This window comes from Homo sapiens, chromosome 7, assembly GCF_000001405.40.
Source record: "Homo sapiens chromosome 7, GRCh38.p14 Primary Assembly".
Lineage (NCBI taxonomy): Eukaryota > Metazoa > Chordata > Mammalia > Primates > Hominidae > Homo > Homo sapiens.
In genome coordinates, this window is record NC_000007.14 from 56,704,545 (window position 1) to 56,955,281 (window position 250,737).

The window sequence follows — 250,737 nt, forward strand, 5'->3', positions numbered from 1 at the left end:
TGGTCTCACTTCCCCAAATAACCATGAGGGACACATTTCTGTATCCTTCTGAAATGGCTCCATGACTTTTCCACGCATGCCATCCTTAATAAAAGAGCTCACTCTTAACCCAATCTGCAATCTCAGTTCCTGAGGTTCTAGGCAACCTCATCTTCCTCTTCCGCTGAAGGCAAACCTCAAGAAGAGTTTTCCTCTCAGAGCATAAACCAACAGAAACCGAGGCGTGCTTCATTGTACTGGTGTGTGTGGAGAGAAGGCTGCCCAAGCATCCAGGTTATGCCCATGCATAGCAGAATTTGCAAGCAGAAACCAGCCCCCAAATAGCTATTTCCTGAATGAGTCTCTGCCCATGCTGAGCCGTGTTGTTCATCTGCCTCCTCCACTGAGCCTGGCAGCTCATAGTTGGAGTATTTATGCCCAAGTGGGCATTCCAGGACAGTGTTCTCCCCCTACACCCGCACTTCCGTACTGGGGACACAAAATCAGTTAACAATGAGAAAGAATAGAATACTTTATTTTTTTGAGACAGAGTTTCGCTTTTATTGCCCCGGCTGGAGTGCAATGGTTCAATCTTGGCTCAATGCAACCTCTGCCTCCCAGTTTCAAGCAGTTCTCCTGCCTCAGCCTCCTGAGTAGCTGGGATTACAGACAGCTGCCACCATGCCCAGCTAATTTTTTTGTATTTTTAGTAGAGATGGGGTTTCACCATGTTGGCCAGGCTGGTCTCAAACTCCTGACCTCAGGTGATCCACCCGCCTTGGCCTCACAAAGTTCTGGAATTACAGGCATAAGCCACTGTACCACAGAGAAATTTTTAAATCTGAGGAATGTGAACTACTTTTAAATTATTAGGCCCACACAGGCACAGAAATTAGGCATCAGTTATGTCTCACTTCCCCCCTTGAGCTATGTAATCACTTTGTGAAGCTGCTTGCTCTGTGGAATCTGGGCTGACTGATGCGACAAGTGGCTAGAAATGAACCTAAAATTCCACATGCTGGACAACAAAACCCCTACCCTATAGTTCAAGAATGTATATTCAATCACTATCAGTGTTTTTTCTTGTGCAGTTCATGAGCATCATTCCGCAAGGAGTCACCCAAGAGCTGTGAATCATGGGCCAAGCCTTTTGTGTACCAGTACATATGTAAACCAGTGCAAATTTCTGACAACATTGTATCAGCCCACTTCCTATTCTTTTATCTTTATAAACCTTGTAACAAATGCCAAATGTGGTTCCTATTTGAGGTTATTTGAGTCTGAGTCTCCCAAGCAGTCGTCCTCACCTTGGCCTGAAGCAAATTCTTTAAAATTATATTTTGAGGCTGGGTGCGGTTGGCTCACGCCTGTAATCCCAGCACTTTGGGAGGCCTAGGCAGGCAGACTACCTGAGGCCAGGAGTTCAAGACCAGCCTGGCCAACATGATGAAACCCCATCTTTACAAAAAATACAAAAATTAGCCAGGCGTGGTGGCGGGGGCCTGTAATCCCATCTACTCAGGAGGCTGAGATGGGAGAATCACATGAACCCGGGAGGTGGAGGTTGCAGTGAGCTGAGATGCCACTGCACTCCAGCCTGGGCAACAAGAGTAAAACTCTGTCTCAAAAATAAAAAAATTACATTTTGTGCCTTAGCTTATTTCGTTAGGTCAACATTTCTGGTGTGGTGAGCAGGACTGCAGGATTCAGAGACTCTATTCCCTCCCCCCAACCAACCAACACTCCCAGACTTGGTGCCTGGCCGACCAGAACCTCTTGTGTTCCTATGGCTCCACGTACACTGTTGAGTGTAAGGGGTGAGTCCTCCTGAATTTAGAACTCCTTATTGGTTGGTGAGGCCTAGACTTTACCTGAACTGTTCTTTTCAACCCTCCCTTTCTAGAAAAGATATTTCCATCTCCAGCCACAGGCAGGAGATTTGGGTTTCAAAATTTAAAAAAAGAAAAAAGAAAGAAAAGAAAATTTCTTTCACTGCCTCATGATAGGAGGTCTAGGGTATGATACTGGCAGTCTAACACTGCTAGTTTCACTTTTACTTTTTTCTTGAGATGGAGTCTCACTCTGTTACCCAGGCTGGAGTGCAGCGGTGTGATCTCGGCTCACCGCAACCTCCGTCTCCCAGGTTCAGGCGATTCTCCTGCCTCAGCCTCCTGAGTAGCTGGGATTACAGGCATCTGCCACCATGCCCGTCTAATTTTTGTATTTTTAGTAGAGACGGGGTTTTGCCATGTTGGCCAGGCTGGTCTCAAACGCCTGACCTTAGATGATCAGGCGGGCAGCCTTAGCCTCCCAGAGTGTTGGGATTACAGGTGTGAGCCACTGCACCCGACCTAATTTTTCTTTTTTTGGACTAAAATCACGTAACATGCTTTTAAAATTGCAACTGCTCCCTAGTCCGTGTAATTTGAACTTGTTTTCTCATTTGTGACCAATTCCTGTTAGTTTTATACCAAAAGGTGCATGAGGGTGAACGCTCTCACTCCAAATAGAAGAGGCAATTGCTCCGTCTGACCCATTTGGGTGCCCTAGGCAACTAGAGATTTAGCAGAGGTGCTGGGACACTTTTCAATGATGCATACCATTTCTCAATAACGTGTACAAGTCTCATAGGGCCTCCCCACAAGAAGTCCCCACTCCTCTCACCTGCTGGGACTTTTAGCTCAACTGGAAGGTGCACCTAAGGGTTGGCCCGTGATTCACAACTCTTGGGTGACAGCTTGAGGAATGATGCTCATAAACTGCACATTTTGACCTGGTACACTATTCTGGCTTCAATCACTTTTGAGAAGTTCCTAAATTATGAGAAGCTGCTCATCAAAACTGAGGCTTCCCTTCTGGGGCAACTCCCCTTGGAAACAGTAGCTGGAGTTATGTATAATACCTACAGGACTCAGTCTTGCAAATGTCTAGCTAAATGGGCCCACATGGCTTGAGATAACCCCAAAATACAATGGCCAAAATGGAGATCTTCTGAAATTTCTAAATTACTAATGCATTTGCATCCATAATTGAAACCAGGTTTTAAACAAAATTTAATGAAAGGGCCACTTTCCACTTTGTTTTTTCTGGCTTGATTTTTTTTTTTTTTTTTTTTTTTTTTTTTTTTTTTTTAGACAGAGTCTTGCTCCGTTGCCCAGGCTGGAGTGCAGTGTAGCAATCTCGGTTCACTGCAGACTGTCTACTGAGTACAAGCAATTCTCCTGCCTCCGCCTCCCAAGTAGTTGGGATTACAGGTGCCCGCCACCATACCTGGCTCATTTTTGTATTTTTAGTAGAGACGGGGTTTCACCATGTTGGCCAAACTGGTCTTGAACTCCTGACCTCAGGTGATCCACCCACCTCGGCCTCCCAAAGTGCTAGAATTGCAGGCATCACCGCACTTAGCCACTTCTGGATTGTCATAAGAGATTTGATTTTTTTAAACTGCTCTTCTTTCACTCCCTCAAGAAAATCCTTAAGCTCAAACAGTCTGTTTGACTTTGCAGAAAAATTTATAATATATCCCTTGGAGACTTACCATGTCTTTGGAGTACTCATTTGTGATCTTCTCTAACCCCACTAACAGCGTTTGTCATTTGTTTTCCTGTTTTTGTTTTTGTTTTTGTTTTTTTCTTTTTTGAGACAGAGTCTCTCTCTGTCATCAGGCTGGAGTGCAGTGGCGTGATCTCAGCTCACTGAAACCTCCCCCTCCTGGGTTCAAACGATTCTCCTGCCTCAGCCTCCCAAATAGCTGGGATTATGGGCACATGCCACTACGCCCAGCTAATTTTTGTATTTTTAGTAGAGACGGGGTTTCACCATGTTGGCCAGGATGGTCTCAATCTCTTGACCTTGTGATCTGCCCGCCTTGGCCTCTCGAAGTGCTGGGATTACAGGTGTGAGCCACTGTGCCCAGCCTTGTTTTCCTATTTTACTGTCTCTTTTAGTCTTCTGTCTGGCCTTTGTGGTCAGCAGAGAAGCAAAGACTCTAGAAGATAGGGCCTGCAGGCATGATTGCACCCCACTTGTAGTAAGCTGTCTTTGGGAGAGGTTTTGATTATGAATGAGGTAACACATTCTGCTCTCTTTGGAGACCCTGGTTAAAGCCATAAAAGACTTTTTGGGTTTGGTCTCATGCGTGTTTACTTCTGTTGGTTTTCTGTCCCTTATTCAGGTATACTTTTGATTTAAAATTTGGGTTTATATTTAGAGTGCAATATGTGGAATGCTCCCCCATGATCAAAGATAATTTTCAAGGACCTTGCCTAACTCCATGGAAGGCCATCAGAAAACTAGTTAATTCATGATCTGACAAGGCACCAATCAATGTTTAGGCTTTTGTGTGTGTGTGTGTGTGTGTGTGTGTGTGTGTGAGACAGAGTCTCGCTCTGTTGCCCAGGCTGGAGTGCAGTGGCACAATCTTGGCTCACTGCAAGCTCTGCCTCCCAGGTTCACGCCATTCTCCTGCCTCAGCCTCCCAAGTAGCTGGGAGTACAGGCGCCCACCACCACGCCTGGCTAATTTTTTTGTATTTTTAGTAGAGATGGGGTTTCACCATGTTAGCCAGGATGGTCTCGATCTCCTGACCTCATGATCCGAGAGAGAGAGAGAGAGAGAAAGACAGAAAGAAAACAAAACCTTCCAAGTGTAGTTAGCTCCTACCCTGCCACACTGCACTATTTTACAACCAAAGTCCTCCAAATAATTGTCTGCAATCACTGTTTGTCTAACATGCACTATTCCATCTACTACAATTTAAGTTTTTGTTTCCACCACTACCTTGAAACTATTCAAGATTCACCAACCCAACGTAGTCGCCATTGCCAAATTCAATGGAATTCCAGAATCATCTTTAAAATATATATATATATATATATATATATATATATACACACACACACACACATATATATACACACATTTTTTTTTTGGAGACAAAGTTTATTGCCCAGGCTAGAGTTCAGTGGCAGGATCACAACTGACTGCACCATCAAATTCCTGGGTTGGAGCCTCCTCCTGCCTCAGCCTCCAAAGTAGCTGGGAATGCAGGCATGCACCATCATGCCTGGCTAATTTTTAAATTTTTTGTAGAGACAAGGTCTCATTATGTTGCCCACTCTGGTCGCAAACTCCTGGGCTCCAGGGATCCTCCTGGCTCAGCCTCCCAAAGTGTTGGGATAAAAGGCTGAGCCTCTGCTGCACCTGACTAGAATATCTTTTCTTCTGGCTCAGCCTCCCAAAGTGTTGGGATAAAAGGCTGAGCCCCTGCACCTGACTAGAATATCTTTCGATACTATTACTCACTTCTTTAGGATTCTCGCTTCAATTCTCCACTGTTTATTTCTCTTACCTTTGCTGGTTCCCATGCCCACCTATAAATGATGGTGTTCCCTTTTGCTCTCTGTCCAATCTCTCCACTTGTCCACACATTTGGCATCAACCTACACTTATTTGCTGATAACTCCCCTATCAAGACAAGATCTTTCTCCTGAATTCCAAACTCAGTCAACCACCAGCTGGATATCTTCACCAGACAAAAGTCAGCCACATCTAGGCTAGGCACAATGGCTCATGCCTGTAATCCCAGCACTTTGGGAGGCCGAGGCAAATGAATCACCTGAGGTCAGGAGTTCAAGACCAGCCTGGGCAACATGGTGAAACCCCATCTCTACTAATAATACAAAAATGAGCTGGTCATGGTGGCAGATGCCTATAATTCCAGCTACTCAGGATGGTGAGGCAGGAGAATATCTTGAACATGGGAGGCGGAGGTTGCAGTGAGCCACTGCCCTCCAGCTTGGGCAACAGAGCAACACTCATTGTCAAAAGAAACAGCAAAACTCAACCATGTCTAAAAGTTATGAGTAACCTCTTCCCCATACCGGCTTTAATCCCAATACCCATTTAATAATAACCCACGACTCCTCTCAAAATATCCCTATGTTCAAGACCCAAATTCAGCCACCAACTTCAGCAGTCGATCTACTTAGCACCTCTTCCAGCCAGCCCGTGTCCTTTACTCATACTCCTTCTGTCTCAGTGCCTTCACTCAACAAATATTTATAGAGTACCTAAAACATGCTCTAGGAATGGTTAAGAAAATAAAAAAGATACCAGATTTATGGAGATTACACTCTAATGATTGTTCTGACAAACATTTTCAGAACCTAATCTTGTATCAACTCACATCCTTACAGAATTAGTCTCAGAATTGATGGTGGCTTCCTGAGGTCAGGAGTTCAAGACCAGCCTGATCAACATGGTGAAACCCCGTCTCTACTAAAAATACAAAAATTAGCCAGGCATGGTGGCACACGCTTGTAATCGTAGCTACCTGGGAGGCTGAGGCAGGAGAATTGCTTGAACCTGAGAGGCGGAGGTTGCAGTGAGCTGCAATTGCACCACTGCACTCCAGCCTGGGCGACAGAGCAAGACTTTGTCTCAAAAAAAAAAAAAGGAGAGAATTGAGGGTAACTTTAAGTATGTAGCACTTCAAATCCTTCATATTGTTCTAAGTAAGCACTGTCCAAAAGAATCAGATGGAATTAATATTAATAATATACTTTTGGCCGGGCACAGTGGCTCATACCTGTAATCCCAGCACTTTGGGAGGCTGAGGTGGGTGGATCACAAGGTCAGGAGATCAAGACCATCCTGGCTAACGTGGTGAAACCCAGTCTCTACTAAAATACAAAAAATTAGCTGGCGTGGTGGTGGGTCCCAGCTACTTGGGAGGCTGAGGCAGGAGAATTGCATGAACTCGGGAGGCAGAGGTTGCAGTGAGCTGAGATCAGGCCACTGCACTCCAGCCTGGCAACAGAATGAGACACCATCTCAAAAAAATATATATAATAATAATAATATAATTTGATTTAAGGTAATATCAAAAATATTATCTCAACATTTCAAAAATATTTACAATTTTTAAAAATATATCTATGAAATACAAAGTATAAGTTACAATTAATACATCTCAATTTAGATGCTAAATTTTTTTTGGTGGGGGATGGAGTTTTGCTCTTGTTGCCCAGGCTGGAGTGCAATGGCATGATATCGGCTCACCGCAACCTCCACCTCCCAAGTTCAAGCGATTCTCCTGCCTCAGCTTCCTGAGTAGCTGGGATTACATGCATGCACCACCACGCCTGGCTAATTTTGTATGTTTTTTTTTTTTTTTTTTTTTAATGGAGATGGAGTTTCTCCATGTTGGTTAGGCTGGTCTCGAACTCCGGCCTCATGTGATCTACCCAACTCGGCCTCCCAAAGTGCTGGGATTACAGGTGTGAGCCACCGCGCCTGGCCAGATGCTAAATTTTAATTTAATTAATTTTTTGTTTTTTTTTTTTTTTTTTTGAAACAAGGTCTTTCTCTGTTGCCCAGGCTGGAGTACAGTGGCACTCTCTCGGCTCACTGCAACCCCTGTCTACCAGGTTCCAGCGATTCTCCTGCCTCAGCCTCCCAAGTAGCTGGATTACAGGCACCTGCCACCACAACAAGATAATTTTTGTAGTTTTAGTAGGGACAGGGTTTAGTAGGGACAGGTTGCTCAGGCTGATCTCAAACTCCTGACCACAGGTGATCCCCCAGTTCAGGCCTCCCATAATCTGAGATTCCAGGTGTAAGCCACAGCACCCCGCCTACATGCTAAATTTTTAATGACTAAAGTAAAATGTAGTGGTACCAAAATGATGAACTTCTATTTCAGGGAAAAATACTTTGTATTGCTTCAGTTTTCAAATGTAAATTAATTGAAATGAAATCACAACGTCAGTTTCTTAGTTGCCCTACCCAAATTTCAAATATTAGTGTAGTTTTAAGGGGCTCCTTCTAATATGAAACTCTCATTCCTTCAGGCTGCATTCTGCACCTGGCTACACATCAACATCACCTGGGGGGTTTTAGAAACCGCAGCCTCTACATGATTTCCTTAGGTCTGGAGCCTTGCTAAGTGCTATTTCAAGCAGCCTTGCTTCAAGTCCTAGAATGCCCTTGTCATTCGACCCTTCCCCCATCCAATAGACCCAAATCATCCATTCATCTCTCAAGAACTGGACAAAGGTGACAGTAAACTATGCATTTCTTAACCAGCTTCAGTTAGATAAAACTAAGCACCTCTCCCTTTACTATCTCTACACAGCTCTCTGTCAAATCCATTGATTGTACTTACTGATTTGATTGCAATGCTATCCTTTCCTGGACTTCAAGGACAGATCTTGGTGCTTGTCCCCCAGGCTCAAAATTGTTTTATTTGGGAAACAACTGGAGAAATCTAAGGATGAACTTGGGTAATATAAAGGAATTGTAATACTGGCATAATCATGTAGAAAACTCTGATCATTAAGAGATTTAACCTTAATGATGACATCTTCCAGTCATTCACACAGAGAAAAAGACTTGTTTTGTTGAGATAACAAGTATAGTGGCCTTTATTGCATTCTTCTCTCAATTTGTTTCATGTTAAAAAAAAAAAAACTGTCATTTCCGCCGGGTGCAGTGGCTCATGCCTGTAACCCCAACACTTCGGGAGGCCGAGGCAGGCCGATCACCTGAGGTCAGGAGTTCGAGACCAGCCTGGCCAACATGGCGAAACCCTGTCTCTACTAAAAATACAAAAAATTAGCTGGGCATGCTGGTGGGCGCCTGTAATTCCAGCTACTTGGGAGGCTGAGACAGGAGAATCACTTGAACCCAGGAGGCGGAGGTTGCAGTGAGCTGAGATTGAGCCACTGCACTCCAGCCTGGGCAACAAGAGCAAAACTTCATCTCAAAAAAAAAAAGTCATTTAAAAAGTTATATGTTGGCCAGGCACAGTGGCTCATGCCTGTAATCCAAGCACTTTGGGAGGCCGAGGTGGGCAGATAACTTGAGGTTGGGAGTTTGAGACCAGCCTGACCAACATGGAGAAACCCTAAAAATACAAAATTAGCCGGGCGTGGTGGCACATACCTGTAGTCCCAGCTACTCGGGAGGCTGAGGCGGGAGAACCTGGGAGGCGAAGGTTGCAGTGAGCAGAGATCCTGCCACTGCACTCCAGCCTGGGCAACAGAGTAAGACTCCACCCCCCCCCAAAAATAATAATAGTAAAAATAATGATAATAAATGTTTGTATACTCACAAGAACATTACCAAATGTATGTTACTTGGCAGTGGAGCAATTACCAGGAACTTTTACTTTCTACATTATATATTTTGATGGTGTTTAATTCATTTGTAATGACCCTAAATAATTTTATAATAAACCTGATTAATTTTGTAATCAGATAAAATCAAATACAAATTTTCTGCAAAAACTTTTTGTTCTAACTGCATGCTCATGCCTAGGAATCTTTCCTCTGGGAATTTAGCCCAAATAAATTATAATACTTAAGAACTACATTATCAAGCATCCATGCAGAAATGGTAAAACGTTACTGGGCGTGGTGGCACAACTGTAATCCCAGCACTTTGGAAGGCCGAGGCGGGCGGATCACGAGGTCAGGAGATCGAGACCATCCTGGCTAACACGGTGAAACCCCGTCTCTACTAAAAAATACAAAAAATTAGCTGGGCGTGGTGGCAGGCGCCTGTAGTCCCAGTTACTCGGGAGGCTGAGGCAGGAGAATGGCATGAACCCAGGAGGCAGAGCTTGCAGTGAGCCAAGATCGCACCACGGCACTCCAGCCTGGGCAACAGAGCGAGACTCCATCTCAAAAAAAAAAAAAAAAAAGAAATGGTAAAATGTTATATAGAAGGAGTAATGAAATGGAGGCCAGGCATTGTGGCTCACACCTGTAATCCCAGGACTTTGGGAGGCAAGGAAGGTGGATCACGAGGTCAGGAGTTTGAGATCAGCCTGGCCAACATGGTGAAACCCCTGTTTCTACTAAAAATACAAAAATTAGCCAGGCATGGGGTGGTGTATGCCTGTAGTCCCAGCTACTCGGGAGGCTGAGGCAGGAGAATAGCTTGAACCCGGGAGGCAGAGGATGCAGTGAGCAAAGATCACACCACTGCACTCCAACCTGAGTGACAGAGTGAGACTCTGTCTCAAAAAAAAAAAAAAAAGAAGTTTCTTATGGATTAGGAGGAAGACAATATGGGACGGAGACATACATAGAGGATTCAACAATATTGGCAATGTTCTATTTCTTCTGTGTGTATGTTTTGTTTTTTGTTTGTTTTAACACAGGGTCTCACTCTGTGAACCTGGGTGGATTGCAGCGGCCTGACCACTGATCACAGCTCAATGCAACCTCAACCTCCTGGGCTCAAGCAATCCTCCCACCTCAGGCTCCAGAGTAGCTGGGACTACAGGCATGTGCCACCACACCCGGCTGGCAATGCTTTATTTCTTAACTGCACGGTGATTGAGTGTTCTTTTTACTTTTTTTTGAGACGTCTTGCTCTATCACCCAAGCCAGAGTGCAGTAGCGCTTTCTTGGCTCACTGCAACCTCTGCCTCATGGGTTCAAGTGATTCTCCATCTCAGCCTCCTGAGTAGCTGGGATTACAGGTGTCCAGCTAATGTTTGTATTCTTATTTTATTTTATTTTTTGTTATTGTTGTTGGAGACAGAGTCTTGCTTTGTCCCCCAGGCTGGAGTGCAGTGGTGCAATCTTGGCTCACTACAGCCTCTGCCTCCTGGGTTCAAGCAATTCTCCTACCTCAGTCTCCTGAGTAGCTGGGATTACAGGCGTCCAGCACCACACCCGACTAATTTTTGTATTTTAGTTTAATTTAATTTAATTTAATTTTTTTGGAGACAGAGTCTTGCTCTGTCACCCAGGCTGGAGTACAGTGGTGTGATCTCGGCCACTGCAACCTCTGCATCCTGGGTTCGTTCTCTTGTCTCAGCCTCCCAAGTAGCTAGGATTACAGGCACCTACCACCACGCCCGGCTAATTTTTGTATTGTTTTTTTTAGTAGAGATGGGATTTCACCACGCTGGCCAGGCTGGTATTGAATTCCTGACCTCAGGTGATCCGCCCACCTTGGTATCCCAAAGTGCTGGGATTATAGGCATAAGCCACTGCGCCCAGACTAATTTTTGTTGGTTTTGTTTTTTTTTTTTTTTTGAGATGGCATCTCGCTGTGTCACCCAGGCTGGAATGCAATGGTGCAATCTCGGCTCACTACAAGCTATGCCTCCTGGGTTCATGCCATTCTCCTGCCTCAGCCTCCAGAGTAGCTGGGACTACAGGTGCCCACTGCCATGCATGGTTAATTTTTTTGTATTTTTAGTAGAGACGGGGTTTCACCCTGTTAGCCAGGATGGTCTCGATCTCCTGACCTCGTGATCAGCCCGCCTTGGCCTCCCAAAGTGCTGGGATTACAGGCGTGAGCCACCGTGCCTGGCCTAATTTTTGTATTTTTAATACAGATGAGGTTTTATCATGTTGGTCAGGCTGGTCTCGAACGCCTGACCTCAGGTGATCCACCTGCCTTGGCCTCCCGAAGTGTTGGGATTACAGTCGTGAGCCAATACACCCATCCAAGTGTTCTTTTTCTAATAATTCTTAACTGCACAAATGTCTTATAGACAGACTTACATGAATATTTCACAACCTAAAGTTTAAGCCTGGGCAATAGAGTGAGACTATCTCAAAATAAATAAAAAATAATAAAATAATAAGGGGCCAGGCACAGTGGCTCACATCTGTAATCCCAGCACTTTGGGAGGCTGAGGCAGGCAGATCACTTGAGTTCGGGAGTTTGAGACCAGCCTGACAAACATGGTGAAACACCGTCTCTACCAAAAATATAAAAAATTAGCTGGGCGTGGTGGCATGTGCCTGTAATCCCAGCTACTCGAGACACTGAGGCAGGAGAATTGCTTGAACCCAGGAGACAGAGGTTGCAGTGAGCCGAAATTGTCACCACTGCACTCCAGCCTGGTGACAGAGCAAGACTCCATCTCAAAAGCAAAATAATAATAATAAAATAATAAAACAAATTAAAAAAAAAAGAAAAAGACACTTAATAATAAATGTCTAGGCCCAGTGCAGTGGCTCACACCTGTTATCCAGCACTTTGGGAGGCTGAGGCAGGAGGATCCCTTGAGGCCAGGAGTTGGAGACCAGCCTGGGAAACAGGGAGACTCTGTATCTACATAAACGAACAAACAAATAGTATCTAGGTCCCAGCTGCTCATGCCACTGTACTCCAGCCTGGGCAACAGAATAAGATTCTGTGTCAAAATAAAACAAAAACAAAAACAAAAAAAGAAAGAAAGAAAGAAAGAAAAAAGAGAGACAGAGACAGAGAGAAAGTAAAAAAGAAAGCATTTTAAAAAGATATTAGAAGTAATTACAACCATACAGAAAAGGACACAGCATTTTTCCTCCCATTTTCAGTTTTGCTTGTTTTGTTTTGTTTTGTTTGAGATAGGGTCTCACTCTCTTTTTCTTTTTTTTTTTTTTTTTTTTGAGATGGAGTCCCGCTCTGTTGCCTAGGCTGGAGTGCAGTGGTACAATCTCAGCTCACTGCAACCTCTGCCTCCCGGGAGGTTTACCTGATCAGCTTGGAGAAACCCCGTCTCTACTAAAAATATAAAATTAGCCAGGTGTGGTGGTGAATGCCTTCAAGCAATTCTCCTGTCTCAGCCTCCTGAGTAGCTGGGACTACAGGTGTCTGCCACCACGGCTGGCTAATTTTTGCATTTTTAGTAGAGACAGGGTTTCACCTTGTTGGTCAGGCTGGTCTCAAACTCCTGACCTTAGGTGATCCACCCACCTCGGCCTCCCAAAGTGCTGGGATTACAGGCGTGAGCCACCGTGCCCGGCCATCTCACTCTCACTCTGTTGCCCAGGCTGGAATGCAGTGGCGCCATCTCGTTTCACTTCACTCTGGGCCTCCTGGACGCAGTGATCCTCCCACCTCAGTCTTCTGAGTAGATGGGACTGCAGGCATGTAGACACCAAGCCGGGCTCTTTTGTATTTTGTAGGCACGGGGTCTCCTCATGTTTCCGAGGCTGGTCACAAACTCCTGGGCTCAAGCGATCCACCTGTCTCAGCCTCCCAAAGTGCTGGGATTACAGGTGTGAGCCACTACACTTGGACCCATTTAAGTATTTCTTCAACAGTTATAAACAGGTAAATTCAAATCTGGGACTGCATTACTTCAATATTATGAATTCCATAGGTCCAAAAAGATTGGTGTTACACAACTAAAAACAACAGTGAATTTTACAATCATACAATCAAGGAAGGTTGTAAAGACCAACACAGCTCAGTGTAAGGCATTTTATGAAAATAAATAAAAATCACACCAGAAAACCATGTGATCTCCTGATCTGTGAACACTGAAGTTTTTCTGTTAAAGTCACAACCTGACCCTCAAATATCTCTAATCTATGCCTCTGTGGAACGTTTACAAGTAGCCTTTTGTGACCTGCTTTTAAGCGACTTTGATGCCTGCTAACAAATGAGATGGCAGCAGCAAAAACTAATGGGACTTTTGAGAACACAAGTCTCCTGTGTGTGAAGCCTCGGCAGGCATTCTACATGTGGACCTTAATAAAAAAGCCATTTCTGCAAGGCTTCTTGGTATTTTCTTTGCAAAACTGTTTCAAACAAATCTGCTTGAGACAGTGCAATCATGGGGACTAGATACTGGATAAAATATAGTCAACAAAGGACCCTTGCCAGGAGTGGACACACTTGGCTAGTAGAAATTCAAATAAAAACTGAGAACTTCTAAATTTAACAATTAATTGAAAATAAGTAAAATCCAAGTGTTGGGCCAATAATAAACGAGATCAATAACTACAGTCTACTAAAAGGGAAGAAAATTTAACTGACGTTGTAAGAGAACATACAGTAAGAAAAAGAAAATAAGGCCGGGCACAGTGGCTCATGCCTGTAATCCCAGCACTTTGGGAGGCCAACACGGGCGGATCATCTGAGGTCAGGAGCTCGAGGCTAGCCTGGCCAAAATGGCGAAACCCTGTCTCTACTAAAAATACAAGAACTAAGCTGGGCATGGTGGCTCACGCCTGTAATCCCAGCACTTTGGGATGCCGAGGCAGGCGGATAACCTGAGGTCGGGAGTTCAAGACCAGCCTGACCAACATGGAGAAATCCTGTCTCTACTAAAAATATAAAATTAGCCTGGTGTGGTGGTGAATGCCTGTAATCCCAGCTACTCGGAAGGCTGAGGCAGGAGAATCACTTGAACCTGGGAGGCGGAGGTTGCGGTAACCCAAGATCGCACCACTGCACTCCAGCCTGGGCAATAGAGCAAGACTCCTTCTCAAAAAAAAAAAAAACCCCACAAAATACGTGTGTTAAAACTATTATATTATATTGCTTCATGAAAATATTTCACAAATGGGGGAGGCAGGGAACATGTACACAAGTCAGGTGAAAAATACGGAAATGTCTGGGGGGTAATAATCCAAGGCTGAAATTCAAAGGAAAAAGTGCTAGAAAAGGATTTAGGGTGGCAGCAGGCAACACATCACACAGCAGTGTAGCTGGTATTAGAAAACAACACCAGAAAATGAAATAATCTTCTTTATATATGCCAAGGAAAAGTCGCTTTGAGCTACTTATGTATGTGGTAGGCTGTTTCCTCCTCCCCTCTATCCAACAGTTCTATTTTTATACCTTAGAACCTGAGATGTCGAGTCAAAAACACTCTTCTTTAACCTTTCATATATCTGTCAGTAATAGTTTATAGCCCACAGAATAAAATAAATAGCTGTACATTCATACTAATATAACAAATAATTGAATGAATAAAGAAATGGGAGAAAAATGACAGCACTTTTTTTTTTTACAGTAGAATTTCCATTAGTAGATGTAAAAGGAATGGTAGAAACAGAAAATGACCATTTGGTAAACACTACATTAATAAGTGTTGGAGGCAAAGTAGATGCTAAATACAATTAAAAGACTTACATAGTCTCCAAGTATCTCCCCACAATATATTAATATTTGTTAATTACAAAGGGAAACAGCAATTTTACAGAGGTGAAACCTGGCCAAGGATCTCTATAAAACCCTTAAGCCAAGAGATCAAAGTTATCCCAGATAATGTGATTTTTCTGACATCATACACAGAGCAGGGCACCTAACTCCTGTGGATTATTGCCAAAAACACATACCCTAAATTTAATTATGAGGAAGCACCAAACAAGCCCAATTTCAGTAGCCAGGTGCTCACGCCTATAATCCTAGCACCCTGGGAGGCTAGGGTGGGAGGGTCCCTTGAGGCAGAGTTTGAGACCAATCTGGGCAACACAGTGAGGCCCTGTCTCTACAAAAATTTTCTTAAAAACTAATTTCAGGGACATTCTACAAAATAATGGACCAGGATTCTTTAAAACTGCCAATGTCATGAAAGGCAAGCACTGAGAAACTATGTTGAGAGAGAACTGTGGAACCGTTCAACACTGAGGAACCGTGTAGAACTCTGTGGAGATCAAGGAGAAATGACAACTAAAGGCAATGAGGGGCCAGGCACGGTGGCTCACGCCTATAATCCCAGCACTTTGGGAGGCGAGGCAGGCAGATCACCTGAGGTTAGGAGTTCAAGACCAGCCTGGCCAACATGGCAAAACTGTCTCTACTAAAAAAAAAAAAAAAATACAAAAATTAGCTGGGCCTGGTGGCAGTCACCGTAATCCCAGGTACTCAGGAGGCTGAGGCAGGAGAATTGTTAGAACCTGGGAGGTACAGACTGCAGTGAGCCAAGATCATGCCACTGCACTGCATCCAGTCTGGGCAACAGAACAAGGCCCTGTTGAAAGAAGGAGGGAGGGAAGGAAGGAAGGAAAGAAGGGAGGGAGGGAGGGATAGAGAAAGGAACAGAAATGCAGTGAGGTATCCTACATTGAATCTGGCACCCAAAAAAGGACATTAGTGGGAAAATTGGCCAAATTTGAGTTACATCTTCAACATAGTTAATAACACTGTGTTACTGTTAACATCCTGGTTTTGATTATGATACTAAGGTTATGAAAGATAACATTTGGGGATGTTGGGCAAAGGGTATAAGAGAATTCTTTGTATTATTTTTGCAATCATTTTGTAAATATCAAATGATATCCAAATAAAAAAGAGACAAACATGTAACTATCGCAGCTTAGAGCCTATACTCCTGTTCCCAAGACTCTTTTTCTCCCTCAAGGCTCAACTTTATTTATTTATTTATCTTTTTTTTGAGACAGAGTCTTGCTCCATTGGCAGGCTGGAGTGCAGTGGCACAATCTCAGCTCACTGCAATCTCCACCTCTCGGATTCAAGCAATTCTTCTGCCTCAGCCTCCTGAGTAGCTGGGACTACAGGTGCGTGCCACCACACCCGGCTAATTTTTGTATTTTTAGTAGAGACGGGGTTTCACCATATTGGCCAGGATGGTCTCGATCTCTTGACCTCGTGATCTACCCGCCTTGGCCTCCCAAAGTGCGAGATTACAGGCATGAGCCACCACGCCCGGCCAAGGCTCAACTTTAAATAGAACTTTTATAGATAGGGAATGGATTTCACAATGTTAACAATGTTGATCACTCAGTTCTTTTTTTTTTTGAGATGGAGTCTCTGTTGCCCAGGCTGGAGTGCAGTGGCCTGATCTCTGCTCGCTGCAACCTCTGCCTCCCTGGTTCAAGCAAGTCTCCTGCCTCATCCTCCCGAGTAGCTGGGATTACAGGTGCACGCCACCACACCTGGCTCATTTTTGTATTTTTAATAGAGAGAGGGTTTCACCATGATGGCCAGACTGGTCTCAAACTCCTGACCTCATGATCCACCCCGCTCAGCCTCCCAAAGTACTGGGATTACAGGTGTGAGCCACCGCACCCAGCCTGATCACTCAGTTCTTTAATCCTAAGGTTAGCCTTTGTGTTCTTCATTATAATTTGAAATTTCTTTGATTTTATTAAAGCCTCACTACAGAAAAAAATTGAAAATGCAACAGATGTAGAGAAGAAAAACCAGAAGAAACACCCCAAATCATCTACTCAGGGGAAACTAGTATGTAATTAGCCAGATTCCTTTTTATTTTATTTTATTTATTTTTTTGAGATGGAGTCTCGCTCTGTCACCCAGGCTGGAGTGCAGTGGTGCAATCTTGGCTCACTGTAACCTCCGCCTCTGGGGTTCAAGCTATTCTCCTGCCTCAGCCTCCAGAGTAGCTGGAACTACAGGCACACGCCACCATGCTCAGTTAATTTTTGTATTTTTAGTAGATACGGGGTTTCAGCATGTTGCCTAGGCTAGTCTCAAACTCCTGAGCTCAGGTGATCTGCCTGCCTCAGTCTCCTAAGGTGCTGGGATTACAAGTGTGAGTCACAGAGTCCAGCCTTTTTTTTTTTTGAGATGGTGTCTTGCTCTGTTGCCCAGGCTGGAGTGCAGTCTCAGGATCTCAGCTCTCTGTAACCTTTGCCTCCTGGGTTCAAGTGATTCTTGTGCCTCCTGAGTAGCTGGGATTATAGGTGCGTGCCACTACACCTGGCAAATTTTTGTATTTTTAGTAAAGAAGGGGTTTAACCATGTTGCCCAGGCTGGTCTTGAATTCCTGGGCTCAAGCAATCCACCCTACTCGGCCTTTCCAAAGTGCTAGGATTACAGGCATGAACCACAGCACCTGGCCCAATTATCTTTTTTTTTTTTTTCTTGAGACGGAGTCCCAATCTGTCACCAAGGCTGGAGTGCAATGGCCTGATCTCGGCTGACTGCAACCTCCGCCTCCCGGGTTCAAGCAATTTTCCTGTCTCAGCCTCCCGAGTAGCTGGGATTATAGGCACACACCACCACGCCTGGCTAAATTTTGTATTTTTAGTAGAGATGGGGTTTCACCGTGTTGCCCAGGCTGGTCTCTAACTCCTGAGCTCAGGCAATCCACCCACCTTGGCCTCCCAAAGTTCGATATTTTTTTAAAATCACCGTTCACTCAAGTACATGAACCTGGCCGGGTGCAGTGGCTCACACCTGTAATCCCAGCACTTTGGGAGGCCAAGGCAGGCAGATCCCCTGAGGTCAAAAGTTCGAGACCACCCAGGCCCACATGGAGAAACCCTCTCTCTATTTAAAATACAAAAATATTAGCCAGGTGTGGTAGTGTGCGCCTGCAATACCCGCTACTCCTGAGGCTGAGGCATGAGAATTACTTGAACTCAAGAGGCAGAGGTTGCAGTGAGATGAGGATATGCCACTGCACTCTGGCCTGGGTGACAGAGCCAGACCCTGTCTGTTAAAAAACTAAAAATAAGAAACCTGGGTTCAAGCAGTCCTCCCACCTCGGCTTCCCAAAGTGCTGAGAATACAAGCAAGAGCCACCATGCCTGGCTAACGGTTTTTAACACGAAAAGCATAAGTACCCAAAGAAAAAGATAAACTGAACACAACCAAAATTATGAGACCATAACTAACAGAATAAAATATTTGCAAACCATACATTTGATAAAGGAATTGTGTGTAGTACACGTAAAGTACTATTATAATTCAATAATAAACAGTCAAATGGCTTAATTTAAATATGAATAGACAGTTCTCCAAAGAAAACATACAAATGGCCAAGAGGCACATGAAAAGAAGATAAATATCATTAGCCATCAAGATACCGGTTTACCACCAACTAGGAGGGATAAAATTTTTAAGATGGACATTAACAAGCATTGACCAGGATGTAGAGAAACTGGACCTTTCTTTTTTTTTTTTTTCGGGGAAAACTGTGTATATTTATGCTTAAGTTTGATGAAAAATGGATAATTATGCAGAAGAATTACAACTGGAAGAAAACAGGGCATAATCTAATGGTAATAAATGGGGGAACTTAGCAAGTCCTGTTTGTTCAGATTCTTCTTGGTGTCCCTGTGTGATATTCCTTCCCTCCAAGTGTGGGGCACACCACCTGTCACAGGAAGGTCTTCAGGGGAGAAGAGAAGGGGAAGGTCAGAGACCTTTCTGCTTTTGCTGTTTTCTCAATTGCCAAGCTGCCATACTTTGGGGTAGCATTTCTTGTACCACTTTCTGGCCAAGGACTTGTATTTAATCCCAATATGCCAACCCCTGGAATCTCAGCCTTTCTCCATGTGCATCTTTCTTCCTCCATGTGTATTCACTTGAGGGCCTCTCATGCTTGTGACTGGCGGAAACTGGATCATTTGCTCTCCTCCTGCTTGGCTTTATTCCAACCTCTCTTGCTCCTCTCTGAGTTACACTCTGAGGAGTGTAACCACCTTCTGTTCTGATCCTGATCCTGGATGAGCTTAGAAAGAATTCAGGACGCAGACACATGTGCGTGGGTTAAGGAGTGGAAAGTTTAATAGACAGAAGGAAGGAGAGAGAAGTGCAGCTCCTTGTGTGTGTGAGAGAGAGACCTCACAAAAAGAGAGAAACTGGACCTTTCATCCATTGGTACTGGGAATGTAAAAGGATGAAGCTGCTTTGGAAAGCTCTGGCAGTTCCTTTTAAAGTGAAGCATAGAGTTCACATTGGAACCAGTAGTTCCATTGCTTGGTATGTACCCAAGAAGAGTGAAAACACGTCCACACAAAAACTTCTACATAAATGACTATAGCATGATTCTTCATAGTAGTAAAAAAGTGAGGAGGGGTGGTGACAAATGGCAAACAACTGGAGGATATAGAAATAAAATGAGCTATATACATACATTGAAACATTACTCAAGAAAAGTAGTGATATATGCTGCAACAGGGATAAACTTGGAAAAGATTATGCTAAGTGAAAGAAGTCCGTCACAAAGTATCATGTACTATATGATGCCACTGTTTGAAATGTCTGGAATAGGCAAATCCAGAGACAGGAAGTACACTAGTGGTTGCCAAGGGCTGGGGTGAATGGAGGGATTGGGAAATGACAGCTAAGGAGAACAGGGTTACTTCTTATGGTATTACCATAGAACATTTAGAAAATGTTCTAAAATTTATTGTCATGATAGATGCACATTGGTGAATGAACTAAAAGCCATGGAATTGTACATTTTATTTTATTTATTTATTTATTTATTGAGATAAAGTCTCACTATGTTTGTTTGTTTGTTTATTTTTTTTTTGAGACAAAGTCTCGCTCTGTCGCCCAGGCTGGAGTCCAGTGGCATGACCTCGGCTCACTGCAACCTCCGCCTCCCAGGTTCAAGCAATTCTCCCTGAGGCTGTGGCAGGAAGGCAGAATCGCTTGAATCTGGGAGGCGGAGGTTGCAGTGAGCCGAGATTGAGCCACCGCACTCCAGCCTGGTGACAGAGCAAGACTCCGTCTCAAAAAAAAAAAAGAGTGAATTGTATAGTATACAAATCATATCTCAATGAGACTAGGGGAGCCAGTCATCAAAACTCATTGAATAATATACTTGTGATCTGAGTATTTCACAATATGTAAAATACACTTCAAAAACTAATGCCGCAAGGCTAGGCATGGTGGCTCACACCTGTAATCCCAGCACTTCGGGAGGCTGAGGCAGGTGGATCACCTGAGGTCAGGAGTTCGAGACCAGCCTGGCCAACATGGTGAAACCCCGTGTCTACTAAAAAATATAAAAATAGCCAGGCGTGGTAGTGGGCACCTGTAATCCCAGCTATTCGCCAGGATGAGGCAGGAGAATTGCTTGAACCCAGGAGACAAATGTTGCAGTGAGCTAACATGGTACCATTGCACTCCAGCCTGGGTGACAGAGTGACACTCCATCTCCAAAAAACAAACAAATAAAAAAAATTAATGCCACTTGCACAGCATGGTAAATACAGCTAATAATAGTGTATTGTATTGTGCACTGCAAACTTGCTGAGAGAATAAATTTCAAGTGTTCTCACCACAAAAGTTATTTGAGGTGATAAATATGTAAATTAAACTTTCCACATTGTATTCATGAAAATGCAATGTTGTTTTGTACCCCATAAATATACACAACTATTGTTTGTCAATTTACAATAAAAATAAACTTTAAAAATAATTCTGCCATTCAAAATGAATGGGTATGGTTGGGTGCAGTGGCTCACACCTGTAACCCCAGCATTTTGGGAGGCCAAGGCTGGCAGATCACTTTAACTCAGGAGTTTGAGACCAGCCTGAGCAAAAATGTGAGACCCCCCTGTCTCTAGAAAAACTATAAAAAATTAGCCAGGCATGGTGGAGAGCATCTGTGTTCCCAGGTACTTGGGAGGCTGAGGTGGGAGGATCACTTAAGCCCAGGAGGTGGAAGTTACAGTGAGCTGAGCTTGTACCACTGCACTCCAGCCTGGGTGACAGAGTGAGACTCCGGCTCAAAAAAAGAGAAAAATGAAAGGGGTGGACACGTGTATATACTACACATATGTAACTATAGAGATACTTGCATTTATATAGACTATACCTAGAAGCATACCCACAAAACTATCAAGACTATGCACCTCTGATATATGAAACTAAGGTTGAAAGAAGGGAGGAACAAGTATACAGGGGAACACTTCCTTTTCCTTTGTACCTTTAATTTCTTTCAACAGTGTTTTTCACAATTTATAACTTTTTTTGAGACAGAGTCTCACTCTATCACCAGGCGGGAGTGCAGTGGCACGATCTCAGCTCACTGCAACTTCCACCTCCTGGGTTCAAGCAATTCTCGTGCCTCAGCTTCCCAAGTAGCTGGGATGGTGGGCATGCATCACCACACCTGGCTAATTTTTATATTTTTAGTGGAGGCGGTGTTTTACCATGTTTGCCAGGATGGTTTCGATCTCCCGACCTCATGATCTGCCCACTTTGGCCTCCCAAAGTTCTGGGATTACAGGCATGAGCCACTGCACCCGGCCAATTTATAGCTATTTGTTTATTTATTTATTTATTTATTTATTTTGAGACGGAGTCTTGCTCTATTGCACCCATACTGGAGTGCAGTGGCGTGATCTTGGCTCACTGCAACCTCTGCCTCCTGGATTCAAGCAATTCTCCTGTCTCAGCCTCCCAAGTAGCTGGGATTACAGGCGCCTGCCACCATGCCCGGCTAGTTTTTTGTATTTTTAATAGAGACAGGGTTTCGCCATGTTGGCCGGGCTGCTGTCAAACTCCTGACCTTAGGTGATCCGCCCACCTCGGCCTCCCAAAGTGCTGGGATTACAGGTGTGAGCCACTGCGCCCAGCCCTATAACTATTTTTAAATAAATTCACTGAATTTCCTTGTACTTAATTATTTATTTGCTTTTTAAGAGACAGGGTCTAGCTCTGTCACCCAAGCTGGCATGAAGTGGCAAGATCATAGCTCATTACAGCCTTGAAATCCTGAGCTCAAGTGATCCTCCCAGCTCAATCTCTGAAAGTGCTGAGATTACACCGTGAGCTACCAGGCCGGGTCCAGATTTCCTTTTAAATCATTCTGATTAATTTGCATTTTCCTTCATAACAAATTAATTTTGACTACACTTTGGCACATTGCCCTTGGATCATCAGTTGTACATAGGATTGTAATATACTTCTGCTATTACCATAAGCTAAAAGTTTCACTTAGAGGTAATTTTTGTGTTTGTACCTTCCCTGAAGGGCATTTTCTGCTGTTTCATATCTGGTACATAAATCTTTTTTCTTTTGTTCACAGCTAGGTGGTCCCAGATTAGGGGATTCGGTTGTCATGCGTTAATTGGTTATCTTCTATTTTACTTTATCTCCATGGAGTTTCAGCATTGGGCTTCTTTTATTTGTATTAAGGTCCTGGTAAGATAAAGTTGTGTGGAAGACAAGAGCAGGAAAAGCAAGATAAAGAAGGAATGAAGTCTATGTCACATTCCCTTGGAATTCTATGCCGAGTTAGCCGCAGTCCCTAATACCTATTTATTTTTCCAACATCCCAGTTACCACAGCCACATTTTACCATACAGTAACCCGACTCCAACTTTCTCAAACCAAAATTAACCATTTTACTTCACTGTGCAATAGGACATTGATCTAGTTTAAGTGAGAGTATAAACTAGATTTTATGAGTAGAGTGACACAAGAAGCCATAAGCATTTTTCACTATTACTTAAAAGGTTTTACTCCTTTACTCTTAAAAACTCAAGAGGTACCATTTCTATGCACCCCCAACCCCAAAATTCAAAGCCGGGTATGGTAACTAATGCCTGTAATCCCAATGCCTCAAGAGGATCACTTGGGCCCAGGAGTTTGAGGCTGCAGTGAGCCATAATTGCACTACTCGCATGCCTATAGTCCCAGCTACTGAGGAGGCTGAGGCAGAAGAATCACTTGAACCTCGGAGGTGGAGGTTGTGGTAAGCTGACATCGTGCCATTGCACTACAGCCTGGGCAACAAGAGTGAGACTCTGTCTCAAAAAAAAAAAAAAAAAAAAAAAAGATCCTCAGTGGATGCTAAAAACCAATCAGAATTAACAGTATATTGGCATAGTCTTAATCTATCTTCTCAGGCTGGGCTTGGTAGGGTGTCCTTGAATCCCCAGCACTTTGGGAGGCTGAGGCAGAAGGATCGCTTGAGGCTGGAAGTTCGAGACCAGACGGGGCAATATAACCAGACTCCATCTCTGTAAAAAAGTTTAAAAATTATCTGGGCATGGTGACATGCACCTGTAATCCCAGCAATTTGGGAGGCTGAATCGAGAGGATCATGTGAGCCCGAGTGTTTGAGACTGCAATGAGCTGTCATTGAGCTACTGCACTACAGCCAGGGTGAGAGTGAGACCATGTCTCATTAAAAAAAAAAAAAAAACTTCTCAAAAGATTGCTTAGTTACAAAATGAAAGACTAACTTAGTACTGGAGAAACCTGGCAGATACCACCTTAACCAAGTGATCTGTTAAGGTCACAAATTGACTTATGTGTCTCCAGACAAGATGCTGCAGTGATCACAAACTCACTTCTGTGGTATTCTTGTGACAACGCATAACTTGAATGTAATCATCAGCAAATGCAAAACTCAATTTGAGGGAAATTCTACAAAAAATAGCTGACCTGTACTCTTGGAAAATATCAGGTTGAAAAGACTAAAGAGACATAGCAACTGAATGCAATGCATAATGAGCATCTGATGTATAAGGTATTAGGACAATTGGTGAAATCTGAATAGGTTCTGATGAGTAAATTAGATAACAGCATTGTATTAATGTTAATTTCCTTATCAGGAGATTAATAATAGCATTGTATCAATGTTAATTTCCTTATCAGTACATTAGATAATAATATCATCGTGTCAATGTTCATTTCCTTAATTTGATGATTGTACAGTAAGTTAAGTAAGATGTCCTTATTTACAGGAAATACTCTAGCAAGGAGTTTAAGAAACACTGTTCTTGGGCCGGGTACGGTGCCTCACACCTGTAATCCCAGCACTTTGGGAGGCTGAGGCGGGTGGATCATGAGGTCAGGAGTTCAAGACCAGCCTGGCCAACATGGTGAAACCCCATCTCTACTAAAAATACAAAAATTAGCTGGGTGTGGTGGCGCCACCTGTAGTCCCAGCTACTCAGGAGGCTGAGGCAGGATAATCTCTTTTTTTTTTTTTTTTTTTTTTTTGAGATAGAGTCTCACTCTATCACCCAGGCTGGAGTGTAGTGGCACAATCTTGCCTCACTGCAACCTCTGCCACCCAGGTTCAACCAATTCTCCTGCCTCAGCCTCCTGAGTAGCTGGGATTACAGGTGCCTGCCACCGCGCCGGCTAACTTTTGTATTTTTAGTAGAGACGGGGTTTCACCATCTTGGCCAGGCTGGTCTTGAACTCCTGACCTCGTGAGAGGCAGTATAATCTCTTGAACCTGGGAGGCAGAGGTTGCAGTGAGCCGAGATCATGCCACTGTACTCCAGCCTGGGGGATAGAGCGAGACTTTATCTCAAAAAAAAAAAAAAAATCACCATTCTGAAACTTACTCTCAAAGAATTCAGGATAAAAACTATGTGTGGAGAGAGAGAGAAAAAAATAACCCTGAGGGAAGGGTATAAGGCTGTGTACTATCTGTACAGCTTTCCTATTGTTTAAAAATTATGCCAGGCTGGGCACGTTGGCTCACCCCTGTAATCCCAGCACTTCAGGAGGCTGAGGTGGGCAGATCAGTAGGTCAGGAGTTTGAGACCAGCCTGGCCAACATGGTGAAACTCAGACTCTACTAAAAATACAAAAATGAGCCAGGTGTGGTGGCCCATGCCTATAATGCCAGCTACTCAGGAGGCTGAGGCAGGAGAATTGCTTGAACCCGGGAGGTGGATGTTGCGGTGAGCCGAGATCGCACCACTTCACTCTAGCATGGGCAAAAGAGTAAAACTCAAAACAAACAAACAAACAAAAAAATTATGCCATAAAAATGTTAAATTGTTTATGAAACACAAGAAAAAAGTAAGAACGGCTGGATGCGATGGCTCACGCCTGTAAGCCCAGGAGTTTAGGAGGCAAGGTGGGTGGATTGCTTGAGCTCAGGAGTTCGAGACCATCCTGGGCAACATGACAAAACCCTGTCTCTACAAAATATACTAAAATTAGCCAGGTGTGGTGGCACGTGCCTGTAATCCCAGCTACTCGGGAGGCTCAGGCACAAGAATTGCTTGAACCTGGGAGGTGGAGAATGCAGTGAGCATGCCTGTAGTCCTCTACTCAGGTGGCTGAGGCACAAGAATCGCTTGAACCTGGGAGGTGAAGGTTATATTGCAGAGAGCTGAGATTGTGACACTGCACTCCACCCTGGGTGACAGGGCAAGACTCTTGTCTCCAAAAAATAAATAAATAAGTGAGAAGAAAGGATGCTTTTTCATTTCAGAATTCAGCAAATCACATTTCTTGGGCAGTGAACTTGACTGAGTTTCCTGAAAAGTCAGGACAGAAATAAATACATTTTTTCCTTTCTCCACTTTTGAAGGAAAACACAGTACTTATACTGTCTTATTTCTGACCATGAATACAACATGAATTAATCTTCATTATTTCCCCCTAGAAATTCTATTGAGCAGAAATGAGCTGTTAGAACTTGTAGTATAATGGTATCATTTGTGATCATGTATAGCATCTTAGAAAATGTGGCCCAACTAAATCAGCATGGTCAGCATGGTCCTAAGTTGTTTTAGTGAAGTGATCAAACATCAGAGGCTTTAAATAAACCCTGAACAGGTGGATTAGATTTCTGATGGAATGTTCCAATCTTCAGTTCAGCTATTTTACACTATTCTTTAAGTGAGAGCATAAACCAGATTTCATGGGTGGAGGGACAAAATTAACATTTTGAAATAGCTTCTACTTATCTTAATCAGCAAATAACCTTCAAATAAGGTTCACCAAAATACTTCAACCCAGTAATGTTTTTTGAACGCTTCCCCATTGCTCTATTATACCACTACTTTTTTTTTCTTGTTGTTTTTGCAATGAGCCAATGATTAAGGCATTCTTTTTTCTTTCATTCCCTGATACCACCTGGGGTGGATGCAGCAGATCAATTTAACCTCTGAGTTTACCCAACTGCAATATTTTTTCCAATCTGCTAATCTCCTCCAATTAGGAGCTTTGGACAGTCTCCAACAAAGACTCCAACAGTTAAACATAGATTGGACAACCTACTTGAAACTTACTGAAATTTAGTGTCAGTTACCCAAATCAATTGACCTTCAAATCAAAACATTTTATTAAAAAATGGAACAAGTAGTCTATGCAATCATCATCAAAAAGAAAGATAACTTTTCTGTAGGTTTGGGTTCTTTTAAGTGTAAAATGTCAGAGAAAAATTAATCAAATTAAAATAAATGTATTAAATATGTATCTTGATTTGCCATAGCAATTAATTACAGAGAACATCAAGGCTGGCCCAATAATTTGAGAAAGTAGTTTTTCCTTTATACCAAGATGTCATCACACAAATTTTGTAGTTCTGACTTAACTAAAGTTAAGGTATAATGTGTATGAATTCAATTATTCATTAAAGAGATAAATGTATTGAGTTGTAACACAAGATATTCTGTTAGACACTGTGGAGAACAAAAAGGTGAATACTACTCAACCCTTAAATGATTTGTAACAAATAATAAAAGCAGCCGGGAGCGGTGGGTCATGCCTAAATTCTGGTCTAAGGTGGACAGATCAGTTGAGCTCAAGAGTTTGGGACCAGCCTGGGCAACATGGAGAAACCCTGTCTCTGTGAAAAATATAAAAATTAGCTGGGCATGGTGGTGTGCACCTGTAGTCCCAGCTACTTGGGAGACTGAGGTGGGAGGATCACTTGAGCCTGGGAGGTGAGGCTGCAGCGAGCCGAGATCACGCCACTGCACTCCAGCCTGAGTGACAATGTCAGACTCTGTCTCATAAACAAAAAAAACAAAAAAGACACACACATAGAATAATAAAGGCAACTAAAAACCTAACCAAATTAACAGGCTATAAAGGACTTTATTTTATTTTTTAGTTTTGAGACAGGATCTCACCAAGTTGCCCATGCTGGTCTCAAACTCCAGGGATCAGTGGATTCTCCAACCTTAGCCTCCCAAACTGCTGGGATTATAGGTGTGAACCACCACATACAGTCAGTTTTTAATTTAATTTTATTACTATTTTTTGAGGCAGGATCTTTTCTCTGTCAAGCAGGCTGCAGTGCAGTGGTATAATCGTGACTCACTGCAGCTTTGAACTCCAGGACTCAATCCATTCTCCCACCTCAGCCTCCTGCGTAGCTGGAACTACAGGCACACGCCACCACACCTGGCTAAGCTTTGTATTTTTTTGTAGAGATGGGGTTTCACCATGTTTTCCAGACTGGTGGATTTATAATCATAACAAAAACAATAACAATTATAGCTACCATTTATTGAACATCCACTATATGTGGGATAAATTCAGTCAATTATAAATTGTGTAATCTACCAAACAAACTTTGGGTTATTGTTCCCATTTTACAAATTATGAAAATAATTCTCAGAGAGTTCAACTAAATTTCCTGAGGTCACAGTGAGTAAATGGAAGGAGCAGAGCTTAAACCTAGGACTGTGTGACATTAAAGGTCATGCTGCTTCCACTGGTGATGCTAACACCACAAGGAGAAACAGTTAAAATTTTTAAATAAAGGCACAGCGCAGTGGCTCATGCCTGTAATCCCAGCACTTTGGGAGGCCGAGGCAGGTGGATCACCTGAGGTCAAGAGTTCCGGACCAGCCTGACCAACAGGAAGAAACCCTGTCTCTACTAAAAATACAAAAATTAGCCAGGCATGGTGGCGCATGCCTGTAATCCCAGCTACTAGGGAGGCTGAGGCAGGAGAACTGCTTGAATTCGGGAGGCGGAGGTTGTGGTGAGCCGACATCAAACCATTGCACTCCAGCCTGGGCAACAAATGCGAAACTCTGTCAAAAAATAAAAAATAAAATTAAATAAATAAAAATGATCAGGTAAAAAATGTTTCTTCTTTCAAAAATACAAAAAAAAATAAAAGCCCAGGTATTTAAGATTTTTATAACCTAGTAAAATCTTATGTGTTTTTTATCTGGAAGAAATCATTCTGAAGATACATAACTTGCAACATCACCATTAAACATATCCAGTTTCAAATATGTGTTCATCCCTATCTACCCTTTTTTTTTTCTGAGACAGAGTCACTCTTGTTTCCCAGGCTGGAGTCCAATGGTGCGATCTCGGCTCACCACAACCTCCGCCTCCCAGGTTCAAGTGATTCTCCTGCCTCAGCCTCCTGAATAGCTGGAATTACAGGCACGCCCCAATACACCCAGCTAATTTTTTTGTATTTTTAGTAGACACAGGGTTTCTCCATGTTGGTCAGGCTGGTCTCAAACACCACTCAGGTAATTCGCCCACCTTGGCCTCCCAAACGGCTGGGATTACAGGCGTGAGCCACCGCACCCAGCTGCCCTGTCTACCTTTATCTTTGCAACTGAGTTCTACAATTCAAATGAACTATCAACTGGGAAATTATTTTTCATATTGATGATATTCTGGTCTTTATAACAAAATCCTTAATTCTAGAAATGATGTACTTTATACATGAAAGAGGAAAGAGAAATTTTGTTATTTTCAAGATTTAAAATCTTATTTAAGGCTGAGCATGTGGCTCACACCTGTAATCTCAGTAGTTTGGGAAGCCGAAGCAGGAGGAATGCTTGAGGCTATGATTTCGAAACTAGCCTGGGAAACAGAGCGAGACCCGGTTTCTACAAAATTTAAAAGTGAGCCAGGTACAGTACAGGAGGTTAAGGTAGGAAGATTGCTTAAGCCCAGGAGTTTGAGGCTGCAGTGAGCTTTATCATGCCACTGCATTCCAGCCTGGGCCACAGAGTGAGACCCTGTCTCTAAAAAAAAAAAAAACAAAACACTCCACACCTTTTATTTAAGATATGCTTCATCAAGGCCAGGCATAGTGGTTCACACCTGTAATCCCACCACTTTGGGAGGCTGAGGCATGTGGATCACCTGAGCTCAGGAGTTCAAGACCAGCCTGGCCAACATGGTGAAATCTCATCTATACCAAAAATACAAAACTTAGCCGGGCGTGGTGGTGTGCGCCTGTCGTCCCAGCTAGTCGGGAGACTGAGACAGGAGAATCACTTGAACCTAGGAGGCAGAGTTTGCAGTGAGCCAAGATCGTGCCACTGCACTTTAGCCTGGGCAACAAAGTGAGAGAGTGAGACTCTGTCTCAAAAAAAAATAATAATAAAACAAAGAAAACAACAACAAGATATGCCTCATCACAAGTTAATAAAAACAGAAGTGACATTTTAAAAAGGAATGAAAAGTCTCTTTTGAATATAGGCTTATATTTCTCAATAAGGCTATCAAGTGAAGGTTTTAGCCTTCTTAGTAGCTAGGACTACATGAGTGTGCTACTGCACTTGGCTGAAATCCACTTTTTTTGGAAAGTTCACTTAATAAATGTATATATATTTTTCAGACGGAGTCTCATTCTGTCGACTAGGCTGCAGTGCAGTGGCACGATCTCGGCTCACTGCAACCTCCACCTCCTACTTTAGCCTCCCAAGTAGCTGGGATTACAGGCACACACCACAATGCCTGGCTAATTTGTGTATTTTTAGTAGAGATGGGGTTTCACCATGCTGGCCAGGCTGGTCTCAAACTCCTGACCTCGTGATACGCCCACCTCAGCCTCCCAAAGTGCTGGGATTACAGGCATGAACCACCACGCCCAGCCTAGTTCACTTAATAGTTTTACAAACATATATTACACCTTTGCTTGTAATTATAATCACTATTAAAAAATTACTAGCCAGGGCTGGGTGCAGTGGCTCACACCTCAGCACTTTGGGAGGCCAAGGTGGGCGGATCACAACGTCAGGAGTTCAAGCCCAGCCTGGCCAACATGGTGAAACCCTGTCTGTACTAAAATTACAGAAATTAGCTGGGCATGGTGGCGGGCACCTGTAATCCCAGCTACTCAGGAGGCTGAGGCAGGAGAATCGTTTGAACCTGGCAGACAGAGGTTGCAGTGAGCCGAGATCGCACCATTGCACTTCAGCCTGGGCGACAGGGTGAGGCTCTGTCTCAAAAACAAAACAAAACAAAAAAAAAACCCAACCAAACAAAAATTACTAGACAGGCAGGGAGCTCATGCCTGTAGTGCCAGTACTTTGGGTTTGCTTGAGCTCAGGAGTTTGACACCAGCCTGAGTAACATGGCGACATCTCATCTCTACCAAAAATATAAAAATTAGGCAGGTTTGGAGGTGCACACCTGTGGTCCCAGCTATTTGGGGGGCCGAGGTAAAAGATCAATTGATCTGGGAGGTCAAGGCTGTAGTGAGCCATGATCACACCAGTACACTCCAGCCTGGGTGACCAAGCGAGACCTTGTCTCAAAGAAAAAAAAAAAAAAAGTAAAAACAAAACACAGTATGCCAAGCTGTTCTAAACAGTTAACATTTCTTTTTTTTTTTTTTTTTTGAGACAGAGTCTTGCTCTGTTGCACAGGCTGGAGTGTGGTGGTGTGATCTCAGCTCACTGCAACCTCCGTCCCCCGGGTTCAAGCAATTCTCCTGCCTCAGCCTCCCGAGTAGCTGGGACTACAGGCGTGCACCACCACGCCCAGCTAATTTTTGTATTTTTAGTAGAGACAGGGTTTCACCATGTTGGCCAGGATGGTCTTGATCTCCTCACCTCATGATCCACCTGCCTCGGCCTCCCAAAGTGCTGGGATTACAGGCATGAGCCACTGCACTCGGACCAACATATTTTTTACTTTTGTGGGGGTTTATTTTTGTTGTTGTTTTTTGTTTGTTTTTTTGAGACAGAGTCTCACTGTCTCCCAGGCTGGAGTGCAGTGGCACAATCTCGGCTCACTGCAAGCTCTGCCTCCCAGGTTCTCACCATTCTCGCGCCTCAGCCTCCCAAGTAGCTGGGACTACAGGCGCCCACCACCATGCCTGGCTAATTTTTTTGTATTTTCAGTAGAGACGGGGTTTCACCATGTTAGCCAGGATGGTCTCGATCTCCTGACCTCGTGATCCGCCCGCCTCTGCCTCCCAAAGTGCAGGGATTACAGGCGTGAGCCACGGCACCCGGCCACTTTTGTGTTTTTTATTTTTTGAGAAGGAGTCGCCGAGGCTGGAGTACAGTGGGCATCTCGGCTCACTGCAACCTCCGCCCCCTGGGTTCAAGCAATTCTCCCACCTCAGCCTCCTGAGTAGCTGGAAGTACAGGTGACCACCATCATGCCCAGCTAATTTTTGCATTTTTTTTTTTTTTAGGACAGATGGGGTTTCACCATGTTGGCCAGGCTGGTTGAACTCCTGATCTCAAGTGATCCACCACCTCGGCATCCCAAAGTACTGAGATTACAGGCATGAGCCACTGCGCCTGGCATTTATTTATTTATTTATTTTACAAAAGTTTATTCTTAAATGTACAACAGCTCCAAGACAACACTTAATTCCAGCTATAGGTGGCAAAAGGTGTTATGGCAGGGAATACAGATGTTTCAATATGGATGAAATAAAGGGTTACCATTTCCTCAGGCACAAGCAACAGCTCACTTTTTGGCAAATTTCTTAATTCCACCTGTGGCCAGGGGCCACTTCCCCACGGCCTTCATGTTTAGCTCCTCGAGTTTCTTCTGCTCCTCTTTTTGTTTCTGCTTGAAAGCCTTATCTTCCTCGTCCTTCTCCTTGGCCTGCTTCTTGGGCTGTTTCAGGGCCTTCTTCTTGCCACCTTTGCTGCCAGACATGGTGCCTGCCATCCATTCCCCACCCATGGCCTTTGTGTTTTATAAATATATAGAGATGGGGCTTTGTCATATATATATATATATATATATATATATATATATATATATATATATAATAACGAAACTCCTAGAATAAGTTTAGTGCTTAATATCTGGTTTCCTAGAATTATGAAAATAATCTATACTTTAAGCAAATTCATGTGACATCACTAAATTTTACATACGATGATAAAAACTTCAGAAGTACAGAAAAGGAGTTACTACTTAAAACTACGGGCCAACATTTGAGGAGGCTAAGGCAGGAGGATTGCTTGAGCCCAGAAGTTCAAGATCACCCTGAGCAACACAGTGAAACCTGGTCTCTTCAAAAAATTTTTAAAATTAGTCAGGCTTGGTGGCACACAATTGGTGGCACTCAGGAGACTGAGGTGGGAGGATCACATGAGCCCAGTAGGTTTTGGCTGCAGTGAGCAGCTGCTGCACTCCAGCCTGGGTGAAAGAGTGAGACCCTGTCACAAAAAAATATAAACAAACAAAGAAACAAAACTACGGACCAGGAACGGTTGCTCATGCCTGCAATCCCAACAGTTTTGGAGGCCGAGGCAGGAGGATCACTTGAACCCAGGAGGTGGAAACCACCCTGGGAAACATTTCAAGACCCCTCCTTTATATTAAAAAACAAATTTTTTAAATTAAAAAATAAATATGGCCGGGCACGGTGGCTCGTGCCTGTAATCCCAACACTTTGGGAGGCTAAGGTAGGCGGATCACCTGAGGTCAAGAGTTGGTAACCAGCCTGGCCAACATGGTGAAACCCTGTCTCTACTAAAACTACAAAAAATTAGCTGGGTGTGGTGGCACGCACCTGTAGTCCCAGCTACTCAGGAGGCTGAGGCAGGAGAATCACTTGAACCCAGGAGACAGAAGTCACAGTGAGCCGAGATCGCACCACTGCACTACTGCCTGGGTGACAAAGTAAGACTCTGCCTCAAAAGTAAATAAATAAGTAAATAAATAAATAAATAGGCCACTGTTACCTCTGTTACCCACATTCTCTTCCATAGGCCATTTTGGCTGGTAAATCTTACCATCCAATCTTTTACATATATATGTGTGTGTGTGTGTGTTTGTGTGTGTACACACACATATATTTTGGACATTGAAAGACATTCCATTATTAAAATCATTATCACTTAAAAATGAATTAAGAAGGCCAGGTGCAGCAGCTTATGCCTGTTCTTTGGGAGGCTGAGAAGAATGGGTCGCTTTGAGCTCAGGGGTTCTAGACCAGCCTGGCCAACATGGCGAGCGAAACCCCATCTCTACAAAAAATACAAAAATTAGCTGGGCATGATAGCATGTGCCTATGATCTCTGCTACTTGGGAGGCTGAGGCTGTGGAATCGCTTGAACCAGGAGGCAAAGGTTGCAATGAGCCGAGACTGTGCCACTGTACACCAGCCTTGGGGACAGAGTGAGACCTGTCTTAAAAAAAAAAAGAATTAAGATCCAAACAAAAATTAAATAAAGTTATTAGTTGTCTCTTTTTATCTGGCTCGTGAGAATATATTCTAGTCAGTAAATGGGGAGCTATACAGTAAGGAAAGTACAACTCAGAAATGGTATGAATCCGGCACTGTCAAAACACAAACACTGTATCAGATAAGCCTAAGTATTCAAGACACAAGGCATATGTTCTTTTGTGGACTAGGAAAAATTCAAGACTTTTTTTTTTTAATAGCCTGCATGAAATTTTCCTTAAACCCCTCTAACTCCATTTGGCTTTTATTCACTCTGATTCTCTGTTTGGGAACATTCCTAGAAATCACAGAATGGATATGAGTCTTGACTCACTGTAAATATACACGTTCCAGTGATAAACGAATGCCTGCGTATGAGCTGGCTTAGTGAGAACTCAGCCCTGAAATCCAGTCTGATCATCTCCAGGCAAAATGCTGTATTACAGTTTCTGGGTATACAAACCAGAAGCCCACATGTGTCTTTGATTGTATGAATAAACACTGATGGATGTGCACACGTCCTTAACAGTTTTTGCCAGTTTATGACAAAATGAGTTCAATAAAGACCATGTGCTGTCATAAAACTAAATTATTGAATTTATATGACCTTCCTGTGTTCTGATATTATCTTCTTCCCATTTTTAAAAATTAAAGCTGGTATCCCTTTGTGAATACTTTCAACTCCCACTCTGAATTTTTTCCTCACTGGCCCATTAAATCCAGAAGTCTGGGATTAGTTGCTGGGATTATACAGGAACTATCAAAATTGCATGGCTTTTTTTTTTTTTCCTGAAGGATGGTCAAGCTTAGTATTTGATCTAGCAACATTTGCAACATGTTGCTACAAGTAATGGAATGTTGCATTATAACCATCTGTTTAAAAACTTTAAAGAAATTACCAATGATTTATCTTACTAACTGAAACAAAATTATAGATAAATAAGCAGAAGAAAATTTTAGCAACTATGTCATCTTTCATTTATAGGGTTTTTTGTTTGTTTGAAAGGGAGTCTCCCTGTGTAACCAAGGCTGGAGAGCAGTGACCCAATCTCAGCTCACTGCCACCTCTGCCTCCCAGGTTCAAACAGTTTTCCTGCCTCAGCCTCCTCCCAAGTAGCTGCGATTACACCACCTGCCACCACACCTCGCTACTATTTGTATTTTTAGTAGAGACGGGGGTTTCACCATCTTGGCCACACTGGTCTTGAACTCCTGACCTCAAGTGATCCTCTCGTCTCTGCCTCTCAAAGTGCTGGGATTACAGACGTGAGCCACCGCACCTGGCCTATTTATAGCTTAATGGATTTTAAAATAAACAGATAACTCAATTGTATCTAATTTAGTAATTTTGGCAGGAGAGGGTGGCTGTAATCCCAGCTGCTCAGGATAATGAGAAAGGACAGTAGTTTGAGCCCTGGAATTGAAAACCAGCCTAGGCAGCACAGCAAGACCTAAATTCAACAAACAACAAACAAACATAACCAGAGTATGATTTAGTCCTTTAAACCAGCACTGGTCTAGTATATATAAAAATAATTTATAGGCTGGGCATGGTGGCTCACGCCTGTAATCCCAACATTTGGGGAGGCTGAGGTGGGTGGATCACTTGAGGCCAGGAGTTTGAGACCAGCCTGGCCAGCATGGCAAAACCTCGTCTCTACTAAAAATACAAAAAAATTAGCTGGGCATGGTGGCACATGTGTGTAATCCCAATTACTCAGTAGGCTGAGGCATGAGAATCATTTGAACCCAGGTGTGGGGGTTTCAGTGAGACAAGATTTTGCCACTGCACTCCAGCCTGAGCAACAGAGTGAGACTCTGTCTCAAATAAATAAATAAATAGATTCGATAAAAAACAATTTATAAATGAAGGGAACAGTTCTCATATTAAGAAACTTTCCCTAGATGTTTTCCTTCATCACCTCAGCAATTTTGCTTATTTCCTTTAAAGCACGTAACTGCAATCTGTCATTTATTCATTTGTCTTTATTTTTTTGCCTGTTTCTCTCAGCAGCATTTAATCTCCTTGAGGTCTCACATTGATCTTTTTCGTTGTCGTTGTTGGAGACATGGTCTCAATCACTGCTCACTGCAGACTCGACTTCCTAGGCTCAAGAGTCCTCCCACCTCAGCCTCCCAAGTAGCTGGGACTATAGGCACAAGCCATCATGCCCGACTAATTTTTGTAGAGACAGGATTTCACCATATTAGCCAGGGTGGTATCAAACTCCTGAGCTCAAGCCATCTTCCCACCTTGGCCTCCCTAAGTGCGAGGATCACAGGCATGTACCATGGTGCCTGGCCCACATTGGTCTTATTTACCATAGCAGCTCCAGCATTTAGTATGTGCTCAAAAAACATTGACAGTGTGAATGTTAATAATAGTGTTTTTCAGCAAGGGGTACTTATTGAGCATTTAATATGTTCTAGGCAATGGTACTAAATTTGAGTATCACTAAGCCATGCAAATCAAGATCATGAATAAATGTGATTCATTCATGATGTGGTTCTCCTTTTGAAATGTGTTTCAAAAAGAATATAAGTATAGCCATATGAAAGCATCCTGTCCTCTCTCCTAGTAAGTTACAGGCCCCACGGTCCCCATCCACCCTACCACCACTTTTTTTTTTTTTTTGAGATGGAATCTTACTCTTTTGCCCAGGCAGGAGTGCAGTGGCATGATCTCAGCTCACTGCAACCTCCACCTCCTGGGTTCAAGTGATTCTTCTGCCTCAGCCTCCTGAGTAGCTGGGACTACAGGCGCATGCCACCACGCCTGGCTGATTTTTGTATTTTTAGTAGAAATGGAGTTTCACCATATTGGCCAGGCTGGTCTCGAAATCCTGACCTCGTGATCCGCCTGCCTCGGCCTCCCAAAGTGCTGGGATTACAGGTGTGAGCCACTGCTCCTGGCCACAATCACTTATTTTTATCATTATGAACACATAGCTACTTATTTTACACCTTGGATTGTAAATCAAGGTATACAAGCTTTTTATTTTGTTGCTTAAATTGTTTTGGTTTTGGCCAGTTGAAATGATAGTTGATTTTGTTGTCGTTGTTACTGATTTGTTTTTAAGTTATCTTCTTCCTACATAGCTCCTGTTTCCTCCAATTTCTATTTTTCTACGCATGGGTTTATTATATCTTTCATGGCCAGGTGTGGTGGCTCACATCTGTAATCCCAGCACTTTGGGAGGCTGAGGCGGCTGGATCACAAGGTCAGGAGATCAAGACCATCCTGGCTAACACGGTGAAACCCTGTCTCTACTAAAAATACAAAAAAAAAAAAAAAATTAGCTGAGCGTAGTGATGGGAGCCTGTAGTCCCAGCTACTCAGGAGGCTGAGGCAGGAGAATGGCGTGAACCCGGGAGGTGGAGCTTGCAGTGAGCCAAGATCTCGCCACTGCACTCCAGCCTGGGCAACAGAGTGAGACTCCATCTCAGAAAAAATAAATAAATAAAATAAAATGAATAAATAAAAAATAAAAAATATTATATCTTTCATATTAGACATCTTCCTCAAGTGTTTGATTATCTTTAGTGCTCTGTATATTTGAAGGGAAGGGAACAAAAAGGCCAGTGTATTGGCCTGGCGTGGTGGCTCACGCCTGTAATCCCAGCACTTTGGGAGGCCAAGGCAGTGGATCACCTGAGGTCAGGAGTTCGAGACCAGCCTGCCCAACATGGTGAAACCTCGTCTCTACTAAAAATTCAAAAAATTTACCGGGTGTGGTGGCACGTGCCTGTAATCCCAGCTACTCGAGAGGCTGAGACAGGAGAATCACTTGAACCCAGTAGACGGAGGTTGCAGTGAGCCGACATACATGCAGTCACCTGTATTCCCAGCTACTTGGGAGGCTGAAGTGGGATGATCACTGGAGCCCAGAAGTTGGAGGCTGCAATGAGCTGTAATTGCACCACTGCACTCCATCCTGGGTGACAGAGCAAGACCCCAACTCTAAAAAAAAACTAAAAATAAAAAAAAACAAAAAATAAAAACCTCTGATCAAATTGGCTCTCAGGTCAAAACCCACTGTTGCTTTCCGCTGAGAATAAAGCTGAAGTTAGTTCCTGCAACTTCCCACATGGTCCTCCCACTCTTCCTTCTACCCCACGTCATCCTCCAATCTCATCTTCTATTCCTTTCCCATATTTCACTCTATGCAGCCACACATTCTTGTTCCTCATTAAGGACTCCAGGCTCTCTCCTGCCTCCGTCTTTTCATTTGCTGTTCCCTCTGCTTGGAATGCTGTTCCCTGCATATTCCTGACTCACTCCCTCATCTCCTTCCAGTCTTTACCCAAATGTCACTTCAGTGAGGACTTCCCTGACCACCATCTTTTAATAACTGTCTCCCACTTAGCTGTCATTCCATGTCCCCATTCCTTGCTCCACTTTTCCCCAGAAAGCACTTATTGCCACCTAATATGCTGAGTAATTTACTGACCCCCTTTTTTTTTCCTTCTGAGACGGAGTCTCACTCTGTCACACAGGCTGGAGTGCAATGGCATGATCTCAGCTCACTGCAACCTCCGCCACCTGGGTTTAAGCAAGTCTCCTGCCTCAGCCTCCTGAGTAGCTGAGATTACAGGTGTACACCATCACGCCTGGCTAATATTTGTATTATTAGTAGAGACGGGGTTTCACCATGTTGGTCAGGCTGGTCTCAAACTCCTGACCTTGTAATCCGCCTGCCTCAGCCTCCCAGAGTGCTGGGATTGCAGGCGTGAGCCACTGCACGTGGCCTTACTGACTCGTTTAGCATAGTTTCTTCCATGCTCACATGACTGTAAGCTCTTTGACGTGATGGTTTTGTATGAACAACTTTATTGAGATATAATTTACATACCATAATATTTACCCTCTCACAGTACACAATTCCACAGCTTTGAGTATCATAACAGAGTCATGTTATCATCACCACTATCTAATTTGATTGTTTGATTGATTGACTGGACTTTGGAGATCCTTCATTGCTCCCACACAGGGAAATTGAAACCTAGAGAAATTGAGTGATTGCCCAAGGTCACCTGGCTGACTAATGACAAAAAAACTGAGCTGGAATCCAGGACTTTAGTTCTCAGTCCAGAGCTCTGCCAACCACAGCATTTCAGATTTCTACTTTGATGATGCCCTGGTTTTTTATTTAGTCCTATAAGTTAAAGATATATTTGGTTAGCCAATTTTTCTTTTTTCTTTTTTCTTTTTCTTTCGTTTTTTTTTTTTTGAGATGAAGTTTCACTCTTTTTCCCCAGGCTGGAGTGCAATGGTGTGATCTTGGCTCACCACAACCTCCGCCTCCCAGGTTCAAGTGATTCTCCTGCCTCAGCCTCCTGAATAGCTGGGATTACAGGCATGTGCCATCATGCCCAGCTAATTTTTTTTTTTTTTGAGACGGAGTCTTGCTCTGTCGCCCAGGCTGGAGTGCAGTAGTGTGATCTCGGCTCACTGCAAGCTCTGCCTCCTGGGTTCATGCCATTCTCCTGCCTCAGTCTCCCGAGTTGCTGGGACTACAGGCGCCCGCCACCATGCCCGGCTAATTTTTTGTATTTTTAGTAGAGGCGGGGTTTCACCATGTTAGCCAGGATGGTCTTGATCTCCCGACCTCGTTATTCGCCCGCCTCGGCCTCCCAAAGTGCTGTGATTACAGGCATGAGCCACCGTGCCTGGCCGCTAATTTTGTATTTTTAGTAGAGATGGGGTTTCTCCATGTTGGTCAGGCTGGTCTCGAACCGCCGACCTCAGGTGATCTGCTCACCTCGGCCTCCCAAAGTGCTGGGATTACAGGCCTGAGCCACCGTGCCAAGCTGCCAAAGATTTTTATAACCCCCATAAAGCATTCTCCCTTCTCTAGAAAACCACTTTTTTTTCCTCTAACAGTTTTGTGACCCAACTTAATTTTAGAAAAACAAAAATAAAAACACTGTGCTTTGCTGTAGGAACCTATTAAAAAAAATGCCATTGCCTTGAAAATGGACAGTGGGTAAAGCCTGACATAAATCCTGTAAAGGGAAAAAAGGATGAAGAAGCTGAGGTCCCCAAATCACCCAGCTTCATGACTGATGGTGCTAACATTTGTTGACTGACATGGAAGATTCTAGTAGTTGTTTGTCTGTAGACTCAGAAGCTTCTTTGAGCTGGAAGGAACCTTGCTAATTGTCTACGAGGAAACAGAGCCCCAGAAAAAGCAAGCCTTGTGACCAGAGTCATGGGGCAGAGCTAGGGCAGAAACACGTGCCTTCCGATCCTTAGCCTGATGATGTTCTAGGACAGAATGTTTTCAAGGATCCAAGGAAAAGGCTTTTCATTTAAATTGAGTGAGCGCAAATTGAGAAGTTATTAGGTTGGTGCAAAAGTAATTGCGGTTTTTGCCATTGCTTTTAATGCACCAACCTAATAGGCTGAAATTACTTTTGCACCAACCTAATATGTTGAAAGTCAGAGTATAATTGCAGTGATAAACACTGTTGAACCCTTATTATGATCCAGGAACTTCTCTATGCTTTGAAATGGATTGAGCATCTTTCTCTGGGCTGTTGGTCAGCTTTCACCAGGTTATGTTGCAGCAACAACCCTGAAATCTCATTGGCTTACAGCAACAGAGGTTTCCTTCTTGTGCATTATATGTTGTTTGTGATGGCTTGGGATCTGCCCATATGGTTTCTTCAATGCAAGATCCAGGGCCATCATGGAACCTGGCAGTATTTGAAGGGCTGTCAAACTTTTCTTTTTTTACTTTTTTTTTTTGAGATGGAGTTTCTCTCTTGTTGCCCAGGCTGGAGTGCAATGGCACGATCCCGGCTCACTGCAACCTCTTCCTTCCAGGTTCAAGAGATTCTCCTGCCTCAGCCTCCTGAGTTGCTGGGATTACAGGCACCTGCCACGACACCCAACTAATTTTTGTATTTTTAGTAGAGACCGAGTTTCACTACGTTGGCCAGGCTGGTTTTGAACCTCTGTCTCCTGCATTCAAGCAATTCTCCTGCCTCAGCCTTCGGAGTAGCTGGGATTACAGGCGTCATAACCATGCCCGGCTAATTTTTTTTGTATTTTTATGGTTTTATTATTATTATTTTTTTTAGACAGAGTTTTGCTCTTGTAGCCCAGGCTGGAGTGCAATGGTGCAATCTTGGCTCACTGCAACCTCCACCTCCCGGGTTCAAGCAATTCTCCTGCCTCAGCCTCCCAAGTAGCTGGAATTACAGGCATGTGCCACCATGCCCAGCTAATTTTGTATTTTGAGTAGAGGTGGAGTTTCTCCATGTTGATCAGGATGGTCTTGAACTCCCGACCTCAGGTGATCTGCCCGCCTCAGTCTCCCAAAGTGCTGGGATTCATGGCAAGAGCAACTGCACTTGGCCTCTTTTGTATTTTTAATAGAGATAGGGTTTCACCATGTTGGCCAGACTAGCTGAGTATCTTCTCATGTGCTTATTAGCCATTTGTATATCTTCTTTGGAGAAATCTCTATTCAAGTCCTCTACCTATGTTTTAAATGGATTGTCTTTTATTGGGAAGTTATAAGAATTCTTCATACATACTGGATACAAGTCCCTTACCAGATATATAATTTGCAGTTATATTTTTCTATTATATGGCCACCTTTTCACTTTTTTTTTCTTTCTCTGAGACAAGGTCTTGCTCTGTCACCCAGACCAGAGTGCAATGGTGCAATCAGGGCTCACTGTAGCCTTGACCTCCATGTGGTTGGATAACATACTGTGCATGATTTTAATCTTTTAAAAATTATGGAGACTTCTTTATGTGTTAATGTATGGCCTCTCCTGAGAATGTGTACTTGAGAAGAATGTGTGTTCTGGTATTGCTGGGTAGAGAGTTTTAGGTGGTTTGCGATGCTGTTCCAGTTCCTATTTCTTTGCTTCTTTGATCTTCTGCCTGGTTGTTCTATTCATTATTGAAAGTGGGTAATCACATCTCCCACTTTTATTGGTAAATCTATTTTTCTCCTATATTTTCTCAGTTTTTTGCCTCAGGTATTTCAGAACTCTGTTATTAGGTGCCTAAGTGTTTATAATTGCCATATCTTCTTGATGAATTGATCCTTTTATCATCGTAAAATGTCCTTATTTGCCCTAGTAACAACTTTTGTCTTAAAGTCTTTTTTTTTTTTTTTTTTTGAGATGGAGTCTTGCTCTGTTACCTGGGCTGGAGTGCAGTGGCACGATCTCAGCTCACTGCAACATCTGACTCCCAGGTTCAAGCGATTCTCCTGCCTCAGCCTCCTGAGTAGCTGGGATTACAGGTGCATGCCACCACACCTGGCTAATTTTTTTTTTGTATTTTTAGTGGAGACAGGGTTTCACCATGTTGGCCAGGCTGGTCTTGAACTCCTGATGACCTCAGGTGACCCGCCTACCTCGGGCTCCCAACATGCTGGGATTACAAGCGTGAGCCACTGACCCCAGCCTTAAAGTCTGTTTTGTCTGCTATTAGTGTAGCCATTCCAGACCTCTTTGGCTAGTGTTCATATAGTCTATCTTTTTCATCCTTTGACTTGCTTATTTGTGTCTTTGAGTCTAGGGTGTATCTTTTACAGACAGCATATACTTGGATCATTTTTTAAAGTCCATCAAGGGCAATGAGCTTTGTGTATTTGTTTCTTACTGTATTAATAGCACCTAAAACTGTGTGAGGCGTTTTTTTTTTTTTTTTTTAAGAAGTCTCGTTCTATCGCCCAGGGTGGAGTGCACTGGTGTGATCTCGGCTCACTGCAACCTCCGCCTCGCAGGTTCAAGTGATTCTCCTGCCTCAGCCTCCTAAGTAGCTAAGATTACAGGCACCTGCCCTCACCCCTGGCTAATTTTTTTATTTTTAGTAGAGACAGGGTTTTACCATGTTGGCCAGGTTGTTCTCAAACTCCTGACTTCAGGTGATCTGCCCACCCTGGCCTCCCAAAGTGCTGGGATTACAGGCTTGAGCCACAGCGCCCAGCCAAGGCTCTTAATAGGTACTCTATGGCAATCTATTGAGGAAAGGAATACATCCTCATATGTGAAATGGGATGACAGATCCCTCTCTCACTAATGTACAGAGTTATGTGGGTCATCAAATATAATCACTTAAGTTCAAGTCTCTTTAAAATGCTAATATGTTATGTAAATTTAAGTGAATAGTGAAATCCTATTTAACTCTAAGCCCTAGGCAAAGTTCCAGAACTCTAACTGGGTCATGTTTAGAAGGCAAAATTGTTTCCGGAAAGGGGTCCGGATCCATACATACCCCAAGAAAGCATTCTTGGATTTCACACACAAAGAATTCAGGATGAGTCCATAGAGTAAAATGAAAGCAAGTTATTAAGGAAGTAAAGAAATAAAAGAATGGCTACTCCATATACAGAGTAGGGTGTTCCCGAAAGTAAGAAGAGGAACGCATCCACCCTAGGTACAATACTTGCTTATACACAGGATAAAAAAAATTTTTTAAAGATTATGGGGAGATGTGCTCTGCTACAAGGGTTTGTGGTAATGGATTAATTTTCTTAATGATTATATTTTGCAAGAATTGATATTATTATCCTTAAAGCAAAATTAGGAATGCTTCTGTTCTCAAGACAGCGGGATATCAGGACACCCTTATGTCTGGGTCTGTTTAGTAAACATTATCAATCTGTTCCCTTAACCATGAACATCTAGAGGCTAGGAATGCTTAACTTTTTGTTGTTGTTTTTGTTTTTCAGAGACGGAGTCTCGCTCTGTCACCCAGGCTGGAGTGCAGTGGTGCAGTCTTGGCTCACTGCAACCTCCGCCTCCTGGGTTCAAGCAGTTCTCCTTCCTCAGCCTCCCGAGCAGCTGGGACTACAGGCACCTGCCACAACGCCCGGCTAATTTTTGTATTTTTAGTAGAGACAGAGTTTCTCCATGTTGGCCAGGCTGGTCTCCAACTGCTGACCTTGTAATCTGCCCACCTCGGCCTCCCAAAGTGCTGGGATTACAGGCATGACCCACATGCCTGGCCAGGAATACCTAACTTTCTGGGAATGCAGTCCAGCAAGTCCCAGTCTCATTTTTTTCTAGCCCTCACTCAAGATGAAGTCACTCTGATTCGAATGCCTCTGACAAAATTGCTATGTTTGCAAAATAACAGACAATAAAAGTGATGTCTGGGCTTGCCTCTTCCTCTCCAGTCAACTCCATCATCAACCTTTCTGGGCTCTTCTTTCTTGGGTTCAATTTCTCTGTTCCCTCTGTTCTCCCATGAAGCCAGATTCAAAGTTAGTGCAAGCGTACGGCCTTTATAAGCTCCAAGCCAGTCCTCAACAGAGGTCATTCCAATCCCTTACTCTCACACACCTGCTATGGTTAGAATTGGGATAAAGGGGCTAGGAGAGACCCTGCTTGGACCTTGATCCAAAATGACAGGTTTCAGTACAGTGTTCCAGAAATTCTCTTAATGGTTTATTGGGCACCAACTCAATAAATAAGGTAGCCCTAGGATGCCTTAGCACCTCTTATTGGTTCTTGTAACCCTCCTTACTACTCTATAAATAATTACTTCATTAGATGCCTTTCAGTATATTTGTAGAGGATTTTCTTTTCTGATTCCTGTCTCCAACTCTCACTGGGCTTCCTCTCTTTCTCTCTCAGGCTGCCGGGGATGGTGGCTTCCCACTGCTGCTACTTCCCCAGTGCAACAATAGACCTTGTTGTTCCCTTAATACTATGTATATTTCTTGGTTTCTAATGTAACCTCATCTCCCTGTGACTTCCCTCTAAGGGAACTTCCCTCTAAGGCCAACCAGTCTTGTCATAAAAGCAGTCCACCCAGGGCCTTCTCTGTGGTGCCTGAAATCTGGCCAAAAGGTGACTTCACCACTCATTCCTCACCCAACAGTTATTGAAGAAATAAATATACCAGTGTTTTTTCTTTTTTATAACAAAACTCCTGAAAAGAGGGGTCTTTACTTATAGTCTCTGATTTTTTTTCATCTCAACCCCATGGTTAAGGTTTGGTTGTGTTCCCACCCAAATTTCATCTTCAATTGCAGCTCCCATATTTCCCACGTTTTGTGGGAGGGACCCAGTGGGAGATAATTGAATTGTGGGGGTGATTTCTCTTACACTGTTCTCATGGTAGTGAACAAGTCTCACAAGAGCTGATGATTTTATAAGGGATTTCCCCTTTTGCTTGGCTCTTTCATTCCTTCTTTCCCTGCTGCCATGTAAGATGTGCCTTTCACCTTCCTCCATGATTGTGAGGTCTCTCCAGCCACGTGCAACTGTAAGTCCATTAAACTTCTTTTTTTATATATATATAAATTACCCAGTCTTAGGTATGTCTTTATCAGCAGTGTGAGAGCAGACTAATACATCCCACTGCTCCATCATATTTTCATTCCCACTCTTCCACAAATGCTATTTGTGTCAATATCATTACTGACCTCCACGTTGCTAAATGCATGGACCAATTCTCAGTCTTATTCTGACTTGATGATGGGCAGCACTGACAAAATCGATTCCTCTTTCCTCCTTGAAACACCATTCCAAGGTTTAGGGAAACCTCTAAACCATGGAGGGCCTGGGGCTCAATGGGCCTCTCTCCTTCTCCAGTGATCTTCATTCATTCCCTTGGTGAATTTATCCAGCCATGTGGCTTACATACAATCTGCATACTGATCTATAATTTCCATCTGCATCCTGGGCCTCTCCCTGGAATTTCAGCTGCACATATCTACCTTTGCGATATCTTCACTTAAGTCTCTCATGGACATCTCAGGTCAAACTCCTAATTTTCCATATTTCAGTAAGTGGCAACTCGATTGTCTGATGCTTAGCCTAAAAACCTTGATATCATCTTTGGCTTCTTTCTTTCTCACACCCCACATCAGTAAATCTTGTCACATCCACCTTCAAAATGTATTCCAGTTCTGACCTCTTCCCACCACCTCTACTGCTACCATTGCAGGACAAGGGTACAAGCCATTGACATGTAAATATGTCCTTGTTCAAATAGATGTCCCTTGACACAAATCTCCCTCCAGCTACCACCCAAAGGATGGTTAGTTTTCTCTCATTATTTTGGTCTCAGCTCTCTTATAAATTTTTATATTTTTTATTTATGAGACAGGGCCCTACTCTGTCACCCAGGCTGGAGTGCAACGGCATGATCATACCTCACTACATCCTCCAATTCCTGGGCTCAAGTGATCCTCTCATCTCAGCCTCCTGAGTAGCTGGGACTACTGGCACGTGCCACCATGCCTTGCTAATTGTTTTAATCTTTTGTAGAGGTGGGGTCTCTCTGTGTTGCTCAGGCTAGTCTTGAACTCCTGGGCTCAACCGATCCTCTTGCCTCAGTGTCCCAAAGTGCTGGGATTACAAATGTGAGTCACCATGCTCAGTCTCCACTCTCTTTAGAGAAGTCTTCACTGACACACCCATCTAAGGTTGCTCCCACTTTATCACCATCTTTCTCCAGCCATTACACAATTTTTATTGCTTCCCTATTATCACTATGTAAAACATATATTTTACATATTTATCTTTTTTTTTTCTCCTTCAGTCTTGTAAATGTGTGTAACTTCTATGCTATGAAGTACCAAGAGCTTGGTACAGGGCTCATTCATATTATGACTGCCAACAAATATGTGTTATATTATCAAATAAGTACTCTTTAAAGCCATTCTTTTCTAAGAATGCTATAATGAATATACTAATGTATATTAGTGGTTTCCTTAAGCCTCATGGTATTGTGGTCGGAAGGAAATGAGATGACATGTTGAAAGCACTTTGTCAACTACAAAACATTATCTGAATATAAAAAGGTGCTCGCATTAATAAACATTCAAGGTTTCCTAAAACAAATGTCTTCCCTGAAGGAGGAGGATCCCTATATTTGGTATTTTTCTGGCCAAGGCAAGCTCATAAACTGACAAGGACACATGTGCGCACTCAAGATTAAGGGCAAAACTTACATCCTATGTTTATGTTACATTGTTCTGTAATGCTTGTTTTGGCTTTATTGTGTGAGTTTAAAATGTCAAAGTATAAAAAACTCAGTAGGGGATGGCCCCTACTTAATGGAACAGCCAGGTTCCTCTGCTTTGACATTGTTCCCCGGAGTTTGCTGGGTGACTTCCCAGGAGCCTTAGAACTGCATATGCCAATGTCAAGCGTATGATGAAAATAGTCTTAGCTCAAATATTTTCCCCTAGGCATTCTATTTTTTTTAAATCTTAGGAAAAAGAGAAAATATACATACAAACTCTGTAGTATGAATGTATGTGGGGTTTTTCCCCCTCCTCTTTATCACTTTAAGGAAAGCTTCTCCTTTACAGACATAGTCAAGAGTAAGGTTGAGGGAACATTAAAGGGGAGAAATGCTACCTTCTTTTTGTTTTAAAATTTTATGGCTGGGTGCGGCGACTCACGCCTGTGATCCCAGCACTTTGGGAGGCTGAGGCTAGGAGGATCACCTGAGGCTAGGAGTTCAAGACCAGCCTGGCCAACATGGTGAAACCTCATGTCTACTAAAAATACAAAAATTAGCTGGATGTGGTGGCATACGCCTGTAGTCCCAGCTACTCTGGAGGCTGAGGCAGTGAGACTCCTGTGTCACCGGGGCTGGAGTGCAATGGCGCAATCTCAGCTCAATGCAACCTCCACATCCCAGTTCAAGCGATTCTTGGGCCTCAGCCCCCTGAGTAGCTGAGATTATAGGTGCCAGCCACCACACCCAGCTAATTTTTTGTATATTTAGTAGAGACGGGGTTTCACCATCTTGGCTAGGCTGGTCTTGAACTCCTGACCTCGTGATCCACCCACCTTGGCCTCCCAAAGTGGTGGGATTACAACTGTGAGCCACTGCACCCAGCCAAAAAATTTTTATTCCAAGTGTTTGACCTTAGGATTTTCTGGGCTTTTTTGGTCAGCCAGTGTATCTAGGTCAGGCATTTCAGATGTGGTTTTGTCATACACCATGGGCCATGTCCAGGCATCCATCAGCCCACACCTGTGTTTCTGGCCCACTGAATACACTCACATCTATACACAAAGTACCTACATAGCATTCATGCTTCTCTTGTCGCCTCTCCAGTAAAATGTTCCAGCAAAAGACAGCAAGAGCCTGTGAGCACATCCCCACCACATACTTCCTTGGAATAAAGTATCCTGACTCAGAGACAGACATGATGCACAGTAAATTATGTTCAGCCATCCCGTAGGATTTCAGCCACTGTAGCTCTCTGAAAAGACAGAATTTGTGGCAAACGGTAATGAAGAGGGTATGTGTTTCCTCCCCATTTATAGAAGCTAAATCTATTTTTCCTTAAGGATGAGGTCATAACCACAGTATTTGCAGCAATCCCTTCCATCTCAGTAGACAACATGTTTTTCTGAAAATACATTCCACAGACCATGAGAGATGCAAGGTGGTCTCTAATAGAAGGCACTGGTGGTCAAGTAAGTACAGATACTCTGCATACCATAGTGCCCTGTAGGAGATAGTCAACGCATAATAACAGAGTAAAGCCTCTGAGATTTTTCTGCAAGGGAAAAAAAAATCACTTAATCTTGCGTAACTCTATACTTCCTCAATTTATATCATAGAACTCTTGACGCTTATTTCACTTAAAACCAGTGTTCTATCAAATGGCCTTTGGGAAACACTGTTGTGGACTCTTAGATTTGTGAGCAAATCTAATTAACTTTATTTCAGACCTGGAAATGTGAGAAAGGGCTAATTGGTGTTGCATTTTCTTACCAAGCTGTCTCACAATGACTCTGCATCAGATTAAGCCAGAAGTGCGAGCATGTTCCTAAACAGCAGGGCAGAAAGCTTCACCAAAGCCTCCTGCTCATGATGAAGAAATATGATGTTCTTAACATTAGAATTGCAGATATGTTTTGCATAAGTGCATTCCAACCATATAACTTTACATTTAGGGAAACATCCTTCAGATGAACTGCATATTTTACAAATTCAACCACAGAATTAGTCATGTTCTCTCATTGCTTTATTTTAAAGAGGAAAAAATGTCAGAAAGTAAAGACAGTTTTTGTTTGTTTGCTTGTTTTTTGAGATGGAGTTTCACTCTTGTCGCCCAGGCTGGAGTGCAGTGGCACAATCTCAATCTCAGCTCACTGCAACCTCCACCTCCTGGGCTCAAGCGATTCTCCTGCCTCACCCTCCCAAGTAGCTGGGATTACAGGTGCCCACCACCATGCCTGGCATATTTTTGTGTTTTTAGTAGAGATGGGGTTTCACCATGTTGGCCAGCTGGCCTCGAACTCCCAACCTCAGGTGATCCACTCGCCTTGGCATCCCAAAATGCTGGAATTACAGGCATGAGCCACTGAGCCCAGCCAAGGCATTTGTTTTGAAAACAAATATAAAATCAAATTTCCCCAGGAAGGAGATGATGGAGAGGAGTTTTGAGGTATCATTAGAAGAGAATAAGATGAAGTGGGAAAAGGCATTCTGAAAGGGAAGCCTGGGATGTAGTGTCCCGCTATGGCTGGAGTGGGAACTGAGGCTGGGAAGAAGGCAGCTGCTAGACCACAGGAAGATCTTGGTGCTAATTTAGGAGATTTGAACACCTTCCTATAAGAGGAGGCTTTGACAACTGTTATTAGGAGAGAAATGTGACCTGATTTCCATTTTAGAGCCTTCAACCTGGCTGCCTGGTAAGTTGAAAGTTGAGTTGGAAGAGATGCAGATTGGAATCAGGCAGACAGATTAGGAAGCTACTGCAATAGTCCATGCAAGAAATGGCAATAACCTGAACTGAGGCAGTGGCATAATGAAACTGGAGAGGAAGGGATGGATGGTAGGTGATATGGTTTCCCTGTGTCTCCACCCAAATCTCATCTTGAATTGTAATAATCCCCAGGTGTCAAGAGTGGGGCCATGTGGAGATAATTGAATCATGGGGGTGGTTTCCCCCATACTGTTCTCATGGTACTGAATAAGTGTCATGAGATCTGATAGTTTTACAAATGGGAGTTCCCCCACACACGCTCTCTCTTGTCTGCCACCATGTAAGACGTCCCCTTGCTCGTCCTTTGTCTTCTGCCATGATTGTGAAGCCACCCCAGCCATGTAGAACTGAGTTCATTAAACCTCTTTCCTTTGTAAATTACCCAGTCTTGGGTATGTCTTTATTAGCAGCATGAAAACAGACTAATACAGCAGGAGGTATCTGCTTGTCAGAAGGGTTGAAGGAGATAGGGGCTAAATTCAGTGAGTGGATGGCTGCTATTGGCTCACTTTCCTTTGCGTGTGTCAGTATAAGAGCTCTGCACTGGGATCAGGAAGCCCAGTGTCTCCTCCGGTGCTGCCACTGTTCGCCTTTTAGAACCATTCACCTGCCAGGGTCAGGCTCTGCTTGGTAAAATAAGACAGAGCAGCTAACTCCCACCCCTGACATCCTGGTAACTCATTCTATGTCTTAATTAAGGTCCCTATAAAATTAGAAATTATTGTATACTTGCCATTTTCTGCCTTCTTTATACATTGCTCTGATTCTCTATCACAGTCTAAAAACCTAAAAACATCACCCCCAAAATATGTGGTTTAAAACAACAATTTGGCCAGGCACAGTGGCTCACGCCTGTAATCCCAGCACTTTGGGAGGCCAAGGCGGGTGGATCACGAGGTTAAGAGATCAAGACCATTCTGGACAGTATGGTAAAACCCCGTCTCTACTAAAAATACAAAAATTAGCTGGGTTGGTGGCACATGCCTGTAGTCCCAGCTACTTGGGAGGCTGAGGCAGGAGAATCGCTTGAACCTGGGGGGTGTAGGCTACAGTTAGCTGAGATTGTGCCACTGCACTCCAGCCTGGTGACAGAGCAAGACTCTGTCTTAAAAAAAAAAATTTTATTGGCCGAGCGCAGTGGCTTACACCTGTAATCCCAGCACTTTGGGAGGCTGAGGTAGGCAGATCACAAGGTCAGGAGATCGAGACCAGCCTGAACAACATGGTGAAAACCTGTCTCTACTAAAAATACAAAAATTAGCTGGGCGTGGTGGTGGGCACGTGTAATCCCAGCTACTCGGGAGGCTGAGACAGGAGAATCACTTGAACCCGGGAGGCGGAGGTTGCAGTAAGCTGAGATCACACCATTGCACTCCAGCCTGGGTGACAGAGGGAGACTCCATCTCAAAAAACAAAACAAAACAATTTATTGATTGTTCATGGTTCTCTGGGTTGACAGGGCTCAAATGGGGACTCTCACTTAGTTTTCTCATGTGCTGGGGCTGTAGTCATCTGAGCTGAGGTGGACATCCAAGATGGCACACTCACATGGCTGGCAATTGACACTGGCCATTGGTTGAGAGTTCAACAAGAGCCACTGCCCAGTGTGCTTACATATTGCCTTTCCACATGGCTTGGGCTTCTCACAGCATTGCAGCTGGCTTCCCAAAGTGAACAACCTACAAGCAAGCTTTCAAAGAGACCCCGGCAGAATCTGCAAGGTTTATTTTGACCTATTTTTGGAAGGCCCAGAGTGTCACATTCACTGAATTGCATTGGTTAAGCAAGTAACTAAGGTCAACCAGATTTATAGGAAGGAAAATTAAACTCCACTTCTTGTTGAGAAAATGATAAAGTCACATTACAGGAGAACATATGGGAAAGGAAATACTGTTGCTGCTATTTTTGAAAAATACAATCTGCCATATAGATATTTGAAAACATAACCATTTTTCCCACTAACTCTTTGAGAATGGAAACATTGGCTTATTTTATTTTTATCCTCCCTCTTTGTTCTATATCCCAATCTGCATGCCTACTCCATGTCAAGACTAATATCATAAATGTTTTATTTAAAAAAATGGGTTTTGTTAAGTTTGAATAGAGAGGGTGGAAGGGTAACCTGTACTTTATTAAGTGAGGAGAACAAAGAGCATATAAATCTTTACAAGATTATGTTAGAGGTGTGAACAAACCTTTCTTTGTAATTTTATTTTTTAGAGATTGGGTCTTTCTCTGTCACCTAGGCTGGAGTGCTGTAGTGCAATCACAGCTCACTGCAACCTCAAACTCCTGGACACCAGCAATCTTCCCACCTCAGCCTTCTGAGTATCTGGGACTACAGGCATGCACTACCGGGCTTGGCTAATTTTTATTTTTATTTTCTTGGAGATATTTTATTTCTTGCTATGTTGTCCAGACTGGTCTCAAACTCCTGGCCTCAAGTGATCCTCTCGTCTCAGCCTCCCAAAAATGCTGGAATTACAGGCTCAAGCTATGGCATCCAGCCCGAGCTTTTTTTGTCTCAGTTTATGGATTGGCTGTGTATTATCAGTGTTGTCCAGTGAAACAAAATCAACAGGAGAGATACAGAGATGATAGACAGATGGAGAGATAGTGAGATGGTCAGGAGATAGACAGACACATATCTATATAGATAGCAAAACTAAAATAAAATGTTGAGTGCTGTAGAGGAGATATGGGGGTGCTCAGAGCAGACAGTGAACAACTGCTCTGAGGACTGACAACACCCACAATGAGAAATGGCACATGGCCTCTCAGCCCATCACTTGACAGAGCCGTCTATGTGCCCTACTCCCATCAGTCCATCTGAAATACCCAAGACTCATTGTTCCATTGCTCCCTAAAGATCTCTAGGCAAGATCATCACCTCTTACTTGTTGAATCCAGTATCTATCAACCCCGGCTATATAATAGAATTACCTAGGGGAGCCTTAAGCTCATACTAAGCCGGGCACGATGGCTTACACCTGTAATGCCAGCACTTAGCCAAAGTGGGCAGATCACCTGAGGTTGGGAGTTCAAGACCAGCCTGACCAACATGGAGAAACCCCATGTCTACTAAAAATACAAAATTAGCCAGATGTGGTGGCGCATGCCTGTAATTCCAGCTACTCGGGAGCCTGAGGCAGGAGAATTGCTTGAACCCGGGAGGCAGAGGTTGCAGTGAGGTGAGATTGTGCCATTGCACTCCAGCCTGGGAAACAAGAGCAAAACTCCACCTCAAAAAAAAAAAAAAGACATACTAGACATTCTGAGTATCCCAGAAGGTCTGCCTGGTAGAGGAAGTGGAGCCACATCAGAGAGAGGCTGTGTGAGTGCCTCATGAGAGCAGGAGCCTAAGAGATGAACAGAATGCCCTAGAGAGCATGGCCCACATCAGATGAGGGTTCAATGCTGGAATTTCTCTAATAAACTCCCATCTCAATCCTAATATCACTGAGGAAGAACTGGAGTCTAGGCATCTGCTCTCTGAAGAGCACAATAGCAGAAACATCAGCACTATTCTTTCTTCTTCCTCTCCATGGTAGTCTGAAAAATATCTCTCACCTCTCAAAAAGATCTGGGTCCTGTTCCCTGGAACTTGCAAATGTTATTTATTTATTTATTTATTTATTTTTCGAGATGGAATCTCACTCTGTCACTCAGGCTGGAGTGCAGTGGCACGATCTTGGCTCACTGCAACCTCCGCCTCTGGGTTAAAGTGATTCTCATGTCTCAGCCCCTCAAGTAGTTGGGTCTACAGGCGTGCACCACCGCACTCAGCTAATTTTTGTATTTTTAGTAAAGACAGGGTTTCACCATGTTGGCCAGGACAGTCTTGATCTCCTGACCTCAAGTGATCTGCCCACCTCAGCCTCCCAAAGTGTTGGGATTACAGGAGTGAGCCACCGTGTCCGACCTGCAAATGTTATCTTATTTGAAAAAAGTGTGGCTGGTCACAGTGGCACACAGCTGTAATCCCAGCACTTTGAGAGGCTGAAGTGGGAGGATTGCTTGAGCCCAGGGTTTCAAGACCAGCCTGGGCAACATAGTGAGACCTCATCTACAAAAAAAAAAAATACATATATATATACACACACATATATATACATATATGATACATACATTATACATAAATACATATGTGATATAATACATATAATATATAAATACATATATGATATAATACACATATATAAATACATATATGATATAATACATATTATATATAAATACATATATGATACATATATAAATACATATATAATACATATATAAATACATATATAATACATGTATTATATATAAATACATATACAATACATGTATTATATATAAATACATATACAATACATGTATTATATATAAATACATATATTATGTATATGTATTATATTTTATATATATATATGTATGTATGTATGTATGTATGTATTAGCTGGACATGATAGTGCATGCCTGTAGTCCCAGCTACTTGGGAGGCTGAGGTGGAAGGGTGACTTGAGCCTGGAAGTTTGAGGCTGCCATGAGCTCCGATCATGCCATTGGACTCCAGCCTGGGTGACAAAGAGAGACACTGTCTCAGACAAAAAGAAAAAAAAAAAGTCTTTGCAGATATGATTAATTTAAGGTTGTTTGAGATAAGGAGATTGTCCTGGGTTAGCCAGGTATGGCCTAAATGCAATCACAAGTGTCCTTATCAGAAGAAAACAGAGGGACAATTACACACAGAAGAGACAGAGTCAGTGTGACCAACAGGAGCAGAGATTGAGTGATGCAGCCACAAGCCAAGGAAAGCCTGCAGCCACAGAAGCTGGAAGAGGCCAGGAATGGATAATCTCCAGAGCACCGGAAGGAGCTCAGCCCTGCTGACACATTGATTTCTGCCCAGTGCTACCGAATTCAGACTTCTAGACTCTAGAACTGTTAGAAAATTCATTTCTGTTGTTTTAAGCTACTAAGTTTGTGGTCACTTGTTACAGCAGCCACAGGGAACTAATACACTCCCCTCTGCAACCCTGGAAGAGCTATGCTTCTTAAAAAGTAGAGACAGGGCTGGGCACAGTGGCTCATGTCTGTAATCTCAGCACTTTGGGAGGCTGAGTGGAGCAGATCATTCAAGGTCAGGAGTTTGAGACCAGCCTGGCAAACATGACGAAATTGTCTCTACTGAAAATATAAAAAGTAGCCAGGTGTGGTCGTGGGCACCTGTAATCCCAGCTAGTTGGGCGGCTGAGGCAGGAGAATCACTTGATCCTGAGAGGCGGAGGCTGCAGTGAGCCAAGATCGCACCACTGCACTTCGACCTGGGTGACAGAGCGAGACTCTGTCTCCAAAAAAAAAAAAAAAAATGTAGAGAAAAAGGACAGAAAGTAGCAGGGAAGAAGCAATGTATGAGTGGCACCCCTGGATCCATCCATCCTGAGCTGGTAGCAAGGAAGGTAGCTATTTGAATTACATTCAATTCATCAATATCTGGAATAAAAAATAAGGAAGTTTTTATTTAGGGCAGACTGGGCTCTTTAGATATCTAAAAGTAAGGCTGAGGGTTCTTTCTCTGGCCTCAGGTGCTCTCTTCTCATGCATGTGTAGATCAGGACTCAACCAGACTTCGGGAGACTCCACCACCTATCTCTGGAGTTCTGTGTACAACTCCTGCCTCTCTGGTACTCTGCGCCACAAATGATGGTGACCTTCCCTCCCCGCCAACCCCCACCTTGTCCTCTCAATTCTAAGATACCAGGCTCTATTTGGCTTCCCCATCCCCGCTCTGTAGCCTGAAAAGCAGCTCCAGATAATAAATTGGGGAAACAGAGCTCAGTAAGTTTGTTTCCCACCTTTCAGTGACCACAGTCTTGCATTGCCTGTTACCTAATTCCTACAAATTGGTATTTCGTATATTGTCCAGTTTTCTAGTTGCTTAAAATAGCAAGGTAAATCCAGTCCTTGTTATTCCATCACTGCTGGACAGAATATATACTGTAAATCAAGTAACAGTTTCTCAATTTTGTATCTTATTGTTATCACTGTTTTGAGACAGGGTCTCACTCTCACCCAGGCTGGAGTGCAGTGGCTCATAACTCACTGCAGCCTCAAACTCCTGGGCTCAAGGCATCCTCCCACATAGGCCTCCCAAAGCGCTGAGATTACAGGCATTTGCCAGCCACTACGCCCTCAATTTAGTATCTAAAGGCTTAGTCTTCATTCAGCTCTACCTCTTTATAATAGCAGACAATATTTTTCTTCCTTTTTTCTTAGAATTTGCTCTTCTTAGTTTGACACTAAACTCTTAATTTTCCTACCTCTTTGAGTATGATTTCTGATTCTTGAATCCTGAAAGTTCTAGGCAAGTTTAGGCAAGTTTCCAAAATCTTATTCTTGCCACATTTTCTTCTCCATCTGTGTAGGATCTCACCCTGTATAATTTCAACAAGTCCCACAAATTCATTCATGACCTCTTTTGCTGCTAACTCTTAACAGAAGTACTATGTGACTGGCACTGGACTTCTTCATTCACAGAAGGGAAAAAAGGTGAATACCAAATGTAATTTCTACCACATTTTAAAGTTTATAAATGTACTTTTTTTTTTTTTTTTTTTTTTTTTTTTTTTAGCAGAGTCTTGCTCTGTCACCCAGGCCGGAGTTCAGTGGCACAATCTTGGCTCACTGCAACCTCTGCCTCCGGGGTTCAAGCGATTCTTGTGCCTCAGCCTCCTGAGTAGCTGGGACTACAGGCATGTACCACCACACCCAGCTCTAATTTTTGTATTTTTAGTGGAGAAGGGGTTTCACCTGTTGGCCAGGCTGGTCTCAAACTCCTCACCTTAAGTGATCTGCCAGCCTCAGCCTCCCAAAGTGCTGGGATTACAGGCATGAGCCAACACACCCAGCTATATATGTACTTTTATACACATACAACCAGAGGAAAAAACAAAAGTTAATTCACTTAAAATGTTAAGAATGATGATCTATTTTATGGGTAACACTTTCCTGTATTTTCAATACACACACACACACACACACACACACGAAGCTATTTTTTAAGTCCCCATTTCTAGCTCATAACTCCAGCTGTTTTCACAGGCCAGAATGTCACATTATTTTCAAAGCAAGTCACATATCTTCTGCCTAGAGCCTGCCTTTCTCCCTCTGTGCCAGTTAATGATACCCAGTCCTCCCATAAGCTTCAGAGTCATTTCAACTTGTTCTTCTGTTCCCACATCTTGTCAAAAAGCCTACTGGAAACAATGAATTTCAATCCATGAGAAACAACATTACTGCAGAAGGCTCTAGAATAATAATCTCAAAGCAGCACTAAGAAGCTAGCAGAATGAAAAACCCCCTTTTTTCCAGGTCAGAGATGTGAGGACACTCTGCAAAGAGGAAGCCATGCCCTTGGCATAGAAGCAGCTTATTCCTGGGATAAAGAGGTGGATTTGGAAGAGTAGGCCAAAGTTGGACAATAAGCCAAGGGGGGAAACTGTGGAGCAGAGTCAAGAGGCTGGGGACTTGAGCCTGCATTTTGAGTGGCACCCAAAGATGACAAAAGGAGAAACATGTCATAAACCAGGCTTCAAATGGCGCTTTGGCAGAAAGTTGTTTTGCTGCCCAAACTGGCATTTAATATTGGTTGAAATGAATAAGACACGCCAGCCATCAACTTTTTACCATGTAATTAACCAGCTTGGAATAAGGTCTTTTTTTTACTTTAATGCTCTTTAGTATACATATGTAACAAATTGGCACATTGTGCACATGTACCCTAAAAAATATAATAACAATAAAATTTAAAAAAAGTAATAAAAATATTTATAAGCCTGTTAAATTATAAAATCATGAAACAAGAAAAAAAAAAAAGAAAAAGGGTAAAAAACAAAGAAAGAACAGAATTAAAAAGTCACAAAATAGTATGGACCTTGAGAACATTCTGCTAAATGAAACAAACCAGTTACAAAAGGACAAACACTATATGATTCCACTTGCATTAGCTATCCAGAGTAGTCAAATTCATAGAAACAGAAAGTAGAATGGTGACCACCAAGGGTAGGGGAAGTATTAAGTACTTGTCTAATGTCTATGAAAAAGTTCTGGAGGCTGTTTGTACAACAATATGAATATACTTAACACTACTGAACTGTACCCTTAAATATGTTTAAGACGGTAAGTATTTTATCACAATTTAAAATTTTAAAAAATTTTAAGTCACAAATTAGTATAGAAAGTATCACCCAATTCTGCCTTCTGGCCACTCAGTTCCACTCCTCAGAGACAGCCAGTGTTAGTATATCTTCCCATCTTTCCAAATATATTCTAACTGTATCTAATATACTCTAACTTTATCTCAAAAGGCATATATATGCTTGCAAATATATGCCTTTTGAGATAAAACACACCCATACACAAATAGTGACATACTACACATACTGTTCATGCACTTTGGTCTTTTCATTTAATATATCTTAGAGCCTTTTCTAAATTACTTCATATACAACTGCCTTACTCGTTTCAAGAGCGCTACTAATTCACTGTATGACTATATCGATTATTTTACCAGTTCCCTACTTATGGGTAATTAAGTTTTATATGAACTTTTGTGCTTATAAACACAGTGATGAATACCTTTGTGCTATTTTTAACGGCCACATAGACAAGAGTGTGTGTGTGTGTGTATATATATACGTGTGTGTGTGTGTGTGTGTGTGTGTGTGTATATATATATATATATATGTTATATGCCTAGGATGAAACTGTTAAAACGGAAATTAAGTGCATTCTTTATGTGTGACTGCATGTATGTACACTATTTTTATTTACATAAAAATGTGTATTGATGTATAGCATACATTCAGAACAGTACATAATTCTAAAGTTCATAGCTTGATGAATTTTCCCAATATAATCCTACCTAACACACAGATTTAAAAAAAAAACAACACACAAGATTATAAGCCTCCAAAAGCCCCTTGTCTCAATCCAGTGTGAGCTCCCCAAGAGTAATACTACCCTGACTTCTAACATCACAATTTTGTCTGTTTTTATACTTATATTTTTGTGCATGGCTCTTTTACCCAACATTATGTTTGTGAGTCATTCATATTAGGTGAATTGGAATTCATTCATTCCTATTGCTCTATAATATCCCATTGTGTAAATACATCACATCTTATCTAAACTTATCTATACTACACAAAATATGTGCATTATTAAATTTTAATGGATATTATCCAATTGCTCTCCATAGAGTTTAGAATCTTACCATTAATATACGGAAGTAGCTATTTTCCTACACCTTAGCCAACAGCTAATCAAACTTCTTCATCTTGGTTAATTGGATATTTTTTAAATGCTTTCAGTATAGTTTCAATTTGCTTTTCTCTTATACCGACTGAAAGAGAACCATTTCATACATTTAGGAGCCACCTGTCATTCCTTTAAACTGTCTCTGAATGTGCCCACTTGTCTACTGAGTTGTTGGTCTTTTCTATCAGCAAGTGATCCTGCTTTTTAAAGGAAATTAGCCCTTTGAACATGCTGCATGGCAACTATTTTTTCCCAGTTTGTCAATGGAGTCCCAATTTTGTTTATACTAGTTTTTGCCAAGTCTAGGTTGTCTGGCTTATGTTTTTGTTTTTGTTTTTTTGAGATGAGGAGTCTCACTCTGTCACCCAGGCTTTAGTGCAGTGCAGTGCAGTGGCATGATCTCGGCTCACTGCAACCTCCGCCTCCCAGGTTCAAGCGATTCTCCTGCCTCAGCCTCCCAAGTAGCTGGGATTACAGGCATGTACCACCACACCCAGCTAATTTTGGTATTTTTAGTAGAGATGGAGTTTCACCATGTTGGCCAGGCTGGTCTCGAACTCCTGGCCTCAAGTGATCCACCTGCCTCAGCCTCTCAAAGTGCTGGGATTACAGGCGTGAGCCACCAAGCCCAGCAGCTTGTCGGTTTTTATGCAAATTCATCAACATTTTTTCTGTATGCAAGGGCTCAAGTTGAATGATGAAGAATCATGAGAGAGAGGGAGGGAGGGAGGAAGGAAGGAAGATAGGAGAGGAACCTATTATACTGCTGATAGGAGTGTAAGCTGTTACAATCATTCCGGAAAATGCAATATATACCAAAACAAAACAAATATACATCCTATGACCCAGCAGTTCCACTCAATTCCAACAGAAAATGAGTATGTCCACCAAACATGTACAAAATGTTTTTAGCAGTTTTATTCATTTTAGCCAAAATACAGAAACAACCAAAATTTCCATCAACAGTAAAACAGATAAAATGTGATAATTTAACACAACATAATCCTACACAATAAAAAAGAATTGCAATATACAACATAAATAAATCTCATAGACATGTTAAGCAAAAGAAGTGAGATAGTGACTGGGTGCGGTGGCTCACATCTGTAATCCTAGCACTTTAGGAGGCCGAGGTGGGCGGATCACTTGAGGTCAGTAGTTCAAAACCCGCCTGGCCAACATGGTGAAACCCTCGTATCTACTAAAAAGACAAACAAACAAAACAAAATTAGCCGAGCTTGGTGGCAGCCACCTGTAATCCCAGCTACTTGGGAGGCTAACAGGAGAATCGTGGAACCCGGGAGGCAGAGGTTGCAGTGAGCCAAGGTCATGCCATTGTACTCCAGCCTGGGTGACAGAGGGAGACTCCATCTCAAAAAATAAAAAAAAAAAGAAGTGAGATAGCAAGCTGGTTCTCTTTTTTCCCATTTTCCTAAATAGCCACAGAGTTCATCCAATACTGTTTACTGAAGAATTCCCTATTTTCATCACATATAACACTGTTTACCACACAAAACATTTCTATAGATGAGGCTACTTCAGTGCTCTCAATTCTGTGTCAGTGATCTGAGGCTCAAATTGGTTTGCCTTCAACATACACTTTAATATTTGACAGCACTAATACCCCCTTCATGAACAGATTTTCATAATTTTGGTGAAAAATTTCATTTTTGCTCTTTCATATAAACTTAAGAATCAAGTTTTGAAAAGCCTATTGAGATATTAATTGGGATTACTTTAAATTCACAAATTGTGTGTGTGTGTGTGTGTGTGTGTGTGTGTGTGTATGTATATATATATATATTTTTTTTTTTTTTTCAGAGATGGCTTCTCACTATATTGCCCAGGCTGGTCTCCAACTCCTGGCCTCAAGTGATCCTCCCACCTTGGCCTCCCAAAGTGCTGAATTATAGGCATGAGCCACTCTGCCTGGCCTGTTTCACTAAATTTAAGACATTTTCAATGTAAGATGCACAGATATTTTAGGCCAATTGAAAGAGCTTAAAACTTAAACGCTTCTGTTTTCATATCACATCTGACTTGTGCTCATAATGAAAGGAAAGTTATGTAAAATAAATTGGTAAAGATGCTCCTAATCTAACTTCATAATTACCACATGGCCAGAAGTACCAAGAAGATGTCATCAGTTTTAAGGCATACTTACCTTTAGAAATCATAAAAGATTAAAAAAAAGTGTCTTTCTAACAATATAAAATACGGCAACTTCAAGGGAATACTGACATTTATAAATGTGATTGTTATCCTACTGAAGAACAAAATATGTTTTAGCATTTTTTAAATTCTTTTATGAGCTTCAGTGAAGTTTTGCAATATTTTTCAGGAATATCTTTCATTTTCTTGCTAATTCTTAAGTTTCTCTTACTTTTTCTTTGTAGAGATAGGGTCTCACCATGTTGCCCAAGCTGGTCTCAAACTCCTGGGCTCAAGTGATCCTCCTGCCTTGGCCTCCCAACGTGCTGGGATTACAGGCATGAGCCACTGTGCCTGACCAGTTTACTTCTAAGTAGAATTTTTTCCTTCAAAAATTCTGTTTGGAAAATATGCAAATATAATTTATACAGAAAATTATATAACAATATTGAGAAAAAAATTAAAGACAAAAACACATGGAGAAATAATGTTTATAATCAGAGGATTCAATGGTGTAAAGATTTCAAATTCCCATTATAGTAGGTGTAGCAAAAAAAAAAAAAAATCAATTCTTCCCAGACCGATTCAACACAATTCCAATCAAAATCCTAACAGGTATTCTTGTGGAACATCACAGCTGATTCTAAAATATATGTGGAAATGGACAGGGCCCAGGATATCAAGACATAAAACTAGATGAGTGATTCTCAAACTTTTTGGTTTGACATTCCTGGAAAATACTGAGATTCTAAAATGCTTTTGTTAACATGGGTAATAGCTATTATATTTATTACATGAGAAATTAAAACAGGAATTATTTATTTATTTTTTGAGATAGAGTCTCCCTCTGTCACCCAGGCTGGAGTGCAGTGGCATGATCTCAGCTGACTGCAACCTCTGCCTCTCAGTTTCAAGTGATTATCCTGCCTCAGCCTCCCAAGTAGCTGGGATTACAGGCATGCGCCACCGCATTTGGCTAATTTTGTATTTTTAGTAGAGACGGGGTTTCACTATGTTGCCCAGGCTGGTCTCGAACTCCTGACCTCAGGTGATCCACCTGCCTCAGCCTCCCAAAGTGCTGGGATTACAGGTATGAGCCACTGTGCCCGGCCAAAACAGGAAAGTTTTAAATATTAATTCATTCATTTAAAAATAACAAGAAATCTATTATATGCCAACATAACACTTTAATGAAAAATAACTGTTTTGCAAAACAAATTTAAAAAATGAGTGAGAAGAGTAGCACTGTTTGACATTTTTGGAAATCTCCTTAATGTCTGGCTTGATGGGAGACAGCTGGGTTCTCTTATCTACTTCTATATTCAATCTGTTGCAACACTGCATTTCATGTGGCCTCTGGAAAAATTGTACACCTGTGAGAGAATGAGTGTGAGGCAAAAAACAACCAAGTGTTACTATAAAAATAGTTTTGACTGGCCAAGACCCCACTCTGAGAGGGTCTCAGGAAACCCCCATAGTCCTGTGACCACACTTTGAGAACTGTTAAATACAGTACTTAAGACAGTGGGTCACTGGCAAAGGACAGACAAATAGAAGACAGGAATAGAAGATCCAGGCAAATACAGGCAAATCCTTGTATACACAATCACCTGATTTATGACCAAGGTAGCTCTACTGAGCAGGAGGAGACGGCCTTTTCAATAAATGGAACTAAACATCATCACCATCGTGTCATCTAGGAAAACAAACTGACCCCATCTCACAACACACACAAAAATTCCAGAGATTGTTGATCTAAATGTGAAAGGCAAAACAGTAACAGAAAATAATATAGATTATCTTCACACCAGGATACAAAAACGTCTAATTACAAAGGAAAAGACAGAAACATTCAACTACATTAAAATTAAGAATTTCTGTTAACCAGAGAAATGCAAACCAAAACTACAATGAGATATCATCTCACTCCAGTTTAAATGGCTTTTATCAAAAAGACAGGTAATGCATTTTGGGAGGCTGAGATGGGTGGATCACGAGGTCAAGAGAGCAGGACCATCCTGGCCAAAATAGTGAAACCCCATCTCTATTAAAGTACAAAAATTAGCTGAGTGTGGTGGTGGGCGCCTGTAGTCCCAGTTCCTTGGGAGGCTGAGGCGGGTGGATCATGAGGTCAAGAGATCGAGACCATCCTGGCCAAAATGGTGAAACCCCGTCTCTACTAAAAGTACAAAAATTAGCTGAGCATGGTGGTGGGTGCCTGTAGTCCCAGCTCCTTGGGAGGGGCTGAGGCAGGAGAATCTCTTGAACCCAGGAGAGGAAGGTTGCAGTAAGCCAAGATCACGCCACTGCACTCCAGCCCGGTGACAGAGCGAGACACCATCTCAAAAACAAACAAGCAAACAAACAAAAAGACTGGTAATGACAGATGACGGCAAGGATGTGGAAAAAGGGGAACCCTCGTACACTGTTGTTGGGAATGTAAATTAGTACAATCACTATGTGGAGGGTCCTCAAGAAAACTAAAAATAGAACTACCATGTGATCCAGCAATCCCACTGCTGGGTACACACCAAAAAGAAAGGAAATCAGTGTATCAAAGACATTTCTGCACTCCTATGTTTATTGCAGCACTATTCACAATAGCCAAAATATGGAATTCACCTAAATGTCCATCAACAGATGAATGGATAAAGAAAATGTGGCACTTACACACAATGCAGTACTATTCAGCCATCAAAATGAATGCAGTCCTGTCATTTGCAACAACATGGATAAAACTGGAGGACATTATGTTAAGTGAAATAAGCCAGACACAGAAAGACAAACATTGCATGTTCTCACCCATATGTGGAAGCTAAAGAAAAAAAATTGAACCCATGTAGATAGAGGACAGGAAAGGAAGTGGGAAGAGAAGTGGGAAAAAAAGAGTGATTGGTGAATGGGTACAAAAATATAGTTTAAAAAAATGAGTAAGTCTAGTGTTCAGCAGCACAATAGGGCAACTATAGTTAACAATAATTTTATATTTCAAAATGACTAAAAGACTAGAATTAGAATATCCCTAACATGAAGAAATGATAAATGCTGGCTGGGCATGGTGGCTCACATCTGTAATCCCAGCACTTTAAGAGGCTGAGGCAAGCAGATCACCTGAGGTCGGATGTTCGAGACCAGTCTGACCAACACGGAGAAACCCCATCTCTACTAAAAATACAATATTAGCCAGGCGTGGTGGTGCGCGCTTGTAATCCCAGCTACTTGGGAGGCTGAGGCAGGAAAATAGCTTGAACCTGGGAGACAGAGGTTGTGGTGAGCCAAGATTGCACCATTGCTCTCCAGCCTGGGCAACAAGAGCGAAACTCCATCTCAAAAAAAAAAAAAAAAAAAAAAAGATAAATGCTTCAGGTGGTGGGGTAATCTACCCTAATTTGATAATTATGCATTGTATGCTTGCATCAAAATCACATCTACCCCATAAATATGTATGTCTATTGTGTAACTATAATAATTACAAATAAAAATTTAAAAAAGTTTTCTGTTAGTGAAGAGATACCTCTAAGAGAATAAAAAGGAAAGGCTAGCCACTAGCTAGTGATAGGTATCTGCAACACAGTATGTGGCAGGGAGGGGAGGGGATCAATATATTTATCCCTTATACAAACCAATAAAACAAAGAACACCTACCAGAAAATTAGCCAAAAGACTTAAATGAGCTCTTCATACAGAAGACATCCAAATGGCCAAAAAACATATAAAAGGCTGCTCAACCTCATTAGTAACCAGGGAAGTGCTTAAAACCAAAGTGGAGTGTTAACTAGTACAACCACTTTGGGAAACTGTTGACATTTCTAATAAACACTCACCTACCCCAAGACCCAAAAATCCACTCCTAGATATATACCCAAGAGAAATGAGTATATATGAGAATGTTCATAGCAGCTTAATTCACAATAGCCAAAACCTAGAAACAATCAGTAAGAAAATGAATAAACAAAGAGTAATAAAATCACACAACAGAACTCAGCAAGAAAAAAAGAGTAACAGATACAGCCAACAACTTGGATAAAGTGCAAAAAAAAAAAATTTATGCTGGGCAAAAGAAGCCAGACATATAATTGGGCTCCATACTCTCTGAGCCCAATTATATGAAGTTCAAAAACAGGCAAAATGCATGTATAGTGGCCGAAGTCAAAACAGTGTGGTTAGAATAGCAGCTTCTTTCTGGAAAGGAACATGAGAGAACTCTCTGGAGTGATGGAAATATTCTATATCTTCATCTGGGTAGTGATTAGATATTTATATGTAAAATATTTTTCAGGCTATACATTTTTACATTTTATTGTGTATGATACCTACCTCAATTACACCCAAAAACCCATTATGTACCTACCAGAATGGTTAATAAAATTTAACTGATTGACAATTCTAAGCCTTGGCAAAGAGGTGGATAAACAGGAATGCTCACATATTGTTGGTAGGAATTTAAACTAGTGCAACCACTTTGGAAAATAATCTGGCATTACTGAGTAAAACTGAAGATACACAAAAATGTTTATAGCAGCAGTATTCATAATTGCTGCAAACTGGAGACAAATATCCATCAAAAAGAGAATGAAGGCTGGGCGTGATGGCTCACTTTTGTAATCCCAGCACTTTGGGAGGCTGAGGCAGGTGGATCACCTGAAGTGAGGAGTTTGAGACCAGCCTGGCCAACATGGTGAAACCCCATCTCTACTAAAAATACAGTAATTAGCTGGACATGGTGGTGCGCACCTGTAGTCCCAGCTACTTGGGAGGCTGAGGCAGGAGGATCACTTGAACCTGGGAGGCGGAGGTTGCAGTGAGCTGAGATCACGCCATTGCACTCCAGCCTGGGTGACAATAGTGAAACTCAGTCTCCAAAAAAAAGAGAGTGAATACATCAATTGTGTTATATTCATAATAGAGTATCATTCAGCAATGACTAATGTACAAACTACAGCTCCATAAAACACAGGTGAGACCAGGCACAGTGGCTCACACCTGTAATCCCAGCCACTTTGGGAGGCCGAGGTGGGTGGATCACAAGGTCAGGAGATCGAGACCATCCTGGCTAACACGGTGAAACCCCATCTCTACTAAAAATACAAAAACTTAGCCGGGCATGGTGGCAGGCACCTGTGGTCCCAGATACTTGGGAGGCTGAGGCAGGAGAATGTCGTGAACCTGGGAGGTGGAGCTTGCAGTGAGCCGAGATTGCGCCACTGCACTCCAGCCTGTCTCAAAAAAAACAAAACAAAACACAGGTGAATCTCACAAAATGACACTGAGTGAAAGCAGCTGAGTAAAGAAAACAAACTAAATGGTTCCATTTATACGAAGTTCAAATAGCAAAACTAAACTACCAAGTTTGGGTGCGATGTTAGAAAAGTAAGAAAATGATTCTCATAAAAGTCAGGACAGATGTCACTTTTGAGAAGGAGGATGCATATAGTTGATTGGGGGAAGTTAAGGGAGGGCTTTCTGGAATGCTGGAATTGGTCTATTTAATGACCTGAATGTTCGTGACAGGGTTATGCTTTGTGGATTACAACAACAAAAAGATGCACCGCTCAATGATTTTTCTGTGTGTATGTTATAGCTCACAATAAAAGAAGGTTAAAAACAAACACTGATACCTGGTGGTTGATTGAATTTGGTGGGGGAGGGGAGGAGAGAGAAAGAATCATGGACAAGTCCCAGGTTTCTGACTTGCACAACTGCTTGGATGGTGATGCCTTTCACTGAGATAGCAAACAGCATTTTTGGAGGAAGAGTATGAAATATATCTTGGAAGTGCTGAATTTAGAATACTTTTGAGACATCCAAGTAGAGACGTCCAGTAGGCAATTAGATATTAGCAGATGGAGTACTCAACAGCAGAGGTTGGGGTAGAGATACATGTTGGATTCACCCATGAGTGAGGCCACGGACATGGCTGTGACTGTTTAGGGAAAGAAGAATGACAGAAGGCCCTAGGGCTGATTGGTGGAACATCAATATTTAATGGCCAGATACAGGAGAATAAGCCAGTAAAAAAATAAAATAAAATAAAATAAAAAAATAAAAAAACAGAGTAATAGGAGGAAAATGAAGAATTGTCATGAACCATTAAGCAAGAGGAAAGAGCGTCTCAAGAGTAAGAAGTCACTCTCTGCAGGTTGATGCGTAGTTAAGGGGGAAGGACATGAATTATGTGTACTACTCAGCAGGCCAGGTTTTACTCCACCTCTTTCTGGCTGACTTGACACAATCAACAACCCAACAGAAAACCAATACTTCTGAGAATGGCTGCAAGTTTTTATGTGCTGTCTTCCGTGGTGAGAAGTCAAGGCTGAGCTCTTCCTTCTCCTGATTCTCAAGAAGGAGGAAGGCAGATGTGAGAACACTGATTGGGTCTGTGTGCTACTGGGCAGCATCACTGTTAAAAGTCAGCACACAGATGTGAGCTCACTTTTTGTGCTTCCATGTGACTGAAGTGGTTGAGAAGGCTGTACTCCCCGCCCTGCACCCCTTATACCCTCACAGTAAGGGACAGCCAAGGCCAAACCTACAGCTTGGGCAGAAGAAGCCAGGGCAGGTGTCCAAGGCCAGATCAGCAGTCAGCCAGGGCAAATGGGCTCACTCTGGTTACGTGACTTGGGGCAACTGACAGAAAGGAGTGAAATGTGGGGAAGATCTCAGTGTGTTTGAGAACTGGGGAGATGAAAAGGCTTCATCTCATGGCCTGCTTTAGTTTGAAACAATTTAAGCTTAACTAGATTCCAAAAAAACAGTATTTAGACCTGAACCAGCTGGGTTCATTCCAGTCCTCTACACTGGAGTTTGGTGCCTGAGTCCTAGTTAAGAATAAAATGTAGAGTCCTTTTGTTTTCCATTTGTCAGTGCAAATATTTCATACAAATCTTTCTCCCAGGGACCCTGTAGACTTGAAAAGAGTGGCTATAGATTGGAGACAATTCTGATATTCCAGGGATCCCTGAACAGAATAAGAAATTACTGTAAGTTCTCAATTTCTAGCACCACACACATAAATTGCATCTCTCTCTCACACACACACACATACACACACACACATACACAAGCAGGCTTACCTACCTCTCAGAAAATTGCGCAGATTCAACAAGAAACAATAAATAGTAATCAATGTGTTCCTTAACGGCTGGTGAATAATAAATGTTAACTAAAACAAAAACAATTTTTATTTTTAAATCCACTATCACCTCCCACCAAATATTTAAAGGATAAAGTCTAAACTGACAGAACAGCAAATTAGTACGGTCCTTTGGGAGGGAAATCTGGTGATACATATTAGGAACCAATCCTGTTATTTGTTGCTTTTCTTTTTTATGACAGAAAAAAACCCAAAATTTAAAAAAGGCTAAGTTTTGTAAATCATAGTACATTCTTAAAATTAACACTATGGTCCAGGTGCAGTGGCTCACGCCTGTAATCCCAGCACTTTGGGAGGCCGAGGCGGGCAGATTACGATGTCAGGAGATCGAGACCATCCTGGCTAACATGGTGAAACCCCGTCTCCTTACTAAAAAAATACAAAAAAATTAGCCGGGCTTGGTGGCGGGCGCCTCTAGCCCCAGCTACTTGGGAGGCTGAGGCAGGAGAATGGCGTGGACCCAGGAGTCAGAGCTTGCAGCGAGCCAAGATTGCACCACTGCACTCCAGCCTGGGTGACAGAGCGAGACTCTGTCTCAAAAAAAAAAAAAAGAATACTATGTAAACACTTTAAAAATGAGATGCTTGTGTGAGAACCAACTTTGAAGGAGATGAAAAGTATTTACAAATTATTCTATTGAGTGATAGCTAGTATTTGTCGAACACCTGTGTACTAGGGCTGTGCTGACTGCTTGTACAACTGCTGTTTAACTTTACAATAACCTTACAATGCAGGTGGCATACTAACCTCATTTAACACATAAAACAGAAGTGGAGGCTTAAGTTTATTATCTAGTATCACTGAGGGAGGACATAGCAGAATTAGGATTTAAAACCATCCAACCTTGATTTCAGAAACTACACTTCCACTCACTGTGCCAGTGTGTCATAAAGCATACATACTTTTGAAAAAATTATTTAATACACATCAGTGTTATATTTCTTTAATATACAGCAATGTACATAATATCAATGTTATGTATTTATCTAATATATATCAATGTATGAGTTCTCAGCTCTTATCACTAAGGATTTTTGGATTTCTTTCGTAAATTTTAAGAAAACTGTTATGAATTAACAGTACAGATGATACAAACATATGGCAAAAGTAACAAGGAGGCACTCCAGTGACTGAAAGTTTAGAGAACAAAACTCTCACCTTCTCAAAAGGCACTTTCTTCTTTATATGCTGCAATATTGCATGAAATTTTCACAACAATTACACATTACCTCAAAGAGGTTTTTCAAAAAAAAAAAAACAACCCCTCCTGCAACATTCTTTTTTTTTTTTTTTGAGACAGAGTCTTGCTCTGTTGCCCAGGCTGGAGCACAGTGGAGTGATTTCGGCTCACTGCAAGTTCCACCTCCCAGGTTCACGCCATTCTCCTGCCTCAGCCTCCTGAGTAGCTGGGACTACAGGCGCCCGCCACCACACCCAGCTAATTTTTTGTATTTTTAGTAGAGACAAGGTTTCACCATGTTAGCCAGGATGGTCTCAATCTCCTGACCTCATGATCTGCCTGCCTTGGCCACCCAAAGTGCTGGGATTACAGGCATGAGGCACTGTGCCCAGCCACATTTTTCAAATAAAACAAGAGTAAAAGCACTATCTTAATGTGTACTCTCAGAAACTGGAAACATCCTTCATATCTAACAATAAGAGTTAATTACAGTTATCAGCTTGATTAAATGGTCCTTAATTATTAAATTAATGACTATAAGAAAAAGAGATAACATACTGCCAATTATTACAAGAGCCTGAGTATACATATACCATATACCATGATAAAGTCTCCTTAGACCAAAATTAAAGATGAAAAGAGAAATAAAAACAGACATAGATGATAGGAAGCTTTTCCCTCAACTAATTTACTCTAACACTATCTTTGTAACACATGTGTTTAGAACAAAACAATGCCAAAATGAGCATCGAGGTTAAAACTGTTTATCAGAGAGGCAACTCCAGAATAAGCAGATACAATATGCCCCTTGATGGAAAGACCTGCTAGTGAGAACTGACTTTCTCATATTCATCTATAAATTTAGCACAGTTGTAATCAAAATCTCAATGGGGTGTGTCTTAGAACTCATTAGAATAATTCTAAAATTCACCAGAAACAGTAAATTCATGAGAATAGCTAAGAAAAATTTGAAAATGAGCATATTTGCCCTACCAGATATCAAACATCTATAAAAAGCCATGGGGGAGAGGAGGTAATAGAATAAACACAGACAGACCTGTCACTGGAACAGAACGGAGAATACAAGAAAAGGCCTTATGTATGCAGGAAAGCCTGTGGCATTTGAAATATGAACAAGTGAGTGAACTGAGAGAGGCAAAAGTCTATGCATTTAGGAAAAATTTAGATCCCTACCCTTACACTAGACACAAAAGGAAATTCCAAACAAACCTACAGAGCTCAGTGTGAAAAAAAATTTTCACATAAAATACATGAAAATTTTTAAAAGATAATCTTGGGATGAAGAATTTTTTTATGTGAAAGATCTGACCACGTAAGTTAAAACCTCTATATAAAGACACTATAAACAAAATTAAAAGACAAGTAACAAATGAGGAGAAAAATATGTGTAACACATATAACAAAAGATTAACCATTGTGATATCTAAAAAAGCTCCTATAAAGCAAGAAGAAGAAAAGGTAAACAACCCAGAAGGGGAAAAAATGGGCAAAGGTATAAACAGGCAATATCCAGAAGAAATGCAAAATTTTTGCCTGTACAAAAATTATATTGTAGACTCATGTAACACCTAGTATACTACATTCTAGGGAATTAAAGAAGTCATGTTTTTCAAAACTAACAAATTGCACATATTTACACGATATCAGAATGGGAAATGCCCATCTGAACTTGAATCTACAGAAAAAATTACCAAGAAAAATCATTAAAATTGTCACAGACTTAAAAAAAAAACCTCGGTACTAGCATTTGTCTAAACCAATGTGAAATATTCTAAGATTTATCCAGGCAGGAAAAGAAACGCAGTTAATAAAAACATGAAAACCTCATTATCAAACAAGGTGATTATAAATTAAAAAATGAATTTTTTAAATGTGAAAACCATTAAATCTTGCTGATGCTTGGGAAAAATGCAAATCAAAACAATAACAGGACAGTTTTCATATATCATATTGGCAAATATCTAAAAAATGAGAATGCCCAATATTGGCAAGGGCACAGGGAACCCAATATTCTCTTCCATTACTGGTGGAATTTTTAATAACATGGGAAAACAGTTGTGATATGTTTTTGGTTTTTGGTTTTTTTGAGACAGATTCTCACTCTGTCACCCAGGCTGGAGCACAATGGCATGATCTTGGCTCACTGCAACCTCCACCTCCCCAGCTCAAGCAATTCTCCTGCCTCAGCCTCCCAAGTAGCTGGGACTATGGGTGTGCATCATCACGCCTGGCTAATTTTTGTATTTTGAGTAGAGACAGGGTTTCATCATGTTGGCCAAGCTGGTCTCAAACTCCTGACCTCAGATGATCCACCTGCCTCAGCCTCCCAAAGTGCAGGGATTATGGCCACCGCGCTCAGCCGTGATATGTTAAGTGAGGAAAAGACATATTAAACATACATTAAGATCTCATCCATGTTCTAAAACAATAATAACTATGTTTTATGAGTACCTTTATACCAGGCATCAGGTCTGTTTACATGTACTGGCCCACTTCATATTCACAATAATCCTATGAGTTAACATTATTATTACCCTCATTTTATGGAGAAAGAAACTGAGACAACAAGAGATCAAGTGATGGAGCCAAGATTTCAACTCAGGTTGACTCTAGAGTTCCAGACCTTAACCACTAACACAATGTACAGGAATTAATCAAACTCTTTAAACACAGTGGAGTTGAGTATACTGTCTACTTTAATTCCCTATTTTGTCATAGATTTTCTACTACTTTACTTCTCAAATACAATGAATTTTTAAAAGGATCAATAATCACAAGACAGCAACAGTGTCCCTGAAATTTTCCTAGAGATGCTAACTACAAAATAAAACTTATAAATCATAATCCAATTGCTTTAAATATTTTAGCACAGGAACATTTTTCTCAACGAAATTTTATGTGGATCTATAACATAAGAAACAGATAAGGGCGTGGTGGCTCACGCCTGTAATCCCAGCACTTTGGGAGGCCGAGGCGGGCAGAGCACGAGGTCAGGAGTTCGAGACCAGCTTGGCCAACATGGTGAAACCCCACCCATCTCTACTAAAAATACAAAAATTAGCCGGTCATGGTGGTGTGCGCCTGTAATCCCAGCTACTTGGGAGACTGAGGCAGGAGAATCGCTTGAAACCGGAAGGCAGAGGTTGCAGTGAGCCGAGATCCGGCCACCGCACTCCAGCCTGGGTGAAAGAGTGAAACTCAGTCTCAAAAAGAAACAGATTAAAGCAGTATTATATCAATGTATTTTGAAGCTCAAATGTGGCCAGGTGCAGTGGGTCGCCCCTGTAATCTCAGCACTTTGGGAGGCCAAGGTGGGTGGATCATTTGAGGTCAGGAGTTCAAGACCAGCCTGACCAACATGGTGAAACCCCATCTCTACTAAAAATACACACAAACACAAAAATTAGCCGGGAATGGTGGCACATGCCTGTGGTTCCAGCTACTTGGGAGGCTGAGACAGGAGAATCGCTTGAAGCTGGGAGATGGAGGTTGCAGTGAGCTGAGATTGCACCACTGCATTCTAGCCTGGGCGACAGAGCGAGACTCTATCTTAAAAAAAAAAAAAAAAAAAAAACAAACTCAAATGTACAACATGTATAATGAGAACAATAAAATTATTCTGATGAACACAAACTTTAAATTATGGATGATTGGGCAGTCTTATGTTAAATTTGTTTTGTTTTGATTGCATGGTATCAAGAAAAACCTGATTCACAAACATGAATAGATGATAAAGCATATTTTACAAATGATAATGTTTTGTGTGTTTTTTTAAATAGTACATTAACACTATCTAAGGATTTAATTACATCTGTCCAGAAGTTTTAAAAGTAGAACATTTCTAAATTAATTCTGTAATAGTGTTAAGGAATGAATACTTGGTAGTCATAAACTTTTTGGTAAAAAATAACAACTTTACAATATGTACTAGTCTTGCTATATGCATAAGGCAGTCACATTATTGCCTAATGCAATTAGTTCTAATAGTACTGACTGTGCTTACATAATGTTACATGAAAAAACAAGCACCAGCCTAAAATTTCAAAATATCAACATAAAGCTACAGTCTCACTGATCAATAACATTTTTATCCTTTCTAACTCTGAGGAGGGAAAAAGAAGAAAAGAGAAATTTTTAATTAAAAAATAAAATAGTATTTTAAAAGTTTCAAGTCTATACACAAAGTGAGACACTGTTCCAAGGATTGTTGTCCTGGGTATGGGCATTACAGATAATTTACATTTTCTTCCTTTCGCTTATTTTCTCTTTTCTCTCAAATATTCTAAATGCATTGCTATTTTTTTTTTTTTGATGGAATTTTGCTCTGTTGTCCAGGCTGGAGTGCAGTGGCGTGATCTCAGCTTAGTGCAACCTCTGCCTCCCAGGTTCAAGCGATTCTCATGCCTCAGCTTCCCAGGTAATTAAGACTACAGGCACCCACCACCACACCTGGCTAATTTTTGTATTTTTAGTAGAGATGGTGGTTCACCATGTTGCCAGGCTGGCCTTGAACTCCTAATCTCAGGTCATCCATCCACCTTGGCCTCCCAAAGTGCTGGGATTACAGGTGTGAGCCACTGCACCTGGCCAACTTTTTATTTTAAAATTACTGTAATTATAAATCATAGGAATTTGCAAAAAAGTACACAGGGAGGTCCCAAGTACCCTCGCCCAAATTCCTCCAATGTTATTGACGTAACTCTAGTACATGGTCACCATCAGGAAACTGACCTTGGTACAATCCCGAGTTTATTCAGGTTTCACCAGTTTTGTAAGCAAAGGGGGACTTGAGTATGCTAGGATTTGTATGCAGTATGTGTGTGTGTGGTTGTATGAAATTTCATCACATTTGCAGCTTTATATAATCACACCTGAGATACAGAACTGTTCCACCCCTACACAGCTCCCTCATGCTACCACTTTATAACCACACCACCTCTCACCTCCCATCCCTAACTCCTAGCAACCACTAAGTCTGTTCTCCATCTCTGCAGGTTTGTTATTTCAATAATGTTACATGAATGCAATCAAACAGTATGTAACCTTTTAGGGTTCTCACTGGTTTTCACTCAGTATAACTCTCTTGAGATAACTGGGTAGTACAAACCAGTTGTGTCTAATACATTAAAAAGTAGCATGAGATGCATTTGACTGTGTATAAACATTTATAATATTTTAAAGTTTAAAACATTAAAATGTGAATCAAAGGTGTATGATATCCCTGTTTCATTGACACAGAACAAGGATTCTGAGGTACAAATTTTGAAAACTGGTAATCTAATGCAAGTCTAGTACAATGTAGTACAGGTTGAGTATTCTTTATCTGAAATGCTCTGAAGCAGAAATACTTTGGATTTGGGATTTTTCAGATTTGGGAATATGTGCTTTATATACCAGTTGAGCATCCCAAATCTGAAAGTCCAAAATCCAAAATGTTCCAAAATCCAAAACTTTGAGTGCCAATATGACACTCAACAGAAATGCTCACTGGGGCATTTCAGATTTTGCATTTTCAGATCCTCAGCCTGTACAAGTACTTTACAGAAGAAAAGCCCAGGACTCAGTGCTGTGTATTATCAGTGTTTACAAGACTACATGGTTTACAGGAACACCTGGTTTTGCACTTTTTATGGACAACCTCTAGATTCTGGTTCTTTCCCAACCCAGTTGAGTACGTTACATTCAAATAGACCACTTGCTATTCTTCTCAAATGACCACAGTTTGCTACCCTTTCAAGTTCTTTCTAATGATTGAGGAAATAAACTCCGCTTAAATTCCCGTATCTGTGTGGTGCATTAGCTAGCACCACACCTCAGGCCCAATTCTCCCGTCTCTATATGCAGCAGGTCCACATGAAAAGGCCTCCCTCAGAAAGAGCTACCCTAACCTGGGACAGATTCAAACAAACTCCTTTCCCTCCCCCTCCCTTCAGGTGCCCAGATCCCCTTTCTTCTTTCTCCCTAGGCTAATCTGCTAAGTCTCTGGATAGCTCACTCCACTGCCTATCTGTTTGTTAACTGGGTGTGACAAACCACGTCCTCACACCTTCAGGCTTAGAAGGCAAACACTCCAGGAACTTACTTCTCAAATACCACAATACCTTCACAGTAATTTCCCTGCCTTTCCCAAGAGTGCTCTAAACAGATAAAAGCTATAATACAAACTCTATATATTTTTGTCGTACAGATACAAAAAATGGCACCATTGTTTGCATATTTTAAAAATCTGGTTGATATGGTTATCATTCTATCAATATTAGATCTAAATGGAATTTAAAGTAGTGGTAAAAGGCTGGGTGTGGTGGCTCACACCTATAATCTCAGCACTTTGGGAGGTGAAGGTGGGAGGATTGCTTGAGGTCAGGAGTTTGAGACCAGCCCAGACAACAAAGTGAGACCTTGTCACTATGAAAAATAGAAAAAATTAGCCAGGCATGGTGGTGTGCACCTGTAGACCCAGCTACTCAGGAAGCTGAGGTGAGAGGATCACTTGACCCAGGGAGGTTGAGGCTGCAGTGAGCCGTGACTGCACCACTGCACTCAGCCTGGGTAGACAGCGTGAGCCAATGTCTCAAAAAAATGAAAGAAAGAAAAGGAAAGGAAGGAGAAAGAAAAGAAAAAAAGAAAGGAGGGAGGGAGGGAGGGAAGGAAAAGAAAGGAAGAGAAGAAAGAAAGGAGGGAGGGAGGGAAAGAAAGAAAAAAGAAGAGAAGAAAGGAAGACAGAAAGAGCGGTGGTAAAGAGCTTGGACTCTTGAGCCAGACTGCCTGGGTTAGAATCAGGCCTCTGCCACTGTACTACCTGGATCAAGTGTTAGTCTGCGTTGCTCAGTTTTCTCATGTGTAAAATGGTGATAAAAGCTACCTGCCTCATGGGACTGTTGTGAGACTTCAATAATATATGTAAAACATTTAGAACACTGCCTAGCACATAGTAAGCATTATCTGTAAGTATTAACATTTATCTCTACTACAGTCCGGATTCACTTCCTTGTGATATTTCTCTATTCCTCTTGGACTTTTTTCAGTTCAACCTGCTTCTGAAATTTCCATACCAAGAAACAATGATAATGTTAAGAATTTTATTTCTGAAATTCATCTTGGTTAGTCAAAATTACTAGAAGAAACTCTCTTTTATGTACTAGCAGTTATTAACATTTCACTAAATATGAATACAAGCATTTAAAGTATGGGAGTAATGGAACAAATGCCAAGCAAAAAGCAGGCTATCAATCAGGATGCATATGTGATACTCCCATGTTAAAAAAAAGGGAGGAATCATATGGTCATATGGATGTTTGTCTATGCGTCAAATGGCTCTGAAAAGTTTCAAAGCGGTCTACTGAGAGGGAGAACTGTCTGGTGGAAGGGATATGAAGGAAACTTCACTGTACATGCTTTGTTATCTTTCAAATCTGAAGCAGCAAACGTGTTATCTAGACAAGAATTTAAATTTTTTTTTTTTTTTTTGAGATGGAGTCTCAGTCTGTCACCCAGGCTAGAGTGCAGTTGCGCGATCTTGGCTCACAGCAACCTCTGCCTCCCGGGTTCAAGCGATTCTCCTGCCTCAACCTCCTGAGTAGCTGGGACTACAGGCATGTGCCACCACACCCAGCTAACTTTTTTTGTATTTTTAGTAGAGTTGTTTCACCATGTTAGCCAGGATGGTCTTGATCTCCCGACCTCATGATCCACCGGCCTTGGCCTCCCAAAGTGCTGAGATTACAGGCGTGAGCCACCGCATCCAGCCAAGAATTTAATTTTTAAAATGGGGCTGCAAAAAGGGACTCTAAATAAGTACTCTGGAAGCCAGGTGTCAAGTCTCAGTTTACTACTAGCTGTGTTATCTTGGGCAAGTCACTTAACCTCTGAATCTCAGACAAAGCAAGGAGCAATAAATACTTCTAGGTTCTTTTTTTTTTTTTTTTTGGAGACGAGTTTTCTCTTGTTGTCCAGGCTGGAGCCCAATGGCGCAATCTTGGCTAACCGCTGCCTCTGCCTCCCGTGTTCAAGTGATCTTCCTGCCTCAGCTTCCTGAGTAGCTGGGATTACAGGTGCCTGCCACCATACCCGGCAATTTTATTTTTATTTTTTTTGGAAGACAGAGTTTTGCTCTTGTTGCCCAGGCTAGAGTGGAGCGGCGTGATCTCAGCTCACTGTAACCTCTGTGTCCTGGATTCAAGCGATTCTCCTGCTTCAGCCTCCCGAGTAGCTGGGATTACAGGCACTCACCACCACACCCAGCTAATTTTTTGCATTTTTAGTAGCGAGGGGGTTTCACCATGTTGGCCAGGCTGGTCTGGAACTCCTGAACTTAAGTGATCCACCCACCTCAGCCTCCCAAAGTGCTGGGATTACAGGCGTGAACCACCATGTCCGGCCCTAGGTTCTATTCTAATTCTAAAAGTTTCATTATCTCAGAGGGGTAGTAAATAGATTGTACTTTTTTTTAAGATATGGGGGAGGTAGTAATCCAACATTTTGATATGGGGGAGGTAGTAATCCAACATTTTGTAAAACACGGCAACTTTTTTGTGGACTTGATTTTCTTCTTTTTTTTTTTTGAGACGGAGTCTCACTCTGTCGCCCAGGCTGGAGTGCAGTGGTGCGATCCCAGCTCACTGCAAGCTTCGTCTCCTGGTTTCACACCATTCTCCTGCCTCAGCCTCCCTAGTAGCTGGGAGTACAGGCATCTGCCACCACGCCTGGCTAATTTTTTTGTATTTCTTTTTTTTTAGTACAGATGGTGTTTTGCCATGTTAGCCAGGATAGTCTTGATCTCCTGACCTCAGGTAATCCACCCGCCTCGGACTCCCAAAGTGCTGGGATTGCAGGTGTGAGCCACCGTGCCCGACCGTGGACTTGATTTTCAAATGCAGTGGACCCTTGAACAACACAGGTTTAAGCTGCGTGGGCCCACTTATATGTGGATCTTTTTCAACCAAATGCAGACCGAAACCTGCATATATGGAGGCCCAACTTTTCATATATCCAGGTTTTGCAGGGCCCACGGTGGGGACTTGACTATGCCAGGATTTTGGTAGAAATAGGGGTCCTGGAACAAATCCCCTATGGTATATGTCCTATACATATGTCCTATACATATACCATAAGACAACCAGACTATTTTTACAGTTTTAAGAAACATAGATTTGTCAAGCCTATTAGCCTATCCAGATCATTTGTACTATTCTTACATAGAAACCCTTCTTAGAGGGGGTCTAATATATAGGAAATACTTACATAGAATATTCTGCATGTTAGGGCTGGGCACAGTGGCTGACGCCTATAATCTCAGCACTTTGGGAGGCTGAGGCGGGCGAAATCACCTGAGGTCGGGAGTTCAAGACCAGCCTGGCCAACATGGCGAGACCCTGTCTCTACTAAAAATACAAAAGTTAACCAGGCATGGTGGCGTGCGCCTGTAATCCCAGCTATTCAGGAGGTTGAGGTAGGAGAATCGCTTGAACCCAGGAGGCGGAGGTTGCAGTGAGCTGTGATCGTGCCACTGCACTCTACCCTGGGTGACAGAGCAAGACTTCATCTCAAAAAAAAAAAAAATTCTGCATATTAGTTTATCTTGCACAACTTCAAAATTGTTTTAAATGAACACGTCTTTAGGTCAGCAATAAACTACATTAAAACAATATTCAAATATATACACAAGTATATACAAGAAACTTATACTTAAAGGCACTTGTTATCAAACACTGAAAAAAATAAGAACATCTCCAATCAATGGTAACAGCTATAACTGAGGACAGACTTTATTTCTGGAACATACATGTATCACTTTTCATCTTAACACTCATCTAGCAAAGTAGGGTTTTTTGGTTTATTTGTTTGTTTTTTGAGACAGGGTCTCTCTCTACCACCCAGGCTGGAGGGCAGTGGCACCATCATGGCTCACTGTGGACCTCAGCCTCCCAGGCTTAAGTGATCCTCACACCTCAGCCTCCCAAGAACCTGGAAATACAGGCAGGCACCACCATGCCCAGTTAACTTTTGTATTTTTTGTAGAGACAGGGTTTTGCCCTGTTGCCCAGGCTAGTCTGAAACCTAAGCTCAAGAGATCTGCCAGGTGTCAGACTCCCAAAGTGCTGAGATTACAGGTGTGAGCCACTGCACCAGGCTCTAAGTAGGTGTTAAAATCTCTATTTAACATAAGAAACTAAGGCATCATGAAGATAAGGCCACAAGCTAAGAACTCAGAGGGCTGGAAGCCCACACAGATTCCTTAAATTTGAGTTCAGTGTACCAAACCAAGGGGGCAGGGAGTGCTAACTTAATGTTAGCTGGCAGGCTGGTGCAGGTTTGTAGCAGAGTTTTCACTGATTTTTGGGAAAATGGGGAATAGTAAGAACATGAAAGTAAACTTTTTTTTTTTTTTTTTTTTTTGAGACGGAGTCTCGCTCTGTTACCCAGGCTGGCATGCAATGGTGCGAGCTTAATGCAACCTTCGCCTCCCGGGTTCAAGCGATTCTCCTGCCTCAGCCTCCAGAGTAGCTGGGATTACAGGTGTATGCCACCACACCCAGCTAATTTTGTATTTTTACTAGAGACGGGGTTTCAGCATGTTGGCCAGGCTGGTCTGAAAGTAAACTTCCACATAGCTAATTGATTCCATTTAAAGATCTTTTATTCTAAGAGATTCTGTTCTTTCAAATTGTTTGAATGGAAATATCCTTTTGTTAAATGAAATGATGGTGATAGGAGATAGTGGTGTGTTACTGTTTTTATTGGCTGTACCTGGTAGAAGTAAAAAATCAGCATTTCTATTGTAGCCTCCTAACTGGGGGGAAATATTTCTTTAGAAATCTAAAAGTCTGGAACTTTCCATCATTATGCCTCCCCAGAATAATAGAGGACTTTACACACAGATTACACATGCCCCTCAAGATTCTCTCATTAATCTCTACCTTATTCTGTTTGGATTAAGACATTTAGGGATTGTGAAATGAGAATAAAGTGAATTTAAGCAATCCAAAACCACATGCTGACTCTGGGTCCTCGAAGATTGCTTTCTTCAGAATCTTTTTCATGTGTTAACTTTCCTCTGGGCTCAAACTTTCTTTTCCTAAAACAGTCACATCTTTGAGTATTACTGCTACATGGCAATCACTATCAAAATAAACTAACTTGAGGCATCCAATAATCAGCTTTCATTTAAAGTCTCTTTCAGCTTGACAAAACAAAAACTTTCAATGATGTTGTGTCTACCACTTCCAAAAGAAAATTAGTCTATATCCGTACATATATATGTGATTATATATGTATACGTACATATGTGATATTGAATAGCCTGTTTATAAACTACTTGCAAAACAAGCTGATTTGTAAATTCATTTATTAAATGAGTAGTTTATAAACTACTTGATTTTTGCAAGTAGTTTATAAACAGGCTGATCAAACTGAACAAATGTCTTAATTTCACTGTATAGATAGCAAATAAATTATTTACTCTTATTGGCATATCTTATTTTTACCCACCCTCCTTTTGCAAGCTTCTAAGTTAAACTATTTTATGTCCACAGCTACACAATGAAACATCACTTTCAGTCACAACATATTAAATTCACATTTAAAACTATAAAGAGATCCAGTTACCTTTAGTCTTACATGTACTTATATATATTTTTAATATACTACTTGATGTTTTATGGTGCAAAAACACGCAGCTCTTGCAGGATGCATAACTATGAAAATATTTAGAGTGTATGCTTATTAAATGGTTCAAAACTCTCTTTTTAAAAGAAAAGTCCATTTTTTTTTATTTTTTGAGATGGAGTCTCACTCTTGTCGCCTAGGCTGGAGTGCAATGGTGCAATCTTGGCTCACTGCAACCTCTGCCTCCTGGGTTCAAGCAATTCTCCTGCCTCAGCCTCCCGAGTAGCTGGGGCTACAGGCATGTGCCACCATGCCCGGCTAATTTTTGTATTTTTAGTAGAGATGGGTTTCACCATGTTGGCAAGGCTGGTCTCGAACTCCTGACCTCGGTTGATCTGCCCGCCTCAGCCTCCCAAAGTGCTGGCCTCCCAAAGTGCTGGGATTGCGGTGTGAGCCACCGCGCCCGGCCAAGAAAAGTCAGTTTTAAGAACTTAAGCAGGCCGTGCTCAGTGGTTCACGGCTGTAATCCCAGCACTTTGGGAGGCCGAGGCAGGCAGATCAACCGAGGTCAGGAGTTTGAGACCAGCCTGGCCAACATGGAGAAACCCCGTCTCTACTAAAAATACAAAAATTAGTCGGGCTTGATGGTGGGAGTCTGTAATCCCAGCTACTCCGGAGGCTGAGGCAGGAGAATCACTTGAATCCTGAAGGCAGAGGTTGCAGCGAGCCAAGATCGCGCCATTGCACTCCAGCCTGGGTGACAAAAGCAAGACTCCATCTCAAAAAATAAAACAACTTAAGCATATAGTGAAGTACTCTTTCCATGCCCCAATGTTAAAAGGTCCATCTATTATAGACTACTTGTTTCAAATAAAAATCTAAAACTGGTAATAATTCTGCTTAAATTCCATATTAAACTAGGATCAAAAGTTATTTTTAGTTCCTCTTGTTTCTTAAATACTTGAAAAGTGCTGCTACATGTTTTCCTTATATATTTATTCATTCAACTAACTTTGGGTGGAAGGTACTTGCAAGTTTAAAAGTCCTTTCCAAAAGTGGAAATAACATAAAAATGTTTGCATAAAAGACACTCAATGGTTCTCAAAGTGTATCTGAGAGTCTAATCAGCCTATTAACTTTGTTCTGAATAACCAACAACAAATGTGAGCTTTTTGTCACATCTATGTATTTTCCCCTGTAAACTGATACCTACATTTTAAATGCATTTTTAAAATGTTCCATTTGGCCCTATGATAATTATTTCTCCTGTAAAAAGCTACAGGATTTTTGTTTAAGAGCAAATGAGATAGAGTATCTGATCCATGAAAAAGGCTAAGTGGAAAGATCAGCTCCCTAAAGTTTGTAACCAATAACAAGACAAATTCCAATGCTACTTGTTCATATAATCAACAATATGTGAGTCGAAATAAACTAGTGAGCTATATATTTCTGATACATACAAATTTACCAATCAACAGGAGAGGAAGAAATCGCTCAAATGTGACTACTGTTAACAAACATCTAAATATCAGACATAGTCTCTATCAAAATCGTAACCTATCAATTTTGAAATCATTCCTTCGACTTTTGTTATGCTTTTAATCCCCCCATTAAAGAAAGAAAGAAAACACGCATCCACTTTTAAAATGTAAATTCTCCCTTTCTCAAAGTAAGTTGCCTAGGGAAATTCAATGCATTAAAATAAAACGTAACAGACAAATCAATTACAACATTAAAAAAAAAACTAAAATGATCAGTAACACAAACCAATCACTCCAGTTTAGCAAAGCATGTGTTTTTAATCTGTTGTGGGTATCGTATTATGCTAATAAGCAACAATGTCTAAAACTCATCCCAATGCCTATAACACCGCCATCTACATAACATACTTGTCCTTTACTCCAATGAAGCTTAAACTAGACTCGAACTCAGACCATTTCCCCCTCCTGGCACACAGAAATATACGAGGGGGAATCCAAGAAATCAGATATGTTAAGTGCCGGTATCTTCTTCCAAAGTAGGGTCAAATTCGTGTTTGCCCGCAAATGTCACCGTCCTAGTAAGTCTGCAAATTCTCACTAGCGCTGGAGTACAAAGAGGCCTGACCACGGAAACACCTGTCCTAGCACCAGGAAGACAGTGGGAAATATAACCCTCCCTGGGTCTGAGCCCGCCCCAAAGACTCAGCAGCAGCGATGGTGGGGACAAGAGGCGGCCGCTGGTCTCGCGGGTGCTGCGGACAGGGTCCCACACCCCCGGACCGCCTCCCGAGAACGAGGAAACCTGTCAAGCCGGCCGGGACCCACACTCCACAGCCCCCTCGCGCTCCTGCCCAGCCCAGCCCCAGCGCGCCCGACCGCTCCCCATCTGCCCCAGCCTCCGGGCTGCACTCGGCCACCTCATTCTTCCCCGGCGACCTCGCGGCCCCGCCACCTCCTCCCCGCGACCTGGGCTCGGGTTGCCCCCGGGCAGGAGCGCCCGACCGCCGCCTCCCGCCCAGCCCCGACCCAGTCAGTTCCCCCGCGGCCCGGTCCCCTCCGCCTCCAGGCCCGAGCTCCCACCGCGCGCTCCCCAGCCCCAGCTAATATTATAAGCTAATATAATCAGGACGAAGAAAATGAAAAGTCAGAATAAAATGAAAGGCCAGGAATAAGAACACAGATAAGCAGGCCATAGGGACTTACACAATTATGAAAATTGTGTCATAAATTTGGCTGTGAGCTTCCTGGTGGCCAAAACTAAAAGGAAAACAGATGTATGTGCTTTTCTCACTGTCTTTAAGAAGAAACACAGTGTTCTTGGGGATTTTCAGTGTTTCCCTGGTTGCAGCTTCCATTTTTTCAGGGGCTTTATATAGTGATGTTGAGTAATAAGCAATATCCTTGTATTCGTTATCTATTGTTGGGTAAAAATCGCCCCAAATTCAGCAGCTTTATAAACAATAAACTTTTTTTTCCTCACAGTTTCCATGGGCTAGGAATCTGGGTGAGGTTAGCTGTGTCCTCTGGCTCAGGCTCTCACGAGGATACAATCAGGCTGTCAGCCAGGGCTGCAGCTCTCTCAAGGCTTCAGAATCCTCTTTGAAACTCACTTCGACGGCTGCTGGCAGGCCTCAGGTCCTCTCTGGCTGTGGGCTGGAGACATCAGTTCTTGTCCACTTGCACCTCTTCATAAGAAGCAGCTGGCTTACCCCAGGGCTAGGGAGGGGAAAGAGGAAGAGACAGAAAAAGAAAATGAGAGACAGTTTCACAGTCCTTTTTGAAACCTAATCCCAGAAGTGACATCCCAAGATAAATAAGTATAATACATATTAAGTTATATGGTGGTAAATGCTAAGAAAATAATCAAAATTCTCCATGTGGTATTAGTTCATAGCACAGAAGTTAAGAGCTTGGGTCCAGGAGGTAGACTTGGAGTTTGAATTCTAGTTCTCTGACTTATTACCCATGTGATTTCGGGCCAGGCTATATTGCCTCTCCAAGCCTCAGTTTCCTTATTTCATTATTGTCAGTACAGAGAAAATGCTCATTTTTATAAACCTGGAGGAGTGGACCAGTAAACATCATTTGTACAGACAGGACCTGCTGACCCACCAGGCAAAAAAGAGGCCCCCACTGAGCAAGTCTACCTGCCAGATGCTATGTCATATTTAAACTTCATGAGATCTGGCCAGGCACAGTAACTCATGCCTGTAAATCCCTGTAGATCAAGGTGGGAGGATTGCTTGAGGCCGGGAGTTCAAGGCTGCAGTGAGCCATGATTGTGCCACTGCACTCCAGCCTGGGCAACAGGGTGAGACCCTGTCTCCACAAATAAATAAACATCTTATGATCTGTACCAGGGTACAGGCAGGTGTTATTATCCCCACTTTTCATCCTCAACTCTGAGTTGAGTCATACATCAACTCTGATGACCTTTGCTTCCACTCCCCTTAAGCCATCCACAGGAATAGCTACTTTACATAGAAAAGTCAATCTGAGAGGGTTGAGTGACTTGCCCAATTACTGTAAAAGGTAGAGCTTCAGTTAGCACCAAAGCCCATCTGATGCTAGTATTCCCTCTCCACCCATCCACGTGGCTTCCTGGTACTTATTTTAATTTTTTTTTTTTTGAGGTGGAGTTTCACTCTTGTTGTCCAGACTCAAGTGCAATGGTGCTGTGGCTCACTGCAACCTCCATGTCCTGGGTTCAAGCGATTCTCCTGCCTTAGGCACCCGAGTAGCTGGGATTACAGGTGCCTGCCACCATGTCCAGCTAATTTTTTTTTTTTTTTGAGATGGAGTCTTGCTCTGTTGCCCAGACTAGAGTGCAGTGGTCCAATATTGGCTCACTGCAACATCCATCTCCTGCTTTCAAGCAATTCTTCTACCTCAGCCTGCCGAGTAGCTGGGATTGCAGGCGCCCGCCACCACACCCAGCTAATTTTTGCATTTTCAGTAAAGACAGGGTTTCACCATGTTAGCCAGGCTGGTCTCGAACTCCTGACCTCAGGCAATCCACCCACCTCAGCCTCCCAAAAGTGCTGGGATTACAGGCGCTAGCCACGGCGCTGGGCCCATTTTTTGTATTTTTAGTAGAGATGGGGTTTCACCATGTTGACCAGACTGGTCTTGAGCTCCTGACCTCAGATGATCCACCCACCTCGGCCTCCCAAAGTCCTGGGATTACAGGCATGAGCCACCGTGCCTGGCCTTGGCTTCCCTTTAATAAATCACCACTCAATTTGATGTGGAGGCTCTGTTCTTTCCCAGAATATAATGAATGGAATATTTCCCAACCCACTTCCTCTGTTTTATCAGTGTAATCAAGGGCTAGGGTGTTCCCTTCTTCTTGCCTCAAGGTGAAACAGAGGGGGCTCCCCTGTGCTCTGTAGCAGGCTAGACCTAGGCTTAAATCCTAAAGTGTGCAGAGACTCCGCTGCACACTGCCATCCCAAGGCCCCTGTGATGTGTCTCAACTGGGGTCCTCTCCCTCCAAGCTCTGTGAACCTCAGTGCTGGGACCCTGAAAATAATTTAAGACAGGCATAAACAAGACCCTGGCTGCCAACCTAAACTTAGTCTCAGAGCTCAGGTACATTCAGGAACCCTGAAGCCCATGACTTCTCACACCCCTGCCATCCTATTCTTAGTTGTCTAAAATAATTTAAACATTTTATTTATTTTAATTTTTTATTTGTTTTTTTGAGACAGAGTCCTGCTCTGTCACCCAGGCTGGAGTGCAGTGGCATGATTTCGGCTCACTGCAACCTCTGTCTCCTGGGTTCAAGTGATTCTCCTGCCTTAGCCTCCTGAGTAGCTGGGATTACAGATGCCTGCCACCATGCCTGGCTAATTTTTGTATTTTTAGTAGAGACAGGGTTTTACCATGTTGCCCAGGCTGGTCTCGAACTCCTGACCTCAGGTGATCCGGCCTCCCAAAGTGCTGGGATTAAAGGTGTGAGCCACCACACCTGGCTGAGACTATATTTTTTTAATTAAAAAATGTTTTTTGAGGCCAGGCACAGTGGCTCATGCCTGTAATCCCAGTACTTGGGGATGCTGAGGCAGGCAGATTATTTGAGGGCAGGAGTTTGAAACCAGCCTAACCAACATAGTTAAATCCGGTCTCTACTAAAAATACAAAAATTAGCGGGATATGGCGGTGGGTGCTTGTAATCCCAGCTACTCATGAGGCTGAGGCAGGAGTATCACTTGAGCCTGAGAGGCGGAGGTTGCAGTGAGCAGAGATCACACCACAGCACGATCATAGCTCACTGCTGCCTCAGATTCCTGGGCTCCAGCCATCTGCCTGCCTCAGCCTCCTGAGTAGCTGAGATTACACGCATGCACCACCACACCCAGTGTGAGAAACAAATGCACCCGTCCAAACCCAAAGAATGGACTCAGACAGAGCACAGAGAAAGTGAGACTTTTAATGATGGTCTTGCAGGATCGGGTGTCTGGCACCAGGCACACATAGCACAGTTTCAACAAGCAATGTATCCCTTCGTCTGCAGGTACCTCCCCTGGTTCCTCATAGGCTGAGTACTATGGGGTCACAATCTTCCTGGATGTTGCCTATTGGTTGTTGGGTAGGGGCTGTAGGTGTTTTCTTTAGGGTTGTTAGAAATACCAGAATTGTTAGAAATATATAATTGGTGCCATGAAGTAAAGTCAGCATGAAGACAAAAGATCTCTCAGCAAGGCAATCTTTACTTTCTGCGGAAAGGGTGCTCAATCACAGATGGAACAATGGCAAGAGCACACCTGAGCAAAGGAAAAGCAGATCTATTTACCCTTATGCATTTGGGTCGTCCTTACTGCTTTGTCCTGCATCCGCTGGCTGGAGTTGAACCTCACAATCTTAAACTGATACCCGATTTGCTAATAGCCTAAAACTTCCCTAAATAGGTAAGTGCAGGGAAGAACAAAGAAAGAGAGGAAGTTGCTTATGAAAGGCTTAAGGAAGTAATAACATTTCCAAATAAGGAAGGGAAATAAACTATGAGCTAAGACTTGCCTGGGCCTGTCCAGACATGCCTGAGTAAGCCAAGCAACTCAATGGGCTAAAGTGTAAGAACTAATAGTTGATAGGAGGCTTTAGAGTAAGGAGCTATTATTCCTGGTGTCTATTATTTTATGTTTAAACCAAGATGAGCTTTGAAGAGGAACTTTTCTACTTCCTACAGTTGTCCTGCTGCATTTTGTTGCAGCCCACAATGCATTGCAATCCTAGTTAGCTTAGAGCCTCTTCAAGTATTTGACTTATGACCCAAGTAGCTAGGCAGGCTGATAAGAACAGACAAAACCAGCTATTTTGTGGGCTAGTAAAGTTTCATCTTAGACTAAACTTCTTTGGTTCAGGTGGGGGCAACGAAAAAGGTGGGGGTGGTGACAAGCAGGCATTGAGTGTCCAAGCAGAAACCTAGTATGTACTGTTTCTTTTGTAGTTTGCTGGCCTAACCTGATTTAAGCCACTTTGTCTTGGAAATGGACCACTGTATACATTATTTCCTTCACCCAGCTAATTTTAAATTTTTTTTGTAGAGATGAGGTCTCATTCTGTTGCCCGCTGGTCTTGAACTCTTGGCCTCAAGTGATCCTCCTGCCTCAGCCTCCCAAAGTGCTTGGATTACAGACATGAGCTACCTGTTCAGTCATCTTTGTTTAAAAAAGAGAGTTTGGAGGACTCCAACTAGGAACTATTGGAGGAATCTTGGCCAGATATGATTATAGCTGGGTTGAAACAATGAAAACAAAACAATGAAACAAGATAAAAAGGAGGAAGACGGGGAAAGGCTGGGAAGGTTACAACCAACAGGACTTGCAAGTAAGCAGATCTGGTGGCAAAGGTCAGGGAAAACCAAAGACTTCCAGGTCACCAGGTGACAAGGCCAGATACGGCATATGGTAGTGCCGGCAGATGGAGGGGGAGTGCATACCACCACACAGTTGGCCCACACACTCTGGCTGCAAAGGGCCAGGGACCACATGGTCTTTAGCTTGCTGCCTGAATTTGGACAACTCACTCCCTCTCACTCCGTGTCTTCACATTTCCAAAATGAATCTAAAACAAACCCTTCACCAGCTTATTTTGTTTCTGTTTTGTTATTTTCTGAGATGGAGTCTTGCTCTATTGCCCAGGCTGGAGTGCGGTGGTGCGATCTTGGCTCACTGCAACCTCCGACTCCAGGGTTCCTGCCATTCTCCTGCCTCAGCCTCCCAAGCAGCTGGGATTACAGGTGCCGACCACCATGCCTGGCTAATTTTTTTGTATTTTTTTTAGTAAAGACAGGGGTTTCACCATGTTGGCCAGGTTGGTCTCGAACTCCTGACCTCAGGTGATCCACCTGCCTCAGCCTCCCAAAGTGTTAGGATTACAGGTGTGAGCCACTGTGCCCGGTCTCCAGCTTGTTTTAAGAATCGAGTAACATCGCCATGTTTAATTGGCTTAGATATTCAGAAGCTGTTGATGTGAATGTTTAATGAACTTTATGAGTAAACAAATTAGATCAAAGTAAGTGGACTCCATGAAGCCGAGTATTATGCCTTCTGGATATGCCACCTGGTAACCCCTCCTTCAGCACACTGTGCCCCTTGACAGGCATCATGGGAGCAAGGACAGAGAAGGTGGGTGGGGAGCACAGGGACAGAGACACAGTGACATCCGCCCCTGTCTTGCCCCCATCCCATCCACCCTTTTTTTTTTTTTTTGAGATGGAGTTTCACTCCTGTTACCCACGCTGGAGTGCAATGGCGCAATCTCAGCTCACTGCAACCTCTGCCTCCCAGGTGCAAGCAATTCTCCTGTCTCAGCTTCCCAAGTAGCTGGGATTACAGGCATGCACCAGCACACCCGGCTAATTTTGTATTTTTAGTAGAGATGGGGTTTCACCATGTTGGCCAGGCTGGTTTTGAACCCCTGACCTCAGGTGATCCACCCACCTCAGCCTCCCAAAGTGCTAGGATTACAGGCGTGAGCCACCATGCCCAGCCCCCATCCACCCCTTTCTATAACAAAATCATTTAATAATGGTTTCCCATGTGTAAAAGATTTGCTTCATTCAATCACAGAATAGACACTTGAGATTCAAATTTACTGAGGAAGAAACTATTCACATGCCAAGTAGGAACTTAAAAAAAAAAACAACCCTTAATCACTGTATCATTGAAGGAAAACCAATTTAAGGGATGTAGTGTTTATCCAGGCAAGCCTGGTTGGCTTCTTGGTTTTCTGTCTTACTCATTTCTTTCGCCTTCTCAAAGAGTAGATTTTATTTTCAAACCTGGGAAAAGAGGTGTTCAAGGTGGGAGGGAGATGGAGGTAGGAAGATGGCTTTAGATCAGGAGTTCAATACCAGCCTGGTCAATATAGCGAGACCTTGTCTGTAGAAAAAAAAATTTTTTTTTACTTAGCTAGATGTGGTTGGTGGTGCATGCCTGTGGTCCCAGCTTCTCAGGAGGCTGAGGGAGGAGGATCACTTGAGCCCAGGAATTTGAAGCTGCAGTGAGCTGTAATCATGCCACTGCACTCCAGCCTGCATGACAAAGCAAGACCCTGTCTAAAAACAACAACAAAGGGCCAGGCTCAGTGGCTCACACCTGTAATCCCAGCACTTGGGGAGGCTGAGGCAGGAGGATCTCTTGAGGCCAGGAGTTCGAGACCAGCCTGGGCAACATAGTGAGACCCTGTCTCTCTCTGTCTCTCTCTTTTTTTTTTTTTAAAGAGATGTTTGGGATATTCCACTACGTAGACGTCCACTGCTGAACGGTCATAACCAAGACACATGGCCTGACAGCATGTGATGGTTATTTGTGTTTGTGCAAACTCCAGAGCAGCCCAAGCTCCTGGACAAAGAGACATTCCACTGTGTTTTTAACTGTCTTGATCAGACATATGAGGAGAGACAAGTCATTGTCTCCAGCATCAAAGGAATGAACCAAGATGTTGATTTTGAAGAGCCAACACTTTCCCAAGAAGCCTCCACAGTGTGACATCACAGGGCCTCTACCAGCACTGAGTGTCAGAATTGAGGCATGTGAAGCTGGGCCACATTCTAGCAGAGGCCCTGCTCAAAATGTGGCCTGGAGTAATCAAAAGATGTTGACGTGGCAGCTCCTCACCAGGTGTCCTGCTCCCTTTATTGTCCATCTATGTCCAGTCTCTTAACAAGCAGCTGGAATGTTCTTTTTAGTGTTTTTGTTTTGTTTTGCTTTGTTTTCTTTGAGTCTTGCTCTGTCACCCAGGATGGAGTGCAGTGGCGTGATCTCTGCTCACTGTAACCTCCACCTCCCGGGTTCAAGCAATTCTTGTGCCTCAGCCTCCTGATTAGCTGGGATTACAGGCACCTGCCACCATGCCCGGCTAATTTTTGTATTTTTTAGTAGAGACGGTGTTTCATCATGTTGGCCAACCTGGACTTGAACTCCTGACCTCAGGTGATCCACCCGCCTAGGCCTCCCAAAGTCCTGGAATTACAGGCATGAGCCACTGCGCCCGGTTTTTTTGTTTTGTTTTTAGCTATTAGGTCTAGCTCTGACTCTCAAGCTGGAGTGCAGTGGTTCAATCATGGCTCATTGCAGCCTCTATCTCCTAGGCTCAAGAGATTCTCTCCCCTCAGCCTCCCGAGGAGCTAGGACTACAGGCATGTGCCACCACATCTGATGAAGTTTACTCTTGCTACCCAGGCTGGAGTGTAATGGCCTGATCTCAGCTCACTACAAATCTGCCTCCCAGGTTCAAGCAATTCTCCTGTCTCAGCCTCCCAAGTAGCTGGGACTACAGGCATTCGCCACCACACTGGCTAATTTTTGTATTTTTAGTAGGGATGGGGTTTCACCATGTTGGCCAGACTGGTCTTGAACTCCTGACTTCAGGTGATCCACCTGCCTTAACCTCCCAAAGTGCTGAGATTACAGGCATGAGCCCTGCACCTGGCACACCTGGTTCATTTTTTTAAATGTTATTTTTGCAGAGACAGGGATCTCTGTATGTTGCCCAGGCTGGTCTCAAAATGTTACTCTCAAATGATCCTCTCCCTTCAGCCTCCCAAAGTGCTGGGATTAGAGGCATGAATCACTGTGCCCAGCCTCATTCTCTTTTAATTAGCTCAGTTTCAGTTTCTTATTATACAAATACCATCAAATAGAAAATGTCAATGTTAAGCAGGATTTCCATGTAAAGGTGGCAAATCACAAAATCTCCCTTCCTTGATACTTATTCATTCTTTTTTTGTTCTTTTTATTTATTTTTTGAGATGCAGTCTCACTCCGTCACCCAGGCTGGAGTGTGATGGCACAATCTTGGCTCACTACAACCTCCACCTCCCAGATTCAAGTGGTTCTCCTGCCTCAGGCTCCCGTGTAGCTGGGATTACAGGTGTGTACAAGCATGCCCAGGTAATTTGTGTATTTTTAGCAGAGACGAGGTTTTACCATGTTGGCCAGTCTGGTCTGGAACTCCTAACCTAAAGGTGATCCACCTGCCTCGGCCTCCCAATGTCCTGGGATTACAGGCATGAGCCACTGCACCCGGGCCCTTGATACTTATTCATTCTAATGACATTTAGTGTGCGCCTACTATGTGCCAAGTATATATTAGGTTCTGAGAATGACTAAGATGGGACTCCTGCTGCAGGGAGCCTTTGTTCTGATTTGGTGTGAGTTTGGGAGGAGGATATGTAGGCAAGCAATTCAATAAATAGCAAGCTGATTTTTGAGTGTGATATCTGCTTTGAGAGAACCAGGCAGAATGAGGCAATGAATCCTCCCTCTCCACAGGATGAGGGAGGATTTCTCTGCCAAGGTGATGTGTGAGCTGAGGTCTGGAAAATCTAGTAAGGAATGACTGGCCTCGAGCCAACCCTGGCTAAGCTACAGAGCTTCAATGATAAAGAAAGTACTCCACTGGCCTTTGGGCAGGAAAACATAAGTACATGTGAGAAGAACCTCCAGCCAGCCTCAGAGCTTCCCATAACCCCAGCTAGAGCTAGATGACAATAAAGTCAGAACTTAAAGGAAGAACAAAGAAAAGGAAAATGAATCAAGAATATTCTCCCAGGCCAGTTGTGGTGGCTCACGCCTGTAATCCCAGCACTTTGGGAGGCCAAGGAGGGTGGATCACTTGAGGTCAGGAGTTCGAGACCAGCCTGGCCAAAATGGTGAAATTCTGTCTCTACTAAAAATACAAAAATCAGCTGGGCATAGTAGCGTGCATCTATAATCCCAGCTATTCAGGAGGCTGAGGCAGGAGAATCACTTGAACCCGGGAGGCAGAAGTTGCAGTGAGCACCACTGCACTCCAGCCTGGGTGACAGAGCAAGACTCTGTCTCAACTAATAATAATAATAATAATAGAATAGTTATTCAAGTATAAACGCATTAAACAGAAACTCTCAAACATGCATCAATTCCAAAAATACAGCAGCTGTGGGTGAAAATAGAAACTGCAGGTTAAAAAGAATCATGATACTTTTGTATCTTTTTTCATAATTTTAATGAATGTTGAATAAAAAGATATGACCTTCACGTAGACTTTTATCTGAAGTTCAGAAATTCTCCCACCTTAGTTTCTTCAGCTTCTGTTGTATCAAGCAAAATAAATATTATATATATTTGAACTAAAACACATATAAAATATGTAAAGTTTCTTTTTTTTTTTGAGACAGTGTCTCTCTGTTGCCAGGCTGGAGTGCAGTGGTGCAATTTTGGCTCACTGCAACCTACGCCTCCCAGGTTCAAGTGATTCTCCTGCCTCACCCTTCCAAGTAGCCGGGATTACAGGCACCCGCCACCATGCCCAGCTAATTTTTCTATTTTTAGTAGAAACAGGGTTTCAACATGTTGGCCAGGATTGTCTCGATCTCCTGACCTCGTGATCTGCCCAATTCAGCGTCCGAAAGTGCTGGGATTACAGGTGTGAGCCACTGCACCAGGCAAAGTTATTTTTAATCCATTAATACATCTACTTACTTAACTACCTATTTGCACAAAAAGAGGTGTGAATTATCACTTTTTTTTTTTTTTCGACACAGAGTCTCTCTCTCTCTGTTGCCCAGGCTGGAGTGGAATGGTGTAATCTTGGCTCACTGCAACCTCTGCCTCCGAGACTTAAGCGATTCTCGTGCCTCAGCCAGGCATGAGCTACCAGGCCTGGTCATATCACATAATGTTAAGTTATTTTTTGGTGGTTGAAAATTTCATGATTTATTACTTGCTTCTTTGTACTTTTCTTGTTTTGCTTTCTCTTCTCTCTCTCGCTCTCCCTCTCTGACAGGGTCTCACTCTGTTACCCAGGTTGCGATCTCAAACCCCTGGATTCTAGTGACCCACCTGCCTCAGCCTCCCAAGTAGCTGGGACTACAGGTGTACATTACTATAACTGGTTTTTAATTTTTTATAGAGATGGGATCTTGCTATGTTCCTCATGCTGGTCTCATACTCCTGGCCTTGAGCAATCCTTCTACCCTGCCTTCCCAAAGTGCTGGGATTACAGGTGTGAGCTATAGCACACGGCCTGCTTTGTACTTTTCTACAGGACTTAGATTTTATATAATAATTAAAAATATTTTTTACAAAAGCAGTAGTCACTCTAAACTTTTTAAAATTAAGCAATGATTAAGAATGAGGTACAGAAAGTAGTATTAATTCAGCACCTATTATATACTAGATATTTTGCATATAGCGGATCACATAGTCCACATATCAAGGCAGGAATTATAATCTTTATTTATTTTTTTATTCTGTTTTATTTTTGAGATGGAGTCTCGCTCTGTCACCCAGGCTGGAGTGCAGTGGCGTGATCTCGGCTCACTGCAACCTTCACCTCCCGGGTTCAGGCTATTCTCCTGTCTGAGCCTCCTGAGTAGCTGGGACTACAGGTGCCCGACACCAAGCCCGGCTAATTTTTTTTTTTTTTTTTTTTTTTGAGGCAGAGTCTCGCTCCATCGCCCAGGCTGGAGTGCAGTGGTGCAATCTTGGCTCACTGCAAGCTCTGCCTCCCAGGTTCACGCCACTCTCCTGCCTCAGCCTCCCGAGTAGCTGGGACTAAAGGCACCCGCCACCACGCCTGGCTAATTTTTTGTATGTTTAGTAGAAACGGGGTTTCACCGTGTTAGCCAGGATAGTCTCGATCTCCTGACCTCGTGATCCGCCCGCCTCTGCCTCCCAAAGTGCCGGGATTACAGGCGTGAGCCACCGCGCCCGGCCAATTTTTGTATTTTTAATAGAGACTGGGTTTCACCATGTTAGCCAGGATAGTCTCGATCTCCTGAACTCATGATCCACCTGCCTCGGCCTCCCAAAGTGCTAGGATTACAGGCATGCGCCACCGCGCCTGGCCCTTATAATCTTTATTTTCCAGGAGACAAAAATATGGATTACAAGCATTTCCTGGTTCTAGAGATACACAGCTGCTGCCAAAACAATTTCCCCCTTTCCAGCAGCCTGCCCCCTGCTGGTTTTATCAAATTCAATCCCCCCACTTCCACCCCCACATCTGTGCGCAAGAGTGTTCACACACACACACATTTCTGCTATATTCCATCTGCCTAGGCCAGGAGCTTGTCATGACAAACCAAATGCAATACCTATTTCCTGACCAAAGCTGTTATTCAGTATCTCTATGATTTGAGAAATAGTTTGATTTCACCCTGACAAGGATCACACTGAGTTTTTAATAGAAGTAATAATTACAAACCATCCTAGTCTGTGTGAAAGCATGTGATGTTCAGATATATCCAGCCCTTTGAGATGCTCTGCTGGAAGGTGGTTGAGGTACAAAGTACTATTGACTCATGGTCATCTTGGTCCATGGTCATTAATAATGATAGTTTGTACTTCTTTCGTGTTTGTGCTAAGGGTGGTTTCAAAACCTGGAAGAAGCTTATCAATTTCTAGGTATTCAAATATATCTTTCACAATGTATGTGTGTGTGTATGTGTGTGTGTGTATGCTGTGAAGATACATACACACATATATTCACATATGAATATATACACACATTTATGTATTTACATTATACTAATAAAAAAATAAATTCTTTTTTTTTCTTTTGAGATAGAGTCTCACTCTGTCACCCAGGCTGGAGTACAGTGGCATGATCTCAGCTCACTGCCACCTCTGCCTCCCATGTTCAAGCAATTCTCCTGCCTCACCCTCTGGAGTAGCTAGGACTACAGGCACATGCCAGCACACTAGGCTAATTTTCGTATTTTTGGTAGAGACGGGGTTTCACCATCTTGGCCAGGCTGGTCTTGAACTCCTGACCTCGTAATCCACCCACCTCATCCTCCTAAAGTGCTGGGATTACAGGCATGAGTCACCGTGCTGGCATAAAGTAAATTCTTAATGATACATGAAAAGAAAATGGCAGGCCAGGTGTGGTGGCTCCCACCTGTAATCCCAGCACTGCAAGAGGCTGAGGGGGAAGGATCACTTGAGACTTGGAGTTTGAAACCAGCCTTGGAAACATGGTGAGACCCCCTCTCTACAAGAAATATAAAAATTACCTGGGCATGGCGGCTTGTACCTGGGGTCAAAGTTACTCAGGAGGCTGAGATGGGAGGATCACTTAAGCCAAGAAAGAAGATGTTGCAGTGAGCCAGGGTCATACCACTGCACTCCATCCTTAATGACAAAGTCATACCTTGCCTCAAAAAAAGGGAAAAAATTGGTATCCATGAAAAATGTAAAATATCTATATATACATAAATCTATATAGAAATAGTATATTAATGAAAAAGTAAATTCTTAATAGTTCATGACAAGCAAATAGCAGGCCAGGCATGGTGGCTCATGCTTGTGATCACAGCACTTTGGGAGGCTCAGGCAAAATGATTGCTTGTGTCCGAAAGTCTGGGAACAGCCTGGGCAACAAAGTGAGAACCAACTTCTCAGAAAAAATTAGAAATTAGCCAGGCATTGTGGCATGTGCCTGTAGCATCAGCTACTCAAGAGGCTGAGTTGGGAGAATCACTTCAGGCCAAATGGCCAAGGCTGCAGTGAGCCATGATCACACGACTACACTCCAGCCTGGGTGACAGAGCAAGACCCTAACAAAACAAAAAAAGATAACTGTAAAAAAATATAAATATAGAAAACATGAAGTGAGAAGCTACCATGTCCAGAGCAAAGAAAAAGGGCCCAAGCAGAGGCTCATTCTGACTCCCACCCAAAGAAGACAAGAAAAACTATGAGACACTAAATAAAACAAACATCACTATGAAACCACACAGGCAGAATTTATTATAAATTTGTCAGAAATCCACTGTCAAGGTTAAAAGAAGAGACAGGTGTTTTGCTAAGGCACTCTGCTGTGCAGTGAAGTTACCAACAAATAAGAGTCCAGGGAAGCTTTAGGCTCCTTGATGCTGTTGACCATTAAAGACTAAAAAGTGGGATCTGGAAAAGGTGACTGCGAAGCAAAAGCAAAGCCAGAAGAGGCCATGATGAGGCAGATGATGGGTTCCAGTGGCCACTATGAGGCCAAAGATGGGCCAGAAGAGGCCATCATGGGTTCGACTGGCCACTATGAGGCCGAAGATGGGCCAGAAGAGGCCATCATGAGAAAGGAGCTGGTATAACTGAGACAACTGTGAGACAGGAGCTGGGACTTGGGAGGCAGATGTGAGGAAAGAGATAAGCCAGGTGAGGACAGTGAGAGGCAGCAGCTGGGCTTAGAGAGGCCAGTGTGAGGCAAGAGCTGGGTCTGTTGAGGCAGCCTGGAGAAGCAATTGTCAGGCAAAAGCTGGGCCTGTTCAGGGAGCCACCAGGAAGGCAGTGAAACCGGAGGACTCAACTTGAGAAAGATTTGAGTCTACAAAGGCAAGGAGCTGCACAGGAGCTAATCCAAAGAGGATGTTGTGAGGCAAAAGCTGAACCTTTAGACACAAAATGTAGGAAGAAAAGGGGAAGAAGTGGATGCCTGGAGACAGCAACTGGACCTGGAGAGGCAGACTTGAGAAAGTTCTGGGCCTACAGAAGCTGCAAAAATGAAAAAACTCGACCTCGAGTGGCTGTTGAGAGGAATGAGGTAAGCCTAAAGAGGCCATTTGAAGGCAGGAGCTGGTCCTGTCGAACTTGCTGAAATGCAAGAATTTGGACTGGGAAGGTCACAGTGAGGCAAGAGCTCAGTGTGGAGAGTCAGCTGTGAGGCAGAGGCAGGGTCTGTACGGGCCTTCAGGATGCAAGAGGCTGGGCCAGGAGAGGCCGACAGGAAGTCCAGTTCTGGGCGTGAAGAGGCAGACAAAAGTCAAAAGCTGGGCCTGGGAAGGCTGCCGAGAGGCATGAGCTGGGCTAGGCCTAAAGAGGCCATTGGGAGGCAGGAGAAGCTGAGCTTGGAGAGGCCGACTTGATGAAGTTGTGCACCTGGAGCGGCCGCCAAGAGGCAAGAGCTGGGCCCGGGGTGGGCGACTTGAGGATGACTTGTGCCTGCAGGGGCTGCTGGAAGGAAAAGCTGGGCCTGGAGATGCCGACTAGAGGAAGTTCAGGACCTGGAGAGGATGCAAAGGAGCAAACGCTAGGCCTGGAAAGGCTGCTGTGAGGCATGAGCTTGGTGTATGGAGGCCACTGGGAGGCAGGAGCTGGGTCTGCAGAGGCTGCCGAAAGGCAGGAGGCTTGCCCTGAGTAGGCCACGGTGAGGAAGGAGGTGGGCCAGGAGGGCCCACTGCGAGGTAGAGGCTGGGCCTCTAGACGCCACCAACAGGCAGGGGCTGGCCCTGGAGAGGCCAGGAGAGGCATGAGCTGGGCCTCGACAGGCCAGCATAAGGGAGGACCTCGGCCTACAGAGGCCAGCGTGAGGCAGGAGCTCACACCTCTGGGAAGGTGGCCAGAGGCATAAGTTGGGCCTGAACAGGCCACTCTGAGGGAGGAGCTGGGCCTGTCGAGGCTGCCGGGAGGCAGGCAGGAACTAGGTCCTGGGAAGCCACAGTGAGGTGAGAGCTGGAGCTGGAGAGGCCCCTCAGAGGCAAGAGCAGGGCCTGCAGAGGCTGTTCTCAAGCCACAGCTGGGTCTGTACAGGCCACTGCGAGGCAGAAGGTGGGCCTAAATAGCTTGGCGGGAGAAAGTTTTGGGCCTACAAAGGCTTAGGACAGCTGGACAGGAGCTGAGTCAAAAGAGGTGTGTTGTGAGGCAGGAGTTGGGCCTGTAGATGGACCTGAGAGGAAGAGCTGGGCCTGGAGAGGCAGCCATGAGGGAGGCAGAGGCTGGGCCTGTAGAGACCAATAGGAGGCAGGAGATGGCCCTGAAGGGGCCACTTGGAGGATGTGCTGCACCTGGAGAGGCCGTGGGGAGGCCGGAGCTGGAAATGGAGAGGACTTCAGGACGATTTGAGCCTGCAGAGGCTGCCGGGAGTCCCAAGCTGGGCCTCGAGAAGCTAACTGGAGAAAGTCTGGGGCCTGGAGATGCCACCAGAGGGCAGGAGCCGAGCCTGGAGAGGCCACAGTGAGGCCCGAGCTGGGCCTCGAGAGCTTTGCTTGAAGTTTTTGGCCTACAAAGGCCGCCAGGAGCTGGGCAGGAGCTGGGCCTGGAGGTGCCCACCATGAGGTAGAGGCCGGGCCTGTAGAGGCCACCGACAGGCAGGAGCTGGGCCTGCAGAGGCCACGAGAGGCATGATCTGGGCCTCAACAGGCCAGCGTAAGGGAGGACCTCAGCCTAGAGAGGCCAGTGTGAGGCATGAGCTGACACCAGGGCGGGATGCAAGAAGCATGAGTTGGACCTAAAGAGGCCACCATGAGGGAGGAGCTCAGCCTGTCAGGGCTGCTGGGAGGCAGGCAGGAACTGGGCCCTGGGAAGGCGCCGTGAGGCAAGAGCTGGGCCTGGACAGTCCCCTGGGAGGCAGGAGTGGGGCCTGCAGCGGCTCTTCTCAAGCCAGAGCTGGGTCTGTGCAGGCCACCGCGAGGCAGGAGGTGGGCCTAAAGAGCTTGACTGGAGAAAGTTTTGGCCCTACAAAGGCTGGAAGGAGCTGAGCCAAAAGAGGTCGTTGGTTGTGAGGCAGGATTTGGGCCTGGAGACATAGCCAGGAGGAAGAGTTGGGCCTGGAGAGGCAGCCAGGAGGGAGGCAGAGGCTCCTCTGCCACAGTCAGAGGAGTGGGGCCCCATCCTCTCCAGGCCCTGAATTTACTCCATTCAGCCTCTCCGGGCCCAGCTGTTCCTCCCAGCTGCGTCTCCAGACCCGACTGCTGCCTCCCAACAACCTCTTTGGATTCAGTTCCTGCCCAGCTCCTGGAGGCCTTGGTAGGCCCACAGCTTCCTCAAGCCAAGCTCCCCAGGCCCAGCTCAGGCCTCACGGTAGCCTCTCCAGGCTCAGCTCCTGCCCTCCGATGGCATCTCCAGGCCCCAAATGGCCTCCGGTCGGTGGGCTCCTCCAGGCCCAGCTTGGGCCTCCCAGCGGCCTCTGCAGACCCAAGTCGTCCTGAAGTCGGCCTCTCCAGGCCCAGCTCCGGCCTCCCGGTGGCCTCTCCAGGTGCAACGCGTCCTCAATGAGGGCCCCTCCAGGGCCAGCTCCTGCCTCCCATCGGCCTCTAGAGGCCCAGCCTCTGCCTCCCGCCTGGCGGCCTCTCCAGGCCCAGCTGTTCCTCCTGGCTGCGTCTCCCGGCCCAGCTCCTGCCTCCCAGCAAGCAATCTGTTTTGGCTCAGCTCCTGCCCAGCTCCCGCTGGCCTTTGGAGGCCCCAAACTTTCTCCAGCCAAGCTCTTCAGGCCTACCTCCTGCCTCCCGGTGGCCTGTACGGGCCCAGCTCTGGCAGGAGAACAGCCTCTGCAGGCCCCGCTCTTGCCTCCCAGGGGCCTCTCCAGGCCCAGCTCTCGCCCCACGGTGGCCTCCTGGGGCCAAGTCCCTGCCTGCCTCCCGGCAGCCCGCGAGCGGCCCAGCTCCTCCCTCACGGTGGCCTGTTTAGGCCCAACTCGTGTCTCTGGCACCCTGTCCAGAGGCGTGAGCCCCTGCCTCACACTGGCCTCTCTCATGCTGAGAGAGGTCCTCCCTCACGCTGGTCTGTTGAGGCCCAGCTCATGCCTCTGTTGGCCTCTCCAGGTCCAGCCCCTGCCTGTTGGCGGCCTCTAGACGCCCAGCCTCTACCTCAACAGTGGGCCCTCCAGGCCCACCTCTTGCCTCGCCATGGCGTCCTCGGGCCAGGCTCCCCACCTCGGGGCTGCCTCCACACACCCAGCTGGTGCCTCGCGGAGGCCCTCCGGAGGCCAAGCTCATGCGTCACGGCGGCCACCAGGACCACTAGGTCTACCTTAAAAAAATGCTTAAGGGAGTTTTTCAAGTAAAAATGAATGAAGTTGGGAGCGGTGGCTCATGCCTGTAATCCCATTTTGGGAGGCTGAGGTGGGTGGATCACCTGAGGTCAGGAGGTCAAGACCAGCCTGGCCAACATGGTGAAACCCCACCTCTAATAAAAATACAAAAAATTAGCCAGGTATGAAGGCCACTGAGATTGTGCCATTGCACTCCAACCTGGGTGACAAGAGTCAAACTACATTTCAAAAACAAAAAACAAAACTTGAGGCCTGGCCTTCTGCTCCTCTCCAAACCCCCTTCTCTGGGCCCAAGACACCTTGGCTGAGGAGGGGGCTGAGGACGTGTGAGCCCCTGCCAGGAACCCCCTGCCCGGACCAAGTACTCGGCCCACAGGACTGTGTCCAGCGAGGCCTCCCGTGGCGTCAGCGTGTTCGTGTGGAGGAATGTGGAACCTCACTCTGTGGCCGTGTTCCCCTGGTACTCCGTCCCCTTCCTGACCCCTCCCTGGAGCCACACGAGGCCCAGCAACCTGCCAGTCACTCAGTGGCCTCCAACCAGAGCAAACAACCTGCCAAGTTGGCAGCTGTTGCTCATGAGCATCCACCAGGTGGGACAGGGAGTGTTGACCCTGGGTGGCCCCCTGGAGCCACCTGCCCTGAAAGCCCAGGGCCCAGAACCCCACACACTTTGGGGGTGGTGGAACCTGGTAAGGGCCCACCTCCCACCATGGAGGAGGAGCCCTGGGCCCCTCAGGGGAGTCCCTGCTGGACAGTGAGACAGAGAATGACCACGATGATGCTTTCCTCTCCGTCATGTCTCCTGACACCCAGTTGCCTCTACCACTCAGATGATGTCAGGCCCAGTCCCTCAGTGCCCTGCACAAGGAACAGGACTCATCTTCTGAGAAGGATGGATGCAGCCCCAACAAATGGGACAAGGACCACATCCGGTGGCCCATGAGTGGCGGTCATGATCTTCAGCAAGCGGCACCAGGCCCTGGCAGGGCGCACCAGGGTCACCCCAACCAGGACAACCGGACCGTCAGCCAGATCCTGAGCGAGCGGTGGTACACCCTGGGGCCCAATGAGACGCAGAAGTACCATGACCTGGCCTTCCAGGTGAAGGTGGCCCACTTGCAACAGGGACCAAAAGAAGTCCAGCTCAGAGGCTAAGCCCACAAACCAGGGGCTAGCAGGAGTATACAAGGGCTCGTGGGAGCAGAGTATATCAGAGATGAGCACTGCCACTGCCCCTGGGGTGTCCTCTGAACTCCTGTCAGTTGCAGCCCAGACACTCCAGAGCTCGGATACCAAGGAGCAGCTTCTGTGGGGCAGAACGGCTGCATACAGGGAACCTGGCTCAGCCTGGCCCAAGCCTTCTCCCACAGGGGTGTACACAGCCTTGACGGCAGGGAAATAGACCGTCAGGCACTACAGGAACTGACAGAAGTGGTGTCTGGCACTGCATCATACTCTGGCCCAAAGCCTTCTACTCAGTATGGAGCTCCAGGCCACTTTGCAGCCCCTGGTGAGGGAGGTGACCAGTGGGCAGCCCTGCTGCTGCCCACCTGAGCTTCTCATTCCCAGCACATGGCCAGTGATGACATAGTGAGTGATGAGGAGCACATGGTCATCCATGAGGAGGAGGGGGTGACAATGTCATTGCTGATGATGGCTTTAGCACCACTGACACTGATCTCAAGTTCAAGGAGTGGGTGACCGACTGAGAGTGGTGACAGCTCTGGGGAGGAGACAGAGGGCAACAAGGGCTTTGGTGGGAAGGTATTTGCACCTGTCATTCCTTCCTCCTTTACTCCTGCCGCCCCTTGCTGGATCCTGAGCCCCCAGGGTCCCCCGATCCATCTGCAGTTTTTGGCAAAGTCCATGGTCCCACCCCCTCCTCCTCCTACACATACTCGGATGCTTCCTCCTCAACCTTGGCACCCACCTCCTTCTTACTGGGCCCAGGAGCCTTCAAAGCCTAGGAGTCTGGTCAGGGCAGCAGAGCCGGCCCCCTACGGCCCCTACCCCTGGGGATGGGGGCCCAGGGACGCCTTCCAAGGCGACCTGTTTCCTCCCAATGGATCCTTCCACCTTCTGGTGCAAGAGACCTGAAAGTGTGGGCGACCTGGAGCTACCAGGCCCCTCAGTCATCGCAGTCCCTCCCAACACTAAGGCTTTCCTAGGCAGGAGCTGGGCTGAGCCACCCAGGGGGCAGAGCCTGAAGAGGAGAAACTGGGCTTTGGGGGTTGGGGCAGAGGGAACCCCACGGACATGGATCCCGCACTGGACGACCCCACCACACCCAAATGCAAGATGAGAAGATGCTCCATCTGCAGCCCAAAGCCCAACACCCCCAAGTGTGCCATGTGTGATGGGGACAGCTTCCCCTTTGCCTGCACAGGTGGAGAAGCCAAGGACGGGCTCAGGGAACCGGAGACCGAGAAGGCGCTGTCCTCTTCACTGCACGTGCCCTGGACCAGTGCCGGCCCTGATCGTGCAGCTTTTCCAGGCCCACTGCTTCTTCCTGTCCACTAGGCCACAGCCGCTCTCCAGGCCCACTATGCACACATCTTCCCCTCCAAGGTTTGTTCTGCCCCTGCCCTGACTCCCAGCCCTGAGGGGGTCCTGTCCCCACCTCACCTGGCTCAGACTCTGACGCTGCCCTGGCTGCCCCACCACTGCCTCTGCCCAAGAGTCACGTGAGGCTGAGAGTAGGGGCAGGGGCAGCAATGGTGCCAGTTGGGGGGCGGTCCAGTGGGAGGAGCCTCAGCCTCGCGGGCTGCTCCGTGGGACTGATGACTGCATAATCTTCTGGGCACCTCACGGATCTTCAACTGCAGGTGAAACGGATGCTGGTGGTGGGTGCAGGGCCGCTGGGAGCCGCTGCATGGGTCCCAGAGGCTGGACTGGGGCAGGTGCCAACTGAAGCTGCTGGGGCAGCATGGGCAGGATGCTCTGCACACAAACCTTGGAGAAGAAGATGTGTGCATAGTGGGTCCACTGCTGCTGCCCCTGCCCTGACTCCCAGCCCTGTCTGACCCCACCTCACCCTGCTCAGGCTCTGGCGCAACCCTGGCTGCCCTGCCACTGCCTCTGCCCCAGAGCTGGGGCCTCGACAGCCTGGCTGGAAGGGGACACCCCAGCCCTGCCTCAACACCTGGGTCCCTCCATAACTACCACAGGCAGGTGGGCGACCCCAAAGAAGATCCCAGGACTCACAATACCCCCTGAGAACACGGACACTATGTGGGGGTAGCAATGGAGGGCAGGATGGTTATCTTCTCCAGGGTAAAGCCATTTAATCCTTTCAGTTTGGGAAGGAATAAGGCCTGCTTTTTTTTTTTTTTTTTCCTTTTGAGACGGAGTCTTGCTCTGTCACCCAGGCTGGAGTGCAGTGGTGAGATCTTGGCTCACTGCAACCTCTTACTGCCGGGTTCACGCCATTCTCCTGCCTCAGCCTTCTGGGTAGCTGGGATTACAGGTGCATGCTACCACGTCCGGCTAATTTTTGTATTTTTAGTACAGACGGGGCTTCACCATCTTGGCCAGGCTGATTTCGATCTCCTGAAATCGTGATCCACCGGCCTCCACCTCCCAAAGTGCTGCGATTACAGGTGTGAGCCACCACGCCTGGCCAAGGCCTGCTCCTCTTATATATACCCCCTAGCCCTGCAGCTGTGCCGGGGGAAAGCTGGGCAGTTTCCCTCCTCTGAGCCCCTGTACATACCATGAAGTGTGGGACCTTCAGAGCTTTTCACTTTTCGGAAAATAGCTCCTGCTGGGGCTACAAGATGGAGTGTGAAGAGGGCCTTGGGCCACAGGGAGGTGCCTGTGGAATAGGGGGAGTTCATGCACCCCTTCTTTCTCCAGAGGGGCTGGACTCAGGTGAGTATGGGGGTGGGGGCTCCTGCACTTTGACACAGGCAGCGGGAGGGTTTTCTCCCAATTCCCTCTGCACTCCCAACTTGAGTTGTACTTTTTAAGAAAGTGATTCACCCTGCCTTTGCCCCCTTCCCCAGAACAGAACACATTGATCATGGGCGATATTTTCTATTGTGCCAAAAAGTTGCCATGACTGTCATTAAACCTGTTTAACACCAAATAATAAGGAAAATAAAATAAAAAATTCGGGCTTGGTGCAGAAACTCACTCCAAATAAATTACCTACCAAAATATTTATATAATGGTGGAAATGTTCCAAAATTCCATATTTTGGGATTTATACACAAAAGATAAAAAAAATTAGAGGCCAAGAGGCTGCCGGAAGGGAAAAACGGGGCCTGGAAAGGCCAATGTGAGGAATGAGCTGGGCCTAAAGAGGCCACTGGCAGGCGGGAGCTGGGCCTGCCGAAGCGGCCGAAAGGCAGGAGCTTTGGACTGGGGAGGCCACAGTGAGGCGAGAGCTAGCTGGGCGTGGAGAGTCTGCTGTGATTCCGAGGCCGGGCCCGTGCAGGCCTTCGGGAGGCAGGATGCCGGGCCTGCAAAAGCTGACTGGAGATCAAGTTCTGGGCCTGAAGAGGCCGCCAAAAGTCAAAAGCAGGGCCTGGGAAGGCTGCCTACAGCCACGAGCTGGGCTGGGCTGAAAGAGGCCACTGGGAGGCAGGAGGAGCTGGACCTGGAGAGGCTGACTCGAGGAAGTTTTGCACCTGGAGAGGCCGCCGAGAGGACGGAGCTGGGCCCGGGGAGGCCAAAATGCAGCTCTTCCAGGCCCACTTCCAGGCCGACTTGAGGACGACTTGGGCCTGCAGAGTCTGCCAGGAGGCTGGAGCTGGCCCTGGAGAGCCTGACTCAAGGGCAGTCTGGGCCTGCAGAGGCCGCCAGACTGGCCTCTAGAGGCTGATGAGAGGCAGGAGCTGACCCCGGAGGGGCCCTCGTTGACGACGCGTTGCGCCTGGAGAGGCTGCCGGGAGGCCGGAGCTGGGCCTGGAGAGGGCGACTTCAGGACGATTTGGGCCAGCAGAGGCTGCCGGGAGGCCCAAGCTGGGCATAGAGGAATCCACCGACTGGAGGCCGTTCGGGGCCTGGAGACGCTGTCAGAGGGCAGGAGCTGAGCCTGGAGAGGCCACCGTGAGGCCTGAGCTGGGGCTGGGGAGCTTGGCTTCAGGAAGTTGTGGGCCAACCAGGGCCACCGGGAGCTGGGCGGGAGCTGAGTCCAAAGAGGTTGTTGGGAGGCCGGAGTCGGGCCTGGAGACGCAGCCGGGAGGAAGAGCTGAGCCCAGAGAGGATGCCGGGAGTCTGCAAGTGGGTCTGGAGAGGCCGACTTCAGGAGGCCCAGCCTCTGCCTCCCGCATGGCAGCCTCTGCAAGCCCAGCTGTTCCTCCTGGCTGCATCTCCTCAAGTGGGCCCAGAGGTTCTGGGTCCTGAGAGGCAGTCGGAAGGGAAAAAATGGGCCTGGAAAGGCCGTTGTGAGGAATGAACCCCATGGGCCAGAAGAGGCCACTGGCAGGTGGGAGCTGGGCCTGCCGAAGCGGCCAAGAGGCAGGAGCTTTGGACTCGGGAGGCTGCAGTGAGGCGAGAGCTAGCTGGGCGTGGAGAGTCCGCTGTGAGGCAGAGACTGGGCCTGTGCAGGCCTTCGGAAGGCAGGAGGCCGGGCCAGGAGAGGCCGACTGGAGGTCAAGTTCGGAATCTGCAGAGGCCGCGGAAAGTCAAAAGTGGGGCCTGGGAAGGCCACCAGGAGGCATGAACTGGGCTGGGCCAAAAGAGGCCACTGGGAGACAGGAGGACCTGGGCCTGGAGATACTGATTCAAACTTTTGCACCTGGAGAGGCCGCCGAGAGGCCGGAGCTGGGCCTGGGGAGGATGATTTGGGCCTGCAGAGGCCACCGAGAGGCAGGAGCTGTCCCTGGACAGGCCTACTTGATGACAGTCTGGGCCTACAGAGGCCGCCGGGAAGCAGGAGCTGTCCCTGGACAGGCCTACTTGACGACAGTCTGGTCCTGCAGAGGCTGCCGGGAGGAAGAGCTGGGCCTGGAGAGGCCGACTGGAGGAAGTGCAGGACCTGGAGCCCATGCAAAGGAGCAAACGCCAGGCCGGGAGAGGCCGCCACGACGCATGAGCTTGGCCTCCAGAGGGCCTCCGTGAGGCAGGAGCTGGGCCTGCGGAGGCCGTCCCGAGGTGGGAGCCTGGCCCGAGGAGGCCACGGCGAGGCAAGAGGTGGGCCTGGAGGGCACACTGTTGAGGTAGAGGCTGGGCCTCTAGTGGCTGTCAACAGGCAGGAGGCCAGGCCTGGAGAGGCCGACTGGTGGTCAAGTTCGGGGCCTGCAGAGGCCGCGGAAAGTCAAAAGCAGGGCCTGGGAAGGCCACCGGGAGGCATGAGCTGGGCTGGGCTGAAAGAGGCCACTGGGAGACAGGAGGAGCTGAGCCTGGAGAGACGGACTCGAGGAACTTTTGCACCTGGAGAGGCCGCCGAGAGGCCAGAGCTGGGCCTGGGGAGGCAGACTTGAGGACGACTTGGGCCAACAGAGGCCACCGGGAGGCAGGAGCTGTCCTTGGACAGGCCTACTTGATGACAGTCTGGGCCTACAGAGGCCGCCGGGAGGAAGGAGCTGTCCCTGGACAGGCCTACTTGACGACAGTCTGGTCCTGCAGAGGCTGCCGGGAGGAAGAGCTGGGCCTGGAGAGGCCGACTGGAGGAAGTCCAGGGCCTGGAGCCCATGCAAAGGAGCAAACGCCAGGCTGGGAGAGGCTGCCCTGACGCATGAGCTTGGCCTCCGGAGGGCCGTGAGGCAGGAGCTGGGCCTGCGGGGGCTGCCCCAAGGCGGGAGCCTGGCCCGAAGAGGCCACGGCCAGGCAAGAGGTGGGCGTGGAGGGCCCACTGTTGAGGTAGAGGCTGGACATCTAGAGGCCGCCAACAGGCAGGGGCTGGGCCTGGAAAGGCCAACAGAGGCATGAGCTGGGTCTCAACAGGCCAGCGTGAGGGAGGATTGCTCTCAGCGTGAGAGAGACCAGTGTGAGGCAGGGGCTCATGCTGACCTCCCTCAGCGTGAGAGAGGCCAGTGTGAGACAGGGGCCCACGCTGAACTCCCTCAGCGTGAGAGAGGCCAATGTGAGGCAGGGGCTCACGCCTCTCGAAAGGGTGCCAGAGGCATGAGTTGGGCCTGAACAGGCCACCGTGACGGAGGAGCTGGGCCGCACACAGGCTGCTGGGAGGCAGGCAGGGACTTGGTCCCGGGAGGCCGCCGTGAGGCCAGAGCTGGGCCTGGAGATGCCCCTAGGAGGCAAGAGTGGGGCCTGCAGAGGCTGTTCTCCAGCCAGACCTGGGCCTGTACAGGCCACCGGGAGGCAGGTGGGACTGAGGAGCATCGCTGGAGAAAGTTCAGGGTCTACAAAAGCCGGCGGGAGCTGGGCAGGAGCTGAGCCAAAAGAGCTTGCTTGCTGGGAGGCCGGAGCTGGGCCTGGAGAGGCTGACTTCAGGACCACTTGAGCCTGCAGAGGCCGCCGGGAGGCCCAAGCTGGGCCTGGAGAAGCCCACCGACCCGAGGCCATTTGGGGCCTGGAGACGCCGTCGGAGGGCAGGAGCTGAGCCAGGAGAGGCCACCATGAGGCCCGAGCTGGGCCTGGGGAGCTTGGCTTCAGGAAGCTGTGGGCCGACCAAGGCCACCAGGAGCTGGGCAGGCACTGAGTCCAAAGAGGTTGTTGGGAGGCAGGAGTCGGGCCTGCAGACGCAGCCGGGAGGAAGAGCTGGGCCCGGAGAGGATACCGGGAGGCTGCAAGTGGGTCTGGAGAGGCCGACTTGAGGAGCTTCTGGGCCCGGAGAGGCCGCCGGAAGGGAAAAACTGGGCCTGGAAAGGCCGTTGTGAGGAATGAGCCCCATGGGCCTGAAAAGGCCACTGGCAGGCGGGAGCTGGGCCTGCCGAAGCGGCGGAGAGGCCGGAGCTTTGGACTCGGGAGGCCGCAGGCGAGAGCGAGCTGGGCGTGGAGAGTCCGCTGTGAGGCAGAGGCTGGGCCTGTGCAAGCTGTCGGGAGGCAGGAGGCCAGGCCTGCAGAGGCCGACTGGAGGTCAAGTTCGGGGCCTGCAGAGGCCGCGGAAAGTCAAAAGCGGGGCCTGGGAAGGCCGCCGGGAGGCATGAGCTGGGCTGGGCTGAAAGAGGCCACTGGGAGACAGGAGGAGCTGGACCTGGAGAGACGGACTCGAGGAACATTTGCACCTGGAGAGGCCGCCGAGAGGCCGGAGCTGGGCCTGGGGAGGCTGACTTGAGGACGACTTGGGCCTGCAGAGTCTGCCGGGAGGCAGGAGCTGTCCCTGGACAGGCCTACTTGACGACAGTCTGGTCCCGCAGAGGCTGCCGGGAGGAAGAGCTGGGCCTGGAGAGGCCGACTGCAGGAAGTGCAGGACCTGGAGCCCATGGAAAGGAGCAAACGCCAGGCCGGGAGAGGCCGCCCTGACACATGAGCTTGGCCTCCGGAGGGCCGTGAGGCAGGAGCTGGGCCTGCGGGGGCCGCCCCAAGGTGGGAGCCTGGTCCGAGGAGGCCACGGCGAGGCAAGAGGTGGGCGTGGAGGGCCCACTGTTGAGGTAGAGGCTGGGCCTCTAGAGGCCGCCAACAGGCAGGGGCTGGGCCTGGAGAAGCCAACAGAGGCATGAACTGGGCCTCAACAGGCCAGCGTGAGGGAGGACTTCTCTCAGCGTGAGAGAGGCCAGAGTGAGGCAGGGCCTCACGCTGACCTCCCTCAGCGTTAGAGAGGCCAGTGTGAGGCAGGGGCTCACGCTGACCTCCCTCAGCGTGAGAGAGGCCAGTGTGAGGCAGGGGCTCACGCTGACCTCCCTCAGCGTGAGAGAGGCCAATGTAAGGCAGGGGCTCACGCCTCTCGAAAGGGTGCCAGAGGCATGAGTTGGGCCTCAACAGGCCACCGTGACGGAGGAGCTGGGCCGCACACAGGCTGCTGGGAGGCAGGCAGGGACTTGGTCCCGGGAGGCCGCCGTGAGGCCAGAGCTGGGCCTGGAGACGCCCCTGGGAGGCAAGAGCGGGGCCTGCAGAGGCTGTTCTCCAGCCAGACCTGGGCCTGTACAGGCCACCGGGAGGCAGGAGGTGGGACTGAGGAGCTTCGCTGGAGAAAGTTCAGGGTCTACAAAAGCCGGCGGGAGCTGGGCAGGAGCTGAGCCAAAAGAGCTTGCTTGCTGGGAGGCCGGAACTGGGCCTGGAGAGGCTGACTTCAGGACCACTTGGGCCTGCAGAGGCCGCCGGGAGGCCCAAGCTGGGCCTGGAGAAGCCCACCGACCCGAGGCCATTTGGGACCTGGAGACGCCGTCGGAGGGCAGGAGCTGAGCCTGGAGAGGCCGCCGAGAGGCCTGAGGTGGGCCCGGTGAGCTTGGCTTCAGGAAGCTGTGGGCCGACCAAGGCCACCAGGAGCTGGGCAGGCACTGAGTCCAAAGAGGTTGTTGGGAGGCAGGAGTCGGGCCTGTAGACGCAGCCGGGAGGAAGAGCTGGGCCCGGAGAGGACGCCGGGAGGCTGCAAGTGGTTCTGGAGAGGCCGACTTGAGGAGCTTCTGGGCCCGGAGAGGCCGCCGGAAGGGAAAAACTGGGCCTGGAAAGGCCGTTGTGAGGAATGAGCCCCATGGGCCTGAAGAGGCCACTGGCAGGTGGGAGCTGGGCCTGCCGAAGCGGCGGAGAGGCCGGAGCTTTGGACTAGGGAGGCCGCAGGCGAGAGCGAGCTGGGCGTGGAGAGACCGCTGTGAGGCAGAGGCTGGGCCTGTGCAAGCTTTCGGGAGGCAGGAGGCCAGGCCTGCAGAGGCCGACTGGAGGTCAAGTTCGGGGCCTGCAGAGGCCGCGGAAAGTCAAAAGCGGGGCCTGGGAAGGCCGCTGGGAGGCATGAGCTGGGCTGGGCTGAAAGAGGCCACTGGGAGACAGGAGGAGCTGGACCTGGAGAGACGGACTCGAGGAACTTTTGCACCTGGAGAGGCCGCCGAGAGGCCGGAGCTGGGCCTGGGGAGGCTGACTTGAGGACGACTTGGGCCTGCAGAGTCTGCCGGGAGGCAGGAGCTGTCCCTGGACAGGCCTACTTGACGACAGTCTGGTCCCGCAGAGGCTGCCGGGAGGAAGAGCTGGGCCTGGAGAGGCCGACTGCAGGAAGTGCAGGACCTGGAGCCCATGCAAAGGAGGAAACGACAGGCCGGGAGAGGCCGCCCTGACGCATGACCTTGGCCTCCGGAGGGCCGTGAGGCAGGAGCTGGGCCTGCGGGGGCCGCCCCAAGGCGGGAGCCTGGTCCGAGGAGGCCACGGCGAGGCAAGAGGTGGGCGTGGAGGGCCCACGGTTGAGGTAGAGGCTGGGCCTCTAGAGGCCGCAAACAGGCAGGGGCTGGGCCTAGAGAAGCCAACAGAGGCATGAACTGGGCCTCAACAGGCCAGCGTGAGGGAGGACTTCTCTCAGCGTTAGAGAGGCCAGTGTGAGGCAGGGCCTCACGCTGACCTCCCTCAGCGTTAGAGAGGCCAGTGTGAGGCAGGGCCTCACGCTGACCTCCCTCAGCGTGAGAGAGGCCAGTGTGAGGCAGGGCCACACGCTGACCTCCCTCAGCGTGAGAGAGGCCAGTGTGAGGCAGGGGCTCACGCTGACCTCCCTCAGCGTGAGAGAGGCCAATGTGAGGCAGGGGCTCACGCCTCTCGAAAGGGTGCCAGAGGCATGAGTTGGGCCTCAACAGGCCACCGTGACGGAGGAGCTGGGCCGCACACAGGCTGCTGGGAGGCAGGCAGGGACTTGGTCCCGGGAGGCCGCCGTGAGGCCAGAGCTGGGCCTGGAGACGCCCCTGGGAGGCAAGAGCCGGGCCTGCAGAGGCTGTTCTCCAGCCAGACCTGGGCCTGTACAGGCCACCGGGAGGCAGGAGGTGGGACTGAGGAGCTTCGCTGGAGAAAGTTCAGGGTCTACAAAAGCCGGCGGGAGCTGGGCAGGAGCTGAGCCAAAAGAGCTTGCTTGCTGGGAGGCCGGAGCTGGGCCTGGAGAGGCTGACTTCAGGACCACTTGAGCCTGCAGAGGCCGCCGGGAGGCCCAAGCTGGGCCTGGAGAAGCCCACCGACCCGAGGCCATTTGGGGCCTGGAGACGCCGTCGGAGGGCAGGAGCTGAGCCTGGAGAGGCCACCGTGAGGCCTGAGCTGGGCCCGGGGAGCTTGGCTTCAGGAAGCTGTGGGCCGACCAAGGCCACCAGGAGCTGGGCAGGCACTGAGTCCAAAGAGGTTGTTGGGAGGCAGGAGTCGGGCCTGCAGACGCAGCCGGGAGGAAGAGCTGGGCCCGGAGAGGATGCCGGGAGGCTGCAAGTGGGTCTGGAGAGGCCGACTTGAAGAGCTTCTGGGCCCGGAGAGGCCGCCGGAAGGGAAAAACTGGGCCTCGAAAGGCCGTTGTGAGGAATGAGCCCCATGGGCCTGAAGAGGCCACTGGCAGGCGGGAGCTGGGCCTGCCGAAGCGGCGGAGAGGCCGGAGCTTTGGACTCGGGAGGCCGCAGGCGAGAGCGAGCTGGGCGTGGAGAGTCCGCTGTGAGGCAGAGGCTGGGCCTGTGCAAGCTTTCGGGAGGCAGGAGGCCAGGCCTGCAGAGGCCGACTGGAGGTCAAGTTCGGGGCCTGCAGAGGCCGCGGAAAGTCAAAAGCGGGGCCTGGGAAGGCCGCCGGGAGGCATGAGCTGGGCTGGGCTGAAAGAGGCCACTGGGAGACAGGAGGAGCTGGACCTGGAGAGACGGACTCGAGGAACTTTTGCACCTGGAGAGGCCGCCGAGAGGCCGGAGCTGGGCCTGGGGAGGCTGACTTGAGGACGACTTGGGCCTGCAGAGTCTGCCAGGAGGCAGGAGCTGTCCCTGGACAGGCCTACTTGACGACAGTCTGGTCCCGCAGAGGCTGCCGGGAGGAAGAGCTGGGCCTGGAGAGGCCGACTGCAGGAAGTGCAGGACCTGGAGCCCATGCAAAGGAGCAAACGCCAGGCCGGGAGAGGCCGCCCTGACACATGAGCTTGGCCTCCGGAGGGCCGTGAGGCAGGAGCTGGGCCTGCGGGGGCCGCCCCAAGGCGGGAGCCTGGTCCGAGGAGGCCACGGCGAGGCAAGAGGTGGGCGTGGAGGGCCCACGGTTGAGGTAGAGGCTGGGCCTCTAGAGGCCGCCAACAGGCAGGGGCTGGGCCTGGAGAAGCCAACAGAGGCATGAACTGGGCCTCAACAGGCCAGCGTGAGGGAGGACTTCTCTCAGCGTGACAGAGGCCAGTGTGAGGCAGGGCCTCACGCTGACCTCCCTCAGCGTTAGAGAGGCCAGTGTGAGGCAGGGCCTCACGCTGACCTCCCTCAGCGTGAGAGAGGCCAGTGTGAGGCAGGGCCACATGCTGACCTCCCTCAGCGTGAGAGAGGCCAGTGTGAGGCAGGGGCTCACGCTGACCTCCCTCAGCGTGAGAGAGGCCAGTGTGAGGCAGGGGCTCACGCTGACCTCCCTCAGCGTGAGAGAGGCCAGTGTGAGGCAGGGGCTCACGCTGACCTCCCTCAGCGTGAGAGAGGCCAATGTGAGGCAGGGGCTCACGCCTCTCGAAAGGGTGCCAGAGGCATGAGTTGGGCCTCAACAGGCCACCGTGACGGAGGAGCTGGGCCGCACACTGGCTGCTGGGAGGCAGGCAGGGACTTGGTCCCGGGAGGCCGCCGTGAGGCCAGAGCTGGGCCTGGAGACGCCCCTGGGAGGCAAGAGCGGGGCCTGCAGAGGCTGTTCTCCAGCCAGACCTGGGCCTGTACAGGCCACCGGGAGGCAGGAGGTGGGACTGAGGAGCTTCGCTGGAGAAAGTTCAGGGTCTACAAAAGCCGGCGGGAGCTGGGCAGGAGCTGAGCCAAAAGAGCTTGCTTGCTCGGAGGCCGGAGCTGGGCCTGGAGAGGCTGACTTCAGGACCACTTGAGCCTGCAGAGGCCGCCGGGAGGCCCAAGCTGGGCCTGGAGAAGCCCACCGACCCGAGGCCATTTGGGGCCTGGAGACGCCGTCGGAGGGCAGGAGCTGAGCCTGGAGAGGCCGCCGTGAGGCCTGAGCTGGGCCCGGGGAGCTTGGCTTCAGGAAGCTGTGGGCCGACCAAGGCCACCAGGAGCTGGGCAGGCACTGAGTCCAAAGAGGTTGTTGGGAGGCAGGAGTCGGGCCTGTAGACGCAGCCGGGAGGAAGAGCTGGGCCCGGAGAGGACGCCGGGAGGCTGCAAGTGGGTCTGGAGAGGCCGACTTGAGGAGCTTCTGGGCCCGGAGAGGCCGCCGGAAGGGAAAAACTGGGCCTGGAAAGGCCGTTGTGAGGAATGAGCCCCATGGGCCTGAAGAGGCCACTGGCAGGCGGGAGCTGGGCCTGCCGAAGCGGCGGAGAGGCCGGAGCTTTGGACTTGGGAGGCCGCAGGCGAGAGCGAGCTGGGCGTGGAGAGTCCGCTGTGAGGCAGAGGCTGGGCCTGTGCAAGCTTTCGGGAGGCAGGAGGCCAGGCCTGCAGAGGCCGACTGGAGGTCAAGTTCGGGGCCTGCAGAGGCCGCGGAAAGTCAAAAGCGGGGCCTGGGAAGGCCGCCGGGAGGCATGAGCTGGGCTGGGCTGAAGGAGGCCACTGGGAGACAGGAGGAGCTGGACCTGGAGAGACGGACTCGAGGAACTTTTGCACCTGGAGAGGCCGCCGAGAGGCCGGAGCTGGGCCTGGGGAGGCTGACTTGAGGACGACTTGGGCCTGCAGAGTCTGTCGGGAGGCAGGAGCTGTCCCTGGACAGGCCTACTTGACGACAATCTGGTCCCGCAGAGGCTGCCGGGAGGAAGAGCTGGGCCTGGAGAGGCCGACTGCAGGAAGTGCAGGACCTGGAGCCCATGCAAAGGAGCAAACGCCAGGCCGGGAGAGGCCGCCCTGACACATGAGCTTGGCCTCCGGAGGGCCGTGAGGCAGGAGCTGGGCCTGCGGGGGCCGCCCCAAGGCGGGAGCCTGGTCCGAGGAGGCCACGGCGAGGCAAGAGGTGGGCGTGGAGGGCCCACGGTTGAGGTAGAGGCTGGGCCTCTAGAGGCCGCCAACAGGCAGGGGCTGGGCCTGGAGAAGCCAACAGAGGCATGAACTGGGCCTCAACAGGCCAGCGTGAGGGAGGACTTCTCTCAGCGTGAGAGAGGCCAGTGTGAGGCAGGGCCTCACGCTGACCTCCCTCAGCGTTAGAGAGGCCAGTGTGAGGCAGGGCCTCACGCTGACCTCCCTCAGCGTGAGAGAGGCCAGTGTGAGGCAGGGCCACACGCTGACCTCCCTCAGCGTGAGAGAGGCCAGTGTGAGGCAGGGGCTCACGCTGACCTCCCTCAGCGTGAGAGAGGCCAGTGTGAGGCAGGGGCTCACGCTGACCTCCCTCAGCGTGAGAGAGGCCAATGTGAGGCAGGGGCTCACGCCTCTCGAAAGGGTGCCAGAGGCATGAGTTGGGCCTCAACAGGCCACCGTGACGGAGGAGCTGGGCCGCACACAGGCTGCTGGGAGGCAGGCAGGGACTTGGTCCCGGGAGGCCGCCGTGAGGCCAGAGCTGGGCCTGGAGACGCCCCTGGGAGGCAAGAGCGGGGCCTGCAGAGGCTGTTCTCCAGCCAGACCTGGGCCTGTACAGGCCACCGGGAGGCAGGAGGTGGGACTGAGGAGCTTCGCTGGAGAAAGTTCAGGGTCTACAAAAGCCGGCGGGAGCTGGGCAGGAGCTGAGCCAAAAGAGCTTGCTTGCTGGGAGGCCGGAGCTGGGCCTGGAGAGGCTGACTTCAGGACCACTTGAGCCTGCAGAGGCCGCCGGGAGGCCCAAGCTGGGCCTGGAGAAGCCCACCGACCCGAGGCCATTTGGGGCCTGGAGACGCCGTCGGAGGGCAGGAGCTGAGCCTGGAGAGGCCGCCGTGAGGCCTGAGCTGGGCCCGGGGAGCTTGGCTTCAGGAAGCTGTGGGCCGACCAAGGCCACCAGGAGCTGGGCAGGCACTGAGTCCAAAGAGGTTGTTGGGAGGCAGGAGTCGGGCCTGTAGACGCAGCCGGGAGGAAGAGCTGGGCCCGGAGAGGACGCCGGGAGGCTGCAAGTGGGTCTGGAGAGGCCGACTTGAGGAGCTTCTGGGCCCGGAGAGGCCGCCGGAAGGGAAAAACTGGGCCTGGAAAGGCCGTTGTGAGGAATGAGCCCCATGGGCCTGAAGAGGCCACTGGCAGGCGGGAGCTGGGCCTGCGGAAGCGGCGGAGAGGCCGGAGCTTTGGACTAGGGAGGCCGCAGGCGAGAGCGAGCTGGGCGTGGAGAGTCCGCTGTGAGGCAGAGGCTGGGCCTGTGCAAGCTTTCGGGAGGCAGGAGGCCAGGCCTGCAGAGGCCGACTAGAGGTCAAGTTCGGGGCCTGCAGAGGCCGCGGAAAGTCAAAAGCGGGGCCTGGGAAGGCCGCCGGGAGGCATGAGCTGGGCTGGGCTGAAAGAGGCCACTGGGAGACAGGAGGAGCTGGACCTGGAGAGACGGACTCGAGGAACTTTTGCACCTGGAGAGGCCGCCGAGAGGCCGGAGCTGGGCCTGGGGAGGCTGACTTGAGGACGACTTGGGCCTGCAGAGTCTGCCGGGAGGCAGGAGCTGTCCCTGGACAGGCCTACTTGACGACAGTCTGGTCCCGCAGAGGCTGCCGGGAGGAAGAGCTGGGCCTGGAGAGGCCGACTGCAGGAAGTGCAGGACCTGGAGCCCATGCAAAGGAGCAAACGCCAGGCCGGGAGAGGCCGCCCTGACACATGAGCTTGGCCTCCGGAGGGCCGTGAGGCAGGAGCTGGGCCTGCGGGGGCCGCCCCAAGGCGGGAGCCTGGTCCGAGGAGGCCACGGCGAGGCAAGAGGTGGGCGTGGAGGGCCCACGGTTGAGGTAGAGGCTGGGCCTCTAGAGGCCGCCAACAGGCAGGGGCTGGGCCTGGAGAAGCCAACAGAGGCATGAACTGGGCCTCAACAGGCCAGCGTGAGGGAGGACTTCTCTCAGCGTGAGAGAGGCCAGTGTGAGGCAGGGCCTCACGCTGACCTCCCTCAGCGTTAGAGAGGCCAGTGTGAGGCAGGGCCTCACGCTGACCTCCCTCAGCGTGAGAGAGGCCAGTGTGAGGCAGGGCCACACGCTGACCTGCCTCAGCGTGAGAGAGGCCAGTGTGAGGCAGGGGCTCACGCTGACCTCCCTCAGCGTTAGAGAGGCCAGTGTGAGGCAGGGCCTCACGCTGACCTCCCTCAGCGTGAGAGAGGCCAGTGTGAGGCAGGGCCACACGCTGACCTCCCTCAGCGTGAGAGAGGCCAGTGTGAGGCAGGGGCTCACGCTGACCTCCCTCAGCGTGAGAGAGGCCAGTGTGAGGCAGGGGCTCACGCTGACCTCCCTCAGCGTGAGAGAGGCCAATGTGAGGCAGGGGCTCACGCCTCTTGAAAGGGTGCCAGAGGCATGAGTTGGGCCTCAACAGGCCACCGTGACGGAGGAGCTGGGCCGCACACAGGCTGCTGGGAGGCAGGCAGGGACTTGGTCCCGGGAGGCCGCCGTGAGGCCAGAGCTGGGCCTGGAGACGCCCCTGGGAGGCAAGAGCGGGGCCTGCAGAGGCTGTTCTCCAGCCAGACCTGGGCCTGTACAGGCCACCGGGAGGCAGGAGGTGGGACTGAGGAGCTTCGCTGGAGAAAGTTCAGGGTCTACAAAAGCCGGCGGGAGCTGGGCAGGAGCTGAGCCAAAAGAGCTTGCTTGCTGGGAGGCCAGAACTGGGCCTGGAGAGGCTGACTTCAGGACCACTTGAGCCTGCAGAGGCCGCCGGGAGGCCCAAGCTGGGCCTGGAGAAGCCCACCGACCCGAGGCCATTTGGGGCCTGGAGACGCCGTCGGAGGGCAGGAGCTGAGCTTGGAGAGGCCGCCGTGAGGCCTGAGCTGGGCCCGGGGAGCTTGGCTTCAGGAAGCTGTGGCACGACCAAGGCCACCAGGAGCTGGGTAGGCACTGAGTCCAAAGAGGTTGTTGGGAGGCAGGAGTCGGGCCTGTAGACGCAGCCGGGAGGAAGAGCTGGGCCCGGAGAGGACGCCGGGAGGCTGCAAGTGGGTCTGGAGAGGCCGACTTGAGGAGCTTCTGGGCCCGGAGAGGCCGCCGGAAGGGAAAAACTGGGCCTGGAAAGGCCGTTGTGAGGAATGAGCCCCATGGGCCTGAAGAGGCCACTGGCAGGCGGGAGCTGGGCCTGCGGAAGCGGCGGAGAGGCCGGAGCTTTGGACTAGGGAGGCCGCAGGCGAGAGCGAGCTGGGCGTGGAGAGTCCGCTGTGAGGCAGAGGCTGGGCCTGTGCAAGCTGTCGGGAGGCAGGAGGCCAGGCCTGCAGAGGCCGACTAGAGGTCAAGTTCGGGGCCTGCAGAGGCCGCGGAAAGTCAAAAGCGGGGCCTGGGAAGGCCGCCGGGAGGCATGAGCTGGGCTGGGCTGAAAGAGGCCACTGGGAGACAGGAGGAGCTGGACCTGGAGAGACGGACTCGAGGAAGTTTTGCACCTGGAGAGGCCACCGAGAGGCCGGAGCTGGGCCTGGGGAGGCTGACTTGAGGACGACTTGGGCCTGCAGAGTCTGCCGGGAGGCAGGAGCTGTCCCTGGACAGGCCTACTTGACGACAGTCTGGTCCCGCAGAGGCTGCCGGGAGGAAGAGCTGGGCCTGGAGAGGCCGACTGCAGGAAGTGCAGGACCTGGAGCCCATGCAAAGGAGCAAACGCCAGGCCGGGAGAGGCCGCCCTGACACATGAGCTTGGCCTCCGGAGGGCCGTGAGGCAGGAGCTGGGCCTGCGGGGGCCGCCCCAAGGCGGGAGCCTGGTCCGAGGAGGCCACGGCGAGGCAAGAGGTGGGCGTGGAGGGCCCACGGTTGAGGTAGAGGCTGGGCCTCTAGAGGCCGCCAACAGGCAGGGGCTGGGCCTGGAGAAGCCAACAGAGGCATGAACTGGGCCTCAACAGGCCAGCGTGAGGGAGGACTTCTCTCAGCGTGAGAGAGGCCAGTGTGAGGCAGGGCCTCACGCTGACCTCCCTCAGCGTTAGAGAGGCCAGTGTGAGGCAGGGCCTCACGCTGACCTCCCTCAGCGTGAGAGAGGCCAGTGTGAGGCAGGGCCACACGCTGACCTGCCTCAGCGTGAGAGAGGCCAGTGTGAGGCAGGGCCACACGCTGACCTGCCTCAGCGTGAGAGAGGCCAGTGTGAGGCAGGGGCTCACGCTGACCTCCCTCAGCGTGAGAGAGGCCAATGTGAGGCAGGGGCTCACGCCTCTCGAAAGGGTGCCAGAGGCATGAGTTGGGCCTGAACAGGCCACCGTGACGGAGGAGCTGGGCCGCACACAGGCTGCTGGGAGGCAGGCAGGGACTTGGTCCCGGGAGGCCGCCGTGAGGCCAGAGCTGGGCCTGGAGACGCCCCTGGGAGGCAAGAGCGGGGCCTGCAGAGGCTGTTCTCCAGCCAGACCTGGGCCTGTACAGGCCACCGGGAGGCAGGAGGTGGGACTGAGGAGCTTCGCTGGAGAAAGTTCAGGGTCTACAAAAGCCGGCGGGAGCTGGGCAGGAGCTGAGCAGGAGCTGAGCCAAAAGAGCTTGCTTGCTGGGAGGCCGGAACTGGGCCTGGAGAGGCTGACTTCAGGACCACTTGAGCCTGCAGAGGCCGCCGGGAGGCCCAAGCTGGGCCTGGAGAAGCCCACCGACCCGAGGCCATTTGGGGCCTGGAGACGCCGTCGGAGGGCAGGAGCTGAGCCTGGAGAGGCCACCGTGAGGCCTGAGCTGGGCCTGGGGAGCTTGGCTTCAGGAAGCTGTGGGCCGACCAAGGCCACCAGGAGCTGGGCAGGCAGAGTCCAAAGAGGTTGTTGGGAGGCAGGAGTCGGGCCTGCAGACGCAGCCGGGAGGAAGAGCTGGGCCCGGAGAGGACGCCGGGAGGCTGCAAGTGGGTCTGGAGAGGCCGACTTGAGGAGCTTCTGGGCCCGGAGAGGCCGCCGGAAGGGAAAAACTGGGCCTGGAAAGGCCGTTGTGAGGAATGAGCCCCATGGGCCTGAAGAGGCCACTGGCAGGCGGGAGCTGGGCCTGCCGAAGCGGCGGAGAGGCCGGAGCTTTGGACTCGGGAGGCCGCAGGCGAGAGCGAGCTGGGCGTGGAGAGTCCGCTGTGAGGCAGAGGATGGGCCTGTGCAAGCTTTCGGGAGGCAGGAGACCAGGCCTGCAGAGGCCGACTGGAGGTCAATTTCGGGGCCTGCAGAGGTCGCGGAAAGTCAAAAGCGGGGCCTGGGAAGGTCGCCGGGAGGCATGAGCTGGGCTGGGCTGAAAGAGGCCACTGGGAGACAGGAGGAGCTGGACCTGGAGAGACGGACTCGAGGAACTTTTGCACCTGGAGAGGCCGCCGAGAGGCCGGAGCTGGGCCTGGGGAGGCTGACTTGAGGACGACTTGGGCCTGCAGAGTCTGCCGGGAGGCAGGAGCTGTCCCTGGACAGGCCTACTTGACGACAGTCTGGTCCTGCAGAGGCTGCCGGGAGGAAGCGCTGGGCCTGGAGAGGCCGACTGGAGGAAGTGCAGGACCTGGAGCCCATGCAAAGGAGCAAACGCCAGGCCGGGAGAGGCCGCTCTGACGCATGAGCTTGGCCTCCGGAGGGCCGTGAGGCAGGAGCTGGGCCTGCGGGGGCCGCCCCAAGGCGGGAGCCTGGCCCGAGGACGCCACGGCAAGGCAACAGGTGGGCGTGGAGGGCCCACTGTTGAGGTAGAGGCTGGGCCTCTAGAGGCCGCCAACAGGCAGGGGCTGGGCCTGGAGAAGCCAACAGAGGCATGAACTGGGCCTCAACAGGCCAGCGTGAGGGAGGACTTCCCTCAGCGTGAGAGAGGCCACTGTGAGGCAGGGCCTCACGCTGACGTCCCTCAGCGTGAGAGAGGCCAGTGTGAGGCAGGGCCTCACGCTGACCTCCCTCAGCGTTAGAGAGGCCACTGTGAGGCAGGGGCTCACGATGACCTCCCTCAGCGTGAGAGAGGCCAATGTGAGGCAGGGGCTCACGCCTCTCGAAAGGGTGCCAGAGGCATGAGTTGGGCCTCAACAGGCCACCGTGACGGAGGAGCTGGGCCGCACACAGGCTGCTGGGAGGCAGGCAGGGACTTGGTCCCGGGAGGCCGCCGTGAGGCCAGAGCTGGGCCTGGAGACGCCCCTGGGAGGCAAGAGCGGGGCCTGCAGAGGCTGTTCTCCAGCCAGACCTGGGCCTGTACAGGCCACCGGGAGGCAGGAGGTGGGACTGAGGAGCTTCGCTGGAGAAAGTTCAGGGTCTACAAAAGCCGGCGGGAGCTGGGCAGGAGCTGAGCCAAAAGAGCTTGCTTGCTGGGAGGCCGGAGCTGGGCCTGGAGAGGCTGACTTCAGGACCACTTGGGCCTGCAGAGGCCGCCGGGAGGCCCAACCTGGGCCTGGAGAAGCCCACCGACCGGAGGCCATTTGGGGCTTGGAGACGCCGTCAGAGGGCAGGAGCTGAGCCTGGAGAGGCCACCGTGAGGCCTGAGCTGGGCCTGGGGAGCTTGGCTTGAGGAAGCTGTGGGCCGACCAAGGCCACCAGGAGCTGGGCAGGCACTGAGTCCAAAGAGGTTGTTGGGAGGCAGGAGTCGGGCCTGCAGATGCAGCCGGGAGGAAGAGCTGGGCCCGGAGAGGACGCCGGGAGGCTACAAGTGGGTCTGGAGAGGCCGACTTGAGGAGCTTCTGGGCCCGGAGAGGCCGCCGGAAGGGAAAAACTGGGCCTGGAAAGGCCGTTGTGAGGAATGAGCCCCATGGGCCTGAAGAGGCCACTGGCAGGCGGGAGCTGGGCCTGCCGAAGCGGCGGAGAGGCCGGAGCTTTGGACTCGGGAGGCCGCAGGCGAGAGCGAGCTGGGCGTGGAGAGTCCGCTGTGAGGCAGAGGATGGGCCTGTGCAAGCTTTCGGGAGGCAGGAGGCCAGGCCTGCAGAGGCCGAATGGAAGTCAAGTTCGGGGCCTGCAGAGGCCGCGGAAAGTCAAAAGCGGGGCCTGGGAAGGCCGCCGGGAGGCATGAGCTGGGCTGGGCTGAAAGAGGCCACTGGGAGACAGGAGGAGCTGGACCTGGAGAGACGGACTCGAGGAAGTTTTGCACCTGGAGAGGCCGCCGAGAGGCCGGAGCTGGGCCTGGGGAGGCTGACTTGAGGACGACTTGGGCCTGCAGAGTCTGCCGGGAGGCAGGAGCTGTCCCTGGACAGGCCTACTTGACGACAGTCTGGTCCCGCAGAGGCTGCCGGGAGGAAGAGCTGGGCCTGGAGAGGCCGACTGGAGGAAGTGCAGGACCTGGAGCCCATGCAAAGGAGCAAACGCCAGGCCGGGAGAGGCCGCCCTGACGCATGAGCTTGGCCTCCGGAGGGCCGTGAGGCAGGAGCTGGGCCTGCGGGGGCCGCCCCAAGGCGGGAGCCTGGTCCGAGGAGGCCACGGCGAGGCAAGAGGTGGGCGTGGAGGGCCCACTCTTGAGGTAGAGGCTGGGCCTCTAGAGGGCGCCAACAGGCAGGGGCTGGGCCTGGAGAAGCCAACAGAGGCATGAACTGGGCCTCAACAGGCCAGCGTGAGGGAGGACTTCTCTCAGCGTGAGAGAGGCCACTGTGAGGCAGGGCCTCACGCTGACCTCCCTCAGCGTGAGAGAGGCCAGTGTGAGGCAGGGCCTCACGCTGACCTCCCTCAGCGTGAGAGAGGCCAGTGTGAGGCAGGGCCACACGCTGACCTCCCTCAGCGTGAGACAGGCCAGTGTGAGGCAGGGGCTCACGCTGACCTCCCTCAGCGTGAGAGAGGCCAGTGTGAGGCAGGGGCTCAAGCTGACCTCCCTCAGCGTGAGAGAGGCCAGTGTGAGGCAGGGGCTCACGCCTCTCGAAAGGGTGCCAGAGGCATGAGTTGGGCGTCAACAGGCCACCGTGACGGAGGAGCTGGGCCGCACACAGGCCGCTGGGAGGCAGGCAGGGACTTCGTCCCGGGAGGCCGCCGTGAGGCCAGAGCTGGGCCTGGAGATGCCCCTGCGAGGCAAGAGCGGGGCCTGCAGAGGCTGTTCTCCAGCCAGACCTGGGCCTGTACAGGCCACCGGGAGGCAGGAGGTGGGACTGAGGAGCTTCGCTGGAGAAAGTTCAGGGTCTACAAAAGCCGGCGGGAGCTGGGCAGGAGCTGAGCCAAAAGAGCTTGCTTGCTGGGAGGCCGGAGCTGGGCCTGGAGAGGCTGACTTCAGGACCACTTGAGCCTGCAGAGGCCGCCGGGAGGCCCAAGCTGGGCCTGGAGAAGCCCACCGACCCGAGGCCATTTGGGGCCTGGAGACGCCGTCGGAGGGCAGGAGGTGAGCCTGGAGAGGCCACCGTGAGGCCTGAGCTGGGCCCGGGGAGCTTGGCTTCAGGAAGCTGTGGGCCGACCAAGGCCACCAGGAGCTGGGCAGGCACTGAGTCCAAAGAGGTTGTTGGGAGGCAGGAGTCGGGCCTGTAGATGTAGCCAGGAGGAAGAGCTGGGCCCGAAGAGGACGCCGGGAGGCTGCAAGTGGGTCTGGAGAGGCCGACTTGAGGAGCTTCTGGGCCCGGAGAGGCCGCCGGAAGGGAAAAACTGGGCCTGGAAAGGCCGTTGTGAGGAATGAGCCCCATGGGGCTGAAGAGGCCACTGGCAGGCGGCAGTTGAGCCTGCCGAAGCGGCGGAGAGGCCGGAGCTTTGGACTCGGGAGGCCGCAGTGAGGCGAGAGCGAGCTGGGCGTGGAGAGTCCGCTGTGAGGCAGAGGCTGGGCCTGTGCAAGCCTTCGGGAGGCAGGAGGCCGGGCCTGGAGAGGCCGACTGGAGGTCAAGTTCGGGACCTGCAGAGGCTGCGGAAAGTCAAAAGCGGGGCCTGGGAAGGCAGCCGGGAGGCATGAGCTGGCCTGGGCTGAAAGAGGCCACTGGGAGACAGGAGGAGCTGGGCCTGGAGAGACGGTCTCGAGGAAGTTTTGCACTTGGAGTGGCCGCCAAGAGGCCAGAGCTGGGCCTGGGGAGGCTGACTGGAGGACGAATTGGGCCTACAGAGGCCACCGGGAGGCAGGAGCTGTCCCTGGACAGGCCTACTTGACAACAGTCTGGTCCTGCAGAGGCTGCCGGGAGGAAGAGCTGGGCCCGGAGAGGACGCCGGGAGGCTGCAAGTGTGTCTGGAGAGGCTGACTTGAGGAGCTTCTGGGCCCGGAGAGGCCGCCGGAAGGGAAAAACTGGGCCTGGAAAGGCCGTTGTGAGGAATGAGCCCCATGGGCCTGAAGAGACCACTGGCAGGCGGGAGCTGGGCCTGCCGAAGCGGCCGAGAGGCAGGAGCTTTGGACTCGGGAGGCCGCAGTGAGGCGAGACCTAGCTGTTCGTGGAGAGTCCACTGTGAGGCAGAGACTGGGCCTGTGCAAGCCTTTGGGAGGCAGGAGGCCGAGCCTGGAGAGGCTGACTGGACGTCAAGTTCGGGGTCTGCAGAGGCCGCCGAAAGTCAAAAGCGGGGCCTGGGAAGGCCGCCGGGAGGCATGAGCTGGGCTGGGCCGAAAGAGGCCACTGGGAGACAGGAGGAGCTGGGCCTGTAGAGGCTGACTCGAGGAACTTTTGCAACTGGAGAGGCTGCCGAGGGGCCGGAGCTAGGCCTAGGGAGGCCGACTTTAGGATGACTTGGGCCTGCAGAGGCTGCCAGGAGGCAGGAATTGGCTCTGGACAGGCCGACTTGACAGTCTGGGCCTGCAGAGGCCGCCGGGAGGAAGAGCTCGGCCTGGAGAGGCCGACTGGAGGAAGTCCAGGGCCTGGAGAGGATGCAAAGCAGCAAACGCTAGGCCTGGAAAGGCTGCCCTGAGGCACGGGCTTCGCCTACAGACGCCACTGGGAGGCAGGAGCTGGGCCCGCAGAGGCTCCCGACAGGGAGGAGCATTGCCCCAGGAGGCCACAGTTAGGAAGAGATGGGCCTGGAGAGCCCACTGTGAGGTAGAGTCCGGGCCTGTAGAGGCCACCGTCAGGCAGGGGCTGCGCCCGTTGAGGCCACAAGAGGCATGAGCTGGGCTTCAACAGGCCAGTGTGAGGCAGGAGGTGACAGTTGGGTAGGTTGCAAGAGGCATGAGTTGGGCCAAAAGAGACCACCGTGAGGGAGGAGCTGGGCCTGTACAAGCTGCCGAAAGGCAGTAACAGCTTTGGACTGGAGAGGCCACAGACAGGGAAGAGCTGGGCGTGGAGAGTCTGCTGTGAGGCAGAGGCTGGGCCTGTACATGCCCTCGGGAAGCAGGAGGCTGGGCCTGGAGAGGCCGACTTGAAGTTTTGCTCCTGCAGAGACCACTTAGAGGCAAGAGCTGGGTGTGGAGAGGCTGACTTGAGGTCGATTTTGGCGTGCAGAAGCCACCGGTAGCTAGGAGTTGGCCCTGGAGAGGCTGATTTGAGAACAATTTTGGCCTGTAGAGGCCACTGGAAAGGAGAGCTTGGCCTGGAGAGGCCAACTAGAGTAAGTTCAGGGCTTGAAGAGTATGCACAAAAGGAAATGCTCAGCCTGGAAAGTGTGCTGTGAGGCATTAGCTTGGCCTACACAGCACTTGGAGGCAGGAGCTGGGCCTGCAGAGGGTGACTTCAGGACGATTTTGGCCTGCAGAAGCCTTTGGGAGGAAGAGCTTACCCTGGACTGGCTGACTGGAGGAAGTTTTGGGACGGGAGTATGCGTCAAAAAGCAAAAGTTAGGCTAGGAAAGGCCACTTCGCGGCACAATCTTGGCCTACAAAGGCAATTGCGAGGCAGGAGCTGGGCCTGTAGAGGCTGCTGAAAGGCAGGAGCTTGGCCTTAGGAGGCTATGCTCAGGCAAGTGGTGGGGCTGGAGGGTCTACTGTGTGGTAAGAGTCTGGGCCTGTGTAGGCCGACATGAGGCAGAAGCTGAGTTAGGAGAGGCCAACTTTTGGAGAATTTGGGCCTGCAGAGGCTGCCAGGAGGCAAGAGCTGTGCCTGGAGAGTCCGTCTTCTAGCATGAGCTGGGCCTAAAGAGACCATTGTGAGGCAGCAGCTGCCTGGGAGGCAGGCAGATTCGTGGCCTGGGGAGGCCACCGTGAGGCAAATGCTCAGTTTTCGGAGGATGCCGTGAGGCAGGGAGAAACTTGGCTTTCGGTGGCCGCAGTGAGGGAATAGTTTGATTGCTGAGGCTGCTGGGAGGCCGAAGGTGGGCCTGGAAAGCTTTACTTTAAGAAGTCTGTGGCCTACAGAGGCTGCCAGCAGCTCAGCAGGAGTTGGGCCAAAGGAGGTTGTTGTGAGGCAGGAGACGGGCCTGTAGACGCACCGGGAGGATGAGCTTGTCCTGGCGATGCCGAGTTAAGCACATTCTGGGCCTGGACAGGCTGCAAAAGGCAAAAGCTGTGCCTGGAAAAGTCGCCATGGGGCATGAGCTTGGCCTAAAGAGGCCATTGCAAGGCAGGGGCTGGGCCCGTAGAGGCTGCCGAAAGGCAGGAGCTCCGCCTGAGGATGCCACAGTGAGACACCATCTGGGTCTGGAGGGTCCACTGTGAGGCAGAGGCTGGCCTGTAGAGTCCAACAGTAGACAGAAGTTGAGCAAAAGGCTAATTTCAGGAAGTTTTGGGCTTCAAGAGTCAGCCAGGAGGCAGGCACTAGGCCTGGAAATGGCCCGACAGTCATGAGTTGGGCCTAAATGGGCCACTGTGAGGGAGGAGCTGTGCCTGTTGAGGCTGCTGGCAGGCAGGCAGAAACTTGGCCTGGGGCAGCTGCCATGAGACAAGAGCTGGGCCTGGAGAAGCCCCTGAGAGGTAAGAGCAGGGCCTGCAGAGGCTGTTCTCAAGTCAAAGCTGGGCCTGTTCATGCCACCGGGAAGCAGAAGGTGGGCCTGGAGAGTTTTACTTGAGGAAGTTTTGGGCCTACATTTGCTGCCGTGAGCTGGACAGGAACTGGGCCAAAAAAGGCTGTTGTGAGGCAGCTGTTATGAGGCAGCAGTTGTGCCTGTAGACTCAGCCAAGAGGAAGAGTTGGGCCTGGAGAAGCCACCATGAGACAGAGGTTGGGCCTGTAGACACTGATAGGAGGCAGGAGCTGGGCCTGGAGAGGTCAACTTGAGGAGATTTTGGGCCTTCATAGGCCACCAGGAGGCAGCAGTTGGGACTAGAGAGGCTGACTTGAGGAAGTTTTGGGCCTGGAGATGACGTCCTGGGACAGGAGCTGGGCCTGGAGAGGCCACCGTGAGGCATGAGTTGGATGTAGAGAGGCCAGTGTGAGGCAAGACCTGGGCCTGTATAGGCTGCTGGGAGACAGGCAGGAATCTGGCCAGGGAAGGTTGCCATGAGACAAAAGTTGGGCCTGGAAAGGCCCCTGTGAGGCATCAGCTTGGCCTAAAGAGGCTACTGGGTGGCAGGAGCTGGGTGTGTAGAAGCTGCTGAAAGGTTGGGAGCTTGGCTTGGGGGGTCCACAGTGAGGCAGATACTGGGCCTGAAGAATCTGCTGTGAGGCAGATGTTGTGACTGTAGAGGCCGACGGGAGGCAGAGGCTGGGCCTGGAGAGGCCAAGATGCAGGAGCTGGGCCTGGAGAGGCTGCCAAGAAGCATGAACTGGGCCTAAACAGGCCAGTGTGAGGCAAGAGATCAGCCTGTAGAGAGGCCTACTTGAGGAAGATTTTGGCCTGGAGAGACTGTCAGAGGCAGGAGCTGGGCCTGTTGAGCCTGCTGGGAGGCAGGCAGGAACTTGGCCAGGGATGACCTCTGTGAGGCAAGAGCTGAGCCTAGAGAGGCCACTGTCTTTCAGGAGCTGGGCCTATTCAAGCTGCCGGGAGGCAGAAGGTTGTGCTGGAAAACTTGATGTGAGAAAGTTTTGGGCCTATAAAGGCTGCCAGGAGCTGGGTAGGAGCTGAGCCGAAAGAGGTTGTTGTGAGGTAGGAGGTGGGCCTGGAGATGCAGCCGGGAGGAAGAGCTGGGCCTGGAGAGGCCCACTTGAGGAAGTTCTGGGTCTGGAGATGCTGCCAAAAGGCAAAACCTGGGCCAGAATGGCCACTGTGAGGCATAAGCTTGCCCTAGAGAGGCCATTGAGGCAGGAGTGGGGCCTGTAGAGGCTGCTGAAAGGCAGGAGCTTGGCCTAGGGGGCTGCAGTGAGGCACATGCTGGGCTGGGAAAATCTGCTGTGAGGCAGACGTTGAGCCTGTAGAGGCTGACGGAAGGCACAAGTTGGGCCTGGAATGGCAGTCTTGAGAAAGTTCTCGGTCTAGAGAAGCTGCTGGGATGCAGGAGCTGTGCCTGGAGAGGCCGACTTGAGGAAGTTTCCGGCACGGAGAGCCTGTCGGGGGGCAGGAGCTGGGCCTGGAGAGGCCACCGTGAGGCGTGAGCTGGGCCTAATGAGATTAGTGTGAGGCAGGATCTGGGCCTGTTGAAGCTGCTGGGAGGCAGGCAGGACCTTGTTTGGGGAAGGCCTCTGTGAGGCAAAAGCTGGGCCTGGAGAGGCCATTGTCACGCAGGAGCTGGGCCTGTCCAGGCCATTGGGAGGCAGAAGGTGGGCCTGGAAAGCTTGACTTGAGGCAGTTTGGGGCCTACAAAGGCCAGTAGGAGCTGGGCAGGAGCTGAGCCAAAAGAGGTTGTTCTGAGGCAGGAGTTGGACCTCCAGACACAGTCAGAAGAAAGAGCACAGCCTGTAGAGGCCACCTGGGGGCAGCAGCTGGGCCTAGAGATGCCAACGAAAGGCAGGAGCTGGGCCTTGAGAGGCTGACTTGCGGACATTTTGGCCCTGGATTTTGTGGCCTGGACTTGCGGACATTTGGCCCTCCTGCAAAGAGGCAGGAGCTGGGACTAAAGAGGCCATTGTAAGGCAGGAGCTGGGCCTGTACAGGCTGCCAGGAGTCAGAAGATGGGCCTCCAGAGGCCACTGTAAAACAGGAGCTGGGTCTTGGAAGGTGGCCGTGAAGCAAAAGCTGGCCCTTGGGAGGCCAATGAGTGGCAGGAGCTGGGCCTGGTGAGGTCGACTTGAGAAAGTTCAGGGCCTGGAGAGAAGGCTGGGAGGCAGGAGCTGGGTCTAAAGAGGCCATTGTAACGATGGAGCTGTGCCTGTGGAGGCTGTTGTGAGGCAGTAGCCTCATCTGCGGAGACTGTCGTGAGGTATGGTATGGGCCTAAATAGGCCATTGTGAGTCATGAGCTTGGTCTGTAGCGGCTGAGTGGAGAAAGTTCTGGGCCTGAAGAGGCTGCTGGGAGGCAGGAGCTGGGCCAAAAGAGCCAAGCACATTACATTTATTAGGTACTTTATTTCCCCTATTATGTTGTAAGATATAATGAAATTATAGAATTCACCATAATGTAGAATCAGTGGCCGTGTTAAGCCTGTTTTCCTGCGACTAGATGGTCCCATCCTCTCAGTGTGATGGGAGAAAGTGACAGATCATCAGGCATTAGATTCTCACAGGGACAGCGCAACCTAGATCCCTCACATGCACAGTTCACAAATAGGGTGTGAGCTCCTATGAGAATCTAATGCTGCTGCTGATCTGAGAGGAGGAGGAGCTCAGGCAGGAATGTGAGCAAAGGGGAGTGGCTGTACATACAGATGAAGCTTCCCTCACTCGACACCACTCACCTCCTGCTGTGTGGCTCCTTACAGCTCCATGGCTCAGGGGTTGGGGACCCCTGCTCAAGTGCATCCAAAAGGACCCTTCCCACAGCAGTCTTCATAGTGGTCAAGTGCAGCAACCACTTAACTCCCAAGGCATGTGCCACAGCTGGCATTTCATCACAATCAACAGTAAGTGGTAGCTTGAGTCACTGTGAGGTCACTTCCTGGAAATCACCAGCATTCCATTTCCCATTGGCAAGGAGCTCAGCACTGCCCCTTGGATAACCAAACCTATGCCCAAATCCCATCTGTGTGGGTTTATCTCCTGGGACCCTTCCTAGCATATTAGAGTCCAATCAGGAGACATAAACCATTCAAAGGTTTAAAGTGGTAAAATTTAACACAGAGAATTATTCATTATAACAGGGGAACAGCATAATGAGAGATTGGCTAGCACAAAGTAAAGAGAACTCTGGAAAATAAAAGACTAGCACAGGCCAGACATCATGGCTCATGCCTGAAATTCCAGCAATTTCAGAAGCCAACGCAGGAGGATTGCTTGAGGCCAGGAGCTAGAGACCGGCCTGGACAGCACAGCAAGACCCTGTCTCTAACCAAAAAAAGAAAAAAATTAGCTGGGAGTGCTGGTGCACACTTGCAGTCCCAGCTACTTGGGAAGCTGACATGGGAGGGTAGTTTGAGCATGGGAGGTCAAGGCTGCAGTGAGTCATGATTATGCCATTACAGTCATCAAGCCTGGGTGACAGAGCAAGACCCTGTCTCAAAGAACAAAACAACAACAACCATTTACAGACAGAAAAGAAATAGAGCTAATAAGCTAAGGAAAGATGTTAAAATGTGACAAAGTAACATGAGGTCTTTTATCTATTTAAAATAATGAAAAAAACTTATTAAATTATAATACCCTGTGCTGGCAGAGGTGCAGTGAAATGGACACTTTCTTATACTATGAGGAGTGTTTAAGTAGTACATAGCCTTCCAGGGTAAAGCTTGGCAATTTTTTAAAATAATAGAGACAGGGTCTCACCTTACTGCCTCCTCCAACTCTTGGCCTCAAGCAATCGTCCTGTCTTAGCCTCCAAAGGGCTGGGATTATAGCTGGGAGGCACCCAAAACCTAGTCACTTTACATCAAGGGCAATGAGAATGTCCATTCACCATTACTCACAGTAATCTTACTTCTGGAAATACCTTGGGGAGACAATTCAATCTAAACAAAAGGTCAACTGTACAAACACAGTGAAAATCTAGGAGTAATTGAAGACAGAGTAGTTAAATGGAATAAACAGTTATAAGAAATTAAACTATGATATTTATAGGCACCTGGTAAAAGGTCACTTCATGTTAGCTGCTACTTTTTTGAGACAGGGTGTCACTCTGTCACCCAGACTGGAGTGCAGAGGCCTGATCATGACTCACTGCAGTCTCAGCTTCCCTGGGCTCAAGTGATCTTCCCACCTCAGCCTCCCAAGTAGCTGGGACTACAGGACACATCACCACACTAGGCTAATTCATGTATTTTTCTGTAGAGATGGTGACTCCCTTTCTTTCCGAGACCTGTCTCAAACTCTTGACCTCAAGCCATCCTCCTGCCTCAGCCTCCCAAAGTATTGTGATTAATGGTGTGAGCCACCACACTTGGCCAGTTGCTACTTTTATCAATATTATTATTCCACTCTATTAAAAATTATTTGTCATTACAAATTATTATTTTAAAGGCTATGGGACAATATGTGTCCCACAGCATAATTGTAAAACCGCATACAGTTGTCCCTTGGTATACAGAGAGAATTAGTTCCAGCCACCTATCTCTGCATATATCAAAATCCATGCATACTCACGTTTCGCAGTCATCCCTCTGGAACCCACATATAGAAAAAGTCCAAATATGAGTTGGGCATAGAGGCAAGCACCTATAGTCTCAGCAACTTGGGAGGCTGAGGTGGGAGGATTGCTTGAGCCTGGGAGGTTGAGACTGCAGACAGCTGTGATAGCACCACCACACTCCAGCCTGGACAACTGAGCAAGACCTTGTCTTGGGGGGGAAAAAAAAAACAAAACAGGTTAGAAATTCTAATGAGATCTGTTGGGTAAAATTCCATATAAGCGAAAAATAAATGAAGCAAATTGTGATAAATCAGTACAACGGACTTTTTGGAGTCTCTGACAATAAAGGTAAGAAAAATGCAAAACACAGAGATAGATGGTAAAAAAAAGAAATTAGGGAAGCATTGTGTATGTTTAATAAGAAGACGCTGGCCATGTTTGTGCAGCAGCAGTATGTCACAATACGATATACCTTGGAGAGCAGTTAACCGATGAGGAAGTTGATAAAAATGATCAGAGAAGCAAAATACTGATAGCGATAGTCAAGTAAACCATGAAGAATTTCCATAACTGATGTCAGCAAGGTGGGAATATTGTACAGTGTGTGTTGAAGTTCTTATACAACAGTTTATTTGCCTTTTGTTTTTTTGTAAGGAACATATATACTAAAAGTTCTCCTTGCTGTCAAAAGAATATGCGTAAGTTATTTGAACTTTTCTGTTTTTCTACTTTTCCTGCCATCATCCCACAGCCTTTAGACATTTTTTATTTTTTTAGAAAATTGAACAAGTGCTTGTTGTCGTGGCTCATACCTCTAGGATGGGAGGCAGGGGTAGAAGGGTCACCTGAGGCCAGGAGTTTGACAACAGCCTGGCCAATAAAGTGAGACCCCATGTCTACAAAACAATTTAAAAATTAGCCAGGTGTCATCATGTATACCTACAGTCCCAGCTACTCAGGAGGCTGAGGCAGGAGGATCCTTAGCCCAGGAGTTCAAAGCTGCAGCAAGCTGTGATGGCACCACTGTACTCCAGCCTGGGTGACAGGGTGAGACCCCATCTCCTAAAAGAAAAAAGAAAGAAAGAAAATAGATTAAGTAGCAAGTTGTATGTGGCTTACTTGGAATATTTCTAAACTAGAAGTTCTCAATCTTTCGGGGTCTAGCATCCTTTTACATTTTTTAACTTTATTGAAGATCTCTTAAGACTTTTTCTTTACATAAATATATTAAAATTAGAAAATGACTAAATTTTAAAAATATTATCACATATTAATAAAACCATTACATGTTGATATAATACAAGTTTTTAAAAATATTTATTATACATTACATATTAATAATAAAATCATTACATGTTAATACTTTTTTTTTTTTTGGAGATGGAGTCTCGCTCTTTCACCCAGGCTGGAGTGAAGTGGCGCGATCTCGGCTCACTGCAACCTCCGCCCCCAGGCTCAAGTGATTCTCCTGCCTCTGCCTCTCAAGTAGCTGGGCAGGTGCCCACCACCATGCCCGGCTAATTTTTGTGTTTTTTTTAGTAGAAACGGGGTTTCACCATGTTGGCCAGGCTGGTCTCGAACTCTTGACCTCAGGTGATCCATCCCCTTGGGTCTCTCAAAGTGCCGGGATTACAGGCATGAACGACTGCACCCACCCCAATTAATACATTTTTTAAAAACACTATGATTAGTCAGGCAACAACACTGGGCAGGGGTCTCCTCATTCCCAGAGACAAACCCCACTGCACAGCTCCGGGGTTGCAAGGGCTGCAGAGACAAAAGGCTCTAACTTGAGATTTCATTATTTTATTTGTATTTCTATTTGTACTGTGAGACAGGTCATGCTCTGTCACCTAGACTGGAGTGCAGTTGTGTACTTAGAGCTCACTGCAGCCACAATCTCCTGGGCTCAAGCCATCTTTCTGTCTCAGCTCCCCAGTAGCTGGTACTACAGTTGAGTGCCACCATATCTGGCTATTTTTTAAATTTTTTGTAGAGTGAGGGGTCTTGCTATATTGCCCAAGCTGGCCTCAAACTCCTGACCTCAAGAGATCTGCCCACCTCAGCCTCCTGAGTAGCTGGGACTACAAGTATACATCACCATGCCTACCTGCATTTATTTTATTAAATTTTGAAAAACATTTTTGTAGAGAGGAGGTCTTGCTATGTTGCCCACACTGGTCTTGAACTCCTGTCCTTAAAAGATACTCCCATCTCTGCTTCCCAAACAGCTGGGACTACAGGCATGAGCCACTGCACTGAAAATGAAGAGATTTCTTTAATCTAGCATCCCATACTTGGTAGGATTGAGAAAGGCAGTAGTGTTTTTTTAAAATTACTTAATAATTCAGTGAGAATCAAACTCAACCTTGACCCCTGCCTTCTCTCACACCCCACATCCAGTCTGTCAGGAAATCCTGTTGACTGTCTTCACCACGTACTGGACTCCCACCCAGCAACTCCCTGGCCTCCTCCCCTACTTCTCTCCTCTGACCATCTCTCACCACCACGACCCTGGTCAAGACCACTAACATCTCCTGCCTGGATGTTGCCACAGCTTGGCCCCCATGCTTCTACCCAAATCTTCCCACAGCCTTTCTAAAATGAGCAGCCAGAGAATGCTTTCAAATCAGGAGACAGATCATGTCGCCTCTCTGCTCAGAACCCTCCCAAAGTTCCCATCTCAGTCAGAATAAAAGCCAAAGCCCAAGCCCCAGCAATAACCTCCCAGGGCTTATGTGATATGTACTGATCCCTTCCCCTAATTCCTTCTATCTTTCTGCTCCACTGGCCTCCTTCCAGAGCCTCAGACACACCTCAGACACTTTATCCTGTTTTTCTGCCTATAATCCTCTTCCCTCGGCACCTTGGCCAAGTCCTTCCCCTCCTTCAAGTCTTTGCTCAATTTTCACTTAGGAGGACACCCCTGACCATTCTATTTAACATTGCCATCTGTCCCCATGCCCACCATGCTCATGTCTTCTTTCTCTTTTTTCTTTCTTTTTCTGTTTCTTCTCTCTTTCGGTCTCTCTTTCACAAGATCTCACTCTGTCACCAAGGCTGGAGTGCAGTGGTGCAATCACAGCTCACTGTAACCTCAAATTCACAGGCTCAAGCAGTCCTCCCACTTCAGCCTCCCTAGTAGCTGGGACTACAGGTATATGCTATCATCCCTGGCTCATTTTTTTTATTATTTATTTTATTTTACTTATTTTATTTTTTATATATATTTTATTTTATTATTATACTTTAAGTTTTAGGGTACATGTGCACAATGTGCACGTTAGTTACATATGTATACATGTGCCATGCTGGTGTGCTACACCCATTAACTCGTCATTTAGCATTAGGTATATCTCCTAATGCTATCCCTCCACCCTCCCCCCACCCCACAACAGTCCCCAGAGTGTGATGTTCCCCTTCCTGTGTTCATGTGTTCTCATTGTTCAATTCCCACCTATGAGTGAGAATATGCAGTGTTTGGTTTTTTGTCCTTGCAACAGTTTACTGAGAATGATGATTTACAATTTCATCCACGTCCCTACAAAGGACATGAACTCATCATTTTTTATGGCTGCATAGTATTCCATGGTGTATATGTGCCACATTTTCTTAATCCAGTCTATCATTGTTGGACATTTGGGTTGGTTCCAAGTCTTTGCTATTGTGAATAGTGCCGCAATAAACATACGTGTGCATGTGTCTTTATAGCAGCATGATTTATAGTCCTTTGGGTATATACCCAGTAATGGGACGGCTGGGTCAAATGGTATTTCTAGTTCTAGATCCCTGAGGAATCGCCACACTGACTTCCACAATGGTTGAACTAGTTTACAGTCCCACCAACAGTGTAAAAGTGTTCCTATTTCTCCACATCCTCTCCAGCACCTGTTGTTTCCTGACTTTTTAATGATTGCCATTCTAACTGGTATGAGATGGTATCTCATTGTGGTTTTGATTTGCATTTCTCTGATGGCCAGTGATGGTGAGCATTTTTTCATGTGTTTTTTTGGCTGCATAAATGTCTTCTTTTGAGAAGTGTCTGTTCATGTCCTTTGCCCACTTTTTGATGGGGTTGTCTTTTTCTTGTAAATTTGAGTTCATTGTAGATTCTGGATATTAGCCCTTTGTCAGATGAGTAGGTTACGAAAATTTTCTCCCATTTTCTAGGTTGCCTGTTCACTCTGATGGTAGTTTCTTTTGCTGTGCAGAAGCTCTTTAGTTTAATTAGATCCCATTTGTCAATTTTGGCTTTTGTTGCCATTGCTTTTGGTGTTTTAGACATGAAGTCCTTGCCCATGCCTATGTCCTGAATGGTAACCTGAAAGGTTTTCTTCTAGGGTTTTTATGGTTTTAGGTCTAATGTTTAAGTCTTTAATCCATCTTGAATTAATTTGTGTATAAGGTGTAAGGAAGGGATCCAGTTTCAGCTTTCTACATATGGCTAGCCAGTTTTCCCAGCACCATTTATTAAATAGGGAATCCTTTCGCCATTGCTTGTTTTTCTCAGGTTTGTCAAAGATCAGATAGTTGTAGATATGTGGTGTTATTTCTGAGGGCTCTGTTCTGTTCCACTGATCTATCTCTCTGTTTTGGTACCAGTACCATGCTGTTTTGGTTACTGTAGCCTTGTAGTATAGTTTGAAGTCAGGTAGTGTGATGCCTCCAGCTTTGTTCTTTTGGCTTAGGATTGACTTGGCGATGCGGGCTCTTTTTTGGTTCCATATGAACTTTAAAGTAGTTTTTTCCAATTCTGTGAAGAAAGTCACTGGTAGCTTGATGGGGATGGCATCGAATCTATGAATTACCTTGGGCAGTATGGCCATTTTCACGATATTGATTCTTTCTACCCGTGAACATGGAATGTTCTTCCATTTCTTTGTATCCTCTTTTATTTCCTTGAGCAGTGGTTTGTAGTTCTCCTTGAAAGGTCCTTCACATCCCTTGTAAGTTGGATTCCTAGGTATTTTATTCTCTTTGAAGCAATTGTGAAAGGGAGTTCACTCATGATTTGGCTCTGTTTCTCTGTTATTGGTGTATAAGAATGCTTGTGATTTTTGTACATTGATTTTGTTTCCTGAGACTTTGCTGAAGTTGCTTATCAGCTTAAGGAGATTTTGGGCTGAGACAATGGAGTTTTCTAGATATACAATCATGTCGTCTGTAAACAGGGACAATTTGACTTCCTCTTTTCCTACTTGAATACCCTTTATTTCCTTCTCCTGCCTAATTGCCCTGGCCAGAACTTCCAACACTATGTTGAATAGGAGTGGTGAGAGAGGGCATCCCTGTCTTGTGCCAGTTTTCAAAGGGAATGCTTCCAGTTTTTGCCCATTCAGTATGGTATTGGCTGTGGGTTTGTCATAGATAGCTCTTACTATTTTGAGATACGTCCCATCAATACCTAATTTATTGAGAGTTTTTAGCATAAAGCGTTGTTGAATTTTGTCAAAGGCCTTTTCTGCATCTATTGAGATAATCATGTGGTTTTTGTCTTTGGTTCTGTTTATATGCTGGATTACATTTATTGATTTGTGTATACTGAACCAGCCTTGCATCCCAGGGATGAAGCCCACTTGATCATGGTGGATAAGCTTTTTGATGTGTTGCTGGATTCAGTCTGCCAGTATTTTCTTGAGGATTTTTGCATCAATGTTCATCAAGGATATTGGTCTAAAATTCTCTTTTTTGGTTGTGTCTCTGCCCAGCTTTGGTATCAGGATGATGCTGGCCTCAGAAAATGAGTTAGGGAGGATTCCCTCTTTCTATTGATTGGAATAGTTTCAGAAGGAATGGTACCAGCTCCTCCTTGTACCTCTGGTAGAATTTGGCTGTGAATCCATCTGGTCCTGGACTTTTTGGTTGGTAAGCTATTGATTATTGCCACAATTTCAGATCCTGTTATTGGTCTATTCAGAGATTCAACTTCTTCCTGGTTTCGTCTTGGGAGGGTGTAAGTGTTGAGGAATTTATCCATTTCTTCTAGATTTTCTAGTTTATTTGCATAGAGGTGTTTGTAGTATTCTCTGATGGTAGTTTGTATTTCTGTGGGATTGGTGGTGATATCCCCTTTATTTGATTCTTCTCTCTTTTCTTCTTTATTAGTCTTGCTAGCAGTCTATCAATTTTGTTGATCCTTTCAAAAAACCACCTCCTGGATTCATTAATTTTTTGAAGGGTTTTTTGTGTCTCTATTTCCTTCAGTGCTGCTCTGATTTTAGTTATTTATTGCCTTCTGCTGGCTTTTGAATGTGTTTGCTCTTGCTTTTCTAGTTCTTTTAATTGTGATGTTAGGGTTTCAATTTTGGATCTTTCCTGCTTTCTCTTGTGGGCATTTAGTGCTATAAATTTCCCTCTGCACACTGCTTTGAATGTGTCCCAGAGATTCTGGTATGTTGTGCCTTTGTTCTCGTTGGTTTCAAAGAACATCTTTATTTCTGCCTTCATTTTGTTATGTACCCAGTAGTCATTCAGGAGCAGGTTGTTCAGTTTCCATGTAGTTGAGTGGTTTTGAGTGAGTTTCTTAATCCTGAGTTCTAGTTTGATTGCACTGTGGTCTGAGAGACAGTTTGTTATAATTTCTGTTCTTTTACATTTGCTGAGGAGAGCTTTACTTCCAACTATGTGGTCAATTTTGGAATAGATGTGGTGTGGTACTGAAAAAAATGTATATTCTGTTGATTTGGAGTGTAGAGTTCTGTAGATGTCTATTAGGTCCGCTTGGTGCAGAGCTGAGTTCAATTCCTGGGTATCCTTGTTAACTTTCTGTCTCGTTGATCTGTCTAATGTTGACAGTGGGGTGTTAAAATCTCCCATTATTGTTGTGTGGGAGTCTAAGTCTCTTTGTAGGTCTCTCAGGACTTGCTTTATGAATCTGGGTGCTCTTGTATCGGGTGCATATACATTTAGGATAGTTAGCTCTTCTCGTTGAATTGATCCCTTTACCATTATGTAATGGCCTTCTTTGTCTCTTTTGATCTTTGTTGGTTTAAAGTCTGTTTTATTAGAGACTAGGATTGCAACCCTGCCTTTTTTTTGTTTTCCATTTGCTTGGTAGATCTTCCTCCATCCTTTTATTTTGAGCCTATGTGTGTCTCTGCACGTGAAATGGGTTTCCTGAATACAGCTCACTGATGGGTCTTGACTATGCAATTTGCTAGTCTGTGTCTTTTAATTGGAGCATTTAGTCCATTTACATTTAAAGTTAATATTGTTATGTGTGAATTTGATCCTGTCATTATGATGTTAGCTGGTTATTTTGCTCGTTAGTTGATGCAGTTTCTTCCTAGCCTCGATGGTCTTTACAATTTGGCATGATTTTGCAGTGGCTGGTACTGGTTGTTCCTTTCCATGTTTAGTGCTTCCTTCAGGAGCTCTTTTAGGGCAGGCCTGGTGGTGACAAAATCTCTCAGCATTTGCTTGTCTGTAAAGGATTTTATTTCTCCTTCACTTATGAAGCTTAGTTTGGCTGGATATGAAATTCTGGGTTGAAAATTCTTTTCTTTAAAAATGTTGAATATTGGCCCCCACTCTCTTCTGGTTTGTAGAGTTTCTGCCGAGAGATCCACTGTTAGTCTGATGGGCTTCCCTTTGTGGGTAACCCGACCTTTCTCTCTAGCTGCCATTAACATTTTTTCCTTCATTTCAACTTTGGTGAATGTGACAATTATGTGTCTTGGAGTTGCTCTTCTCGAGGAGTATCTTTGTGGCGTTCTCTGTATTTCCTGAATCTGAATGTTGGCCTGCCTTGCTAGATTGGGGAAGTTCTCCTGGATAATATCCTGCAGAGTGTTTTCCAACTTGGTTCCATTCTCCCTGTCACTTTCAGGTACACCAATCAGACGTAGATTTGGTCTTTTCACATAGTCCCATATTTCTTGGAGGCTTTGTTCATTTATTTTTATTCTTTTTTCTCTAAACTTCCCTTCTCGCTTCATTTCATTCATTTCATCTTCCATCACTGATACCCTTTCTTCCAGTTGATCGCATCGGCTCCTAAGGCTTCTGCATTCTTCACGTAGTTCTCGAGCCTTGGCTTTCAGCTCCATCAGCTCCTTTAAGCACTTCTCTGTATTGGTTATTCTAGTTATACATTCTTCTAAACTTTTTTCAAAGTTTTTAACTTCTTTGCCTTTGGTTTGAATTTCCTCCTGTAGCTCAGAGTAGTTTGATCATCTGAAGCCTTCTTCTCTCAACTCGTCATTCTCCAACCAGCTTTGTTCCATTGCTGGTGAGGAACTGCGTTCCTTTGGAGGAGGAGACGTGCTCCGCTTTTTAGAGTTTCCAGTTTTTCTGCTCTGTTTTTTCCCCATCTTTGTGGTTTTATCTACTTTTGGTCTTTGATGATGGTGATGTACAGATGGGTTTTTGGTGTGGATGTCCTTTCTGTTTGTCAGTTTTCCTTCTAACAGACAGGACCCTCAGTTGCAGGTCTGTTGGAGGTTGCTAGAGGTCCACTCCAGACCCTGTTTGCCTGGGTATCAGCAGCGGTGGCTGCAGAACAGTGGATTTTTGTGAACCGCGAATGCTGCTGTCTGATCGTTCCTCTGGAAGTTTTGTCTCAGATGAGTACCCGGCCGTGTGAGGTGTCAGTCTGCCCCTACTGGGGGGTTCCTCCCAGTTAGGCTGCTCAGGGGTCAGGGGTCAGGGACCCACTTGAGGAGGCAGTCTGCCCGTTCTCAGATCTCCAGCTGCATGCTGGGAGAACCACTGCTCTCTTCAAAGCTGTCAGACAGGGACATTTAAGTCTGCAGAGGTTACTGCTGTCTTTTTGTTTGTCTGTGCCCTACCCCCAGAGGTGGAGCCTACAGAGGCAGGCAGGCCTCCTTGAGCTGTGGTGGGCTCCACCCACTTCCAGCTTCCCTGCTGCTTTGTTTACCTAAGCAAGCCTGGGCAATGGCGGGCGCCCCTCCCCCAGCATCGCTGCCACCTTGCAGTTTGATCTCAGACTGCTGTGCTAGCAGTCAGCGAGACTCTGTGGGCGTAGGACCCTCCAAGCCATGTGCGGGATATAATCTCCTGGTGCGCCGTTTTTTAAGCCCATCAGAAAAGCGCAGTATTAGGGTGGGAGTGACCTGATTTTCCAGGTGCCGTCCGTCACCCCTTTCTTTGACTAGGAAAGGGAACTCCCTGACCCCTTGTGCTTCCTGAGTGAGGCAATGCCTTGCCCTGCTTTGGCTCGTGCACGGTGCACTGCACCCACTGTCCTGCGCCCACTGTCTGGCATTCCCTAGTGAGATGAACCTGGTACCTCAGATGGAAATGCAGAAATCACCTGTCTTCTGCGTCGCTCATGCTGGGAGATGTAGACCGGAGCTGTTCGTATTCGGCCATCTTGGCTGCCAGACCTATTTTATTTTTTTTTAAATTTTGAGATGGAGTTTTACTCTTCTTGCCCAGGCTGGAGTGCAATGGTGCAATCCCAGCTTACTGCAACTTCCACCTCCTGGATTCAAGTGATTCTCCTGCCTCAGCCTTCCAAGTAGTGGGGATTACAGGTGCTTGCCACCATGCCTGGCTAATTTTTGTATTTCTAGTAGAGACAAGGTTTTGCAATGTTGGCCAGGCTGGTCTCGAACTCCTGACCTCAGGTGACTCACCCACCTCGGCCTCCCAAAGTGCTGAAATTTCAGGCATGAGCCACTGTGCCCAGCCAATTGTTTTATTTTTCATAGAGACAAGGTCTCACCATGTTGCCCAGGTTGGTCTTGAATTCCTGGCCTCATGTGATCCTCCTGTCTAAATTCCTGAAGTGCTGGGATTGCTGGCATTAGCCACCATGACTGGCTTCATGTTCTTCTTCCTGCTGCAACAGTTTGCAGTTTCTTACATTTAGTGGCTTAAAACACCACAAATCTACCATTTTACAGTTCTGGGGCCCAGAAGCCCAAAACAGGTCTATTAAGGCTAAAGTCAAGGTGTCAGCAGGGCTGCATTCCTTCTGGAGACTCTATAGTGTTCCTTTAGCTTTTCCCGCTTCTAGAAGCCACCGACATTCCTTGGATCATGGCCCTTGACTCCGTCTTCAAAGCTAGAAGTGAAGCATCTTCAAATCTCCCTCTCTGATCTCTGCTTCCATCACCACATCTCCTGCTCCAATTCTAACTGTCCTACCCTCTTTCTTTCATAAAGATCCTTGTGATTGCTGGGCATGGTGGCTCCCACCCATAATCCCAACACTGGGAGATCAAGGCAGGAGAAACACTTGAAGCCCAAAATTTGAAAGTAGCCTGAACAACATAGTGAGATCCCACCTCTAGAAAAAAATTAAAATAAATATTAGCCGGACATGGTGGTGTGCACCTGTAGTCCCAGCTACTTGAGAGGCTGAGGTGAGATGATCAGTTTAGCCCAGGAGTTTGAGATCGGCCTGGGTGACATAACTAAATCTCATCTCTACGAAAACGAGCTGGGTGTGGGTGACATGCATGTGTAGTCCCAGCTACTTGGGAGGCTGAGGAGGGAGAATGGCTTGATCTCAGGAGGTCAGAGCTATAGTGAGCTATGATCACATTACTGCATTCCAGTGTGGATGACACAGGGAGATTCTGTCTCAAAAAAAGAAAATAAATACATATTTAATCTCTGTCCCTGGTTCCTGGCACAGAGCTTCCAAAGCTCTTACAAAGACCTCAGTGATAGACATGATAGGAGCATCTTTTGTTTTCAATATTTAGTCTTGGTCCCAGGTTTCTAACACAAGAGCCTCTAAGAACTTTGGGGGCAATCACATGATTAGAGGCTTGGAACTTTCAGCCTCATGCACTGAACTCCAGGAGGAAGAGGGGCTGAAGATTGACTTAATCACCAACGGCCAAAGATTTTACCAATCATGCTTGCATAATAAAGCCTCCATAAACACCCTGAATGGGGTTTGCAGAGCTTCTGGGGTTGCTGAACACAGGAGATGTTGGCAAGGTGGCATGTTCAACAGAGGACATGGGAGCTCTGTGCCCCTCCTAACTTACCTTGCCCTGGGCATCTTTCTTTTCTTTTGAGACAGGGTCTGGCTCTTTTGTCCAGGCTGGAGTGCAGTGGCACAATCTCAGCTCACAGCAACCTAAGCCTCCCCAGTCCCCAGCTCAAGGCATCCTCTCGGCTCACCTTCCCTAGTAGCTGGAATAACAGATGCACAACACTGCACCCGGTTATTTATTTTTATTTTTCTAATTTTTTGTAGAGATGGGTTTTCACCATGTTGCCCAGGCTGATCTCAAACTCCTGAGTTTAAGTAATCCTCCCACCTCAGCCTCCCAAAGTGCTGGAATTACAGACATGAGCCACCGCATCCGGAAAGTACGTCTCTTTCATTGGCTGTTTCTGAGATGTATCCTTTACAATGAACCAGTAATAGGAAATGAACTGGCCAGATACGGTGGCTCACATCTGTAATCCCAGCACTTTAAGAGGCTGAGGTGGGAGGATCACTTGAGCCCAGGAATTTGTGGCCAGCCTGGGCAACACAACAAGACCCCATCTCTACAAAAAAAAATAAAAGAAATTAGCCAGATGTGGTGGTGCAAGCATGTAGTCTCAGCTACTACGGAGGCTGAGGTGGGAGGACCACTGGAGACCTGGCAGTTGATGCTGCAATGAGCTATGACTGCACCATTGCGCACCAGCCTGTGCAACAAAATGAGAACCTGTTTCTCAGAAAAAAGAAAATAAACTGTTTTTCTGAGTTCTGTAAACCATTCTAGCAAATCATTAAACCCAAGAAGAGGGTCATTGGAAACCCTGATTTGTAACAGGTTGGACAAAAGTACAGGTGACAACCTAGGACTTGCCACTGGCATCTGAAGTGAGGATAGTCTTGTGGGACTAAGCCCCTAACCTGTGGAGTCTGTGCTAACTCCACGTAGTGTCAGAATAAAATTGTGGGATACCCAGTTAATATCCAGAACACTGGAAAACTTGGTATACAAACTCCACACACATGTTCAGTCAAAAGTGCATGAGCAGAGACAAACACAGGCTTTTCTTTGACCTGTCTACCTGCTTAACTGCATAGGAGAGGCAATACGTGGTGCTCATGAACAAAGCAAACATTAAAGTCAGACCAGACCCAACATTTGACTCAGTCTTAATATCCAGGTGAGCTTGGGCAAATCATTCATTATCCCTAAGTCTTCATCACTTCATTCATAAAATGAGGATAACTGTGGCACCTACCTGTCATTTTGTGAGAATTAATGAGATATTATGCTTGGTGTTATTGTGATCATCATACCTATTCCAAACTATTTGACAAGGACAGGGATGGATGATAACATCAAAAGATTAGAAACTGTAGTGAGGTCTCTCAGGCAAAATTCCATACAAGCAAATTACTGTCGCTACAAAGTATTCCTGCCACACTTAATTCACCACTTCCTGAAAAAAAAAATGTGCCATCTTCATTGTTCAGGTCGTTACAGTGCTGGTTTCCCTGTCTGGGCAGCTCACTCCATCCCACCCCAGCCCATTCCCCTCCACCTCCCCCTTCCCACCCCATTCTCATACAACTCTTCCTCATCTTTCAGGACTTGGCTTCAAAAGTCACCTTAACTGGAACCTTCTCTCACCCTCCAGAAGAGCTTCCCATTGCACTTGATGCATGAACTATTATTTGATCATTTTTGAGTTATATTCCAAGTCTTTTTGTACCTGAATAACATGTTGCCCAGTCAGTCTCTCTTCCTGGACTCTGAAGTCTTTCATGGTAGATCCAGCTGGAAGTGACAAAAAGACATTCTTTTGAAATAGAACGGTGACATAGACAGAGACGTAAGTTCTTAAATGTTTTAAAGGGTATGTGAAACTTTAACTAAATTCATAGCCTTTTGGGGAACACTTAGGAGGGAAACTTACTGGGAATGTCATAAAGGATTAATTTGTATTTTATTTTTTGAGACAGAATCTCATTCTGTCACCTAGGTTGGAGTGCAGTGCTGCAATCAGGGCTCACTGCAGCCTTGACCACCTGGGCTCAGGTAATCTCACTTAATTTTTATTTGGTTTAAAAAACTCAGTCTTGGTTGAGCGTGGTGGCTTCTGCCTGTAATCTCAACACTTTGGGAGGCTGAGAGAGGTATATTACTCGAGGCCAGCAGTTTGATATCAGCCTGGAAAACATATTAAGGCCCTGTCTCTACCAAAAAATAACAGAGTGAATGTGTGGAAGACAATTTTTCCAAAGACCTGGGGTGAAGGAAATGATTTCAGGATGATTCAAGTGCATTACGTATATTGCGCACTTTATTTCTATTATTATTACATTGTAATATATAATGAAATAATTCTACAACTCACTAAAATGTAGAATCAGTGGGATCGCTGAGCTTGTTTTCCTGCAACTAGACTGTCCATCTGGGGTGATGGGAGACAGTCACCCCAGGCATTAGATCATCAGGCATTAGATTCTCATAAGGAGCATGAAACCTAGATCCCTCACATGCACATAACAGGGTTCGTGCTCCTAGGAGAATCTAATGCTGCTGCTGATATGACAGGACATCATGCTTAGGTGGTCATGCAAGTGATGGGAGGGCTAGAAATACAGATGAAGTTTTCCCTCACTCGCCTACTGTTCACCTCCGGCTCTGTGGCCCTGTGGTTGGAGACCCCTGCTAAAGTGCATCTGAAAGGATCCATCCCATGCCCTTCTTCAGAGTCATATTTACTGCCACAGTGTTCAAGTGTAGCACTCCTAAGCTCGCAGGGCCTATGGCTCAGCTGGCATTTCATCACAATCAACAGTAAGTGGTAGCTTGAGTCATTGTGAGGTCACTTCCTGGAAATGACCAGCATCCCATGTCCCATTGGAAAGCAGCTGAGCACTGCTCCTTGGATAACCAAACCTATGCCCAAATCCCATCTGTGTGCGTCTATCTCCTGGAATCCTTCCTATCATCAATTCTGTATTTGTAGGAGTCCAATCAGGAGACACAAACCACTCAAAAGTTTAAACTAGAATGAGCAAAGTGGCTCACACCTATAATCCCAGCATTTTGGGAGGCCAAGGCGGGTGGATCGCTTTGAGCTCAGGAGTTTGAGACCAGCCTGGGAAACATGGTGAAACCCCATCTCTACAAAAAACACAAAAACTAGCCAGGTGTGGTGGCATATATCTGTAATCCCACCTACTCAGGAGGCTGAGGCAGGAGAACTGCTTAAGCCTGGCAGGTGGAGGTTGCAGTGAGCAGAGATTGTGCCACTGCACTCCAGCCTGGGTGATAGCATGAGACCCGGTATTAAAAAAAAAAAAAAAAAAAAGAAGAAAAACAATATATGTAAATTTAATATAAGAATTATTAATTTTGGCCAGGTGCAGTGGCTCACGTCTGTAATCCCAGCAGTTTGGGAGGTAGAGGCAGGTGGATCACCTGAGGTCAGGAGTTTGAGACCAGCCTGACCAACATGGAGAAACCCCGTTTCTACTAAAAATATAAAATTAGCCAGGTGTGATGGCACATACCTGTAAATCCCAGCTACTTGGGAGGCTGAGGCAGGAAAATCGCTTGAACCTGGCAGGCGGATGTTGCGGTGAGCCAAGATCGTGCCATTGCACTTCAGCCTGTACAATAAGAGCTACACTCCATCTCAAAACAAAAAATATTAATTTTAACAGAGGATCGGCATAATGAGGGACACACTAGCACAAATTAAAGACAACTCTACAGAATACAGAACTAGCAGAGGCCAGGCATGGTGACTCAAGCCTGTAATCCCAGCAATTTGGGAAGCCTAGGCAGGAGGATCACTTGAGGCCAGGAGTTGGAGACCAGTCTGGCAAACATAATGAGACCCTGGGTCTACCAAGAAAAGAGAAAAATTAGCCAGGTGTGGTAGTGGTACACACCTGTAGTTCCAGCTACTTGGGAGTCTAGGGTGGGAGGGTCCCTTGAGCCTGGGAAGTCTAGGCTACAGTGAGCCAAGATCCTGCCACTGCACTCCAGCCTGGACGACAGAGACCCTGTCTTAGAAAGAAAATGAAAAGAAAAGAAAGTGCTAATCCCCCTATGGGAATCTCCTCTTCTCCGGCCCTCTCTGGAACCTCACTTGTCAGTTCTTCCTCCCACTTCCCTGTATCTTTAACCTATCCCCCTCTTTTAGCTCCTTCCCACCATCATCTAAATTACTCAAACTTCTTCTATTTTAAAAACCTCTCCCTAAACTCAGTGTGTCCCCTGCTTTAGGTCTCCTGCACACCCACTGAGCCATCTGCTCCCCGTGGTGCCTTCTCCACACAGCAGCCTGAGCCATGTCTCTAATGCATGAATCTCATCACATTACTCCCCCATTTACATCACTTCTCCTTGTCTCGGGGATTAAGTCCAAACTCCTTAAAAGCCCCTGCTCTGCCCTGCCTTGCAAAGCAGCCTCACTGCTTGCCCCTCTCCATTTTACCTGCTGTGGAGTCCAGCTGAGTCTCATCTGCCCCCTGAATCAGGAATTAGATTCTCATAAGGAGCTGAATCCTGAATCCACACTCTTTCCCCTCTGGGAGTCTCTGAAGTAGGTGATGCCCTCTGCTTAAAGAGTACACTTCCCCTTAAACCTCTACTCTCTTCCTGGCTAGCTTTGGCTCCTGTCACTTGTCCGCTTTGGCATCACCTCCTCCTGGAAGCCTTCCTTGACTCTCCAGATTCTCAGGAGCATGGGAGGTGAAATGCTTCTCCCATGAATGGATGGAGATTAGTGAGTATGTATTATTCATGCTTAATTCACCAGGGCTTAGCTGAGTACCTGGCACAAAAAAGTTACTGTGGTGGCCAAAGTAATGACCCCCCCGACCCCACCAATTGCTCATGTCCTATGTTACACTGCACAAATACATAGGAAGGGGGAATTAAGAGTGCAGATGAAATTAATGTTGCTAATCAGCTGACCTTAAAATAATATTATCCTGGAGTATCTAGAAGAGCCCATGTAATTACAAGTGTTCTTTAAATGTGGAAGAGGGAGGCAGAAAGTTAAGAACCAGAGATGGTGGGCACAATGGCTTATCCCTGTAATAACAATACTTTGGGAGGCCAAGCCAGGAAATTCCCTTGCGTGCAGAAGTTCAAGGCCAGCCCTGGCAACATAGTGAGAGGCCCCATCTCTACTAAAAAAAGAATAATAATAATCACTGTGTGCCATGGTGCTTACCTGTAGTCCCAGCTACTGGGAAGGTTGAAGTGGTAGGATCGCTTGAGCCTGGGAGTTTGAGGCTACAATGAGCCGTGATAGGACCACTGAACTCCAGCCTGAGTGACACAGCAAGGTCCTGTTTCTAAAGAAAAAAAAGGACATTGGAATCAGGGTCCCCTCCATCCTAAGGTGCCTACAATGCATCTCTCTCTGCAAACAAGTAAACATCATCCTCCAACTCCTCACAGAGTGGAGCAGCAGAAAAACTCCCTCACCTCATTTCTGTGCAGTTTGGGAGGCCTGGACAGCCCAATAACCAGCTCCTTGCTGATGAAGCAATTGGGAAATGGCTCGAGTTGAGCTAAGGAGAATTTGGATCCTTCTTTTGGTTCTCAATAGGCAGGATAGGGGTCAGGCATGGTGGCTCATACGTGTAATCCTTGCACTTTGGGAGGCCAAGGTGAGAAGATCGCTTGAGGCCAGGAGCTCAAGATCAGTCTGGGCAACATAGCGAGACCCAGGTGGCATGCACCTGTGGTCCCCACTACTTGGTACGATGAGGTGGGAGGACTGATCACTGGATCCCAGCAGTTTCAGACTGCAGTGAGCCATGATCACACCACTGCACTCCAGCCTGTGTGACAGAAACAGACAGTTTCTCAAAAAGTAAAAAAAAAAAAAAAAAAGAGAGAGACTATAAGGCAGGCACCACCACACCACCACATCTGGCTAATTTTTAAATATTCTGCAGAGATGAGGTCTTGCTAGGTTGCCAAGGCTGGTCTAAAACTCCTGGAATCAGGCTGGGCATGAGGGCTCATGCCTGTAATCCCAGCACTTTGGGAGGCCAAGGCAGGCAGATCACCTGAGGTCAGGAGTTAGAAACCAGCCTGACCAACATGGTGAAACTCCATCTGTACTAAAAGTACAAAAATTAGCTGGGCAGTAGTGGCATGTGCCTGTAATCTCAGCTACTTAGGAGGCTGAGGCAGAAGAATCACTTGAACCTGGGAGGTGGAGGCTGCAGTGAGCCGAGGTCGCACCACCGCACTCCACCCTGGGCGACAGTGAGACTCTGTCTCAAAAAAAGAAAAATACAAACAAACAAACAAACAAAACAAAAACAAAAACAAAACCCCGGCATCAAGAGATCTTCCTATCTCACCCTCCCAATGCCCTGGGATTATAATTTTTGTTTAGAATAATTGAAGATACTTGTTCTTACACTGCTTTAAGGTATAAAGAAAAAAAAAGATAATAACAAATGTTGGTGAAGGCCGGGCACAGTGGCTCAGCCTGTAATTCCAGAACTTTGGGAGGCTGAGGTGGGCAGATCACTTGAGGCCAGGAGTACGAGACCAGCCTAATCAACATAGTCAAACCCCATTACTACAAAAAAATATAAAAATTAGCCAGGCATGGTGGCATGCACCTATAATTCCCAGCTACTCAGGAGGCTGACATGAGGGAATCACTTGTGCCTGGGAGGTCAAGGCTATAGTGAACTGTGATGGCATTACTGTGCTGCAGCCTGAGAGACAGAGCAAGCCCCTGTCTAGAAAAAAAAAATGTCAGTGAAGATGTGGAGGAATTGGAACCCCACATACATTACTGGTGGGAACATAAAATCATGTAACCACTTTGCTTGGGTATTTCTTTTCTTGTCATTTTAACTGGATTTTTAAAAAAATCAAGACAGGGTCTCACTATCTTGCCCAGGCTTGTCTTGAACTCATGGGCTCAAGCCATCCTCACAACTGAGCCTCCTGAGTAGCTAGGATTACAGCTGTGAGCCATTGCACCCAATTGGTGTAGCCACTTTAGAAAACAGTCTGGCAGTGTCTCAAAATGCTAAATGTACAGTCGTCGTATAATGCAACAATTTCACTCCTAGGCATATATCCCAGAGAAATAAAAATATATGTCCACACAAAAACTTGTCCAGCAATCTTCATAGCACCATTATTCATAATGGCCAATACATGGAAAAAACCCAAATGTCCACCAACTGATGAACAGATAAACAAAATGCAGTGTGTCTCTACCACAGAATATTATTCAGCCATAGAAGTAATGAAATATTGATACACACTATGACATAAAGGAACTTTGAAAACATTGTGCTAAGAGGGAAAAAAAGCCACAAAAGACCACATATTATACAATTCTATTTGTCCAGGTTAGGCAAATCTATAGTGACAAAAAAATGGATCAATGGTTGCCTAAGGCTGGTGGCCAAGGCAGGTCGGGGGAGTAGGAGGTAGTGGCTAAGGGGTGCGGATTTCTCTATAGAGTAATGAAAGTTTCTAAAAGTGACTGTGGTGATCGATGTACAGCTCTGGGAATACTCTAAAACCTACTGAATTGCAGATTTCAATAAATAAAGTGAATGGTATGTGAATTATATTTTAATAAAGCTATTATTTTAAATAATAATAATAAGGGGCTGGGCACAGGTAGTCATGCCTGCCTGTAATCCCAGCTCTTTGGGAGGCTGAGGCAGGAGGATCACTTGAGGTCAGAAGTTTGAGCCCAGTCTGAGCAACCTAGCAAGATCCCGTCTCTATGATAAAAAAAATAAAAAAATTAGCTGGGCATGGTGGCACATGTCTGTAGTCCCAGCTACCCGGGAGACTGACATGGGAGGATTGCTTGAGCCCAGGAGTTTGAAGCTACAGTGACCCATGATCATGTCACTGTACTGCAGCCTGGGTAACAGAGCAAGACTCTGTCTCTAAAAAGGAAAGAAAAGAAATGCAAGTTTTTACCACTTTGTGAGTGTAGCCAAGTTGGTGGAGAAATAGACAAGAATAAAAGGGCACTGAATAATGAAGGTGAGTGGCTGGTTAGGCTCAGTTGCTAGCTTATCAGCTTCTAAAAAATTCATTAGTAAAGTTACAGCTCTGGGGATAGCCATGCAGTCAAAGAATGAATGCTAAATTCATTACAAATGCTCATGGTCTTTCTTTACATGCCTCCTAGTGAAAAATTCCTAAGTGTCTGAATAGCAAGTCTGCAATGATAGCAGCTGTTTACTAAAGACTACAAAAAAGAAATGGAGGCCGGGCATGGTGGCTCATGCCTGTAATCCCTACACTTTGGGAGGCCTAGGCAGGCAGTTCACCTGAGGTCAAGAGTTCGAGACCAGCCTGGCCAACATGGTGAAACCGTGTCTCTACTAAAAATACAAAAATTAGCTGGGTGTGGTAACACGTGGCTGTAATCCCAGCTACTTGGGAGCCTGAGGCAGGAGAACTGGTTGAGCCCAGCAGGGGGAGGTTGCGGTGAGCCAAAATCATGCCATTGCACTCCAGCCTGGGTGACAAAAGCAAGACTCTGTCAAAAAAAAAAAAAATGGCATCTTCTTCAAGAATGACATAGTTTCACGATAAAAAAGTTCTAATTTTGTGTTTTGATTTGATTTAGCCAATATGACACCAATCTTGGATAAAGTGCAAACAATGCAATTTCATTTTCTCATTAATCAAAACTGACTTGGTGGTCTAATATCAATTCTGATCTTTTAAAAAACTGATCAGATAAAAAAATTATGGAATGATGGAGCCAATAAGGTGTTACAATTTCTTTCAAGGAGAATTTCAAAACCCACACATATCTGAGATGATCAAGTATGAGGAAACGTATTTGATTACTATATTTAAAAATAAACTGATTATATAGCCAACAACAACTGGAAAGAGGTCTCCTCATCCACAGCCACAAAAACCCGATCACACGGCTATGCGGTTGTAAGGACTGCATAGCCTAGAAGGGACTGGTCTGACTTCAGATTTCATTTCATTTGTATTTGTATTTTGAGACAGGGTCCCAGTCTGTCACCCAGGCTGGAGTGCAGTGGTATAATCATAGCTCACTACAGCCTTCACCAACTGGGCTCCAGAGATGCTCCTGCCTCAGCTGCCCCAGTACCTGGGAATACAGGCAAGTAACACCATGTCACACTATTTTTTTCATTTTTGTAAAGAGAGAAGTCTTGCTATATTGCCCAAGCTGGCCTCAAACTCCTAGCTTCAAGAGATCTGCCTACCTCAGCCTCCTGAGTAACTGAGGCTATAGGTGCACACCACCATGCCCAGCTATATTTATTTTATTTTATTAAATTTCTTTTATTTTTGTAGAGAGGAGGTCTTGCTATGTTGCCCAGGCTGCTCTCAAACTCACGGCCTTAAAACGTACTCCCATCTCTGCCTCTCAAGCTGTTGGAACTATAGGTGTGAGACACTGCATCTGGCCTGACTTGAGACTTCTTTAATCTTGCATCCTTTACTTAGTAGGACTGAGAAAGGTAGTAGTGTTTTTTTTAATTAATAATTCAATTAGAATCAAACTCAAGCTTGACTCCCACCTTCTCTCGCAGTTCACATCCAGTCTGTCAGGAAATCCTATTGACTGACTTCAACATGTATCCAGGCTCTGACCATCTCTCACCACCACGACCCTGGTCAGGACCACTATCATCTCCCACCTGGATGTTGCCACAGCTTGGCCCCTGTGCTTCTACCCAAATCTTCCCACAGTCTTTCTCAACTCAGCAGCCAGGGGGTGCTTTTAAATCAGGAGACAGATCATGTTGCCTCTCTGCTCAGAACCACCCCACAGTTCCCATTTTAGTCAGAGTAAAAGCCAAAGCCCCAGCGATGGCCTCCCAGGGCTTACACGATCTGTACTGATCCCAGCCCAGCAACTCCCTGGCTCCTCCCCTACTTCTCTCCCTCTATCTGTTTGCTCCACTGGCCTCCTTCCAGAGCCTCAGACACACCAGGGAGTTTCCTCCCAATGCCTTTATCCTGTTGATTCAGCCTGCAGTGCTCTTCCCTCAGCACCTTGGCCAGCTCCATCACCTGCTTCAAACTTTTGCTCAATTTTCACTTATGAGGCCAACCCTGACCACTCTACTTAACATTGCCATCTGTCCCCATTTCCATCATGCTCATTTCTTTCTTTTTGAAACAGGGTCTTTCTCTATTGCCCAGGATAAAGTACAGTGGTGCAGTCACAGCTCACAGCAACCTCAACCTCTCAGGCTTAAACAATCCTCCTGCCTTGGCCTCCCTAGGAGCTGACACGCCTGGCTAATTTTTTTCAACTTTTTTTTTTTTTTTTTTTGAGACAGAGTCTCGCTGTCACCCAGGCTGGAGTACAGTGATGTGATCTTGGTTCACTGAAACTTCCACCTCCTGGGTTCAAATGATTCTCCTGCCTCAGCCTCCCGAGTAGCTGGGACTACATACAGGTGCCCGCTACCATGCCCAGCTAATTTTTGTTTTTTCAGTAGAGACGGAGTTTCACTACGTTGTTCAGGTTGGTCTTGAACCCCTGAACTCAAGTGATCCACCGCCTTGGCCTCCCAAAGTTATGGGATTACAGGCTGAGACACTGCATCTGGCCCCAACCACATTTTTTGAGGCTTGGAACTTTCAGCCTCACTCGCTGAACTCCAGGAGGCAAAAGGGTCTGGAGATTTAACGACCAATGGCCAATGATTTTATCATGCCTCCATGAAAACCCTAAACAATACGGTTTGGAGAGCTTCTGTTTTGCTGAACACAAGGCGGTGCTGGAAGGGTAGTGTGCCCAACAGAGGGCATGGAAGTGCCCCTTTTCCCACTTACCTTACCCTGTGCATCTCTTTCATTGGCTGTTCCTGAGATGCAGCCTTTACATTGAGCCAGTAATAGAAAATAAACTGGCCAGATGTGGTCGCTCATGCCAATAATCCCAGCACTTTCCCAGATCTTTTTACCTTGGCCTCCAAGGTGGCTGGGACAACAGGCATGCATTAGTGTACCATCATACCTGGCTATTTTTTTTATTTTTAGTAGAAACAAGGTCTCACCATGTTTCCCAGGCTTGTTTCAAAATTCTGGGCTCAAGCAATCCTTTTGCCTCAGCATCTCAAAGTGCTGGGGTTACAGGTGTGGGCCATGGCCCAGCCTGGAACCATGCTACTTGTACAGTCTGCAGAACTGTGAGCCAAATAAACTTTTTTTCTTTATAAACTACCTAGCCTCAGGTGTTTCCTTATAGCAATGGAAAATGGACTAATATAGGAATCGTATGTCAACACTTACCAGACTGTGATGAGCACAATGACAGGAGTATAGAGTGGGACTGAAACGCTCCCAAGGGGCTTCTCGTTGCATCATAGAGAGTGAGGTGAGACATCTCAGCTGAGGCTAAAGATGAGCAAAGATGAGAGTGAAAGAGTGATGATGGGGGTAGGGAGAGGGTTTCCTCAAGGACCAGTAAAGTCCCGGAAGGAAACTGACATTCCGTGTGGCTGGAGGGTAGGTGAATTCAACTGTCATTGCAATTCAGCAACCCGCACATTTAAGTTTGTGTTTGATTTTCAATATCAGCCCTGTGGATACAAAAAATAAGGAATTGTGTTTGGGCTATCATGGAAGCTCTCTGGATCTTAGACCGCAACTTATGCTGAGAGGTAAAGACTTGAACTTTTTGTTTTTCTCTCTGTAAGTGCTCAAGTGCAGCGGTCCCCAATTTTTTTGGCACCAGGGACTGGTTTTGTGGAAGACAATTTTTCCACAGACTGGGGGCAGCAGGTCAGTTTTGGAATATTTCAAGTAAATTACATTTATTGTGTACGTTATTTCTATTATTATTATATTGTAGTATGTAATGAAATAATTATGTAACTCACCATAATGTAGAATCAGTGGGAGTCCTGAGCTTGTTTTTCTGCAACTAGATGGTCCCATCTGGGGGTGATGTGAGACAGTCATAGATTATCAGGCATTAGATTCTCATAAGAACGGAGCAAGGTAGATCCCTCACATGCACAGTTCACAATAGGATTCGTGCTCCTATGAGAATCTAAAGCTGCCACTGATCTGACAGGAGCCCGAGATCAGGCAGTAATGTGGGGAGTGGCTGTAAATACAGATGAAGCTTCACTCACACACCCGCTGCTCACCTCCTGCCGTGTGGCCCAATACAGGCCTGTGACCCAGGGATTAGGGGCCCCTGCTCAAGTGCATCCAAAAGGACCCTTCCCACACCAATCTTCATAGTGGTCAAGTGCAGCAACTACTTAGCTCCCAAGGTATGTGCCTCAGCTGGCAATTCATCACAATCAACAGTAAGTGGTAGCTTGAGTCATTGTGAGGTCACTTCCTGGAAATGACCAGCATCCCATATCCCATTGGCAAGGAGCTCAGCGCTGCCCCTTGGATAACCAAACCTATGCCCAAATCCCATCTGTGTGGGTCCATCTCCTGGTACCCTTCCTAGCATCAATTCTTTATTTGTAGGAGTCCAATCAGGAGACACAAACCACTCGAAAATTTAAAGTGGTAAAATTCAAAACAAAAAAGTATTAATTATAACAAGGCAACAGCATAATGAGAGATTGGCTACCAAAAAGCAAAGAGAAGGCTAGAGAACATAGGAGGCCAGGCATTGTACCCCCTGCTTATAATTCCAGCAATTTCAGAAGCCAAGGCAGGAGGATTGCTTGAGGCCAGGAGTTTGAGACCAGCCTGGGAAGCACAGTGAGGCCCTGTCATTAAAAAAAACAAAACAAAAACAAAAACAAAAACCTCCATCTCAAAAACAAATAAAAATAAATAAACAAATAAAATAAAAAATAAAAAATTTAGCTTTGCATGCTGTTGTACGTCTATAGTCCCAGCTCCTTGGGAAGCTGAGGTGGGAGTATTACTTGATCCCAGGAATATGACGCTACAGCAAGCCATGATCACACCACTGCACTGCAGCCTGAGTAACAGAGCAAGACCCTGTCTCTACAAAGGAAAGAAAAGAAATGCAAGTTTTTATCACTTTGTGAGAGTAATAAAGTTTGAGGAGAAACAGAGAAGAACAAAAGAGCACTGAATGGTGAGGGTGGGTGTCTGGTTAGGCTCAGTTACTAGCTAAGTGGCTTCTGAAAAATTCTTTAATAAAATCATATCTCTGGGGGTCAGTCATGCAGTCAAATGATGAATGCTGAATCCATTACAAATGCCCATCGTCTTTCTTTACATGCCTTCTAGTAAAAAATTCCTAAGTGCCTAAATAGCAAGTGGTCTGAAATGATAGCAGTTGTTTATTAAAGAAATATCTTGGCCAGGTGTGGTGGCTCATGCCTGTAATCCCAGCACTTTGGGAGACTGAGGTGGGCAGACCACCTGAGGTCAGGAGTTGGAGAACAGCCTGGCCAACATGGTGAAACCCCCATCTCTACTCAAAATACAAAAACTTAGCTGGGTATGGTGGTGGGCACCTTAATCCCAGCTACTCGAGAGGCTGAGGCAGGAGAATCACTTGAACCTGGGAGGCAGAGGCTGCAGTGAGCCGAGATCACACCACTGCACTCCAGCCTGAGTAACAAGAGCAAAACTCCATCTCAGAAATAAAAAAAAAAAAAATCTCGATTTTTAAAAACTATGAGTCAAATATTATTTTCCTCCTCCCATTTTACAGGGTGCAACCTAAATAACAGAGAATTTAAGTAATTTTCCTAAGTGGCAGAGCACAGATTTAAATCCTATCACTTTGGCCTCAGAATTTGTGCTTTATATTATTTTACTATTTTAAAATTCATCTCTTTTAAAACCAAGAGACTTATGCAAAATTGTGCTAGGATTCAAAAAACGCCTCTTGCTTTTCCTGATCATGGTTGCAGGCAGGGCTCATGCTGCATTTTCTTTACTTATTTATGTCCTGCTTGGATGGAGACATGATGACAGGAGCTCCCTCCATCACCGTGCACCAGAAAGAAAAGTGAAGAGAAGCACAGGGAAGCCAGTCTTACCATGTTTGAGCAACTGAACCAATGTCAGCCTGAGCCTACCAGCACAATTACTCTTATGTGAGAAAAACAGGCATCTCCCTATTTGGAAAATCACAGCTGACTGCAGTAGTAAACAATCCACAAGTTATTCCTGGTAACACTATTCCTACAGCCCTAATCTGTCTCAAAAAAAAAAAAATCCTAATGCAGTTATTTCCTTTTGCATTCATGAGGAGATGGAAGAAATACCCATATTTGATGGTTGGCTGGGAACTGTCTTTGGCACTGTATGAAGTATTTTAATATTGTAAACATGAAAAGATGAGAATCCTGGAGACCCCGTGGGCATGGAGAAAAGGAAGTACATTAGAGGGTGTTGTAGGAAATATTTTCATTCCAGGCACTGCTGTTTAAACTACCCCTAAACTTTCTTTCCTTAAAAGTACAGAAAAAACAAAGAGGACAAAAGATCAAGAAACATTCCACGTGCCCCTCTCCATTCTTATTTGTTGTAATAAAGGAAAAGCATTTTGGAGATTTTCCTGAATGCAGTTTATGATGTGATCAAAGTTATTTATTTTCTGCTAATGATTTTCAAAATTTGAATTAAAAACTTTCAGAAATTTAGCTTTATCAAAGGCAGCTGTTCACATGTAAAACTAGTTTGGTTAACTTCATCTGCATAAACACATAGCTAGTGAATTAGCGTAACTATTAAACTGAAGAATCAACAGAAACATGCCAATGACTGGCCCTTACCTTCCACAGTGACCTCAATTTCAGGAAGATTTTCATTACTCTCAGGCCTTCATGGTCTTTTTGGGGACTGAAAGTTGTAAAATAAGCACAGAATTACTTTAGTATGTTGTAGGAAAAAAATACAAAAGGAGATGTTTTATAAGAGTAGAGTATTAAAATTCATACAGTTTGACTCTTTTCGAAGAAACCTGCAGAATTAAACTTGTAGTGTAGTCCTCTACAGGCGGCTCAAAAAAGCCATGGAAACATGCATAAAGTAGGATTGCAAATGTGACATTTCCAGTGAAATTTAAAAAAAAAAAAAAAAAAAAGAAAAAGAGGTCCATTAAATAACATAACTTAAAAAGCTAAGAAACTAACTGCAAGTCCCACAAAGATATTGGCCAATGACTCTCTATGATTTTAAGAAATGCTGATAAAGAATGTCTTAATGCAGTGAAATATAACAGGAAGTACATGTAATCTCTTACCTTTAGTGTGGCAAGTAGGAAATAATTAGTTCAAGTCAAGAAAGAATACCAAGAAATGTTATAGTAGCCAGTACAATGGTGGTCTAACAGCTAGTAAAACAGTCCTGATATGATGAGAGTTTTTTCAAAAGGAGTTCGCGGAGTCACCCTGTAATGTAACAATAATTCCTATCATTGTGTACAAAAACCCTGACATTTCCTTCCCATGACTGGCAAGTAATTATATGAAGAATAAATTACTTCTTTCATGAAAAAGAAAATCAACACTAGTGTATTTTCTTCAGCCACTAAAATTCTGCAGGAACACAGATATAGTAGGAAACTCAATCATCACATCAGGCCGGGTATGGTGGCTCATGCCTGTCATTCCAGCACATTGAAAGGCCAAGGCGGGTGGGTCACCTGAGTTCAGGAGTTCAAGACCAGCCTGACCAACTTGGTGAAACCCCATCTCTGCTAAAAACACAAAAATTAGCCAGGTATGGTGGCGCATTTCTGTAATCCCAGCTACTCAGGAGGCTGAGGCAGGAGACTCACCTGAACCCAGGAGGTGGAGGTTGCAGTGAGTGGAGATCACACCACTGGACTCTAGCCTGGGCAGCGAGAGTAAAACTCTGCCTCAAAAAAAAAGAAAAGAAAAGAAACTCAATCATCAATATTTAGTCACTCTTAAGACTGACCCAGGAATAACAGAGCAGATAAAATCCAGCAAATTAGACTTCATTCAAGTACTTAGGTGTACTGTGAGCCACCATGGTGCCTCTAAACACCATGGAGGCAGTGGTCACTATTCTTGCACTGATGAAGATGGCTGTGTACAGGATTGGGGACTTCAGGGGCAATGGAAAGTGCCAGGACTGCAGCTCAGAGCCAGGCTTTTCCATGAAGGACTTATGGCCACACTTGTCACCTCTAGCTAGAAAAACATTTTAGTAGAAATGTCATTTTATTGTTTTAATTCCAGAAATGACTTCAGTGGCAAATAGAACTTACTTTTTTACTGTTGTTGTTGTTGTTGTTGCGGAGTTTCACTCTGTTGCCCAGGCTGGAGTGCAGTGCTGTGATCTCAGTTCATAGCAGCCTCTGCCTCCCAGCTTCAAGTGATTCTCCTGCTTCAGCCTCCCGAGTAGCTGGGATTACAGGTGCCAGCCACCATGCCTGGCTAATTTTTTGTATTTTTAGTAGAGATGGGGTTTCACCATGTTGGCCAGGCTGGTCTCGAACTCCTTACCTCAGGTGATCCACCCACCTCAGCCTCCCAAAGTGCTGGGATTATAGGCGTGAGCCACTGCACCTGGCCTGCAAATACTATTTGGAAGCAGCCCTTTGCTACTAACTGCTCAAGACCGTAATAACCCTCCTCCTTTGGTTGCTGCAAACTGGCACATTTCAGGCTAAACTTTCATCTACACGGAAACAACAAGATCTTCTTTACTACCCCTTCAACCTTGTGAGCATGCTATTAAAAAAAATAAAAATAAAAAACTTTGCACAAAGAATTAATGGAATGGGAAATTTAAAAAGTAAGCAGAGGCCTGTTTAGATTACAAGAGGCATAACAACCAAAGTTAGCACATGAAGATTGTTTGGATCCAGATTTAAAGCAAAATTTTTCAGATAATGAGAAAATGAGATACTGTTCAGGTAAGAGTGAGGAAACTTGGCTAGGTGCAGTGGCTCACACCTGTAATCCCAGCACTCTGGGAGGCCGAGGTGGGAGGATCACCTGAGGTCAGGAGTTCAAGACCAGCCTGGCCAATATGGCGAAACCCCGTCTCTACTAAAAATACAAAAATTAACCGGGTGTGGTGGCATGCGCCTGTAATCCCAGCTCCTCAGGAGGCTGAGGCAGGAGAATTGTTGGAGCACAGGGGGCAGAGGCTGCAGTGAGCCGAGATTAGAACATTGCACTGCAGCCTGGGCGACAGTGCAAGACTCTGTCTCAAAAAAAAAAAAAAAAAAAAAAAAAAAAGAAAGAAAAGAGTGAGGAGACTCAGCTAAGGGCTGCATATGAGCTGATACCAAAAAAATCATTGTTCATTTTGTCAGATGTGATGAGATAGTGGCTGTGTAGGAATACATAAATGCTGTTCGGGGATGCACACTGAACAGATAAAATGATGTGATGACTGATTTGCTTTACAATATTCCTGCAAAGGGAGGTAAAAGAACAGAAGAACAAAATGTGGGACAATCTTAAAGATCACAGAAATTGAGGAATGGGTATTTTAGCGGTCATTGTACTATTTTCTCTACTTCTGAATAGGTATAAAAATTGTAATTTAAAAATGTAAAATAAAACAGCCAGGCGCAGTGACTCATACCTGTAATCCCAGCACTTTGGGAGGCCGAGACAGGTGGATCACATGAGTCAGGAGTTCGAGACCAGCCTGGTCAACATGGTGAAAGCCTGTCTCTACCAAAAATACAAAAAACAAAAAAAAGTCAGCCAGGTATGGTGGCAGGTACCTGTAGTCCCAGCTACTCAGGAGGCTGAGGCAAGAGAATCACTTGAATCCAGGAAGCAGAGGCTGAAGTGAGCTGAGACTTCGCCACTGCACTGCAACCTGGGTGACAGAGTGAGAATCCACCTCAAAAAAAAAAAAAAAAGAAAAGAAAAAAGTATAAATAAATTGATTAATCCCTGCTCTGAAGCCACATCCAAACAGAACTCTAAAAAAAGATTCAAGCAATTTACTGTGCTGTTTATATACACATCTCCCTCACACCTCTGTAACATTTAAATATTTTACAACATGATGGGTGGGAGTGGCTCAAAGCTGGACATGCTGGCATGTGCCTGTAGCCCCAGCTACTTAGGAGACTGAGGCAGGAGGATAACTTGAGCACAGGAGTTCTAGTCCAGCCCAGACAACATAACAAGACCCTGGTTTTTTTTGTTTTTTTTTTGAGATGGAGTTTGACTCTTGTTACCCAGGCTGGAGTGCAATGGTGGGATCTCAGCTCACTGCAACCTCTGTCTCCCGGGTTCAAGTTATTCTCCTGCCTCAGCCTCCCAAGTAGCTGAGATTACAGTCACACACCACCACACCCAGCTAATTTTGTATTTTTAGTAGAGATGGGGTTTCTCCATGCTGGTCAGGCTGGTCTTGAACTCCCGACCTCAGGTGATCTGCCTTCCAAAATGCTGGGATTACAGACATGGGCCACCACACCCTGCCAATCCTGTTTCTTTAAAAAGAAAGGTTGGGGAGCTGTCAGGGAGCTCACTGATGAATTATTTTGGCAATAACAACAATTGCTATGAAAACGCAACTATAAAATCCAAAATTGTATCTATTCCCAGATCTTTCTCCTTACTTCCAAACTCATTTATCCAACTGTCTCCTCCACCTCCACACCTCAACTTAAATGTCAACTCAAAATAAATTAACAATTAATTTCTGTGTTCTTAGACTGGCTTTCCTCTAACATCTCAAGACCTGTCTTAAATTCTTAATGTTATTAGCACCAAATCTGAAGGACTCTAGTATAGAGACTCTTTGATATAAGAAACATGTGTTTTTGAGAAACCACACAAAATGAAATAATTATTATAGCTGTAAAAACAAATATGCCCATAAACAAAAAACAGTAAAGGATTAGAGGCTTTTAGTCACACTAGAGAGTGATGTTAAATTAAATTATTCTGTTAATTCAAGAAAATATATAAACCTAATTCTAACAAATTTTCTATAAAATAAAAAAGAACCAATTGTTGAAGGTGAGAGTGAAAAAAGTGGAAGTTTTAGAAAGAGGTGAGGCCAACTGCAGAATGTGCTCATCACATATCATCAAGGCTGCCCCAATCACACCCTCTGCCTCCTCATCCCCTTATTCTACTTAATTCTACCCCAGACCTTAACACCTTACACTGTAAATATCTCCTACTTACTACACATTTCCCCACCAGATTGAATGCTCCAGACTGTATGGGGCAGTTCCCCTGCACCTGACTCACAGGTGCCAAATGACTGCAGGATTATGAGGCTGAAAGTAGTAAACATTTCCTCAATACTTGCAGTGGTTCACAGCCATGAAAAATCCAAGATTTCCTCTCTCTCTTTCAGGAACCTTAAAGAAAGCAGCAATACTGTCAGAAGCATTTGAAAGAGAGCAACTCGATCTTAAGTAGGAGCTGGGTAAAATGAGGCTAAGACTTACTGAGCTGCATTCCCAGATGGTTAAGGCTAAGTCACAGGGTGAGGGAGGTCAGCACAATATACAGGTCATAAGGACCTTGCTGATAAAATGGGCTGCAGTAAAAAAGCCAGCCAAAACCAAGATAATGACGAGAGTGACCTCTGCTCATCCTCACTGCAATACACCCATCAACTCCATGGCAGTTTACAAATGCCATGGCAATGTCAGAAAGTTGTTCTGTATGGTCTAAAAGGTGAACCATAAAATTAATCCACTCCTGGCCATGTGCAGTGGCTCTCACCTATAATCTCAGCACTCTGGGAGGCCAAGGTGGGTGGATCACCTGAGGTCAGGAGTTTAAGACTAGCCCGGCCAACAAGGTGAAACCCCATCTCTACAAGAAATACAAAAAAAATTAGTTGGGTGTGGTGGTACATGCCTGTGATCCCAGCTATTCAGGAGGCTGAGGAAGGAGAATCGCTTGAACCCAGGAGGCAGAGGTTGCAGTGAGCCAAGATCACACCACTGCACTCCAGCCTGGACTCCATCTCAAAAAAAAAAAAAAAAACAGCAACACAGTATGAGAGGTTGGGTATTGTGGTTCATGCCTACAATCCAAGCATGTTGGGAGGCTGAGGTGGGTGGATCACCTGAGGTCAGGAGTTCGAGACCAGCCTGACCAACATGGTGAAACCCCATCTCTACTAAAAATACAAAAATTAGCTGGACATAGTGGCAGGTGCCAGTAATCCCACCGACTTGGGAGGCTGAAGCAGGACAATCGCTTGAACCTGGGAGGTGGAGGTTTCAGTGATCTGAGACCGCACCACTGCACTCCAGCCTGCATAACATGAGCGAAACTCTGTCTCAAAAACAGAACAGTAAGAGAAAACTGAAGCTGAGTCCCACTCATTGTATTTACTTTCCTAAATAAAACAACATTATAAAAAACACTACTCAGTAATATAATTTAGTTGAAGGGGAAAAAACAGACTTATCAAATTTTTTTGCAAAAAAGCTGATCCATCATTTTCCACAATTCAGTGATTCTGGCATACCATACTTCCTTCCCCATCAAAATCACAGGAATACAAGTTTTCTCAATCTAATGAATTTAATAACTTGGGTTATTAAATATTATTATAAAATAGGCAGTATTTTTCTTTCCTGTGACTATTTTTTTTTTTTTGAGATGGAGTCTCGCTCTGTAGCACACACTGGAGTGCAGTGGCATGATCTCGGCTCACTGCAAGCTCCGCCTCCCAGGTTCATGCCATTCTCCAGCCTCAGCCTCCTGAGTAGCTGGGACTACAGGCACCCGCTACCACGCCCGGCTAATTTTTTGTATTTTTAGTAGAGACAGTGTTTCACCGTGTTAGCCAGGATGGTCTTGATCTCCTGACCTCGTGCTCCACCCGCCTCATCGTCCCAAAGTGCTGGGATTACAAGCATGAGCCACCGCACCTGGCACCTGTAACTAATATTATTTCTAAGATCCAGAATGTATTTATTACTGAAACAATGCTGACATACACTGCACAAAAAAAAGGAAGAACCAGACATTCATTAAAGCTAGGAAAAAGCAGAACTCAGTGTGCTCAAGAACCACTAGCAGGCAGGACAGGTTGTCTCATGCCTGTAATGCCAGTACTTTGGGAGGCTGAGGTGGGCAGATCACCTGAGGTCAGGAGTTCCAGACCAGCCTGGCCAACATGGTGAAACCCAAACTCTACTGCAAATAAAAAATTAGGCTGGCGTGGTGGCAGGTGCCTGTAATCCCAGCTACTTGGGAGGCTGAGGCAGACAGAATTGCTGGAACCCAGGAGGTAGAGCTTGCATGAGCTGAGATCACACCACTGCACTCCAGTATGGGCAACAGAGGAAAACTCCACCTCAAAAAAAAAAAAAAAAAAAAAAAAGAGAACAGCAAACAGCTAGCAGGTGCCATTTGCTATGGGGAGACTAGGGATATGATCTTGCTGGCAATCCTTCCATTTTAGTAAATCTAAACAGTGTGATTCCATTCTTTTTTGTCTGCACTCCACTCTAGAGCCAAAACCAGAAAATCAATTATATTTCTACTTCTTTCAAAACACATCTAACAATTAAGAGATGATATGCATGGCTCCATGCTCTAAAAGGAACTTTCTTATGTCCTGGGTATCGTGGACATTTGATGAATGCTTGTTCAGTTGGCTAGTGTAGACTTCAATAATAAACTGTTCAGTGCATAATGTCAGACAAATGTTGTATCTGAAAAGTAGGACAAATATTGTTCTTTTAGTTCTGTCTACCCATAAACGCAATACTTACATGTATTTATAATGGGTTAATAAAAAGAAAATGAGTTTATTTTTCTAGAGAGTATTAGAATTTTGACAACATGAATTCTCCTGTCCTGGAACATAATTAAAAGTAAGAGGAATATTATTTCATGTGAAAGGACCATTAAAAAAATCATTGTTAAGCATTAAATAATTATTTCACATAATCTTCTAATCTGACTTAAGACTGAAGACCTACCACCTGAAGCTGGTTTATCAAGTTGTAAGTCTTCACATGTTGAATTCGCAAGTTCATGTCTGAAAGGTGAGAATAAATACTTAATATTCACTAGGCAATATTCAGCAAAGTAATATTCACTGGTGCATATTTTACATTTCATAACCAAGGGTGGCTTTGAAAAAAAAAAAAGACAGGCTGGTCACGGTGGCTCATGCCTGTAATCCAACACTTTGGAAGGCTGAGGCAGACAGATCAGGAAGTCAGGAATTCAAGACCAGCCTGGCCAACAAGGTGAAACCCCGTCTCTACTAAGCATACAAAAATTATCCAGGCATTGTGGCAGGTGCCTGTCATCCCAGCTACTCAGGAGGCTGACCTAGGAGAATCACTTGAACCTGAGAGGCAGAGATTGCAGTGAGCCAGGACACACCATTGCACTCCAGCATGGGCGACAACAGTGAAACTCCAGCTGAGAAAAAAAAAAAAAGAAAGAAATATCCCATTACTCTAAGGCAATGTAGATACAGCCAGAATTTCAACAGAAGTCTGAACCACATTATAAAGCCAGAAAAACATACAGCTAATATTATTTAATACATATAGCACTAAATGGAAGAGGTAATATTTTCTTTTACTTTTTTTTTTTTTTTTTTTGAGACGGAGTCTCGCTCTATCACCCAGGATGGAGTGCAGTGGCAGGATCTCGGCTCACTGCAACCTCCGCCTCTCGGGTCCAAGCAATTCTCCTGTCTCAGCCTCCCGACTAGCTGGGACTATAGGCACCTGACACCATGCCTTCCTAATTTATGTATTTTTGTAGAGACGGGGTTTCATCGTATTGGTCAGGCTGGTCCTGAACTCCTGACCTCAGGAGCTCCGTCCACCTCAGCCTCCCAAAGTGCTGGGATTACAGGCATGAGCCACCATGCCTTGCGGAAAAGGTAATATTTTCCAAACATATACATTAGTGTAACCTTGTTAGACTTATAAATATGATTTTTTTTAGTAACAGAAGCAGAAGATTCTCCTGAACTGTATCATTTCAGCTAACATTTATTTACTTAAGATTAAAATAACAGAACAGCTATAGAAAGTCAAGAGGTAGCCAGGCACAGTGGCTCATGCCTGTAACCCAAATACTTTGAGAGACCAAGGCAGGTGAATCACCTTAGGTCAGGAGTTTGAGACCAGCCTGGCCAAAATGTTGAAACCCCATCTCTACTAAAAATACAAAAATTAGCCAGGCATGGTGGTAATCATCTGTAGTCCCAGCTACTAGGGAGGCTGTGACGGGAGGATCACTTGAACCTGAGTGGTGGAGGCTGCAGTGAGCTATGATCACACCACTGCACTCCAGCCTGGGTGACAGAGCAACACTCTGTTTCAAAGAAAAAAAAAGAAAAAGTCAAGAGCATGGAGAGTATTAAATTCAGACAAAACCAATGGTCTATCATCAGAACAGCTCCATTTTTTTGCTATCATTATGTGTTAAGGTCAATTTGCTAAACACGAATATTTGTACTAAAGTTTTAAGTATACCATATAACACATTATTGCTGACTTAGGTTTAATGTCCTTTGCCGTACAATATACCTGAATATCTTACTAATATATCACAACAAAAGCATCTTTCCCTAAGGCAATTACCATTAATACTGCTTTAAAGTTATAAAATGTGGGCTGAGGGGTGGCTCACACCTGTAATCCCAGCACTTTGGGAGTCCAAGGCAGGCAGATCACAACGTCAAGAGATTAAGACCATCCTGGCCAACATGGTGAAACCCCATCTCTACTAAAGTACAAAAATTACCTGGGTGTGGTGACGCACCCCTGTAGTCCCAGCTACTTGGGAGGCTGAGGCAGGAGAATTTCTTGAATCCAGGAGGCAGAGGTTGTGGTGAGCTGAGATTGCAACTCCAGCCTGAACAACAAGTGTGAAACTTTGTCTCAAAAAAAATTTATAAAATGTGAGAATTGCTTTTATAATTTTACAACACCTGAGCATTACTGTCTTTAAACTAAAAAATCTAATAAATCACCATCACAACAAAAGCCCCACAAGATAATTTGTTTCACCTTATAAAAAGCACTGACATTTAGTGTGTGGTAATTTGTTGCAGTAGCCACGGGAAACTAGTATTGTACTGAAGCCTCAACACCCACCTGAAGGGGCTGGGCATGGTGGCTCATGCCTGTAATCCCAGCACTTTGTGAGGCTCAGGTGGGTGGATCACTTGAGGTCAGAAATTCAAGACCAGCCTTCCAACATGGTGAAACCTTGTCTCTAAAAATTACAAAAATTAGCTGGGGGTGGTAACACATGCCTATAATCTCAGCTACATAGGAGGCTGAGACATGGGAACTGTTTGAACCCAGGGTGGGGCGGAGGTTGCAGTGAGCCAAGATTGTGCCACTGCACCCCAGCCTGGGTGATAGAGTGGGGCTCCATGTCGACAATAAGAAAACAAAACAAAACAAAACAACACAAAACCCCACCTGAAGGTTTCCAGTTCTTTCAATAGTCCCCCACCCAACCCCTTAGAAGCACACAGTCTTTTGCTGTGGGCCATGGAGAGGAAGAAGGAAGCACCTCCTCATGGCAGAGGCCTACCCAGGAGAAACTCAAGGGAAGGCACTGCCAGGCCGGTCCTTCTGCCAAGGCCATTTTCTTTTTTTTTTTTTTTTTCTGATGGAGGGACACAGTTTCACTCCGTCTCCCAGACTGCAATGCAGTGGCACAATCTCAGCTCACTTCGACCTCTGCCTCCCCAATTCAAGCAATTCTCCTGCCTCAGCCTCCCGAGTAGCTGGGATTACAGGAGCACAGCATGTCCAGCAGGTTTTTGTATTTGTAGCAGAGATGGGGTTTTGCCATGTTGCCCAGGCTGGACTCAACCTCCTCACCTCAAGTGATCCACCTATCTCAGCCTCCAAAACTGCTGAGGAGTGAGCCACCGCACCCAGCACTCACCAAGGCCTTTGATGGCAGGCTTTTTCCAGGTGACCACTCCTTGTCTGGTCTGGTTCTGCCCCACCCTCCCTCTCACCAAGTTGGAATCCGTCACTACTTTTCAGTAGAGGAGAGTGTGTACCCCAATCTCAGCTTGGTATGATTCAGATCTGCATTTAACTCATGAAATCTGGCTGATCCTCAAGCCCTGGAGAAAAAAAAGGGTCTCTCTGTGAGTATGATACAGGACAGGTCTGTCCCCAGGACCCTGGGAGAGGGAAGCCCAATGGCCCACCAGGTTGGCAGGGCTGGGGAAGGGAAAGTGTTATGGTAGCCCCAAGACGAAAAAGAGGCAGCAGAGGGAGCAGGACATCACTCCCATTGAACTCATGCCGCTGCCTAAGTGAGGTGAGGGAGGAGTGCACCCGAGTGACATGAGGGGGCAGAGAGGCACGGTTCCAGGGCGGCTTTCACCCTTACTTCCTGCCATGTTACTCTGATCCCCTGCAGGTGAGCCTGCCCACTTTTGGCTTAGGGCTGCTGCTGGGGCCTGTACTCAAACGCAGCCCCCCCATGGCCATGGCTCCATGAGTGGGGCAGAGCAGGGAGGAGTCCTAGACAGAGGAGAGGCTGGGGCAGGAGGGAGTGGGCCTCAAACTCCAGGAGGGGGCCCTTCTCATAGGTCCTCTTTTCCGGCCTCTTCTTCCTTACCCCTGGGCTGATCACCTGGGGAAGAACTGAGGCAAGCTTTCTCATCCTCAGGTCTGAGGGGTTCAATTACTGGGCCCAACTAGCTGGGATTACAGGCATGCACCACCACACCTGGCTAATTTTGCATTTTTAGTAGAGTCAGGGTTTCTCCATGTTGGTCAGGCTGGTCTCGAGCTCCTGACCTCAGCTGATCCACCCACCTCTGCCTTCCAAAGTGCTGGGATTACAGGTGCGAGCCACTGAGACTGGCCAAGCAATCCTTTTCTAAAAATGAGCTGGGCTCGGTGGCTCATGCCTATAATCCCAGCACTTTGGGAGGCCGAGGTGGGTGGATCACTTGAGGTCAGGAGTTTGAGACCAGCCTGGGCAACATGATGTAATCCCATCTCTACTAAAATAAATAAATAAATAAATAAATTAGCCAGGTGTGATGGTGGCCACCTGTAATCCCAGCATCTCAGGAGGCTGAGACAGGAGAATCACCTGAACCTGGGAGGCAGTGGTTGCAATGAGCCGAGATCATGCCACTGCACTCCAGCCTAAGTGACAACAGTGAGACTCCGTCACAAACAAAAACAAAAACAAAACCAGATTCCATCTCAAAATAAATAAATAAAACAAAAAATGTGGTATGGCAATGAAAATAATTACTGTGTTAAAGACAGTTTCGTAGAAAATAGAAGACCACTCAGATACAATAAGCTGTCTTTTTAGATGAGTATACTTGTTATTCTTATTTTACAGCTAAAGAAACTGGCTCAGAGAATGTTATTCAATTCGACCATGTTGCATTTCTGGACGGTGCAGCTGAGATCAGACTTTGTGTGTAACTCCACTAGTCTACCAGGGTGCCTCTCATAAAGGTAAGAAATGTAAATTTGGCCTAATCTACAAAGTTACCAGGGCAGCACTGGGTCAATTCTACATACAGTACTTCTATATTCATCAAGGGAAACCTTAAGGGAAGGTGAAAATGCTTCTAGAAGGCAACTGGACACCAGTGCCCTTGCTTGTTGCCTTTGGGCTCTTCCTCTAAGGCCAATAGTGACCTGAAATTACCAACTAACTGTTTCAATCAAGTGGACAAAATGGTACCAAGGTAATCAACATCAGACAAATTCATTTGAGGACCTATCTATGTGCTTTGAAAGACAAAACTTTTTGTAAAGGATACTGTATTTCAGAAAAACAAAATCATATTAACAACTAATAACACTGTAAAATGCTGATGTGTTGAATGCTACTTTAGAAAAACATGTTCAAATCTAGGAAAAAAAATTTGATAGAAAACTACATAATCAGCTGGGCGCCGTGGCTCACGCCTGTAATCCCAGCACTTTGGGAGGCTGAGGCGGGTGGATGATGAGGTCAGGAGTTCAAGACCAGCCTGACCAACACAGTGAAACCCCATCTCTACTAAAAATATAAAAAATTAGCCAGGCATGGTGGCGTGTGCCTGTAATTCCCGGCTACTCAGACAGGCAGGAGAATTGCTTGAACCCAGAAGGCAGAGGTTGCAGTGAGCAGGTGAGCCAAGATCGCACGACTGCATCCCATCCTATGTGACAGGACAAGACTCTGTCTCAAAAAAAAAAAAAAAAAGAAAAGAAAAGAAAACTACGTATCAATTATCTAGCTAGCTATCTATCTAGAGAAATGGTTTCATTCTATTGCTCAGGATGGAGAGCAGCAGGATGATTATAGCTCACTGCAGCCTTGAGCTCCTGGCCGCAAGTGATCCTCCTGCCTTAGCCTCCTAAGTAGCTGCGGCCACAGGTGAACAGTTACACACGGCTTTTTGTTTTGTTTTGTTTTGTTTTTTGTACAGAAAGGGTTTCACTACATTGCCTGGGCTGGTCTCAAACTTTAGAGTCTCGATGTGTCACCCAGGCTGGGGTGCTTGGTGTGATCTCGGCTCACGGCAACCTCCACTTCCCAGTTCAAGTGATTCTCCAGTATCAGCCTCCCGAGCACCTGGGACTACAGGCATGTGCCACCACACCCGGCTAATTTTTGTTATTTTTTGTAGAGACTGAGTTTCTCCATGTTGGCCAGGCTAGTCTCGAACTCCTGACCTCAGGTGATCCACCCACCTCGGCCTCCCACAGTGCTGAGATTACAGGCGTGAGCCACCATGCAGGGCCAAACACTTTCTTACTTTATTAAATAGCATAACCCAGGTAGGGCACGGTGGCTCATGCCTGTAATCCCTACAAGTCTGAAGGCCAAAGTGAGAATATCAGTGAACCCAGGAGTTTGAAACCGGCCTGGGCAACATAGCAAGACCCCCATCTCTACAAAAAATACAAAAATTAGGCTAGGCATGCACCACGCCCAGCTAATTTTTGTACCTTTTGTAGGGACGGGGTTTCATCCTGCTGCCCAGGCGGGTCTCGAACTCCCGAGCCCAAGCCATCCTCCCGCCTCGGCCTCCCAAAGTGCTGGGATAACTGGGCCCAACCAGCCTCATGTTTTCCTTAAGCAGTCCCTCCCTGTTGCACACTTGGGTAGTTTCCTTTTTTACTTTTTTAGACAGGGGTTACCTCAGTCTCGAAGGCTGGAGTGCTGTGGTGGGATCACAGCTCATTGGAGCCTTGAACCTTGGGAGTTCAAGTAGCTGGGAAGCTGAGGTGAGACTAAAGAGATGGGGTCGCGCCAGGTTAACAGGCTGCTCTTGGCCTGAAAGGATCCTCCGGCCTCGGCCGCCACCGGACACAGTTTCCTATTTTTGATGGACATACACACTGTGCTGGGTGGGAGTTTATCAACTACCTTTCTGCAGCCAGCAATACAGAGGACCTGGAGAGGAGGTGGCGGTTACCAGGCTCCACTGTCAGAAGACTGACCATCTCCAGGCACTATACCGCCCCTGTGACGTCGCGAAAGACCAGCTCATAGGACTTTTCGAATGGGCGCCTCTGAGACGTCAATGAAGGCGCGCCCCTATGGCGTCACAGAGGACCGACTCTCATACGCAGCCAATCGGAAGTGAAGGCGGGGCTTCTGGGTCTTCCTGGAGTGCGCATACATGGGCCAGCGGCCACAAGAATTACGATTTACCCCATCGTCCTCTGAGCTTTGGGGATGATGGATGAATAAATAGAGGCACAGACAGGTGATCTACCCAGAGCTGATGAGTAACAAGCCTGCTCTCAGGCCGTGTGACTCCTAGATTAGTACTCTTTTTTTTTTTTTTGGAGAGAAAGTCTCACAATCTCGGCTCACTGCAACCTCCACCTCCTGGGTTCAAGTGATTCTACTGCCTCAGCCTCCCAAATAGCTGGGGCTACAGGTGCCTGCCATCACAGATATCTAATTTTTGTATTTTTATTGGAGATGGGGTTTCACTATGTTAGCCAGGCTGGTCTCAAACTCTTGACCTCAGGTGGTCCTCCTGCCTCAGCCTCCCAAGTGCTGGGATTACAGGTGTGAGCCACTGTGCTTGGCTGCTTTTTTTTTTTTTTTTTTCAAAATAGAGATGTTTAGCCAGATGTGGTGGCACAAACCTGTTGTCCCTCCTACTAGGGAGGCTGAGGTGGGAGGATCACTTGAGCCTAGGAGGCAGAGACTGTAGTGAGTCAAGATCATACCAATGCATGTCAACCTGGATGACAGGGTGAGACCCTGTTTAAAAAATAGAAAAGATATGGGGTCTTGCTATGTTGCCTAGGCTGATCTTGAACTCAGCCTCAAGCAATCCTCCTGCCTCAGCCTCCCAAAGTGCTGGGAGTACCGGCATGAGCCGTTGCACCTACCCCTGGGAACTTTTTGCTGGGAGTGGTTTCTCTTATCTGTCCTGGCTTCAGGAGGGCAGGACCCCAAACCAAGGGTTTCTTCAAGTGGACAGCACTTTGGGAATGAAAGTGGGGTCAGTACTTGGTGTGCTGCAGAGGTGGCTATAGCCTACAGGGCCTGCTAGAGCCTAGGACAGCACTTCATGGGGAAAGCTTGGGCCTTACCTGCCCAGGATCTCGTTGGGCTAATAATTGTCATGGAAGTCCTGTGCGGAATGAGAGTCCGGCAGTGCCTCATCCCGGGTCATGCTCAGATCCTCAGCAAGGGAACTCTGGGTGGCTCTGAGAGTGGAACACAAAGAAGCTGTCAGCCCTCCTGACCCAGGGGTTGTTCTTGGGGCCTGGAACTGTTTCTCACTCACCCTTACATCTCCTGGCACCACACTGGCCTACAGTGAATGTTCCAAATAAACGTTTGTGAATTGAGGCCAGGCGTGGTGCCTCACACCTATAATCCCAGCACTGTGGGAGGCTGAGGCAGACAGATCACTTGAGGCCAGGATTTTGAGCCCAGCCTGGCCAACATGGTGAAACCCTATCTCTACTAAAAATACAAAAATTAGCTGGACATGGTGGCTGGCACATGCTTGTAGTCCCAGCTGCTTCAGAGGCTGAGGCAGATTTGCTTGAACCTGGAAGGCAGAGGTTGCAGTGAGCGGAGATCGCGTCACTGCACTCCAACCTGGGAGACATGGCAAGACTCCAGCTCATAAAAAAAAAAAAAGGCTTCTTTGTAGAGATCGGGGTCTTGCTCTGTTACCCAGGCTGCAGTGCAGTGCAACAATCATAGCTTACTGCCGCTACTGCTGCCTCAACCTCCTGGGCTCAAGCTATCCTCACACACTACCCTCCCGAGTAGCTGGGACTAAAGTATGCCCCAGGCTTGAGTGCAGTGGTGCAATCTCGGCTCTCTGCAACCTCCACCTCCCAGGTTCAAGCGATTCTCCTGCCTCAGTCTCCCAAGTAGCTGGAATTATAGGCGCCTGCAACCATGCCCAGCTAATTTTTTGTATTTTTAGTAAAGACAGGGTTTCACCATGTTGGCCAGGCTGGTGTTGAACTCCTGACCTCAGGTGATCTGCCCACCTCAGTCTCCCAGGAAGAAGAAACTGTTGGTCTCATAAGTGTCCCTCAGCTGTACTGAAATGGAAATGGCTAGCTCATCTCAAGTGGCAGGGGAGCCCGGGCAGGGGCAGCTGGGGCACGGGGGTCAGGGACCGAGGCTGCTGTCAGCTAACTTCAAAAGCTGACACGGGAATCAGGAGGGTGCTCAAAGGATGTCAACCCGGGGTGTGGGCAGGCCCAGGATTACAGGTGTGAGCCACTGTGCTTGGCCACTTTTTTTTTTTTTAGTAGAGATGGTTAGCAAGATGTGGTGGCACACACCTGTTGTCCCTCCTACTAGGGAGGCTGAGGTGGGAAGATCACTTGAGCCTAGGAGGCAGAGAGTGTAGTGAGTCAAGATCATACCACTGCATGCTGACATGGATGACAGGGTGAGACCGTGTCTAAAAAATAAAAAAGATATGGGGTCTCGCTATGTTGCCCAGGCTGATCTTGAACTCAGCCTCAAGCAACTTTATTATTATTATTGTTATTATTTTTAGAGACAAGGTCTCACGGTCTCACCCACACTGGAGTGCAATAGTGCAATCATAGCTCACTGCAGCCTCAAACTACTGGGCTCCAGTGATGCTCCTGCCTCAGCCTTCTGAGTGGCTGGGATTACAGGCATGCACCAGCACGCCTGGCTCATTCAGCCCAGGGACATCAAACCCCCATCCCCTCACCTGCAACCATCCCTGCCTGGGACCCCTTCTGTCAAAGCAGTGAGGCTACAGCTGGGAGCCTTGAGCCTGGGTGGTTCTAACTGGCTGTGTGGTGGGGCCACATTCCCTGGCTTGGGCTGTCATGTCAGGGCAGAATCACAGGGGTCACCCCACCGTGGAGCTTGGGGCCCTCACTCACTGATGCTGGGGTGCCCTTAGACCTTGTGCAGGATGTCAACCTCCTTCAGTGTGGCTTCTTGCAGCTCCTGCACCTCCTCGGGGGTGAAGCTGCTTCCACTGGTGACGTCGATGACCTTCACAGCAGGCTCCTGGCTCGTGGGCTTGTGGATGCAGCACCTGACCATACTGCTAATGCCCCTGGGAGTGAAAAGGACAGATGGCCTCAGGGGGCCCCTCACCCCATGGGGAGTCCCAGATTCAAGGCTGCAGCAGACATGTCCTGCCCTTATCTAGAGATTTACACTTTCCCTCAACTTCCTCTGAGCTTTTGGGGATTGTGGATGAATAAATACAGGCACAGATAGGTGATTTGCCCAGAGCTGATCAGTAGAAGCCTGCTCTCAGGCTGTGTGACTCCTAGTTTAGTCATTTTTGGAGAGAAAGTCTTACTCTGTTGCCGAGGCTGCAGTGCGGTGGCACGATCTCGGCTCATGCAACCTCCACCTCCTGTGTTCAAGTGATTCTCCTGCCTCAGCCTCCCGAGTAGCTGGGACTACAGGCGCCTGCCACCACACACATCTAATTTTTGTATTTTTACTGGAGACGGGGTTTTACCATGTTAGCCAGGCTAGTCTCAAACTCTCGACCTCAGGCGGTCCTCCCACCTCAGCCTCCGAAAGTGCTGGGATTACAGGTGTGAACCACTGTGCTGGGCCACTTTTTTTTTTAATAGAGATGGTTAGCAAGATGTGGTGACACATACCTGTTGTCCCTCCTACTAGGGAGGCTGAGGTGGGAGGATCACTTGAGCCTAGGAGGCCTGCAGACTGTAGTGAGTCAAGATCATACCACTGCACGCCAACCTGGATGACAAGGTGAGACCATGTCTAAAAAATAAAAAAGATATGGGGTCTTGCTGTGTTGCCCAGGCTGATCTTGAACTCAGCCTCAAGGAATACTCCCGCCTCAGCCTCCCAAAGTGCTGGGAGTACAGGCATGAGCCATTGTACCTGTCCATGGGAGCAGTTCTTGAGCACACTGAATTCTGCTTTTTCCTAGCTTTAATGAATGTCTAGTTCTTCCTTTTTAGGTGCAGTGTATGTCAGCATTGTTTCAGTAATAAATGCATTCTAGATCTTAGAAATAATATTGGTCACAGGTGCCAGGTGCAGTGGCTCACTCCTGTAATCCCAACACTTTGGAAGGCTGAGGCAGACAGATCATGAAGTCAGGAGTTCAAGACCAGCCTGGCCAATATGGTGAAACCCTGTCTCTACTAAACATACAAAAATTAGCCAGGTGTTGTGGCAGGTGCCTGTCATCCCAGCTACTCAGGAGGCTGAGCTAGGAGAATCGCTGGAACCTGGGAGGCAGAGATTGCAGTGAGCCAGGATCACACCATTGCACTCCAGCATGGGCAACAAGAGCAAAACTCCAGCTGAAGAAAAAAAACAAAAGAAATATCCCATTACTTTAAGGCAATGTAGATACAGCCAGAATTTCTACAGAAATCTGAACCACATTATAAAGCCAGAAAAACATACCAGCTAATATTATTTAATACATATAGCACTAAATGGAAGAGGTAATATTTTCTTTTAATTTTTTTTTTTTTTTGAGATGGAGCCTCACCCTGTCACCCAGGATGGAATGCAGTGGCAGGATCTTGGCTCACTGCAACCTCGACCTGCCAGGTCCAAGCAATTCTCCTGTCTCAGCCTCCCGACTAGCTGGGACTATAGGCACCTGACACCATGCCTTCCTAATTTATGTATTTTTGTAGAGACGGGGTTTCATCGTATTGGTCAGGCTGGTCCTGAACTCCTGACCTCAGGAGCTCCGTCCACCTCAGCCTCCCAAAGTGCTGGGATTACAGGCATGAGCCACCATGCCTGGCCAGAAAAGGTAATATTTTCCAAACATATACATTAGTGTATAACCTTATTAGACTTATAAATATGATTTTTTTCAGTAACAGAAGAAGATTCTCCTGAACTGTATCATTTCAGCTAACATTTACTTAAAATTAAAATAATATAACAGCTATAAAAAGTCAAGAGGCACCCAGGCGCAGTGGCTCATGCCTGTAACCCAAACACTTTGGGAGGCCGAGGCAGGTGAATCACCTGAGGTCAGGAGTTTGAGACCAGCCTGGCCAACATGGTAAAACCCCATCTCTACTAAAAATACAAAAATTAGCCACGCATGGTGGTAATCACTTGTAGTCCCAGCTACTAGGGAGGCTGTGATGGGAGGATCACTTGAACCTGAGTGGTGAAGGCTGCAGTGAGCTATGATTGCACCACTGCACTCCAGCCTGGGTGACAGAGCAAGACTCTGTTTCAATGAAAAAAATGAAACAGTCAAGAGCATGGAGAGTATTAAATTCAGACATAACCAATGGTCTATCATCAGAATAGCTCCATTTTTTTTGCTATCATTATGTGTTAAGGTCAATTTGCTAAACACGAATATTTGTACTAAAGTTTTAAGTGTACCATATAATACATTAAGGCTGACTTAGGTTTAACATCCTTTGCTGTACAATATACTTGAATATAATACTTATATATCACAACAAAAGTATCTTTCCCTAAGGCAATTACCATTAATACTGCTTTAAAGTTATAAAATGTGGGCTGAGGGGTGGCTCACACCTGTAATCCCAGCACTTTGGGAGTCCGAGGCAGGCAGATCACAACGTCAAGAGATTAAGACCATCCTGGCCAACATGGTGAAACCCCATCTCTACTGAAGTACAAAAATTACCTGGGCGTGGGACGCACCCCTGTAGTCCCAGCAACTTGGGAGGCTGAGGCAGGAGAATCTCTTGAATCTGGGAGGCGGACGTTGTGGTGAGCTGAGATTGCAACTCCAGCCTGAACAAGTGCAAAACTTTGTCTCAAAAAAAATATGAAATGTGAAGATTGTTTTTATAATTTTCAACACCTGCACATTACTGTCTTTAAACTAATCTAACAAATCACCATCACAACAAAAGCCCCACAAGATAATCTGTTTCACCTTATAAAAAGCACTGACAGTTACTGTGTGGTAATTTGTTGCAGTAGCCACGGAAACTAGTATTGTACTGAAGCCTCAACACCCACTTGAAGGGGCTGGGCATGGTGGCTCATGCCCGTAATCCCAGCACTTTGTGAGGCCCAGGTGGGTGGATCACTTGAGGTCAGGAATTGGAGACCAGCCTTGCCAACATGGTAAAACCCCGTCTCTAAAAAAAATACAAAAATTAGCTGGGGGTGGTGGCACATGCCTATAATCTCAGCTACTCAGGAGGCTGAGACATGGGAACTGTTTGAACCCAGGGTGGGGCGGAGTTTGCAGTGAGCCAAGATTGTGCCACTGCACCCCAGCCTAGGTGACAGAGTGAGGCTCTATCTCAACAACAACAACAAAAACCCCACCTGGTTCTGCCCCACTCTCCCTCTCACGAAGTTGGAATCCCTCACTACTTTTCAGTAGAGGAGAGTGTGTACCCCAATCTCAGCTTGATATGATTCAGATCTCCATTTAACTCATTAAACCTGGCTGATCCTCAAGCCCTGGGGAAAAAAAGGGTCTCTCTGTGAGTATGATACAGGACAGGTCTGTCCCCAGGACCCTGGGAGAGGGAAGCCCAATGGCCCACCAGGTTGGCAGGGCTGGGGAAGGGAAAGTGTTATGGTAGCCCAAGACTAAAAAGAGGCAGCAGTGGGAGCAGGACATCACTCCCATTGAACTCATGATGCTGCTGCCTGAGTGAGGTGAGGGAGGAGTGCACCCGAGTGATGTGATGGGGCAGAGAGGCACGGTTCCAGGGCAGCTTTCACCCTTACTTCCTGCCATGTTACTCTGATCCCCTGCAGGTGAGCCTGCCCACTTTTGGCTTAGGGCTGCTGCTGGGGCCTGTACTCAAATGCAGCCCCCCATTGCCATGGCTACAGGAGTGGGGCAGAGCAGGGAGTGGGACAGAGGAGAGGCCGGGGCAGGAGGGAGTGGGCCTCAAACTCCAGGAGGGGGCCCTTCTCATGGGTTCTCTTTTCCGGCCTCTTCTTCCTTACCCCTGGGCTGATCACCTGGGGAAGAACTGAGGCAAGCTTTCTCATCCTCAGGTCTGAGGGGTTCAATTACCAGGCCCAAGTAGCTGGGATTACAGGCATGCACCACCACACCTGGCTAATTTTGCATTTTTAGTAGAGTCAGGGTTTCTCCATGTTGGTCAGGCTGGTCTCGAGCTCCTGACCTCAGCTGATCCACCCACCTCGGCTTCCCAAAGTGCTGGGATTACAGGCGTGAGCCACCACGCCAGGCCGAACACGTTCTTATTCTATTAAATAGCATAACCCAGGCAGGGCACAGTGGCTCACGCCTGTAATCCCTACAAGTCTAAAGGCCAAGGTGAGAATATCAGTAACCCGGAGTTTGAGACTGGCCTGGGCAACACAGCGAGACCCCCATCGCTACAAAAAAATACAAAAATCAGGCCAGGTGTGCACCGCCCCCAGCTAATTTTTGTACCTTTTGTAGAGACGGGGTTTTGTCATGTTGCCCAGGCTGGTCTCGAACGCCGGAGCCCAAGCCATCCTCCTGCCTCGGCCTCCCAAAGTGCTGGGATAAGTGGGCCCAACTAGCCTCATGTTTTCTTTAAGCAGTCCCTCCCTGTTGCACACTTGGATAGTTTCCTTTTTTACTTTTTTAGACAGGGGTTACCTCAGTCTCGCAGACTGGAGTGTTGTGGTGGGATCATAGCTCATTGGAGCCTTGAACCTTGCGGGGTTCAAGTAGCTGGGAAGCTGAGGTGGGACTAAAGAGATGGGGTCGCGCCAGGTTAACAGGCTGCTCTTGGCCCGAAAGGATCCTCTCGCGTCCGCCGCCACCGGACACAGTTTCCTATTTTTGACGGACATACACACTGTGCTGGGTGGGAGTTTGTCAACTACCCTTCTCCAGCCAGGAATACACAGGACCTGGAGAGGAGGTCGCGGTTACCAGGCTCGACTCTGAGGAGACTGACCAGCTCCAGGTACTATACCGCCCCTGTGACGTCGCTGAAAGCGCGCGTCTGTGGCGTCGCGGAAGGCCAGCGTGTATGACGTTGTCGAAGGCGCGCCTCTGAGACGTCACCGAAGTCGCGCCCTAAGGCGTCACCGAAGTCGCGCCCTAACACGTCACCGAGGGCGCGCCCCTATGGCGTCACATCGGACCGACCGCCACGCGCAGCCAATTGGAACTCGAGGCGGGGCTGCTGGGTCTTCCTGGAGCGCGCATGCGCCGGCGAGCTGCCACAAGGTTTACACTTTCCCCCATCTTCCTCTGTGCTTTTGGGGATGGTGGATGAATCAATACAGGCAAAGACAGGTGATTTGCCCAGAGCTGATGACTAACAGGCCTGCTCTCAGGCCTTATGACTCCTAGTTTAGGGCTTTTTTTTTTTTTTTTGAGAGAAAGTCTCACTCTTGTCACCCAGGCTGCAGTGCAGTGGCATGATCTCCGATCACTGCAACCTCCACCTCCTGGGTTCAAGCGATTCTCCTGCCTCAGCCTCCCGAGTAGCTGCGACTACCGGTGCCTACCACCACAGACGTCTAATTTTTGTATTTTTATTGGAGACGGAGTTTCACCATGTTGTCTAGGCTAGTCTGGAACTCCTGACCTCAGGTTATCCTCCTGCCTCAGCCTCCCAAAGTGCTGAGATTACAGGTGTGAACCACTGTGCTGCGCCGCTATTTTTTTTTTTTTTTGATAGAGATGGTTAGCCAGATGTGGTCGCACACACCTGTTGTCCCTCCTACTAGGGAGGCTGAGGTGAGAGGATCACTTGAGCCTAGGAGGCAGAGACTGTAGTGAGTCAAGATCATACCACTGCACGCCAACTTGGAGGCAGGAGGATTGCCTGAGGCCAGGAGTTCGAGCCAGCCTCGGCAGCATAATGAGATTCCATCTCTGTAAAAAATAAAATTTAGCCAAGTGTGGTAGCGTGCACCTGTGGTCCCAGCTACTCGGAAGGCAAAGGCGAGGATTGCTTGAGTCCTGGAGGTTGAGGCTGCAGTGAGCTATAATTGCGCCATTCCAGCCTGGGAGACAGGGTGAGATTCTGTCTCAAAAAAAGAAAAAATAATAATAAAACTGTGGGGGAAGGACACTCAAACCCCCTACGGGAAGCAAGGCTTCCTCATTCCATCATATTCTGCTCATCCTCCAAGGCTCGGCTAAGGGGCCTGCCTCTCCAAGAAACTTCCCAGCCCTCAGCCCCCTTCCTTCCTGTTTTCGCAGCACTGGTGTCACCTCGTCCTGCCCAACTATGTAGCGTGCAGGCCTCCATCTTCCACATGACTGCAGAACCAGAGAGCTCTGGTGGTATCTGGTTCCATGTGTCCCCACTGGCACCTCGCCTGGGACGTTGTCTGCACTGACCAGTGCTAGCAATCAAAATAGCAGGCATGCCTGACCATGTGCTGAGGCTCAGTAGGCAGCACTGGTCAGCTATGATTTCAGCTCAGCCTCTAGCATCCCGCTGGGGTAGCTTAATAATCCCTGGATTTCACAGATGGAAAATGTTAGGAAAGTCTCTAAGCCCCCATGGAAGGTCCCAGAGCCCAAATTCAAACCCAAGTGGAACGTTCCTCTGCTTCACTGTGATCTGGTGTGAATTTTAACCTAAGGTCCTGGCATTTAAGAGCTCGAAGTCACCACGGAGGTGGAGAGCTCAGCCCTGACATTGGATGGAAGCTGAGACTGGTGAGGTTCTCACCGGGACTTTTGCAGGGAGTTGGGGAGAATTCTGAAGGCGGTACAGATGTTCTGACCCCAAGACCGTCTCCTCCAGCTGGACCACACACTTGTTTCCTGCTCCTACACCTGTCCATCCCACCCCTTGGATTCTAGGTGTACAGAGGGGTGGGCACATGCTAAGGTCACCCCTGTTAGCCTCATGGACAAGGTGGGCCTGGAGCAGGAACCCACCTGATAGAAGACACCTGAAGTCTGTCCATACACACTCAGTGTGGGCATCACTTGCACATAGGTGCAGCTTTTGCTCTGGGAAACCACTTTAAATGAATTGATGGCCTCACCACGGTGGAGACATGGCTTGACTCCGGAGAGACTCCATTGTAGATAAATATTTGAGTAAAAGGTTTCATGTTAGAATAGCATCTGCATGCAAATGACAGGCAATGGGCGGGTGCAATGGCTCACACCTGTAATCCCAGCTACTTGAGAGGCAGAGGCAAGAGGATCGCTTGAGCCCACGAGTTTGAGACCAGCCTGGATGACATGGTAAGACCCCATCTCTAAAAAACAAAACAAAAAAAATGTTTAAATTAGCAGGGCATGGTAGTCCCTGTAGAGGAAGCTACTCAGGAAGCTGAGGCGAGAGGATTGCTTGAGCCCAGGAGTTGAAGGCAGTAGTGAGCTATGATTGTGCCACTGCATTCCAGCCTGGGCAACAGAGCCAGACCCCATCTCCATCTCTTTTTTTGGAGATGGAATCTCGCTCATCCCCCAGGTGGAGTGCAGTGGTGAGATCCAGGTTCACTGCAACCTCCTTCTCCCAGGTTCAAGCAATTCTCCTGCCTCACCCTCTGGAGTAGCTTGGATTACAAGTGCCCACCACCACGCCTGGCTAATGTCTGTATTTTTAGTAGAGACGGGGTTTCACCATGTTGGCCAGGCTGGTCATGAACTCCTGACCTCAAGTGACGCACTCACCTTGGCCTCCCAAAGTGCTGGGATTGCAGGCATGAGCCACTGCGCCCGACCCAGACTCCAACTCTTTAAAACAAAAAAGTACCTGAGGTAAATGGGGAAAACACTTGTGAGACAAGACCAAAACCTACAGTGGCTGCTAAATGTCAGTTCTATGAGCCCAGGATTCTCCTACATCCCCTTCCATGGTCAGGGAGGACCACTGGGCTATGTGTCTTCTGTGATTCTCCCCTGGCTCTGAGCCCTTTGCATCTGCACCTCACAGCGCCGCTCAAATCCCTGGGGGTAAAGTGCAGTGGCAGATGTTGGCCAGTTGTAGTCTGATAAGATAAAAGCCACAGGAGAGTTCTGAAATTCTCTTTTCCTCTCGAGTATGTATTTCTGCATCTTTACGGAGCCTCGTAAATGCTTTTTAAACCTACCCTGGGATTTGAACCAGCGCCCATAGACACAGAAGTCTTGTCAGGTCAGCCAGGGGCTGCTACTGAGGCAGCATCTCTCCCTAGCCCCCGACCCACAGGTTCAGAAGGGAAACCCTTCCCTCAGGCGGCTTATGAGACCCAGTACTTCTAGTTTCACTTCTTTAAAAACACCGTACAAAAGAAAAAGGCTGTCAAAACACAAGCAGTGTTTGAAACGAAGCTTTGTAGGTCCCCCTGCACTACCACCATCATGGGCAGCATAGCAGATGGGTTCTGGGACACCAGCTAAAATGTGTGCAAGAGAAACCAGGGCTCATGGCAGACGTGTGTTTCTCTGTTTTGTTGACCAACTTCTGCTAGAATTCATAGCCATCTAGCCTATGTATTGGATTTTTATTTCTGTGACGTCTGCATCTTTTAAAAATATCAGTTGGGGCCAAGGTGGGTGGATCACTTGAGGTCAGGAGTTCAAGACCAACCTGGCCAACATGGCCAAACCCTGTCTACTAAAAATATAAAAATTAGCTGGGCATGGTGGTGTGTGCCTGTAATCTCAGCTACTTGGGAGGCTGAGGCAGGAGAATCACTTGAACTGGGAGCCAGAGGCTGCAGTGAGCTGAGATCGTGCTTCTGCACTCTAGCCTGGGTGGCAGAGTGAGAGTCCAAATAAAAAATAATAATAATAATTTAAAAAATCAATCAGTAGCCAAGCACCATGGCATATACCTATAGTCCCAGCCACTTGGGAGGCTGGAGGATCACTTGAGTTCAGGAGTTCAAGACCAGCCTGGGCAACATAGCAAGCCCTCATCTCTACAAAAAATAAAAAATTAGCAGGGCATGGTGGCACATGTCTGTAGTCCCAGATCCTCGGGAGGCAGGAGGATTTCTTGAGCCTAGGAGTTCAAGGCAAACCTGGGTGACATAGTGAGATTCCATTTCAAAAATATGTATCAGTAGGTTAATCCAGATGTTGTCACATGGGCCAAGCAACCAAAGTCACATCTTAGAGTTGTGGACTGTGTAATCAGATAAGTGTGGCTACAGTCACAGAAGGTCAGGGTAGAAAGAGGCTTGGAGAGGGGCACACTTCTAGCCAGAGCTTTCCTACTGAGCTCCTTAAAGCTCAGGGGAAAGTGGGACAGGGTTGGGGGGCGACCTAAATCCCACACCCTCCCATCTTCAACCAGAGCAACCCCATTTGTATCTGCTCAGCAGTATCATGCATCCATGTAAAATTTTATTTGAAAATGGCCTTCTGCAATTAAAACTACAAAAAAAGATTGAAAGTGGCCAACTTAAACTCCACTCTGTTTCTTTTTTGATTTGGGAGACTGGTGTGCACAGAAGGGAAGTGTCACCTAATGAAACTGTAACCTCACCACAGATGCCTGCCCATGGCTGGTGGAGCTCCCAAGGCCTGGGCCACACCCTATGTGCCCCATGCCCAGCAAGTGGAGGGGGGTGTGGTCAGTACATGTTTGTAAGATAAAGAAAAACATGCTTCCCAATCAGCCATATTACCCAGAGGGCGATATTGATTTAGATCTTATTTCAGCTTGGCTACAGAGGCTCAGGTGCCAGTGAGCAGAAGTCTGGCCATTGTGGTGGATTCTGGAAGATAATGTGCTATACTATTAGCAGGGGTGCAATTTGGGGTGTGAGACCACCAGAGCTTTGATTCCCCCTGCCACACTTGTATTATTTGGAGTTGTTTTGTTGTTGTTCATGGTAATTACCTATGATTAGACAACAATCTAGTTCCATTTGCAATAGGGAATAATATGTCTGTGACACTCACAGCCTCTAGACCTGGGGAACCTCTGGCCACCCCGAGGGGGCCCGGTCATCCTGCTGCTGGTCATGTCCAGCTCCGGGTGGCTGGCTAGGTGGCCTGGGTGGGAGGTCCACTCTTTGTCTTTATAAAAAGAAGGGCTTGGGCCAGGCATGGTGGCTCATGCCTGTAATCCCAGCACTTTGGGAGGCCAAGGAAGGTGGATCACCTGAGGTCGGGAGTTCAAGACCAGCCTGACCAACATAGCAAAACCCCGTCTTTACTAAAAAATACAAAAATTAGCTGGGCATGTGGTGGGTTCCTGTAATCCGAGCTACTCGGGAGGCTGAGGCAGGAGAATTGCTTGAACCTGGGAGGCAGAGGTTGCAGTGAGCCGAGATTGCACCACCGCACTCTAGCCTGGGCAACAGAGTGAGACTCCATCTCATAAATAAACAAATAAATAAATAAGATAACAAGGTGTGCTGGAGATGGCCACAGGCCTGTGGCAGCCGCGCCATCAGGGAAATGGAGTCAGAGAGAGCTGCAGCTGCTCTGATAGGGAGGTGGGTGTGTGCAGGATCCTCTGGGGGTGGCTCAGGCCTCCCAGGGGAGCACTTACCTTTTTATTTCCTAGTATGTCAGAACTGCTGATGCAGGAATAAAGCAAAGTGCCTGCCACTCCACGCGACTGCCGTTTTTTCATTCATTCATGTATTCGTTCTTCCTTTACGCATGCATGGCAGATTAACAAAAGGGCCTCCACAAACTAGCCAGGTGGCGTCCATGGGTTTTTAGCCTCTCTGAGCAGGTTTGACAGGGCTGCTTTTTCCTTTCCCTCACTCTGACTTCTGTCCCAGCCTCTTCCATTTAATATCAGCCCTTGTTCCTACACTACACCTCCCGATGCAGACTGGGACATTCTCAGGCTGTGTTTGAGCCACCCCTTCATCCTCTGTGCTTTTCCCTGGCATCCTCAGCTCCCCTCTCCCCATCATGGTGCTCCTGGGCTGTTCCCAGAGCTCCTGTTACTCTCTCTGTCCTCCCAACCCCAAACCCGTCCAGCTGTGTATCCACCTGCCCAGCTGCCATTCATGCTGCAGATGTAGCACTCTCAGAGCCCATCTGTCTCCACTCACTCAGGCATCCTACCTCCTACTCCTGGTGGTGGCCGCAGTGCCCACTGGGCCACCCCAGCCAAGCCCAAGAGTAGCCACATGGGAGCCCTTCCTCCATCTCCCCTTCCTCATTCACACATTACCACATCTTGCCAATTTCATCTCCTGAGGACCTCACCTTCCATCATTCTCTCCCCATCATACCACAGTTGCCACCTTTATTTCTCTCCTAGACCTCAGCTGGTGTTACTTGGACAGTCATTTCGTTGGAACCTCCTGGCCAGCTTTGCACACATTTAACTAGACTAAGATTTGAGACCAGGCATGGTGGCTTATGCCTCTAATCCCAACACTTTGGGAGGCCAAGGCAGGCAGATCCCCTGAGGTTAGGAGTTTGAGACCTACCTGGGCAACATGGTAAAACCTCCTCTCTACTAAAAATACAAAAATTAGCCAGGTGGGGTAGCACACACCTGTAATCCCACTTACTCGGGTGGCTGAGGCAAGAGAATTGAACCTGGGAGGCAGAGGCTGCCGTGAGCCAAGATCACACTACCACACTCCACCCTGGGTGACAGAGTGAGACTCCATCTCAAACAACAACAACAAAAAAGAAGATTTGAGCTCCCTTCTCAGATCCGTGCCTCTCGACCTGGGCTGAAGGCTTCTACTCTCTCTGGCGTCACCTTCAGGAACCTGCTTGTTACTTCCCTCCTAAGAATGTTCCAGAAGGTCTTGGTTTATCTTCTGGAGGGCATTCAAGAACTCAGAGTCATCTCACATGTCTAGAAGAGAAATATTAAGGCCAGGCACAGTGGCTCAAACCTGTAATTTCAGTACTTTGGAAGGCTGAGGCAGGAGGATCACTTGAGCCCAGGAGTTCAAGACCAGCTTGGACAACATAGCAAGATCTCATCTCAAAAAAAAAAAAATTAGCCAGGCATGGTGGCACATGCCTGTAGTCTCAGCTATTTAGAAGGCTGAGATGGGAGGATCATTTGAGCCCAGGAAGTCAAGTGCAGTGAGCTGTGACAGTGCCACTGCACTCCAGCCTGGGCAACAGAACAAGATCCTGTCTCCAAATTTAAAAAGGGAGAGAGAAACAGAAACATGGCAGCTTGGAAACCTGGCTGGGGGTGATTGTGGGGAACTGCTGCTGATGGGCTCTCAGGCACACCCCCCACTCCAGCCATTTTGCCTGGCTGCCTTAGGAACCCTCCTCATACTCTCCTGAGAGTCCCCTCCAGGCAGTCATGGCTCACTTATCCCTGCCACGTGAACTCCATAAAGGAGTCTCGGTAGAAACCCACAGAAACTGTTCCCAGTCACAAAGCATGCCAGGTGCATCCTGTTCTTTCTGTCATTTAAAAAAATGAATGTGTCTCTATCTCTCCTTCTTATAAAACAGTACCCTCTCACACTGCGTGGCTTGAATTCTGGTCTTACTTATGCCTTTGGATTCAATGGCCTTCATCAAATGTCTACAAGGCAAGGGCAATTTACAATAAACATTGTCGGAACTTCACTTAGCAATGTACTTGGGAAATAAATTTTGGTCACTAAATAGAGAAACAAATGCAACAAATAATCCCACAGATCATTATAACATATCTTTTAGATGGTAGTTGTCAAGGATTAGAGTTCCTCGCCCAAAACTGTTGTTGGTGTTTGGAAGCGTCCAAACATTGGCTGGCCCATGTCCCACGGGGCATCAGCACAGCACCCTGGTGAGCAGAGAGTTGTGTGTATGGGGACTAAGCAGAGTGGTAGGCAGTTTGCAGGAAGCTTACCAATGCTTATTAATATTTACCAAAGAGATGCAGAACCGGCCATGGTGGCTCACGATAGTCATCCCAGCACTTTGGGAGGCTGAGGTGGGCAGATCACAAGGTCAGGAGTTCGAGACCATCCTGACCAAAATTGTGAAACTCCATCTCTAATAAAAATACAAAAATTAGCCAGGCATGATGGTGCACACCTGTAGTTCCAGCTACTCAGGAGGCTAAGGCAGGAGAATCGCTTGAACCCGGGCGGCGGAGGTTGCAGTGAGCTGAGATCACACCAACTGCACTCCAGCCTGGGCAACAAAGAGTGAAACTCCATCTAAAAACAAACAAAAAAAGAGATGCAGGACCATCTGCATATGGTACATTTTGGTGATAATATCTGACCTTCTGGGAGAAGAGATATGTTACATATGTTACATTTGTTACAAGAGAATGTCTTACCCCACCCCCACGGACCCAGAAAGGGTCCTTCTGGGAGAAGAGATATGTTACGTATGTTACTTTCGTTACAAGAGAATGTCTTACCCCACCCCCACGGACCCAGAAAGGCGTGCACATGTGGATGGCAGGAGAGTGACTGCAGATACTTCCTGTGTTGCTATCCTTTGCTCCAGGTGGGTACTGGTCACAGGCACAGGCCAGAAGGCTCCCCAGAGTCTGATCCTGTCTCAAACCCAGCTGGCTATCCTGCAACCCCCAACCCACTGGTCTTTGGGAGTGGACAACAGCCCACGTCTCCAGGTGGCCGGGCCCCCTGTGCAGGCATGTTATAGCAAGTTGTGTTTTTCTGGTTTGTCTGTGCCCAACATGGTGTGACCATGGAGGGGACACTGAACAGACCTGGGGGTGGTGGTACTGAGGCAGAGGCAGGCGCACAGTTGTTTCCAAGGGAGAAAATGAATTCATGATCTAAAATGCAAAACCTTAATTATGCTTGACTCCCCTCCCTCCCTCATTTCTCTCTCTCCCTCCCTCCATCCATCCTTCCCACGTTTCCTTCCCTCCCTCTTTTCCTTCCCTCCCTCCCTTCCTTCCTCTCTTCCTCCCACCCTTTATTGACCTTCTTTCATTTTGCAACTTTGTCAAATACAGCTCCAGACTGTCTTCTCTTTCTCCTCTGCTCTGGCCACACACATGCCCTTCCACCCTGTGTCTGCCCATAGAAATCTCGCATCCCTTCCAGTATTCCTGCGCACCGTGGCCTCTGTTAGGAGATTCCTGTGCAGTCTCCTAGCAGGGCAGCCCTTCTGGGAATTGCTCCCTGGTGCTCGTGTGCACTCCATCCCAGCCCTTAGAGCTGCTTTCCTGGCTTTTGTCTCGTGTCCTCTGACCACCTATCAGGGCCTGTCCATGGGGCTGTGTCTGCATGGGAGCAGCCCCAAACACAGTCCTTGTCAGCACCCCGATCTGGACCTGAATTGGGCCCTTGTGCTCACTACCTGTGGACCAAAGACAAATCAGGTTCTCCCCATCCCCAGAGTGGGGAAAGCAGTAGTGTGGGCCTCCCTGGGGTCCCCACGACAGTGTAATGAGTACGGGCACGGAGCCTGCTGCATGTCTCTATGGACATTTCCATAACTTTTCTTTTTTTTTTTTTCTCTGAGATGGAGCCTTGCCCTGTCACCCAGGCTGGAGTGCAGTGGCACAATCATGGCTCCCTGCAACCTCCACCTCCCGGGTTCAAGAGATTCTCCTGCCCCAGCCTCTCGAGTAGCTAGGATTACAGGTGCCCACCACCAAGCCTGGCTAATTTTTGTATTTTTAGTACAGACGGGGTTTCACCAGGTTGGTGAGCCTGGTCTCAAACTCCTGAACTCAAATTATCCTCCTGCCTCAGCCTCCCAAAGTGCTGGGATTACAGGCATGAGCCACAGCGCCCAGCTAAGTTTTCAGTTTATAAACACTAATACCTACTTGTGTCCCATGGCCTCATCTCAGCCATGTGAGGCTGATGTTGTGCCCATTGTACAGATGGCAGAGCAGGCTCAGGTTCAGGAAGCTGCTGGAAGCCACCCAACCATGAGGTGCAGAGCACAACATCTGGGACAGGGTCTTCGCGACAGCTCTTGGGATCCTGTCTTCTCATGATTGTGATCTCAGAGAGCTTTCACTGTTGGATCAGAGGCTGACTCCAGACTCCACCCCAGTGTTGCTGGGCCCTGTGGGCACCGACAGAGCAGTCCTTGCTGGCCTGACTCATATTCCTGAGTCTCAGGGGTTCCTGTGCCACCAGAGAATGAGCTCCCCAAGTGTCAGTCACTTGGTTCAGTGCCTGTATCTTAAACTGGGCACCTTCAGCAAAAGTCCAGTGTGGAGCTATGTACCCTCCTGCCACAGCCCAGGATCTAGCACAGAGCTGGGTACTGTGCCATCATAAGCCTCCATAAAGACTGCTGTAGGCATCGCAGTGCAGATGGCAGGACTGTGCCTGGGCTGCAGGCGCACATTTGCTGGGTGTGTGCAGTGCAGATTGCAGGGCTGTGCCCGGGATGCAGGCACACATTTACCAGGTGTGTGCAGTGTGGATGGCAGGGCTGTGCCTGGGCTGCAGGTACACATTTACCAGGTCTGTGCAGTGTGGGTGGCAGGACTGTGCCCAGGCTGCAGGTACACATTTACCAGGTGCGTGCAGTGTGAATGGCAGGGCTGTCATGGGCCGCAGCTGCACATGTACTGGGTGTGCACAGTGTGGATGGCAGGGCTGTGCCTGGGCTGCCGGTACACATTTACCAGGTGTGTGCAGTGTGGATTGCAGGGCTGTGCCTGAGCTGCAGGTGCACATTTGCCAGGTGTGTGCAGTGTAGATTTCAAGACTCAGAGAGGAGACAGCCAGTTCCTGTCCTGCCTGAGGGTCGGGCAGGGGTAACCATCTAAGACCCTGGGCATCTTCCCCAGCCTGGGCGATTCTCCAAGCCATCGCTTTTCAGCAGGACTGCCAGCAGGGCATCTGTCATGTTCGTCCACCAGCATCATAGCCTGTTTTGGGGAGAAGTAGTATTTCCACACCCCACTCAGGCTGATAGCATTTGAGGAAGAAGAGAAAGAGGGGCTTTTGGGTTTTCTGGTTTCCTTTCTGAAGGTGAACCTGTCACTGGTGAAAAAAATGGTGTTTTTTTTTTTTTTTTTGGACCAAGAAAGCGGCCTTGGCCTCCAGTGCCAGAGCAGGCTCTGGCTGGGGCAGAGGATCCTGGAGAGGATGCTATGCTGTGTTGGGCGGGAAGTCACTTCCTCCCTCCAAACATAGGTGTCCAGTTCTCTCTTCCTCCCTTTGTCAAGTAGGAGCTGTTATGCCAAGGGCAGGCAAGAAACAGGCCCCTGAGTGCTCAGTTTCATGGCCGGGCTTTGAAGCAGGAGTTTCCTCTTGGCCCTCAGGCCACACTTCTGTAGGGTGCCTCTGCAGCATTTCCCTCCTTGGGCAGGAGCCTGGCTTGCAGAGGACAGACAGCAGGAAGAATGCTGGCCTCCCCCATGCCACCAGATCCTGTCCCAAGGCCAGCAGGAGGGGAGGGGAAGCAATCTGATCACTGGAGCAGGAGGGGCCAGCTCTGGAGTCCACATGGCTGTGGCTGGGCTGTGCTTCTAGAAGCAGCAGCTCTTGCCGCCTCTCTCTAGGGATTTTTGTCTTTCTTTTAAAAACTTTTTTTTAACCTTCTTTTTTAAGACAGGGTCTTGCTATGTTGCGCAGGCTGGTCTCAAATTCCTAGGCTCAAGTGATTCTCCTGCCTCAGCCTCCCAAAGTGATGGGATTGCAGGCATGAGCCAGTACACCTGGCTGAATTTTATCTTTCCTACCAGCCTTTTCATATGAGCTGAGCCTGCAGGCTGTGCCTAAGCATAGCCCTTTGAACTTGATAGACTGCGAGCTTGGAAAGACTCCTTTGCAGTCTGAGTCCTCTGGCAAATACACTAGCTTGGTTAAGTGGACTTTTCTTTGATTGATGTTGGCTGCATCTAGAAAGCAGGATTGCCACCACTCCTTGAAGCACCCTATGATTAGAGTGTCTGAGTGCTGCTTCTGCTCTGCTGAGGCTGTTGACAAATTGCCTGAAAAGACCCCCTGTCAGAGGATGATGGGCTCGTCTGCAGCAGGGCCACTTGCAGCCCAATTGCTTCCAAGATTAAACCTTTCCAAAGCGGTCTGCACTGCCCGGTACACAGTTGGGCCACTGGTTTAAGATTACAGATGAAGGTACTGAATTGGATCTCATTTAAAAATATATAGGTTTTAAAGTTTGAGGGCTCAGGAAGAAAATGAAATCCTTTGTCCCAAACCAGGGCCTGGTTTTGTCAGTGGTGCGTGCACGTGTGTGTGTGTGTGTGTGTGTGTGTGTGTGTGTGTGTGTTCTAAAGAGACCCTAGTGGCCGGACACCATGGCTCACATCTGTAATCCCAGCATTTTGGGAGGCTGAGGCAGGAGGATCACCTGAGGTCAGGAGCTCAAGGCCAGCCTGGCCAACATGGTGAAACCCTGTGTCTACTAAAAATACAAAAATTAGCTGGGTGTGGTAGCAGGCAACTGTAATTCCAGCTACTTGGAAGGCTGAGGCAGGAGAATCGCTTGAACCTGGGAGGCAGAGGTTGCAGTGAGCCGAGATTGCACCATTGCACTCCAGCCTGGCTGACAAGAGTGAAACTCTGTCTCAAAAAAAAAAAAAGAGAGAGAGAGAGACCCTAGTTTAGCTCTTTTGGAAAGCAACTGCCCTGCATTAGGCTTGTTTCTGGATGCTAGCACTAAAATAGCAATCAGACTCTGCATGCCTCTCACAGGCAACTTGTCCACAAAACCACTTCCAAATGTTTTCCCAAGTGCATGTGTCTGACCCAGGCTTCTTTCTCACCCACCTCCTGTGGAAGGAAGATTGCATCTTGAGTTCTAAAGATTTTTAAACAATTTCATACTTGCAGACCAATGTGTATATTTTATGTCCATTGACATTGGAAAACATTCTTGTCTAATCAATCACTCTGGCCCAGCTTTAGATTTCTCCAGAAATAACCAGATCCTGTGGGCACCTTGAGGCTGCAGCCCATTGTGCAGAATTGCTTAATGTGTACCTCATCTGGTTTTTGCCTTCATGCTATTGTTGGTCCCTCAGTAAAATGTTCATTTGGTTGGGTTTTATGTGCAAGAATGCTGGTGGGTTGGGTGAGTGTTAGTATTTAAGGGAAGGCCTGTTTTGTTTTCTTTTGTTTTGTTTTGTTTTTAAGAGTTAGGATCTCACTTTGTCACCTAGGCTGAAGTGCAGTGGTGCAATCATAGCTCACTGCAGCCTCAAACTCTTGGGCTCAGGGGACCCTCTCACCTCACCCTCCCTGATTAGATGGGACTACAGTGGGTGCACATCACCATGTCCAGCTAATACTTTTTATTTTTATTTTTGTAGAGGTGGGGTCTTGCTTTGTTGCCCAGGCTGGTCTTGAACTCATGGGCCTCAAGTAATCATCTCACCTTGGCCTCCCAAAGCATTAGGATTACAGGCATGAGTCACCATGCCTGGCCTGATTTGCTTCTGACTAGTGTCCTGCATTTATTAAAGACCCTAGATCACTCCTGGTGTTCTAAAAATAACCAAGCCCACCTATCTGCCTTCTAGACATGGGCTGGAGGGCCTGCCACGAGCATCCTTGGGTATTCCCAATAGCCCTAATTAACCCAGGCTGACTTACAATTCCTCCCTCTCTTAACCAAAATTATGTTGAATTTTTGTGTTCCTTGTCTTTTAACTGAAAAGCTCTTGTTTATTTGTTATTTAATTTAATTTTATTTTTTTGAGACAGACTCTCGCTCTGTTGCCCAGGGTGGAGTGCAGTGGCATGATCTTGGCTGACTGCAACCTCCGCCTCCCGGATTCCAGCGATTCTCCTGCCTCTGCCTCTAGAACAGCTGGTGCTACAGGAGCCTGCCACCACACCAAGCTAATTTTTTGTATTTTTAGTAGACACGGGGTTACACCATGTTGGCCAGGCTGGTCTCGAACTCCTGACCCCAGGTGATCCACTCGCCTCAGCCTCCCAAAGTGCTGGGATTACAGGCATGAGCCAACACGCCCGGCCCTGTTTGGCATTTTTAATGCCCTATTACCATTATTTGCACTTATTCTTTTGCAGAATTTCAGCACCAGGTGGTGAGGATGTTCCTTCTGGCCATGCACGTGCAGGACACACAACAGGCACTTGATAAGTGTGTGCTGAGCAAAACTCACTTCTTCCTTCTGGCCACATTCATCACAGGTGTACTCAAAGCAGCAAGAGCTTGCCCCAGCTCAGAAGTGCTTAGTTGCTAATTAGCTGTTTTCACAAAGATACTGAAATTGGAGACATCAGTGTTCATCCTTTAGCCATAGCATTGGAAAAATATGAATGATTTACAACTGTGACTAAAAAGGTGTTTAGAGAACTGTTCTATGTAAAGCAAGACAGTAAGCTGGGCGTGGTGGCTCAAGCTGGTAATCCCAGCCGAGGCGGGTAGGTTGCTTGAGCTCAGGAGTTCTGGACCAGCCTGGGCAACATAATGAGACCCCATCTCTACAAAAATATTTAAAAAAAAAAAAAAAAAGCTGAGTGTAGTGGTGCATGCCTGTAGTCCCAGCTACTTGGGAGGCTGAGGCAGGAGGATCTCTTCAGCCCGGGAGGTGGGGGTTGCAGTGAGCTGTGGTTGCACCACTGCACTCCAGCCTGGGCATCAGAGTGAGACCCTGTCTCAGAAAGAAACAAAAAATATATAGTGTGTGGTTGCAACTTTTGCACATCACCTGGAGTTCTGGGCAAGGGGAGAGGAACTGAGGTTGGTCACTTCTTGCATGGATGGCTTTGGGACTTGGGTGGGTTTTTTGCTCCACAGTACTTTTCACCCTGTATTTTCTCATAGGTTTTGCCCCACTAGAGCTTTATGTAGAGATTGGGGCTCTCAGGTCCCATATGGAACTTACTAGCGAGAGTTCCAAGTGGCAAGTCCCTTTCCTGCCCCGGCATTGGTACAAGGCTGCCTTGCTGTTGGACCACAATACTCCAAGAGTCCAGCTCCCCTGTTTGCTCAAGTCTGAAGCAAGGTCCCACTTGGGAGTTACAGATCAGAGTCCTTTGATGTCAGAGCATCACAGCGGAATTCTAGGCCACCCCGGCAGTGAGTGCTCTCTGCAGATCTGCGAGCGGTGCTGGTCCGCCCCACCACCTCCACCCCTAGCACCGTATCTGTGTGATTAAAGCTGTGACCTCCCCCTTGGGTGGAAGCCTTCCAGTCCTTGGAATGAGAATCTTAGCTGCTTCTGTCTGCAGAGGATCTCTTTGTGGGATTTTTTTTTTTTTTTTTGAGATGGAGTCTTATTCTGTCACCCAGGCTGGAGTGCAGTAGCGTGATCTTGGCTCACTGCAACCTCTGCCTTCTAGGTTTAAGTGATTCTCCTGCCTCTGCCACCTGAGTAGCTGGGACTACAGGCACCCACCACCACACCCGGCTCATTTTTATATTTTTGGTAGAGACACAATTTCACCATGTTGGCCAGGCTGATCTCAAACTCCTGACCTCAGGTGATCTGCCTGCCTCAGCCTCCCAAAGTGCTGGGATTACAGGTGTGAGTCACCGTGCCTGGCCCAGAGGGACTCTTGGAGAGAGGCTCCTTGATCCCACAAGGGGCAGGGGTCTCTGGCAAGGCACAGCCCATCCCACCAGGCCCAGCACCTGGTGCTGACCACCCCCCCAACCCACCCCACTGTTCTGTTGTCAGAATGTGTTGTTTTCTTGTACATAAACAATATGACAATAAAGGGAGGTTACTCAGTAAAGGGAGCTGCTCAGAAGGTGACCAGAGCAGGGCTGGAGAGCCAGCCTGGCATTCACTGTTTGCTTTATTGCAAGGCCACTTGGAATTAGAGGGGATCTCAGATTCGAGTCTGAGCTGGAGGTAGGAAGGGGCCCCTGCACCTTGGATAGAACTCGGGCTCTCCCCGGGGTTAGGGGCCTGGGCTCTGGTGCAGCCCCACCACTTCATTAGGTCACCCCAGGCAGTTTCAGCCTCAGATTTCTCATCCCCGGGATGGCATGTTTGCAGCCTCGTGGCCTGCTATGGGCATTGAATGAGATGTGTTTGTGAGGCAGTAAGGCAGCCAAGATGTCACTTACATGAAACTTACATTGCAACCCCAGTTTTAGCATGATGTGGGATATTAAGTATTACCGTCTCCTTGAATACTCCCAGTCAGCAGTTCGCTTCATGTTACAAGATGTTTAGTTCTAGGCTGGGCCTGTAATCCCTGCACTTTGGGAGGCCAAGGTGGGAGGATCACTTGAGGCCAGGGGTTCAGAACAACCCTGGGCAACATAGTGAGACCCCTGTCTCTACAAACTATAAATATTATATATATATAACATATATATAAAATATAAATATATAACATATATATAATATAAATATATAAAATATAAGGCATGACCTTCCTAAAGCAGACCCTGGTCCGGTCTCTGTACACCTTTTGCATAGTTGGTGGCCATCCAACCCCCTCTCAGGCTGTGGCTGTGTTCCTCCAGGGGCCTCGGTGGTCCAGGAGCCTGGCCAAGCTGGCTCCCTCTCCCACGTGGCTTACTCCATCAGCTTCACCTTGTTTATATCTCTGGATCTCCTCTTTTTTCTTTCTGTTTGTGTCTTGTCTCTTTCTGGAAAGCCCCTTACCTCTACTCACCCCTCTGTGTGCAAACATCACCCAGTTCAGGTGCCCCCAACCCAGCCAGGAGGGGTTTTCATTCCTTAGGCTCCCATCGTAGGCTAGCTGTGCCTGTCTTTCAGCACATTTCATTTCCTGCCTGGTATTTCAGTCGTGTGTGTGTCTTCATTCTCCTCATGTAAGCCTTGAGGTGCGGAGTGCATGCCTGTTCACCTCTGCCCTCTCTAGAGGTCAGAATATGACCAGTGTTCAGCCCCCATCGGAAAGAGCCCAAGAACCCCAAGTCCCCAGCCTGTTCTGCTCTGCTGTGGGCCCACATGCCTGGAGACGAGGCACCTTTCCTTCCCTGACATTGACTAGTACAGGATACAGGGTAGAACCCAAACATTGAGCAATTGTCAAACTGCCTACTTATGATGAACAAAATAGCTTTTCAGAAGGTGAGATCACAGTACGGTTATGGTGAATCCTGACTCGCACCTCAGGTCTTTCATCAGGATTTTTGTTTTTCCTGGTTGGCACAGATGTGCGTGGAGCAGATCAGAGGCCTCTCAGGTTCTTGATCACTCATGGCAAATTCAGGCCCACCAGGAGCGAGGTGAGAGATCCAGACAGCAGGGGAGAGAAGGGAGGTGCAGGGAACCCTCAGCCCCACATGCTCCAGCAGGTCTGTGTGATTAACCTGAATTGCAGCATTCAGAGGCTCGGCCCACCAGCCATGGCGGTTCCAGATGAAATGCAGCTTAGAAGGCAGTGTGGCATAGTAGCTTTGGTGCCAGCTGCTCCCAGAGTTTGGATTGTAGCCAAATGGCATCAGGTGCAATGTACAACCTCTGGGAGTTCCAGATTTCCTATTTACATGACAGGGATGATTCCATACCTGAAGGGCTGTTTGGAAGCATCTAGAAACAAGCACAGTGAAGTGGCTGTCATGACACTGGACGCACAAATGATGGTGTTAGGATCCCTCCACGGATGTAGCCAGGTGACACCCCTCACCTGGGCCGCACAGCACCCTAATGTATGCACTGAAGAAAGGCTGCATGGGGCTGCAAAGTAGCTCATTTCTAAGAACGCCAAAGAAATTGCTCAGTCCAGACCAGGGAGCCCAGCCTCTCTTTTAGAGGTGGGATCTTGCTATGTTGCTCAGACTGTTCTCAAACTCCTGACCTCAAGTGATCCTCCCACCTTGGCCACCCAAAGTGCTGAGATTCCAGGCATGAGCCACTGCACCCAACCTGTAGCCTCTTTCTACAAGTAAAATGATTCAAGTGAGTTCAGGCCCATGCCAGGTCTCAAACCCTGGCACTCTGTCCATCTTCCAGCTTCCACTCCTTCTCTCTCATTACAGGATCTCCTGTCCTTCTGCACACCAGGGTGGCAGACAGCTTGGCCAACTGCCTTGGACTTCTTTATCTCTAGCACATGTTCCTGTAAATTTAAACCTCCTCAGTTGGGTAAAAGCTTTGGAAATACTAACATTCCTTTTGTGCTGCCTAATGTTCCTGCCATTTAAAATATTAGCAGGCATAATTTCAGTAAGCCTTCATGACTGGCATGCGTCACTTCTTAATCTCTGGTTGGTACATGTTAAAATATAAAGACAGCCTCTCCAGGACACATGGGGAGCTTGCAAACGAAAGGTTGCTCTGACCTCTCAGAAGAGTGGACTTCTTAAAAAAGAAAGAGTGAGGTGGGCAGCCTCCCTTGCTGCCAGTGCTAGATTCTGTGATATGAAACAGCAAGGTGCAGCTGGATGCGGTGGCTCACACCTGTAATCCCAGCACTTTGGGAGGCTGGGGTGGACAGATCACCTGAGGTCAGGAGTTCGAGACCAGCCTGGCCAACATGGTGAAAACCCTTCTCTACTAAAAATACAAAAAATTAGCCGGGCATGGTGGTGCATGCCTGTAGCCCCAGCTACTCAGGAGGCTGAAGCAGGAGAATCACTTGAACCCGGAGGTGGAGGTTGCAGTGACCCAAGATCATGCCACTGTACTCCAGCCTGGGCGACAGAGCAAGAAGACTCCTTCTCAAAAAAAAAGAAAAAAATGACTTGCACATGTGCTTATGTAAGAAAGTGAGATTCACTGAGTGAACCATACATAGCATCTCTTAAAACTGTATCATGGAATTCATGATCAGGCATCTCCTCTATATCAGGCAACAAACAGGTGATATACACACTTGTATCTTCCCAGAAAGGGAAGGAAGGTAGTAGAGATGACATCGTCAGTTACTTGTTTGTATGTGTGTGTGCATATTTAACTTATTGTGTGTCTGTGTGCATAGGGACATGTCACTGCATGTGAGGGACATTTATAGGATCTGAGCTCAGGTGCCCCTTCCCCAAAGGAGGCTTCTCTGCTGTTTAGGGACAGGTCTGCCTCTTTATTTCTTTCTCTTTCTTTTTTTGGAAGCAGGGTCTCACTCTGTCACCAGGCTGGAGTGCAGTGACATGATCACAACTCTCTGCAGCCTTGACCCCCCAGGCTCAAGCAGTCCTCCCACCTCAGACTCCCAAGTAGCTGGGATTATAGGCACATGCCACCATACCTGGCTAATTTTTTTTTTTTTTTTTTTTTAAGACAGAGTCTTGCTCTGTCGCCCAGGCTGGAGTGCAGTGGTGTGATCTCGGCTCACTGTAAGCTCTGCTTCCCGGGTTCACGCCATTCTCCTGCCTCAGCCTCCTGAGTAGCTGGGACTACAGGTGCCCGCCACCATGCCCAGCTAATTTTTTTGTATTTTTAGTAGAGATGGGGTTTCACTGTTGTCTCGATCTCCTGACCTGGTGATCCACACACCTTGGCCAACCAAAGTGCTGGGATTACAGGCGTGAGCCACCGCGCCCAGCCCTGGCTACTTTTTAAAAATTTTTTGTAGAGATGGGATCTTGCTGTGTTGCCCAGGCTGGTCTCTACCTCCCAGGCTCAAGCGATCCTCCCTTAGCCTCCCAAGTAGCTGGGACTACAGGCACGTGTCACCACACCCAGCTAATTTGTTTGATTTTTAATAGAGATGGGGTCTTGCTATATTGCCCAGGCTGGTGTCAAGCTCCAGAGCTCAAGCAATCCTCCCACCTCAGCCTCCCAAAGTGCTGGGATTACAAGCTCATGCCCCTGTGACCGGCCAGGTCTGCCTCTTAAACTCCCTTCACACCATGTGCCCCTTCTGCAACACCGGCCACAGGTAAGTGTGGTGGTGATTTGACTCATGTCTCACCCGCCACTCAACAGAAGCCCAGGAGGCACAGTAGCCTGTGGTCTCTGCTCATGATTGAAAGAGCCCCTGAAACAGGGCCAGAAGGCCCAAAATAGCCACTCAACAAACATCTGTCGAATAAATGGAAGTCATATGCGTCATTCCAAGTCTTTGCTATTCTTCGAAAAGTAATCATACTGACTCCAGGCTACAGTGAGCTATGATCACGCCATTGCACTCCAGCCTGGATGACAGAGCAAGACCTTGTTTCTTAAAAAGAAAATAATTATATTGACTACCTAATATGTGATTGTATTGCTTTAGTAGAATTCTCTAATAAGTACTCCCATGGTGTCAGAATCCACATTGTTTCTAGATTTCTCTGTTCTAAACACATGCTGAACATTCTTGTGAATAAATCTCTGCCTACATCTCTGATTATTCTTATGGATAGACTCCTGAAAGTATGAAGAGGAAGGATTCATCTGCATTCTGATTTTAAATAGCCCATTTGTCTAAATGTTAGTAGGGCCTAAGATCTGGAATAAATGACACAGTGGCAAAAGTCAGAGTCACCCCTCCTGGTTGGTTTCAGAGAGTCCTGGGCTGAAATGGTGCCTTTGGGATCCATCCCTGTCTAGCACAGGAGTCCCCTTTGCAGCAGTGTCCATAAAAATATAGCTTGGGCTGGGTGTGGTAGCTCACGCCTGTAATCCCAGCACTTTGGGAGGCCGAGGTAGGTGGATCACCTGAGGTCAGGAGTTCGAGACCAGCCTGGCTAACATGGTGAAACCCCATCTACTAAAAATACAAAAATTAGCTGGGCAGGGTTGTGGGTGCCTGTAATCCTAGCTACTCCAGAGGCTGAGGCAGGAGAATCACTTGAACACAGGAGGCAGAATTTTCAGTGAGCCGAGATCACTCCACTGCACTCCAGCCTGGGCAACAAGGGGAGACTCCATCTCAAAAAAAAGAAAAAAGAAGTTAGCTTGGTGATGAGTCTGGGAAGAGAATCTCTTTATTCATTCATTCAATCTGCAAGTATTCACTGAGGGTCTGCCCTGAACCTAGCACCATCCATGGCCCCAGGAATAGAATGGAGAAAAGTACATCTCCTTAAGTGTCTCCTAGAAATGGAGACCTCACCACTCTCGCTAAGACATAGCTCTCTGAAGGCAGGGACTGTGACTGTCTCATTCACTGCTCATAGTAAACGCTCAAATGGTTTTTGAATAAATTAAAACATAATACATGGGGCAGGCACAGTGGCTCATGCCTGTAATCCCAGCACTTTGGTAGGCCAAGATGGGTGGATCACCTGAGGTCAGGAGTTTGAGACTAGCCGGGCCAACATGGAGAAACCCTGTCTCTTCTAAAAAATACAAAAATTAGCCAGGTGTCATGGCACACACCTGTAATCCCAGCTACTCAGAGGCCGAGGCACGAGAATTGTTTGAGCTGGGGAGATGGAGGTTGCAGTGAGCCAAGATCTCACCATTGCACTCCAGCCTGGGCAACAGAGTGAGACTCTATCTCAGGAAAATAAAAAATAAAAATAAATAAAATATAATATGTGTAACATGTGGTTCCTCTCCTTGACAAATTCCAAATCTATTGATGTATAGATACCTCAATAAATTACAGCTGTATTTTCAAAGTTCTGAAATGTAACTAGAGATTTGTTTATTTTTGAGATAAAGTTTGCTTTGTCACCCAGGCTGGAGGGCAGTGGCATGATCATGGCTCACTGCAGCCTCAACCTCCTGTGCTCAAGCAATCCTCCCACCTCACCCTCCTGAGTAGCTGGACTATAGGCGCTTGCCGCCGTGCCTGGGTAATTTTTTTATAATTTTTTTTTTATAGAGCAGGAGTCTCCCTATGTTGCCTAGACTGGTCTTGAATTCCTGGCCTCAAGAAATCCTCCTGTCTGGTGCTCCCAACATACTGGGATTACAGGTGTGAGCTGCTGTGCCCAGTCAGAGGTTTTGACATGAGCAGTTACTGAGAAAGGGATCTGGAAGAGTATTTTGAAATCAGACATAAAGTCAAATTAGACTTATTTAAGAGAATTAACCAATGGAGCCTGAGTTTGGCTTCTCCCATTTCCCACCACTGATCCCCTGGCCACGTGGAGTCCTGCAGGAAATCCCTGTGCCAGTTGGGCTAGCCCAGGACACATGGCTTTGGAGACCGGGCAGGCAGATGCCAGCCCAGGCACTGGAGCTGGTGCTTGCATGCCCCTCTCAGTGGGATATCTGATCCCCAGATGCCAGATGCCAGTGTCCTGTCTGAGCTGCCCCTGGGGCCACACACAGGATCTCAGAGTGGACAAACAGCCTTGCCCTTGACAATGAAAAGTTCTCAGCTCTGAGACCAGAAGAAGCCTTAGTGCAAACATTTCTCAAAGTTTCAGTCTCTTAAAATTGGTGACTATGGAGAGCTTGTGTGTGTGTGTGTGTGTGTATGTGTGTGTGTGTGTGTGTGTGTGTGTTGTATCTCTCAGTATTGTCTGTGTTAGACATGAAAGCTGAGGAGTCTGCAAAGCACAGGAACACACACACACACGAGTCACTGGTGTCAGAGTGAGGCTATCATCACACATCACAGCCATCTAGAAAACTCCACGGTACACTTGCGGAAGAAGGCGAGGTAAAGGCAAGTAACAAGAGTAGTTTTGACCTTGTGTGCCCTTGAAAGGATCTAGGGAGCTGGGAGTCCCCAGACCCTGCTTTGAGGATCACTGGCTTAGAGGCATTGGCATCCAGGCTCCGCCAGTGCTCCTGAGCCGTGGCCATGTGCTGCCAGATTGCGGCCTCTGTGCAGTTCAGATCTTCCTTTCTTCCAAGTCCTTTGCACCATCCTCAGCCTTTATCCTCCTCGGTCCACATTTGGGCATTACAACTTAGATAAACCCTCACTCCCATTTTTCATCATCAAAGTCTTTTTTTTTTTTTTTTTGAGACATAGTTTCATTCTGTTGCCCAGGCTGGAGTGCAGTGGTGCGATCTCAGCTTACTGCACCCTCCACCTCCCGGGTTCAAGCGATTCTCCTGCCTCAGCCTCCCGAGTAGCTAGTATTCCAGGTGCACACCACCACACCCAGCTAATTTTTTTCTATTTTTAGTAGAGATGGGGTTTCACCATTTTGGCCAGGCTGGTCTTGAACTCCTGACCTCAGGTGATCCACCTGCCTCGGCCTCCCAAAGTGCTGGGATTACAGGCATGAGCCACCATGCCCGGTCTCATCATCAGACAAGTCTTGCACATTCCCTGTTGCTTGGGAACTCAAGAGGTCCCTGCCTGTGGCTTCAGGGTATCCCCTCGCTGCTTCCCAGCAGGCACCCTGTATTGAAACCCCACACCCTCATCTCAGCTCCCGATACTGCCAGTCCCCCAAAACCAGCCCTTCCCATTGTGGAGTTATACCAGGCACCACGTGAAAGCCACAGCATCAGCATTGGAGACTTTCTGCCAGGACACAGAACGTGTCTTAAATAGCACAAAGACATTTAAATGGGAAGAAATTACAGCAGGAGTGAGTTTATCCCTTTCAAGATACTCTTATTTAATAACCAAAAAACTCACATAGATGTTCATTTTATCCAACTACAAAAACAGCATGGTGGGTTATATATTGTGGTAACTACATGTTTGGGGTTTTATTCCTCCTTTAAACCAGATTTCTATTATTTCAGAAAATCAGCCATTGTAGAAAAAGACTATTCATTTATTTCATTTCTGGGTGGCCCATACACTGTAAAAATAGGTCAAGAACAGTAATCTAAATTGACTGCTGATAAATAATTAAAGCTAATAGAATTTTTCTCAGACCTGTGAACTAAAATCTTTGAGAAATTGCCAGGACATACTTACTGTCTCCTGTTGTATAGAAAGATATTTTTTTATTTAATACTTCAGTTTCAATGCCATTTAAAATTACCATTTTCTATCACAAGCACTGGAAGGAATATGTGTTCATCTATAAAAGTAACCAGAGGAACGACGCCGCACTGATGGCTATATGGTACATCTTCAGATGAGATGGGAAGTGACGGTTTCGGTATCCTGGACAAAAGAAACTTCGTTTTTCACTGAACTGCATTTTAAGTCGAGGTCTACAGTCTGCATATCACATAATATATACTGTCTTGTTTTTAAAGACTCTGTACTTGGTCTAAGCTCTTACATTGATAAGGGAAACTTACAGCTATCTTACATGACATCCAGGAAAACAAATACTATGAACATCTTTTTTTCACCAGTAATTACTGTTCTCTCATTGGTGCTACCAGGGCCTTATAAAAAGACACTGGAAAATTAGCTGGGCGCGGTGGCGGGTGCCCGTAGTCCCAGCTACGCAGGAGGCTGAGGCAGGAGAATGGCGTGAACCAGGGAGGTGGAGCTTGCAGTAAGCCGAGATCACGCCACTGTATTCCGGCCTGGGCGACAGAGCAAGACTCCGTCTCAAAAAAAAAAAAAAAAGACTCTGGGGTGGGGCACATTGGCTCATGCCTGTAATCCCAGCACTTTGGGAGGCCGAGGCAGGTGGATCCCTCAAGGTCAGGAGTTCAAGACCAGCCTGGCCAACATGGTGAAACCCCATCTCTACTAAAAATACAAAAATTAGCCAGGTGTGGTGGTGGGCACCTGTAATCCCAGCTACTTGGGAAGCTGAGGCAGGAGAATTGCTTGAACCAGGGATGTGGAGGTTGGAGTAAGCTGAGATCACGCCACTGCACTCCAGCCTTGGTGACAAGAACGAAACTCCATCAGAAAAAAAGAGAGAGAGAGAGAGAGAATGTGAGCTAAGACCAGGGGAGAGGAGAGATCAGGGCATCACCCCAGGCAGGAGAGGTCTGAAACAGAAGGTGACAACTGAACAAGCCAAGCCACAGGGCCAGGTCCCTAAGGGTCCCTGCCTCTAGCATGGTTGGCAGCAACCTTGTGAGAGTCAGAATCGAGTCTTTCAGAAGTGACCCAATTCAGCCCTTCACTACCCCACCCTGCCCCAGTGCTCTTGGGAAGACTACATTGTCACCAAAGGAGAAAGGGTCCCACCCCTGAGCTGTCACTGGAGAGGATGGGGTACCACCAAGAGATGTTGCCCCTCTTAAATGCAGTTGGGCTTATTTCCCAGAAAGCATCCAAGTTACTGTACAGTGAAAAAAACATTCAGAAAAATCTCGATTATCTGATTTTTTTTTTCAATTTAGAGACAGGGTCTTGCTCTATCACCCAGGCTGGAGTGCAGTGGCAGGGTCATAGCTCACTGCCATCCCAAACTCCTAGGTTCAAGCCATTCTCCCACCTCAGCCTCCAAAGTAGATAGGACTACAAGCCTACACCACCATGCTCGCTAATTTTTGTATTTTTTCTAGAGATGAGGTTTCACCATGTTGCCCAGGCTGGTCCTGAATGCCTGGGCTCAAGCAATCCTCCCACCTTGGCCTCCCAAAGTGCTGGGATTACATATGTGAGTCACCAAATAGTTTTTTTGTTTGTTTTTTGTTTTTGAGATGGAGTTTCACTGTTGTTGCCCACACTGGAGTCCAATGGTGCAATCTCAGCTCACTGCAACCTCCACCTTCCAGGTTCAAGTGATTCTCCTGCCTCAGCCTCCTGAGTAGCTGGGATTATAGGCATGCGCCACCACGCCTGGCTAATTTTGTATTTTTTTTAAGTCTCTGACTCTGAGCCTCCTGCCCTTCTCTTACAAGGAGCACTAGGATTACACCGGGCCCGCCTGGATAATCCAGGATCATCTCCTGACTCATGATCCCTAATGTAGTCCCATCTGCAAAAGCCCCTTTTACCATTGCAATCTAACGTATTCACAAGTGCCAGCTATGAGGATGTGGTTATCTCTGGAAAACTATTATTGGTGCTGACCAGAGATAGCCTTATTTATATAAAAAGAGATTGGTGACCAGGCATGGTGGCTCACACCTGTAATCCCCAGCATTTTGGGAGGCCAAGGCAGGCATATCGCTTGAGCTTGGGAGTTCGAGACCAGCCTGGGCAACATGGTGAAACACTATCTCTACAAAAACTAGCTGGGTGTGGCGGCATGTGCCTGTGGTCCCAGCTACATGGGAGATTGAGGTGAGAGGATCCCTTGAACCCGGGAGGCGGAGGTTACAGTGAGCCGAGATCATGCCACTGCACTCCAGCCTGGGTGACAGAGCCAGACCCTGTCTTAGGGGGAAAAAAAACCAGATTGGTAAAGAATCTGATGACTTTTTGTCATTTAACTTGGTGTAAAAATACAGAAAATCATCTAGTGGAGGAAGTAAAAGGACTGACTTCCCCAAGGAAATAATGGTATCACATTTAGAAATGCATCATTTAGAACAGTATATAGTTAACAGAGAAATTACAATGCTTCTTGACCAAATGTTTCTAAGAGATCACAATACAAAATAATGTGGGCTGGTGATATTTGTCAAAAAACTTGTGGTACAGTGGCCAGGCGTGGTGGCTCACACCTGTAATTCCAGCACTTTGGGAGGTCAAGATGGACAGATCTCTTGAGTCCAGGAATTCAAGACCAGCCTGGGCAACATAGTAAGACCCTTGTCTCTACAAAACAATAAGAAAATTAGCAAGACTTGATGGTGGGTTCCTGTAGTCCCAGCTACTCAGGAGGCTGAGGTGGGAGGATCGCTTGAACCCAGAAGGTTGAGGCTGCAGTGAGCTATGATCATACCACTACACTCTACCCTAGGTGACAGAGCAAGACGCTGTCTCAAGAAAACAAAAACTTGCAGTACAGGTCTGTCCTGTAGGTCCCTCTGTGATGATGGAAAAGTTCTGTATTTGCATGGTTGAAAGCAGTAGCCCCCAGTGCCAAGTGGCTACCGAATCCTTGAAATGTGGCTAGGGTAACTCAGAAACTGAATTTTCCAAATTTACTTAATTTTAACTAAGTTGTATTTAAATATAAATAAGCACATATGGCTATATGTGTTGATATAGAATAAGAAGACTTCTTCACCTGGGTTCTTGAGATAAGTCGTACTTAGGAAGGCTCTGATAAAATAATTTGCAGAGTTTTATTTCTGAGGGCAAGGTCAGTAGCTTTCCTCAAGATTCTCAGAAGGCTTCATGAACCACAATGTAGGCCCAGTGTTGTGGCTCATGTCAGTAATTCCAACACTTTAGGAGGCTGAGTTGGGCAGGTTACCTGTGGTCAGGAGTTTGAGACCAGCCTTGCAAAACCCTGCCTCTACTAGAAATACAAAAATTAGCTGGGCATGGTGGTGGGCACCTGTAGTCCCAGCTACTCAGGAGGCTGAGGCAGGAGAATCACTTGAACCCAGGAGGTGGAGGTTGCAATGCACCAAGATTGCACCACCGCACTCCCATCTGGGCAACAGAGCGAGACTCCGTCTTAAAAAAACAAAACAAAATACAGTTTCAATGCCTAAATTTTCAGTAAATAAGATATTATCTTAGTTGAGTCTTTTCAAAATATTTGAAGCACTTTCTCAGTTACTTCATTTTAAATAAAATGCTCTGAATGAGATCATACGCAAGCACCTATGGGATGTCCTGGTGTTTCAAAATGGGCACTGGTGGCTTGGGATAAAATTTATTGTGACTCTGTCAGACGTGGATTCAAAACAGGCTGTATGTCCCACTAACAGTGCATTAAAATGGCAGCTAGGGCCAGCTGTGGTGGCTCATACCTGCAATCCCAACGCTTTGGGAGACCAAGGCAGGTGGATCACCTGAGGTCAGGAGTTCGAGACCAGCCTGGCCAACATGGCGAAACCCCATCTCTACTACAAATACAAATATTAGCCGGGCTTGGTGGCGGGTGCCTGTAGTCCCAGCTACTCAGGAATCTGAGGTGAGAGAATCACTTGAACCCGGGAGGCAGAGGTTGCAGTTAGCTCTGATTGCGCCATTGCACTCCAGCTTGGGCAACACAGCGAGACTCTGTCTCAAAAAAAAAAAAAATAAATAAATAAAATAAGGCAGCTAAAATGCAGCACAGTGGTCCAGGTCCATTTCAGACAGAAACAGCAGTCAAACCCCCATTCCTGTCTATTTTATTCTAAGCAAATTAATTTTCTCACTTAGACTGACATCAGCAAAAGCTTTAGTCTGTAGCATGTTCAAAATGAGATATATGTGACCAGGAGTTAGTAGAAATAAAACGTCCTTGTAGGCTGGGTGGGGTGGCTCATGCCTGTAATCCCAGAACTTTGGGATGCTAAGGTGGGCAGATCTCTTAAGCCCAGGAGTTTGACCCTCGCCTGGATGACATGATGAAACCCCATCTCTACAAAAAAATACAAAAGTTAGCCAGGCATGGTGGCATATGCCTGTAGTCTCAGCTACTTGGGAGGCTGAGGCGGGAGGAAGACTCTAGCCCAGGAGGCAGAGATTGCAGTGAGCCGGGAATGTGCCACTGCAGTCCAGCCTGGTCGACAGAGTGAGACTCTGTCTCAAACAATAATAACAACAACAAAAAAGAACCACCTCATATTCTTAAATAAGTTTAAATCCTGGAGCGCCAGTTGGCGTTATCTATGTTTTAGGAGTGCAGGAACAGGCAAGGTCCCAGGCTTGCTTTAGATAATGATAAACAGCACTGACTGCCACGCTGTTTTTAGGAGGTCTTAACCAATGTTTCCCTTCTTTCTCCTTCTCAAATGGCTGCTTCCTGACCTCCGCCTCCTGCTCCAGGATTTGCGCAAGCAGGTAGCACCACTGCTGAAGAGCTTCCATGGAGGTAAGCTTTTCTATTCATTTTCTATCCTGAGCCACCCTTTGTGGCTAATCCATCTTTTCATTCATGTTAAAGAAATGCTCCAAGCAAAAGGTGCTGCCCTGCCCGGATGGTGCTTTCCCGGCTGCTCCAACCTAGCATGGTGCAGATTTTGTGCTCTGTGATGTGATTTTCCATTGGGTCCTTGGTGAAAGCCCTCCTGGAAAAGGAACCTATGCTCAGAATATACAGAGGTGGGTGGATTCCAAGCAGAAGCACCCCATGTGGTGGCAATGGGCAGGTAGTTTGTGCCACAGCCTTTAGGAGCCCTTACGTCCCCTCCAGGAAGTTGCCTTGTTCCCTGAGCTGGTCTGGGACTGCCACTGCCATGAGTGTGTGCTGTAAGTGTGGTGCTTTGGTGAGAGGCTGGCGGGGGCACAGGGATGCCACTTGATCGCGGGCTTGAAACCCAGAGCATCAGGCAGAAACCACAAGGAGGAAGTCTGAGCTCGGTAAAAGGAAGCGGTTTCTAACAGATCCTTCCAGAGAAGGACGGAGCCATCTGGCAGATGGCACGTGGGTGCCAAATCACCTGGGATATCTGCCCTGGCTACCTGTTAGTGGGAACAGCAGCCACAGAGGAGACTGGGCTCCATGTGGGTGACACTTCTTGCCAGCCCTTTGCGTAAAGATTGAGTGATGTTTAGTAAACCAGAAATTATACTGTTGAGGATTTACTGAATCTCACCTCTTTACCTTCTCCGTTGGAAAAACAGAATGGGGAATCATACCAAGCTGATAAGAAAAGGAAAGGAGACATTTCCAAAGCCCCTGAAAGAGCCCATATTGGTACAGTTTTAGGATTTTTTTTTTTTTTTTTGAGACAGAGTCTTGCATTGTCGCCCAGGCGGCAGTGCAGTGGCGTGATCTTGGCTCACTGCAACTTCCACCTTCTGGGTTCAAGTAATTTTCCTGTCTCAGCCTCCTGAGTATGTGAGATTACAGGTGCACACCATCATGCCCAGCTAATCTCTGTATTTTTAGTAGAAACGGGGTTTCACCATGTTGGCCAGGCTGGTCTCAACCTCCTGACCTCAGGTGATCCTCCCGACTTGGCCTCCCAAAGTGCTGGGATTACAGATGTGAGCCACCGTGCCTGGCAGGGATTTTATTTTCTTGCAACTACTAAGTCACAGGGAACAAATAGGGGAAGGGGCAAGAGAGATACTGTGGCAAGATATAATAGGCTCCCTTTGGGACACAGGTGATGTGGGCCTTATATGGAAGGCTGGGTTCCTGGGCCCAGAGCTCCAGGGCAAGCAGTCAGGCTTCCATGTGGGAAATTCTTCAGCTGGGAGCGAGAGCAGGGAGTGAGTAAATGAAGGAGGCTGGGGATATTGTAGCCAGAGACAGAGAGGCAATTTCAGGACCTCAAAAGGGACCAGCCTAGAAAGAAGACACAGTGGTTGGTGATGGCTGGAAATTTTAGAGGGTAGAACAGTGCTCCTCTCTTATTATCTTCTTCCTGCCTCATTCAGCCCCCATGCAGGTAGCTTGGTCCGGCCAGCAGGACACCCACATCCCAGGGCTTGGATGGACTTGAACAGTCTTTTTCTCGAACTTCATCTCCAAGCTGGCACTTGATGAGTGAAACTGTTACCTGACACCTACCCACATTTGTTCTTACCTGTTCTGTTACCTATTCCGTAGATTTTGAGAGACCCACTGGCTTCCTAGTTCTCTAGCTCAAAGAGTTCAGTGTGGTTTTGGGGTGTTTGCTTTTCTTTCTTATTGAAAAATTTCAAAGCTGTATAAAAATGGAAAGATTAGTGCAGTGAACACACGTATGCTTTTTTTTTTTTTTTGAGACAAAGTTTTGCTCTTGTTGCCCAGGCTGGAGTGCAATGGTGCGATATCAGCTCACTGCAACCTCCGCCACCCGGGTTCAAGTGATTTTCCTGCCTCAGCCTCCCAAGTAGCTGGGATTACAGGCATGCGCCACCACGTCCAGCTGATTTTTGTATTTTTAGTAGAGACAGGGTTTCATCATATTGGTCAGGCTGGTCTCTAACTCCTGACCTCAAGTGATCTGTCCCAAAGTGCTGGGATTACAGCTGTGAGCCACCGTGCCCGGCCATCCTGTATGCTCTTTACTCAGATCCACAGTCCTTAACATTTACCCCATGTACCTTACCCCCTCCCCTTCCCACCCACCACTTTTGCAGAACATTTGGAAGTAAGTTGCAGAAGTATGCACTGTGCCCCTCAAATGCACATGGAAGGCTCCCAAAGTTAAGGAAACATTAACATTCTCTGACATTACCTCAATAATCACAAATATCAAACCTGGGAAAATTCACAGTAATTCCAGGTCATCTCCTATTTGATCTAAAATCAAATTTTTCCAATTATCCCTAAGATGTCTTTTATAACGGCCCTCCCTGCAACTGGGGTCCAATCAGGTTCACATATTACATTTGGAAATCTGTCTATCTATAGATCTGTCTATCAATTCATCATCTGTTTTATGATTTTCTATTTTAAAAAGTTTTTTTTTTTTTTTTTTTTTTGAGACAGGGTCTCACTCCGTAACCCAGGCTGCAGTGCAATGGTGCCATCATGGCTCGCTGCAGCCTCCACTTCCTGGGCTCAGCAATCCTCTTGACTTAGCACTCCCCAGTGCCGCCCCCCCCACCCCCCCCATAGCTGGGACTATATGTGTGCACCACCACTTCCGGCTAATTTGTTTTTATTTTTGGTAGAGACACAGTTTCAATATGTTGCCTAGGCTTGTCTCAACATCCCAGGCTCAAGTCATCATGCCTGGCCTGGAAGTGGTTTTTCAAATATTTTACTTCCATCCTCTTATTATGATGTGTTGCTATTAAAAAGGTGATCATGCCTGTAATCCCAGCACTTTGGAAGACAAGGCAGGAGGATCGCTTGACCCCAGGAGATAGAGAGCAGCCTGGCCAATATAGTGAGACCCCGTCTCAGGCTCAAGCCTGTAATCCCAGCACTCTGGGAGGCCAAGGTGGGTGGATCACCTGAGGTCAAGAGGTTCGAGACCAGCCTGGCCAACATGGTGAAACCCCGTCTCTACTAAACATACAAAAATTAGCTGGGCATGGTGGTGTGTGCCTGCAATCCCAGCTACTCGGGAGGCTGAGGCATGAGAATCACTTGAACTCGGGAGGTAGAGTTTGCAGTGAGCTGAGATCACACCACTGCACTCCAGCCTGGGTGACAGAGTGAGACTCCACCTAAATACATAAATAAATAAATAAACAAAATTTGAGATATTATAATTTAATGATTACTTATAATTATTATAACAAAATCATAAAATGCAACTCACACAGAAATTAGAGCTATTTATGATCAGTTGATTGATTATGATACCTAATTTTGGGTGTTTCACAAGCCCAACAAATTGATGGGTGGTGTGGAGGAGGTGTACCCTTAATATTCAGTCCAATTTAAAGCTTATTCTAGTCCAACAATAATTTAGACAATCCATTCAGCAAAGTAATACACACACCCTCTAGGAAAATGCTGTCTTCCTACCTTGTTTGGCCAATCCTTACTTCTCTCCCTAAGAAGGGTCATGGTGTGGAAGGTTGAGGGGATGAGGAGCTGGCTCAGAGAACCTCTTGGTAGTAGGGGAGAAAGTGTCCTCAGAGAAGAAAATCCTCTTAAGAAATAACATGAGTACTCAGAGAAGAAATGAAAGACTAGCAATCTATGAACTAAGCATCAGCTTTATAAAAGTACAGTAGGCTGGTATGATGGCTCCTGCCTGTAGTCCCAGCAACAGAAGAAATCAAACTGTCATTTTTCAAGTGAGCCTCAATTATTTAACCAGTTTACTAGATACAAAATCAATATACAAAAGTAATTATATACCTCTGTATCAGCAGCAAACTTAGAATGTAATTTTTAAAAAGGATACTACTGGAGATAGCCAGCAAAACAAACAAACAAACAAAAAAGTGAAGATAATATTGAACCAGTACAAGTTGGAGGAATTGCCCTACCAGATTATTAAAGCTACAGTAGTTGGCACAAAGTGAGATAAATACACCAAAGGAACATAATAAAAAAAATCAGAATCTGGCAGAGCATGATGGCTCATACCTGTAATCCCAGGAGGCCAAGGCAGGAGGATCACTTGAGGTCAGGAGTTCCATACCAACCTGATCAATATGGTGAAACTTCATCTCTACTAAAAATACAAAAATTAGCCTGATGCAGTCACTTGCTCCTGTAGTCCCAGGTACTTGGGAGGCTGAGGCAGGAGAATTGCTTGAACCCAGGAAGCAGAAGTTTCAGTGAGCCAAGATCGCACCACTGCAGTCCAGCCTGGGTCACAGAGTGAGGCTCTGTCTCCAAAAAAAAAAAAAAAAAGAAAAGAAAAAGAAAAGAAACCAGTATCTGACCTATGAATATATATAGAAGCTGAATATATTGCAAAGATTGTATGGATCAGTGATGAAAGAGGGCACTTTTCATGGTCCCCTGACAATTGTCAAATCCTTATAGATTAAATGAAGTTAAGGCCAGGTACATTGGCTCCTATCTGTAATCCCAGCACTTTGGAAGGCTGAAGCAGGCAGTTTCCTTGAGCTCATGAGTTAGAGACTAACCTGGGCAACATGGCGAAACACTGTCTGTACAAAAAATTACAAAAATTAGCTGGGTTTGATGGCACATGCCTGTAGTCCCAGCCACTTGGGAGGCTGAGGTGGGATGATTGCTTGAGCCCACGAGCTGGGGGCTGCAGTGAGCTGTGATCACGTGCCACTGCACTACAGCCTGGCTGACAGAGCAAGATCCTGTCTCAAGCAAACAGACAGAAAAACAATTAACTAGAGTTGGAGCCCTACCTTACACTGTGTGGAAACACAAATTACAAGGAAAGTCTTAGGACAAAGCTTTAAACTTTTTAGAAGAAAATATAAAAGATGATGACTTTTGGCTGGGTAGAATTTCTTTTATTTATTTTTTAATTGTTTTTTTTTTGAGATGGAGTTTTGCTCTTGTTGCCCAGGCTGGAGTGCAACGGCATGATCTCAGCTCACTGCAACCTCCGCCTCCTGGGTTCAAATGATTCTCCTGCCTCAGCCTCCCAAGTAGCTGGGATTACAGGCATGTGCCACCACACCCAGCTAATTTTGTATTTTTAGTAGAGATGGGGTTTCTCCATGTTGATCAGGCTGGTCTCGAACTCCTGACCTCAAGTGATCCACCCGCCTTGGCCTCCCAAAGTGCTGGGATTACAAGTGTGAGCCACAGCACCCGGCCCTGGGCTGGGTAGAATTTTTTAAACAGAAAACCATAAAAGAAGAGATTGTTGCAGTGAACTACATTAAAATTTTAAAGTAGGAGCCTTTTTTTTTCATGGAAAGATACCCTAAAGAAAGTGGAAAGATGGCTGGGTGTGGTGGCTCACGTCTGTAGTCTCAGCACTTTGGGAGACTGAGGTGGGCAGATCACTTGAGGTCAGGAGTTTGAGACCAGCCTGGGCAACATGGTGAAACCCTGTCTCTATTGAAAATACAACATTTAGCTGGGCGCGGTGGCACATGCCTGTATTCTCAGCTACTCAGGAGGCTGAGGCACGAGAATCGCTAGAACCTGGGAGATGGAGGCTGCAGTGAGCCGAGATCATGGCACTGCACTCCAGCCTGGGCAACAGAGTGAGATTCCATCTCAAAAAAAAAAATGTGGAAAGACAAGACAGTGCACTGCTAACTCCATGGTATATTCATGTGAAGTAGAAAAAAGGTCTGCCTTTTTCAAGACATTTCACATCACCTGTTGGAAACTTGCCATAATAAAGATTCATACTTACCTCCATGTTTGCCGTGATAAAGATTCAAACATCCAGGATGTGAAGGGTGCCCTCTAGGGCTGTGCATTCCACAGTTGTACCTTGGCCATGATTTACAAATCTGGAGGAGGTAGTTGTCACACCTGTAATTAACAATTAATGTTCACAAGATATTCAAAATGCTCGCATATCAATGGGGGAAACAAAACAATAAAAAAATGAGTACAAGTCATGAGCATAATTGTCAGAAGAGAACATCGGAATGGTCAGTAGCTATATGAAAAGACGTTTAGGCTCCATAATAGCCAGGGATATGCAGATTAAAATAACTAATTTGCAAGTGATTCCTCCCTACCAAGTTCACTAAAATTAAAAAGTTAAGACAGGAGTGTAGGCCGGGCGTGGTGGCTCACGCCTGTAATCCTAGCACTTTGGGAGGCCGAGGTGGGTGGATCACCAGGTCAGGAGATCGAGACCATCCTGGCTAACACAGTGAAACCCCATCTCTACTAAACATTAAAAAAAAAAAAAATTAGCCAGGCGTGGTGGTGGGGGTCTGTAGTCCCAGCTACTCGGGAGGCTGAGGCAGGAGAATGGCGTGAACCCGGGAGGGAGAACTTGCAGTGAGCTGAGATCATGCCACTGCACTCCAGCCTGGGCGACAAAGGGAGACTCCGTCTCAAAAAAAAAAAAAAAAAAATGATAGGAGCGTAAGTCGATTTAACCTTTTTGAAAGCCAATTTTGCATCTGATGATAAAGTTAAAGACTCACCTGTACCCTGAAGCGGCAATTTCACTCTTAAATATATACACTAAAGAAACTTAGGCATGTGGGGCATGGTGGCTCATGCCTGTAATCCTAGTACTTTGAGAGGCAGAGGTGGGGACAGCGCTTGAGCCCAGAAGTTCAAGACCAGCTGAGCAACATAGTAAGACCTCCATCTGTACAAAAAAAATTAAAAGTTACCCAAGCTTGGTGGCACATACCTGTAGTCCCAGCTACTCGGGAGGCTGAGGCAGGAGGATCACTTGAGCCTGGGAGTTGGAGGCTAATGCAGTTAGCTTTGATGGCACCACTGCACCCCAGCCTGAGGGACAGAGCCAGATCCTATTTCAAAAGAAAATTAAAGAGATAAATAAACTTAAACTGGTTTGCCCTGGAAAACCAGTTGAGAAATTTTGAAAATAGTTAACATATGAAGACAACCCAGGCAGCCATCAACAGGAGAAAGAATATGATGATAACACTTTGTTGTAACAAAAGATTAATAACAGAAAAGCATATGGATTTATTTACTGAATGTTATGAGCTCTGTATACCCAGTGCCTCTCCCTCATAAGCATTAAATAAGTGTTTATTGGGTGGGTGGATGGAAGCATCATCCTTATCTTACAGATAAAAGGACTAAGCCTGAGAGAGGACCCCAAGTCACACAGGTCATAATGGCAGGAGTGGGCCTCGATTCTGGGGCCATCTGGCATCCCAGAAGTGCTAACGTTGATGTGCTCTGATACTGCTTGAGTGGGGAGGAAGCAATGCCTTCAGCCCCTCCCTGATCTCAGCCAACCTCTCCAGTCTTTGATTGGCAATTTGAGAGGCTGAGGCAGGTGGATCACTTGAGCCCAGGACCTCCAGACCAGCCTGGGCAACATAGTGAAACCCCGTCTCTACCAAAAAATGCAAAAATTAGCCAAGCGTGGTATCACACACCTGTAGTCCCAGCTGCTTGGGAGGCTGAGGTGGGAAGATCATTTGAGCCCAGGGGGTTGAGGCTACAGTGAGCTATGATCACACTATTGCACTCCAGCCTGGGCAACAGAGTGAGACCCTGTCTCTATTAAAAAAAAAAAAGATTGATGTTCATCTTGTGCACAGTGCTCTGCAAACCCTCCCTGAAGCCCCCTTCCCTTCTAACCAGCCCCTCCTAGATAAATTCTGGAGCTTGGTGCATTGTCTCATGTGGACATCCATAACTGTGTCCATGCATTTTGCTACAACCAAGATCTGCATCGTTGGAAGGAGTGGGACCCAGGTTAACTGTGAATTTCATCACAGTATCACCTGCTGGCATGGCCTGAGGGAGGGACCAAGGAATGATCTGAAATTTCCCTTTGTGCTGAATGTCTCCCTTACATGCAGTGTGCTGGGCCACATTCAGAGCTGCATGCAGGACGTGCTCTCAGAGGCTGGGTTTTACTCTCTGGTCTTCATTCAACACAAACTTTTCGGGAGCCTCCTTCTTCCAGCTATGGGCCAAACAGTAGCTAAAGATGTCACGTTGAATACAATCGAATAGGACCCTGCTATTCTAATGAAGGAAAACTGATGATAAACACAAAAGGCAATGTTAGATGGTGCCAGGTGCTGTGAGGGAGACATGCTAGGTCTCGGGGTAGAGTGGGAAGAGATGGTAGCGGCTTCTTCAGTCATCCAGGGAGGCCTCTCCAGGGAGGACAACAGAACATCAGAGGGAAGAAGCAAGGAGAACCAACCACACTCAGAGCTGGGCAAGAGCGTCAGGAAGATGGGGGCAGCGAGTGCCAGGGCTCTGCAGGGATGGGCTTGCCTGTCAGGGAGCAATACCAAGGAAGTTAGTAGGCCCGGGTCATGACAGGGCCTTGTAGGCAGAACCCTTAGGTCTCTTTGAAGGAGACCCTTTGGTCTCCCCTTTGAACTAGACCCTTTCAAACAGGTACAGTAGAAAGCAAATACCCCATGGGCACTGGCAGGATGATTCGACAGAGTCTAATCAAATAATAGGGGAAATAGAGAAAGTTGGGTGAACTACAACAGTGTATGACTGAGTTAAAAGTAACTACAAGTCTGCTTCCCATCTTGCAGCCCATATCTGCTGAGCAGTAACATATTTAAGCATTCAGATTTAAAGCATATTGCTGAATAAAGCCAAGGTGTCCATGTGGTTCACTCCAAAGAGCATTTCACAGGAAGCTGGTCCAGGCGCTGCTGCCCACCACCTCTGTGACCTTGGGTGAGTCTTGGGGCCTCTTTCTGCCAGAATTTTCTCATCTGTAAAACAAGTGGGTTACCCAGATCCTCCCCCAAGGAGCTCCATAGCTCTGAAACCTCATGAGACTCACTGGAGCAGTACTTTGGTTGACTATCACCAGCAGAACCAAAGAGGATGTTTTCCAGCAATGTAGATATGTTCAAAAATAGGGTAAGCTGACCAGGCACGGTAGCTCATGCCTGTAATCCCAGCACTTTGGGAGGCTGAGGTGGGTGGGTCACAAGGTCAGGAGTTCAAGACCAGCCTGGTCAACATAGTAAAACCCCGTCTCTACTAAAAATACAAAAAAAAAAAAAAAATTAGCCAGGTGTGGTGGTGGGTGCCTGTAGTCCCAGCTACCTGGGAGGCTGAAACAGGAGAATTGCTTGGATGACCACCTGCCAGGGAGATTGTCACCTCTTATCTATTTTTTTTTTTTGAGACAGAGTCTCTCTCTCTCTGTCACCCAGGCTGGAGTGCAGTGGTGCAGTCTCAGCTCACTGCAACTTCTGCTTCCTGGGTTCAAGTGATTCTCCTGCCTTAGCCTCCCCAGTAGCTGGGATTTCAGGTGTGTGCCACCACATCCGGCTAATTTTGTATTTTTAGTAGAGATGGGGTTTCACCATGTTGTTCAGGCTGGTCTTGAACTCCTGGCCTCAAGTGATCCACCTGCCTTGGCCTCCTGAAGTGCTGGGATTACAAGTGTGAGCCACCATGCCCTGCCTTATCCATCCTTCTAAATGCCAGATCCTCCAAGTCTTCCCAAAATAGCCAGAAACAGATTCTTCCTCTTCTGATCTCTGAGACAGCTTCATTTATACCTCCCTTTTAATTTTTTTTTTTTTTTTTTTTTTTAGACAGAGTCTCATTCTGTCACTCAGGCTGGAGTACAGTGGCAGTGGCATGATCTCGGCTTACTGCAACCTCCAGCCCCTGAGTTCAAGCAATTCTCCTGCCTCAGCCTCTCAAGTAGCTGGGACTACAGGTGCACACCACCACGCCTGGCTAATTTTTTGTATTTTTAGTAGAGACAGGGTTTCACCATGTTGGCCAGGCTGGTCTCAAACTCCTGATCTCAAGTGATCTGCCTAGTGGTTAGGATTCAGCACTCCCTCTCCCTTTTGGTTTTGAGCCTGAAGACATTCTGCCCCTATAGTTACTTACCAAGGCCTTATGCTTCTAACATGTAGAAGGGAGGGTATGTGTGTGTGTGTGTGTGAGTGTGTGTGTGAATGTGTGTGTGAGTGTGTGTGTATGTGTATGTGTCTTTGCACCTATTTCCATCCCCATCTTGACAGTACTTAGCTAGTACTGCATTAAGTGTCATGGGTGAAATAGGATTAGAGAAGGTTGGACTAGATCAGTGGCTCCCAAAGCTGCTGCTGCATCAGACCAGTGCTGCACTGGCCCTATGAAAATTGCTCACGTGTTTCCAGAAATACAGCTCCTACCCTGACATTCTGGTGTAGAAGGCCTGGGGTGGAATCTTAGAACCTGTACTTCTTCAAAGCCCACCTCTGATGCTCATGCACTGCTAGTTATAGGAACCACTGGGCTTGGTTCCCTGAAAGAGCTCTTTTTGCTGGTATCAAGTTCTGTGACTAGTTCTGCCCACTCAAGCTTCTTAGATTGGTATGTTAGGAGCTCCATGACTTGCCTTTGAAATATTTTTCCAGCTTCAAATTCCTGGGCTTCTACTCTGGCTGAACTGGCCTGTGTATTATGAGTCACCTGAACATACTTTTTGATTTCCTGAAGCCTCTGTTATTGTTAAGAGCCTTTTGCTGTTCCCTACCTATAAAACTCATTTCCATCCTTTAGAGCTGAACCGAAAGTCTGTCTCCTTTGACCATTTTCCTGACCATCTCAACCTATTTCTAACTTTTTCCCTCTTTTTTTATCCTCAGCTTTATTAAAGTATCATTTAAAAAGAAAAGTTGTACATATTTATGGTGCATAATGTGATGGTTTTGGGTTTTTATTTTTTGATACAGGATCTCCCTGTCACCCAGGCTAGAGTGCAGTGGCACAATCAGGGTTCATTGCAGCCTCCACCTCCCGGGCTAAAGTGATCTTCCTGCTTCAGCCTCCCAAGTAGTTGGGACTATAGGCGCCTGGCCCAGCTAATTTTATATTTTTTTAATTTTAGTAATGCCAAAGTCTGGCTACATTGCCCAGGCTGGTCTTGAACTCTAGCAGCACAATCTCAGCTCACTGCAACCTCCACCTCCCATGTTCAAGCCTCAGCCTCCTGATTAGCAGGGACTATGGGTGCATGCCAACACGCCTGGCTAAGTTTTGTATTTTTAGTAGAGACGAGGTTTTGCCATGTTGGCCAGGCTGGTCTTGAACTCCTGACCTCAAGCGATCTTCCCACCTCGGCTTCCCAAACTGCTGGGATTACAGTTGTGAGCCACCACACCCAGCGCAATGCGATGTTTTGATACATGCATGCATTATGAAGTGATTTCCACAATCAGACTGACAACATACCTATTAGCTCACAGTCACTGCATGTCTGTGTGTGTGTGTGTGTGTGTGTGTGTGTGTTGAGAACACTTGAGATCTACTGCCTTAGCAAATGTCATATATATGATCACAAGATTATTAACTATAGTCACCATGCTGTACCTTAGGTACCCCAAACTTACTTTTATTGTATAAGTAAAACATTTACCCTTTACTGGGGGACCTGGAGTATGTGCAGATTTTGGTATATGCAGGGGGTGCTAGCACCAATCCCCCAAGTGTACCAAGGAATGACCGTGTGTATATAAAATCAGTTTCATTACCCGTTTATTTGTTGCTGGACGCTTAGGCTGTTTCCATATCTGGCTATTGTAAATAGTGCCGCAATGTATGTGGGTGTGCAGAAAACTCTTCACGATACTGATTTAAGTCCCTTTGTGGTATTGCTGGATCGTTTTAATTTTGGGGGGAACCTCCGTACTGTTTCCCATAATGGCTGTACCAATCTCCTTCCCCCCAGCAATGTGCAAGGGTGCCCTTTTCTCCACATCTCACTAGTACTCATGTGTCTTTTTGGTAATAGCCCTTCTAACAGGTATCAGGTGATAGCTCATCATGGTTTTGGGTAGAATTTCCCAGATGATTAATGATGTTGAGCAGCTTTTCATATATCCGTTGGCTGTTTGTGTGTTGCGTGTCTTTTTTTTTTTTTTTTAAGAGAGAGACAGGGTCTCGCTCTGCTGTGCAGGCTGGAGTGCAGTGGTGTGATCATGGCTCACTGTAGCCTTGATCCTGGCCTCAAGTGATCCTCCTGTCTCAGCCTCCCCAAGTTTTTGAGATTACAGGTGTAAGCCACCCTTGCTGGGGAACTTCCTTCTCACCCAGCATGTCTGTCTGCAGGCTCTTGGGCCTTCTGTGGTGGTGGAGGTGACAGTGGTGGCAGTGGGGTGATCATGGCTCACTGTAGCCTTGAACTCCTGGCCTCAAGTGATCCTCCTGTCTAGGCCTCCCCAAATTTTTGAGATTACAGGTGTGAGCCACTGTGCCAAGCATTATATGTCTTCTTTTGAAATCCTTTTGAAATCCATTTTCCATTTTTTTTTCTTTTTTGTTTTTTGAGATGGAGTCTTGCTCTGTTGCCCAGGCTGGAGAGGTGAGGTGCAGTGGCGCAATTTTGGCTCACTGCAACCTCCACCTCCCGGGTTTTAGTGATTCTCCTACCTCAGCCTCCCAAGTAGCTGGGATTACAGGTGTGTGCCACCACACCAGGCTAATTTTTGTATTTTTAGTAGAGACGGGGTTTCACCAGGTTGGCCAGGCTGGTCTCGAACTCCTGACCTCAAGTGAGCCACCTTCCTTGGCCTCCCAAAGTGCTGGGATTACAGGTGTGAGCCACCACACCTGGCCACCTTAGCCCATTTTCTAATCAGGGTGCTTGTTTTCTTGTTATTGCATTGTTATCTTTTCCCCTCTTTCCAGCCCACTCTTCTATGAGATTGCACACGCTTTGAGGGCCTGTATCTCGTCTTAGATGCTTTATCTATTCTTTGCCTTATGGAACTGGTTATGTAAAACATTCTTAGCTGAACATCCCCCTGCCTCTTGCCTTCTCCTTGTAAATGAATACTTATTGAGTGCTGCATGTGAGCAACTAGTTCGGTTAGTTTGGTTTCTAGATGCCCACAAGCAAAATAGGCCAGTGTCCTGCTGGGAGTAGGGAGAGGTTGTCTGGGTCTTCTTTGGGTTTGGGGCCAGACAGGTGACTGTGGAGCAGGCCAGGCACTCTGGGGACAGGATGATGCATTCTGGCTGGAGGATACAGGGAGGCTTTCCAGGGACCCTAACACAGCCTGCTGCCCTGGACCCTTGCTGGGTAACTTCCTTCTCACCCAGCATGTATGTCTGCAGGCTCTTGGGCCTTCTGCGGTGGTGGAGGTGACAGTGGTGGCAGCTGTGGTGGTCACCGTGGTGATGTGGCTGCTGTACTGTCATTATCTTAGGGCAAAACCCACAGGCCTGATGCACACAGTGTCTCCCTGTATGTTCGCACCATGATGGCTCAATTAGGGACCCATCGAACTGCGGCTCAACATTCAGGCCAGGTGCATAATTGAAAGCACATTTTCTCCTCCGAAGCTGCAGATGGTTTGGTTCTTCTGCTCATAGAGAAAGGGATCTAACCTTGTATAATATAGGAACTGAACAGCTGAGAGAGAAGCCAAATTCAATTTCAGTCAGATATGTTGAGGCTAAGTCCATGATCTATGGAAGCAGGGGCAGGAGCCATGCACCTGTGGAAAGGGGTGCCCTCAGCACTCTATTAATCATGGCTGCCCACCCGGTGCTGCCACCACTGCCTGGTGCCACTGCACCCGTGCGCCCCCTCCAATGCGGGCTGGAGCGCAGCCAAGCACTCCAGAAGTTAACCTCTGAAAGACCCAGAGCTGCTTTCTGTTGAATAAATGTAATTTTGTGGTCAGAAATAAATGTTTGTGATATACTAGGAGCTTTGAAAACAATGGCAAGCTGGAGCGATTACAATTCGATAAAAGTTCTATGAAGCCATTGTATGTAATGAACAATCCAGAGCAAATCTAATATTTTCAGTGGATAATTATTTTTAACATCCTCTCAGTAACCGCTGGTAGATTTCTTGGATGTTTACAGCTCGAACTCAGGCAAGGTGGGCCTTCCCAGCTGTCATTTGGCGTCTCTGCCGGGGGACCTGCTCCAGGGACCCAGCTGCCTGCATGGCTCCTGAACATGGGGCTCTGGACCTGGGGTTCAGGCTGCCAAGGAAGGGTGCATGGTGGATGTTAATTAAGTTTACTAAAGTTCCATCAATTTAATACAGTCATTCCTTAAGTGAAACTGACACCAAGGACCAGATGGCCGAAAGAAGCCCACGTTCCTGTGTGTGGTTCTGAGGAGGGAGCATAGGATGCAGTTTGATAACAGCTGAGAGCCCTGAGGAGTTTGTTGCTGGATGTGGACTATTCCACGTCTCGTCCCTCCCCAAGTTTTCTTCCAATGGTGTCACAGCTCCCTTTGCTAATAATATTTTACACAGAATTTTACATCCACAAAGCACCATTTCAATGATCTCACTCACTCTTCCTCACCACCCTGTGCTGGGGGCATCATCGCCATTCTCAGTTACCAACAAGAGGGGTTGCAGAGAGTCCAAGGGGCAAGGCAGGGGCTCCCAGCTCCAGGCTCCGGCCTCTCCTCCCCTCCACCCTCTTCTGGTCCTGTCCTGAAATCTTTGGCTCCCTTGAACCTTGTTATGCCCAGGCATATGCCACCCTCATGCCACTGTATTCCCACCACCTCCAACAACTGTCCCTAGCCTGATGGGGTCACATGCTTGTCCAGTCCCCTGCACAGAAAAGCCTCATGGACAGCCCTGAGAGATCAGAAATAGACTGAACAGGGTCACTCCGTTGGAAGGGGTGGTAGTAATAGAACCCAGGTGTTTGAACTCTGTCTAATATTCCTTCCACTCTCTCACATACACATACACACATACATGCACACAAGGGCACATGACCACTACTAATCAAATAAAAAAAATCAGTTGGGCACGACGGCTTATGCCTGTAATCCCAGCAATTTGGGAGGCCAAGGCAGGCAAATTACCTGAGGTCAGGAGTTTGAGACCAGCCTGGCCAACATGGTGAAACCCCATCTCTACTAAAAATACAAAAATTAGCTGGGCATGGTGGGACATGCCTGTCATCCCAGCTACTCAGGAGGCTGAGGCAGGGGAATCACTTGAATCCAGAAGGCAGAGGTTGCAGTGAACTGAGATTGCACTACTGCACTCCAGCCTGGGCAACAGAGTGAGACTCCATCTCAAAAATAAATAAATAAAAGGAATTTGGCATAAAATCACTAATGTTGACTGTTTCAGCCTGGGTGACAGAGCGAGACTCTGTCTCAAAAACAAAACAAACAAACAAACAAACCTGAGCTCCATGTCTGTTTCACCTGTTCCCCTCTAAGTATAAATTTCCTGAGCCTTCTAAGTTCCAGCCAGGTGGGCCGGAGGTCACCGAGATCTCTCCTCACTGGGGGACGGAATAGGCCTCTCCCTGCTTTGCTGCTGTTCTTTGGCCTTGTCCCCTGCCTCCTTTCCTGGACCACCTACAAGGACCTAGAGGGAACAGTACTGGGGGCAGGAGCTGGGAAAGGCCTGCTGTGGTTCACTGCTAGTAAGAAATAGAGACTCACTCAGAGAAATTTCCTGAAACACAGCAGACTCTTGGCGCAGCCCTTTGAGCAGATGAAGGAGGACAAGAAGAAGAACATCCCTCAGCTCCAGCTGCATGCCAGAAACTTCACTTACATTATCTCATTTCATCTGCACAGCAGCTCAGCCCAGAGTGGAGAGGAGTAAATTGGCCCAGAAAGATCAAGTAACTTCCTTGGAGCTTGTCAGCGTTGAGTGGAAACTTGGACTCTGATGTCGAACTCCAAACCCCATGCTTATTCTGTAAAGCCTGAAAAGTGTCTTGGAATTGCTTTAGAAGTAGGAGAAGAGGGGAACCCTGTGACATTACACTGTCTTCCAGCATAACAAGAAAAGAGAAACCAGCTGGGTGCGGTAGCTCACACCTGTAATCCCAGCACTTGGAGAGGCAGAGGCAGGAGGATCACTTGAGCCCAGGAGTTTGAGTCCAGCCAGGGCAAAATAGTAAGACCTCATCTCTACCAAAGGAAAAAAAAAGGAAAGAAAAAGAGAAACCCATGAAATTATCCATGGGTACATAGGAAGGGAGAGAACCTAGGGCTGTGGGAGGAATGACTGCAGTCCTACCCTGGGAAACAGCTTTGCTTTTCGGGGAGCCCCTTGGTAATTGAGGACTTAGGAGAGCAAGTCTGGCCCTGAGATGTGGGACCAGGCAACCTCACAGAGCACACATCAGCAGATAAGGGCCATCGCTCTAAGAACACAGTCTTGTCCCAGTGCAGGTACAAGGAGGGCTCAGAAGTCTGGCTGGGAGCATTCCTGCCATCCCTACTGAGGAGCCGCCACTGTGGACCAGGACACCCCATGGGTATAGGAGCAGACTCCCAGAGTATAGACACTGCTTTTCTTTTCACAGTCTCCCGAATTTTCTCTTGGGTTCCTGCTTAGAGGAGCAGAGAAAACCAAACCGACAAATCGCCAATCTTGGAGTCAGATCTGGATTTGAATTCTGACATCATCATTTGCCAGCCGTGACTTTGAATATCACGTGTCCACTTCTCTATCCCATCCATATAACAGGAAATCTCTCTTGCAGAGCAGAGACAAGCACATGTTTAAAGATGATGGTATAAAAGCAGTGCTGGATAGGAGCTGGTAGCTAGTTATTGATCATAGAACCCTCCAGGTCCTTTAACCACTTCAATAGCTGTACTCTTCGAGGATTTAACCTTCTGGGGCTCTCCCTGTATCCCTGTCCCATCCACACTCCAGAGTAACCTCATCTAGGCCATTTGGGGCTGGCAGTTCCAAATTTTTGCCTCTGGCCTGGGCCTGTCATCCAACGTCAGGCCTCCCTTTGGGCACCTAATAATCTTCACTTCTCATGTAAACACGGGCACCTCTGCATGCCCCATTTCAGGAGCGGTAACCAGCCCCTAAGTCACCCTGGCCAGAACTCTGGGAGAAGCCATGCTCAGTATTAGATCCTGTGACTTCTTCTTCTCCTTCTTCTTCTTCTTATTTACTATTATTATTGTGTTGGGCTCTTGCTCTGCTGCCCAGGCTGGAGTGCATTGGTTCCATCATAGCTCATTGCAGCCTCGAACTCCTGGGTTCAACTGATCTTCCCACCTCAATCTCCCGAGTAGCTGGGACTACAGGTGCATGCCACCACAGTCCGCTATGACCCTGTGAATTCTATTTCCCTAACCTCGCTGGAATCAGCCTCCTCCCTTTCCTGGACTGGTCTGTCTACCACCAGTTGCCATCTAGTCCTAAGTGATCACTTCATGCCCCTCCTCAGTTGACATCCTCAGGGACTCTCCTTCAGCATTAAGCTGCCACCCTCAGATGTGGTCCCCTGCACCTCCCTCCACAGGCTGGCCCCTGCCTGCCTCCTCACCTCACATCTCCCCAGTCACCTCCTCTGCTCCAAGGCATGGCAGGTTCCTGCCCTTCTCTGAACAGGCCACTCTGTTTGAACATGTCTCTGTGTCTTTAAATAGCCCTCTTTTCCCCACTGAAGCCCTGTCCCTCCCACCACGAATAAAGATGATCTTTGTCTTCTTTAAAACTTGCCATAAGTTTGCAAAACACAGGATGCAGTCTGTAATAGCCTATCATTTGTATTTGAAAAAAAAAAAATGGGGCCAGGCATGGTGGCTCATGCCTGTAATCCCAGCGCTTTGAGAGGCTGAGGTGTGTTGGGAGAAAAGCTGAGTGTTGGGAGAGAAGCTGAGGCTTGCATGTCTGCTAGACTTGCTGGCTCCTTGCTTCTAGCACTCATGTTATCTCAAGCAGCCATATGTTTCTTATTCATTTGATACACTGTTTCCTTTCAATCCCCACATCCTCACCACCTGTTTGTTTGTTTGAGCACCAATAAATAGCATGGGCTCCCAGAGCTCAGGGCCTTTGCAGCCTCCACACTCGTGATGGCCCCCTGGTCCCACTTTCTCTCTCAAACTGTCTTTTTCTCATACCTATGACTCCACTGGACTTCGTCGCCCCCACGACCTGGTGTTGGGTCTGATCACCCCAACAGAGGCGGGCGTATTACCTGAGCTCAGGAGTTTGAGACAAGGCTGGCCAACATGGGGAAACCCCGTCTTTACTAAAATACAGAAAATTAGCCGGGCATGGTGGCAGGCCCCTGTAGTCCCAGCTACTCAGGGTACGAGAATCAGAGGCAGGAGAATCATTTGAATCTGGGAGGCAAAGGTTGCAGTGAGCCAAGATTGCACGACTGCACTCAAGTCCAGGTGACAGTGCAAGACTAAAAAAAAAAAAAAAAAAAAAAATGAAAGCAGTGCATGTCTATAGATGCTTGTAAATGCATTAATATCTCTGGGAGGATGCCCAAGGCCATCTTTACCTCCAGGCTAGGCAGCTGGATGACAGGTGGATGTGGACGGGAGAAAGACCTACTTTTCACTATCAACTTTGTTTTTGCTTTTCTTTTAACAGTTAAATGACTATTAGTGTATTCACCAAGTCGTGCAGCCAATACCCTAATTCCAGAATATTTTCATCAGCTCAGAAAGAAACCTCATACTGGCTGGGCATGGTGGCTCATGCTTGTAATCCCAACCCTTTGGGAGGCCGAAATGGGGAGATCACTTGAGGTCAGGAGTTCAATAACAGCCTGACCAACATGGCGAAACCCCATCTCTACTAAAAAAAAAAAGTACAAAAAAATTAGCTGAGCATAGTGGTGGGCACCTGTTATCCCAGCTACTCGGGAGGCCAAGGCAGGAGAATCACTTGAACCCAGGAAGCAGAGTTTGCAGTGAGCCAAGATCATGCCACTGCACTCCAGCCTGGGCAACACAGCAAGACTCCATCTAAAAAAAAAAAAAAAAGAAAGCAGCCAAGCGCAGTGGCTCATGCCTGTAATACCAGCAGTTTGGGAGGCTGAGGCAGGTGGATCACGAGGTCAGGAGTTCCAGACCAGCCTAGCTAAGCTAGTGAAACCCTGTCTCTACTAAAAATACAAAAACTAGCCAGGCACAGTGGTGGGCGCCTGTAATCCCAGCTACTCGGGAGGCTGAGGCAAGAGAATCGCTTGAACCCGGGAGGTGGAGGTTGCAGTGAGCTGAGATTGTTGCACTGCACTCTAGCCTGGGTGACAGGGCAACAAGACTGTCTCAAAAAAAAAAAAAAAAGAAAAGAAAAGAAAAAGAAACCTCTTACCTGTTAGCAGTCACTCCTCATTCATCCCAACCCCAACCCTTGGCAACCATGATTCCCCCTTCTGTCTCTATAGATTTGGCCATTCTTAACATTTCATATCAATGAAATCAAATAAAATATTAGTTTTTTGTTCCTGGCTTCTTTTACTTAACCATGTTTTGATATTCATCTGTGCTCTAGCATATACCAGTACTTGCTTTCGTTCTTTTTATGGCCGAATAATATTCCATTGTATGGATGTCCCATATTTTATTTATCCAATTATCAGCTGATGGCCATTTGGAGTTTTTTTTCCCCTCTTTTTGGCTATTGTGAATAATGCTTCTATGAACATTCATATACAAGTTTTTGTGCAGCTAAACATTTTTATTCTTGCCTATGTACCTAGAAGTAGAATTGCTGGTTAATAGGGTAACTCTATTTTTAACATTTTGAGGAGTGGCCAAACTCTTTTCCAAAGTGGCTGCATCCTTTCTAACACTTAGCATCATTTTTTTTTTTGAGACAGGGTCTTGCTCTGTTGCCCAGGCTGGAGTGCAGTGGCATGATCTTGGCTCACTGCAACCTCCACCTCCCAGGTTCAAGCGATTCTCCTGCCTCAGTCTCCTGAGTAGCTGGGACTACAGGCATGTGCCACCACACCCGACTAATTTTTTTGTATGTTTAGTGGAGACGAGGTTTCACCATGTTGGCCAGGCTGGTCTCAAACTCCTGACCTCATGTGATCTGCCTGCCTCAGCCCCCCAAAGTGCTGGGATTACAGGTATGAGCAACTGCGCCCGGCCCCATTATTTATCTTTTTGATGATAGTCATCCCAGTGGATGTGTTGTGGTGGTATCTCATTGTGGTTTTGATTTGCATTTCTCTAATAAGTATTGGCATTGAGCATCTTTTATGTGCCTATTGGCAATTTGTATCTTTGGAGAAATATCTATTCAGATCCTTTGCCCATATTCTAATTCAGTTACTTTTGTTAAATTTTTTAATTTTTGTGGGGATATATATATACACACACACATATATATATGTATGTATGTATGTATTTATGGAGTGGGGCACATGAGATGTTTTGATACAGGCATGTTAAGTGTAATAATCTCATTATGGAAAATGGGGTATCCATCACCTAAAGCATTTATCATTTGTGTTACAAACAATCCGATTATACTTCTTTAATTACTTTTAAATGAACAATTAAGTTATTGACTGTACGCATCCCTGTTGTGCTATCATATAATAGGTCTTAATTCATTCCTCCTGGTTTTTTTGGTACCCATTAACCATACCGTTTCCAGCCCCACTACCCCTCCAGGACTCTGGCAACCATCCTTCTACTATCTATGTCCAAGAGTTAAATTGCTTTTATGTTTATATCCCACATATACATGAGAACATGAGCTGTTTGTCTTTCTGTGCCTGGCTAATTGTCTTTTCATTTAATGAGTTTTAAGAGGGCTTTATATGTTCTGGAGTACCTTAACAAAACTTCCATTCTGCAGGTTGTCTTTTCACTTTTTTTTTTTTTTTGAGACAGAGTCTTACCCTGTTGCCCAGGGTGGGGTGCAGTGGTGTGATCTCAGCTCACTGAAACCTCTGCCTCCCAGGTTCAAGCCATTCTTCTGCCTCAGACTCCTGAGTAGCTGGGATCACAGTTGTGTGTGCCACCACACCCAGCTAGTTTTTATATTTTTAGTAGAGACAGGGTTTCGCCATATTGGCCAGGCTGGTCCCGAACTCCTGACCTCAGGTGATCCACCCACCTCAGCCTACCAAAGTGCTGGGATTACAGGCATGAGCCATTGTGCCCAGCCTCTTTTCACTTTCTTGGTAATGTCTTTAGAGGCACAGAAGTTTTACATTTGATGAAATCCAATTTATTGATTTTTCTTTTGTTATTTGTGCTTTTGGCATCATACCTAAGAAACCATTCCCTAATCCAAGGTCATAAAGGTTTACCCCTATGTTTTCTTTTAAGAGGTTTTATAGTTTTAGCTTTTACATTTTGGTCTTTGATTTATTTTCAGTTAATTTTTGCATATGGTGAGGTAGGGATCAAACTTTGCTCTTTTGCATGTGGATATCCGATCGTCTCAGTACCATTTGTTGAAACACTGTTATTTTGCCATTGATTTGTCTTGTCACTCTTGTCAAAAATCAGTTGATCATAATATGAGGGTTCCTTTCTAGGCTGTAGTGATCTGTATGTTTATCCTTATGCCACTACCAGTTCTGGTCAATGTAGCTTTGTATTTAGTTTTGAAATTGGGAAGTGAGACTCCTCCAACCTTGTTTTTCTTTTTCAAAATTATTTTGGTTATTTGGGGTCACTTGCATTTTCATATGAATCTTAGAATCAACTTGTCAATTTCTGCAAAGAAGCCTGCTGGGTCTAGGCACAGTGGCTCTTGCCTGTAATTCTAACACTTTGGGAGGCCAAGGTGGGAGGATCACTTGAGCCTAATAATTTGAGAACAGCCTGGGCAACATAATGAGACCTCATCTCTACAAGAAAAAATTTAAAGATTAGCCAAGCATGGTGGTGCATTCCTGTAGTCTCCATCACTCAGGAGGCTGTGACAGGAGGATCAGTTGAGCCTGGGAATTGGAGGTTGCAGTGAGCCGAGGTTGTGACATTACACTCCAGCCTGGGTGACAGAGTGAGACCCTGTCTCAAAAAAAAAGAAAGAGCTGGAATTTTGATAGGCGTTACCTTGAATGTGTAAATCCACTTTGTGACTACTGCCATCTTAAAAATATTAAGTCGTCCACTCCATGAACATTGGACATCCTTCCGTTTAGTTTAGTGTCTTTCAGCAGTGTTTTATGGTTTTTAGGCACAAGTTTTGTGTTTCTTTTGCGAAATTTATTCCTAAGCATTTTATTCTCTTTTTGATGCTACTATAAATGGATTTTTTTTTACTTTCACTTTCAGATCATTTATTGCAAACATATAGAAAGACAACTGATTTTTATACAGGGATACTTTGTTGCATTGAGCTTTACTTTATTATGCTTTACAGATATTGTGCTTTTTCACAAATTGAAGTTTATGGCAACCTTGAGTCAAACAAGTGTGTCAGCAACATTTTTCCAACTGCAGGTGCTCACTTCATGTCTCTTTGTCATATGTTGGTAATTCCCACAACATTTCTAATTTTTCACTATTATTATGTCTGATATGTTGATGTGCAGTCAGGGAGCTTTGATGTTACTATTGCCATTGTTTGGGGACACCACAAACTATGACCCATATAAGATGGCCGACTTAATTGATAAATATTGTGTGTGTTCTGACTACTCCACCAAACAGCTGTTTCCCATCTCTTCCTGTCTTTGGGTTTCCCTATTTCTTGAGACACAGCAATACTGAAATTAGGTGAATTAATAATCCTACAATGGCCTGTTTAAGTAATCAAGTGAAAGGAGCAGTCACATGTCTCTCACTTTAAGTCAAAAGCTAGAAATGATTAAGCTCAGCGAGGAAGGCACGTTAAAAGCTGAGATAGGTTAAAAGCTAGACTTTTTTGCACCAGTTAGCCAAGTTGTGAATGGAAAGGACAAGTTCACGAAGGAAATGAAAAGTGCTGCTCCAGTGAACACATGAGTGATTTAAAAAAAGCCTTATTTCTGATAGGGAGAAAGTTTCGATGGTCTGGATAGCAGATCAAACCAGCGACAACATTTTCTTAAGCCAAAGCCTAATTCTCTTAATTGGGGCTTAATCCTCTCAAGCCAAGGCCCTGACTCTCTTCAATTCTATGAAGGCTTAGGGAGGTGGGGAAGCTACAGAAGAAAAGTTGGAAGCTAGCGGAGGTTGGTTCATGATGTTTAAGGAAAGAATTCATCTCCATAACACAAAAGTGCAAGGTGAAGCAGCAAATGCTTTGTTGGAAGCTGCAGCAAGTTATCCAGAAGATCTAGCTAAGACAATCAATGAAGGTGATGGCACTACACAACAGATTTTCAGTGTAGGCAAACAGCCTTCTCTTGGAAGAAGATACAATCTAGGACTTGGATAGCTAAAGAGAAGTCAGTGTCTGTCTTCGAAGCTTCCAAATGCACGCTGACTCTCGTTATTGTTAAGGCATAATGCAGCTGGCGACTTGGAGTTGAAGCCATTGCTCATTTACCATTCTGAAAAATCCTAGGGCCCTTCAGAATTAAGCTACACCTACTCTGCCTGTGCTCTAGAAATGGAATAATAAAGCCTGGATCACAGCATCTCTTTACAGCATGGTTTATTGAATATTACTATTGAGACCTACTGCCCAGAAGAAAAAAAGTTCTTTAAATTTTTTTTATTTTTATGAGACGGAGTCTTGCTCTTGTCACCCAGGCTGGAGTGCAATGGCACAATCTCGGCTCACTGCAACTTCCGCCTCCCAGGTTCATATGATTCTCCTGCCTCAGCCTCCTGAGTAGCTGGGATTACAGGCTCCCACCACCATGCCCAGCTAATTTTTGTATTTTTAGTAAAGACGGGTTTTTGCTATGTTGGCCAGACTAGTCTCAAACTCCTGACCTCGTGATTCATCCACCTCAGCCTCCCAAAGTGCTGGGATTACAGGCATGAGCTACTGCGCCTGGCGTAAAAAAGGTTCTTTTCAAAATATTACTGCTCATTGACAGTGCACCTGGTCAACAAAAGCTCTGATGGAGATGTACAAGGAGATGAATACTGTTTTCATGCCTGCTAATACAACATGCATTCTACAGCCCATGGATCAAGGAGTAATTTTGACATTCAAGTCTTATTATTTAAGAAATACATTTTGGGCCGGGTATGGTGGCTCACGCCTGTAATCCCAGCACTTTGAGAGGCCAAGGTGGGCGAATCACGAGGTCAGGAGATCCAGACCAACCTGGCTAACCCAGTGAAACCCCATCTCTACTGAAAATATAAAAAAAATTAGCCGGGCATGGTGACAGGTGCCTGTAGCCCCAGCTATTCAGGAGGCTGAGGCAGGAGAATGGCGTGAACCCAGGAGGTGGAGCTTGCAGTGAGCAGAGATTGCGCCATCACATTCCAGCCTGGGCAACAGGGTGAGACTTCATCTAAAAAAAAAAAAATACATTTTATACGGCTATAGCTGCTGTAAATGGTAATTCCTCTGATAGATCTAGGCAAAGTAAATAGAAATCCTTTCCTTCTGGAAAGGATTCACCATTTTCGATTCCATAAAGAACATTTGTGATTCATGGGAGGAGGTGAAAATAGCATCATGAACAGGAGTTTGGAAGAAATGGATTCCAACCCTCATGGATGAGTTTGAGGGGTTCAAGACTTCAGTGGAGGAACGAACTGCAGATGTGGTGGAGATAGCAAGAGAACTAGAATTCGAATTGGAGCCTGAAGATGTGACTGAATTGCTGCAACCTCATGTTCAAACTTGAATGGATGAGGGGTTGCTTCTTATCATGAGCAAAAAAAGTGCTTTGTTGAGATGGAAACTACTCTTGGTGAAGATGCTGTGAATGTTGTTGAAATGACAACAAAGGATTTAGAATATTCCACAAACTGATAAAGCAGTGGCAGGGTTTGAGAGGATTGACTCCCATTTTTAAAGAAGTTCTACTGTGGGTAAAAAGCTATCAAGCAGCATTTTATGATACAGAGAAATCTTTTGTTAAAGGAAGAGTCAATTAATGTAGACAATTTCATTGTTGTCATATTTTAAGAAATTGCCACAGTCACCCCAACCTTCAGTAACCACAACCCTGATCAGTCTAGCAGCCATCAACATCGAAGTAAGACTCTCCACCAGCAAAAAGATTACAACTCCCTGAAGGCTCAGATAATTGTTAGCACATTTTGGCAATAAAGTATTTTTAATTAAGATATGTACATTTTTGAGACATACAGCTGTTGCATACTTAATAGACTATGATATAAACATAACTTTTATATTCACTGGAAAACCAAAAAAATTATGTGACTTGATTCATTGCAATATTTGCTTTTTTTTTGTCATATTTGCCTTTTTTTTTTTCTATTTTTGAAATAGTCTCACTCCGTCACTCAGGCTAGAGTACAGTGGTGCAATCTTGGCTCACTGCAACCTCGGCTCACTGCAACCTCCATCTCCCAGGTTCAGGCGATTCTCATGCCTCAGCCTTCTGAGTAGCTGGGATTACAAGTATGTGTCACCATACCCGGCTTTTTTTTTTTTTTTTTTTTAGTAGACAGGGTTTCACGATGGTGGCCAGGCTAGTCTCAAACTCCTGACCTCAGGTGATCCACCTTCCTCAGCCTCCCAAAGTGGTGGGATTACAAGTGTGAGCCACCGCACCTGGTCCGTTTTTACTTGCTTATGGTGGTCTGGAAGCAAACCTGCATTATCTTCAAGGTACACCCATATATTGATCTTGCATTGTCCAATCTTGCTGAATGTGAACGTTTTTATACATTTACAATTTTTTTTTATTGTACACGTATATTATCTACTCACAACAATGGTGATATAAAAATCTCAGGTAGGCATTTATCCCCTAGGAAGCCTGCCGCACACCCCCACCAGGATTTACCTGAGGGAGGTAGGGGAGGGAAGCATTGGCCCATCTTAAGCTTTTTGGGAGCAGCAGAAGGAATCTCTGTCTCCCATAGGATGGGATAGAACACTGCCTAGCACATCTTAACCTCCTTAAATGACTTTACTGACAGAGTGAAGGAACAAGTGAAGCAGGGGTGAGCAAGGCAGCCGGCACCTTTTTCCTCTGAACAGCCCTGTTGCAGGCAGGCTTCCCTGCTGTCTAAGCCATGATCTGCCGTGCTGGAGCATTTACCTGCTCATTCTGGTTTTGCACTGTGGGCAGAGAGAAGACGCTAACCTTTCTTCCCCAAGACAGCCTTTCAGATAGATGTTAACAGCCAGAATGGCAGATGTACTTGGAAGGGTTTTTTAAAGTCAAGGAGAATAGAAATGCTTGTTGCTATTTTTATCATCTTGGCTTTTAATCTCATACTATCCCCTGCCACATTTCTACTCTATGGATCCCACACCCTTCCTTGAAGGCAGTGGCTTCTTCACGGATTCTCTAGTTTTCCTTACTTAGAAACTTTGCTAAGTGGGGCCGGGAGTGGTGGCTCATGCCTGTAATCCCAGCACTTTGGGAGGCGGAGGCGGGTGGATCACTTGAGGTCAGGAGTTCGAGATGAGCCTGGCCAACATGGTGAAACTCCATCTACTAAAAATACAAAAATTAGCCAAGCGTGGTGGAGGGCACCTATAACCCCAGCTACTTGGGAGGCTGAGGCAGGAGAATCACTTGAACCTGGGAGGTGGAGGTTGCAGTGAGCTGAGATCATGCCATCACACTCCAGCCTGGGTGACACAGCGAGACTTCATCTCAAAAAAAAATGTAGAACCCTCAAGCTTTGAGGGTTTTGGAGTGAGAGAGAGAGAGGAAAAACCCAGAGGCACCATTATCACCTGTCAACTTGGGTGAAATGCACTAGCTTGAGACAACTGTGTTGGTGGACGAGGGTGCGTCAACAGCCATTAACATCATTAATGGCAGAGAGATTTGACACAGAGCAGTAGGAACACCAGCCAGTGTGCCCTTGGGGTCAGCCAGGGTCATTGACAAGCTCTGGACAAGCTCTTGCAAATGAAACGTCTGCAGAAATGACATGTCACTTCTGGGCAAGGCAGTGAAAAGTCTGCATGGACTTTCAACCCTTCTTTCTCCCATGGGCAGGGACAGGAGAGGCCATGTGTTACCGAGTGGGGAGAGGACTGTCTGCCTGAGGCCCTGAGAGACCGTGTGGAGCATAACACCCTTCACCCTCCAGAGAGGACAGGCAGCAAAAGCGAGAAGTCAGGCTTGTTCTACGGAGCCACTGAGATTTCTGGGCTAATTTGTTATACAGCAATAACCCCTCTCATCCTAACTAATACAGCCAGAAATCCATCAGGATCTAGGGAAAATAAAAGTGCACAGGCCCCTACCTTGGAGTCTAGCAAATCCATGCCTGAAAGTAGCCTCAGGGGCAGTCTTTGTCTAATTAAAATCTTCTGGTCAAGGCTGGGCATGGTGGCTCACGCCTGTAATCCCAGTGCTTTGGGAGGCTAAGAAGGGAGGATCACTTGAGTCTAGGAGTTCAAGACCATCCTGGGCTACAAAGTGAGATCTTGTCTTTACGATTTTTTTTTTTCCAGATAGAGCCTCGCACTGTCGTCTGGGCTGGAGTGCAGTGGTGCGATCTCAGCTCACTGCAACCTCTGCCTCCTGGGTTCATGTGATTCTCCTGCCTCAGCCTCCCAAGTAACTGGGGTTACAGGTGCACACCACCATACCCAGCTAATTTTTTGTCTTTTTAGTACAGACGGGGTTTCACTATGTTGGCCAGATTGGTCTCGAACTCCTGACCTTGTGATCTGTCTGCCTCAGCCTCCCAAAATGCTGGGATTACAAGCATGAGCCACCATGCATGGAAACAAAAATTTTTTAAAAATTAGCTGGGTGCAGTGGCCTGTGCATGTAATCCCAGCTACGTGGGGGACCTGGGCTCTCCCTTGAGCCCAGGAGGTTGAGGCTGCAGTGAACCATGTTCCCACCACTGCACTCCAGCCTGGGCGACAGAGTGAGACCCTGCCTCTAAAAAAATAAAATCTAGTCACAGCATTTTTTTGTTTTTTAACAAAACAGAACAGTAGTATTGGGAGTATCACGAAGGCTTGATGTCATTTATAAATACACACACGTGTTTACAGGGCTATAATATAAAATGTATTTCTTTCTTCCTGGAAGTCATGGTCAAAAAGAGTTTGACAGTCTACCAAGCTGGCTAGGCACAGTGGCTCACGCCTGTAATCCTAGCACTTTGGGAGGCTGAGGCAGGCAAATCACAAGGTCAGGAGTTTGAGACCAGCCTGGACAATATGGTGAAACCCCATCTCTACTAAAAATACAAAAATTAGCCAGGTGTGGTGGCGGGCGCCTGTAGTCCCAGCTACTCGGGAGGCTGAGGCAGGAGAATCCCTTGAACCTGGGAGACGGAGGTTGCAGTGAGCCGAGATCGTGCCATTGCACTCCAGCCTGGGTGACAGAGAAAGACTCCATCTCAAAAAAAAAAAAAAAAGATAAAAGAAAAAAAAGAAAGTCTACAAAGCCTGGCCTGGACCCTTGCAAAATGTCACTGCCATGAAACACAGGGGTGGGTGAAGGACCATCCTGGATTAAAGGAAAGGTATGAATCTAGAGAGGATGTTGGGTCAGGAAAAAAAAAATGCTATAAAGAACATTATCGGGGCCGGGCGCGGTGGCTCATGCCTGTAATCCCAGCACTTTGGGAGGCTGAGGTGGGCTGATCGCCTGAGGTCAGGAGTTCGTAACCAGCCTGAGGAACATGGTGAAACCCCATCTCTACTAAAAATACAAAAATTAGCCTGGCATGGTGGCAGGTGCCTGTAATCCCAGTTACTTGGGAGGCTGAGACAGGAGAATCGCTTGAACCCAGGAGGCGGAGGTTGCAGTGAGTTGAGATGGCGCCACTGCACTCCAGCCTGGGCAACAGAGTGAGACTGTCTCAAGAAAAAAAAAAAAGGAAAGAAACGTCTTGGCTGGTAGAAAATACACTCTGAAGTATTAGTAATTAGGCAAGAAAGGTGATGACATCTACAACTAACTCTCAAATGGTGCAAGGGAAATATGTATTTCATATTTATATATACTTAGGGAGAAATTTAAGTACAGAGAGACAGGGGTGGAGGGAGAGGGGGAGAGAGTGCTCGTATGGGACTTCACTGTATCATTCTTGCAAGCTTTCTGTAGGTTTGAAATTTTTGCAAAATAAAAAGTAGTTTTCAAAAAAAGTTTGAAAGGCCAGGCACGATGGCTCATGCCTGTAATACCAGCACGTTGGAAGACCGAGGTGGGAGGATTGCTTGGGGCTAAGAGTTCAAGACTAGCCTGGGCAACATTGTTTGTCTCTACAAACAATTTTTAAAATTAGCCAGGCTTGGTGGCATGTGCCTGTGGTCCTAGCTACTCAGGAGGCTGAGGGGGGAGGATGGCTTGAGTCCAGGAGGTTGAGGCTGCAGTGAGCTATGATCATGCCACTGCACTCTAGCCTGGCTGACAAAGTCAGATGAAAGCCATTGCCCAAGATAAACAGTGACATGGTGACAAAGGCAGAACAGTCTTTGAAGCCCTGTTTATACCAGGGAAACCAGGGTCTGCCTCAGAGTCTCTGTGGCTACACGCTGTGCATACACTGCATACACAGGCTTGTGTGGGTGTGAGCCGGTGTGCAGGTGTGCACGCTGGCATGCAGGTGGACACACACCTGGCACTCAGCCAGCCCGGCTCCTGTCATGTCACATGCCACCAGCAGGAGACAAGGGCTGGGGTGGGATGGGGTCGGAAGTGGGCACTCAGGGCCTCCCCCTTGGGCCCCAGTTCCTACCTGTGCAGCCGAAGGCCACGGTGCCCACAGCAGCCAGGTTGATGGCGTAGGCCTGGTCCCGAGAGAAGAGCTGCAGCCACACGTCACAGATGCTGATAAAAAGGAGAGGGCCCAAGGCTAAGAGGTAGCCTGTTGGGGGAGAGGCCAGTGAGGGGAGTGGTGGAGCCAACTGGGTGGGGTCCCCCTCCTCCTCGCCCCTCCTGCAGAGTCGGTCTGAGGCTTTCTCTGCCCTTGCCCTTTAAGGAGGGCCAGGGATGCTTTACAAGTCTAACGGGCACCTGGAGGGCTTCCTGTAGGAGGCACCATTTGAGCCAGGCCTCGAAGCTGGATGTTGCCGTGCAGAGGAATGGGAAAGGAAGAACACACTGGGTGTGGGGAAGAGCTTGGGCAGGGCCCAGGGACATGACGTGGGGTACAGAGGCCCCACCACGGTGTCTTAGACCAGACCCCAGGGCAGCCCTAGGAAGTGTGCCCATTTTACAGACGAGGGGAGTGAGGCTCAGGGAAACTGGGTGAGTGGGTGACCGGCCAGGCAGGTGGGAGCCATGACAGGCAGGTGTCCCATGGCAGGGCCCAGCGCACTTGCGGTGATCCTGGTGTGCAGGGTCAGTCTCTCCACCAGGACGTTGTTCAGGAGCACGGCTGCCAGCGCCACCAAGATGTAGGTGAGGCTCATGTCAAACACAATGGAAGTCCCTGCAGAGGACCAGAGACAGCGGGTGCTCAGGGAGGCCCCACCCTCTGCACTAACTCCTGTCGGGTGCGACCTCCCAGAAGGGGCTCGCTGCCCACAGAGGGTGAGTGGCTGCCCTGAGGTCACTCAGCAGCTCACAGTGGAGCTGAGATCTGAATAAAACAGGTCTCTGGGTAGGACCCTCCCCGCCGGGGGTTTCTGGGAGGCCCCAGGCCATGATGAGTATGCTGAGTGGCTGGGCATGACCGTGGAGGGACCCACCTGGGTACTTGTGATGCAGGTAGTCCACGTCCGTGATGAAGCTGTTGTATGGCAGCAGGAAGCCCACGCCAGACAGCAGCATCGCAAAGTAGATGGCGTGATAGCGGTCATTGGGCACTGGCTCCTCCAATGCTAAAGCAAGAGACGCCAGGTGAGACAGGGCACGCTCCATGCATGGCTACGGCCACCTCACAGGGCGATGTCCACCACCCCGGCCGCCATCACCATGGCCACTGTCCATCGCTGTGACCCCTGCTCCCCTCTGTTCCAGATACCTCTGTCATCTGGCCATTATCAAAGCCACCAAATGCTGTGGCTATGGCCACCACACCCACGCCCTCACAGCCACTGAAGCTACCAGCTTGATGGACAGGAAATCAGCTCATGCCTGTAATCCCAGCACTTTGGGAGGCCAAGGCGGGCAGATCACCTGAACTCAGGAGTTCGAGACCAGCCTGGCCAACATAGTGAAACCCCATCTCTACTAAAATACAAAAAATGGCCAGGCGCGGTGGCTCACGCCTGTAATCCCAGCACTTTGGGAGGCCAAGACAGGCGGATCGCGAGGTCAGGAGATCGAGACCATCCTGGCTAACATGGTGAAACCCTATCTCTACTAAAAATACAAAAAAAAAAATAAATAAATAAAAAATAAAAATTAGCTGGGCATGGTGGCGGGCGCCTGTAGTCCCAGCTACTCAGGAGGCTGAGGCAGGAGAATGGCGTGAACCCAGGAGGCGGAACTTGCAGTGAGCCAAGATCGCACCACTGCACTCCGACCTGGGCGACAGAGCGAGACTCCGTCTCAAAAAAAAAAAAAAAAATTAGCTGGGCATGGTGGTGCACGCCTATATTCCCAGCTACTCAGGAGGCTGAGGCAGGAGAATCATTTGACCCCAGGAGGTGGAGGTTGCAGTGAGCCAAGGTTGCGCCACTGCACTCCAGCCTGGGCAAGAGCACGAGACTCTATTTTCAAAAAAATAAAAAATAAAATTATAGGATATGGAAGAAGAGTGAACACCCTTTGCCTGTCCTTCTGGGGAAGGGGTCAGCATGTCTGGGGTTGTACAGGGTTCTTGTATCATGCTCAGTGGCGGTATGACCTTGTCACTGCCTTTATCTGGAGAGGAGGCATGGTTTAGGGAGATGTCTATGGGAGCCACATCGGCAAGTGGGGGACCGTGATGGTCTGTTTATGGTCACCCTGACAGGCTGAAGTACAGTCCCCAGTTCAAACCCTAGCCCTGGTGCTGCTGTGAAGACGTTTTGCAATTAAAGTCCCTTCTCCATTAACTTTAAGTTCATCAAAAGGGAAATGACCCGGGTGGGTCTGACCTAATCAGGTGAGAACTTGAAGCCTTCCTGGAGCTCAGAGACTCCAAGAAGCTCCTGCCCCTGGGTTCCAGACTGTCCAAGACCTTCCTGACTGCCTGCCTGGCTTAACTAGCTCCCACTTTAGTCAGCCAATTGCTTTTTTCTTTTTTTTTTTTTTTTCAGATGGAGTCTCGCTGTTGCTCAGGCTGGAGTGCAGTGGCATGATCTTGGCTTACTACAACCACCCCCTCCTGGGCTCAAGTGATTCTCCTGCCTCAGCCTCCAAAGTAGCTGGGATTACAGGTGTGTGCCACCACGCCCGGCTAATTTTTGTATTTTTTGTAGAGATGAGATTTTACCAGGTTGTTCAGGCTGGCCTCAAACTGCTGGGCTCAAGCGATCTTCCAGCCTCAGCCTGCCAAAGTGCTGGGATTATAGGCATGAGCCACCGTGCCCGGCCTTAGCCCAGGTTTCTGAGCCTAAAGTACTAGCATAAACAACAGCTCCCCCAAAAAAGAACTATAGCTTACAGGGTGCCTCCTGAGTGCCAGGGACAGGCCCAAGCAAGATTCTGTGGATTCTGATGCAACCACATTGACACAGTATCATCCCCCTCTTCCAAAGGAAGAGACCGAGGGTCAGAGAAGAACAGTGACTTGACCAGGGGCTCCTGGTGGGTAAAGGATGGGAGGCAGGCTTGAACCCGAGCCTGTCAGACTCCAAGCCTGTTGGCCGTCCACTCTGCAAGTCTGATCTCAAAGTCAGTTGGCCCAGTTCCTCAACATAGTGAAACTGAGGCTCAGAGAGGTTTAGGCCCTTGCCTAAGGTCACACAACTGGGCAGAAAACCCAGGTCTTTGAACCTCACATCCAATCCTGTTCAGGCACTTTCCTGGCTCCTCTGCAGTGAGGCATAGCTTGCTTTGGCCAACGAGTGTGACCAAAGTGACATGTGTCACTCCAGATAGAAGCTTTATGGGTCAGCGGCTGGGCGTGGTGGCTCAAGCATGTAATCCTAGCACTTTGGGAGGCTGAGGCGGGCGGATCACGAGGTCAGGAGATCGAGACCACAGTGAAACCCCGTCTCTACTAAAAATACAAAAAATTAGCTGGGCGTGGTGGCGGGCACCTGTGGTCCCAGCTACTCAGGAGGCTGAGGCAGGAGAATGGTGTGAACCCGGGAGGCGGAGCTTGTAGTGAGCCGAGATTGCGCCACTGCATTCCAGCCGGGCAACAGAGCGAGACTCCATCTCAAAAAAAAAGAAGCTTTATGGGTCAGCGCATGAGCCATGGGTCCCTTCACCCACCCAGTGAGCACAAAAGCCCATGTTAAGACACAGCCTCCTCTGCCTGGGGCTGTGGGCAGGGCCCCCAGCAGGGACACGCAGCATCAGGGTGGAGACACTGAGACGGTGGGCGTGTTTGTTATGCAGCAGGTCTAATCCACACTGACAGGCACTACCTCCAGTCCTCCATGACCACCCATGGCTCCCCGATACCACAAGGCTTCACCGGGGGTCACACAGCCCACCCTGCTTTGGGGCAAGACCTGCACCTTACCCGCACCCCTACTTACTGGTATCCGTGAAAGCTGGGACGCCCCTGGCCCTAAGGCCCTGGCCCTGAGCCGCCTCCGCCGCCTCCTCCAGCTGGTGACTGTCGAAGGTGACGCTCATCACTATGCCCGGGTCTGGTGTGCCTGCCACACTGGGCTCCTCAAGGCACTGGCTCCCGACAGAGCCCATGGCAGCCTGTGCTTTGGAGAAAGCAGAGAGAGCAGGTGAGGGAAGAAGGGTGAGAAGACACTCCATGTCTTTTCACCCTTCTGGGGTGAGGGACCCATGGCTCATGCACTGACCCATAAAGCTTCTATCTGGAGTGACACATGTCACTTTGGTCACACTCATTGGCCAAAGCAAGCTATGCCTCACTGCAAGGGAGCCAGGAAAGTGCCTGAACAGGACTGGATGTGAGGTTCAAAGACCTGGGTTTTCAGCCCAGCTGTGTGACCTTAGGCAAGGGCCTAAACCTCTCTGAGCCTCAGTTTCACTACATTGATGCCATGCGACTGGGACTGTATCCCCTGGGGGGACCATCCTTTCTGTCCATCCATAGGACATTAATTTAAGCAGATAAGCAATGTCACCTGGTCTTTTCTTTTTTTTTTTTTTTAGACAGGGTCTCACTCTGTCACCCAGGTTGGAGTATGCTGGTGCAACCATCACTCATTTCAGCCTCGACCTCCTAGGCTCAAGGGATCCTCCTGATTCAGCCTCCCAAGTAGCTGGGACCACAGGTTTGAACCACCATGCCTGGCTAATTTTAAAAAAATTTCTTTTGTAGAGTTGGGGTCTCACTACATTGCCCAGGCTAGTCTCCAACTCCAAGTCCTGCCTCGGCCTCCCAAAATGCAGGGGTTACAGGCGTGAGCCACTGAGCCACTGTGCCCAGCCCTCACCTGGTGTGTCTCAGGATGCTCATCCTCATTGCTATCTAGGGAGAAGGGGTCAGAGGGGAGGAGAATGGCTCAGAGACTGCTGCCCCAGGAAGCAACCAAGGTGGCCTGCATGGTGGCAGCGGGCACGGTGAGAAATAGATGGAGTGGAGGAATACTCTGGCGGTGTGATGCCAGGACTTGGGGAGCAGTTGGAAATAACAGGTGACATGAGCGAGCCTCATGCGTGCCTGCACCGTGCTGCAGTGTCCTCTGGGAGGAAGCTGCCTTTATCACTCATTTTTCAGCTGAGGAAAGTGAGAACACCCTTGGTCTCACAGGCAGAAAGTGGGAGAACCCAGACCCCAACCCAGGTCTGTGTGGCACTCTGAGCCACCATGGCCCTTGGTCCTGGGGCCAACCACCCTCATGGCGGGAAGTTCTTCCTGTGATCTTGCCTTAGTGCTTCTTGCTTCAATTTGGATCTGCCAGCCCTGACCTTCGGAAAGAAAGGAAGGAGCTAAGTCATCTGTGACGGAGACGCTTGCACTGTGTGGGCAGCCCTGTGTGTGCCTGGGGCAGGCTAGCTTTTTCCCCTAAAATGATTTTTCTTTTCTTTTTTTTTTTTTTTTTGAGACAGTCTTGCTCTGTCGCCAGGCTGGAGTGCAGTGGCGCAATCTTGGCTCACTGCAACCTCCGTCTCCCGGGTTCCAGCGATTCTCATGCCTCAGCCTCCTGAGTAGCTGGGACTACAGGTGCCTGCCACCACACCCGGCTAATTTTTGTATTTTTAGTAGAGATGGGGTTTCACCATGTTGGCCAGGATGGTCTCGACCTCTTGACCTTGTGATCTGCCCGCCTCAGCCTCCCAAAGTGCTGGGATTACAGGCCTGAGCCACCACGTCCAGCCAATGATTTCTTTTTCTAATAATGTGTATTCATTTATCTGAATGCAGAAAGGATCTGTGCTCGCCGTAGGGAGTTTGAGGCTAAGAGAGGACAGCACAGCACTGAGCGCTGAATGTAGTGCCTCAGTTTCCCCAATATGTGGGAGAGCCATGGAAAAGGCTGGAAGAAGCCCACCCCATGGGGTCCCACAGGCCCAGAGGAACCTTGATTTTTTTTTTTTTTTTTTGAGACAGAGTCTTGCTTTGTTGCCAAGGCTTGGAGTGCAGTGGCGCGATCACAACTCACTGCAAACCTCTGCCTCTCAGGCTGAAGTGATCCTCCCACCTCAGCCTCTTAAGTAGCTGGAACAGGTGTGTGCCACCAGGCCCGGCTAATTTTTTTCTTTTTTGTAGAGATGGGATCTCACTGTGTTGCCCATAGTGGTCTTGAACTCCTGGGCTCAAGTGATCTTCTCACCTTGGCCTCCCAAAGTGCTGGGATTATAGGCATGAGCCACTGCCCTCAGCCCATCCTGATTTTCTCTGGGGCTGACTCATGTCACCTCTGCCTGCTCTTGTCCCATCTCCTGGGTCTCATTTCCTCCAGCTCCCCTGCCTCAGTTTACTCCCTTCCCAGCCTCTAGGCAGGTTTTGATGATCAGTTACCAAGCACCTCCCTGTGACCCGATGTCCCCCTCTTCTAGCTCACTACAGAATTTTAACTGGGGCCTAAAAGGGGGCCTGGGGCCTCACTGGGGCTTTGAAGCCAGAGCCTTCCCATTTCCAGGTCTTGGGGGCTGGGAAGATTCAGTCCCTGACAGCTGGGGGCCAACCCAGGTAATTGGTACCCACTACCAGGGGAGAGGCGGTCCCGGACTTCTGGGGGCTGAGAAGCCCGGCGTATCTCCCCTTCTAGGCTCAAGGCTCTCCTGACTGCCCCTCATCAGCCCTGGCCCTCCTGCCACATCTGGAGCTGAGGGGTTGGGGGTGGGGTGGGGGGGGGGTGGGGGCCGACCAAGGCTTAGAGCAGAGCTGGGCTGGGCTTGAAGGAGGGTGGCCCTGGGTGGGCTCCGCACACCTGTCTCCCCTGTGAAGTGGACACATGAGCCTGAGCTTGAGAGTCGTTGGGAGGTGCCAGAGAGTCAGCAAAGGCTTAGAGAACCCGGGGCCCTTCTTCAGCCTGCAGAGCCAGGGAAGGGGATGGTGTCAGGGTGACAGTCTACAACAACCGAATGCTCCTCCTGCCACCTGCTCAGGATGCCAGCCCAGCTGGACATCTGAACCCAGAAAGGCCTGGTCTGTGTTCAGCAAGAGCCCCCGAGATGCTCCCCTGGACGTGCAGTGCCCCAAACACTCCTGGCCAGAAAGCCGAGGTTTCTGCCTTGCCCGGAGGCCACGCCACCCAGGAAGGTGGACGTGCTCGGCATCCAGCCAGGAGGCGGCTGCTGTCCCCTCTGGCTCAGTCGGCAAAGTGGGCAGCTGCCACCCACACTGCCCGACTTGGCCAGCTACTGTCCCCATGGTGGAGGGGGTGGGGAGCCTGCTGCAGCCGCTCGCCCCCACCTCTCCTGGGCCACAGGCCTCCAACTCTGTCCTTCCCGGCCCCCCACGTCCAAGCCTACTGCCCCCCCCCCACCCCCGGGGAAGGCAGCCCAGGGCCTCCTGCCCTGTCCCCCGTTAGTTAAAATTTAACGACATGCACATTGGCTTAATAACCCCAGTGTTTACGAGGCTTGGCCCTGCTCCTCCACTCTGAGCTGCCGTGACCCCTCGATGCCCGCCCCAGGGGGCTGTTGAGAAGACACAGGTCATTTCTTTGGCCTTGAGGCCACCCCTCAGGCCTCAGTTTCCCCACCTCACAACTCAGTAGAGGAAGAAGGTGAGAGTAAGTCACAAACAGGGACTGGGTGGGTGGCTGGTGGGGTAGGCTCAGCTGCACACAGTAGGCATTCAACAGTTGCACAAGCTGCCACTTAACACTGCTATGGGCAAGGCAGGGCTCCCACCCCTCTCCCCCATTTATTTATTTTTTTAATTTATATTTTTGTAGAGGTGGGGTCTTGCTCTGTTGCCCAAGCTGGTCTTGAACTCCTGGCCTCAGGTGATCCCTGAGCCCCGGCCTCCCAGAACTGAGATTACCGGAGTGAGCCACTGCTTCTGGCCAAGGCCCCTCACCACTTTGCAGGGAGGGCGACTGAGGCACAGAGAGGCCAAGTCGGGGGTAGGGGGGTCATGCAGCTCAGACTGGAGCCTGGCCCAGTGACCCCCTCCGGCTCCTCCCATTTCCACGGGGCCTGAAGTGCACAGGGGTCCTGAAAGTGGCCCAGGGCAGCTGGAAGCACTGGGCGTCGGGACCCCAAAGCCAGTCGCCTCACTCTGGGGCCGCGCTCCTCCGGCCAGCCAGGAAGGACCAGGGGAACCGAATTCCACTTGTAAAGCCGGCCTGGGCTCGCACTCCTGGCTCAGTCACCAGCCCTGGTTAGTTGATGCCTGGTACACCTCTGGTCCCCGTTAACCGGGGCTAACGATGTCTCTGCTGCCCTTTCCGCAGCCCAGCGGTCTAAGCTGCTCCAACTCCTGTGGGGGTGGGTTTCAAGCCCCTCCAGCCACCCCCTTCCTGCAGCCCCCCGGGGACCGATGCATGCAGGGGCCACAGGCTGGCCCCCGGACCCACCGCCCTCCCCGGCCCGGGTCGCCGCGCCTTTCTGACGCCTGCCCGGCCTCATCAACTGCAAAGTTGGCTCGCGGACCTGTGCCCCCAGGCAAAGCACAGACCCCCTGGGCCGCCCCGAGGTGACCCTGGATCCCAGGCCCCACCTCTCCCAGCCGCTTTTTCCGAGAACGAGGAAGGGGCCGGCGGGGGCAGGGGAGCGATGGGGTGGCGCGGGGGGGTCCGGGGAGGAGCTTCGTGCGGGAGGACCCCCGCGCGGTGCTCGGGGAGGCAGTGGCGCCGACCCCCTCCATGGCCAGGGCCCAGGGGTCCGGGTCGGCGCTTGTCGCCGGGCGCGGGGGGCTGGGCCGCTCAGGACGCGGCCGGGGTGGCCTCGGGTTCCCGGGACAGGGGCGGGCTGGGGAGAGGGGGCAGCGCCCGGGCAGGCGGTTGGGGGGGTGGGGGGCCGCGCGCGCCGCAGACAAAGGCTCCGACAGGTCCCCGCCGGCGTCTCCCCGCGTCCCGCGGCCACCGCTTCCCTCGGCCCGGCCCGGCCTGGGGTCCTCGGCGCGCCCGCCATGCCGCCCCGCGCCTGACCCTGCGCGCCCGCGCCCCGCTCCCCCAGCCTCGGGCCGGGCGCGCCCGGCGTCCTCCGCCGGTCCCCGAGTCCGCCCGGCCCCGGTCCAGGAGCGCGGCGACGAGCACAGCCCAGGCCACCACGCCCCGCCTCCCCGCGCTCGGCCCCGCCCCGCCTTCCTCCTTCCTCCTCCTCCCTCAACCCTCTCGCTCCTCCCTCCTCCCTACCCCTCCTCTCCCCTCTCCTTCCTCCCCCCTTCCCTCCTCCCTTCACCCTCCTCTCCTCCCTCCTCCTTCTCCCTATTCCTCCTCCTCTCTTCCCCTCCCTCTCCATTCCTTCTCCTCTCTTCTCCTCCCTCTCCCTCCTCTTCTCCCTCCTCCCCACTCCTCCTCTCTTCCCCCCTCCTCCTCCCTCCCCTTCTACCTCCTCTCTCGTGTCTCTCCCTCCTCCCCATTCCTCCTCTTCCCCTCCCTCTCCCTCCTCCTCCCACCCCTTCTCCCTCCTCTCCCCTTCCTCTCCATTCTCCCCACTCCTCCTCCTCTCTTCCCCTTCCCTTTCTCTCCTCCTCCCTCCCACTCCTCCCCATTTCTCTTCCCTCCCCCTCCCTCTCCCTCCTCCCACCCCTCCCCTCCTCCAAAGTCCTCCATTACCCTCCTCCTGCTCTCCTCCCTTCTCCCCTCCTCTCCACCCTCCTCCCTTTCTCCTCCCTACTCTTCCTCCCTTCCTGTCTCTCCCCTCCTCCCTCTCCCTCCCTCCTCCGCTTTCCTCATTCTCCTACTCAGTCCTCCCTCTCTCTTCCCTCCCTCCTCCCTTCTACCAGCCTCACTCCTCCTCCATCCTCCTCTTTTCTCCCCCTCCTCCCTCCCTCTCCTTCCCCTTCCTCTTCCCTCCCCTCTCCTCCATCTTCCCCCTCCTCCCCTCTGCTCCCATCTCCTTTCTTCCTTTCTCCCTCCCCCCACCCTTCCATCCAGCTGGGCTGTGCAGGGGACAGGCCCAGGCTGAGGCTGAAATCAGGATCCCCAACACACCAGGGTGTGGCATGGTGGCCCCGGGAGACCCAGGTGACCTGCGGCTGACCCAGCCCACCACCCCCGCTGCCCACCCCTCAGCCTTGGTGCCCAGGCCGCTCCCCCTAAACAGGTCCACTCGCCTGGGAGGCCAGCAATGCCGCCAGTGGGTGGGTAGGTTCAGTCACGAGGCCACTGGGTGACCAGATTGAAAGTTTTGAAGGATGGGTAGGAGTTCACATGCTGGAGAAGGTGCAGAGAGCGAGTCCAGCCAGGAGTGGGGGCTGTGGCCGACCCTCAGTCATGCCCTGCCCTCACTTGGTTCCTACCTCCACCCGCTCCCTTTCTCCTCCCAGCTTGGGATCAGAACTGGCTAGGTTGCTTCCCATGACTCCCTTTGCCTGGAAGCCTCTGTTTTTCTCCCAGGTGAATGGAATCATGACCCCGCCCTATTCTCCCTCTACTCACCTGTAGCCTGGCTCTAGGGCAGACAGCAGAGCCCAGGGGGCCCAGGCATAGAACATCAGCCAGCCCTGGGGGGCTGCGAGTGTTACTGGCTGGGAGAAGGGTCCAGCCTCAAGGTGAAATCAGGAACCAGGTGGGAATCACACCTGTCCTGGGTCCCTGTGGGGGCCTGTCTATGGGGATCAGGAGAGACCCTCCAGGTCCGAGCCACCAGGTGGGATGGATACAGGTGCCTGCCCAGACTCCTACCGGAGGCCCTTCCTTCACTTTCCACCAGATCAGCTCCTTCTCCCCCTTAAGCAACATCTCCATTGTCAGCGCTCCAGGGAGCCCCCAGGGTTTCTTCTGCCCCACCACCAATGGGGTCAGCACCTTTGCTCCAGGCCTTGCCCATCCCTTCTAAAGGACTGGGAGCCCCCTGAAAGTAGAGACCTGCTTTCATTCTCTTTGGATCCTCAGTGCTCAGTGAGGCATACAGAGGCTGGCATACAGCAGGAGCCAAATATTTGCTTGAAGGGCAGACTGCATTGGGAGCTGAATAAGGAAGTGTTGAGTGAAGTGACTCCATTCACCTGGGAGCCTCCGTTTTCTCCCAGGTGAATGGAATCACCTGGTGGCGGGGGCTGCTGACACACTTTTAGGGCAGGACACCCCTCTCCTTCCTCTGCTGCTGTCTAGGTGGAGGTGGGGGGTGCCACTGCAGGGGGGCCCAGTCCATTGCTGCAACTAGTTAATCTTAAAGTTCATGACGGCTGGGCGCGGTGGCTCACACCTATAATCCCAGCACATTGGGAGGCCAAGGTGGGCTGATCACCTGAGGTCAGGAGCTCGAGACCAGCCTGGCCAACATGGTGAAACCCCGTCTCTACTAAAAATACAAAAATTAGCTGGGTGTGGTCGTGGGCACCTGTAATCCCAGCTACCCAGGAGGCTGAGGCGGGAGAATTGATTGAACCCAGGAGGCGGAGCTTGCAGTGAGTCGAGATGGCTCCACTGCACTCCAGCCTGGGTGACAAGAGCGAAACTCCATCTGGAAAAAATAAAATAAAATAATAAAAATAAAGTTCACGAGCTCCAGTGCTTCCTGTAAGCCTAGAGCTTTCAACGGGGATTCTTGCCTTGTCCTGGATGTGGAGGGGGGGGTTCCAGATAAGAATTATTTGGTGGGCCAGGTGCAGCGGCTCACGCCTATAAGCCCAGCACTTTGAGAGGCCAAGGCGAGAGGATGGCTTGAGCCCAGGAGTTTGAGATCAGCCTAGGCAACACAGAGAGACTCTATCTCTACAAAAAAAGAAAAAAAAGCGAAAATAAGCCGGGCATGGTGGTGTGTGCCTGTAATCCCAGCTACTCGGGGGGCTGAGGCGGGAGGATTGTGTTAGCCTGGGAGGTGGAGGCTGCAGTGAGCTGTGATCGTGCCACTGCACCCCAGCCTGGACAATAGAGCAAAGCCCTGTCTCTAAAAATAAATAAGTAAATCAATAATAAAAACATTATTAGGTGCATGTGAGACATTTTCTAGATGCAGGAGACGCATCAAGGGTCCCTGCTCCCCTGGAGTTGCACTTAAATGGTGGGTGCTGGCAATAAACAAGTACAGTAATTTCGGAAGCATCAAATGCTTGGAAGACTAGATGGGGATGGAGCAGGCACCAGCATGTGACTAGGGGACAGGGCTGGGCTTTGGTATCCAGGTGGTCTGAGAAGGCAATATCTGAATTGAGAGATTTGAATGATGGAAATGTTAGTGGGAAGGGTGTTCCCAGCATAGGGAACAGCCAGTGCAAAGTGCTGAGTCTGGAAACAGCTCATTTAATTCAAGAACAGAAGGAGGGCCACTGTTGTGGGAACAGGGGCAGTGGGGAGAAGGGAGGTGAGGTTGGAGAAGGGAAACAGCCAAGGGGGGGTCTTGTTGGCCATGGTGAGGGGTTGGAATCCCTGGAGCAATGCTTTTTTGTTGTTGTTGTTGTTTTTTGAGACAGAGTCTCTCTCTGTCACCCAGGCTGGAGTGCAGTGGTGCGATCTTAGCTCACTGCAATCTATGCCTCCCCAGTTCAAGCGATTCTCCTGCCTCAACCTCCCGAGTAGCTGGGATTACAGGCACCCACCACCACGCCTAGTTAATTTTTGTATTTTTAGTAGAGACAGGGTTTCACTGCTGGTCTCAAACTCCTGACCTCAGGTGATCCGCCCGCCTTGGTCTCCCAAAGTGCTGGGATTACAGGCGTGAGCCACCACGCCCGCCACAAGGCTTTTTTTTTTTTTCCAGGTCTCCCCATTGCTGGGTTGCTGGTGGGAGTGAAAATGGGACCAACCCTTTTGGAACATAAACTGGCTTAAAAGACATGCTTACCTTTTGGTCCAGAAAAATCTGGCCTGAGGAAATATTTCTAAATGCAGAAAAGTTTTTATATACAAAGACGTTCGTCATAAGAGCCAAACACTGCAAATGGTCCCCTTGGCCAAGACGAGTCCCCGATTTACGTTGCTCGCCATGGGGAACAGATGACATGATTGTTATATTTGAAAAACCCAGAGCAATCAGTGAAATAATATGTAACCCTGCAGAGAAATCTGAAGTCACCACCAGGCTATGCAGTTAAGAAGATTTAGAATAAGATGGAAAACTGGCAGCATGACAGCGTTAGGGGATACAGAAACAGCAAAGGGAAATACAAAAGATGCCTTCCACTGTGTGCAAAATAAAAAAAAAAAAGGAAAAAACTGGGTAAAATGATTTTCTGGTAAACTATAAATAAGCAGAAATGCTGTTATCAGAAAGAAAGAAATCTAAATAGAACGATGGAAAGGGCATGGGGAAATTTGTTAAAGAATTTCTACTTTCCTGCTGGCCGCAGTGGCTCACACCTGCAATCCCAGCACTTTGGGAGGCCAAGGAGGGCGGATCACTTTGAGCTCAGGAGTTTGAGACCAGCCTGGGCAACACAGTGAAACCCCGTCTCTACTAAAAATACAAAAATTAGCTGGGCGTGGTGGTGCTTGCCTGTAATCCCAGCTGCTTAGGAGGCTGAGGCAGGAGAATTGCTTGAACCTGGGAGGCGGAGGTTGCACTGAGCTGAGATCTTACCACTGCACTCCAGCCTGGGAGACAGAGTGAGACTCCGTCTCAAAAAAAAAAAAAAAAAAAGAAAGAAAGAAATTTATGGATTTCACTGTTTATCAGTTTTGCCTAAAAACAAAACTAAACAAAGCCCATACCACATTTTGACCTCTAGCTAACGATATGCATGTTTAAGGGCCAAGTGCCCCAATGTCTGCCACTGACTTTGAAATGCATGGAAATTTGGAATTGGCAGGTAGATGGGGAGCTAGATAGATGGATAGGTAGGGATCAGAAAAAGCAGAGAGCAGAATGCGGGCAGTGAGCACGTGAGTGTTCACTGTATAATTCTTTCCACTTTTTAAAAAATAGAGATGAGGTCTCACTGTGTTGCCCTGGCTGGTCTCAAACTCCTGGCCTCAAGTGATCCTCACACCTCAGCCTCTGCCTCCCAAAGTGCTGGGATTACAGGGTGAGCTGCCACCTCCTGGCCGCCTTCTTCTTTTTTTTTTTTTTAGATGGAGTCTTGCTCTGTCACCCAGGCTGGAGTGCAGTGGTGCGATCTCGGTTCACTGTAACCTCCGCCTCCTGGGTTCAAGCGATTCTCCTTCCTCAGCCTCCTGAATAGCTGTGATTGTAGGTGCATGCCACCACACCTGGCTAATTTTTGTGTTTTTAGTAGAGACGGGGTTTTGCCATGTTGGCCAAGCTGGTCTCGAACTCCTGACCTCAGGTGTTCCACCCACCTCGGCCTCCCAAAGCACTGGGATTACAGGTGCGAGCCACTGCACCCGGCCCTTTTTTTAAAAATAGAGATGGGGTTCTTGCTATGTAATCTAGACTAGTCTTAAGCTCCTGGCCCCAAGCGATCCTCCCGCCTCAGCTTCCCAAAATGCTAAGATTATAGGTGTGAGCCACCATGCTCAGCTTCCACTGTTTTTTATGTTTAAAAATTTCATAGTAAGGTGAGGCAGGAGGATTGCTTGAGGCCAGGAGTTCGAGACCAGCCTGGGCAACATACTGAGACCCTTATCTCTAAAAAATTTTTAAAAATTATCTGGGCATGGTGGTCCACTCCTGTAGTCCCAGCTACTCAGGCAGCTGAGGTGAGAGGATTGCTTGAGCCCAGGAGGCGGAGGCTGCAGTAAGCTGTGATCCCACCACTGCACACCAGCCTGGGAGACAAAGCAAGACCCCATCTCTTTAAAATAAAACATAATAAAATGTGTGGGGGGAGGAGAGGCCGGGCACAGTGGCTCAGCCTGTAATCCCAGCGCTTTGGGAGGCCAAGGCAGGTGGATCACCTGAGGTCGGGAGTTCCAGACCAGTCTAGCCCATATGGTGAAACCCCGCCTCTACTAAAAATACAAAAATCAGCAGGGTGTGGTGGCGGGTGCCTGTAATCCCAGCTACTTGGGAGCATGAGGCAGGAGAGTCACTTGAACCCGGGAGGCAGAGGTTGCTGTGAGCCGAGATCATACCTCTTTACTCCAGCCTGAGTGGCAGAGCAAGACTCCGTCTCAAAAAAAAAAAAAAAAAGTTGGGGGAAGGAGAGAAAAATAGAGAGCCCAGTGGGGCAACCCCCCACCCAGCCC

General features: G+C 47.6%; 3 protein-coding genes, 3 long non-coding RNA genes and 11 pseudogenes across 9 annotated transcripts, besides 1 other annotated feature; 2 read left to right on the top strand and 15 right to left on the bottom strand.

The window, feature by feature from the left end:
- Positions 31,666 to 32,068, bottom strand: LOC728416 (translation machinery associated 7 homolog (S. cerevisiae) pseudogene; annotated as a pseudogene).
- Positions 86,952 to 88,151: an enhancer, noted in NCBI's record as "MED14-independent group 3 enhancer chr7:56859189-56860388 (GRCh37/hg19 assembly coordinates)". NCBI's record gives its function as "activates an origin of replication core promoter dependent on BRD2, BRD4, P300/CBP and CDK7 cofactors, and independent of MED14, by STARR-seq in HCT116 cells {active_cell/tissue: HCT116}" and the evidence as "EXISTENCE:reporter gene assay evidence [ECO:0000049][PMID:35650434]".
- Positions 97,768 to 100,288, bottom strand: LOC112267979 (putative uncharacterized protein FLJ46235; annotated as a pseudogene).
- LOC100533652 (uncharacterized) lies at positions 98,995 to 100,104 on the top strand (annotated as a pseudogene).
- CICP28 (capicua transcriptional repressor pseudogene 28) lies at positions 100,795 to 103,109 on the top strand (annotated as a pseudogene).
- On the bottom strand, positions 104,580 to 108,192 carry LOC401357 (uncharacterized). The gene has a single exon (NR_130727.1). It is a non-coding gene; the product is annotated as an uncharacterized LOC401357 (long non-coding RNA).
- A 1,498-nt stretch (positions 108,193 to 109,690) lies between these two features.
- On the bottom strand, positions 109,691 to 110,935 carry LOC124901637 (putative uncharacterized protein FLJ44672). Its single transcript, XM_047421137.1, has one exon. The coding sequence runs from the start codon at positions 110,737 to 110,739 to the stop codon at positions 110,191 to 110,193; it is 549 nt and encodes a 182-aa protein (XP_047277093.1). The 5' UTR covers positions 110,740 to 110,935; the 3' UTR covers positions 109,691 to 110,190.
- Positions 111,008 to 112,209, bottom strand: LOC100419987 (uncharacterized; annotated as a pseudogene).
- Positions 112,894 to 114,044, bottom strand: LOC100533650 (uncharacterized; annotated as a pseudogene).
- Positions 114,732 to 115,882, bottom strand: LOC100533651 (uncharacterized; annotated as a pseudogene).
- On the bottom strand, positions 116,714 to 117,915 carry LOC100507393 (putative uncharacterized protein FLJ44672-like; annotated as a pseudogene).
- LOC101928507 (putative uncharacterized protein FLJ46235) lies at positions 118,246 to 119,468 on the bottom strand (annotated as a pseudogene).
- A 65-nt stretch (positions 119,469 to 119,533) lies between these two features.
- LOC124901639 (putative uncharacterized protein FLJ44672) lies at positions 119,534 to 120,112 on the bottom strand. The gene has a single exon (XM_047421139.1). The coding sequence runs from the start codon at positions 120,080 to 120,082 to the stop codon at positions 119,534 to 119,536; it is 549 nt and encodes a 182-aa protein (XP_047277095.1). The 5' UTR covers positions 120,083 to 120,112.
- Positions 120,113 to 120,264: 152 nt separating this feature from the next.
- On the bottom strand, positions 120,265 to 121,991 carry LOC124901638 (putative uncharacterized protein FLJ44672). Its single transcript, XM_047421138.1, has one exon. The coding sequence runs from the start codon at positions 121,822 to 121,824 to the stop codon at positions 121,276 to 121,278; it is 549 nt and encodes a 182-aa protein (XP_047277094.1). The 5' UTR covers positions 121,825 to 121,991; the 3' UTR covers positions 120,265 to 121,275.
- A 3,704-nt stretch (positions 121,992 to 125,695) lies between these two features.
- Positions 125,696 to 127,486, bottom strand: LOC112267998 (putative uncharacterized protein FLJ46235; annotated as a pseudogene).
- Positions 127,487 to 132,818: 5,332 nt separating this feature from the next.
- On the bottom strand, positions 132,819 to 145,139 carry LOC105375294 (uncharacterized). 2 transcript variants are annotated; one of them, XR_927294.1, is made up of 4 exons: positions 145,097 to 145,139; positions 143,287 to 143,351; positions 142,871 to 143,013; positions 132,819 to 132,899 (listed from the first exon to the last, which is right to left on the bottom strand). It is a non-coding gene; the product is annotated as an uncharacterized LOC105375294 (long non-coding RNA). The 2 variants fall into 2 exon arrangements; XR_927293.2 differs by lacking the exon at positions 132,819 to 132,899 and having other exon boundaries at positions 142,750 to 143,013.
- Positions 145,140 to 153,455: 8,316 nt separating this feature from the next.
- Positions 153,456 to 157,777, bottom strand: LOC105375295 (uncharacterized). Of its 2 annotated transcripts, none has more exons than XR_927297.1 (3): positions 157,750 to 157,777; positions 156,287 to 156,353; positions 153,456 to 153,494 (listed from the first exon to the last, which is right to left on the bottom strand). It is a non-coding gene; the product is annotated as an uncharacterized LOC105375295 (long non-coding RNA). The 2 variants fall into 2 exon arrangements; XR_927296.2 differs by lacking the exon at positions 157,750 to 157,777 and adding an exon at positions 156,757 to 156,884.
- A 13,063-nt stretch (positions 157,778 to 170,840) lies between these two features.
- LOC100130849 (phosphorylase kinase catalytic subunit gamma 1 pseudogene) lies at positions 170,841 to 177,602 on the bottom strand (annotated as a pseudogene). Its single transcript, NR_038450.1, has 5 exons — positions 177,519 to 177,602; positions 175,578 to 175,687; positions 172,828 to 173,006; positions 171,025 to 171,141; positions 170,841 to 170,914 (listed from the first exon to the last, which is right to left on the bottom strand). The product of NR_038450.1 is annotated as a phosphorylase kinase catalytic subunit gamma 1 pseudogene (transcript).
- Positions 177,603 to 250,737: the final 73,135 nt, after the last annotated feature.

Coding starts and splice junctions, on each gene's coding strand:
- LOC124901637 (XM_047421137.1), bottom strand. CDS start 110,739: ATGCCTCTGTTGGCTTCTCTAGGCCCAGCCCCTGCCTGTTTGCGGCCT.
- LOC124901639 (XM_047421139.1), bottom strand. CDS start 120,082: ATGCCTCTGTTGGCTTCTCCAGGCCCAGCCCCTGCCTGTTGGCGGCCT.
- LOC124901638 (XM_047421138.1), bottom strand. CDS start 121,824: ATGCCTCTGTTGGCTTCTCCAGGCCCAGCCCCTGCCTGTTGGCGCCCT.